Below are 288358 nucleotides of genomic sequence, written 5' to 3'. Positions count from 1 at the left end.
AGATTTCTGATGTACTAATGCCGTATGCATTGCTTTTCTCGGGTCTTTCCTGTTTCTCTCTAGCCGATTCACATCTTCCTTCATTCGCATCGGTTTTTTATTATCCTGCAATGCCTGTCTCAGCTGTTCAAGAATTTCACTTCATTGAGGGACTTGCATTAAGCAGGATAAAGTAAAGTAGATTTTCCTTTTTATTTTCATAATTCGTTTAAATATTGCATACTCATTCGCTTGTTAATATTACGTTTTCATAAATATGTAACATATATAATATTACATATTTTAAGCGATTTTTGTTACATATTTAGGGGATTGATATTACATAAAAATCCGGACTCTACTCATGATTCTGAAGATACTGCTTTAGAAATAAGCTATACAATGTGAATTAAGGAGTGAAATATACCGGCTTGTGAAAGGAATCAGTGACGATGACAATGTTCCTCAGGACATTGATTCATCCTTTAAATTTTCTGTATCAAGTAACAATGACAATGAAACGGGTGATGAGAGTTGTTCCTCGGAGAGCAATACGAATAAAAGAAATTTAACCGGTAAAGGGTTTTTCGTATTCCGGCAAACTTTACAGATGTTACTTCATTTCTGCCTGATATGTCGCGCTCCTGTGCATACAGTAAAATCTATAAACTTGGCCACCTCTTTAAGTTGGCCACCTGCTTATCTTGGCCTGGTTCGTCTTGAACCTGCATTTTCCCATAAGACATAGGTTGCTTATTACTCTGTAACTTGGCTACCTCTCTATCTTGGAAGTTGGCCACATTGAAGCAATGTTTACCCTATGACGATAATGATAAATTTACCTGCGTATCTTGGCCACACAAAATATCGTTTTGTTATTTTTCGTATTCCCGAGGCAGATGTTCTGTATTTATGGCTGAGGACATAGAAGCATGTATTCCCACGATTTGTTCTTGGAGGTCAATGGCTAGAACGCTACCCTGATAAAGGAGTGGCGAATAGGAATTCAGGAAATGACTGTACATATTTGTTTACCCTGCTCTTTTGGTAAAACCATTAGCTATAACGGCTTCTTTCATCACTTGGGAGCTTTAGTAATTCAAGGTGAAAGCTAACCATCTTAATTGTCAACTATTGGCACCTGACGGCTTGTCGAAATTTGAGATATGAATTCCCTTAAGATTTTCTCAAAACCTCTTTTGCTCCGAGGGAAACATTTGTAGCTCATTGACAAGCGGAAGAGGATACTATGCAAAAACTACAAAATTAGAATGTGCATATGTGCCAAAAAGAATAAAAGAAATATGTCTAGAATAAACCACCATATGATACGTATTTTTCTATTACCGTATATTATTATGATTACTCTCAGTGGCGTATTTAAGAGGGCTTCCGGTTTTAAGTCCCCCGAAATATTATTTACTATTTTAAAGTAAATCAAGTATCTTACAGAATTTTCACATTTCCAGTAACAAAGGTAGCAAAGCCACCCGAAACAAAATAGTAAGTGCGCCACTGATTACTCTGCATATATATATATATATATATATATATATATATATATATATATATATATATATATATATATATATATATATATATATATATATATATATATATTAAAGGTGCTGTCGTGCCATTGTTTATTATTAAAATTTTACTATTAAGTAATACTAGAAATCCTATTCTAAAACAGGGGCGTCATTTAGGGGTGGCAGGAAGGTGCATTTGCCCCCCCCGGGTTTGACATTTATATAGATTTTATCAATAGAATAGTAATAAGTCAGTGAAAAACGCGAAATTTTACTTATATCAAGGGGTCTTGCCCTCCCCCCAAGCTAAATCTGAAATGACGCTACTGTTCTAAAAACACACTAATCACACCTATTTTCTGTATGTTGTCCACCTGTCTAAATTGGCCACTTTTCAAGGGAACCGATGGTGGCCAACATAGACAGGTTTCACTGTACCTTGAAGCACAAAATTACAGGATCAGTGTTAACAATTGCAACAAAACGTGAAAATGAACATACTTACGTTTGGGAATCGGAAGAATAATTTTAAAAAACGTACTTAGGTATTGTAGCAATCTCGTCCGCCATCTATTTAAGTGCTTTGGTTTCGAAATTTTAGTTCCTTCTGTGAAATGCTGAACTTATGCTTTGTAGGAAAAACTACGTTTTATAATATTATAAAAACTTTTGTGCAGCCTACCATCACATGTTATCATTTTCTAGATGCAAATGACTTTTTTAAGTCTTTGCAATGAGTTCTGGGAAAGGAAATCGCATTTTAGAACGTGCCATCGCATCTCACAAACGAAATGCTTAGCACGTGTATGGAAGACTGCTCTCGCAGCTTGACCACGTAGAACTTCACAAAATCTTTTTTCCTCTGTTACTCGCTAACGGCTGAACGTATTGCGATAAAACAAACACCATTCCTTTTAGAATTTTCAACTCTACAAATAGAAATAATTTGTAAAAAATGTATTTCTAAGTCGAACTGCTCCTTTAAAATATGAAATATTCTTTACATTAAACAATCCTTAAGACGAAAACCGATTGGATTTTCGGTTTATATGTCAGTGTGATGATAAAAAATAAATAAATAAATAAATAAATAAAAGGGTCTTTCCTAGTAAGATAGCGAAATCGGCCCTCGATCTAAATTGGGTCGTTATTAAACTAAAATGTTAGTTTTGACCTAAAGCCATCCTTTAAAAAAATCCACCCTTTACCGAATTATCGTATCACGTGCTCAAAATATAATATTTAAAAAAATCTGGTGGAGGTGGCCCAAATAATTTGAAAGTTTCACAGGTTGTAGATAGTTGTATAAATAGGCCTATGTAGACAATCAGAGCTTTAAGACGTTTTTACCTATTTCTCATGTTTCTTTTCCATATGTATGGTATTCCAGCAGTAGTATTACATGTGCCAAATTGGTTCATTTTCATCTTTGTCTTGGCATGTGCACTGTGTGTAAGATACGAATTTCTGGAGGTATTTTCCTATATTTCGAGTACGTCATACGTCCCAGAAGACGTGGGACATGATACAAGTTTGTTATTTTTAAGCTCTATCAGAATTTGAACCATGGATTAAGAGATTTCTTTCATATGCGTCGACTGCGTGACAATGTCCCAAACAAGAGGGACATTGATACTATCATGTTCTAGTTACGTTCTACCAAAAAGTGCACCAGATGTAATAGCAGATGTACAACGTTATTTTCCTACTTTTCGCACGTGGGACCGTGTCCCAACAGTAGTGGGACATGTTGACATTTGTCCATTAGTTACATTTTGATATCAACACACATTGGCCACATTTCAATATCGATCATGCGATCCCACTAGCGATATTCCTTTAGTTTCCCCAATTTCTTAGTGAGTCCCCTTGCTCAACTTCAACTCGTCTTCAGTTGTGGCATCCTTATTGGTATGCAACCTTGCACATAATATTGCATCAGTTTGAGGGAATATTATTGGTGAATTGGCAATGGCTTTCATGTTCTTGATGCTATTTCTTACATTTCCGACGCATCGAACTCACGTTTACTGAGTATGAGTGCATTTCTGGGTATTTTTCGTTACGTGTTTTCACACATGTGAATCACCCTGCTTCATCTGTTGTGCTCTACCGACACACCAGATGTCTTTCTAGAGCATTTGAGTACAAATTCACTACAATTGATACTCAGAACGTCACTGTTGGCCAGCATCCGTATCTGGCGATTATGCAACCACACACAACGGACATGAAGGTGTCCGCCATTTTGTATTTGTTCCAGATATCGACTTAATACAAACGAATTATTGTTACCTGGTTGAAACCCTATCAATTCATACCCATTTAAACCAATTTTCATTTGGCAGATAATCCGGGACTCCCTACGTTCCTGTGGGGAATCCCTTGCGCGTGCATGGTAGGATTATGAAACGTATACAATTCAATACAGTAGATATCACTTCTTCAGTGAATTAGTAGTTAGATATGGTTACTACGAGCACACTTTCCCCCCTTCCACCCCCTAACTAACAAAACATTATGAACCCACCACTAACCATTACACTTTAACGCAGAAGGAACCAACTAATTATTCAAAGTTACACGGTGCAAAGTATTCCCATAACTACATTGTTAAAGTGAGATTGAATATGCTTTTATGACATTTTAAATCATAAAAACTTACAATGAAATCCTACACAAAATATATTTATTGCATCTTAATCTCCAGTTTATAAGCTTTCATTTGACACTTGAATCATGAAAATCCGTTAATAATTAGCTTTAAAAACTCAATGAGAAGGAATACATACAACTCCGGAACAGATGATCTGTCACTGATTCATTTGAACGATTCCAGTACCAGCACAGGACCGTCCAATCCGATTCTCTTTCCTTCTCCTCATTCCAGCATACATATATGCATACACATAGTCTTATAGCAGCTGCAACATGTTTTCTTTCTTTTTATAAGCAACTCCGCCAGCATTAACTCCGCCAGCATTAACCCAGATGAAACCTTTGGCGGAGTGTCTGTCTTCGATTTCTTGATTCAAGGTTATTTCTCATGAAAATTTTTGAACGGACAACTTCAACTATGCAAATTAAAAAACTTTCCGTGTTACTTAGCTAGCATGAACGAGAAACTGTTTAAATAAACCCGCCAACGAAACTAATGTTTTACCATGCAGTGTCTCCAACTCCATATATTTTTTCGGAACGTTCCAGGATTTTAATTTTTCAAGATATCGCTTTAAAACATATAGGGATGAATTCACCCCATTACTAATAAATATGATAATTGTTAAAAATGAGTTGGCAACACTGATAGTTTTACCCCCAAATAACGTTATTTAATACCTCGGCCCCTAATTAACCGATTTCGAAAATTCAAACGGTAAATGAATACTAATAACATAACCAATTTTTTAAAATGCATAGATGGTTGCATAACCCACAGGATATGTTTTCCTTTTCCAATATCTCCACAAAATTTCAAAAATCGAAAAAATAAAAATACTGCCATAAGTCAAATAAAATTTTAACACTTTTTAAAGAATAACATTTTCCCGAAAACTCAAAAATAAACCCGTAAAAAAATCCTGAAATTTTGAACTTGCTATAAAATCGTCAAATATTAACCGATTTTCAAAATTCAAACGGTAATCGATAGAGAAACCAATTGAAAATTTTTGAATGTATTGCAGGTTGCATACCTCTAAGGATAATATTCCGAATTTGTTATATCTCCGTTGTTTATTAACCGATTTTCAAAATTCAAACGATAATCAATAGACAAATAAATTTCCTATCTATTGAATGTCTTATAAATTGCATAACTCTAAGGATATAATTACAAAAAACATAAATAAATCCCTTATTTATATATGTATCTTTAAAATTCAAATGACATTATGTTCTATATATCCAAAGGATTTAGTTTTTATAGTCTGATACTATAAAAACACTTAAAATTACAAGTTCGGATATTGATAATGAAATCATAAAAACACTTATACACTTAAAATTACAAGTTTTATTTTTTGGATTCATTTCTAAAGTAAAACTGATGTATTTTATAACCATTATCTAAATCTTTCAAACCTTCATACTTAACAAACAGCTTACTCTTTTTCAAATCTTTCAATACTTGCTCAGTTTCATCATTATATCTTTGTGGTAATAACGTCTTATATTTCTCATCTAAATGAACTAAAACTCTTTGACCATAACGCTGTGTTTGAATCAATTTCCATAATGTTATCTCGTACGCTTTACCTTTTTCTAACTCATCTATGCGAAGGAATCTCAATGCTTTAACATCATTTTTTTATTCAAATAATTAGCCATAGTTTATTTATTATAAGTAAAATGTTCGTTTTATGAGAAATTCATAAAACCAATCCTCATTTACATACATAAAATTTACATAACATTTACATAGAGAACTCAACAGTTGGATAATTATCTTTTAAACCAGTGTATTTGATTTTTATTCCATCCTTAACGATCTCATCGATCATTTTATCTGTTAAGCGTTTTGTAAATCTAGGTGGAAGAAAAACCTTGAACTCCTCACACTCAATTAATATGCTCTTTCCAAACTTAGTTTTAATCTTTTCCATTTTCACAATCTTATATTCTGTATTTAATTCTAATTCTCTTAATCCAATAACTTGTTTTTGTTCAAGACTTCCAAGTTTATTTAAAAGCTCAATATGACTCGACATCGTATTTATTATATAGAAAATCAACGAACACTCTTCAATTTTTATCTTCACCAAAAAATATTTAATCATTTTTTATCAATTTTGTTTATGGAAAAACTTTAATACATTTAACTATCTAAAACTCTTCTACTACTTTCTCATTCTTAGGGTCATATGTAAAGTTCTTTTGTCCAATTAAAATCGCATAACATATATTATTAGCAGCCACAGCTTCTGCAAAATCTACTACAATCTTTATGTTTGTTCTCTCATTTACCGATACATTTTTCCTCTTACTACAATTAATCACATACATTGGTCTGTTATCTATAAACTCTTTAGGATCATAGTACATTTCGATATTGCCACATGTTATTCTCTTAAATGCAGTATAATCTTCGTACATCTTAAAATAATCCTTGTTAGCAATATCTAAGTTTCTTGATTCTTTTGGAAATACCTCATTCCTTCCATTCTTAAGATAGATATTCTTTACCTTACAATGATCAAACTTACTTGCATCTGCTGTTTGTTTGCCACTTCTATCAGTTTGGATCATTACAACTACGAAATCAGGCATATCGAATTGTCTAGAATTAAATTGAGTAGTAACATCAAACTCCAAGAAAGAACCTACAACAGTCTTTTGAACACATTGATAAGTATGGAATGAAAACATGATTTTAGGTTCTTTAAGAATATTCAACTTTAACTTGTTTTCATAATTAGATTCGTATTCAACAATAGGCATTCTTATCTCCATACTTTTTATTGTTATTTTCCCATCATGAGGAGCTGCTGCACCTGCTCCTCATCCAGTCCATTTATACAAGACATCGTTATTGTTTTTAGCTTTCGTAAATGTTATTCTCAATCCACCTTTCCACATAACCTCTTTATAATCACTTAAAAAGCCAGGAATTAATCTTAATGGGTACAAAACACTAAAGTCCTTTCTTAGACCAAGTTTATCATCCGTTTCAAATCCTGCTTGTTTTAGATATTCAACTTCTGGTTTGGAAATCTTTAATGTTCCAATAGCTGTAGATGTTATTCCTGGTAGTTCAATCTTATCTATAACAACACCATGCTTTCTAACCTCAATTTGAGAAAAGAAGAATGGTAAGAAGTTATCTACAAGTTTTATAGTATCATTTGCACCAAATGTTCCTCCAACTGATGCACCAACAACTTCAAAAGTCATATGACAATCTGCTTTGTGTGGATGTACGAACCCATCCCCCACATCGAAATCGAACTCAATATCTTTGTTAGCTTTATTCAAATTATTAAATGTTCTTGTGTTAGCCTTAAAGCTCTGTAACTCGTAACTCTCAACACTATCCATTTATTATAAAGAAAATCTTGAAACAACGCTTTTATGGGATATACCCATAAAAGAATCATACATAATAACATTTAAAAACTTATAATCCCCATCCTAACTTAACCTTAGCATTCATAGCAGTACCAACTCCAAAAGCAGCTAATCGTTCACCAATTGACGCATCACTACTAAATGCTCTTTTCCACGCTTTAGTTTCTAGTTCCTTATCTGCAATATGTCTTGACTCTGTATTTTTATTGTCTCTGTAGTATATATCATGTTCTTTACAAGCCTCATCTAATGGGTTAATACCTTTATCACCTCTTTCTAATCTTTCTTGTAGCTTAGTTCCCGGACCGCAATACGAAAATCCTGGAATATGTAATTCAAACGGGAGTTTATTAATCAAATCATTTACTAATCCTTTTCCAAGCTTCTCATCATTCCAGAATCGTGGTGGTAATGTATTTAAGATCTTAATCAAATAACCTATACCTTTTGGATCATTAGGAATAAATTGTGAAAGCTTATTATTAATCATACTCACTATACCTACTTTCTCATTATAAAAGTTATTATTACCAGCCTTTTCTTCTCCATCTATAACTATTAACCGATCAATTAACTTTCTCACGTCATCTATCCATACATATTCTTTAGGTATCTCGGTATATTGTTTAATTCCTTCACCAGTCCTTTTAGGAGTTGGAGGTAAAGATGGTTTAATATAATTATCCCAAATAGGCTTGATAATATTAATGTACTTAGAACCTCTATTAGATGCTACTTTTTTATCTCGATTATATTTTTGGAAGGCAGCATCTGATTCTATTATTGTTTCCTTGTACTGTTCAAAATCATCATCATCATAATCTTCAATGGTTTTATTAGTATTGATCGTTAACAACTCCCATAGACCTTCTGTTCCTTTATAAGTTTTACCATTAATTATCAAATCATCACCATTCACTTAAACTTCAGAATTTCCTACCTTATTTATTATTTTTCCATCTTCTTCTACAGTTCTTATTCCAAATACACTATCATTTCTTTTACTATAATATTTCGTTGCAATCTTACCAAATGATTGTGCTGTTGTTAAAGGTTCTACTCCTTCCACTTTGTCTTTAATTTGTTTTCTCATTTGTTTTATTTCTCCCGTTATAGGCGTATCACTACTACTTGGAGAACTATCATAAGTTATCTTTTTAGGTGTTTCTAGTAGACTAGGATCTATTGAAGCCGTCTTATGTACAACTGGAACAGGCTCAGTTATTAGATTCTTATTTTGTTCTGCTACTTCTTTGATCTCACTTCCCAAGTTTTGAATAGCATCAATTACAGGTTGTTCTTGTGTCTCAAATTTATCATATATACCTGCTCTTTCTTTCTTCCAAGATTTGAAGCCCTTTATCAAGAACTCCTTTAACTTGATATTCTTATTAATATCTTTCTCATCCATTTATTATATAGAAAACGAACAAACGTCAATAAACGTCAAAGAACATAAATAAACGTCAATAAACGTCAAAGAACATAAATAAACGTGAAAAAACATCAAACGTTTAAGAAGTGTTTTATCTTGTTCCTATACTTACCATTGTTTACCTTCCTTGTCATATCAATTACTATAAAACCATAATCTTCTTGCCAACATTTTGAACATATCTCTTTAAATTTATCATAAGACATATCTCCCCCAACAAACTCATTATACACATGTTTAAGATTAGTATCATCTTGTCTGAATATGCATAGGAAGTTAACGTTATCTCTTATAAGCTGTTTAGGTACTTTTGAATATGTTTGTGCAAGATAGAAACAGTCTAAATGTCTATGCCTACCTCTTGTAAAGTAATTTCTAACAGTATCTTGATTTTCCAAAATGTAATCGTCAAACACTACTACAGAGTATTTTTCACATTCATCAATAGGTACAATAGAATCATTACCGCTTAAGAATGTTGCTATTTGCTTCTTAAACTTTAGTTCTGCCTTTTCAAATCGATCTTTTAACTGCTCATACTTTGGCTGATTCATGCTTTTAGAATATATATAGAAGTAATTATTGTTTAACCAACCTGGCTGTAATAAAAAATTAAATAACAAAAACGTCTTACCACACCCCGATGAACCTACGATAAGACAACGAATATCATCAGGTATAAGCTCTCCATTTCTTTTCTTAACTGTTGTTTCTTTTATCATCTCTTTTACATCCCAATTAATAGTTTTCTTACTCATTTATTATAGAGAAAATCGTCTCTTTTATGATCTTATATCTTTAAGTTGTTCTCTGATCTTAAGCAACGTATCTTTTATATATTCGTTATTCATTTCACCATTTAATGTTATTATCATCTCTAACTGTTCTTTAAATGAGTTAATACAAGTGACAATGGTTTTATATTCGTCTTTTCTTTTGCTTATGTTTAACTTAGAAGACAAACCTGTTATTATAGCACTTCCAGTTGCAAGAGATGTTGTTAATATTGAGTAAATTGTTACAGGTATAAAAATATTAATAAATCCAGTTGTTGCAGAAAGTATAACTGACAAGGTGATCAAAGTGTAGTATGCATACTTAACAATTCGTAGTTTTCTCTTTTTCTTCTTTAAACTGTATTCTAACTTTTGAATAACATCTTCTATTAACTTGATGACTTTCTCTCTTGGAATATCTCTAGGTAAATCAAACTCATTCATTTATTATATAATAAATGGCTAAGGTATTTAAGTTAACGAGTGATACTTCTGTTTTAAAGAAGAAACTCCATTACGAATTAGACAACAGTAGCAACTATTTAAGTATAGGACTAGTTGGGTTTTACAGTACATATCTAACTCCAAACATAACAACAGAAAAAAACAGTTTCTCATATGGTGATAGACAAGTTTTTATACCAGAAGGTCAATATAATTTAAAATCACTTAATGAATATTTAAAATCTCAATCCATCAACATAACATTATCAGAAGATCATTTAAGAAATAGAGTTAAAATTGAAACTGATAGTAATGATGTTACAATTGGGAGTATAGGTACTGTCCTCGGGTTTAATGTTTTTGAAGTTTTAGAAAAGAACAAAACACATATTGGAAGTAAGTTGCCAAAGTTTCATCCGTTTGATACTATAAATGTTCACTGTAATATAGCAGATGGTATGTTTGTTAAAGATACAGAATACACACATAGAGAAACAGGAATTATAGCATCATTTAAAACAGATGCCGAGTTTAAACATAGTATTATTTATGAGCCTTCTTATCCATTATTTTTCCCTATATCTAAAGACAAGGTTGACAACTTTGAGATAAGGATAAGAGATGAGAATGATTCCTTAATCGATTTTGGTGGAGCTACAACAACGATACTTTTACAAACTAAGATTTTCTCTTAAATAAATAGGAAGATGTGTTCTATTAAAGGTTGTATGTTTAGTGTTCCTTACAACGAACTAAAGGATTTAAATATTGATCATGTATTAACAAAGAAACAACTTAGTGATAAAGCCAAGAAAATTAAAGAAGGTAAAGGAATGGATTTAACTTTAACTACTGCACAAATGAAAAAGATTAAGAAAGAGCATATGGGTGGTTTTATCTTTACAATTCCAGCCATTTTAGCAGCTTTAGGAGCAGTTGGCTCATTAGCAGGTGGTGCAGCAGCGATTACTAAAACTGTACTGGATGCTAAGAAGAATAAACAAGAACTTGAAGAACAAAAAAGACACAATATGGCTATGGAAGAAAAGCAAGGAGCAGGTAAACCAAAGAAATCAAAAAACTAAAACCATTGACCAACTTCGATATAGAGAAGTTGGTTAAAGAATTAAAGATAAAACAATTTAGAGGCGTATTTATGAATGATGAACTTCCACAAAAACCCTATATAAATGAATGTGGTGTAGTTAACTTTGATAAATCAGAAAACATTGGTACTCATTGGATATGCTATTGGAAAGATAACAACATAAAGTACGTGTTCGATTCTTATGGCGGTGTTCCTCCTAAACAACTAGTACAATATCTTGGTACCGAAAACTTATTTTACAATGACGAACGAATACAAGACTTTAGTTCAGTTATATGTGGTCATCTTTGTGTTAAGGTTTTAAATCTTCTAAATCAAGGGTATTCTTTTAGTGATGTTATGTATATGATTAAAAATGATTAAATAATATTAAGTTTAAGTACTTTTATGGCTTATATTCATAAAAGTTTTGTTTTAAGATAAATATGGAAGCTATACACAATAGATTTTTAGATTATTTTGAGAAGCATGAGCATGAACTAGATGCACTAGTTAGATTTAATTTTAATTGGTATTTTCGGGATGTTAGTAAGATAGACTTAAAAGATAAAAACAACGCATATACAGTTGTTCAGTTATGGAAAATGTTAATACCTAAATTTTTGTATACGGAAGAAGAGTTGGTAAAGTTATATCCAATAATTACCTTAAAGGAGTTGTTGAAAAATTATAGTTCTAGACCATTAAAATGCAGTAATTGTGGTAGTAAGTCATTAACAAAAAGTAGGAGTACATATATTTGTGATAATTGTTCTGTAATGAATGGTTTTGTTTACAGTACTTGTGAAGGAATGAGAGCTTGCGTAAGAAAATCATGGTATGATACTATAAAAAGATTTAAGTTACAGTTATCTCGTTTGCAAGCTTTACAGGATAGAATTATTCCTGAAGAGGTGTTCAAGCTGTTAAATGATGAATTTAGAGATATATCAAAAGATTTAATATCAACAAAAGATGTTCTAGAAGTACTAAAGAAAAACAAATACACAAAATATGATGATGTTTATTTAATACACTATCACCTTACCGATCAAAAACCATTAAACTTACGACATATGGGAGAAACACTTATAGACGACTTCGAAAACTTATACAAAACCTTTAAAGAACTGTATCCAAAAAGAGTATTGTTTATTAACTTGAAATGTGTATTGTACTATGTGTTGAAAAAGCACGATGTTCATGTTGATATTGATTTTAAACATTCATCTAAACAAATAGAGATGTTAAAGAAATGTTTTGAAAAATTAGGATGGACATTTTCTGTATAATAAATGAGTATGGATATATTTGGTAATGTTAAAGATAGAAAAGATAATGTTGATATTAGTGAAGAAAAATTAAAATTGTTGGAGAATTTAAATGATGTTGTTAGCGTAAGTCAACTTAGATCAATAGAAACCCAATTAGAGAACGATAGAAAACGATTTGAAGATGCATTAGAAACGTTACAAGACATACATAAAGAAAGAAGATCTTCAAAAGGTTAGGATGGATACTACTAAATTGATTATGCAGAAAGAAACTGTACCTCTACTATATCGATTAAGAGCTAAAAACGTTAAGGAGCCAATCTTTAGAATATTTAATCTCTCTAACGGTTACAAATTTCTCTATAATGGGAAAATAATGCATATGGACTTAAGTTTGGATAAATACTTTTTAGACATATATTTAGATGATACTTTGATTGAAAATATACCTTTTGATTTTAAGAAGAATGATATAATAACGATTAAACCAACTAAAAATTCGGCTATGGAAGAAGGGCAATTATTGTTTGTTGTAATGTACATAGAAAGAGAACTTTCCTAAAGACGTATAATTTTAGGTAATGATAGATTTTATTATTTTTTTCGTTGATTTTCTATACAATAAATAATGATGATGTATTGTGTTAAGTGTAAGAAATTGACAGATACGGAGAAAGATACCATTAGAATAGAACAAACAAAGAATGGAAGATATCTAAAGAAAGGTATTTGTTCTGTATGTGGTGTTACTAAAACTCAATTCGTTAAAAAGCCCGATTGACTAGAAGAAGGTAAAGGTGTTAGAGAAGACATTATAGAAGAAATTCACAAACCATCTAGAAAAAACTTTGACAGATTAAGTGTAGTTATAAAAGGTATCGATGATCTTTGGCAAGCTGATCTTGTTGAAATGGATAGTGGAGTATTGAAAGGTGTTTCCAAAATAAATAAAGGTTATAAGTATCTGCTAACGATTATAGATGTGTTCTCGAAATATGCGTTTGCTGTTCCTGTTAAAGATAAGAGTGGGAACAATGTTACAGAAGCATTCGAATCCATATTAAGAACGAGAAAACCTAGTAACTTACAAATTGATCAAGGTAAAGAGTTTTATAATAAAGAGTTTAAGAAGTTAATGGAGGAAAATAAGATTAATCACTACTCAACCTATAGTGGTAAGAAAGCTTCTGTTATTGAGAGATTTAATCGAACACTTAAACAGAACATGTGGAAAAGGTTCACAACACAAGGAAATTACAAATGGATAGAGATATTACCAACACTGGTTAGTGAGTATAATAATAGAGTACATAGAACAATTGGTTTAAAGCCTATAGAAGTTAATAAGAAGAATGAGCGAACAATATTGGAGAAAGTGTATAAGAAAGAATATAAGCATGTTAAACCTAAATACAAATTAGGTGATCATGTTCGTATAAGTAAGTCGAAAGGGTTATTTGAGAAAGGATATACACCTAATTGGTCAGCAGAAGTATTTGTTATTAGTGAAGTTATTCCATCCAATCCACCTACATATAGAATTAAAGATTTAGAAGAAGAGGATGTACAAGGTAGATTTTACGAACCAGAACTATTAAAGACGAAACATAAGGATGAATACTTGGTGGAAAAGGTGTTGAGAAGGAAAGGTGATAAAGTATATGTTAAATGGCTAGGTTTTGATGATTCGCACAATAGTTGGATAGATAAAAGTAATGTTGTAGTGTAAATATAAATGTTTGTCTTTTATGGTTATTATTCCATAAAAGGTTGGTTTAAGAATACATTGAACAGGCGATGGAGGGTGATTCTACCAACCGCTCATTTGTGTGGGTAGAAACTCCGAAAATGAAGTTAAAAATAAAAACTTTCTATATAATAAATATGGGTACTATGGATAACTCGTATAGTTTAAATGATATTTGCTATGAACAGATTAAAGATGATTACTGGTACGGTCTGTTTGGTGATTTTAAGTTGATTATCGATAAGAAAACTGGTTACTTCAATGCCACTAAACTGTGTCAAGATGGTGGTAAGCCGTTTAAAGATTGGTTGAGAAATAAAGAATCAAGAACATTAATAAAAAGATTAGAAGAAGGGCATCAATCTCAAAAAATATATTACGTGATTAGTGGAGGAAGAATAACAATAATCAGGGGTACATATGCTCATCCAGACTTGTTCCAAGAAATAAAAAGGTGGTCTCAATTGAAAAAAGATGATGATAAGTCAGGTTTTGTTTATATAGCAACTACCAAACAGCACCAAGAGAAGAATATATATAAAGTGGGTTATACAAAAAATCTTGAACAACGCCTAGGTCAGTTAAATGAGTGTAGACTTGACTTCGAGCTATTTCATTATGAAGAAACGTATAAGACAAATAATGCTAAAAAGTTAGTCACTTGTGCATAAACAATTAGATGAATTTAAATATAAAGGTGAATTTTTCAAGTGTGAACTCAACACGATCAAAGAAGTTATAGAAGAAATTCAAGATGATGAAATAATCGAAAAATTAAAAGTATTGGAGTTAAAAGATGAATAGGCGTAAAAAAGGTAAAAGACAATAAGTTTTGGATATCACTATCAGAAGAAGAATTGATTAAAGAAATTGATTGTTTATATGAAAGGTTATTATCTGATAATTAAGGTTAATATTAAATAATTAAAGTTACAACTTTTATGATATAATAATCATAAAAGATAATTAAGGTTAATATCTAATAATTAAGGTTACGACTTTTATGATATAATAGTCATAAAAGGTAATTAGTTAAACATTAAACAAACCATCTGCTGTAACATCGAATGCTAAATTCAATATACCACCTAAATCGGGATTATTACGGTATTTTCTTATTATAACTCTCCAATCTACATAATGTCTAAATAAATATATAAACTCTACAGAGAGGTGTTGAAAAATTGAAATGTTATGCCAATGAACTCTGTCTTTGAACTCTGCAATAAATCCCTCTGTTAAATTTTGAAACAATGAAATTATTTCCCAATCTACTTTGTCAGCGTAATCTCTTATAAGGTTTTCTGATAATTGATGAGTTCCAGATAAGCGCCACCAAGAAACTTTATCTGCATGTTTTCGTATAAAGGCTTCAGAGAGTTTGCTTCCATAAGATATAGCATCAAAATCAACTTTATCTATAAACTCATTAATAAATTCTTCAGATAGCTTTTGGTTATACGATACTTCCTTCCAATCAACTCTATCTGCAAATTCTCTTATAAAGTCTTCTGATAAGTCTTGGCTTCCTGAAATAATCTCCCAATCAACTTTATCAGCTAATTCTCTTATAAACTCTTCCGATAACTTTTTCCATAAACATATTTCGCTCAAATTAACTTTCTGCAGATATTTGCGTATGAAATCTGTAATGTGATCATAGTTATATTCCTCCTCATAATCATCATAACCTATAGATAACCATTGTTCATTAGTCAGTGAATCTAATATCTCATCTGACAAGTTCATAACATTTGCATAGAGAATGTTTTGTGTAAGAAATGAGTTGTTTTCTTTAGTGGCTTTCTTGAACAAATGATCTAACATACCTATGGATACGCTAAAATTTATTTTGTCTTCATCATTATAACCACCAATATCTAAATATTTACATACACAATCAAATATAGGTTTGTAAGATAATATTTCCTTAGCACTAGTCATGTTTGTTTTTTATTCTTAGATTTTTTAAATTTATTTCATTTTTGTTGGTTTTCTATATAATAAATATGGAGAAAGAATTTGATTTATTACATGATGGACTTAAACTAATTCATCATGATCTTAAACTCTTAGCAACACTACTAGAGAAGCAAATACTGTTAAAGGAAAAAGAATTATTAATAACACAGCAAAAAACATCTGATTTGAGTAGTGATGATGAATATAAATATGGCAGTGATGATTATGATGATGATGAGTAAGTTTACAAAAATGATTTAATTTTAATATGTGTATATGTGACTTTGATGGGGTATTCTCATCAAAGTCGTGTTCTAATACAACGTGTAATATGTAGACAATGGCAGGAGTGTACAATGTTATGCGTTGTATTAGGATATATGGAACTAAAAATAGTACAAAAAATGAACCAAAATAATCCGGCGAAGATAAAAATTGAGTAGTAGAATTTTCTATATAATAAATAAGATGAGTAATTATAATAGATTTACTGTAGTAGAGTTAAGGCAACAATGTAAAGAAAAGGGAATCAGAAGATATTCCCGATTAAGAAAAGCAGAACTAATAAACCTTCTTAAACAATATGATGATGAACAAAGCAGAAGACAGATTAGAGATATATTCCCATTTAAACAAGAAGTAATTGAAGAACCAAGAATCAAAGTTGAATCAGTACCAATTGATGTAAAACTCAAAGAAACAACAATGAAATCAAGATTAGAAACATGGGAATTTACAACAGATTACAAACCACAAGATCCACTTGAACAATATATTACTGCAACATCTAAAGCTATATTAAACAGATTACAAATTAGCTTAAGTAAACATAGTTCATTGAAAGCTAATCTTTATATAAGTTGTACATATAAGAAAGGTGAAGAAACTCAAAACTTTTATTTTAACACTGAAAATCAAGAAATATATCAATCAAGTAATTTAAAAGAAGAAATAAGTAAAATGAAACAAAGATTAAGAACAAGAATGGATGAGTTCCAAGCTAGAGGTTCTGGTTGGGCTCTTATAAACATTAACTTTTTACAACTAGCAATCGCCAAATATACACCATATAGAGGATCAACATACATAGAATTACCTGATAAAATTAAAAATAAACAAGCAGTCATAAATGTAAAGAACGAAGATGAAAAATGTTTCTTATATTCAATCGCTTCTGCATTACATCCTGTTGAAAAAAATCCACAACGACCACCGAAGTATAAGCATGTTGTTATAGACTTGGAAAAAAATTAAAAGGCATCAATTATCCTGTAAAACTAAGTGACATCTCAAAAGCTGAAAAATTACTTAATATTTCTATAAATGTCTATGCATATGATAAAGACTATTCAATTTTTATACTATATCATACACAAAACAAGAAAGAAAATCATATCAATTTATTATATATAAAAGAACAAAATGAAGACCAAGTTAAAACACATTATTGTTGGATTAAAGACCTAAGTAGATTAGTTAGTACTCAAATAACAAAAAAGAGAGCACGAAAATATTTATGTGATAGATGTTTGTTATACTTTTACTCACAAGGCGCTTTAAATAAACATGAGCAAGATTGTTCGTTAAATGATCCAGTAAAAATAATAATGCCTGAAAAAGGTAAATGTGTTGAGTTTAAAAACTACCAATACACAATGAAAATGCCATTTGTGATTTATGCTGATTTTGAATGTTTGCTACATAAAGTTATGGGTTGTGAAGAATGTTATCCAGATAACGAGCCATATACGAAAAAATATCAACAACATAAACCATCCGGATTTTGTTATTATGTAGTAAAGAGTGATGGAAGTAAATCCAATCCTGTTTTGTATAGAGGTAAGAACGCTGCTAATAAATTTATAAGACTGTTAACAAAAGAAGCCAAACACATATCGAACATATACAAACAAAATAACGAATTACCATTAACAAAAAGTCAGAGAAAAGAGTTCAATGAATCTAAATGTTGTTATTACTGTAAGCAGGAGTATACTAAAGAAAATCATAAAGTTAAGCATCACGATCATATAACAGGAAAATTTGTAGCACCTCTATGTAATAACTGCAATTTAAAAGTCAAAGTACCAAAGTTTGTACCAGTGATCATACATAACTTGACAGGATATGACTCACACTTGTTTATAAAAGAGCTTGGATGTAATAAAGAAGAAATAGATCTAATACCCAATAATGAGGAAAGATACATATCATTCAGTAAAAAGGTTGGAACTATTAAATTGAAATTTGTAGATTCATTTAGATTTATGGCTTCTAGTTTAGATAAATTATCATCGAACTTGAAACGTGAACAAATGATACATACTCAACACTTTTATCCTAATCAAGAACAGTTTCAACTTGTAATAAGAAAAGGTGTTTACCCATATGATTATGTTAACAATTGGGATAGGTTTAGAGAAAGAAAATTACCGATAAAGGAAGCATTCTTCAACAAGCTTATGAACACACATATAAGTGATGAAGATTATGAACATGCAAAGAAAGTATGGGAAACATTTGACATTAAGAATCTCGGACAATACCATGATTTATATTTGAAAACAGATGTATTATTGTTAGCAGATGTGTTTGAGAACTTTAGAGAAACATGTCTTAAAGCTTATGATCTTGATCCTGCTTGGTATATGACGGCACCAGGTTTAGCTTGGGACGCGATGTTAAAGATGACAAATATAAAATTAGAATTGTTGTGGGATTATGATATGGTATTAATGGTAGAGAAAGGTATAAGAGGTGGGATTAGTCAATGCTCAAAAAGATATGTAAAAGCAAACAATAAGTATATGGAAGATTATGATAAGAATAAGGAGGATTCTTACTTAATGTATCTAGATGCCAATAACTTGTATGGGTGGGCAATGAGTCAATATTTACCGTATAAGGGATTTAGATGGTTAAGTGAAGATGAGATTGAAGAAATAGATTTTACAAGTGTAACTGATGATTCTGATACTGGTTATATATTAGAAGTTGATCTTGAATATCCTAAAGAATTACATGACTATCACAAAGACTATCCATTAGCTCCTCAAAATATATGTCCGCCTGGTTCAAAACAATCGAAGCTATTAACAACCCTATATGACAAAGAAAAATATGTAATTCACTATCGAAACCTAAAACAATGTCTTTCACTTGGATTAAAACTTAACAAGATACATCGAGTAATAGAGTTCGAACAATCAGATTGGTTAAATAAATATATTGATTTAAACACACAAATGAGAACGAAAGCAACAAATGATTTTGAAAAAGACTTTTATAAGCTCATGAATAATTCAGTATTTGGGAAAGCTATGGAAAATATTAGAAAGAGAGTTAATATTAAACTTGTAAGTGATGAGAAAAAATACGAGAAGCTTGTAGCAAAACCGAATTATAAGAGTACTACAGTTTTTACAGAAAATTTAGTAGCAGTTCACATGAACAAGGTTAAAGTGCAATTTAATAAACCGATTTATGTTGGTATGTCAATTCTAGATTTGTCAAAATATTTAATGTATGATTTCCATTATAATGTGATGAAGCCAAAATACCAAGACAAAATAGAAGTATGTTATACAGATACTGATAGTTATATATACCATATCCAAACAGAAGATGTGTACGAGGACATGAAAAATTATATTGATTACTTCGACACGAGTGATTACCCTAAAGATAACAAATATAAGATACCACAAATCAATAAGAAAATACTTGGTAAGATGAAGGATGAAATTAAAGGCACAATCATAGAAGAGTTTGTGGGTTTAAGAAGTAAGATGTACAGTATAAAAGCACCTCAAATAGATTTAACAGATAAAGACTTTAAAGGTAAGTTCGATAAAGAAAAGTGTTGTAAGAAAGCTAAAGGTGTTAAGAAAAGTGTCGTGTATAAAGAACTTACATTTAACGAATATAAGGACTGTTTGATTAGCCAAAGAGAATATTATAAAAAGATGAATTTGATTAGAAGTTATAAGCACGATTTGTACAGTATAGAAGTAAATAAGTTAGCTTTAAGTTGTGTAGATGATAAGAGATGTGTTTTAAAGGATGGGATCAGTACCCTACCATGGGGACATTATAAGTTAGAAGAAAAATGAAATATATATACAATTCATTTATATAATAAATGCCTAAACAAAACATAATAAAATTAGACTATTTTCGATATTATTGCACAACATGTAAATCAATTGCAACGCAAACTAAAAAAGAATGTACAAGTGACTTCTGTAGCTTTGGAAGATGTAGTAGATGTGAAAATTATGGATATGATTATATTTGTAAATGCGTAGAATAATTTAATTGTAGTTTTAGATGTAAGTTTTTAGATGTAAGTTTTTATGATTTAAAATGTCATAAAAGCATATTCAATCTCACTTTAACAATGTAGTTATGGGAATACTTTGCACCGTGTAACTTTGAATAATTAGTTGGTTCCTTCTGCGTTAAAGTGTAATTGTTAGTGGTGGGTTCATAATGTTTTGTTAGTTAGGGGGTGGAAGGGGGGAAAGTGTGCTCGTAGTAACCATATCTAACTACTTGAATTGTTTACCCGCCCTCTTTACGTTGGATAGTTTCCGAACTATTGGCGTCCAAAAGTCATTTTCCCACGCTTTCGGCACCTTGTAGATCCGAAACTATGTCCGAAAGCCGAAAGTTCAAGAGAACTTTTCTTCTTGTCTCATTGGCAGGAATCACCTCCCAAGAGTTGTAACACTTTTGCAACACCCGATACTCTATATATATATATATATATATATATATATATATATATATATATATATATATATATATATATATATATATATATATATCGAGAGAGAGAGATGGTCAGGAAAGAAACTGGCTGCTGTCGGAGGAGATGTGGGAGAGACAGCTCGAAGAAAATTAGCAGGACCTATAGGAACTCAGGTTACAGTTACTTATTGACAGTAAGCCGCATTCTCAATGGTGAAATCGTTAACACTCCTAATGATATTTCTCCCAACCACATTCAGAAGTTTGTTCAGGCTATTTCTCTGCGTACAAGAACGTATTGTCTGATCTGCGACAAGATTTACTTCTGAATATTTGGAAATGTATCTAGTGGTGACATAGTGTATACATTTCAACTGTGGTTAATATTGTAGATCAAGAACACTTAATATAAGCATTATAAAATTGTAACTCGAATTTTTGTAAATGCTTTTTGAGTGAAAAAAATGTGGGCAATGAACATTTACATGACAACATTTTGAAATGTACCTGGTGGTGATTTATTGTAAATTAAATAACTAATTATATTTAACCTGTGGTTAAAATCTGAATGCACATTACAGAAGATCGAGAACACTTAATTTAAACATTCTACTATTACAACTTAAATTTTTGTAAGTCCTTTTAAAATAAACATATCCCTTCGTGAGGAAAGAAATTTAAAAGAAAATAAGAATTAATGTTTAAAATATTTATAGTACATACTTCATTATGAATTTACAATTTTTAAATATATTTCAGACATTTTTATTGTGTATTTATGTACATATTTTAGGGGTTTATAATCCATAAAAATTGAGGCTCTAATAATAATAACTTGCCCATAATGCAATACGTCTTGTAATTTATTTTCACAAGTGTGTATTTGTAAAAGTAATTGAAGGATGATGAATACCTGAGCCGTCTTTATTTTTTGTTCGCTGATTTCAGATAGAACATTATATTTTTCTGCTTTGATTGAAATGAACTTTAATTTTAATGGTTTGATTTTATTGATTTCTTCTGTAAATACGTACATAGAAAAATTCCTTGCATCGTACGAATTATTTTTTGTTAAATGAAATTTTAATATTAAATAAACAAATTTAATTTAGGTAACACCATATTAAATTTATATGTAATACAAATTTATTTTGAAAAAGGAAGGGACCTTTAACGAGACTTGAAGAAGAAATTTATAAAATCAAAACATTGAAATTACAGTTCATTTGAATCAAAATGGAGAAATAATTTCCTGTCTAAAATCAACGGACAAAAAATAAAACATAAAAATAACTTCCTACCTATTACCAAAAAAAAAATAATTTCCTATATAAATGTATGGATTTAGAAGAATGAAAATTGCAAATTATTCAACACTCTTAACAGGTGTTTGTTTATTCATAAAAAATGAATGTATAGAATCTAAGCAAAGCTCTTCTTCTCACTGTTTCAATGCAATATATATATTGTATTTCTATATATTGTATTGTTTTTCTATCGCTGTTAAAATTTGCATGTGTTACTACTAAAAGACGTACAGAGGAATATTTGTACCAAAAACCTGGCCTTAATTATTTACTGTTTCTTTAAAAGTTCCTGAAAAAGTATGTATATTAACGTGTGATGAAGATTTTTTCCGTGTTGAAGGGTGTATTACAGTTGTAGTTTGCTTGTCAAAAATCTGTATTGTACAGTGTAATTACGTAACATGTTTATGAATATGAATATAGGAAATATACTTTGTATTGTTATATTGTATTTACAGTCCGATTTTCATACAATTAAGTGATAAAGATATACAGTATCTATTACTATTCAACTATACTCAAATTTAGAAAAGGATTTAATACCCGGTGTGGATATTTGCTTCGGATTAGTGTTGTAAATAGAAAAAAAACGTTCGTATTTTTTCAGAAATGTACGTTTTCTTAGAAAAAAACTGCCTCTCGTTTTTTTCTAAATTTCGTTTTTTTCAAATAGTCATTTGTAATGCATCTTACGTCTATTTAAGTATTAAATATTTTTATGTAGGTATAATCACCGTAAAATGCAACATAAATTAAACGCTAGATACTGATACGCTACAAATATTTTACAATTTAGATGAATACCATACCTGTTAACAATTCGGGTTTCAGCAGTTTTCAACAATATCAACTAGGAAATAAAAGTAGAAATGAAATTTTGTTTTTTCGTGAAAGCAGGTCTTTAATAAGTACGAAAATAATGTCACGAACAGTATAAAATTCAAATAACTTGTCTAAAGATAGAAACTAATACTAATTTGCCTAATAGTATTTTTCTGAATGTCATATATAAATAATTTGTCGACTAGATATATATATGATATGCAGAGCCGGCTCTACCATATATGCAACACGTGCATTTGTGTAGAGCGGCAAGCTTGGAGGGTTTGGCAAAATCTGTCATAAGTATATTCTTTAAATTAAATATTTCTTCTTGGAAACAGACTTCATGATGATGGTAGTTACATTTACTAAGCTGATCTTCTATTTGAATACTACATTCATAAATTATGTTTAGGTTGCATTAGTTTAAGGCCACATGGACAATGCTAAAGCAAATGGTCGAATAAATCCGAGCACAAATTGCTTGATTGTTGTCAAATGCAAGAATTCAATTCTCGAATAGCAGTGAATATCTGTTCCATTTAGTAAGTTATCACAGTTTTGATATAAAACTAGTCTTGTTTTTGTGATAAACAAGTTCCTTATCATTGAAGATAGAAACAAGTTTTTTTTTCTAATAATGTTAGAAGATGTAGAAGAAAAATCAAGAAATAAAGATAAAAGAGCTAGTTGAACTGGAATTGCAAACTGATACATAGAGATTAAGCTCGATATTGAATTCTATAAAAAGGATTACCATCTTTCTTCTGCAGGTGTGTTTGCTTTATCTTTCACTAACATAATATATTAATATTTAGAAAAAAAAACAGACATAACGTAATTGCATTTTTAGTAACTATTTAAGCCTTTCTGAGTGCAACTGCACTTACCCTCCCCTTTGTTGTTCATGCTGGAGTAGCATACTTAAAGTCATGACTTAAGATTTGTTCTTTCTAGAGAAAGGGAAAGGCGGCAAATTATGCCATTGCACGGGGGACAAATTGACTAGGACCGGCCCTGATGATGTGTATATAAGACATGAATATAAGATGACACAATTTGAAGTAATGCAGGGTGTTTCAAAATTAATATTTGGGTTTTGAAACTTTGTAGTATCTATTACAATTAACTTACAATTATAAATCTTATATCAAATGAAAGAGCAACTCAAACAGTTTTGTACGCACGCATGTACATGCATTGTTTCTTCAGTCTGCCGTTAGAAAAAGCAAGCAGCAAAGATGGAGACTAGAGAGCAGAAAGTCTTTTTGTGTTTTAATAAAGACTGAATCTGTACAGTGCAACGGTCTGTGTGAAGAAGATTAAGGAGACGCTTGCAGCTACGTCATTATCGTTTGCAGTTGGGATAGGTCTAAAGCCTACAGACTACGGTTTACGTGCCAATTTCGCAAGTGAAATATTCCTGCATAACAATGAAGATTTTCTGGATCGTGTCGTCTTCAGTGATAAATCGACCTTTCACCTAAGAGCTAATGTGAACACTCATAATGTTTGCATCTGGCCGTCAGCAAATCCTCAGGAGATGGTACAGTTGAAACGAGACTCCCCTAAATTGAATGTATTTTGTGCCATATGGCGGAAAGTTTATGGGCCTTTCTCGCCTGTCGACTAGATGTGTGCCGTGTGACGAATGAATCTCACATTGAACACTTGTAGCAAAGACTGTTTGAGGTGCTCTTTTACTTGATGCATTGCTTATAATTGTACGTAAAATGTAATAAGTACTACGAAGACTTAAAACCCCAAAATTCATTTTGAAACACCCTGCATTTCTCACCAACAGTGTTGGAACTAAGATATAAAAAGGAGAGAGAATTTTCCTTATAAAGTTATTGTTTACAACAACGATATTATTATTAGTCGACACTACAACAACAACACGAGTTAGTAGTCAAAAAAATGTAATCAAATGTATTCTCGGTGGCCCAGGTGGCCAAAGTGGCACACACGGGTATGTCATTTGTTTAATCCGCTCCTGTGTGGACACTAATTAAGATATCGGGATATTATTCTTGCAAAATATGGTTGGACTATAGTTTTATCATATTAATTTTTTTCTTCTGGTGTCGAATTTCTTTCTCAAATTTCACCCCAGTCAAAAATTCGAGAATTTTCCAGTTTCGAATTTCCTTTACTTCTTTTCTCCTTGTAGCTTCCTTCGTTGTAGAAAGACCTCCTTAAGACTTGCTAGGTAGATACCTCAGATGGATACCTAACTGTTGACATCAATTGGACGGGCCTGCGCGCAGTGTTGCCAATTAGGGAAATTAAAATTTTCCTAAATTGGGGCAAAAGATTAGACATTTTTGTTTATAAATCCGTACCTATACGTCCGAGTGCAAGTCAACTTACGCCAATCGAACATTTGTCCTTACTTAACAAACGCAAGTACAGATCGTTTCAATGGGGTAATTAGGGAACACACGAAAAATTCGTATTTAGGTTCTAACCCTTGATTTTTCTAGTTTTTCCCTACTTTTCTGTTTACCGTAATATATTTTTGGTAATTAGAAGTTTTGTTCCTTAATATCGTCATAATACTTGTAGGATATATTAGTGGTGTACCAATGTTTAATTTAAGATAGTTTGCGTCTGTCTGGTAGTAGTGTTACCAGCTACAGAAAATTTTAATTCCAGATTTTAGGTGGAAATTTTGGAAAAATTATCTGTTTTGTCTCTATTATTTCCCTCTTGTTGGCTATATCGGACTAAATGTACCAGTAACTGGAAGTCTCGTCTTTGCTCTACACAACGCACTATAGAAAGTTCCAATAAGATAATTAGGGGAAGTACAGTTGAGGTTTACAATAGACCTTGTTCTCTAATTGGGAAGATAACTGATTTTTTTAAAAGGTAGAATGAGATATTTTTATTGACATGATTACTTTATTAGATATCGTCACAATAATTGTAGGATATATTGGAGGGATATCAAAACTTATTTTAAGATAGTTTGTGTGTGTCTGATAGTAGTGTTGCCAGCTACAGAAAATTTTAATTCCAGATTTTAGGGGCAAATTTTGAAAAAAAAATCCTTTTTATTTCTATCATTTCCTTCTTGTTGGCTACGTTCGAACGAACGTACCAGTGTCTAACAGCCTCATCCTTAGCCTACACAGCGCACCAAAAAACGTTTCACTAGAATAATTAGGGAAAGTACAGTTGAGGTTTATAATAAACCATGTTCTGGAAATGGTAAAAAAAAGGGGGAATTTCTGAGGTAGAATGAGATTTTTTTATTTGATTTCACGCTTACTTTGTTATATATCGCCATGATGCTTGTAGGATGTATTCTTGGAGTACTAAGGTTTATTTTCAGATAGTTTTCGTCTCTTTGATGGCAGTGTTTCCAGCCAAAACAATTAATTTCCGCTATTAGGTGAAAAATTCGGAAAATTTTCCTTTTCCCCTCTATTATTACCCTCTTACTGGCTACATTGATGCAAACGTACCACTACCTGAAAGCTTGCTCATTGTCCTACAGAACGCACCATAAAAAGTTTCAATAGGATAATTAGAGAAGCTGTAACCCCGGCATATTTGATTTTTGCTTGTGAGGCGTAAAAAGTGTCAAAATTTCATGTGTATGATAGAATTTTTTCTTTCCCTGTTTGAATGGAAGCCAGCGACTTCAGGATTTCACTGTGCCTTGTGAACACAAAAAAGATTGTTTTAGGTGACTTGAACCACTAGATACAAAAAAAATTTTGAAATTCGGTTAGGGAATTTTTTTTGTAAATTTTCATTCCTACATTTCCCTCAATAATTTTCCAGCCATTGGCAACAGTGCAATGCAACTTACACCAAACAATAGCCACATCTATTTTCTAAAAAACAAGGCCTTAACCATATCAATCGAGTGAATGGTTTTTGAGCAATAAGTTACTAACTGGAAATGTAGGAAAACGCCAAAAATGACCTGGGGCCGAAAGGAATAATCACACAATTTTGCTAGTATATAGGTACAAAGAAACAAAAGATTTGTAAGTTACGAGGGCTTCGACTCAAGTTCTGTTGATTATTTCAATAATCTGCAACGTAAATCAATAAATAATAGTTGCCAGAAGAAAAACAGACATTTGAAAAAAAACATGAAAAACAACGATGTTTTTTATTGAAAAAGAACTTCACAGAAAAAAAAACGTTTTTTTACAACACTGCTTCGGATACAAACTGGAATAGTGGTTAGGATATCCCACTTTAAACCGTAAATTCAGTCTTATGTAGCTTTGGTGCTGAAAAAAGACGTTAAACTGAAATCAATTCAATTCAAATCCATAATTTTGTAGGAATTAAGGCGACACGGATAGCAGAGTGAGTAAAAGAGAAAACATTAGCAAAATAAGGCGAATTATTCAGCTACTCCTATCCCATATCCATCCTCTATATCTCTATAAAAACGGTTAATGTGCGAACAACATTAAACAGTAAACAAACAACATTGAACATTTAAAAAACGACTCGTACTACTGTTTGATAACTTTGTTAATATTGCAGTTCTGGCTTCTCTTTTAAAATTTACATTATAACGAAATGATAAAATCCTAATATCTTCATCGAGTCAGTTTAACTGCCTGTTACTCTGTAATCTTCTGAACCTGCCAACCGTTAAAATACTTAGATATCAGAATAACGTAGTCTAAGTTTTCTTCACTCCACAAACACGATAAGGCTCATTTTAGTTACCATCATGAACTAATGTCATTATCAAATCTTTCTATCTAATCTCATTGATTTAAGAATGCCCATCTCAAGTCCAATCTGCAACATCATAATTAATTACTATTTCAGAATTTCACAATATATTATTTCTATCTTTGATAAATCAGAATAGCGTAAAGCCTCGACATGCTGTTACAGACTTCGTAGCATTGCATCAAATAGACATTAAATTTTTCCTGAGGAATCACCTGTCATGCTTCTTGCTTTTGTCTCTACCGGGATAGAATATTGATAGTAGCTCTTCTCCCAAATGGTGATCTACACGTGCTATGTGTCCGGAAGGAAACTAGTTTCAGTGTATACGTAAAAGAGAAGTAATCCCGTATTGCTTGGACGACCCTACTGGGGTAACAAGCATTGGCGGTTTCTCAAATGACATTACTGCTTAGACAGTTCATCAGTCATTGGCTTCGATGATGTACAGTATACCTGTACTGTAATCAGAAGTAGTCAGTCCCATATGGCTTGGAAGAGACTACCAGGGTAAGAAGCATTAGCGGACTCACAAATGACATTGACTGCTTCGACAATACGGCCTACATCAGTCATTGGTTCACTAGTGTACGATGTACCTCCACCGTAAATAGAAGAAGTCTTGCATTAGTTGGACGATCCTACCGTGGGACGGAGAAACTGAATCATCAACTCTAAAGAAACACCACTAGCTAAAGGATTTTGCGATCCGAATGATTGGGAACTGTTACGTGGGCAACGGTGATTTCAGACTCAATCCCAAATGGTAACTTGGCATATACCATTAGATCCGGAATAATAAGGTGTGGGACTATATCTACGTGTTTGCGGTACCTCTACGCAATAGGAACAGTCTTTAAACGGTAGAGATAGGCAGGGCTGGCGGTTAATCCCCTTTAGTTTCCAGAGGTTCCAGGGTTTGAGTTGGAATCTGCCGGGTTGTAATCAGACCGAGAGATTCGGTAGCTGGTACTTGTATTGGCGGGAAGTAAGCTTGCCTTAACGCTAGGGTGCCAACACTGCAGATGCTGGAAGACTCCTACTTGCTAGGAAGTCCCTTCAACCAATAAGTATAGTTGATAAGTAAGGACTTATGTTTCTCCGTGAAATGGACGTATTCCATTACCCTATTATGTATTCTAAAATAAAATATTGGCACAGGAACACAACCGTATTTGATAGTGTGTTGACTCCACTAGTGGCAATAAGTCCCATATGAGGTAGTTCATTCTAAACGCCATATTTCCCAATAGACAGAAGATTCCGTCAAAACGTTCGAACAGTTATGACTTATCAGTTTAGTCACTAATAAACTTCAGTATAATTTTACATAACTAAAAATATTAATATTATGAAGGAAAAAAATATAATAGAGCAAGTTTAAAAAAACACGCTTCATCCGCTCTTGCTTTGATTCCAAATTAGTAATGAGTCATAGACCATTCCTGCGATCTTATATCGAAAAATTTCGAATTCCTTAAAATCCACATCCACATGATACTAATCTCCTCGTACAGAGTCAAACGAAGCAAATATATTTTGCAACAATCTAGAAATAGGTTAATAATTCTGACCAAGTTTCGGGTCCCGTATAGGATCTTCATATGGTCTTCATATACGACAGTGTTAAATAGAGTTAAATTATATGTCAAGAAACAGTATGTAGAATTACTGGAGTATATATAAATAATGAAATATTGCAATTGCTCGTATCTGGGTTACGAAAAGTAATTAAATTCCCTCAGGTTAGACTTTTTTTTTTTTTTTTTTTTTACATATGTTTACATTTTTCGATCTCCGTGTTTCCAACAAAAATGATTCAGTTCTCTAACGATATTGCTATATACATTTATCTAAACAAATAAATGAATTCGGAAAAGAAAGGAAAATAATTACTACAGTGACATAGGCCATTGTACGTTACCAGGTAGCTTGGAGGTATACTTGTGTAGATGTTTATCGCACACGAAAATGAGAAAAATAAACAATAAAATGTTACAAAATGATGAAAATGAGCGACGTTCTACTTAAATAGACATGAGTAGGTTATTGCCACTGAACCTAGAGGTTCTTATGTACTGCCCTCCACTTTAGCTGTGCTAGAGGCCTCTCTCTCTCTCTCTCTCTATATATATATATATATATATATATATATATATATATATATATATATATATATATATATATATATAAGCATAGTCAGTGATGTACTCAAGATCGTGTAAAATCCAATGGTATAGCCTATTGTAGACACGTTGCCGGACATGGGTGTTTCAGCAAAGAAAGATCAGATGTTCAAGTTGTCAGGAAGTCAGATTCTAAGATGTTCAGATGCTCTAAGAACAAACATGAACATATGTTCTATCACTAAAAGTTTTAATATGAAGTCTGGTTGTACTACTTTCATTGCTTGATTGTAGGTTTGTAATATTACAACCAGAGTCGTAGCCCCTAAAAGAATTTGCGCTCTATTAAATCAATATTGTTGTCGGTTTGCGAAGAAATACACTTGTTAAAATTTTTCTTACTCGCTCCGCTTGCAGCCTAGAGTTTTCGATAAGAATCACAACCAGTTTTTACTTATTACTTAATGAAAATGATTATATACGATTTCTTAATGGCTTTGTGGTATACAAGGTGTCGAGTAATGATTTACAGTGTACGCAGGAGCGTTTTCACAATCGGAAACGGTCAAAGTCTGAAATACGTGTCAGCGTTGCGATGGTGATGAGGTTGCTTAGTTAATCACGATTTTCTATTCAATCGAATTAATCACATGGTGAGATTGAAGGTATGAAAATGAGAGGAGCGAGGAGACATACGCAAGCTGCTGTCTCCGTGGGAATATTAAAAATGAAGGTAAACAAGGTGAATAATAACATATTCGAAATTGTAGAATAGGGGCCGAAAGGGTCAGAACTTAACCCAAAGAATTTCGTCTTTTTCAAAGACTAATCACTACTAGTGATTTTTTTATTCCATTAATATATGAAATGCTTCCAATTTGAAGAAATTTATTGGGATCATTTCTCCATCAACTACTTGTATCGCCAGGATATGTTTTCTGTGCATACGTATCAGTTGTGCTCTGTTTTATACAGACAGACAAAACATCAACCGTGTGAATTTCAGTTATATTTCACAGTTTTTTTAACTGTAAAAGAAATAACTTATTTTACGGCTAATAGAAGCCGGAGGTTCAATGCTGCGTTCATAAAAACTCTCCAATGACTTCTATCCTTACCCATCTCGATTCAGTTTCTACTTTGTGTTGTCTCCGCGAGATTCATATTAATATTGTCCTTCCTTCTGCGTCTAAGTTTTGAAAACGCTCCTGCTTTCTCTGATTCTCGCTACATGACCTGCCTACCTGAACCTCCTAGACTTGATGATCCTAACAATGTTTGGTAAAGGGTGTAAATTATCCAGTTTCTCGTTGTAAAGTTTCCGCCATTCCTCTTGGGTCCGAATATTTGTCTCAGGATTTAATTCTCAAATACTTTCAGTTTGCCTTCTTCCCTTACTGTAAGCGACTATGTTTCTCAACAATACAGAACAACAAGAATGATTATCGTTCTATATATTTTAAGCTTCAAATTTTTCGACAGAATTCGCGACAAAAGATTTTGAACTGAATAGTAACACGAATTTCCTGCTTTTAGTCGACATTTAATTTCTTCGTTGATATGATATTGTTCTGTTAATATTGATTCTAGATACTTGGTAGTATTCACCTTATCGAAAATATTTGATACTTTAATTCATCCATAATTTGCAGTATTACAATCCCAGTAAACTTCCATGTATTTAGTTTTTTTTTCTGCATTTACTTCTAAACCTGCAAGCATTTAATAATGCCTCTTCATTTCCTTCTATTGTTCTCCTATCAGATTTACATCATCAGTATACGCCATAACCTGATGAATACAATTCAGCTCTAGACCGTGGGTGCTATCTCTGATTTTCCTTATAATGTACTCCAAAATAAATTTGAATAATAATGTCGACAACGCATCTCCTTGTTTCAGGCCATTCTTGACGAGGAAGCTCGTGGACAAGAATATTCCTACTCGGATTTAACTCTGGAATTCGTTTAAATACATCTTAAAAAATCTAACTACCTTTCTTCGGTATTCCAAATTCTGCAAGAATGTTGTATAATATATATATCCTAATAGAATCGTAAGCCTTTCTAAAATCAATACATTTTCATGTATAGGGGTATTGTATTCCTATCTCTTTTCGAGTATTTGTCGAATGGTGAATATCTAATTGATTTTGCCTAAATCCGCACTGATAGCTTCCAATAATTTCATCTGTATATGGGATCAGTCTTGCTCATAAAATGTTTGAGAGGATTTTATAGGATGTTGGCACAAGAGAAATGCCTTGAAAATTATTACAATCCGCTTTGTCGCCTTTTTTGTGAATTGGAACAATGATTTATTCTTTCCACTCCTGTGGTAATTCCTCCTTGTTCCAGATAAGGAGAATGAGTTTGTGTATCTTGTTCCACAATTTTCCACTCTAGCTAAAATTAACTCAGTCAGAATTTCGTCTACACTAGGAGATTTGTGTTTCTTTAATTTCTTTAAAGCAATTTCTACTTCTGTTGACTAGGCTCTGAAATTTATGGTTCTGCTGTGCATTTCCCTTTCCCCCGCCAACATTAGTTTTTGGCTGGGTGTTAAGCAAATCGTCAAAGAAATCTTTTCATCTATTCAAGATGCTATCTGTATCAGTAAGAATTTTTCCGTTGTCTCTCTTTAACATTTACGCGCGAGGTTGATACTCTTTCTTAAATTGTTGATGCTCTTGAACATATCTCGATCTTTTTTTACTTTTACGATTATCTTCATTAATTTAAGCTATCAAAAAATCGCGTTTCTCTCTTCTGAACATTTTGGAAGTCTCCCGTCTGATGTCAACAAAGTTTAGTGTAGTTATATCGTTCGGATTTTGTAGCCAAAGAAGTTTTGCCTATTTTCCTTTCACCGTTAGTTTGGTGCATTCCCGGTTGAACAATATATATATATATATATATATATATATATATATATATATATATATATATATATATATATATATATATATATATATATATATATATATATAGTGTTTCAAAACAACACCGACCACGTTTGAAAGGTGATTCTTGACAAGAAGATAAGACAAAAAGTATAGACCAACCTGGATGCACAAATGATTGCTTTCGGAGTTATAGGCTGCCGAAAACATGAAAAAATTAACTTTAAAGGTCCATAGCTCCAATACTATGAGACATACCGTAGTCGAGTCAAGACTTCTCTTAGGAACTAGTATGTGCCCTATCCAAATATCCAAGTTTCAGAATCCTGCGGTACTTCCGCAACAATTTTTTATAGTTAGTTGATGAGTACTTTAATTTATATAACCGTAGCCAAACTCCCTCTCTAAAAATTGTTGCGTAACTACCTTAGGATTCTGATGTATTTTTGGATAGCGCAGATATTAGCTTTAAGTAAAGTCTTGACCCGACTACTGTGGATCCCCACCTCCGTAGGCATGCGACCTGTGCGGTCCATGGGTGACTGTTGATTGGTTGAGATGAAATTAGAGGGCAATGTACTGTCCTATTTCAGTAATTTCATTGATAATCAATGTCATTTTCGTGTTTGCCAGAGTGATTAATTTTTATTGAAATTTCATCGATTATGTATGTTGAAATTTCAAAACTTGGTAACGACCCCTAAAACATTAAAAAAAACTGAATTTTTTATGAAAGTCTATTTTTCTAAATAGTAGATCAAAATAAGAGAGTGTCGAGGTAAATTTTAAAATTTAGTTGTTTTTAAGGACCACCCTTATATATATATATATATATATATATATATATATATATATATATATATATATATATATATATATATATATATATAAAATCAACTTTCATTTACGTAGCTGGTATTTCAATGATAAAAAATAAAATACTTGCAGTAGTTTTCTGCTGATCTCAAAAAGAGAACATTTCCCCACTTTCCTAAAAACAGTACTGAACCATTTTAGGGCCCGAAGAGAAGGACATGTCCAAATAAAAGAGGACATCTAATTACCCTAAAATTACTTAAATCAAATTAGATTATTAAAGTTTGAATTATGTATGATAAAGCTTTTTTTTAACAGAATAGGGGACATTTCAAGAAATTTGAAGAAAAATTAATACAATCAAACCATTAATAATCGTGTACCAATGTTACTTTTATGTTAGTAAATACCAATGGCAGAGGTCAATTACTGACTCCACTTTATTTCTATATATTTGAACAAGGAAACGAATGTGAATACGTTTGTTACTGCTAGAAACATTTAAGTGAAGCTTAAAATTAACTACTAGATGCATGATTACGTCAAATAGCATGTGATGACTTCATTTCCGGTTTCTGAAAGAACAATAACCCTAAAATAAAACATCGTTAGTAAAATAACTTTATTAAGGTGTATTTATTTTTCGGAAAATTTTACATCATAACCGCGTTCTTTTTGTTTGTCCATTGTGTTTCCTGTAGTTATGCAGTGCTACATTTGATGCAAGTTCTTTTTAACATTTGTTCTTCCTTCTTGTAATTCATAAAAAGCTATATATGATGAGCATTTTTTTAGGGGCCAATTTATTCATCTTTTTGGAACACTAATTTGGTTATGGTAAATTAATACGGTTGCCATTAGCTGAAATATATCTTCAAAATAAATGTGTTAAATGGTCAAAATTGTGTTAAAAGAATTAACAGAGATATTGTCAAAAATACTGTGTGGGTTCAGTCCCTGACCCCCTCCATTGGTACGTGACTGTTAAAATTCCAGTCCATTAAAAAAAAACAAGAATATAATTCCTATAAATTAATGGGCTAAAAGGGAAAACAAAAAATAAAAACAGAGACGTAGCGGGTATTCTACACCGGTCGATAAAGTTAAGCAGAACTTATGGAGTATACTGTTCCTTACACTAACTCCCTGAAGGCTATTTATAAAGATTTACTTCAGCACAAAAGTATTCCGCATTCACATTAATATTAAAGAACAAAGAACTTAATTTCAATTCATCGCTTCATATAACATTCACCTTTACTCTACCATAGTTTGTTTTCTTTAATAGTAAACCTATTCTAGAATTGTTCCCGAAGCCGATCATGCAAGGAATCATAACTATTATATATATGTCGGCAGATTTATTGCATCTTTCTTACAAATTAAGTTATATACACTAATACTGACAGAATTCAGGCTCAGCTATGCTATATAACTACAACTGAATAGGTGAAACCAACTTAACGAGTGTTGAAGTCCATAAAGAAAATAATTACAAGAGTAACAAAAATATTGCCCTGATTCACAGAACAACATTTTATTGCGATAAGAGAATGTAAGAAGTTAAAATTTAATGCTACATTTGTCTGCCAGGCTATTTAGTAGTTGTAATAATTTTAAGATTGTTATTATGTTCAGAGGACATAAACTGAATATTAATAAATTCGAAACCCATCTTATAATATTTATATTTGTTGTTTCGAATTCATTGGGAAAAGTTACAATATAATTGTAAAACTTAGTTTCATCAATTTCTTTTATTCTCCGATAGAAAAAATAAGAGAAAGAAATATTATCTTTATTATTATTATACTTGTAAAAATGAACATGTTTTAAATTTATTTATACTCTATTACCTTGAACTTCTCCGAAAAAAAATAAACAATACTATAGATAAATTTAGTTTTATATGTTATGTCACAATACTTTTACTGTGTATAATATAGAAACGAAATAGGATGCAGAATCTTACGCAAGACGGTACAGATTAGACTGCTTCCTTATTATGAACCTTTCCATCTAACTGACCCAAAAGACAACAAAGAAAATCATATTACAGTTATAGGGGATAAATAAATTTAATTACTTTTATGATGTCAAATCTAAATTGCAAGATCCCGTACATAGGTCTACATTCCATCTTGAGTAAAAACTCGTAAACGTTGTTCTTAATCTTTAAAAAAAATATATGCAGCATATTGTATGCTTCAAGATTAGACCTTGACATTTCTATTACTTTAATTTATTTTTCCACAACGAATCCTCTATTTACATTTCCACAAACATGCTATATTCTGAATTATTTAATGAAACAAAAACACCCATACAGAAAAAGTTAAGAATATCTTACATTATGATAATATAAAATAAACATAAAGATATGAACTGAAATAGCTTTACGTCGTACATTTCTCTTTGCCATGATATTCGCCATTTTATTTTCTAAACTAAATGAGCTAAGGACCTAATTACAAAACGAAACTAATGATGCGTTAATTTCCGACTTCCAAGCGTTACAGTGAAAGAAATGCTTGCATTTTTTCTATAAAGATTTCCGGCGAATGAGGCCTTTTAAATGTATAGGAAAAGCAATTGTGTAAATAATATGTTAAATATTATTACGACACGATTCGATAAAGCACTTTAAGTGAAATCAGCGAGCTCAAGTGCTCTTGTAAATGTTCCTTCTGACGCCATACGTTTTGAGGTTACGTTAATTCTTAAAGTGAACTTACCCTGTTCATCAAATATTAGATTGATGCTCGATAAACTAATCCTCGAAAATTTAAATTATGCAGAACCGATATCGGTATCATAGATAATACAGTATTACAAAAACGTGAACACAATTCCTGTTTAAGTTTTTAAGATCTATATTGAACCACTAATAATTGGATGTTTTCTTATCGTACTATCAGTATATATATAGGGTGTTACAAAACAACACCGACAACGTTTGAGTGGTAATTTCTGACACCAAGATAAGAGATAAAGCGTAAACCAACCTGGGTGTACAAATGCTTCCTTTCAGAGTTACAGGCTGCCGAAAACATGAAAAATGAACTTTAAAAGTCCATAGCTCCTAAACTATTGAACCTACCGCAATAGGCCAAGACTTCTCTTAGCAACTTAGCTAGTTGGTGAGTACTTCAAATTATATGCCCGTAGCCAAACTTCCCCTTATAAAAATTGTTGCGTGAGTACCTTATATTCTAAATCATGGATTTTTGGATAGGGCATATATTAGTTCCTAAGTTCAAATAATCCCAAAGGAAGCAACACAACACTACACTGTGACACGAGAGCTTTGCAAAGGCTTGATGTGCAGTTCATGAAGGTTTACTCCACTCCAGTAACGCAAATTCTATTTATCCATAGAACTACAACTCGAAATGCATTTCATAATACATCATTATGGTGTGCACCATTTATGGATTTTCATGAAGATCACATATGATTATGAGGAAGTACGAGACTTAATTTCATGAACAATTTGTAGGGGTGAAAATGAAGATTTTTGTGCAATATTCCCCTGAATGAGCGATCGGACATTTGTAAATATTAGGAATCATCAACCAGATCTTTTTGCGGTACCGTAAGCAATATTGTAGCACGAACATTGTCAATGGTTTTCTGTGTCCTCACAGTTTTTCCGCTTCTTCTTGATTTGGGATTGCAAGCAGAAGCTGTTAATCGGAATGAACGTATCTACCTTATAATGATATGTAAACCTGAATTTTTCCTAAGACGCTCCAACAGGCACGCAACTATAGGGGGGCATGCCCCCCTAAACTTTTCATGGGCCCTCCAGAACTCAATACAAAATGCTATTATTAATATAAAACTCACAATTTAGATATTTGTAAGAGAATTTTTTAATGACTTGGTCCCCCTATCTTATTAATAGCCTCCCAAACTTCTGTGTCTGGTTGCGGGCCTGCGTTCCACGTTGAAATGTTGCCTGAATAGATGCTGGACAGCAATTACAGAATAATTATTCTTGAAATAACTTTCAGCGACAATGGCAGCTCAGTAGTACACGAACGCTGTACGAGATGGCGCGCATCCATACATTACATCATTGTACTACGAGAATCAAATTACACTATGAACGTTGCTCTACCCTTTATCTCTCTTTCTTATATATATATTCACAATGTAGCACTTCGAATGATCATTTTTATGTTTATCAAAGTTTATTTCCCATTATTTACTCGACATCATGTCGATCTCTAGCGTAAAAATATGATGACGGTCTCACAAAGATAATATTACGTATCATGCCAGCGGAATCAACTATGACTTCCTCTTTAAGCTAAGGTGATGCACGGTGACCACAACAAAGAAGCACTTTCTCGTTTACTCAATACAGAAAGTGAAGCACAGTGGAATGAGGGTGGTTGTGAAGTCTGTCATATTGATTCAATACAGAATATACAATTGAGAGTTATTAGTAGGGCTATTGTTGAGAGTTGTATGTGAGAGCTATTAGTATATCGTAGTTCAAAACAATTTTATCAAATTTAACACATTATATACTGGTGTTAACTCATGTTTTTTTGTGAGATGCATTCTATTCAAGGTTTTGAAGATAATTTGTAGTAGTTTATTTGGGATTTTAAAAAAATAAGAACAAGCAAACATGATGACGTGTGTACTTGGCACAGAAAGAGATTAACGACAAACCTCCGTGATCTTGGACTTGCGTAGTGTAATATTTCCCAGTATAGTATATCCTTTCTAAAAGGAGCTACAACTTTGATATAAATTCCATAAATAATAAATAAAGGATTTGTGATGCCCTTTGATGTCTTTGTCATTGCACCCTCCGTTTTTATTTCTATCCTCTCCAAGAAATCTACCTGGTTACGTTCTTGAGCAAAGCTAGTAAATAATGAATACAAGCATGCTAGATAATTGTCTAACAACATAAATACTATTACTTTATCAACTTTCCATAAGTGTTAGGTATAATTGTTTACTAATCTATCGAGAATTGTGGGAGCTGGAAATAATAGAAGGAGGCTAGAATCTCAAGGGTTAGGGCAGGTGTTACGGACTAGGTCATGTTACGAATAATATTTTATATATACAGGGTGCAGAAAAAATCCTGGAACTGTGCAATATCTCGCGAAATATACAGATCAGCAAAACAAACAAAAGTACGTGTTAATTAGTTTTGACTAATTAACACCTTGACTGCCACACATGCCTTTGGCGTGGGAAATTCGGGTTCGATTACCGACGGAAATTCATGTGACAAAATTTACACCCAAAACAAAATATTCGTTGTGGATATCTTCAGAAGAAAGTGCTTACACCACATTATGGGGTTATTAGTGGAATATTTCTTTATGAAATTTGAACAAAATGGGTTGAGAAGTTTTTGATACCATCGTCTGAAGAAAAACTCAACTCAAGAGTACACAACCTCATGTTTTTCCAGAAGATATAGCTTCAGAACAATATTAAAAGGTTGATAGTTTTATTTTTTCTTAAAAAAAAAGAAAAACTGCTGAGTAGATTTAATGAAAATCACCTGACTAATATTTACCATAGGAGTAAACTATCCATTGACCTTTTCAGAAGAAATGGCTGACGCTACGTTATAGCGTTGTTAACGAAATATAACTATATTTATTAAATATGAACAAACTTGTCAGAGAAGTTTGTCAGAAACTTGTTCGAAAAAAATCTCACATCCAAGAATAAAATGATTCCTTTGGATTTTTTCAGGGGAAATGGCTTATGTCACATTACAAGATAATAATGAAATACGAACAACATTGCTTCAGTTTGTTGTGATAGACCAAACCGAAAAAAAAAACCACTCCAGGAGTATGATAACAGTTGTGATTTCTTTTTTGCAAGGAGAAATGACTTACATCATACATCTGTTAATGATATATTTGTTTATATAATATGAACAAAATTTCCTTATCCGTAGTAAAAAAAAAAAAACTTTCCCTTTTGGATATTTTCTAGAAAAATGAATTACCTATAACATATTAAGGGTTGTTAATGATACATTGATATATGAAATATGGACGAAATTATTAGAGATGTTGTAGAGATGATCGGAAAATTTTGGTTTGCAGCATTCACTAAACTACTCCTATTTTTAGGGATAGGAACAAAATTAAGAAAACTTTCTTAGAAACTCTAGAGAATCTATGAAAAGCCTTAAGCTTAAAATTTGGTCTGGGTACTTTGAACGGTAGGCCTATGATTATATACATCGCGAAGAACAAACAAATGAACAGAGGACATACATCCAAAAATAACTTTTTCAGCATACGGACCATGAAACATGTGTATTCTTGATACATCGAACTCGATTATTTTCGTGAATTCCATACTTTCTTCTCTTCTGCCGATGCTTGAATGTAAAAATACACTGTAAAAAATTGTTGTGTTATTTCAACGACATGCCTATGTGTTAACACGATTGTGTTAAAATATAACACAAACAAGAGGTTAGAACAGCTCACTCTCTATTTGGAGTTGTGTATCAAATGCCGCTAGTTGAAATGACACACAGCCTGTGTGTTTAAATTAACACAAGTGTAGAATCTTCGGTGTTGTTTTCTGCGTGATCGCCAAATATGATGGGTATCTAATTATAAAGGGTTATGAATTGAAGCTACAGACAAACACAGTAGAAAGAAATACTTAAACAAATCCAGATATACGCAAAATTTCAAAATGCAAACCGCGCGATGTGTTTTCAATTGTTTTACATAATGTTTCTGAAGAAACCCTAACAGCACAAGATGTGCTAGGCATGTGCCACTTAGGTGTTCTAAATTCATGTCCCACATTTGTTGCATTTATTGCTTCTTTTTTAAGCGATTGTGTACTAGAAGCAACAAACGCATCAACTTATTAGATGACAACTGTCGCCGATCATTTGAAAGTGAATATAGAAGAACTATAAAATAAAGTAAATAGACAGTCGTCATTTTGTTATAAAATTATGTTTACATGGCGAGCAGATGTTATCTTATCCCGAACGGTTATCGTCGAATATACGAGGCTTAAAGGAGCACTTTGATTAGCCAAATTCAAAAGACCTCAATAATTTATTCCTTTACAAGCGACGTATTCTTCATCGACTCCGTGGCAAAGTCGGTAGAGCACGGGACTAGTAATTGAGGTTCTTGGTTCGTGCACCCAGGCCACTGGAATACCTTTTTTTTTACTTGTTTAAAGTGTTCCTTTAGACTCAGCATAATGTAAACACATTACGCATATAGGCGGTTTAACATATTTTGGAAGAGTAATATGTGGTTCATTAACGCTTACGGCATGGCTCAACACCGGTTGTATGTTAAAGACGTAACACATCCCTGTGTTAAACGCCAACCCGCGGGGTATGTGTTGAACTAACACCGCATAGTGGTAGTCACGCTGGAATCAATGCCCTGTGTTAAAATTGAGTTGAATTAACAAAACCATTTTTTACTGTGTACAGAGAAATAAATTAGCATATATAAGGAATAGGATCGAACGTACAAAGGGTATGTAGAAACTCCACTGAAATAAATTGTATGCAAAATAAGGAGCACAGTGTCTCATGACCTTCCAGAAAATCATACATTATTAGTCATATTAATCTGTACAACTTCAGTGCAGTAGCATTATTCTTCGAAAAAGTAACAAATTTCTTTTTAAAATTTGCAAACATAGAGTTGATGTTCGACAGTAGTACCGATTAATTCTCAAACTCAATTTTTCTAGCCTCTGGTATTAAAAAGAAAAAGAGAAAGAAAGAAAGGTGTTTTAGGAAGGTAGCACATCAGGCGACAAATATGTAACAAACAAGGAAATGATGACATTTGTCAGCGCAAACGTTGTTCTGTTTGTGATGTAGAATACATGGTGTGAAGAAAACGGAAAATAGGTACCGTATGTTTGAAAAAAATTGAAGTAACCTCTTGTAACGTTCCTCTTTGAGCGTTACATTTTCTCAAAGAGATTATTTGTGGAAATGTTTAATCAGCTCTTAGTTAGTGTTATTTTCTTTTATATTTTCTCAATTCTCGACTCTCGTGAAGGATTCAAGATGGTCGACAATTGGACTAATGTATGTAGTCAGAATATGCTACTTTTCTTTGTATGTCTATGTTTCGCGTTGAGCGGTTTTCTGTGAATAGCGTCGACTGTTTGAAATAATTTAAATTTTTGTGTTTCATGTAAACGGAGGGATTATTATGAACATGCATATATAAATGCTCACTCATATAATTTTATTTTTATTTGGATATATATATATATATATATATATATATATATATATATATATATATATATATATATATATATATATTTTATTATTCAAATTGTTGTTTCGATACTACGCTCTGATGCATAGTAAGGAGCGACCAATCAGGAGCGAGCGGGCTGCGGAAGCGCGCTCCCCTTTGTTTCCGCCCTTTGTAACAAAACATGGCGGTAGTTAAGAGGGAAGCGTAGTTTTTACTCCTGTCCTTTGGACATGAAATTATCGTGAATAGTGCAGTGAGTGATCGTTCTTTTATCACAAATTGTCTTTAAGAGTTGCCATAGTCGAACAGTATGCTAGGCTAATATATATACAGTGAATTACAAGAGAATTTACCCATAAACACTCGACCTGTACGTGTTTGGAGTATGGCTGGGATTGGTGTGACACTCACTAACCACTGCGGTGATGGAAGCTGAAGTTCAGTAGTCCTTTTGGTATTTGTCTCTGGGACTAAATTCGATTGGTGTATGGCCTTTTCCTCTTGACGTTCCAAATTTCCGTCTTCCGTCCCTACGTTTTCCTTAATAAGGGACTCTGTCCTCTGTTACTTGTCGTCAGTTCCGCCTGCTTTTGTGGGACTTAAATGTGCCTGACTGTGGTCGCTGCTGCGAAAGTGAACGTTGCAGCAGCTTTGCAGTGATAATTTTGTCTACCTGGTGGAGATAGTAGCGGAATGTGTCCTTGCTATTAACAAAGAAGGGGTCACCGTTTGATCAACCTGCGCCGAGGTTATGGTTGCACTTGTTACATGGTGAGATGTCGAAGAAGTCCTCTGAACCGGTTGCCACCCTAGGATGTCGTCCCGAATGGAGCCCGATGTACTGGTCCGGGGGGGGGGGCAATGTTGTCTACTTGTGAAGCAGGGAACCATTTGGGTGAGCTTTGGTCACTGTTCCAGGTAACTATATCTTATTCTCTATTCCGTCCTGTGAAGAAAGTAATGTCGGCCGAGAAGTGGTGAAGAACTTGTACACCGTTCATACATTCGTCCAAGTTGTGTCTGTCTACAATATCTAAAGGTTATATTATTACTACCGTGTGTTTATTCTACTGTCTCAAGTCTTTTTATAAAGCACAATAATATACGTACATTCATTAATCATTGGTTCCTCAGTGTACTTACATATTGTGTGCATCAATTCTACAATGTCTATAATATTGTCTAAAGTAAATCTTCTCCGTAACATGTCCGAGTAAACGAAAGTGAGTCTCTATCCAGTAAGTCGAATCATACGCCAGCGGGGTAGTCTGATATCAACACCGTTTTCTCTCTTGCTTGAACGAAATCATTTTTCCCAGTTGTGTAAATGTATAACGTATCACTCGCCACCATCTAGCTCATGTCTGTCCAGTAGCGGCTCACAATCCATGTATTAAGTCGCCACACAACAAATTTTATGTAAATCTCCGAGTTGTCTCCATGTCATGTTATATCTCAGCTATAATGTTGCTTACTAGTTTAGTAAGGCACGTCGGAGACGGTGGGCATACAATAACACTCACATTTGGATGTGACAATGTCAGGGGTAGAGTCTAATTATTGGTTGGTCTTGTACTTCCTATAATGTTTCTGCAATATGTTATTATTACCGCCGCTGTTAATGACAAGTTATGTCGAGGGAATGCCCTCTTACCGGCCGGTTGTAGAAGTAGTGGAAACGTTATGCGTTTAGGGAGGAAGGTTAGTCGACACAGCCACACGCTTACTCCCTCTGCTGTGAGATGTTTTGTAAACAGTAATGAAATTGGTAATTCCTCTCTGTGAAGTAGCCTACTGAGCATTATGTTCTAATATTTAGCTGAAAATGTAAACAACTCTTCTATCGTTATTAAGGATATTGTTCAAACATTGTTGTTATTCATATTTTAGTTGTGTTGGCGTTAGAAGTTTTGGAATCTTTTGAGACTGAATACATACGATTTTTTTTTCTCCAACTGAGTCTAGCTGTTTATGTTCATTAATGTTAATGAGAGTTTCAATATTATACGTTATTACAGGAGAGTTAAATAAACAGAGTTGCAACATATGTGGTGTTGTCCTGAATGATTTTTTTTTCTTTCCCCTTCTTCCTCATTATCGACGATGCCATTAGTGTGCAAGAGTCTGGAGTTAAATAGCGTTGTGCTTACTGGTCTAAAATTACAGCGTAAGAAAGGAATAATATCGGCGACCCAAAATATTTTTTTCTTTCCCTTTCCCTTAACGTCGGCTACGGATACATCTTAAGATAAATAGCTCTTTCCAAGCTGGCAATGCCAGCCAGGATTCTAATTACTGTAAAATGTACGTTTCAAGCTGGCTTCCCGTAGCCTAGGATGGTGCGTTTCACTCTTACATATCAAAATAGTATTAATTTACATTTCAATATTTTATTATGTTTGTCTTGTAAGTTATACTGATATATGAACTTGTAATCCTTCTAGTCATGAATATTACTATGCTATTAATAAGAACTTCTTAGATGTTGAATAAGAATAGTCTTAGCCAGGCTAAGTGAATAGGGCAAGATATTCACTTTGCCCGCAAATTTTGACAGTTCTTGTGAAACTGAATTTGACAAAACTAGTACTATCTAGAGGGAAACGAATCACTTAAAATTGGCGAAAATAAAAGTTTCGTTTGAAATTTATATGCTTTGTGCAAAGAAAAAAGATTTTAAGTACCATATACCAGAAAAAAATGTGGATGAAACAGGTATTTACACAACCATAAATAAATCACCGAAGGTTCTTTCTATAAGGGGCAAGAAACAAGTAGGATTGTATTGAACGTGCTCAGTTGACAACAATAATGGACTATTGTAGTGCATTGAGTTCATTGATTCCACTCAACTTTATATTTGCCCGTATGAAGATGCAAGATATAGGCTTTTGGATGATACTCTATTTGGCTCACACGGAATGTGTACAGGCAGCAGTTGGGTTAACGGTGACACGTTCAAATTCTTAAAATAATTTGTCGAAAAAAATAAGGCCATTAAATGAGAAAAAAGGTTGCTTTTCGGGACAATTTAGAGGCTCACAAACATTATCCAGCATCTGCAATTTTCCTGTCCTTTCCTACTCATGCTATTAACAAACTACAACTAATGAACTTGTCTGTTTTGTACGCTAAAGAAATACTTTGAATTTTTCAAAAGCAATACATTAATCAATATGGCATCTGTAGGACACCAACTTATTTGAAATTAGTGTCTGTTCAAAATGCAATTTCTGGACTTACAAGAGTGGGCATAGTGCCCTTTTAATTCCAACACATGTATTAAAACCGATTATGGTTCCAAAACACTGCATCCTGATTCGTCTGGAAATACAGAACTTCCAGCGAATGTGGATTGAGGACAAGGAATGTGCCAATCATTTTTACTCTCTACGGACTCTTCCACTCCTTCAGCTTCATGGACAAACTTAAATTCGACAGTAGCAGAAGCAGTAAATGCATCTCATTTTGGAATGTCTTAACCAGAAAGAAACGTTGCAGTTAGCCCTCGACTTAAAGATAAAACTAGGCCTACGTGAAAAGTTTCTTATTTGGATATCAGGCCTTTAGCAAAACCGGGAACTGGTAGTTTTATTCAAAAGTGTGGAAAATGTCAAAGCCACAGTTTCTTACTTCCACAACAATTAGAACAGCTCAGAAAGTGAAACATTTCAAGTGAAGAGGCAACAACATTGAGAGAAAATCATTAACGTGGTATCTCAACTACATAAGCTCCCGCTGAAATTCAATTCAAACCCGGGCCATCCACGGCAAAGGCGAGTGCACTAACTGCTTAGCCACGAGCACGAGGGAGCTACCGTGACAAAACGTGTGTGTGTGTGAATCCTCCCCGCTTCAGCCATTTCGTACTAGTATCGTTAAATTTTAGGAAGTTATGCAAAAGTTGAAAGAAGCTGTTGCAAAGGCATACCCATTGTCGCAAACTAAAAATATTATTTTGCATTATTTTTACGCAAGGACAAGCTTCGACAGCGATGGCAAGCGTGCGCGAGGGCGAGGAGAAATTCCCAACACGACAGCGAGAGCGATGGACAACTCCCTTCGCGAGGGCGAGGGTGTGTGAGGCAGGGGCGTCATTTAGGGAGGGCAGGAGGGGGCAATTGCCCCCCCAAGAGTTTGAGAAATACCTATACTTTAATCGATTGTCTACTAATATACTAGTACAAAACCGGAAAGTCTTATGTCTGTGGTGCTTTTGCCCCCTTCAAGCGAAGTCTGAAATGACGCTCCTGGTGCGAGGGCGAGGACGTTTTGAAAGCGATGGCGAGTTTGCACGAGGGTGAGGAGAAATTCCAATACGAGGGCGAGGGACAACTCCCTTCGCGAGGGCGATGGACAACTCTCTTCGTGAGGGCGAGGACCAACTGTCACAACGAGGGCGAGGGTGCGTGAGGGCGAGTTCGAACTTCCACTGCGATGGCATGTCCCCTAGATGAAAAATTGATGTCATAGCAAGATTATAGATAGGTCATATTCTTCCTTTCATTTAATTGCAGTAGATAATTTCTTTTGTGTACTTCTACATAATTATTAAAAATAATAATGCAAAGAACATAATATTTGCATGTTTCTCATGAAAGTTCCCAGATAGAAGTTGCGCTACGTTTAGAAGCAAGTGTGCCTCATTGTTGCCCTGCCTGTGCTAGAGACTTTTTTTTTAGATTAAAAAAATGTCCACACTGTCATGTTTAAAGAGTGCTAGTAGACTCACATCATTCAGCAGTAAATGACATAATCTTAAGAGCGCTGATATCTGCACAAACACAATCAGTGAGAGAACCAACAGAATGCAGTAGATCAGATGGAAAAAGACTTGATGGAATGAATTTGGTTCATAGATGGTCATTTTGCACTGGGCTCGCGCTCACTTCTCACAACTGGGCTCGCGTTCACTCGGGCTCGGGCTCAGTTTCCTCAGTTCGGCTTGCGCTCATTTATTTCATTGAGGCTCGCGCTTAATTATTAAATGAATAGTTTGTATTAAGTTCCTGATTCAATAGTTTGTATTAAGTTTCTAGACACAAGCAGTGTGTTCTGAAGTTGATTGAGCAGTAGTTTATTCCTTTTTGTTTCTAACTTCTGTTGTAAAAATAGATATTTAGTAATATGATACGTCCATGAACACCCGAATGGTATAGCCTCAGTGCGATTTCTTTCTGGGATCTTCTATAATTCTCTTCTCCCTCAACCAAAACCAAGTTTTATATGCTCAAAGACACCCCCCCCCCACACACACACATATCTATCTATCTATCTATCTGTATGTACGTATGCAGGCCCGTAGCCAGCCTCCAAATTTAGGGGGGGCTAAATGTAAATTAGGGTGGGCACACACAGAGAGAGACACAGACATTATACAATATATATATATATATATATATATATATATATATATATATATATATATATATATATATATATATATATATATAATGTCTGTCTCTGTGTGTGATGATGAATAATTTCTTATGCTCTTAAAACTAAAACTACAGCGTGAAGGAATTATTATTAAAATTTTCCCCTATAGCATTAGTACAACTGTACCTGAAAGCTAGAATACTGTGTGTATCCTTTTTATTTTATTTGTTATGGCAACAAAATATTTCTTCCGTTTTCTCATCTTCAAGGAAATAAAAAAAAAATATTTGTTAAAAAAAATAGTTGGCCGAACGAACCAATCATTAAAATTTCCAAAGAATTAGTACAGGAAATACGTTTTTTAATTTTTGATGACTGAAAAAATATTTGTGAAACTTGAAAACATCTAGAGGGTAATGAGATTTAATACCATCTCCAAAGAGATTCTACAGAGAAGGGTCTCAGAATCTTTAATCAATATTTTGAAATACATGTGGCCTAAACAAATATATGCATATTGGAAAAGTGAAATTAACATTTTACCTGTATTATTATTTACATCTCCTTAGATATGTAACTTTATATTTCTTAAAATATCACGCGCTTTATTTTACACTTGTACTTCTAAACATTTTTTGATCTTTTTTTTATGGTGATGTTCGAAAGAAATAATGATATGTTTATGGGTTTTTGCTATCTACAAATTTAAAAATTTCATAAGATTAGGAAACACAAACACAACACGCATATATACACTCCTCATGTTGGCACACTATAATAGAAACAAGTTGTACATTTGAACAATCACTAACAACACTATCACAGTATAAGTCTCCTTGTTTTGGATGCTGCCAATCTTAAAACAATTGTGTCCAGATCGAGGTTTCTGGTGATGTCCTTGTAACTCAGCAAAACAAGATCGGCATGGTGCAGTTAATGTACAACTCCTTTTGAAAAAATGCCCTAACAAAGAAGGAATTCCTCTCACCTGAAGTAGTTCTATATAAAGGTTGAGCGGCTTCAGGGCAGAAATTTAGTAAAGAAAATATTCAAGTTTACAAACGTATAATTTCTAATTGCTTTCTTTTTAGTAACTGAAAAAATACTTTTTGCATAACAGCTGTGAGTTCCATTTTATCACAACACATTTCAATTTTTAGACGTCGTGGACCCCGTAGCCAGGTCACGCGGACCCCTGGGGTCCGCGGACTCCAGTTTGAGAACCACTGTTCTAGACTCTTTGGAACATACTATCAACAATCATTTAGGATGATTGCTACTAAAGTCATGTTTAAGTAAAAATAATCTGTTATGATCTGGTACTCGAGCATTCAAATAAGAAATAACTCCAAAAAAGTTCCCTGTTCTAGCGCAGTTATTTTTCTCGAAACGAAATTAATAAGAGGAGTAACAGTTCATTAAATTTTCTTTGTATAGTACAATTCATATCAAAGTATACATGAAATTCTTCTTTACATTGTACAAATAAGAATTCGAGATCTGTTGCTCCCGTAGGTACTAAAATGTTTAAGTTAAGAACTAATTATTTAAAGAGCTATTTACTTATTTCTATTGAAGATATCTCTTCGTCAAAATGAAACTACATTAACAAATTGTTACTTTTGTGGGCTACTCCGTAGCCTCATGGGTACAGCGCTCGCCTTCGGCGCATCTGGTTTCGGGTTCAAACCGTACTGGGAGTCCTCGGATTCAAACCGATAGTGATTTGGATGTTACTTTAAGCTATAGGTCCCGTTTCTTTATAGCCTCCCTGCTGAAGAGAGACGCTAAACTCCCCAACGCACCCTGTTTTAAGTCAAAGGTGAAATTTCAAATTTATAAAGCATTATACATATTATTATCTAATAAGGTTCAATTTGTAATTGAACATTCTGTTTTTCCTATAAGTGCAACCTGTACTACCTCCGTTTAGTCCGCTGCATTTTTTGTTTAGATACCAGAAGATTGCAAGGTATTCATTTACAAAATAGTAACTTTGCATGATTAAGCTTACGTCTAATGATCTGCTTGAACATTTGATTCTGGCACCAAAGATTGGCAACAATTATTAAATTATTTTAATAAAGTATCTAATAATTCATCCCCGAGAAAGATTAAGTGAATCGAACTTATCTTTAGTTTAAAGATATATTATTCTAAGTTATTTAACAAATAGTCAAGTTGCTGCTACACTACAATTCTCATTCTTCAAGTGAACTTCGGTGCATCTTCAGAAACCAGCATCGACCAACTTTCAATTACAACCATGTTCAACTAACAACACAACAAGAGTAAATACAATTCAGAAAAGGAAACTTTTCTTACTCCGTTATCACGTGACATAAAACGTAGTCAAAATCCCCCACTCCTCTCTCTCTCCATGTCCAATATACACAAAACAAACCCATACACCTGTGTGATTAGTTGCGACCCCCCTGTTGAGGGATGCTGTCTTTTCAATCTATCGCATATTAGCCGAAAGCCAATGACTCACAGCAAAAGGATGTTTTCAGTTGCAAATTCCAAAAAGAACAGGAAGAAGTAAATAGTGGGATAGCTTAGCGAAAAAATATTTCACTTCCGGATACCAGTCTGTCCTTTTCAGCGCAGTAAGTATAGGTCATAAGAAATCGAAAAAGACCGGGACACAGGTTTTCCCTGGTCTAGGGTGACCCATGGCTGCCATTTTCCAAAATGGCCGTTCTGTACCACAAAGTGTAGGTGTAAGTCAGGTGCAAGTATCTCAAATGAGCAATATCGGTGTCTATTTATTGGTTTTTGATGACGCTGAGTCGATTGGAATAGTTTCTTAACATGTAAAATACATAATGAATGACAAAGCCGCTATTTTTAAAGATGGCGGACCTATAATGCTATTTATGGAAGTAAATCAGGGAGTAAAAGTCCTACAAGTGTAAATTTGGTGTCAATTTATAGGTTTTCGAGGTCACTGAGTTAATTGGAACAGTTTTTGAAATGGTGAGACATATGCTTGATTGCCGGAGGCCGCAATTTTCAAAAATGGCCGACGTATAAGGCTCAAGCTGAGCATAAATCAGGAAGGTAAAGCGTTACATGTGTAAAATTCATGTCCATTTATAGGTTTCAGAGGTGACTCAGTTTATTAGAATATTTTAAAGTTGTTTAATAGTGAAACAAATATATTTACATTTATTAAGTGCATTTACAATAGTTAATAAAGGAAAAGTTGTGAACAATTTGAACTTAATTTTACGAAAAATCAGCTGTAGAGCAGTGTCCTTCGCATGTGCACAGTTGGAAGCATGGTAAACCCTTTTTCACACACTTGCATGTAGAGCAGCGCTTTTTGCAAGAGCATGCAACGAGTTGCTTACAACTTTTGGATATGTCTGGAATTGTTGTCCAAATAGGTGTATACTGATCTCCGCTTCGTTTCCATCCATAGCTGTCTGGATCTGGTGTCATATATTCATGATTTGTACAATTATGCCATAGTTTTGCTTGCAAAGCAGCACACTTTATATGCTGAATAAGTGCATTCTTCGTAGGTGGTATGTTTTCGCGATTGCGCGATTTTTCTTCGTGTACAGTATCCGTCTACACTCGTTCACATGATTCAAGTGAGACGTTCTATCATATAAGAGAACGACATACCGCTCAATAACAGCAAGCACCTCTTCCTCTATCTCAAAACCCATTTCGTACATATGTTGAAATGCTGAATCCATTTCTCTGTACTGCATCCATGCTTTCCACGCCGTTCGTTTGCCTATTCCACAGAATGCTGACACAGTGTCACACCCACTAAAAGCATGAAATGCAGGTAGATTTTTCTGGATCTGGGGACATAGGCGGGAGCAGATATCATGAACTGCGATATAGTGCCTGAACTTTCCATAATCAATCCATAGTTCATCAAGGTGCTGTATCTTGCTAAACACACCGATCGCAATTACTACAACATCTGTGTACAATTCGAATACATACTTTTCTGTGACCATGCTCAGCTGCATGTTTGACGTGTAACATAAGTCGCCCATCTGCTTCTTCATGTCATGATGGTGAAATACCACTCACATCTAGCACTAAGGATGAAGTCACAACATTCTCGCCAACAGTACACACAACCTCTTTACCATCATATATTTCCTGGATAAGCAGCTCCGCTAGAAGCGTAAATAACTGTTCTTTGTTACTGCCTTCTTTCAGAAAGTCACTAAAATTTCTAGGAACTTGAGTATATGGCCGAACACGTACGTCAACGCCTCTATTGCATTTTTTTTTCTCTGCCTCGTATCGCTCTTAAGAGAAGTGGACTTGTACGTATCAAAGACATCTACTCGAGTTACGGTCTTCAACACATAATTCATATATGGTTTTAAACCTTAGTGGAAGTAGTCTTGAAACGTTTTAGATTTACCGACCTTAAGAATGTGCACTATAGCCGCACCGTCTAGAATAGTAGCATTGAAGTCAGGTGCGTCAAATCTCTCCTTCTCTTCGATGTTAATACACTCCAGTACGTCTTGTTTGTTAGCAGATTGACGTAGTCTTCCGTTGTCAGAGAGAGACGGGGGACATGGTTGGTTCTCGTGAGCAAAGAACTGATAAATATCACTTTCACGTGATTGCGATGCGATGAACAATTTACAAAAGGAGATTTGAATTTCTTCGCAAATTCACTCTCTTCTCGTTTGTGGCACATTTCTTCTTCACGGGTGTATTGAATATTGAAATATTGTTTTTCGGAATGACATCGTGTATCGAGAGTTTAATACAGGGTTTTCATAAAGTCTGGACGGATTTAATTTGCTTATAATTGTCATAAAAATGCTCATATTGAAATCAAATAAAGTGCAAAGGGTAGTGGAAGGATTAAATTTTTACCTGTAATCTGCACCAGCTCAATTCATTCACCGCCACACCTCCAACTGGGCGCCATTTAAGTCCACACATTCGCGTAGGACCGTAGGAATCGACTTCTGTGGGCTGTTGATAATGCTTTCCCTTACCCTGCTCACTGTTGCAGGCGATGTTGGCGGCCTCCCACTTCGAGGACGGTCCAGGACGCTTCCTGTCTCCAAGAACTTAGCATGCCACTTTCGGATTGCACTCTCAGTCGGTGCCGGCTTTTTGAACTCTTTGGTGAACTTTCGACACACCAGAATTGGCCTTGCGCTCCCTCTCCCTCTCTCAACGTGTTCAGAGTTGCCGCTTATCTAACAGTGTTGCCAACTAAAAATTTAATCCTTCCGCTACCGTTTGCACTTTATTTGATTTCATTATGAGCATTTTTATGAAAATTATAAGCAAATTAAATCCGTCCAGACTTTATGAAAACCCTGTATAATCGAGACGATTTGTTACGTATTCCTCATACTGCTGAAGTACCTTCTCATGCAATTCTTTAATTTTCTGTCTCATTTCATCTTTTGGCATTATCTGCCAAATGTCAATTGATACCAACACATCGCCTTCAAATGGATTTCCATGTTCGTTTAGAGCAGCAAATAAAATTTCTCACGTGTTTCCGAAATCTTTCATTATGAACATTAGTATCTTCGTGATGATCCAGTGGTCGCGATGATGGTGATTGCGCTTGGAAAAATATACTCTCCTCGGAATTGGATAACATTGCAGAAAGTGTAGGACCTGCCAACATCCACTTCAATAAAGCGTCTTTGTTATCCAGAATTCCTATGACACCTCCATTTCCTTTCACAAGCTTATTGTTTTGTTTGTGGTATTGGTCATCTGGGATAGATGAAAACAATGCTCAGTTCTAAAACTAGTAAAATGGCCGTTGCAGAATTCCGCGTATATCTCTGGATGTCTGGTTCCTTCAGAGTGCGAACAAATACAGGCAACCACCGAAAATAATGAACAGCATCCAGGGCAAATGTCCATGGGCATAGAAGTTCTAATGTCTCCAAAAACATGTGGTAATTAGATGTTCGGATGCTAAAAATGAAGCATAGAAGCAAACTTTCCAGCTCGATGACTTGATTCCAGAAATTTTAACACTGGGAAATATCATTGTCATTGTATATATTTGGGAGGGAGCAATGTGCAGTTATAAAAATTTTCTTGAAAAACCCTGATAAATAATAAAGATACGCCAGGGAAATACGGTCATGCCACACCATATTAATTTCCTTGACATTTTACTACCAAAAATAGATGCAAAGCAATTTTACTAATGAGACTATATTGATAAATGTCAGATTGTAAGGAATTTATCTGACCATTCCAAAAGCTGTTCCAATCAACTCAGTGACCTCGAAAACCTATAAATTGACACCAAATTTACACTTGTAGGACTTTTACTCCCTGATTTACTTCCATAAATAGCATTATAGGTCCGCCATCTTTAAAAATAGCGGCTTTGTCATTCATTATGTATTTTACATGTTAAGAAACTATTCCAATCGACTCAGTGTCACCAAAAAACAATAAATAGACACCGATATTGCTCATTTGAGATACTTGCACCTGACTTACACCTACACTTTGTGGTACAGAACGTCCATTTTGGAAAATGGCAGCTATGGGTCACCCTTGACCAGGGAAAACCTGTGTCCCGGTCTTTTTCGATTTCTTATGACCTATACTTACTGCGCTGAAAAGGACAGACTGGTATCCGGAAGTGAAATATTTTCCCGACTTCGGAGGTTAAGCTATCCCACTAAAAAGTATGTTGTTTCTGAACACAAATACATGTTTGCCGATAGAATAACCATAAATTTTTCTCCTGCAGCGAAGGTCGTTTGCACATGGAGCATTATATATATATATATATATATATATATATATATATATATATATATATATATATATATATATATATAAACAGACTCACCCGCAAATAAATATTAGCAATTCAAAGAAGCGTAGCGCATAAATAGGCCAATACTTTAAATGAGGATAATAAAAGTAAATTTGAATACATTTGGAAATACAATTTCTTCCAACATTTCAGTCAGTGTTCGAATTAAACTTTCGAACGAGAGGGGGATGCTTATGTATTGTCGCTGTAAATGTAGAAGGCGAAAATTTATGTTACTTCTGTGATACGAGCCGGACATAAATTTTTACCGAAGGGGAATTTCCCCGGCATCCCCCGTTAATTCGAACTATGATTTTAGTTAGGGGGGCTGCAAAAAATTTAGGGGGGGCTGAGCCCGCCCTAGCCCCCCCGTAACTACGGGCCTGTATGTATGTATGTGTGTGTGTGCGTCTTGGGGCAATATAGTATGTTAAATATTATATTGCCCCATATACAGTATATGCGAGTTAGTTGGGACTCTGGGGTCCGGCAACAGTGTTTCCAATCGGGCCCTGCAACTTCTAAGTACATTAAATTATCTTTTTCTCTTTACTTTGAAGCAAGAAGGCATTAATTTTTAACTATGTGACTTCCCTCAGAAACAGCCTTTACGTTTAATTATGTGTTTGAAAACATATTGTCCTGCTAAAATATATTAAATATGATAATTTCTTAATTAGTTCTTATGCAGTAGTAATAAAGTTCGGTTGGACACAGGTTCTTGTCTTTATTATTATTATTATCATTTTTAGGCAATAGACAACGTATAACGGTACCTACTCAGCAACCAATACGCATTTCTTGGAAAAGTCGTCAGAACGAACCTTCAATTTACGGTACCCAAAGGAAAGTTTTTATCTGCAGCTGTAACACCTACAGGTAATCCAGGGCTGGATTCATGATGGGCTCCAGGGGGGAGGGGGCAGTGAAAGGTTTCTATGATGATTTGAAGCTGCCGCAAGGCAAACGATACTTCATCCTGTGCTGACGCGGAGATTTCTTTGAATTTAGTAGAGGCATCTTCCTCATCATCGTACTAAAAATTGAAACTAACTTCTACACACAAAAGTAGTATTAAAAAATGGGTCAAGGATTTTTGTACATAAGAAATATACACCACATATTACAAAGGGTGTTATTGCTGGAATTGTAAACGAAATTCACCAAACTAATTTTGTGCAAATAAATAACTCAATCCTTTACGTAAATCTTACATATATTTCCTTATGTGTTAGTAATTATAGGAAACAATTAGTTGAAAACACTTTTTAAATCTCATCACTTTTATAATTTGCACTACGAGACAAGACGAGAATTTTTTCGAATCTCGTGAGCAACACTAATTCACCCAAGTCTTAGGTCTCAAATACTATTTTCGTGCTAAATGATCCGTACGTAAAACATATAAATTGATAAAAGCGATTGTACGTTCACAATGAAGAGCATTTATGCACGTTTAAAGATACTCAAATCACAATATATTCCAATAATACATGTGATTTAAATGTTCTTAGATGTTCTTATATGTAAATGTTCTTAAACCTCTCGTGAGGCAGAAGGATTCTGAGAACTTCTAGATAAAGGAATACATTTTGTACATAAATTTACAGAACGATAGGAGAAGTGAGTCGTCGAGAATCGAGACAATAAAGAAGTTTGCGAGAATTGAGACGAGACGAGACTTCTATAAAATTTACGAGACGAGATGATAAACCTTATTTCTCGTCTCAATAGCAACACTAGCTTGCGCCAAAAGATGTAAAGGAAACTCCATTCAAATTTTATCTGAACATATTCATGGCAATATTATGCGTGATGTTCCATTTTAGGTGATCCAGAGTAAGTTATACGATGATATGTTTAATATTGTCTTTGTTTGGTACATATGCTAACGAAATAATTCAGCAAATAGGTTGGAAAATTGAGGAGCTGATCCTCGCGAGGGAGGTCCTCGTGAGGGCTTCCTCACCCTCAAATAACCTCACTCTCAATGATATGAGGGGAGAGAGATCTAGGGCCATGGACAACTACCTTGGCGAGGGTGAGGTTGGAGAGGGCGAGGGCCAACTACCTTTGCGAGGACGAGGGTACGCAAGGGCGAGAGCCAACTTTCACTGCGAGAGCGAGGAGAACTTTCCAGTACGAGGGCGAAGGCCAACTTTCACGGCGAGGACAAGTTTGCAGCACGAGGGCGAGAGTGTGCGAGAATGATGTACAATTCCTTTCGCGTGGGCGAGGGTGAACGAGGGCGTAGGGTCAACTGCCGCTGCGAGGGCGAGGGTGAGCGAGGTCGGAGTAAAATGAAGATCTATGCTGCGCATAACTGTTATACTAATTACACCATCATAACTGCTATACTAATTACGCAAACTAAAGAGCAACTTCTGCATTGTGTTGACGCAAATCCTTACGGAAGAAGCCCTTGTTAACCATTTATAGTACCTGCTATTCTCACACTAAAATAGAAATAATTCAAGTAGTGCATTCCATACTAGTCTTTGCAAAGATCTGTGTACAAAAATAAGGCTAAAAATAGTAAAAATCACTATAATTGCTGTGATATTTATCGCAACTTTTGCGTTGCGTAAACGAAAACCATTACTGATATTGCCCTTACACGGAACCTTATCATTCTTTCCTGATATGGCAACATTGCGGTGTACGAAACTAAATAACAGATGACTACGTATTTGCGTCAGTTTGCTGTGACGAGCGACGGTAACGTCACATCGCATGAAATTGGAGGGCAGAGTTGCCAGGTCTCCTGATATTCCAGGAGATTTCCTGGTTTTTCAAGTAATCTCCTGGTCTACTGATTTTTCTTTAAAAAATGTTAAAAACTCCTGGTTTTGCGTATCATCTAAAAACACATAGAAAATGTAGTCTTCAGAAACCAAAAGGAGTTCTTATCTACAGATAAAATGTGCTTTGCATTCCCGGCGGGAGCTCATGTGGTTCGGATTCCACGTTAATCAGTAGGTCCACGTCTCATATAGCCTCGCTGCTGAACGGGACGTAAAACTCCAAAACCAAACCAAAATGTGCTTTGCAGCAAAAGTTTCCCTATTCATGCCATCAAGAAATCTCCCAAATTATGGACTGCAAGATTTTTAACTCAGGTGTCTTGAATTATATATTGAAGCAGTACATCAAATTCGAGAGAGATATGAGCTCCTCCGTGGATAAGCACGCGTGGAAGAACCGGGTTCAATTCCCGGTGGGACCTTATGTGGTTCGGATTCCACGTTAATCAGTAGGTCTACGTTTCATATAGCCTCGCTGTTGAACGGGACGTTAAACTCAACTCAACTCAACTCGAGAGAGAGAGAGACGCTTCATGATCCCGTCATGAAACATTTAGAGATGATTAGCCCATCAAATGAGATAAAGAAATCGGCACAATCAATTGCTCCTTTCGTAGCTGACTTTCCTAATGATATAGAATAGAGTAAATTTCAACAAGGAGACACAGAATGGCCGTTATTGCGAAACACAGATTTGTAAACTGAAAATGATGTTTCTGTTCAAGATTTTTGGATGCTTGTCAGGAGTGTCATTTCAGATTTTGCTTAGGGTGATGAGACCCTTTGATATAAGTAAAATTTCGCACATTTCATTAATTCACTACTATTCTATTGATAAAATCAATATAAATATCCAACTCAGGGAGGGCAGTTGCCCCTCCCCGTCCTCACTAAATGACGCCTCTGATGCCTGTTAGTAAAAAAAAAAAAAAAGTAGATAGCTTATCCAGTTAATATTTCCGAATTTATCCACATTTGTTGTCTTTGCTTTGCCTTCCTCAAGTGTCACTGTAGAGAAAAGTATTTTCAATCGTAAATTTGATGAAGGCGAAACAGATAGACTTAATACCCAAACTTTGCAAGGAGTGCTGCACACCAGAACGCTCACTTCTAACAGCTCATGCTAGGTTCCCCTGTGAATCGCTCTCTGACCAGCAGAGTCAATGTTGACATGTACGCAGATAAAGATGATTAGACTTTTGTTGGTAAGTATAATCATTGATGGGTTCACTGTTTGCCTTGTAAAAAAATAATCATCCTAATTAACATCTTTAAATTTTAAGTTGCATCTCCTGGATTTTTCCTGGATTTTGGATAAGAATTTTCCTGAGTTTTGGAAAAAATGGTTGGCAACACTGTTGGAGGGGAGAATATCGCATGGAGCAGTGAAGGGTAAGGTGGGACTGTTCGAATATTGTTTGCTAAGAGAAAGGGAACATTCACTGGTATCATCTCCTGCAATACTAGTGTATCATCTCCTGCAATACATTATAATCAACAACATCACGCTTTAATTAGCTATACTTAGCTCTTGCACTACAGCTAGATATAATTCAAGTGGTATATATCCTCCTGTAAGGACTGCCAATAGTACATCTACCCCATATATACAAGTGTAACTGAACTGCCCAGAAGACTCAGCGTCAGGGCAAAACAACCCCAAGAAGAAGAAGGTGGGACTGGAAATTCCGTTCAAATTAGTCACCTGAATTCAGATACTGGTGCATGGTATTAGGTGTACAGGTAATATTGATATAACAATTGTTAGCGTAGATCGTTTTGTTTATCTCGAATATGAATGGTATTGTGAAATAAGACAAATATACGTCTAGCGGGGAATACCCGATACGTAAAACTTTCGGGAGGCCAATAGGGTGATGGAGTGGGTTATGGTCTATATTGGGAAGGTTTTAATTTTGCGAATGTTTTGATATTACGATAAAGTGGCGATATTTCTGTTTATTGAGTGCTGGTAACTAGTTTTAAAAAAGAGACATTGTGATGTTTTTAATAAACATAAGTTGTAAGTTGTGTTTTCATAACTAAAGTGTGCATGTTTTATATGCGCGCAACAGCATGTATGAAATGTGTGCCAATTCCAAACGTATCATGTGCTTTGAAAGCAATAATTGACACTCTTTGGGAACCGTGATGTATATTGTGGTTTAGCTCAGCTTCTGCACTTAGCTGAAATGAAATGAAATAACATTTTTAGTAACGTGGCAAAAAATAAATGCCACAGAACGACACGACAGAAGAGGTTCACTCGAACAGACGATTCTACGAAACAGAAAATTTGGCATTTATTCCGAAGTTGGGCGTCCGCCTTCGGCACGTTTCTTCGCTGTCATCTCCTTTCCACATTTTCTGCAATTTGTTATTAGGTTCATTAATCCGTGCTTCTCACAAATGTTAAAACTGTTACTTCACTGCCCTTGTACATTCGCCATGTTGAAAACATAAATGCTCGGTACTTTCCCACAAATCAACTGTTTGGTTACCTAGCGCCAAGTGGTTCCTCCGCTCGCCGTATAGTCCCATGTTTATAACCGCTTATATATAAGAAAGAAAAAAATAACATTTTCGAGACCCTTATATATTTATCAAGCACATAAACGATCAAATTATCCATATGTTTCCTGTACATTTCTTTAAAATTTTGCTGGAAACGGACGCCCAACTTTGGAACTTAACCCGAAAATTTATAAGTAAAATACGATTTGAAGTATTTTTCGTCAAGGACTGAGAATGAATGTAAGCAGTTTCTGTAAGTGCACAGCATATTGAAATGAATTTTGAATGGTAGAACCAACCTGACAGCTGTAACCTAACCAGAAAATGTTAGAAACTGTCAGAATTTGGTAAGCAGTAAAACCGTTGTGAAGGAATTCTCATCTCTCGTGCACGTGGATACTTCGTATTGTTGTACGTAGTACGTACAACAATGATTCTATTTGATGTACAAGTGGTAATATAACACATAACGAACGCAGATCAGGCTGTATTCACACTCCATGTTGGGAGTGTGAACACAACATGATCTGGGTTTGTCGTGTGTTCTATCACCACTTGTACATGATATAGAATCATTTCCGTAGGTAGTACAACAGTAAGGCGTGCTATACACTACGAGATCAATCCTAGGAAATATCTTAGGATTTATCTTCGGAAATAGTTCTATTTAATAAAAGTACAAAGTTGAAGAATTACTACAACCAAACTGCACATCCCACTGATATTAATACCAGGCGCTATATTGTTAAATTTGATATCTCAAAAAAAGAAAAAAAAATGTCAAATAGGTGCTGGTATACTTTTGGCGCACCACATTTTAGAAGATTTACAAATAAAATTTAATACTTTCATGAAAAGACATATTTATAAGGATCAAATTTCTGCAAACAACAAAATTAAATGCAAAGTAATTCAGCTGTATTTTATGTTTACAATTGTAGGGTTGCTAGTCCGAAAGGAGTAGCTGAGCAGAAAGGGTCCAGCTAATTTTTCAAAGAAATGTTACAACTTCGGTAGTTTCGATTTACATTAGTTTAGTTTAGGCTGGTTCAGTTTAGTTAGGTTATGTTACGTTAGATTATGTTAGAAAATGGCTCCAGCTAATTTTCAAAAAGTGATAGAATTTCGCTTACTTCTGTTAATATTAAGTTAGTTAATTTCATTATGTTAGATTTGGTTAGGTTGTGTCAGGTCTAAGTACTTGCATCTTCCATTTCTCCTGTAAATTTTGTATGTTTTGACTACTTCTGGACCCTTTCTCTGAAACATTTACCTAAGTAAGTGCATATGAAAGACGACCGGTGATACTATATTCCACCACCGGTTTATTTCTGTATAGTTTACAGAAGCTATAGTTTGTTTACAAATGGAGCACTACTACCACGATACCATGGCAATTGGTATTTAAACTCGTATTATTGCCGAAACTCACTCATTTTCACTACATTCACTGACGCGCGTGTTTCCTTCGCTCGCAACCTCTTTCTCATGCTCGGTCCCCTTCTTTGTCCTGCCCTGACTCGGTTAGATAGCATTCATACTTTGCGGAGGCCACCTAGCATAACTTGGTTTGCGTTTTTTGCACTATAGTTTTTATACTATATATCCATACCCCGTATTTGTTCGCAAATCGTAAAAGAATTGTAGTTTATCAATAATTGCTTTTGATGGTCCCCTTGAGGGATTTTATCTGTGCTATGTGAATAATTTTCATGTCGGTCAACGCAAATCATTTAGGAAACTGATAAATTATAATTTTTCAACAATTATTTCAATGGGTACACCTACACTAAACCTGCACGATCAGAAGGTACCTCATCGGTAGTGTTTTGACTTTCTCTCACCTGATGTCACTTAAATCGAAATCTTCTTTCCGAAATAGAGCGTGCTCTAAACAAGAGAAATCTCATAGGATCGTTCAGAACACAGGAAATGACATGCGATATGATGCCATACACGTTGAGATTTTCACTCTAGGACAAATTGTAAGAGATTTCCTAGGATCTATCCTATAGTGTATAGCGCGCCTAAGAACTATCCAAGTGCACGGGGCATGCGATGTATGTTTTCAATTCCCCCCGTCATATATGAAGTACAAGGGCACATTACTATTCTTCCCATATGATATAAAAGATATTCCCAACAGAAGTTTCTGAAATCGCGTTCCAAGTTTTTTTTTTTTTTATTTTTTTTTATTTTATTATTTTAAGGAGGCCAGATGTCCAGTGAAATGGTATCTTTTGTACCCGGTAATTCTTCGCATACGGGAAGTATAGGTCGGTAATTTTAACCAAGAAGAAATATAAACCACTCTAAAAGTTAATGCCTAGACCTTCTCAGGAGCATACAAGTGCTTAGCGTTACGAGCTTCTAAAATTCAGAATGTGATATGCTGTTTGCATTTTATGCACCTAAAATAATAATTCGTAACATGTGAAGAATGGTGTACTTTTTCCTTTATAAAAAATATCACTAACAAAGCAATTTGAGAATCCCCCCTTACAACTCTGCAGTGATGGCCATCGGCACATAAGGCAAGTGATGATTTCTAATATAATATTGAACATTCTATGCATACAAAATTATCACTAATTTACATTACAAGACACTCAAAGCACCACTATACACACACACATAAAAATCGAAGTTTTACAACTTCAGTTACACGTGCCTGTTCAATGATGAGCTAACCGGCCATTGTGTCCCTCCTGATTAATTTACTGTCGCCACCTACATCAATGTGCGCAGATCCGTCTACAAGTTCCATTCGCCGACACTATTCAGTAGCAATGTCAGCTCCCCGAGATCTAAACGGACTACCCAAAAAACTACCACAAAACAACTAATTTAACAAGTACAAAGCAATATTTTTTCTCTTCTTATATTCTTATCTAATTCTAACCATTACAATTCGCTTGCAAATTACCGCACATTCAAATTAAACTTTGATTTCTCTCCACAAAAACTGCTATGTAATGGCGCTTGACCAGGGTTTGAAAAAACCCAACCCACCTGGGCCCATGTGGGTTTTTTCGAAGTTTTTCAATGTCTTTGACGTAAAAATGTTAAAATATGACTTACATTTCAAGATTGACATCGTCACAACTTGCAACAATTTTCTATTCACTGCTGTTTTGAAAAAATGACCGCCATTTTGAAATTTTATATTGGATAGCCGAAAAAAATCTATACAGGAAATTTAGAATATCTTGTGATTCTACCCTCAAAATTTCAACTTAAAAAGTCCAAAAATTGCATCCTTTAGCATCTATGACCACTATTTTGAAAAATGGCCGCCATTTTGAAATTTTATGCCGCTAAAATATATAGCTAATTTAGTCTCTCGTGCTTCTACTCTGAATATTTCAACTTAGACCGGAAACTGCCCTTTGTAGCGTGGATATCCGCTATTTTGGAAAAAAAGAAAAAGAAGGGCGCCATTTTGTAATTTTAACGTTGGTATGCCTCCAGAATCTATACAGAAAATTTAGTGTCTCTCCAGCATGCATCCTGAAAAATTTGACCGAAAGGTGAACACTGTGTGGTACAAGCAGACAAACGAACAAATGTAGGCCGAGCCTCAGTAACGTTCGCCAAATATAAATACTAAATAGCTGTATTAATTTAAAACAAAGATAATTCATCAAAATGTCTTATATGAAGTAATTATTTTTCAACGTAAAATAAATGGTTTTAGTTGAAGTATTCACTTCCGATGCTTTATGCGTTCAATCGCACGAATTTCCTGAATACTTCTTGCACGACGGCTTTTCCCTGAAAATGCAACTTGCTTTACTGTACATCAAAACTTCCATTAATACTGAAGTTTGAAATCAGCACTTAAAATAGTAAGCGTTACGCAGTCTTGGGAGCTCCGAGCATTAAGCTTCTTAATTTTGACAAGAATTACGCTATTGCTGGTGTTGATTCTACAGAATGCTTATCCTGAAGGGTAGCAACAAATGACTGAACCAAATTGTTGTTGTTGGAAAACCAGTATTACAGAAGAATACTTGTGTTATCATCAATAGTAAGAGATCATACTAATAGTTTCACTAATGTATTTACATATTTACTGTTAGTACCGGCACCTATGACCTTAAAACCGTCAACGTATGAGGGATAACATACATCGGCGACGCAGAGTCAAAAAGCACACTATTCACAGAAAGTATTTTCTAAAATATAAAATTACTTATTTTACTTCAAATAGGCTATAAGCATAATCCACACATTAATTTGTTTTATAATTGTCTCAAGCTAAGGTGAGTTTTTTAATTCACTCATTCAGTGCATTCAGAACTTTATAAAGGTCTTATGTTAATTGTTGTTGTCTACCATAACGTCAAAGCATATAATTCTCACAAAGAAAGTTCAAAATCTGATAAAAATAACTTTCAATGTGATCACCTTAGTTGTACCAATAATATACTAACAAGAAATTCAAAAATCCAGGTGGGTCCAACCCGAAAAAACCCACTGGGATTCTTCGGGCTGGGCTCGCTTGGGCAAATCCTGCGCTTGACCTGGTACTACTCGCGTAGCATCAAGCATTTGAAACGCGCTACTCGTCAAAACAACCAACCGCTGAAAACAGTAGGAGAGGGGAATACAAGTACGCTTTGTTTGCTTCTCGAATTGCTCGTTAACTAATTCAAAGTCTCTTTGTTACCTACTTTTTAACATCCTAGATAGTCAATCAATAATTCCTAAAAGTATGGCGTTCCTCCTCCTGCGCAAAACGGGAAGTTTGTCTCGCATTCTATCATTGAAAACCGCCAGGTCTGGCAACCTTATTCTGCCCCCTTCCTTTGCTGCGCTCTGCCCTGACTCGGCTGAATAGTGTTCGTGTTTTTTAGTGGACACCTTGCGCGCATTGTTTCGTATTTTATGCACTGTAGTTTTTATGGCATAGTTCCATACTCTATACTGAGCTCTCCTGAAGTCAACCTGCAAACGGTAATGCAGCCCCTTATTTAATGCATGCTTTGCTAAAAGAAATACAAAGCTCGGAGTTTGAAAATCACATCCATTCTTGCGTCCTGTGGGTTGTTTAGCTTCCAGAGGGAAGAAAAAGAATTTTTAAAAAAGTTAAGAGGGAGCATATGTTATGGCAATGATTTCTTGAATATCACTTTCAATGGGAAAGAACGGGCGAGTGAAATTGCCCCGCCCCTCGTTAAAGGATTGCGAATGCTGTCACGAATTAGTACTTAATTTATGCCGTAAAATTTAGAATATGTGCTCCATTGACAGCAAAGGAATTCAACAACAATGGTGGGGTTGTTAGTGGAGCACAAATTCTAAATTTTACGGCACAAGTTAAACACCCGAAAAGTACGTCTGGACAGTACAAGTTTTTGGACCAGTTCTTTATTTAGCGCAAGTGTATTTTTTCTTGCTACTGTACATGCTAAATTTGTATTTCTTTTAGGGCAGTGTTTCTGACTCAGTTGATGACGCAACAAAGCAAAAAAATATCTTTTCAATCATAAATGGGAGGGTGTGTCGTAATAGGCGCAATATTTAGACCTGTTAAGCAGAACAATTCGGAATAAGGGACGTCAGGCGACTCTTACGTTACCTTTTCACATTATTTATACATCCCTTGTTGGACTTCATTTGTGTTAACTGTTTATAGAATGAATTGAAAAATTGTGAGTAGAAACCTGGGAAACAGATAATTGATTCTGATCAAATAAGTAGGAATAGGAACCTTGACCTTACGCATAGTTATACAGGTGTCCCGGATTTTCGTTTACAAAATCTGGCAACCCTAGGGCCGAGCGAGGGGATGTGGGTAGGGAGCAGGTCCGTCAGCTTCGGGAGTTACACGAAAAAACGAGGCTAGTGAAAGAGCACACACATACACATGCAATACTTTCGCTACCGGTGTCGTTCAAAATTCATTTCAATATGCTGTACACTGACTAGGGATGGCCAGAATTTTCCTGAATCGGAATTTTCTAATTTCCAGATTTTGCCGAATTCCGGAATTTTTCTGACATCGGAGCTTTTCCGAGTTCTGGAAAGTAAAATGTTCCGAAATTGGTCATCCCTAGCACTGACAGTAATTACTTAATATTCCCACTCTCATTCCTTCACAGGGGCGGCGGTGGCTCAGTGGTAGAGCGTTCACCTCTGGTGCTTGGGGTCCCGGGTTCGATCACAGCACCCGCCAAGTGAACTTTGTGGTGGACAAACACCGTGTACGTGGGTTTTCTCGGGGTTCTCCCGTTTCCTCCCACTTTATTCATTCCACCATTTCATTCATTTCTCATCAGCACCATCTCCTTTAGCCTAACCGGCATAACTGTGGGACGTAATACTTAAAGATTTCATTTTTTTCTCATTCCTTCACGAGAAATGTTTCACATTGTATTACCTATAAATTTTCTCTTTGGTAGAACCGTCTTTTCGAGTAAGCCCGAAAGCTCTAACCTAAAAATAAGTAGAATCAAATAGTCAAAATTTGGTAGAACCGTCTGCTCGAGTAATGACCACACAACTTTAACAGTGCCAAGTAAGGATGACGTTATTTTGCCTGCCGAAAGTGAAAGAACTTTTATTTTTTGACTATTAGTTTTCTACCGGTGTCTTACTAAACTGAACCAGCAAAGCCCATGCATAGACATTTAGTGTTTCCGTTAAATATGCTGATAATGTTTATTGTTGAACTTTACAAGGGGGGTTTCCATAGCAGTGTATCGTGCTGCTTTATCTCATGAAAGTATGCTTAATATTCGTAGCATATTAACTTCTTTTTATAGGGAATGCATACTTACTGCCTCAGTCATAATGGAGGAATTGCCTTAATGGGTGCAGATTCACTTTAAGAGGGTGGAGTATCTTAGTCCATAAAACACGAACCAACTACCACCAGGGTGGATTGATTTAAATCAGTCTGATTTAAATCAAGATTTAAATCACTTGATTTTTTTAATAAAAATCGTTGATTTAAATCGAATTCCGAAATAAATTAATTTAAAGTGAAAATAAGTAAAATCCCGTTTCTGTTTTGTTATTTCGATTATGGAAATTAATAATCATAATACAATGAGACTCAAATGTACAGTATAGTATGAAAACAAATGTCATGCAGAGGATGATTAGGGAAAATCCCGTTTTGAACAGGTAACGGAGCAATCCTGTTTTCTTCTTTTCGTAACATTGGGTTTGGGTTTTAAGATCGTTAACTATTCCAACGGGGAAATTACTATCGATATTTAAGACGAAAATTCTTTTTTGTGCGTGTCTGTTTGTTTGTTCCTAGATAATAGGGTGTATTTAGAGGGGTCCTATCCTCTCTCCATTTTTGTTTTTTGTTTTTTGTTTTATAACTTTAGGCGAAATTTATGTATTTCATGCTGCAAGCTAGTTCTGAGTTTTTAAAAATAGGCCCCTGGCAAATATAAGTAACTTTTGTGAAAAAAAGTGTCATTTTGATAAACGTTGCTGTACTTTTTCCTTAATGCTTAACCTTTTAAATTATATAATTAAATTATTCTATTTAAATTATATTATATTTTTAGGTGATAGGGTAGAATCTTCATTATTCGATTTAAAAAGTACCAATAAGGTTTTTTACTTCGTTTTCTTCAAGACTGGAGGCATTCTAGAACATGTTGCATATGCTTTCACGCCTTTCTGCGTTGAGGCATATTGTGTGATGACGTCAAATTTAAAAAAATGATTTTTTTTGTTATGCGTATTATTATTATTATTTGGCATTTTGCGGGTTATATTTTGCATTCAGAAGACTTAAATTTTGCACACTCGTTCAGTGCACCCCTTAATAATTTTCAGATGTTTTCAGATCTCTGTGGAAACAGCGGAGTCCAGCGAGACAAAAATGTTAAAAAAAAAAATAAATAAATAAATAAAAATAAAAAAACAATATTTTTAACAAAAACAGCTTTTTTCGTGATTTTCCCGTCTCAGGTGGAAACATATGAATGGTACCGTTTCAAAGGCTGTTCTATTCTGAAGAAAATGATGTACGTAGTATGCTCCTAGGATAAATAGGGATGTCGCAGGAAACTGTTATCTGAGATCCTGTTTTATACGGGAATCTGGGGTATTTGAGGAATATTATTTTTCGCGGGCTTACTTTTGCACCTACAAGATTGAAATTTTGCACATGTACTCAGTGCACCACTCAGTAGTTTTCAGATTTTTTTCAGATCTCTGCCTTAAAACAGGGGTAGGGGTCCACAGAGGTGTTAGTTTTTTTTTTTTTTTTTTAAATATTTTTAACAGAAAATTCATTTTTTCGTGATTTACCCGCCCCAGATACATGATGGAGACATTTGAAGGGACACGTTTGAAAATTTGTTTTATTCTGAAGAGAATAATGTACAAATCATGATCCTAGGATAAATAGGGATGTCTGAGGAAATTTTAATATTACATCCGGGTCATCGTGGGAATGTTCTTAGCTCATTGTTAAATAATTTCCTCACCCTTACTACTCAAGGTAGAAGCTTGAAATTTTGTACATACATTCAGTACACCCCTTAGTATTTCCCAGTTGATTTTGAGATCTGTGCGTTAACACAGGGGAATAAAGAGGGGATTAAATTTTTTTTTTAAAAAGTAAAAAAAAAAAAAAAAGGCCGATTATTCTCAATTTCCCGCTTAAAGGACATGATAGGGAAATGTTAATATTACCGTTTCAAAAACTGTTCTATTCTAAAAAGAGTGATGTATGTACCATGATCCTAGGATAAATAGGGATGATTTACTGAAAGTCTTGACTGAAAGTCTATATTTTACGTTTAAAAAGAGCCATAATTTAAAAGGGTTAAGAAACATTGTTTGGGATTGATATAGGTTAACGATTGGGGATAATTCAAAATTCAACCCCAATACTTTCACTTAAATGGTATAATTAGCATTTAATACTAATTCCTAATGCTTTTTCTTCAGTTCGCGACTTGCATTATACGAGGAGAAAGATTTGATTTAAATCAAAAATATCAACAAAAATGATTTTTTTGAAAAAAATCATGATTTTTTTTCCACCCTGACTACCACTAAAAATCACATATGCTGTCTAACCCAGTCAGGGCAAGTATGCAGCAGGGGATCCAGATCTGGGGTGCGTCCACATAGAGCAGGTGCGTCAGTAATGTTGTATATGCGTTTATACTAGATACGTATTACAACACAACTGACTTACCTTCAATTGGAATTTTTGGCAGGTTTTTACTTTGATCATGTCATTCAATGAGTCGTTTAATCAATCGATTCATAAGGAACTAGTTCCTCGAAACAATTTATTGAATATCACTAGGAACCAGTTCCTCGCCTAACCTAACCTATGAACAGTAAGCCATCACGTAACTCGAAACCAGTAACGAATCTAGAACAGATATGTTCTCAAAACCGGAACCTGAAGATTCAAATCAGTGAATCTAATAAAATAAATGAAATGATTAAAATGATACCCTGCCGAATTTTTACCAAGTAATTTCGAAGGGCTGAAACCGAAAGTACTAGTAAGTTTTAACCACGTCCGGATTTGGTAGAATTGTGGATGATATATTCTCGAAGAAAGGAAAGAAAGAAAAAAAAAAAACTTGTCATATCGGTATAGTTTTTCTTTTAACATTGAAACCAGAACTGGTTGATTTCTGTTGTTTCCGGATTGAATAAAGGGTTAACGGAAACGATGGAACCTATTATTGGGACGCTGAATCGATTGTAGAAAACAGCTTCTCGCTATCTTCTATAATTTTTGCTCGATGGAAATTAGTGTAGAAATCGGGAGTATTACTAAATTCCGACTGCTTCCGGTTTTTATAGAGTTGTGGGTGCTGATGGTATATTATCTTTAGGTGCTAAATCGATTGCAAAAAGTCAGTTGTTGCTATCTATTTCCTTTCCTGTTCTGTGGTAATAAACATTGAATTCCAGTTTGAATAGAGGTTTAATGATGGGATGGATACCTGTTCTTTGAACACTTATGCAAAAACTGCTTCTCTGTATCTCTTACAGTTTTTGCTGATGCCAGTTGACAGACGAACTTAGTCGTTTTCTAAGACTTTCGACACATGTGTAGCATAGTTTCAAAGTTTAGAAAAATACAACTTACCGTACAAGAAAACATTGTTATGAGTAGTTCAGAATAGATTTTAAACAACTGTTACAGAATTTCTCTTCACATTGTAAAACTCGTAGCTATAACCAATAGTGCTGAATCAAAATTTTACAGCGATATTTTATTTTAATCCGATGAAGAGCAAATTGAGTGCATTAAGATCAAATGTAACCTCAAAAACATACACTATAAGAGGGGTAAATTTCATACGGCAAACGAGCTCAATTATTTCAATTTCATTTAATGCGTTATTTATTTATTTATTTATTTATTTTTTAAAGTAAGTATTTCTTTTACTAATGTTTGCAATCCAGAAATTAACACCGTTATTTTCGCTTTGCATTTTGATTTTTATCCTGTGCTGTCTTGCAACTAAATGTCGATCACTATGGCAACGAGAAGGATGTGACGTCACATTGTTTGAGTCCATTAGTGAAAGTACAAGGCTGTATTGCCTTGTACAGGATAAAAGTTTCGTGGGTAGTTATCCATAAATCAGTTGTTGTAGGTGATATGAATACTTGAGTAGCTGTACAATGATGATTATATGTAAGTGATGCTGAAATATAGATCGAAGAAAAATGGAATAATTTCAACTGTTTGATTAACCAAGTGGAAATGAAAGCCGCTGTTATGATGTAGAACGTAATCTACGTATTATGTTTCTCGTAAGCGTTCTTACTAAGAATGACAAGTCGCTGATAGGTTTTGAAGCCGTTAGGTGACGGTTGAATCTTCTGGATTATCTACAGTATTTTGCCCCTCATTTCATGCACATACGAGGCATATAATTTCACTAACATGAAAAGTTTTCGATGTTTGCAGTTTAATGTTCGTTACATTACCCTCTGAGCATAAATGACGATCCTGTCGTGATAGTATTTGGATCATCCAGTTTGGATTTTTGATTATCAAGGTATTAATTTTCCCAACGCGGAAATTATATCAGAATGATTCGGAAATTCTGAAATATGGATGGGTTACATATATTAAACTTGACAAATGTTTGGGAACGTTTGGTGACAATGTGGAACCTATCTGAAATGGGCTATTAGACATCCGTTCTCGAGTTTGACGTCCACATCAAGGAAGGTGACTAAGCTACGTAATTGAACAAGAAGTAGATGAACTTAAGTAGCACTTTTTCAGGAGCTATATATGAATTATATCTCAATGAGAAAATTGGAGCTCACCTAATTTTGAATTAGGCCTAAATAGCATTTTGCGTCAATAGTTTGTTCTTACTGTTGAGATAAGGAAAAGGTCTCTGTTGAAACTATCAGATGATTAGTAATATTGACGTATACTGAGCCAGGGCTTTGTAAATGGTGTTATTGTTCCAGTGCTCGTTATAGGTTCATAGTAGAAATGTCTTGAGTCGAAGCTACAGAGAAGCAATAGTGACTGCAGTATTTGTAGTAAGCATCCTGTAAATAAGTTAGTATATGTGGGGCTATGCGAGTGTTCATGAGAGTAGCTACCTTTAATTTGGAGATAGTGATTGTTGTTAAATGTGTAATTGTTTATGGTTACAACATACACGATTAGATTGATTAGGGATTGTATGATAGTTATTGTGGAGAATTCGCAACATGTTAAAACACAAAAAGCTTTCTGCTCACTAGTCGCTGTTTTTGCTATAGTACTTTCTAACGCGAGAGAGTGAAGGTGCATGCGCATGCGTGCGTACAAAACTGTTTGAGTTGCTCTTTCATTTGATATATTATTTATAATTGTAAGTTAATTGTAATAAATACTACAACGCCTTAAAATCTTCGTTTTGAAACACCCTGTATTACAGACCCAATTCGATCTAGTCCTACATGATTTGGCCTTAAATTTAGTTATTGTAAGAAGTATCTACTTAGCTCTCTCTCTCAAATATAACAACAAATTAAAGGCAATATAAATAAAGTTCAACAAAACAGCAGTGTTTGTTTTGTGATGTAGTTTGAGCGCTGAATTTTCCTATTTTCTGGGTGGATGAAAATCCTTGGAAATGTAAGCTTCATAATGAATTTCTTATGATTTATTTGTAATCCATCCAGGCACATAAAAATCAAAACTACTGATAGGTAAAAATTGAGAATGTTAATGTCAAAGGAAGAAGAAGAAAAAGGAGCCAAGCTAGTACGTCCAATCACCATGTTGACCTGGTGCCCTAGGTTTTTCGAGTCTTGCTTCTGATAGTTGAAGTTGTATTGTGTAGATGATAAATCGAGGGAATGAGAGGTTTTATGTGGCACTGACTCATGTACAGATGCGATTTGTTTGAATAATTTATTTAAAGATTGACAAATTTGAAAATGTCTGGAATTTAGGCTCACTTTTGGTGAGAAAGATATCTTATTTCTATCAGGCCATATGAATTTATGGACAATATCATATCCCGGGGTTTCATGGATTCTCAGATCTCTCTTCGCATTAATTAACTTTATACCATCTTTCTCTTTCAACGTTAGCAGGACATCTAATTTGAAGATTTCATTTATAATAAGGTTTGAAAATTTACACACGTATTACGCTGAAAGTTAGGGATGAAAGAATATTACCTTCGAAAAACATCGGATACGCGTATTTCCGAGAATTGAAGGAAGATTTCTGCACCCCGGTCATCTGTTGTGGATCTTGAATTGTAGCCTTCGGGAAGAAAAGCATATCTACCATTTGTTACTATATACATATACAGATGGTGATCAGAAAAATGGAAACACCTGAACGAAATTGCAACTTACCAGATTAATATGGTGTCGGGCCACCTTTCGCCTTCAGAACAGCCTTGATGCGACGTGGGATGGAGGCATAGAGGTCGTGAATGGTAGCAAGTGGAATTTTACACCATTCCTCGTGCAGGGCATCAGTCAGTTCTGTGAGAGAGGATGGAGGCGGAAATCGTCGCCGGAGTCGTGTTTCCAAGACGGACCACAGATGTTCAATTATGTTGAGATCTGGGGATTGGGCGGGCCAGGAGAGGAGTTGAACTTCATCCCGATGTTCCTCAAACCACGCTGCAACAACGCCAGCTGTGTGAATGGGTGCATTATCATCCTGGAAGATGGCGTCATTGTCCGGGAACAACATCCGGACCATAGGATGCAGGTGGTTTCCTAAAATTACGACATAATCGTTGGCAGTGATTCCTCCGCTAAGTGTGACCACAGGACCCAATGAAAACCATGATATGGCGGCCCACAGCATCACCGTGCCGCCGCCATGTTTAACAGTTGGGCGGAGACACTGAAGATCATAAGCTTCTTTGATTGTTCTCCACACATAAACACGGCCCGTGGTTGGGAATAGGGTGAAGGATGACTCATCCGACCATATCACACGTTTCCAGTCCTCAACGGTCCAAGTTGCATGGTCGCGGCACCATTTGCGGCGTGCGAAAGCGTTCTGGTCCCTGATGAGCGGTTTGGCCCGTGCAACACGACCCCGTAAGTTCATGTCATGTAATTCGCAGCGGACTGTGATTGTCGAAACAGGATGGAGGAAGTGCTGATTGAGTTCCTCCGTCACTTGCACCGCAGTGGCACGACGGTTCTGCGTGACAATGCGCTTTAATACCCGGCGTGACCTGTCATTAAAGATTTTCTTCCGCCCACTGTTCCGCTTCCCCGATGTGGTTTCCCGTGTGTTGTGTAGGCCATCATCACCTTCGACACTGTCCCACGCGATACACCTAACACAGTAGCCATTGCCGCCACACTCACTCCACATAACTGCGCACCAACAATTTGCCCTCTTTGAAAATCTGAGAGGTCTCCCATTTTACACTACCTCCGTCTGCTGCAGCCACTGGACACTGCTGTTCCACTGCGCCTGACGTAGTATGGAGACCGACCTAACACACCACCACCAGCGGTCCGGCGCTGCGCGCGGCACGACACCACTGGCAACCCATACATCTGACGTGTTGCCAACTACAGGCGTTTCCATTTTTCTGATCACCATCTGTATATCTTATATATATATATATATATATATATATATATATATATATATATATATATAAGATAAAAGTCGTAAACTCCTTAACCTTATTCTAATTGGCAGTCTGATATGTCTCTCGCCAACGGTACCGTCAGGATAGCGTTGCTGTTAAATAGTTAACAATATTTCTGAGAAGTACCAATAATTTAACGGGTTTTTAAGAAATACGAAGCAGTATTTCTTTGCACTGTCCGCCTAATTGTGCAATATATGGAAGTAAATCTACATATATGAGGCGGAGGAAGAAAAGGAATAGTTGCTGCACTCTGCTGAGGCGCTCGTGTTGTTTCCAGGAGCTTCCGAACTGTTATTTATTCGACAAAAGTTGACAACACGCAAACATATTGCGCAACAACAGTTTGTGTTCGTGTGTGATTAAACTTTGTTCATTGGTTCCTGACCGCTTTCTCTCCACATACGAAAACTACCACATGTCAGAAACATATGAGTCGGCTTTAGAAATTCCCGCCAACGAAACCCAACGTTCAACAACAATTCTTCTGCAGAAGTTACTGTCAAAACTTGAATCAATAGCAATGTGAAAACTCTTAACTCTGTTGTTTGGTTCTTAGTATATATATATATAAAATAAGAAACGAATTGGTCAGTGTTAAAGGAGATACGTTCCATTTATTTAAGTGAAACATATCTCTTTTAACAGTTACCAATTCAATTGTAAAATCGTGAGTTTTTCTTAAAGAAATCGCAGGTTTTATATAACGCAAACAACTAGCTTGACGAGGTCTCTTTTCAATTTTGAACCTTTCCACTAAAAATGCAAAATGTGTTTATAAAATGATTCGATCTTAATGTGAGTGTTGGTGAACAAGGCCACAGTTAAGTGGCCGGAACCGTCCAGTGAAAAAACTCAAACGGATGCAGTCAACGGAAATAATTTTTTCACGTACAGTATCTTCCATGATTTGACTTTTTTTTATTCACTCAATACGAACAGTACTATTTTTTTTCTACGGAGCTGAAATGTATTCCGCCTCTTTTTATTGTGTTGCAAACCATTGATTGAGAGTTTGAGTTCATTATTAGGTGTTAATCTTCGTGTAATTCGATTAATAATGTTTATTGAAGATCTGGATATATGTCACATAGCTTTCTTTAATATTAGAAAACATGATCATGTAAGTAGGGAATCGAGTAATACTCGTCAATACTAGTTGCAAACATCCAAATTCACTCCGAAGCAATGTTTTCAATTTAACACTCCACGATTATTCTCCGAGGCTAAGGAAGACGTTGATAATGAATAGGTAGAATGCTTACTGTCAAGTATTCTGCATAAATAACAGATCTCGATACAACTTGAACGTATCAGCATGCAATGACGCATTTCCTAGCATCGTAGATACCATTATCTAGTTAATCGCACTACTCAGTGATCATTATGTATTTTGGCTTTTGCAGCTTGAGACGTACCGACACATTTATGTATTTATTATGATCATGCAAGTGAGACTCAGTACTGTAATGCAGATGTATACTTTCGTCTCTACACACACTAACTCTTGATCAAAAGTACATTTTTGAATTCCATGTTTTGAAATAGATAGCTAGAGCAATTGTCTCGGTTGAGTCTGTAAATGGAGTCAATTTATTAACATCTTCACGGGTAGCAATGACTATCCATGGACTTATCTTGTTATAGTGCTGCCAAAATGTCTTGAGCCGTGGCAAAAGTGCGAACTAAAGCTCATACCCATGCGTTGAGCCAACAAGGGTTCAGCTGTTGCTAAGTGAGAGAGCTTTAGCGAAAGGGAGTGGACTTCCTTCAGCCGATAGCAGCGCCTGGAACGAAAGACTAGATGTCAAATCAGTGTGGTATATCTTTAACATTGTCACAGGTAACGATTACTATCCATATCCCATTTAGTACTTTATAAAGAAAGGTGTGTAATTATAGAATGTTAGAAGTTACACATTGCGGTTAGATGGCAGCAAATATTCCCCAGTGATTGACATTTGCGGGATGAAATTGAAACCTTTAAAAACAGAGATAAATGTACCTTTCGCGTGATCCTCTTTAGTTTTAGCACAGTTGGTTTGATATTTGTGTTATCGGAAACCCCTGCTTTTGTTTCTTCTTACTGGTTAGGCGAAATACAAAATGCAGCCGAAAATCAAAGTATGAAAGTAGACACATACCCAGTACGTTAACTTAGTTTAGTATATGTAAACGTAATTGTACATTGGAATTTTTCAAGTGTAGGTCTTTTGGTTAAGAACATTACCTAGTATAAAGCTTCGCTGTACTATGGATTTTATAACATTCCATTATACTTAAGGCATCAGAAATCTCGTATCGTACCATACATTATTAACATTATTGGTTGATTTTTTAAAAGAGTTGTTAGGATGTATCAGCCAAAACTCCCTTTATATATTTATATACCCCCCCCCCCTTCCGTGTCTGACCGTCGTGCTATTCAAATAGCAAATTGTGGAATTCAACCGTTTCTCTTTTTAATGTTGATTACTGTATAGTAAAAGTGGTAATATAGATAGATGAGATTTTGTGTTCTCGAATAAGCGTCCCAAGAATACAGTTCTTTTCCATCTTAAATGTACGAAAACCGGAAGTAATAGAAATCGACTACAGCTTCCGGTTTCAATATTAGGACCAACATTTACATAGGGTAAAGGCGGTACGAAATACCGATAAGCGTTTTCCAAATCTATTTAGCTTCTAAGAATAAGTACCACCTTCTCTTAACCTTCTAGTTACACTAGAAGTGTCAGAAATTAATCACTTTCGGTTTTTTCCTTGATTGCTATAGAGTAGAAACAGTAATAAACAGAGCAGTTTTCTGCAGTCAATTGAGCGCCGCAAAAAATATTTTATTTTTCTTTAATGTCTAGTAAAACAGAAAGGGGTAAATCTTACTTTTTCCGGTTTCCCTCCAAAGTCCTTCACGTGGGGTATGAACGTGACACACTGAAACTTGTTTTCTATTTTTTTTTCTTTTAATCTTTGAGATGACGGTCTTCAGGAAGTGGTCGACGGAATCAACGTATAAACTATGCCCTGAACTCAGCAATACAAGTTTCACACGTAGCATTTTCAGTCAAAAATTATATTGTGATAACTGTAAACGAATGATGCTGAGCACAGAAGAAGCAAGTAAAGAGTGGGGGTGAATTCACTCCTTCGCGTAGACGATTTGAGCTTAAAGCGATAGCAGTGGCCATTAAGTCACAAAAGAATTACACACCATGTCCTATAAGTCAGGACATTTTTATTTAAAAAGAAAAAAATGTCTTATCTGTTCATAGCAAAAGAAGTTTCATGTCCAAATATTTGTCTGGCTGCAGTAGTAGTATAGTCTTTATGTTGATGAGTAACCAAATAGTGCAATACTAATCAGTAACATAGCCAGAAACATATCATGGAGGACGTTAATAATTGCCGTAACGAAAATGTGCGCTTGCAAACATTACATGGCGTCACCAGCTGAAATGTGAACCACATCATCGCCCAGAGTTCTTTACGAGCTTTTGCGATACGAAATTAAGTATTTTATTTGAGTACACATAGGTGAGGCGAATTGCAGGAGAGGACAGTACAAAAGTCACATTCTGTTCAGTTTTCTGTAGTTACATAGTATTGAAATGGGGCCGCGGTGGCTCAGGGGTAGAGCGTTCACCTCTGGTGCATGGGGTCCTTGGTTCGATCCCAGTTCGCGCCAAGTGAGCTTTGTGCTGGACAGACACCATGTGCGTGGGTTTTGTCGGGTTATCCTGTTTCTTCCCACTTTCTTCATTCCACCATTTCATTCATTTCTCATCATCACAGTCTCCTTTAGCCTAGCTGACATAATCATGGGACGTAAAGCTTGAAGATTTCATTTTTATAGTGTTACAGCCCATAAAAGGCGATAGCCACCCAGATGGCTGATATTGAACTAAGCGATGCGTAGCCAGTGCACCGTTCCCAGGCGTCATTATTTTTGGCTTTCTTGATCTGGGATCGCTACCTCGTAATTCAGGTAACTCCCAATTGGCTTACAATGGTGGATGAATACCGGAACCAGGGATAGTGCACACGGAGGTCGCTCATGCCAACAATTTGGCTAAACAAAAGCTAAAAGATAATAATAAACATTTTTCATCCATTATTTTTTATTATTTTTAATGCTTTCTATTCGCACCTGGAGATCGTAAATTTATTACATATAGTAACTGGAAAAAATTGAAAAGAAACTAACACAACCAATTTGCTGCTGAAATCTTGTGAAGGGATTAAAGAGAACTACGGGAAGCAAAGCCATATTTTAGGTGCAACTTTAATAATAATAATAATAATAATATGTGTAGATCGTGAATGGTGTGTTGTTAATGCTTTCACATCCTGAAAGAAGACTTTTGGTTCGATTTTAGTGTTTAAAATCCTCCATTAAATCAATACGCCGCTAAATCAATCCTCTACTAATAGTGTTTAAAATTAATATCACTAATAAGATTAGAGATATTAATCGTGAAGTGCTCATTATCAGTCAGTCGACATAATTGAGAAAGTCATATGAATGGCTTAGATAACGCAAATGATGACTCAGAAGAATATTAAAATTGCATTGCATTTTATAATGACATTTAAACAATAATGCGTTGATAATTGAAAAGATGATTTTCGAGTGGTATCTGAGTCTGTGTCGAAATATTTATAAAATGGCTATAAATATAAGCTATTCAACGTAACTAAGGTTAAAAATACTTTTTTTTTTTAATGTTGATTTTTGGATTTGTCTTTTTTAAAATTTAAATCACTTGTGCTTGATTTATTTAAAAAAATATATATTCCTTTTCTTAATCGGTAATTCCCGGGGGTTTCACTTTTTTTTATTAAGTCATGTTAGGTAAAAGTGAAATTAGCAATTTCCCGATATTTATGTTGTTTTCTGTCATGTTTCTCACCAGGGTGGATTGATTTAAATCATTTGATTTTTTTTAAATAAAAATATTTTTTTTTAAATCAAATTCCGAAATTATAATTTAAAGTGAAAATAAGTAAAATCCCGTTTGTTCTGTTATTTCACTTATGGAAGATAATAATCATAATACAATGAGACGCAAATATGTAGAGATGCAAGGGCTCGGAAAAAAACCGGCTTTTTTGGAAAAAAACTCGGTTTTTTCTGCTTTGCTTTTTTGCTTCGGAAATTTTGGGCTTTTTTCAAAATACTGCTTTAAATTGATAAAACAGACTTTGTATCGCTTCTCTATAACACAAAAAATCATTTAATTAGTGGTTGATGCTGATAATAATATAAAACATCGAAAATAAACTATGAATTTCGAAAAAATATTTCAAACAATTTTTCTTCAACATATTTACATTATGAATTCCACAGGATTAACCAATGTATATAATAAGAATTTTTTAACCTCCTATATACAAAAGTAAGCAGAGTTGGCAAGAACCGTGGTTGTTTTTGAATATGCCAAAAACCCGTTTTTGGGGGATGTTTAAACCAGGCTTTTTTGACTTAGATTTTTTGTTTTATATATTTATATTACATATTCACAGAAATAGCCTAAGTTTGTTTCGCCTTGATGTTATTATGCAACAGCGGGGTTATGCCGGAAGAACTCCCATAAGCTTAAAGAAGTGCGGTCAGTAAATTTCTTAAGTTGAGAATCTCCCGCCCTAGCCATTGGGAAAATCCCGTCATTACTTGAAATGTAAGACAATAACGGGAAAATCCTGTTATTGCTCTGCATGTAAAATTTAAAGGTCAACGTACCATAATCAGTACGCTAAAACTGAGGTATTAAATTACAAATTTAGTACCGGTACGTAGATATCATTGAAAGTCCAATCCAAGCTAATGTTGGAAGCTACGTAGGCAATCGATAAATTTTGCCAATTTCTATCAATATATTTAAGCAATATTGGCTTCTTTATAAAACAACACGCATTTAGGCATGTAGAAATATACAATTTGGTTTGTTTCGTATATTTAGGCTTAACATCCTTACGAAATACCGAGGTTATCAAGGAGAAGACTTTCGCTTAAACTGACATCCGAACCGCTACTTGGGTTACGCATGAAAGAAGGATTGTGGTTCGACCGAGAATTGAACATGGGACACCTTGATTAAAAGGTAAAAGGGAAATAAAACTATTGCAGGTGGTTTGATATCTGGAAACGTTACCATGAAGTTCACACGATTCGCATTTTTCATTCTTTTTATTTTTGTGGTTTAAACCAGTTATTAAAAAAAAAGTTGGTGTAAATCAGCCAACCCTAAAAGTAAACAGTTCTTTTTAAAGAATACACAAATAACTAGCAAAATAGTATGTAGTATTTTTACTTCAAAATATTCCATACCCTCTTTTTGAAACAAAATAAAATTAAAATAAAACATAAGAGAAATACTTAGATTTATATGATACACTTAAAGGCTCCACATCTAGAGCTTTTTTTTTACGTCCCACGGTTATGCCGGTTAGGCTAAAGGAGACGGTGATGATGAGTGATGAATGAAATGGTGGAATGAAGAAAGTGGGAGGAAACGGGAGAACCCCGAGAAAACCCACGCACACGGTGTTTGTCCACCACAAAGTTCACTTGGCGGGGGCTGGGATCGAACCCGGGACCCCAAGCACCAGAGGTGAACGCTCTACCACTGAGCCACCGCGGCCCCCTCTAGAGCTTTTGGTTCTGTATATTCTTGAAATTCTACAGTTAAGTTTTATAGAACCACCATCACAGTTTACCCAATCCTCAAGTTTTCTGAATTTTTAACAAGAGGGATTGAACATATCATTACGGAACCCCCCCCCCCAAAAAAAAAGACTACGGAATATATTTAAGTTAAGCTAAATACAACTGCACAACAAACATGACTGAGTGATTAGCTTTTGCGCTCCGGGATTCAACCAGCATTCGACCATTCTGACAAAGCTTTTCTTCATTCCATCTGTGAATGTAGAAATAGTGCGTGTACTGTGAGTTGGGCGACTTCCTTTTTTATTGTTTTTAAATCGTTATTATTACTAATTACCAGCAGTGACGGTTTTGCGAAGGTTAGGGGGCGGTCTTTCGGACTGAAGCCCGTTCCCCAAAGTTACGGAATGTCTGCAACAAACGAAATATCTATTATTTATGCCTTTACTCATAAACTTTAAGCTCCCGTCAAATAAAAATTACGAATGTTTAAAAAAACTAAACATTAGTAAGAAACCCTTCCCAAAATACTTTTCTAAATCCGCCACTGATTCTCAGTATAAAATGATTTTTAAAGTTGTATCCGGAAGATTATTGCTAAACATATAAACGAAACGAAATATTAGTTATGCCTGTACTCATAAACTTCAAGCACTTCCCAAATAAAATTAGGACTTTTTAGGAAACGAAACAATCAGAAAAAAACCCTCCTAAAGTACTTTTCTAAATCCGCTACTGATTATTTGTATAAATTGGTATTCAAGGTTGTGTCCGGAAAATTATTGCCAAATCACTTCACAGCTACAGTATAACAGAAATGTGGAAGTACGGTTTGACGGATATATTGAAAAACGTACACTTTGACGGATAAATAGAAAAACGGGCAAGTTTAACTTTTGCGCTAGAAGCTAGAGTACTAAAAGCTCTTAGAAATGAAACACGGATGACAAACTAGAGAAGAAAAAAGATGTCGATAACTCAAAAGTTAAAATAAAGTTAAATAGCCTCTAAAATTACCCTCAAATACTACATTCTTCATGTTAGCTTTAATTCGTAACACATGTGCTCCATCCATCTTGATGGTGAATTTCAGAGCGAAATATCACATTCAGGTCATGGAATTTTTATCTAAGTATAGAATATACTATAAGAAAGCTATTTAGATTGAAAAATCATGAAGTTGAAAAAAGCCAAAATTTCCAAAATTCTCGTTTTTTTCCCAAAAAAGCCGGCTTTTTATGTGAAAAAAACCATCGATTCAAAAAAGCCGGCTTTTTTGCATCTCTACAAATATGTGTACAGCACAGTATGAAATAGTGTCATGCAGTTAAATCGTTAACTATTTCAACAGGGAAATCACCATCAACATTTAACACGAAAATTCTTTTGTGTGCGCGTCTGTTTGTTCCCAGATAATGGGCGTATTTAGAGGGGTCCGATCCCCCTCTCCAAAACACATTATATATATATTATAACTTCAGGCGAAATTTATGTATTTTATATGTATTTTGTGCCACAAGCTAGTTCCGATTTTTTAAAAATATGCCCCTGCCAAATACCAAACTTTTGTAAAAAAGTGCTTTGTTGAAAACGTCGCTGAGCTTTTTCCTTGATGTTTAAGAAACATTGTCTGGGATTGAAGTATGTTAACGATGGAAATTAATTCAAAATTCAATCCCAATACTTTCACTTAAATAATTTAATACTAATTCCTGATGTTTTTTCTTCAGTTCGCGTCTTGTATTATACGACGAGAAAAATTTGATTTAAATAAGAATAAATCTATTTAAATCAAATGTATCAACAAAAATGATTTTTTTTAAAAAAAAATCATGATTTTTTTCCCACCCTATTTCTCACACGGTAGTTACTCAACAGTAGCACAATGTTGTTCACTCAACATGGAAGAGCGGGCATTGTTGTCATGATCCGTAATCATGTGAATATAATGAAACGAAAAAATTATAATATATGGTAATCTTCTCTTAAGCGTTTTAATCAGTAAACAATCAAAGTAAAATATGTAATGTAGAAATTTATTTTGCAAACTACAAAAGCTTTGCATTGTACTACACAGCGAGTATATAGTCTTTTAAAAGTGTTTTATTTTTTAGATTGAATACATTATATAATCCTCTCTAATCATGAGTATTAGTATCTTTTGCTTTAAAATTGTAAAATTATTGAAGATAAACGTGCAATATCAGAATGAATTGTACATTAACATTCGCCCAGTGAAGATACTAGAAATCATATTTCTGACGAACATAGGGTCATTTTTATTCATCAATATTTTATTTTATTTTATTTATTTTTTAAGAAAAACATAGTATTATTGCTAGGATTTCTAATTAATTTAAAGTTTGATATTAGTGATGAGCATATTGGTATTTAGTGGCGGATCTAGCAGGTAAAAATTAGGGGGGGGGGGAGCTAGAACCCAGATTATAATAGGTTCGGCAGTTTCTTCTTGCTGTCTAATCAGTTCACGAAATATCTCATCTGAAGTTTTCAAAAACTTTTGTTCGGACATTATTATCACGCAGAGAACAAACGCACATAGTTGATTTACATTTTTCGCCTTCACCAGTGAAAATGGACTAAAATGTTTGATATTTATTCTAACAGGCAGTGTTACCATGCGTTTCCACTGGTACATATTTTCAAGATAATTGTATCCTATATATTTGGAAGGAAATATCTCGCATTTCCGTCACTGATATGAATTTTCAGCGTTCTGGGAATTTTTTTGCCACCTGGCAACACTGTTGAAATGTTGGAGCGTGCTAAGAGAATGAGCAGAGAGTAGAAATGATCATGCAGAGTGAGTAAAAGGGCAACAATTTGCACGGTGTGAGGTAGACAAGACAAGTAAAATATCCTTCAAGTAAACAACGAAGACTTGATTCATTCAAGACCCAGAGAAAGAATTGTTCCTTTGTGGTTTACAAAGAATGCTAGCGCAATAGAAATACTACTGCATGGTACGTATTTTAAAAGAAGCATACCTAGGACGATGACCGGAAAAAGGAAGAAGAAGTAGGAAAAGAAGTTAAAACATTTATCGGGCAAAAATGACTGTCTCCATTGAGCGAGTGTTAATATAAACATTTGATTTCAAATTAGGTGGACTTAATTTGACAAAGGTAATAACGCAATATGTAAGATATTTTAGTAGTAAGATGTTTGTAGTGAAAATGGCTTCTTTTGTAATATTTTTCTTTTTTTCTGTTTATTAACAACTGATTAAAATGCCCGTTTGTAGTACAGGGGAAAATACGTTTATGGTAAATATTGGAAAAGTATATTTGAATTCCCTTTTCCAGCCCTTGGGATAGGTATTTCTGTTGAAATGAAATGATAGAAACCTAGCTTGACCCAAGCAATTTACTCGTATGGTTTGTACCTTGAACATAATTATGGCTGTCTAAGGGCCCATAAGAAACTAATTTTAAAAGCATAATTTTATAAAATAAAGCATAATTTTAAATATATAGCACAACTCTTGGAAAATTCTGTTTAATTTTTTTTTTAAACCAATATTTACAATGCAAAATCATTGAGAATACAGTATAACAATGCAACAATGAAAAGCTTATTTTGATTTGTGTAAACTTTCCGGTGTTATCCTTTGAAGTGCAGAAAAGAAAAAGAAAAAGAAGAAAAATACTTTCCGCCAACAATGAATAAACAATAGTTTTCTTCTAAGTGTAACTGCGCAGTTATGTATGGTGATTCGAAATGTACAAAATGTGCACAAAAACTCTACACTATGTTGTTGTGTAGTGTACCTCTTGAACTTGAGCACTTTCTGTACTTTTTGTGGCATCTTTTACTTTCCCTTTATGTATATATGCACCTCTGAGGCACACACAAATGATTAAAAAACTGACTCGAGTAAATCATATCTTTTTATAGTGCATTAACTAGAAAGTTAATTAAATATGAAAGAAACTGGTTGCATAAAATATTAATAAATAGATCAAGATATTTAGACTTTTTATTGTATAGTAAATATTATACATTATACACGATTAATGAAAAACAATGATTGAAATTAACAGTAAAGCATACTTAAACAAAAAATAAAGCATAATGTGGGTTGCTCTAATTATTACCTACATCAACCACTAATTAAATGAGTTTTGTGCTGTAGAGAAGCGAAACAAAGTCTGCTTTATCAATTTAAAGCAAAATTTTGAAAAAAAAAGCGCAAAATTTCCCAAGCAAAAAAGCGAAGGAGAAAAAAGTTTTTTTTTTTTTCAAAAAAGCAGTTTTTTTCCGAGCCCTTGCGTCTCTACGTGAAATATGCTGTTTTCGTTTTTGATGACATCGATTTATACGGCATCGGAAAGATCATTGATCATCTCGACGATCCCGAAAACCATGAATTCGACGCTAATATTTGTTATTTTCGATCATTTTATTATTTCTCCCTCTCCCAAGTTGCAGGGCTGAATTTGGTTTTAAACTAGATCGGAATTGTCACTCTTCATCTCAGCGACCCTAAAAAATACGGATTAGACACTAATATCGACCATTTTTGATCATTTTCATATATCTCCCCCTCCTCCACTTCTATGTTGCGGGGCACGGCATCGGAAGTGTCAACGGTCATTTTAGCGACCCCAGAAACTATAAATTTGACATTAATATGGGCTATTTTTAATCAGTTTTATTTATTTCCCTTTATCGCTCCCCCAAGATGCGGAGCTGAATTTGGATTTAAAACAGCATCAGAAGTGGCACTGTTCATCTCGACGACCCCAAGAACTATAGATTCAACACTAATATCGGTCATTTTCGACCATATATATATATATATATATATATATATATGTATCCCCCAAGTTATGGGGTTGAATTTGAATTTAAACTGGATCGAAATATCACTGCTAATCTAAGCGACCCAGAAAACTATAAATTCGACACCGATCGTGGCCATTTTCGATCATTTTTATGTATCTCTTTCTGCCTCTCCTCCAAGTGGCGGGGCTGATTTTGGATTTAAACCGGATCGGAAATGTCACTGTTCATTTAAATGATCCCGAAAACTATGGATTAGACACTAATATTGGTTATTTTCGCTCATTTTAAATGTTTATCCCCCTCTCCTACGTTGTACCCTCCCCCTTCCCAATTTTCAAGACTGAACTTGGATCGAAACAGCATCAGAAGTGTCACTGTTTCTCTCATCACTCCCGAAAACTATGGATTCAACACTAATATCGGTCATTTTTGATCATTTTAAAATTTCTCTCCCCCTCCCTACGTTGCATCGTTAAGGTGAATAGCCTAAAGTAATCCTCTAAACTCTTAAATTTGAGATCGGTCGGGTGGTTCAAGAGTGATGAAGTGACAAAACAGTTTTTTAAATTTTTTTTTTTTTTTTTTTTTTTTTACATATATCTCCCCCTCCCTCTCCTACGTTGGCTCGTCCAAGTGAAACGATAGAAAACATCCAAGCTCCGACTTCATATTTGAAAATGTGAACGAAATTGGTTGGGTGGTTCAAAAATTATTAGCTTTTATTTATACGTCCCCCCTTCCCCTTCCCTAGGATCTACCGTTAAAGTGAAATTACAGATGTTTCCAGATCCGAACCTCATGTATCTTGAAAATTTGATTCTCGGTCGGATAGTTCAAGAGTTAAGTTACAAAAATAGTCACTTTCAGTCTTATATAAATTGATTTTTATATATCTCCCTCTTCTCCGACCCTACGTTGCTCCGTCAAATTTAAATCATAAAAACGATCTCAGGCCTGAACCTCATCTACGTTGAAAATTTGATCAAAATCTGTTGAGTGGTTCAGTAGTTAAGTTTTTATTATTTTTATACCCCCTCCCCCACTACCATCAAAGTGAATAGCCTAAAACCACCCCAGCCTCGAACCTCATCCATGTTACAAATTTGATCGAGATCGGTCGGGCGGTTTAGGATATTTAATTACAAACATAGTGTAATTAATTGTGATTTTTAATTACAATTACAAACATATATAGATTAGCTTTGGCTAGCTGCGGGCTCCGCCCCCAGGCCCCCGCGTTTGCTCGGCCTACGGCCTCGCATCTCTTACGTATCAGTGCATCAAGAGTGAATTTTGTGCATTTGCTCTTCATATTTCCTTAATTTGGCCCAGCTGGGGGCTTCGCCCCCTGACCCTCACGTTTACTTGGCCTACGGCCTCGCACCTGTTAAATCCATAATTATAACAAATTTCTAGTTTTTCCCTATTTCAACTGTCTAAAAGATAAGATTTTATATCCCAAGAAAACGCCCATTTAAATAGCATGGCAATTTTTTCAGCCCCCCTTTAGACCCCTTAAAAATTAAAAATATTCACTTTTGGCAATTTTCCTGTGGGTTAGTCCCGGAAGGCTACAATCATACAAAATTTCATTAGTCTAATCCTGCCTGAAGTGCCTAAACATTTTGGGGTGTAGAAGATGTCCCATATAAAGAACATGGGAAAGATCTTTTAGAATCCCATAAAACTACTCTACACTTGGAAATTTTTATTTTTAGCGATTTACTTAGTTAACGCTAACGAAAGTGTATAAACATACCGAATTTCAAGTTTTTATTCCAATTCAGATACCTAAAATGAGATTATAACTCCAAAAAAAAGTCCATTTAAATAACAGGGAATTTCATTTCCCCTTTAGACACCTTAAACTTTAAAAATCGGTTAGTCCCGAAAAGCTATAATCACGTCAAATTTAATCATTGCAGCCCTACAGGAAGTGTCCAATAATTTGGGGGTGTAAAAGGTGTCCCATATAAATAACATGGGAAAGATTTTTCAGTTTCCCATAAATCCACTCTAAAGTCGGAAATTTTTATTTATTTAGTTAACGCTAAAGGAAACATACAAGCATACCGAATTTCATGTTTTTATTCCAATTCCAAGTACCTAAAACATGAGATTATAGGTCCAAAAATACACCCTTTTGAATAACATGGGGAAATTCTTCATCCCTCCTTTAGACCCCCTAAAAATTAAAAATACTCAGTTTTGGCAATTTTCCTTTGGGTTAGTCTCGGAGAGCTACAATCATGCCAAATTTCAACTTTCCACGTTAACCGGAAGTACTCCTTTAATTTGTCAGTTTATGTAGTTTTATATATAGTTAAGATTTGTAGAAATTTCAATTACAGTAAAAAAAGTTATATGTATTACTACGATACGTAAACTTATGAACTAAAAGTTGGGAATATTGAATGTTACATTTATTAAAGTTTCCTGTAAAATACAAAGTGACTAACTTAAGTACATTGTCAAAAATTGATAGGTCATTAACTTTTTGTCTTTAAAAAAAGATGTTTAAACTTCCATTATTAAAATCCTTCCATCACATGGTACGGATTAAGATGTTAGTTTCAGATTTACAGTTGATTGATGTTCAAGAGTGGTCACAAATATTGCATTTTATTTCAATTTTAAGCAAAATAAATGTAATTTAAATCAATCAACCCTGAACTTAAGAATTTCATTTCTTTGCTTTTATAATTATCTGGTAAATATTAAATCAAATTAAGGTAGTCACAGTTTAATCTAACTTTTATCAAGGAAGTGTTGATAACTTACGATATCGTAATCTAAGTACGCATCGTTATCTGTATTTTTTTTTTGCCTATGAAATTATTAATACTGATAAATTAGTTTGTAATAAATCAACTGACTTTTTTTAAACTCGTTTGTTTTGTTTCAAGAAAAGTTCCTGTGAGATAACTTTTTTTCTTTTCTTTTTTTTTTTCCCCTAGAATTTAAAAGTATGGTTTAAGCTTGTAATCACCAGCTGGGTGTAGTCAACCGAGCAACTAGTCTGCTTTCAGCAATGGCGGGGCAAGGAAAAACCATGGGTGGACAAGTAAAAAAGAGAGATGATCAGAAAAAGAAGGTATGCTCTACACAATTCTGACTTTTTTTCTTCTAAACTTCTGTTGTTTTAGTATATTAAGTTAACGTTAGAGAAATTCTCTATATACTGGCACGCTGTGTGTTTACTTTCCATCATACAATTGTCTAGAAAAATATGAAATAAAAAGAATGAGAAGATGCACAACTGGCCCGAGACTCGAGTCCGTGAATCCATTTGAAACAAATACTTCGATTTGGCCACCATTATCGTGGAACGTAAAAGTCTACATCTATTGTCGAAAGTAGAAGGGAGAAAATAAAGAATATACCGTAGCGTTTGGTAGGTAATTAGTATGTTGAAATTTCAACATTTTAAATAATAGAATTCGATTGTCAATCTCAGATATTTATTACAAGGGTTGAGTAATATTTCGACGATCAAAGGATATATTAAAAATATGTTATATAAAATTGAAAGAGTATCCATAATGGATATTTTTTTGGTAGGGATCCTGACTGTAAATCCAAGCAGCTCTGACATTCTCATGTATTAATGCATATGTTACAAAACTCGTTACATGATTAACTCTCAAAATAATTTCCCGCATTATCCATAGCATGCTGCCATCGATTTTTTTTTTAAAGCCTCCACTTCCCCTTGCCTTGGCCGATTTCTTACGATCTTAATATAGGGCAGTCGCAAATTGCCTCTTCTTATTCTTTTTTTCTCATATACTCTTTTATTTCATTTTTCTCTCTGGTATTCGGCTTTCGTCCTCAGCAGATTTGAGGTGGGGCTCTGTTTTATGGCATGGTGCCTATTTTATAAACCATGCCTTATTTTCTTCTTTTTTTAATATACTATTTATATTTATTATTATTATTATTATTATTTACAAAAGTACATATACAGACGATCACAGACATAAAACCTGAAAAGAGACTAACAATAAAAATGATTAACATAATATATAAAAATGATATTAAAAATGATAGTCATGATAGTAAAAAAAAAACACAAATTTCCTTCTCGTTTATTAGGAAATCGGTACTCCAGATTTCCGAAAAATTTTCTCATATTATCTTAGCTTTATTGTTTGTTTATTTTTTATCTAGACTTGAATTTTGCCTCGTGACAAAACACACACTACACATACTGCACTACAACATTACACTAACACTAAAACACTAAACAGCTGTACGCTGTACACCTAACACGCTGTACATCTATTCTGATTTTTTGGGCACCCCGAAGTTTACATTTTAATTCTTCCAGGATTTGGTATAATTTCTAGTTTTTAGCTCTTGGCTTCCTCAGAGCTGATTTTTTTTTTTTTTTTTTAATTTGATATCAAATTTCTTTAATTTTATTTTTATTTTTAGTGTATCACACAAAAGTTTTCTTCTTTCTTTCCAAAGGTTTTCTAAAAGATGCCTAGCCAGGGTACTAAATTTTTCTAGTTTTTGTTCTTCTATTATCGTTTTTATGCTATCCTGTTTCAATTCATTCCTTATTTCTTTTGTTGTATTGTTTGTTACATATCTGTCGCAAGACCAGAAACATGCTCCGGAGTGTGAAGATCGCCACAAAAGCATTTATCGTAGTTTCTTAAGTTTAATTTTATAAAATGTGTTTTAAATGGTCCATGTCCTGATATATATTCTATCACCTCTTTACTTATATATTCCATTCTTTCTCTTGTTTTTAAATTTGGTATGATATTTCTACTCCTGGCACCTTTCCTGGAATTTTTCCATTCTTCTCCCCATTTTGTTCGGATGATTCTTTCAATACCTTCATCGAAGCTTGGTATTTCTCCTGTGATTTCTATCTTCGTCATTTCTTTATTTTGGATCCAGGTCTTGATACATTTTCTTAATATTTGGAGATGTATCGGTTCTTCGTATGTAAGTAATTGCAGTACTTCGGCTGGGATTGTTTTCATGTTGTTATATATCCTTATTAAAATAAGTCCCTGCACTCTTGTCAATGTTTCTTTTAGTTTATTATTCATAAAAAATCGGTGTCCCCATATGCCCACGCAGTACTGTAAGATTGCTATTAAAATTATCTTGTTATATAATTTGAAAATTTTCTTGTCCAATATAAAGTCCTTTGTTGCAACTGTTAGTAATTTGTTGGCTACCTTTTTCTTTTTTGCTTTTTCTGTTATTTCTGTTTTATGTTTATGAAAGTTTAATTTTTTATCGATCTATACTCCAAGATACTTAAACTCATTTACGTGTTCAATTTTTGTATCGTTAATTTTTATTGTTGGATCCCTCGTTAAAATTTGATCAAAGACCGTATATTTAATTTTACTTGCTGATAAATTTATTTTCTTTGCACCAATTATCTAATTCTGTTAATACTATTTTCCCTTTTCTTTCTATTTCATAGCTGAAAATACAACTGCCAGATCATCAATATAACCCACAACACCGATTGTTTCTTGCATATTATTTAGGTGATTCAAACATGGCTGTTTGGCGAGTATCGAGCCTTGTGGGCAGCCATTTGTGCTTATTGTTTTAATGGTTCCTTCCGGTGTTTGTATTTGTATTTGTCTTCCTCTACAATAATCAAACATTATATTGTGTTTTACTGATGTTCATTTTTTTTTTTTTCAATTCGTTGAAGAAAGCTGGCCACCATAAATTATCAAATGCTCCACTTATGTCAGCGTAAATCACTATACTTGATATTTTTCGACTTTTCCCTCTTTTATCAGGTCTATCATTCTTTTAATAGCTGTTTCTGTATTTTTTCCTTTCCTAAAACCATATTGTAATAAGTCATTTTGTAAAACTCTCGTCCGATCAATCCTTTCCGTAATTGAGGCCTATTCCGGAAGAAGGGTACATAGACACGTTTTCGTGAATGGAGAAAAAGAGCCTTAAAAATTTTATCAGAGTATATAACAATAACATAAGCTTGCAAATACCTATTACAGGCTTTCTTAATATAAAAGATCTATTTGACTAATAAATAGCTTGTATTAAATGAAAAATATATACTATTTTATATATTTATAAACGTATTTGTATAAAATGTTATGTGCCCTTTTTTTCGAAAATCCTTGTTGGTTGAAGAAATAGCACACTATTAATGCATCACAATAATGTCTTTATTTTAAATAAAGCAAATATAAGCTATTACCCATGGCAATAGACGTGTTATGGATTTAGTCCTGGTCATACTCATTCAATATATATTCAATCCAGTTGCTGTCTTCAGCTGACAAGAACTTCATTAAAGACCGAACATCTTTCTATTTCTGTTCGCTCACTCCAACAAATGGGACAGGCTTAGGGTAAATATCACTCAATTCTTCGATATTAGTTTTTGAAAGATAAGATGTTGGCATGAAGTATGTACGTAATAGAACACAGCAGAACGCCTGATACAGTGTACTTTATCATTACATATTACATAACTGTATAGTTTGAAGTTTTTGATGATGGGTTGGAACGAAAGAAAGGATCAAGAGCTGAGTCCTAATCCTTAATCAAATCTTTATTCATTGTCAGTTCAAAAGGAGATGGATTCTGTCGACAGATAAAGATGGCTTCTAACTATGGTTTAGCAGATCCGATTCGCTCCAGTTTTTTATTTTGTTTCGCACAAACCCGAAGTTGCGGTCGCACTGGCTAAACGAGTGTCCACGCACAGGATATAAACAAATTACTTCCACTTTATGAATGTTAGCGAACCAAGAACAAAATTTTGTTATTGTAATGTTTTTGTCCACCTGTAGCATCTGACAGCAATACTACTGTTCTTATTTCTGAAACTTGCTGAGGTTCTTTTTTAAACAGTCAAATAAGAAAGAAGCTACCGCTGCTAGGGTCTGAAGTCAGCTGTGCGCTAAAACAGTAGTGCAAAGGCTTACAAAAACAATATCGCCAGTCTGCCAAAAATAAAGATATCGAGATGAAATTTTCACACCACCTACAGTATAACATGGCGGTTCGTTTTCAATGATTTCCGGAAAAAGGGCACATAGGCCTATGTGCCCTTCTTCCGGAATAGGCCTCAATTGTTCTTTCAAACAGTTTGCTGGGATTGTACAAATTTTTAGTACAAATATTTAGTAAACATATAGGTCTATAGGATTTCGGTTCATCATCTTTTTTATCGTCAGATTTTTTAAAAATTACTAAGTTAGCCTGTTTCCATCTTCTGGGTATTTATCCTTTTTTAAAACAGATTAAACAGCTTTGACAAGTGTGGTGCCCAGTTATCCGCATTTTTCTTCTAAATTTCTGGTTTTATGCGGTCTGGACCTGGTGCCTTTTTATTTTTTAATCTTTTAATGTGATTTATTATTTTTTCATTATCTTTTATTGGATCACCATCATTAAATTTCGTAGTTGTCTGTTCCATTGCCTTTCCGCTGATCGTCCTTTGGCAGCAAGATGTTCATCAAGTATTCCACAGTTTCTTTCCAGTTTTTGTGTACGTCCCGTCCTGCTTTCCGTAGGTTGAAAAAGTGGTAGGTGTTTTTTTTTTCTTCTTCTTATAATTTTATATGGCTCTCCCCACGGATCTATCTTCAAATTTTTTTTTTCAATATAAGATTGCCAGCTTCTTTTCTTACTTTGTTACTTTATTTTGATATTTTTGTTTTAAATTTCTGTACTTGTTTAACCTTCTTTCTCTTAGATTATTGTCTATAGTATTTTGGTGTAATTTTCTCGCTTTTCTTGTCTTCCTCTTTAAATTTTGTAATTCGTTTGTCCAAAATGTATTATTATTTATTTCTAATTTGGTTGTTGTTTTAGTTTTAGTTGATTTTTTTATTGCGCTTTTTGTTGCTTCCTCTATCTGTTGGGCTAGTTGATTTAGGTTGCTCCCATCTTATATTTTTGGTAATTTTATTTCGTTCCAAAATTTTTCCCAATTTATTTTATCTGGGTTATATAGAAATCTTTCCTCTCCCCCGTTTTGTGACTGTTTCTTGAGTTTTTGTTTTTATTATGGTCACTTTCAGTGGCCGCATCTAAAACTTTCCAATTTTTTATTAGGCTGTACATCTTCGTTGATGCTATTGTTAGATCAATATTTGATTCCCCTTGACTGCTTCTAAAAGTGGGAGGATTTGTTTCTTCGTTAATTATTATTAAATTATTACATCTTCCACTCTTTCTCCTCTTTTAGCTGTTTTATTACTATGCCATAAATTTGATTTTGCATTCGAGTCCATGCATATTAAAATACTGTCTCCCTGATAAGTGTGACAGAAGTCATCAATATTGTTTAGAAAGGGCTCTATGTCCCTGCTATATTGGCAGTAACAGTTTACTAGTTCGAAATTTCCTAAAGTAAACCTTAGCTCTAAACACACAGTCCAATTATCTCCGAATTGCGTAATATTTAATATCTTTATATTTTTGTTCCTATTTATAACTGCTGCCTGTGGTTTTTCACTTGTATTGTATGAATTATGGTTTCCTCCTGTGTGACTTTTAGATACAATTGTTTCCTATGTTCCCATGTTTAATTTTTTGTTTCTTGTATATGGTTCTTGAAGGATAATCAAATCCTTCATCTGACGTCTGCCATCGATATAGGAGACGTCAAATACCATCGGCAGCACCATCTTCTGCACCATGCCTGAAGCGGTTCATGTGTTAGCGTACAGCATTTTCAATGTTTAGGCGGGCCGCATGTCGTCTGGCATTCAATGGTTTCTTCACGTTGGGGATAAACTCCAGATCTAGTGAAAACACTGTTGCTCTAACTCTTCCCATCCTCATCGGCGCAGTAGATCCCGTACGCAAGCTGCCGTATGTGATTGTTAGAGGCACGAGTTTTTCGCAATGCGCGATAAAACTAATTGCGTCATAATTAAGTAATTTTCAGTTTCTTGACGTTTTATGATATTCTATGTGTGTTTTCATTTGTGTGTTTTCATTGGTTTCCGTTGCGCGATAAAACGCGAAATTTCTAAGAATACGCGATATAACGCGAAATTTTAAAAATACGTTTTCATTACTTTAAAAACGCTAGTTTTCCGCTGACGGAACGGTAGAACGTGGCATGAACGGTTCATTTTCGGTGATTCGGGGCACAGCTACAAGGAATATGTTGTGTGTTAGCTATCACCATCGGAGCTGGATTGGGAGTTCCGAAGTGATGATTGATTGAAGTTTGTTGTAAATGCATTTACATATGTGTGGCTTTCAACAAGCAATGCCAATTGTGAGATTTTTTTTTTTCTTTCTTTCATTGAAGTATAGACTGGTGATAAGTGACAAATGTACAAAATGAAGGAATAAAATGTGGAAACATATAACATGCTTATTTTTAATGCTTAAATGTAACTTCCGCCTATATGTTTTCAGGAGACAGCAAAACTTTCCTATTCATAGTAAGTTATTGATTTTCCTTCAGTTTGATTTTTTAAAAAAACGTAATTTTCTATAAGTGAAATTGACAATGTCAAGTGAATTATTCAGTGTATTTTGTTTTTAGGTAATTAATGGTTTATTTTTATAGTGATCTATGAATAAAAGAAACAGTTGTAAAAATGTCAGGGGATTCTTTTTCACAAGAGCTACATAATGCGAAACTTTATTTGGAAAATGCGACAAAACGCGAAATATGAAAAACGAAACGCGAAATTTTCAAATTCTTAGTGCGGAAAACTCGTGTCCCTAGTGATTGTGGATTATCATGCAGTATCATTGCATTATGCAGTAGATCTCGATGCTTCTGCCTTACAGCACATGATAGATGTCGCTGCAGGAAGTATGTAATACGCTTGTGTGACTGTGCTGTCATGAAGAACAAAGAAACAAACATTTTTTTCCTTGTGCGACAATCACTATCAGTTATGTTGGCGAGGGATCCTGCCTATGTCGTGATCCTGGATGTCTCCACTCTGACTGGGATTCTTAACTGATTCATACGCCCTGAGCCAAAATTCATCCATGCCGATAATCTTGGATAGTAATTTGTCGCCTTCATTCTCATAGCGCTGTAGGTAATCGGAACAAACTGCGTATCGTATCCACTTTTGAATCTCCGTAAGGACATGTGAAACTCATTTCGATGCAGCTTTACCTAACTTCAGATCTTGCGTCAAAATTTTATGAATGGTGTGCTTCAATCCCTAATTTACGCAGCATCCATCGTTTTTCGTTCTCCAACAGAGGTTCCAGCACGGCACGTAACACATCAGTCCGCACACTCACAGGCCGGCCTGATCGTTCCGTGTCGCTGGTCGCTTGCCGTCATCGCCGAGAAGCTGCTACCTATCTTGCGACAGTTCGATATGGTAGAGGATTATTCCCTAACGCTTCTACTAATTTTTGGTGCATCTCGCTCGCATTTCTTCCATGGAGAACGGCCAAGTGCGATCATTGTTCCACTCTGGTAACTTCCATTCCCTCATTTTTCCTAGCATTCCGTGCTCATTCAATATTGACCAGAGGGTAAAGTACAGGTTTCAGGCTTCCTTCCGCAGTCATTTTTCGTCCATATTTTCATATCGTTAAAAATTATTGGATTGCCATTACGTATTTTGAGGTTTTGTCATAAGGAGATTAGTGTCTGTAACATGTGCAAATTGTGCATTAATACATACTATGTCACAAGATTGCTTGCGTTTTCTTTCCTGATTCTTACCAACAAAATCCATTATGGATACTCGTTCAGTTGTATAACACACTTTTAATACAGCTTAGATTGTCGAAATTTTAATGGATTGTCATGACTTACTCCCCAAGCTTTGTACATGTAATGCTTTTGTACTTCAGAAATTATTTTTACTGTGTCTTATTTGGTTGCTTTATTCGGAACGTAGTATCCTTTTTCAACATCTAGTCAATATGAGATGTGCATTTACAGCTTAATGTGGAATCAGAAAATAAAAGCTTTCACTGAAATCTAACCCGACTCTTTCACGCCGAAGTTGTGTACTCTCCCATAGAACACTTGGGAGTTCTGATATATATTTGTAATACAAACAAATACATAGGTAATAAGTAGATATAGGCATTAGAAATGCATATATTATGATTTATAATAGTTATTGTTTTGAAATAAACTTACTTTCCGGAAGTTAGTCACTTTTCAATGTACCCGATAGTCATGGCTGTACTATAACCCAGGGGCCCACCGGGAAAGTACTTTCTAGGGGGCCCACTTATATGTACGTACTACCCCCTGTCCCGACAATAAAAGGAATTCGGGAGTGTAACTCGGATCAAGTATGCTGAAAAGTCTTAAAATCTAGATTTAAAACTTTTTTTTAAGGCTGTAATTTCTCCCCTGACACTGACTGATCTGACGTAATGCCCAATTATCCATTCTTCTCTTGCAACTGTACAATCATCTGCACAAACTCGATTACTTCATATCTCCCCCTAAAATAACAACGCCGTATTAGTGCCATATAGTCTAAACCTTTTATAGGCGCCCTTGTTGCATATACAAATCATATACAAATACATATATGGAGGAACAGAAGTAATTTATAATTTATACATATGCAGCACTTCTCCATTGTCCTGTATTAACAGCAGAATCATAGCTACGGGGTGGGCGAATGAGGCCGTAGCCCCATACGCTGATACGAGGCGTGTTTTTTAAGTAAGGTCCGTTTTGTTGTAGACACGAGTAGTTCGCGCGCATACCGCAACGAGCGTGTGCGTCGTGTACCGGCATGCCTCGGAAACAACTGTGCTCAGTTTCAGCTCTGTAGGTGACCTGTACGGTTGTGTTGTGTGCTTTCACAATGTTCAAAAGACTATCAAGTCGCCCGCCGCGTGTGAGGTTCGCCCAGTGATACGGTTTTTGTCAGCAAGAAACCTGTCTGCTGCAGAAATTCATCGACAGATTTGCGAAGTATATGGGGATACTGTTATGAGTGCAAGCAAAGTGCGTAAGTGGGTACGAGAATTCAAAAATGGCCGTGACAACGTCCATGTTGAGGACCGCTTCGGTCGCCCTTCTTCGATTACAGATGATTTGGTGGCTTCAGTTGAAGCGAGGGTTCGTGAGAACAGGCGCGTCACAATAACAGGTCTCTCAAACGAATTTTCTGACGTGTCGAGATCAGTGCTTTACAAAATTGTTTCTGAACACCTAAAGTTTAGGAAACTGTGCTCCCGTTGGGCCCCGAAACTCCTAACAGAGAACCACAAGAACCAAAGATTTGAGTGTGCGATGAAGCTCTTGACTCATTATCACGAAGAAGGTGACAGCTTCTTGAGTCAGATCCTAACTGGAGACGAAAGACGAAACATGAGTTTCGCATATCACGCCCGAATCGAAGCAACATAGCATGGAATGGAGACACACACACTCGCCTGTAAAGATGAAGGCAAAACAGACTGTCCCAGCGCAAAATCATGGCGTCGGTGTTTTGGGGTAGGCATGGTGTTTTGTTGGTCAACTTTATGCAACGAGGAACCACTATCAATGCAGAAGCATACTGCCAAACCCTGAGAAAGCTACGCAGAGCATTCAAAACAAACGACGCGGCATGCTGACAAAGGGCATTGTCCTTCGCCATGACAATGCAAGACCTCGCACTGCAGGTCAGACCCGCGATTAGTTGGACAGTTTTGGCTGGAATGTTTTAGACCACCCACCCTACAGTCCTGATCTTGCGCCGAGCGATTACCATTTGTTCCTCCACCTCAAACATCACCTCAATGGCAACCGTTACAATGATGACGATGTGAAAACGGCAGTGAACTCTTGGTTATCGGAACAGGCGGCAAGTTTTTATGAAGAGGGTATTTTGAAAGTGGTTGAGAGGTATGATAAGTGTTTGAACAAACTTGGCAACTATGTCGAAAAACAGGGTAAATTATGTACTTTCCGAAAATACATTTACTTTTTTGAAATAACCTTTCGTTGTGCACCAGTGTTGGGCAAATTTCAATTGAATTAACAATTAACAATTAATCTGTAAATTTAATTGTTAATTGCAATTAACAATTGAAGTAATGGTTAATTATTAATTGCAGTTGACCATTAATAATGGAAAATCAATTGCAAATAATCAATTGATTGAAAGTAATTGCAGTGGAAAGTAATTGCAATTGAATTCAGTAATTCAATTACAATTGAAATTAATTGGCAATTAATTCAATTGCAATTGATTTCCACAGCAATTACTTTCAATTGATTGATCAATTGCAATTGATTTTCACTGATTAATTTTCAACACTGTAGTTCAGAGAGGGCGTGGGGCAATGAAAACTTTAGCCACGACCAATTGACTCACCACCCATCGTGACCCACAACCCACCGTGACCTACTCTGACCCACCACCTACCATAAACCACTCTCACCCACTGTGACCCACAGATCCACCAAAACCCATTGTCATCAACTCTGACCCATGATTCACACCCTCTTCTCTACTGACTAAAGAGTTTAAACTTGTAATAAAACAAGCCTATAAAATTATCACTCATCGGAGTTTGAATTTCTACGATCAATCGCTCAAGCACCGCTCTATTATAATAAGGGCGAATCTGAACTTTCTAATATAAATAAAATAGAGTTTGTTCGTGTCTGTCTGTCTGTCTTTGTGCGGCCTGTGGACCAGGCGAGTGGACCGAAACTTTTCAAAATTTGGTCACGGGTAGCTTGATCTAGGCCCCAGATCAAGACGAAGAGGTTTTTTAATTTCGAACTAGGGGGTCTTAGGGAAACGTTTACCGGGACCGACCTGGAGACCAGACAAGTTGACCGAGAGTTACCAAACTTTGGTCAAAGATACCTTGGTCCAAGTCCCACACCAGGGCGAAGCGGTTTTGACAAAATTCGAACCAGGAGGTCTCAAGGGGGCGTTTACCGGGACATGTAAAAGTAGTAAAAAATGACCGATATCAGTGTCGATTTCATAGTTTTCGCGGTCGCTGGGATCAATGATAAAACTCCGATCGCATTAAGTTCCAAATTCACCCTATTCGGCTGCGGACCATGGGTCAACGGGGGAAGGGGGGGATACCGAAACGTAAAAGTAATCCACAATGACAGATATTAGTGTCAAATCCGTAGTTTTCGCGGTCACTGAGATCAATGGTGATACTTTCATTAGCGATGATTTTCAAATTTAGCCACCATTGTATGCGGGCCGGGAGTCACCGGGAGTGGGGAATTGCAAGACATGTAAAAATAATGGAAAATGACCGATATTAGTGTCAAATCCATAGATTTTACTATCACTGAGATAAATGGTGATACTTCCACAGGCCTTGATTTCCAAATACAGCCTCATCGGCTGCGAGCCAGAGGCGTTGTGTTTTCAAAATTGGAACCAGAGGATCATAGGGGCTTTTATCGTGATATGTAAAAGGTAGTAGAAAATGGCAGATGTTAGTGTCACATTCATAGTTTTCGCGGTATCGGCTGGGGGCTAGAGATTTCTTTTCACAATTCGAACCAAGGGGGTCTGAGGGGGCGTTCACCGGGACATGTAAAAGTAGTAGAAAATGAACAATATTTGTGTCTAATCCATATTTATCGGGGTTGCTCAGATGTATAGTGACACACCCGATAGTGTTTACGTTCAAATTCAGCCCCCATCGGCTTTATCTATGAAGACACATGTACGTTGTTGGATATATATTCACACAAAATATATCCAATTTTAGAAATGTTTCTTAATTGTTCTTCCGTTGTTCAGTTTGTTTACATTGATATTTTTATCTGATCCGTGCGAAGAACGGACATAAAGCTAGTATGAAATGGTAAAGTGTTTGTCATGGATCAAATTACAATGAATTCAATTATATAGATAATTATTATAATTATCATTGATAATTATTTCCTTGTTGAATTATAGATACTTTTCAGTGGAAAAAGAGTAAAATTTGAGACCCAAATCAACGTAAAATAGACCAACGTAAAGAAAAAATGTATAAAATTTTTCATATAATTAAGTTTACAAACTTAAAAGTTCCATGTAATTAAGCTAAATTTCCATTTTTGTGTCGTTTTGTGCGTCACCGGAAATGGGTCAATGTTATCCTACAAATATGGCGGAACAAGTTAATGCTGTTCCATCAAGAACGATTTCGAGGTCGTTTCCTTTACATCGTCTTGTTCGTGTTTTCTACCGTTTTTTAAGCCTATTTCCATGTTTTGTGAATCAATGGTAGTGGGTCAAAATGGGCATTCAATATGGGAAGAAAAATGACCCACTCCCACCAGTATCGAATTTCAAGGTCGTTTTTTTCGCATTGTTTAGTGCATGTTTTGTATCGTTCCTGCGCATATTTTCACGTTTTGTGTGCCAATGAAAGTGGTCAAAAAAGACCTACAAATATGGCAGAAAAAGACATTTTCATCCTACTTTCAAGGCCCATTTTGACCCACTTCCACTGATGCACAAAGTGACACAAATCATGAATAAAAAATGTTAAGGAAACGACCTCGACATTCCATGGTGACGGAACAGCATTAAGTTATTCCGCTATACTTGTAGGCCATTTTGACCCATTTTCGTTGCCGCACTAAAGTGGAAATAGGAGCACAAAACGGTACAAAACAGGCACTATACGATGCGAAAGAAACGACTTCCAAATTCGATAGTGGCGGAACAAAGGCTCTTTTTCCTCACACCTTGATGGACCATTTTGACGCATTTCTGGTGATGCTCAAAACGTGGAAGTAGGCGAACAGAACGGTACAAAATACATACTAAACGATGTGAAGGAAACGTCCTCCAAATTCGTTGGTGGCGGAACAGCATTAACTTGTTTCATTATATTCATAGGTCCATTTTGACGCACAAAACACAAGACAGGCAATAAACGATGGGAAAGAACCGACCCCGAAATTCGATAGTGGCGGAAGAGTGAGCCATTTAACTCCCACTTTAAAGGCCCGTTTAACTCACCTCGAGTGATGCACAGGACGAGAAATAGGTGCAGAAAATTTTAGAAAAAGGCATTAAACGATGCGAAAGTAATGATCTAGAAATTCAATAGTGTCGGAACAGGGGTCATTTTCGTCACACCTTGGAGGCTCAACTTGACACACTTTTGATGACGAACAAAACGTGGAAATAGGGGCACAAAACGGAACAAAACAGGCATTAGCCAATGCGAAAGGAAGGACCTCGAAATTCGGTAGTGGCGGAGCACTGAGTCATTTAACTCCCACTTTGAAGGCCCGTTTAACTCACTTCCGGTTATGCACAAGACGAGGAAATAGGCACAGAAAACTTTTTAAAAAATAGGCACTAAACGATGCGAAAGAAACGAGCTAGAAATTCGATAGTGGCGGAACAGTGAGTCATTTTTGTCACAGTTTGGAGGCCCATTTCGACACACTTCTGGTGACGCGCAAAACGTGGAAATAGGGGCACGAAACGGCAAGATACTGCTACCTACCGTTTTCCTTGGGTGCGCTCCCGAAGAACTCCCTAAGAAAACAGCTGATAACAATTCTGGTCCAGGCTCATACTCTGTTTGGGCGCATATTGATAATATTGAAATATGACAAGTGATTTGGCATGAGCCACGTTGGTGCTTTTGAGACTCAGGTTGTATTATACTTACTTTTGCGCATGTACACGCATACATATACGCAACCGGCAAGCCGTCTGCTCGCAGGAATTCACACACACATGAATGAAGACGATAATATTTACTTAGGGAAATTCCTATTTATTGAATATGGATATATGTGGGTACGGAGCGGAATAAGAAATATATATTGACAACATACAAAATTCTCACTTTACAGAGCTAAATGCTCAAACAGAAGAAATTGCACTGAGGCAATCGAATGAACGAAATGAAGAATAAAACACTTAATCCTGCGTGATAAATGTAGATATGCACACATTATATACGAACACTAGAAACATAGCCCTGGTTTAGATATCACTTGCACTATAAATTTGCTATTAGCACTGAGATAGGACCTTCACTGCGTGATAATGGCAAGGGGAATGGGGAAATACAATGGATAAAGTTTCTTGACTTCACAAGGACGTTACATGCCCAGGAGATACTCGTTCGCTTTTTTAGCTTCACACCCTGTATATTAATATAGCGATACAATGTTCTTCATACTATCACTTCCTACGATGTCTTGCACTGACTCTCTCTACGACGAACTTTTGCTAACTCTCGCTTCTACTCACGCTCGGGAACAACCCGTCCGCTAGACTTAGGGTTGACAATGCATTATGTAAAATAATAAAGAAAATGTTAAAGTTTTCTGCATTCATACACAATGTCAATAGGTCGATGTTATAATAGAGAACACTGGCAACATTTCTTTTGGTCCCGTGAGAGTGAAGCTTGGAAATAATAGTTGAAAAAAGTGTGGCAGTCTAAACTAATAGATTCTTCCCATGGTTATAGGATTTTTATACACTACTGTTATACGTAAAACAGTTTAGTGGAAAGGCGCGAACGATAGTAATTGTGTGTATGAGTCATTTCACCTACGACTCCTGCAGGACATGAACACTTGTTCTCACGGCATGAAGGATGACGTAATATGAGTGCGTGAGAACACGACAAACACAATATCATTCACACACTATCAACTTCGTGTCCAAAAATATTTCCAATCTTAATAAACGTTGTTATGAAAAATGTATATGCGGAACAGTCATGGTAACGAAGACTATAAGTTGGAAACTATTTTAGGGAAAGAAAAAATAAGTTTGCTGCGACGAAGCACTCTGCCCAGACGATAAGCGTTGCATTGAAAAACAACAAGTTCTTTGTTCTATCGTGAGAAACGATAAGAACGGCCGAAGAACACCTGCATACACAGAAGGAGTTGAAGTTCTCACCAAAAGAGAAATAGCTTTTCATTTCTATGAGTAAAATAATAATTTCGTTGCATGAATAAAAGTTAAAAAGAAATACACTGGTCGTCCAAAAATATAGTTTTGTGGCCGGGCAGACGGTCACAATACTGTCACTAAACGATGCGAAAGAAGCGACCTCGAAATTCGTTGGTGACGGAACAGTGATTCATTTTCGTCTCACCTTGGGGATTCATTTTAACCCACTTTCCATGACGCACAAAATTGCACAACACAATATGAAGGAAACGACCTTGAAATTCATTGGTGGCGGAGCAGCAATAACTTGTTCCGCCATATTTGTAGGCCCATTTTGACCCACTTCCGATGACGCACAAAATGTGGGAATAGGCGCATAAAGCGACACAAAACATGCCATAAAGATGCAAAACAATGTACCTCGAAATTCGTTGGTGGAGGAACAAGTTAATGACGCCGTGAGCACTAATTTAAGTTTATACTGTAGTTCTTACCATCAAGGATGAGAACTGCACGGTCCAATTTTTTAGCCAAAGTAGAAGCCCAACCGGGATAGTGATGTCAACCGGCTCGGCTCGGTTCAACTGAGCGTACAGCCGATGGCTTGAGCCGGCTCGGTAGGGACGAGTCATCGACTCGGCTCGATTGGAGCCAATAGCTCGAACCAGCTCCGTTGAAAGGAGTCCATCGGCTGGGTTCGAGTCAGCTTAACTGAGCCGATTGCTCGAACCGGCTCTGTTGGGGTAAGCAGTCAGCTCGGTTCGGTTCGGCTCGTGTGAGCCATCGGCTCGAGCTGGCTCGGTTGGATGAGCTGTTGGCTCAGCTCACTTCTCGGTTCGGCTCGATAAGTGAATGAGCTGTGAGCGAGCCGCTTGAGTCGTTGACAACCCTAAACCCGGGTCGAGCAGTATTGAACATGTTTGGCTGGAGTCCTATAACTTAACAATTTTTGGTTCGAGCACGAATACTTGCTCCTCCTGAACTCAAACCTTTGAACCTCGTGACCGATGTCTTGAAGATTTATTGACGACCGAGATTGACAGTCAACTAATTTTTAGTATTCAGATACAAACCGCCTATATTCCATGTTTATACAGGTACACGGTGTTATAATAATAATTAGTTATAGTAATAGTAGTGGTATCATTGATAATTATATTGGTTATGTAGGATATTTGAAGAGAGTAGTACTTGGAACTACACAAAGGATATAGCTCGGATTGGCTCGTTTTGGCTCGACTCGATGGAAACTCGATCCGAATTAGAGTCGAGTTGGGGGAAATTTTTCGAGCCGAGTTCTCGAGTCGAGCTCAAAGATGTCTGCTTCGAGTCGAGTTTTAAAGAAAACTCGCTCGTGCCCATTCCTATTGTATGCATGACGGGGGCATAGAGTTCTTTCGAGGGAGATAGAACCATAAACATAATATATTTAAAAAATGCTTAGTTTCACGGCTTTCTTCCCAGGGGGGGGCGAAGGGATGGTAGTTATCCAGCATTTCTTATAAGTACCTTATTTGAAATATGTAAAACAATAACAAGTGGACAACACAATATACTCACATCTTCTTATCCTTAGTTTTAATTGCTGATTTCAATTGCAATTAACAATTAAATGTTTCAATTGCACCCTTTGCGATTGACAATTAATAATTAATAGTTTCAATTGCCTGGTGACCAATTAACAGTTAACAATTGACGAAAATTTAATTGCAAATTTTATGATTGAATTCAATTGCAATTGAAATTAATTGTCAATTGCAAATTGAAATTAATTGTCAATTGCAAATTGAAATTAATTGTCAATTGCAAATTGAAATCAATTGCAATTGATTTTCAGAGCAATTACTTTCAATTGATTGATCAATTGCAATTGATTTCAATTGATTTTACCCAACACTGTTGTGTACTTATGTTCAATCGGACCTTGCTTAAAAAACACGCCTCGTAGCAAGAGGATGCCGAACGAGCAACAAGAAAGAAAAAGTTTTGGAAATGAATAAACGACGCGTCTTCCCGAAAACTTATTGGCGCCGTATTAAATCAATATGCTGTGGGATTGCAAAGGAATAGATTTGTTAAAAAAAAAAAAAAAAAAAAAATCTTCCTTGCTTTGCTCGCAACCCAAACGTTTTAATGTCGCAACATTTTATTTATTACTTAGTTATTATATATGATTTGTTAATGACGATGTGATATGGAAGGTTGCAAGCTGCTGTTTGCGCGATAATATTAAAAATGAAAATAAACAAGGGGAGTAATAATTTCGAACTTGAAGCAGCGCTAGAATAGCGGCTTAAGCGGTTAACATAACGAATTTCGTCTTTTTCAAAGACTGATCACTACCAGTCCTTTTTTTTTTTTCCTTTTAATTCCATTTACATGAAATGCTTCCAATTTGAAGGAATTTATTGGGATAATTTCACCATAAACTAGTTGTATCGTCAGATATTTTTGTGTGTGTGTGTGTGTGTGTGTGTGTGTGTGTGTGTGTGTGTGTGTGTGTGTGTGTGTGTGTGTGTGTGTGTGTGTGTGTGTGTGTGTGTGTGTGTGTGTGTGTGTGTGTGTGTGTGTGTGTGTGTGTGTGTGTGTGTGTGTGTGTGTGTGTGTGTGTGTGTGTGTGTGTGTGTGTGTGTGTGTGTGTGCATACGTATCAAGTTATGTGATATTTTTATCTATCTACATACATACATTGTGTGTTAGTGTATTATCAGTATGTTAACCCTTTGCCATATTTTGACGCGCTGGACGCGTTGCTTTTTACTTCCGTATTTTGACGCGTTGTCACGCGTTCCGGTGTTTGAGTGGCTGTATCCCGCTTGCTGTCAATAGAAGGCAGAAGCTTACAGGTTTCCTGTGCTTTGTGAGCATCTGTTAGTTTAAGTAAGCGCCAGAAGAGGCATAGATGTTTACAGCATTGCAAAAAAATTCCGAAAGAAATCATATGTGAAGGGGTTAATTAATAAGAAGTAGAATTAATTTCAGAACTTGCATTCATTAAGAACTTAAGTAATTACTATAATTTCAAACATATGTAGTAATAAACTATCCTCCCGAGGCCCTGCGTATTGCATGCAATACAATTTTTAAATGCCTTCCTTAAGAAAATTGTTGGAAAGGTCAGATTCCGTGGTATTGTGTTCAGTACACAGCAGGATTACTGTACTGAACACAATACCACGGAGTCTGACCTTTCCAACAATTTTCTTAATAAAGATAGACATTTAAAAATTGTATTGCATGCACAATACGCAGGGCCTCAGGACGCTTTAATTTGGGATTTTAGAGAGAAACATTAAACATATTCTTCACCTCCATCCATCAATATTGAGAAATTCGTAAAGAAGTCTTCTAAATTTCCGTTACATTTCACATTTTTTTTTTTTTTTTCGCAAAACAATTGAAATTATAATGCTATTTGTGTGGCCACACAGAGAATAAAATTTCAGAAGTTTACAATTATTACAAGAAATTAATGCTGTCACCCATTTCGAACATTTTAAAAGCACATAGTTTCTAATGCATTGAAATTTCATTTATTATCGATAATATGAAACGTTGTAAATAGTTGTAAATTTTTATAACCGTTCTCCAAGTGGATTTGTATACAACCAAGTAGTTTTGTCAAGTTAAAAAAAAAAAAAAAAAAAAAAAAAAAACCTAAGCCTTTTGAATAATACTGTTATTTGTAAATAATACTAATAAAAGCTGCTTCTCTTATATGTATATATAAAAAAAAAAAGCTTGTTGAAGTGAGTGTAAAGGAGGGGAGCACCATTCTACTTCGTCCCGGGCGCTGAAATCTCTTGATACGGCTGTAATTGACAGCGACCAAGGGAGCCCTAAAAATTAAAAAAAAAAAAAAAAAAATCACCATATAAGTTAAAAAAAAAGACATGAGTCACTCCTATATAATTCATAGATCCTTTTGAATATGTTGCGAGAGGGCCCATCATAAAGAGTTTTGGTGGGGCCTCCTTGTATTTCCTGCTCCAGGGCCACCGATGGTCTTAATGCGGCACTGTATATTTTCTATACGGAAAACAACGGTACTGAAAAATGTAAATTATTATTTAAGTTATGGCATCATTTGAGATTTCAATTTAGCTTAATACTTCAATATTACCAAAAGTATAAAGCAGAGTGGGAAATCAGGAACTTTTCAAGGGTTGAATTACGAGAAATGTGAAAGGCTGTTTTCGCAACATCATGGGCTGGCAACGCTGGTCTGGGATTATTTGCCTGTATTGCCGGTACTCGACGTGTTATCGTCCTTCGTTCCCTTTCTCCTGTATTCGAGGAGTGCGTGACGTGTGCTTTTTTTTGTTCATATACCGCTACTTAAGATACGAGGCGGAGGGCCCACTAAAAAATTCACCGTCCGGGGCCCACCGGGAAATTTCCCGGTTTCCCGCCTGACCAGTACGGTCCTGCCGATAGTGGACAACAAACACGTTTCATATACTATCAAATGAAAACAGGTTGACTGTTATCGTTTCAGAATATAGTTTGGTTTTCAGTCGTGAGGAAAGTGTAGTGAATTTGATGTGAAGTGACAAGCAGCGTTTTTTAAATTTTTTAAAGCAATATACTGATATTCCAAATACGCAAACGTTGGACACTCCGAGGCCGCGGTCAGGTGACTTGCGTGCGTGTTTGGTGCACGTAATCTCGTGTCTCCTGGTGGAATGACTTTGAGATTTGAACGCATTGTAATGGTTGGTATTCCACCTTAAATCGTAGACCCACTTCTCATATAGCTGCAGTGCTGAAAAGAGGTGATAAACTTCAATAAACCATCACATACACACTGATTACCAGAGAAGTGCAGAACTCAACCACTGGAATAGAAGAATGAAAATGTTATAGTCTTTATCTATCAGTGAACAGAAAATAGTTAAATTATAAGACCTTAAGAGAATCCGAAAAAATATCCTCAAAAACCCACATGGGCCAAGTTTCTCTCTTTCTAGGTTTCTTCTAACTCTGTTCAGATTCCACTTTAAACTGTAGGTTACGTCACATATAGCGTTAGCGCTGAATAGGGATGCTAAACTTCCCTTTGCTTTAATATTAAAATTTTAAGTGAAAATTAAAAAAAAAAAGTGTAAACCAATGAATATCAGTCGCTTTTGATCGATGGATGGTGAAATGGTTAAAATCTTGTGCAGTTTCTAAATTCTAATTTCTCCATTGAGAAATACATCCGAAGTACATATCAAATAAGTTTACTTCGCAGTCGATTACTCTCATGTAGATGATCTGATCAAATGTGGAGAATGTAGATATTGTGAACCATCAAATAAGAAAGTTTTAAAAGATGCCTTACAGAATACAAAACTTTATTTATCCCGAAACTTTACTCTGGTATTTATGAGACTATTTGAAAGTGTTAAGCGACTTAAATTAGCATGATGAATACACATGTAATATACATGTAATTAGGAATATACATGTAATTGGATCTGTTGTTTAGCGTTAACCGCCAGCTTCAATGATATTATTCTCTCACCACACAGCGCGCCTGGCTTAACGGAGCATTGACCTCGATACATGTGTTAGAGATAATCGCATACCTGTTCTCTGAATACTGATTGGTCGTGTATCTGTGCCCTGGACGTGGTTAGCAGCCTACATGTTTCCAAGACACTTGATTGGTTACCTACCTATTTCCTGAAGATCAATTGGTCTCTTACGTGCTTCCTCGGCACAAATTGATCGCCTGCATGTTTCCTGGACCATGACTTGTTACCTATCTGTTGCCTGGACATTGATTGGTCTCCTACCTATTTCCTGGACACTCGTTCATATGTTGTCTCCAAAGTGGCACTGTTATTGGCTTAATTGTCAGATTTGTAGGTTAATGCGGAAAATGGACAGATTATTCAAGGATGAAGGGCTATGATAGACAAGATATGTAAGCATTTGAGGCTTATCAAATTGTCTTAGAAATATTTCCTATGAAAACAGCGATGATTAAATGTTAAAGAAAACAGGCGGTAAAATACAAGATACCGTGTAGTTTTCGGAACATTTCTAACACATTGAATTGTTACCACTGCGAACACTGGACAGGCAAGATTTCACATGAACTTCTTTTATCGCATTAACATGAGTTTATCTTGGTAGATGTTTATATATATAAAAAATGGGAAATATATATATATAGGCAATTTTTAACCCACGTATTTCCCATTGTCTTTATTTTTGTTCTTTATTTCTTCTGTAAAATGACTCAACCATAAGAGTATAAACTAATAATGTTATTTGTTAAACCTTATCGATTTGGGTTACATTTTGTTATAACTTAATAATGTTGAGTTTTCTGTTATTTTTAGTGCGACTTGATCTGAAATTTTTAACCCTTTGAGGACCATGCATAAATATGTTATATATATTAAAAAAAAAAAAAAAAAAAAAAAAAAAACGTGTATGCAATTAAGATGATACTTATAAACCAACTCTGTATAGAAGTGATTTGTAATCTTTACTATTGTTTTTGTACTGATTCATTCACTAGAGATGATATATTGTGTATTTTCAGCCACGTAAATGTTACGTTTTTACCAAATTATTAGCGATAATCTTGAAGTGGATCAAGATGTAAGTAATAAAAGTTTGATAAACGTAGCAGTGCGACAAAACACAAACGTACACACACACCGCATCTTAATGTATGTGTGAATTTCTTTGCTGCCTTCTACTAGTATAGGTAAGAGTTAGTAATATGTCTGTACAGCAGATATCAGTAACCAGTACTACCTGATTTCACCATGTAACCATCGGGAAACAGAGGAAACATTCAAAAAGCTGGTTTCATATTGTAATCAGAGGTACACAGCTCTATTTACTTGTTTAAATAATAGTAATAATAATGTAATGAAATTATCATTGATAGTATATTTAATAGTTGTTTCTATCTTTCTAGGTGGTCACTTCATACTGCCCTGTTTGTGATAGAGATTTTGGAGATTCGCTCGCCTTTGAAGAACATCGAAATACACATTACCATATTTATCAGTATTTACTGTTCGTTTATCACAATAAACGGTAAGATACGTTTTAAAACTTTTAATAGAGCATATTAATTTCGGAAGAGTTAGTGTGTTGGTGTGCATCGATTCAATTTGGTTGTTCGTTATGTTCATAATTGGATAAAAGTAATTAAAAATTTAACAATTAAGGCTATCAGGAAGTGAATGATAACAATGAAAAACTAACGTCGAAAGAAAGCCGTGCTCACCTCTCCACCAACACGCTGAAGAGCATAGGCCATACAGGTTAAACGAATTAAGTGAGGGTAAAAAACTGTTAGTGCTCTAGCCGCTTTTAACATGTACGCTGCACTGTCTGTATAGAGAACAAGGACTTTCTCTTCCTGAGCTCCTCCCGGCCACAACACTTTAAGACCATCGTTTACAAAGCGAGCAATCGTGGAATGATTCGTGCGTTCCAGCAATTTACTCGCAATAAGATAGGATTTAGATGGAGAATATTCACTTAACTTTCCAGTCACTAAATTTGCTACATAACGTTCCAAAACGTCTGTTGTTTCGTCCATATATGAACTACCTATCTCTGCCCTAATGGTATCTATAACTTCCCTATAACGAACTTCGAGATAACACTTTCGAAGAGTGGATTCGTCAACAATTCGATGCCCGCCGTACTTCTTCAGAAAAGCACGGTATTTTGGCACTTGAACTTTGTTCCAAGGAATGTTTGCTGATATCATTGCTTGGCACGAGTCTTTGAAAAACTCACTGAAGTATCTTGATGCATTTGTGTCAAGACTACTTGCTTTTTTGCATGTCGCAAATTTTTATTTCTTGCATGGAGTGCACTTCGTACATGTTGTTCTGAAATTTCATTGAACATCCAATTTTTTTATCACACATTTGGCACACCACCACTTTACCGTCCGTAGTACACACATCATCGATAGTTACCCACGACCGTAATTTCGCGGATAAAGTTGAGGCAACCGGGGCTATTTCTAACTGCAATACTAGAGTACTGTCCTTCTGTCATTCAGTTAAACAAGCGAAGTTCTTTGAAAGCTTAGATTACCTGCTATGATATTGCCATTGTCGCCAGCTTCTTGGAACGAACTCTTGCAGTAAATTCCTGGAAGCATACTAGCATGCAGTTTTAACTTGAATTGCAGGATTTGCTTTCATCTTTTTTCCCCGTCCGACCTCCGATAGCAATCAAATAGACTTCATTTTAGGAATTTCGTGGCCAGTCGCCTGTCAGGCACGTGATCTGTCTTCCTCCTGAAAATTCTGCGAAACATGGTTTGACAAATAAAAAAGTTATTTCTGTAAAACGAAAAGATAGACATGACAAAATTGAATCTAGATGGAAGCCTTGCACAGTTATAGTTTTTTAATTTTAAATCAAAATTTCAGTAAACGCAAAATTTTAAGACAGTTTTATGTAAAAAGAAATATGTAGAAACCATAGAAATATATAATATTGGTCAAAATATGTAAAAATATGTAATATGAAACTTCAGTTGAAGCACCCTATAGGTGTGTGAATCACAAACATTTAAGGATTTGACGAACCTACATATGAAGGAAAAAATATGTAATTACATACAAATCCGGACATTATTTATATACTATAGGAGTTTAATAATATAAGTTTCCTAGTTATCAAGATCATGAAAGATGGTTTCATGATAAGTCTACAATATGTCTAGTGTAATCATACCTAACATTGGATTATATATATATATATATATATATATATATATATATATATATATATCAGGGTGGATTGATTTAAATCAGTCTGATTTAAATCACGATTTTAATCAAGATTTAAATCACTTGATTTTTTAAATAAAAATCGTTGATTTAAATCAAATTCCGAAATGAATTAATTTAAAGTGAAAGTAAGGAAAATCCCGTTTCTCTTGTTATTTCGATTATGGAAGATAATAATCATAATACAATGAGACTCAAATGTATGTAAGGACAGTATGAAAACGAGTATCATGTAGGGAACTATCAGGGAAAATCCCGTTTGAACGGGTTACGGGTGAACCCTGCTTTCTTCTCTTTGTAACACAGGGTTTTAAAATTTCTATTCCAATGGGGAAATCACCATGGACATTTAAGATGAAAACTCTTTTATGTCCACGTCTATTTGTTTGTTTCCAGATAATAGGGGCGTATTTAGAGGGGTCCGATCCCCTCTCCGAAACAAAAAAAAAAAAAAAATGGATTTTAAAATTTTGGGCGAAATTTATGTACTAAATACCTAGAAGTTCCTCGGGATCGTAATACGACAAATTTTGGATGCGTTAAAATATCGAATAATACTTTTGATAAAGTGGATACTTGACCCCATTGCAGAACATGCCGCGATCTGCGATGTGATCGCAGAAAATTTGACGCGCCTGTGCAGGAAAAATTGTCAGAGGAAATAAAATAGCCAACAGAAAAGTATAAAAACGTGCCTGCTATGTATAGATGTCTTAAATGCACGGACAACTCGCATTTGAAGAGTTTTTCACGTCACATAAAGCATATTTTTAACAATCACAAGTGTTTCTTCTTCTGGAGCTGATCATCTTGATTTTTTAATTTTGGAATTCCTGTTATTATTCAGTTCAAAATCTCATATCGTCGCGAATTGTGTCGAGGAATTTGAAGCTTTAAAATATATAAAACGATAATTATGCCTGTTGTGCTGTATGGTGGTGAAACATGGTCGCTTACTCTGAGGGAAGAACGCAGACTGAAAGTATTTGAGAATAAAATCCTGAAACGAATATTCGGAACCAAAAGGAACGGAAATGAGGAATTTCGAAAACTTCATGATTAGGAACTGCATAATTTATACCATTCACCAAACATTGTTAGGGTCATCAAATCTTGGAGGCTCAGGTGGGCAGGACATGTAGGGAGAATGGAAGAAAGTAGGAACGCTTTCAAAGTTTTAACTGGAAGTACAATCGGAAAACGACCATTAGGAAGATCTAGGCGCAGATGGAAGGACACTATTAAGATGGATCTCGCAGAAATAAGAATACAAAATAGAAACTGGATTCAGTTGACTAAGGATAGAAGTCAGGAGAGCTTTTGTGAACATGGCATTGAACCTCCGGATTCCATAGGACATAGAGTGAGTTAGTTAATTTTAGGCGAAATTTATGTACTTTATATGTATTTCGTGCCGCTAGCTAGTTCCAATTGTTTAAAAATATGCCCCTGCCAAATATCAGTAACTTTCGTGAAAAGAAAAATGTCATGTTGATATACATTGCTGTACTTTTTCCTTAATGCTTAAGAAACATTGTTTGGGATTGAAATAGGTTAACGATTGGGAATTAATTCAAAATTAAAACCCAATACTTTCACTTAAATGACATAATTAACATTTAATACTAATTCCTAATGTTTTTTCTTCAGTTCGCGACTTGTATTATACGAAGAAAAAGATTTGATTTAAATCAAAAAAATCAACAAAAATGATTTTTTTGGAAAAAATCATGATTTTTTTCCACCCTGATATATATATATATATATATATATATATATATATATATATATATATATATATATATATATATATATATATATATATATATAATCTCAGGAAAACGTATTAAACGCAGAAAATTATTGTACACATGGGAAAGAAAGTATTTGACAGTTGACAAATTTTCTTTTGCTAATAACTCGGGAACAAATGAATTAATTTTGATCTTTTTGTTGCTATCCTTAGAATGGTTATAGCTTGATAACTTGCCAAGGTCGGTACTCTATTAGGTTAATTTGTGGCTATTAGGACAAGAAATGGGGTCAACTGAAGAATACTTTCTTTCGTGACTGTACATAATTCTTAATGTGGTTATTCAACTCTCATTCCATACATCTCTCTTTAAAGAAAGCATTTTATGTTTTAAAAAGAATAAATTTTAAGACAAGTCACTATTAGAAACGAGAATAATGCATCTGTTACTTGCACAGGTTCTTAGCAACATGAAGTTCCTAATACTTGAGAGTGATCTACGAGCGGAAACTTATTCCAAAAAAAATTTCGTTCTTATGAATAATGTCTGAATAAGAATTAATATTTTTAAATGACTGTGCAAGTTAACTTCCAGCTTGTGTTTAACTCATCCTATTGTAAAAATCGTTCGTACTTGCATATATAACGTCCAGTGGAAAACAATGCGTGTTTATTTATGGAATACAATCTACAGAAAATGTCCCTACAGACAAGAGTGATTTATAAGGAAAAGATAAGATATCAAAGCTGGTATGAGACAAACATTACATTAAGCTATTTTTAAATATTTGTGTGAAATAGGGTTATTAATTTTTTCCGTAATAAATATTATTTTTCCGAAAATAGATAAAATATCAAGTATGATCTTCGAATTAAAATTTTCAGAAAGAAGTGGTATCCTTAAATTTCTCTATCATTAGCTGACTCATACCAAGAGAATTCTGTGCCACTTCTAACCAACCAACCATATGACCTAAAGTCTAAATAAATTAAAAATTTGACTTTATCAGTATTTTTTCCACTTAAAATTTTACTGAAAATCGTTATATATACAAAGTGTGTAATTAAAGTAATGAAACTGAAACTGGTAAGACTAGTGGCGCGGTACTTGGAGTGGTGGATGAACATGTGATACACCATCAGTGTAAGTGGGAACTCACTAGCGTCACGTTGGTTATCTCCGTAGCGATTGTTTGTAAATCAGGTTTTGCTTATGCGTTCTGATAAGGAGTGACACTAATATTGACCAACTATGTCTAATCAGGTATGCAAGGCCTTCGGATGTAATAACTGATGCAAATGTGGAAAGAGTCTGGGAACTTGTGCGTTCCGATTATCGGTTGACACTCAGAATGATCGGGCAAGAGTTGAATTTGAGTCACACCACCGTTCATCAATTGTTGACCAAGCGAAATGGCGATGGGAAAAAGCTACTCCAAAACTGGTTCATACAATTCTGACGCAGGAGCAAGAGGACATGCGAAGAGACATGTGTGTTAATTTTTTGGATTTGATTGCAAATGATCCCGATTTTCTGGAAGGCGTCATGGTTCATCTTCAATTGACTCTTCCTTCTGCAAATATCTTAAAACAATGAAACATCTGGACCTTGGACGAAGCACTGTCTCCGTAGGCGTGACGAAGTTTTGCAAAAGTTTCCGTTTCACTGTGTCCAAGTCTGAAGCAAAACCGTCTTCACTAAAACAATCGCTACGGACAACCAGCGTGACGCTAGCGAGTTCCTACTTACACTGATGGTGTATCACATGTTTATCCACGTCCCGTCCAAGTCTCACGTCACCGACGTTGCCGATTCGTGCAGTGTTGTTAGTCTCATTACGTATTTACATGTATACCTCGTATGTTTCGCATCACAAATTCAAAATATTCTAGGTTAATTTTACTAATAAACATGACATCAGTATTAAAACTAAAGAAAGATTAAAGAAACTGAACTTTTTAAAGATCGAAATCGGTATATTTGATATTTAAAAAAAAAAAAAAATCCCATGTCAGAATTATACACAAATATAATCAGTTTCTTTAATACATATTTTTCTATACAAAAATACGCATTTGTGTTTCTAATGTGATTTTTTTAGTTCTTCCTTTAGTATATTTTTTTCCCATTCAATCCAAATACATTAGCAAAAGTATTGCTAATCGCATAAATATTTGGATTTGGAGACCAGATTTTATATATATAGTGTATTTGATTTTCTTCTTTGTGTTTGATAACATAGGCAACACAACACAAGCGTTCAAAGTTGATAGTATATGTGCTTACATAAAAATAAAGTATCTGTTCTCTTAAAAAGAGAGTCTTTCGAATATTCTTTGTTTTGTGCTATGTTAAGGTTCTTCTCTACACTTCTCGCGATTTTTTAAAGAAATTTAATAATACAATAACAGTTAACAAATATGATAATTTTGTAAAGTAGGCAAAGAAAGTGCGTATAAAATATTAAATAAACGACTGGTTATTTTCAAGACGTTTCACAAATTCAGAAATAATGTCCGACAGTTATGACGTAAGAAACTTGTCTTGTAGATTCTTCGGTTGTAATAAAAACCTAGAAAAGTTTATTTACTAAAATTTACTAAATACTAAATGGTTTATTATTTTCAGTATTTATTGTACGTGTGATTCATGAAAAATTAAGGAGCGAAACTTTAATAGGAGTTCTTCAGTCTGAAATTAGTTCACAGCAAGTTGTTTGTAGGTTCAGAAATCAGCGAATGAAAGATACAACGTGATAACATGAAGTTTCTGTTCTTGTAAGTTGAAATCGGATCTCTTTGTTGGAATATTTGGTAACGCAAGAATACTGCCAGTATAAGATTTAACATTCTAAGGAGGAGATTATATACAGGGTGTTTCAAAACAACACCGACAGCGTTTGGGAGGTGATTCCTGACACCAAGACAAGAAAAAAGTATAAACCAACCTGGGTGCACAAATGCTTTCTTTCGGAGTTACAGGCTGCCGAAAACATGAAAAAGGGAACTTTAAAGGCCCATAGCTCCAAAACTATGGGACCTATTGTAGGCGGGTAAAAACTTCACTTAGGAACTAGTACGTGCCCTATCCAAATATCCAAGTTTCAGAATCCTGCGGTAATTCCGCAACAAATTTTATACAGGTAGTAAGTACTTCCAATTAAATTCCCGTAACCAAATTCCCTCTGTAAAAATTGCGTGAGTATCTTAGGACTTTGAAACATTAATTTTTGGATAGGGCACGTATTAATTCCTAAGTGAAGTTTTAACCCGACTGCAGTAGGCCTCATAGTTTTGGAGCTATGGGCCTTTCAAATCCACTTTTTCATGTTTTAGGCAGCCTATAACTCTAAAAGGAAGCATTTGTGCACCCAAGTTGGTCTATACTTTTTGCCTTATATTGGTGTCAGGAATCACCTTCCAAACGCTGTCGGTGTTGTTTTGAAATACCTTGTATATAATCTCCTCTTCCTTGGAATGTTAAATCTTATACTGGCAGTATTCTTGCTTTACCAGATATTCCAACAAAGAGATGCGATTTCAACTTACAAGAACATGTTATCGCGTTGTATTGAAAGCAAATGTCAGTCCATTTAATAGCATTTTGCATATGAAACTGACTGTAATTTTTTAATATTCTTTATTATCTTTAAGTTGTAGACTAGAATTATTAAAAAAAAGAGGCGAGCCTAGCGAAGAGCTTTAACTCACACTTTGTACCTAATATAACACAGCGATGGACTGATGGACTAACATCACTTTTTTAAAGCATTTACGATGGGCCAAAGAAAATTACTATATTCATTATTTCAATAATTTACTCTAAGTTTACCGTTTTGTGCGGAAGTGATATTGTTCCGGACTTCAAGGAAGTTAAGGCTGTAATATGTTCTCTTGGAGAAATGTAATCGTTGCGATTCTTTTATAGCTATAAATTTACTCAGAATTACAAGAAATACTAATGGAAAATTTAATCGGTTAAATTAAAAATTAACAAAATCTGTGAGGCGCTTCGGATAGTAAGAGCGAATTCAACATATTGAGTTCGCCCGTAGTACCCAAAACTAAATTATAAGCCTGGCTATATTAAAAATATGGTTATTGTAAGGGAAATTTTACTGCATAACAATGAGAGGTGATTGTCTTAGGTGATGACGAGCACGTACTTGTTTTATTGTGTTAACTTATTTATTGTTGAAAGTGTGTGTGGGGGGGAAGAGGGGGAGACTACAATGAGTACGCAAAAGTTTATTTTAATTTTATTTTACTTATTGTTATACTCGTTATATTTGTTTGGCATGTTTATGATTGTTTATGCAATGGAACATACATTGGCACAGCTACGGAAACATGCTTCCATAATTGAAAGATCATATCAGGAATTCTAAGATATACTGACTTCAAGCTTGTGCGAACATTCCAAAGAAACCGCGCATGAAGTGGATAACGCATTAGTTGTAAAGAATAATAAAAGTAATTCGTCAAATTGTCAGATTTACTTTTTTTTTTATAGGTAAAGTTAAAGGTGAGTCTAGAATTCAACTTATTAATCATATTTGTTATTTGGATTTAATTTGCATCCAAAAAATGTACCTAGTTCAACTTGCCATGCTGTTAAGTATTGTGAGAAAATATGTGAAATTAATACTGCTAGTGTACTCACATTTATTTTGTATTTCATTTTCTCCTTAATTTGACATTTTCTGTTGACTTAATAGTGTCAATTATTGTTGAAAAGTTGATGTCCCAAAGCTACATCCATGTACAAAGAATGGAGAATTTAAATATTAAAACGCACAATCTTGTTCAAAATCCATTTACCTTTATGGAGCTCCTGTTCATATTAACAGTTGCTACAAAAACCATTAATTTATTTCCGATACGACAGTTAGATAACAGATATGAGGAGAATAAGTGTTAAACATGATTGTCAGTTTTATCTGCTTGTTCATCCTCCAAAACATAAGCAACTTTATGCAGTCGTTGGTTTCTTTTCTTTCTCCCGGACAGATATCGGAATAATCCTTCTATCATTTGTTTGGATTAGTCAATTAAATAACTTGAACGAATTGCTCACCTACTATTATTTTTCAATTCTTCTTCCAGTATTTAGAATGCTGCTCTCTGGCAGTACTCTTCAGGGACACGGACTTAAATTCCTTTAATCTTAAATAACCTATTTTCAATTTACGGTTAGCTGATTTTGTGTTTAACCATAAATTGAAATTACCTACCAAGCGTATGGAACACATAGGTTTTTTTAAATCTTAGGCTCAACTTACTAGGGATGATTCCATATCGGGACCAAGTACCTGGGGAAAACCTGTATATCGTCTGAAAGCTCTTCCTATGAGAAGTACGAAACCGTTTTCAAATTATGGGCAAACCCGCAACTTGACCCTATAAGGGGCCGGTTTGTTGGTGTTTTGTGACCCTATATATATAGCATATTCCATAGAATAAAAATGAATGTTACGCGTAAGCGCCTGAAGCCATCATGTTCTTTTTTGGCTCATTGCTAGAACATGACACGAGCAAGGGTTTGACAATATCACTTTGCACCTAGAGATACCCATTTGGTCAGTGTTGCCAACGAACCATAAATACAATGTAGAAGATGGTTTCTGTACCACTGGATGTATACCCATGAAACGTGGGATAAACATCTTTCATAATTGGAGAAAATATACTGTGGACATATTCCTCTCCCAAGTACCCCAGTTTGTCAGTGTTGCCAACCAATTGTAAAATGAGAAGTTGTAAAGCAGGTTCCGTACGATGAGACGTTTATACACCAAGCTTGGCAGAAACATCACACGACACTATAGCAAAAAGGCGTTGAGTGTTACAGTCTCCCAACCATTCTAGGTCGTCAGTGTTATATATATCCAGTGGTACAGAAACCATCTACCACATTGTATTTATAGTTCGTTGGCAACACTGACCAAGTGGGTATGTCTGGGTGCAAAGTGATATTGTCAAACCCTTGCTCGTGTCACGTTCTAGCAATGAGCCAAAAAAGAACATGATGGCTTCAGGCGCTTACGCGTAACATTCATTTTTATTCTATGGAATATGCCATATATAGGGTCACAAAACACCAACAAACCGGCCCCTTATAGGGTCAAGTTGCGGGTTTGCCCGTGATTTGAAAACGGTTTTGTACTTCTCATAGGAAGAGCTTTCAGACGATATATAGGTTTTCCCCAGGTAATTGGTCCCGATATGGAATCATCCCTAGTTAGTTCCCTTTCGATATGGTAAACATTCCATAACTCGGAAAATTCCTGTCGACGTAAATTCAAATTTCAGCAAATCACTGTGTCTATTTTAGGTAGTAATTTCAAGATATTTCTGTATGCTAAGGATCCAGAAAAATATGTTGTTTGAAATTTCGTGACAATAGATTTAGGTGATAATGCATTTTTATTTGAAGTAGAACTTTGTGAATTAAATTACATACGTGAGTGTGCTGACAATAACTTAAGATGAGCCTTCCAATAATAATCTTTGAAATGAAGTCGTTTAGTTTTACGTCCCACAGTCATGCCGGCTAGGCTAAAGGAGACGATGATGGTGAGAAATGAGGGCAATGATGGAATGAATAAAGTGGGAAGAAACGGGAGAACCCTGAGAAAAGCAATGAACACTGTGCTTGTGCACCACAAAGCGCACTTGATGGAAACTGGGATCGAACCAGGGACCCCACTCATTAGAGCTCAGGCTCTACCACTGAGTTACCATGCCCCTTCCAATAATAATAATATGACAAGTTAGTTTCATTTTAGATTTTGAAACTGCAGCCGACTTTCAGGCTGTGCGAATTCAGTATTAAAACTGGAATTGATAGATATACTGCTTCTGGTTTCAAAAGGCAGAGATATTAGAATCTGTTCTTGAGATGCTGAATCCTTATGACAAAATACCTGATACATAGTTCTACGCTGTCAATCAATATTCAAACCTTAATTTGTAGATTTCTATCTATTTCGATTTCACTAGATGTTTAGGGTTGGAATGGATCTCTTCTTTGAATCTATATCGAAAGAGCATTTCTTGCTGTCTGTCACCGCTTTTGCTGGAACTGTCGACAGACTGACAGATGGACATTTGTTCTATAAGTCTTCCCTTATTTTTGTATAGCATGGTTTGAAAGTCTTAACAATATAGTGGTAGGTTTGCAAAGCAAACCTCAAAAAGATCAGAAATGAAATTAAATTATTACCTGGGTAGTAATTTGATCATATGGTCAAATATACGATCAAACTTCACCTGAACTGTAGCATTGTGGATACAATGTATTAAACAGGTTTGGGAGACGGTCCAGTTTACAATGCAGAAATGCTATAAAGAGGATGATTTATTTTATGCTTGCAAATTACGAACGTGTTGTTAAACCGCTTCAGCACAAAACTGGTCACAAATTATGTTCAGTACTTCTTTGGAATGACTTGTCATTCCAACAAAAATGGATAAAGAAACAACTCCGTACTGGTTTTAGTGTGCAATAACTTTTTAGACCGATATTTTATTGTAATGCTAAAAAAGAAAAAAAATCATCTCATTGTATAGACCATTTTTACATTTTTTTCAGGGAAAGATTAGTAAGGAATCGACACGGTGTAGAAATTGAAGTAAACGTTGATCCATCTTGTAACAGAGTGAGCGAATATTTAAAGAAAAAAGGGATACTCAAAACAGCTATTTTTCCAGAGGAAGAAGTCAGATTTGAGCTTCTAGTTAAAAATGTTGGAGTGAAAGCAGTAATGCTGCATGCGGTGGAATGTCTCGTGACACATCCAGGTGTAATTATCACAGATGAAGCTGGTGTTTATGGTGGGGACCAGTCCAAGCAAATAGAGAAAGGTAATTTTTTTTCTTTATTATACTATTTTGATTCCTTCGTAGGTGTTCAATCAGCAGGTTTTTTAAAGTTTATTATTATTATTATTATTATTATTATTATTATTGTATTATTATTATTATTATTATTATTATTATTATTATTATTATTATTATTATTATTATTATTATTATTATTATTATTATTATTATTATTGTAGTAGTATTAATAACAGGGTGGATTGATTTAAATCAGTCTGATTTAAATCAAAATCCGAAATAAATTAATTTAAAGTGAAAATAAGTAAAATCCCGTTTCTGTTCTGTTATTTCGATTATGGAAGAAGATAATCATAATACAATGAGACTCAAATGTATGTAAGCACAGTATGAAAACGACTATCATGCAGAAGATGATTAGGGAAAATCCCGCTTTGAACTGGTAACGGTTGTATCCTGCTTTCTTCTCTTTGTAACATACGGTTTTTAAATCGTTAACTATTCCAACGGGGAAATCACCATGGACATTTAAGGCGAAAATTATCTTGTGTCCACGTCTATTGGTTTGTTTCCAGATAATAGGAACGCATTTAGAGGGGTTCGATCCCCTCTCCTAAAAAAAAAAAAAAAATAAAATAAAATAAAATAAAATAAAATAAAACTAAGCGAAATTTATGTACTAAATACATAGAAGTTTCTCGGATCATAATACGGCAAATTTTGGAAGCGTTAAAATATCGAATAATACTCTTGATAAAGTGGATACTTTCAAATATCTAGGATCAAAATTAACAGACGAAAACGATATTTACGAAGAAATTAAATGTCGACTAAAAGCGGGGGATTCGTGTTGTTATTCAGTTCTAAATCTCTTGTCGCGAATTTTGTCGAAGAATTTGAAGCTTAAAATATATCAAACGATAATCATGCCTGTTGCTCTGTATGGTTGCAAAACATGGTCGTTTACTATGAGGGAAGAGCATAGACTGAAAGTATTTGAGAACAAGATCCTGAGACGAATATTCGGACTCAAGATTGATGAGCATGGGGAATAGCGGAAACTTCATAACGAGGAACTACATTATTTATACGGTTTACCAAACATTGTTAGGGTCGTCAAGTCTAGGAGGCTTAGGTGGGCAGTCTAGGAGGCTTAGCTAGAATGGAAGAAAGTAGAAACGCTTTCAAAGTCTTGACTGAAAGACCAATCGGAAAACGACCATTAGGAAGACCTAGGCGCAGATGGGAGGACTATATTAAGATGCATCTCGCAGAAATAGGAATACAAAGTAGAAACTGGATCTAATTGGCTAAGGATAGAAGTCAATGGATAGCCTTTGTAAACGTGGCATTGAAGCTCCGGGTTCCATAGGCCATAGAGTTAGTTACTTAATTTTAGGCGAAATTTATGTACTTTATATGTATTTCGTGCCGCTAGCTAGTTCCAATTTTTTTTTTCTTTTTTTTTTTATTATTATTATTATTATTATTAAATATGACCCTGCGAAATATCAGTAAGTTTCGTGAAAAGAAAAGTGTCATGCTGATAAACGTTGCTTTACTTTTTCCTTAATGCTGAAGAAACATCGTTTGGGATTGAAATAGGTTAACGATTGGGGGTTAATTCAAAATTTAACCCCAATACTTTCACTTAAATGGCATAATTAACATTTAATACTAATTCCTAATTCCTAATTTAAAAAATCGATTTAAATAAAAAAAATCAACAAAAATGATTTTTTAAAAAAAAATCATGATTGTTTCCACTCTGATTAATAATAATAATAATAATAATAATAATAATAATAATAATAATAATAATAATGACAACAACGAAGTTCAACGTGAATCATGAAACCAAATAATATTGCTGTATTTATTTAAATAAAGTATATGAAGCATCTGCAGTTTTATTCGGTTTTTCTAAAGGATTGTCAATTAAAGGCAAAATTAAAAGACTTACAATTTTACATTTTAGAAAGTACTATGAAGCATAATTGTGCTAATTTTCAGCATATTAGTGAAACTTCTCTGTATTGGCCACCGTTAATTCCACTGCGAAATGATCAATAAACAGGAAAAAAAGATATTTTGTAGCAAAGTCTATTACAATTTGTAATATGTGTGTTTCTGATACAGAAACTAATTATATACATAGTTGTTATCTTAAAATATTATATAAAATTAAAATTTAGCAGTATTTCATTAAAGGCTTCCAAACCTTCGGACAAAAGTATTACCCAAACTAGCTGTTGCACTGATAGAGGATAAAATTCAATTTTCTGGAATGCTATGTAGGTGTAATTAACAGAACACAATGGAGGTGTAATTAAAAGAGCATATCCAAAAACGTATCACGGATACAACAGAAAATAATCATGATAAATTTCATCATTCTAATCCTGCCAGAAGGGCCTAAACATTTTGGAGTGTAGATGTCCCATATAAATAACATTGGAAAGACCTTTCAGTTCCCCATAAAACTTCTCTACGGTTAAAAATCTTTATTTTTGGTCATTTACTTAAGTAACGCTAACAGAAACATACAAGCATACCGAATTTAAAGTTTTTATTCCAATTCCAAGTACCTAAGATATAAGGTTACAAGTTTAAAAAAAATGAAAAAACAAAATTTCTTCATCCTCCCTTCAGACCACCTAAATATATATATATATATATATATATATATATATTAACTTTTGGCAATTTTTCTGTGGGTTAGTACTGTGGAAAGGCGAAACTTGGCACGATTGTAGCTTTCAAGCTACAATCGTGCTAAGTTTCGCCTTTTCACGTCAACCGGAAGTATCCTTTTATTTTGTCAGTTCATGTAGTTTTATATTTAGTTAGCAACACAATGTTGTTAACATTAACTTCCGTAACTTGGATTGGATTTCAATATCATTTTGCTGATACATTAAGTTCCTTAATACCGCGGTCCAGTTCGACGATGTGTGCCGTGGGTGCAAGGGTGTGCTAACCCCCTTATCATATAGACGTGGCAATGTTCATGGAACTAGAAAGATGGAACAAACGCCACTCGCAAGCTTTTGCACAACTGAACACAAACAAAAGCGGGCCTAATTGCTGCACCATACATAGTTTTTGAGATCTAGCATGAAACATATCCAAACATTTAAATTTTTCCGGGCTACGACCATCGTGACGCAGGTGCTTTCTTCGCGTTTTTACCATGTCCTCACTTTTTTCTCCATGTAATATCAGTTATGACTTTTCTTGCAATAGTTTATTCGCATACAGAATTACTTTGTCGCATAAGCAGCAATTTTTAGCACTTTGCCGTCCTGAGATATTACGCCCCACAGATGGCATCCAAATCACAAACTTCAACTTTCGGACCCCCCATAAATCTACGGTGCCAGTAGTATCATAGCTGTGGATATTTCTGCAGACTCTTTACATGAAATTGTATTCAGTACAAAACTTATGAACCCCCCACTTTATGCCATTCCAAAATACAGCTCCTTTAAAAGTGTAATTTTCTCTAGTTTTTCTGGTGATTTCCTGTATTGGTTTGTAACCCTGCATATTTAATTAGACGCAAAAGTTTATATTCACCATGTACGTCAGTCTCTCTTCTAAACATTCATTTTTGTTTGGTGTTCGTCTGATTCGTACATCCTGAGCAACTGTAGTTTTCGTAAACGCTTGCGAATGCAAAAATTGGCACTTCACTAACAAAGATGGCTGTCATTCTGGAACACTTGTACATACAACAACGTAAATGATGTTATTGACCTTCTCATACACAAGGTTCGTCACACTCGAAGTTTTATAGTTTTCGGAGATGGTCGAACAACCACATCTGGACCTCTTGTTATGGATTGACCCAACTGTGCAGACAGGCGGGGATGCAGGACTGAACATAGCATGTAACATTCAAGATCAGACGTACCTTTATTTTTCCTCATAAGTATCACATACATTGAGAGATTTGTCATACCGGTCTATAAGATTTAAAAACCCTTCCAGGAAAAATTCAGAGCTCTGCATACGGAAGAAGCGTCGAACAGCTTCTGTGACTTCAGTATTGCGTCTGCCGCCGAGAGTCTTCTTCGAAGCCGGAAACAGATGCAAGTCATTGGGTGTGAGGTCAGGACTATTTTGTTTCCCCATTGCTGTTCTCTTTCCTGGAAAGAACGAGAGGGGAAAGTAATTTTCGGACTTTCCCTTGTACTATATGGATTTGAATTTATATATTGAATTTAATGTCCCACGACTATGCTTCGAGGTTAGGAAGGTTGGTGATAAGCGAAATGGTGGGAGGATACCGGAAAACTCCGAGAAAACCCATGCTTACGGTGTTTGTCTACCACAAAGCCCACTAGATCAGAGCTTGGATGAGACTAGAGACCTCACGTACCACCAAAAATGAGCGCTCTATCACTGTGGAGCCTCCTTTTGCGTCCAAAACAGCTTGGATCCAACGTGCAATGAACGTATACAGCTCCTGAATCGTGGTATGTGAAATTTTGTACCATTGTTCCTCCAAAACATGCTTCACTTCCTTAAGGGATGCTGGTGGAGGGTAATGAGACCGAATACGTCTAACTCAGACCACAATGGCTCAATTATGTTCAGATTTGATGATTGTGGGACCCAGGAGAGGTGTGATAGCTCTGGTCATGCTCCGTAAACCATGATTTCACAGTTTTTGCAGCGTGACAGAGTGCCAAATCATCTTGGTAGATGCCATCACCATCAGGGAACAATATTTGGGCCATGGGTAGAACCTGGTCCCCCCAAATGGCCTCATACGCCTTAGCATTCATCCTTCTATGCAGGGCTATGATGAGACCTTCAGAAAACCACGATATCACTGCCCATACTGTAACAGAACCACCCCCATGCTTTACAGTTGGGAGCAGACAGTCTATATGATAGGCCTGCGACGGTGTTCTCCATACGTAAACACGACCGGTTGTTGGAAACTAGGTGAGTCGATTCATCGGACCATACTACGTGTTTCCACTGCTCATGAGTCCACGCCTTGTCGTCCTTTCACCACTGGATACGCCTCTTCTCATTTACTGCTGTGACCAGGGGTTTGGCGATATCGGCCCTGCCATGCATTTTCATTTTATGAAGTTCGCGTCGCACTGTTTTCGATGAAACCGGGTTCTGCAGGCCGGAATTGAGTTCAGACCTAATTTTCATTGCAGTGATCTTGTTTTTAGATGCTACAATCCGTTTTAATGCCCTCCGGTTCCTATCTGACAGGATTGTCTTTCGACCACTGTTGTGCTTTGCAGACGTCGTTTGCCCATGAATTGTGTATGCCCTCGTGACATTGGATACAGTGCCTTTCGATACCCCCACAATGTTCGCCACTGTTGCCACTGAAGCTCCAACCAGACGGGCACCAACGATCATGCTTCTTTGGAAGTCTGTCAGGTGGCCCATTTTACCGCACCACTTTCACACCACGACACTCACAGGTAAACTGGTTACTGCTGACGGAAGAGGAAGGTCCACATGACACATTGAAAACCACAAACGATCGGCAACCGCAACATGTGTTGTACAGTGGAGAGCCAAACTTACGTGTCCTGTATGAAGTGTGTTTAGATTTTTTCTGTCCCCTGTACATATATATATATATAATATAATGTGGAAATATTGCTGTGCGGGTATTGGAATATAACAATGGGCAATACATGCATTTTAGTTTATATATTCTTTATTACAGAGAGACATTGTAGATATATGTTCTTTGCTCGCATCTATGTGTACACTATTCCGTATAAAACCACTCAATAGTTGACTAATTAAACCCTTTTTTTTTTCTTTCTTTTCAGACCATTTTTACCGTATTAATATTAAGTTTTCCTGTCAAGTGCCTTCTGTATATATCATTCCATTGGGTCTAGTCTGCGGACCACCGGATGACGAAAATACCTTCTGCTTCGTTCGTGATCTTGTAAGTGAGACTATTTGACATATTTTTATATAAATATAATAGAAATGGCGAAGTGCATACAATACTGTAGTGAATTAATAAAATCAGTAATGTGATTCCTATTAAGTTTTCACACTATATAAGACGTAATTTAAAAAATAAAATTGGAATAAGCATGTTCTTTGAAAGTAGTGCTCACAATGTAAACAATAAAGGCTTTTGTGCCACCGGCACACTATATGTAGATACTTACAAGAGGTTAACGTGAAATAAAATTAATAATCGCTCCATTGAATATGGAGAAAATTTTTAATCAGATAGAGGTATCACAATTCGTAATAGTTTTAATACCACCCAAATCACGTATTCAAGGGTGACCGCTAACATCATACCATGCTTGATGAGATTTGCCCCTTGTCCTGTAAATTTTACAGCCTTTCAGTTTTGTATTTCTCCAGGTTATCAATTTTATTTTGAATGCCTACGTAATTTCGGGCCATTTTTCTGTTAATAAATATGTACACTCATCGGAAGAAATTTCAAATTACTATTGCGGAGTGTCTATTGGTCAAGTCACTAAATCAGAAAACGGTTATGAAAGTCAAGAAAAGTCACGAAATTTAGCTTTTGGGTCACGATTTTTTAAATCTGTACAAATATAAGTACAGATGGAAAATTTTGTTCTATAAAATGTCAAAATTCACCACCTAAAATGGCTATGGTCGGCTTTAAATGCTGCCAAATCGCAAGCAAAAGCACGCTTCTATCGCATGCATGAAAATTCGGCCTAATTCGCACCCAAATTTGCTCTTGAGAATGCTACGAAATTTTATGGTTTGGTAAAGAAAAAGTTACGAAGTTTCATTTTGGAATTTTAGTAGACAACTTGTGTTACTAATTGGTGCAAACAAAACTACTATGATTTCCATGCGTGAGGACCGCACACTTCTGTATACGCACCCATTTATGGATTTGATTTTAAGTAATAGATAGTAATGGCCTATGATTGCATGTATGATTGATAAGAAATGATTAATATTCTTGAAATATGACTGTAGTACCTCGACATGATCTTCAAGGTGATCAACTAGGAAGGCGAAAAAAACATTCACTATGAATGTGAACAAGGGAGACAGATCTACGTGGGTTGCAGGATTTCTGGGGTTTTGTAGTTTTTCAGTATCAGGAGCGAAAAGTGGTCATGGGGTGGATCCTTTAGGAAAGCTAAAGATAAAAATTAAAACTTTTCTTTAGAAAAGTCTAGGAAAGTGGAAAGTGTTATAGCGTCAAAGTTTGAGTACGGATTTGGAATTTAATTTGCATAGTCTACGACCACTGTAGCTAGCGGTATAGTTAAAATGATGGAATTTAAACATAAGACCAAGATGTCTTTACATTTAGTTAGTGAAATGTATTTCGTGGAAAATGCAAGTGAATTGGAGGTCAGGAAAGTATTTTGCAATAAAGTTATTCATGGGTGTCTGTGACGTAGAAATTGAGGGGGACGACTAAAAAAACTCTTGTAAACCCCTACATGTTTACGTCAAAATTATGAGGTAAATGCGAAGCTACTCGAGCTAGTGAAATCAGGTTTTTACCTCGAAAAGTACTGTTGATCATAATATATTCTCACATCACTTATTGGTCACTTACTACGTATTTAGAAGTTTCTATACACCTGCACCCGCTCTATGATCCTTACGGATCTTCGTCTTCATGTGGGAATTATATCATTAATTTTATATTTCTTTATCTTGTTTTCCTTCCATCAGACCTATTACGTCACTCAAAGTATAATTTCCTCTGTAACCATATTCTAACATATTATTTATTACGTATTCCACATTGTATTCGTTCACTTCTATTATTCCTAATGTCTCATTGGTTTATCGTTCATATATATATATATATATATATATATATATATATATATATATATAAATTCCAGCACACAGTTTGGAGAACTCGTACAATATTTTTTTCGTCTTTTTGTAATGTACAAGTTTCTGCTCCTCCGTACAATACAATAGTTAAGCATTTAACTCCTTTCTGTAACTGTTTATTCAGTGACTCACATAGTGTTCTTCTCATCATTATGACTGCAAGATTGTTACTATTTATCATGTTTCTTTTATCACTTTCATTTCATAACCTTCGTTAACAGTATTACCTAAGAATTAAATACTAAACACCTATTCTACTTTCATTGCTGCGACTTCTACAATTGTCACGGCCTCAGTCATTATCAGGCACTATTGTTTTAATCTTTTTCATATTTATTTTAATATCAAAATATTTTCACAGCTTTTCTTTAATTTTTCTTACATCGTGTTAGTTAATTTTTGATTAAGATTCCACAACGGTAACCATATAATCTGAAAAGCAAATATACCTTGTAGTTTAAATGAAGTTAACCTGTTCCCTAATTAAACATCTATCATATTACCCAGTTCAAGCAGTTTAAAACCTCTAAAGCAACGAATACTACATATACACTTCCTGTCCGTTGTGTAAAAAGCTTTCAGATATTTAATTTGTTGGAAATTAATTCAGGGTGTGTATCGGTCACGAAAGTCGCGAAAAAGTCACGAAATTAGAAAACGGTCATGAAAGTCAAGAAAAAGTCACGAAATTTAGCTTTTGAGTCACGATTTTTTAAATCTGTGCAATATATATATAAGTAGAGACTGGAAAATTTTGTTGTATAAAACGTCAAAATTCACCGCCAAAAATGTCTGTGGTCGGCATTAGACGCTACCAAATCACAAGCAATGTACGCTTCTATCGCACGCATGTAAATTCCGCCTAATTCGCACCCAAATTCAAAAGTGCGATTGAGATGTTGCCTTTCTTGAAGAAATACGTCAATCAAGTGTCTTCAAATCCTCCGAACACACACAATTTCCACGTTCTACAGAAGTTTTTATCGGAGGACCTGCTACAAGCGAAATTTTCATTCCTGCAGTCAGTAGCATTAGAACTAGTACACTATCTGACAGAGTTTCAAGCGGACAAGTCTCTTCTTACCATTCATGTTTGACGAACTATGTTCTGTGGTCACAGTATTGCTTCTTGAAAAAGTGTAACGTCTTCTGTTAAAACAGCCAAGCAACTGATAGTTGTGAATGTGACAGAGAATCTTCTGGATGTTATATTAATGGATATTAACTTTGGTGTAACAGCAGCATACAAAGAAATACAAGAACGTGGAATTTTTCTTTCAGAAGAGATTGCAGAAATTTTCTCGTTAAACTTTGTTTACATCTTTAGTTAATCAGAAATCACAGTTGTGCAAGGTTGTGGTGGGAGAATCATCATGCCTTTCTCCATATGTGATGACAAATAGTTCCTTGAGAGAGTCTGTATTACTGGTGCTTGAAAAGAACTGGTCTCGAAAAGCCATGTAGCTTACGTCAAAGCAGATAAAATTAAGAAAAGTTATTTATCGGTGTGTGAAAAACCCATATATTCAAAAAGTAAGTCATTTAATTGGAAGAAAGACACCTTAGGTGTATAAGGGGCAATAAACTGAAATCCGTTCAGTGGTCATAATTCATTACATAAATTTTATTTCGAGCGGAAACTTGTACACTATCTAGAGGCGTCTATGGTTAGCGTGCAGTAAAATATTGTTCAGAAGAAGTCACCATGAGCGTCGAGACACTTGTTCCACTGTGTCACTAACTTACAAATGCCGTCCATGTAGAATTTGGACGGCTAACTATCAAACCAATCACGTACAGCACAACTTGAATCATTGAAACAAATCCTGCACTTGGTTTGCAACGTGTGGACGCGCATTGTCATGCAACACAATGACTCCAGCAGTCAATAAACTAGGCCTTTTGTTTTTGATGGCTGTCCGTAACTGTGTCAAGGTCTGACAGTAGCATGCGGCGTTGATGGACTGTCCCAGTTCCTTGAAGTCGAGCAATAATGGTCCATGACAATCAAAGAACGCACACCATAACTTTCCTCGCAGACAGTTGAGTATTGAACTTTTTTGGGCGTGGAGATGAGGGGTGTTTCCACTGCATACTGGAAGACTTTGAACTCGGTTCAAAATGATGGCACCAAGTTTCATCCTCAGCAACAATGTACAGCAAGAAGTCGCTACGTTCACGTTACCGTCACCGTTCAACAACAATGCACTCTCAGACGCAGATTTTTACAAAGAGGGTATACGGAAGCTTGTGCTATTGCCAGAAATGCTATAGTGACTACGTCGAAAAATAGCCAAACTACATGTAGATTGTCCATTGCAGCTTTGGAAGTTTCCAAGATTGCTAATAAAACTCCAGCTGACCAAAGCAGTATATATATAGATAGATAGATATTGTAAGGATCCCCACGTTGCCGTACCAGGCAATAACCACGTGTGAACTACATGTGTTGATAATAAACACAAACAAACAGACGACGTTCCCGAAGAAGAGTCGATCACCATCGCCAACAGTCGAAAGGACGAGAATCGACGATGGAAGCCGACAAGACAGAATAAAAAGGACCTGCACACCTCGACCAACATCAATCTTCCCGGATTGATCACAACACGTAAAACCCCTCTCTCGACGCTTGGTCACCGAGAGGTACCTATCCTTATACCCACGACGCTTGGTCACCGGGTTCCTTTCCTCTTTCTCACGACGCTTGGTCACCGAGAGTACCTCACCCCAAAGCCCACGATGCTTGGTCACCGGGCTCCTATCTAATCTTACCTAAATATTAGAGGAATACTTATTATAATTTGTGTACATAAAACTTTTGTAATAAAAAAGGTGAAGGGAAAAGTCCAAATCCCGAGTACTTTTATTGTTCTACCCGAGAAATCTTTACATGGTAGATGCGTCGGTGTCTATTTGCAGACACTAAAAGGGCTTTCCTACGGGGCGCTCTTTTTATTAACGAAAACACGGACTTAAATACTTTTTCACAACACAGTGTAAGCGTTACTAAAAGCTGGATCATATAAACGATAGTATCCGTATTGTCATACTCTCATTACTCTTAACAGTAGATTGATTCGTTACAGGCTGGCAGGTGTTTATGCCGACAACAAGATCTGGGAAAAATACATATAAAGAAGGTGATAACAATATGACAGAATCAGGCTCCCGTATACCTCTTAATATTCCTCACTTAACTAGATATTCTGGTCACAGTACTGACGATCCCGATCGATTTTTCATGCTGCTTGATCACTTAGCTTTACTTCAGGCTTGGACCCCCGAAAAGAAGAAATAAATTCTTCCTATGTATCTACAGGACGTAGCTCTTGACTTTGTCTTACAATTGCAAAATCTGAATCAATACGACACACTAAATTTCGAACAACTGAAAACCAAATTAGTTTCTCTGTCCCGCCCAAATATACCAGCGTATAAGGCGGAATTAGAAATTTATCAAATTCAACAAAACGAAAATGAATCGGTCGATTCATATTTCTTAAGGAAATTGAGGGCTATCAGACAGCTGATGCCAGAGGCTTCAGAAGAACAGAAAATTCATTTTCTTTCGTTAGGACTACAACGAAATTTGCTGCAAAAGATAGCATTAGAATCCTTTCCAACAATCCAGCGCCTGCAGGATCGACTCCACGAACTGGAAAAAGCTCAAGATCTTATGCAAAAGAGGAATTATGTAGAATTGTCACAGGCAATTCATTCTTTAATCGGCCAACCTAACCGCCCCTCACCACTCCCTTTGTAACTCCCATTATAACCAAACGAATTCTAATTCATACATGCCAACCTATGCACAATAGCCAACTTCTACTGTACATCACACCCAACCTGCTCCTAGTTATTCGCAATCGTTAACTTCTGCACCTTCATCGCAGAATATCTTCCCTCCTCAGTCAACTTCCTCTGCACCTGAAGTTTCGAATCCGCACCCCCACCAAAGTCAAAACCCGCCCTTACAGCCTCCTCACACGGACCTTACCAAATTAGCAAATCAAATGGCCGAGTTATCGTTAATAGTGGCACAGAATGCCATGAAAACCAATTATAGGCGTAACAACGGACGAAAAGCGGATGCGAAGAATAGCAATAAAGGAAATAACGGTGGTAGAAAAAAGAACCATTTTGTAAAGGGCGACAAAATATCAGTCTGCTCAATTTGTTACAAGAAGAACCACGGAGAAATCTTTACAATATTATTAAGATTATATATTTGTGTTAGTTTCGCCTATGTAACAAAACCGAAACTGTAACACAAATATGTAATCTTAAAATATATACACACTGCTTTGGTCAGTTGGAGTTTTATTAGCAAGCCAAACTACATGTATGTACGTGTATATCAATCATAATAAATTTCTTCTATCATTTTCGTGTTTTTATAGATTTTTGACATGCACCTCGTAATTTTCTCAGTTTCATAAACAATATATTATCTCTAGTTTATAATGGTCAAACAGATGCAGTTTACCTCGATTTTGCTAAAGCCTTTAATAATCTGCCTCATCACTTGCTGTTTTAAAAGAAATGGTTAAATTTGATATACCTATTTGTTTTTTTGTCATTTGACTAACAAAAAATTCGTAGTAAAATAAAATGGTAGTTTTTCTTCTGCTTTTAATATTACCTCTAGAGTACCTCAGGGCTCTAATATTTGTCCCTTGTTGTTTCTAGTGTATATAGATAACATATCTGAGAAAATAACTTATTAAATATTTATTATGTGTTGGTGATATAAAAATTTTTCATTCTATTACTTGTACTCATGACCATTATATTTTGCAGAACAATATTAATACAATTGTACATTGGTCCGAGACACTTTTTACCTTTAAATGTTCACAGAAAGGTAAATTTCATAGTAATCTAAATCTCGGAATCATTTTGGTTATTCCAAACCCTAACTGGTTATAACAACTAAAGCAAAGAAAACTTTAACACTAATGACATGGATATGTAGTGTAGAAATTTTAACCGTGTGAACACGTGTAAGGCGCGCGCGCTCAAATAAATACGGTACAGTTATTTATTTGGAACAGTGGACCAACATACTGTGCTAACTGTATGGAATCAATTCAGAATAATTTTCTTGAATGGCTGGGCTGGAATGAAGTTTATGAGATATTCATCGTGATCTCGATTTGTTATCCTTAAATGATACGCGTTACCTTCTCAATCTTAAGTTCATCCATAATATCCAATTTTTATCTTGATCAGTTTATATTTATGAAAATCTCTTATAGCCGGAATTAGGATTTTCACTCCTTTTCTGTATTAATTCTTTCCGAAAATCATCTATAATTGTATTGCTATGGTAAATAGTTTTAACATTATTCTAAATCTATTCCAAATTAAATTTTCTCGTGTATGTCGACAACTTACTAATTATTTAAGAAGTTTTCAACTTCTCAGTTCCTGATCAGATAACTGCATTTTCTAAAGATTGTCCGGTTACTTTTTTTTTTCGTATCGTTTAATTGCTGAATTATTCAAAATATTCTCACTCTTGCCTTCCCAATATATATATATTATTTATCTTAATTTATGTATTCCTTGATACAATGCCAGTTATTGTATTTTACGTGTTCTACTGCTTATTGTTGAGATGTTTGTAATCTCTTATTGTATTACTTATATATTAGTTCTGTAGTACCAATATGTTTGGTTTGCAGTTTTTTATACTATTTTCTTTTTTTTTTATCTATTTTTATTCTTATTGTCAGTAATTACTGTACGTTCATATCATTTTTACTATGTTTGGTCATGTTTGTATTTTACATTTGTAAACTTTTTGTTGTATATATTTTTTTTAAATGTTTCTTTGGCACACTTATGACTACTGGCTTTTTGTCTATAAACGTATTCAAATTAAATTATTATTATTATTATTATTATTATTATTATTATTATTATTATTATTATTATTATTATTATTATTATTATTATTATTATTTTTAAGCAAATAGACGTCCATAGGGATTTAGACATTCAACAGCCAGAGCATGCCGAAGCAAATTCAGAAGAAGAAAGTCCCTTTCAAGGAGAAGGATGGCCGAGAGCTGATAGAACAGTTAGATGCTCTGTGTTACCTGGGTAAGTTGCATATGGTTAGCAATAATGAGAAATATCTTCATATACAAATATTTTCAGGAGTATAGGTGATTCGGTACATAAAAATTGATAGATAACGTTTATATGTATATTCACTTACTTTATACCAACAAGGATTAGATTTTAGCATGAATTTTAAGTCTTCTCCTTCCCCCCCCCCCCTTTCCTTCAGATGATTAACTTTCTCTTAAAAATAATGTTGAGATTTTATAGTTTTTTGGAAAAATGAATTTTCATATTTTGCTAATAAAAGTTCTTTCTTTCTCTAGAAAAAGTCGTTAATTTCCAGAAAATTTGTTGAATGAACTTTGATAGACGCCCTATTTCTGTCTTAATTTCTAATGTGCAAGTGTCTAAGGTAGTTTGCAGATTTCTTGCTTCCCGAAAATTCATAGAGAGACGGGTGAAGGGACGAGGAATTTCGGTGGAAACTCGATTTTCTTCAGCCAGCACTTTATAGGTTAATTGGAGGCCCATTTGGGTTGCCGCTGTCACGCCTCAGTCATAGCAGTTGAAATGAGTATAAAAGGAATCGAATCTTGGTGTTTAACGCTTTACACTGAATGAGGTGAGATCATTCCAGTCATTTCAGCTTTGCTGTTACCCGGTGTAGATGCTGACTGAAATTTAAGCTAGGTTCTGCTAAAGACAGAGATTGCGTTTCTGCAATGGATGTTAGCTTCGTTATTTTATAGTTACTCTCATACAAGTTTTGTATAATGTGATAGGTACGTTACTTTTTAACTATTATGTGTGTAATAATCCTCGAGACTTGTGCACAATTCTGAGGATTGAAGATTATATCTCCATCTTTCGTGTATTTAGAATGGAAAATATATAATTTTCATTATCAAGTTGTCATACTTTAGCCTATTGTAAAGAAACGGTGTCAGATAGCGACATACTACATATTGCTTCTTTTACTTAAGAACACGAGAAACTCGTATTTTGCAATGTTTTTACATATGAAGAATAGTTTTCCGTTAAAACAAAAAAGTAATAAAAGAATAGTATGAAAATTTACATGTAACTTCCAATCCTGTCACTCCGGAATATTTTATCTAGACAAATTGTACATAATTTGAATGCTACATTACTTACCATTTGTGGAACAGTTTACGGATCTGTTGCATAGCCTTCTCAGAATTAAAACAGTTTGTCGATTAGGTGACCTTGCTTAGCCGCCATCTTTAATCCCGATATATTCTATAAACTAGCAGGATTCAAATCATATGATCAACATTTTTTTTCTTCATCGAACTATGCCATAGATAGATGTGTGAAGTCAAACTGAGGATACATCTTTGTGCATACGGGACAGAAGCTAGACCTTGATTAGGTGCGCTTTAATCAATTTTCAAATGCTATAGAGACAGGGTTTTTTCGGGTTTAATTGGGTTTTTCGAAATATTTCAATGTATTTGGGGTAAAAATGTGATTTATATTTCAAGATTATCATTGTCACAACTTGCAACAATTTTCTATTCCACTGCTGTTTTGAAAAAAATGGCCGCCATTTTGAAATTCTACGTTGCATCACCGCCAAAATATGTACAGCTAATGTAGTGTGTCTCGTGCTTCTACTCTGAAAATTTCAACTTAAAAGACCGAAAATTGCGCTTTGTAGTGTGGATACCCGCTATTTTGAAAAAAAAAAAAAAAAAAAAAAAGGCCGCTATTTGAAATTTTATGTTGGTTTGCCGCCAAAATCTACATAGGAAATTTAATGTGGTTCGTGCTTGTACCCTGAAAATTTAAACTTAAAAGACTGAAAGTGGTACCCTGTAATATGTGTTACAGGCAGACGAACGAATAAATGTAGATCGAATCATCCCAGGAGCCTCAGTGACGTTCGCCAAATATGAACACCAAATATATTAATTTAAAACAAATATATAACTCATGTTTTATAAAATAAATGTTCCAAAATGTCTTAAATGAAATTAAATATTTTCCAGCGTAAAATAATAAGTTTTATTGTTGAAGTTCACTTTCGATACTTGTGCGTTCAATTACGGGAATTTCCCGAACACTTGTTGCCAGACAGTTCTTTCCAGAAAATTAATTTAAAACAAATATATAATTCATACTTTATAAAGTAAATGTTTCAAAATGTCTTAAATGAAATTAAATATTTTCCAGCGTAAAATAGTTTTATTGTTGAGGTATTCAGTTCCGATGCTTTGTGTTCAATTGCGGGAATTTCCCGATCACTTCTTTCGGGACTTTTTAATGCAAGCTTTCTTTACTGTACATCGAAAGTTCCACTAGTACGGAAGTTTGAAGTCAGCACTTGAAATAATAAGCGTTATGTGATTTTCGGAACTCTGAGCATTGAGATTCTTAAATTTGACAAGAATGTTTACGCTATTGCTCTGTTGATTCTACAGAATGCTTATTTGAAGAGTAGCAACAAATAACTGGACTAAAATATTGTTGTTGAAAAACCAAATTTTAATGAAGAATACTTGTGATACCATCAAAAGTAATAAGAAATATTCCTAATAGTATTTACTAATGCTCTACATATTTACTGGTAGTACCGGCACCCATGGTCTTAAACCCATCAAACGTATGAAGGATAACGTCCCTCGGCTTCGGCGAGTACAGTATTTACGGAAAGTATTTTCTAAAATATAAAATTGCATATTTTATTTCAAATAGGCTATAAGCATAACCCATACACTAATTTGTTCTATAGTTACCTGAAGCTAAGGAAGGTTTTTTTTTTTCTTTTTCTTTTTTTTATCCATTCAATGCATTCAAAACTTTATAAAGGTATTATGTTGAATGTTGTTGTATATCTTAAAGTGAAAGCATCTAATTCGCCCAAGGAAAGTCCAAAATCTGATTAAAAATCACTTTCAATGTGATCACCTTAGTTGTACCAATAAAATACTAACAAAAAGCTCAAAAACCCAGGTGGGTTTTAAGGTGAGTCCAACCCGAAAAAACCCGTCGGGCTGGGCCCGCTTGGGCAAACCCTGTATAGAGAGCATATACATTATTTTCGTCGCAGAACAACATTAATGTCACGTTGTCTAGAAAGGATTGAGCCTTTGAGGATTAAAAATAAAACATTTATTATGATTCGAAGAAATAATAAAACCACATCATTTTGTTCAATGACTTGCTATTTTTCCGGCAACCTCATAATGCCATCGCTGTAGAAATTTTGTGGTTTTTGGTTAAAAAAAATATAAATAAAAAATAAGTGGTTTTGACAGGACCTTATATGAAACTAACTTAAAAATACCATCCAGAGAATTCTAGTCTGACGGTCCCAGGTCCAAACTATATGGTGAATGAATTAAAACCTCCCGGCCAAATTGTCGCAAGCTAGTTCTCGCTTCGACCAAGTTTTTTCTTCTTCACATTGTTGTCATATTCACTTTTCATCACTTGTGATCAACCGCTTCGGAAATTATGCAAGTTCATTAAATTTCAGTAGAAATTAGAAGATAGAAGTTCGATCGAGTAAATGTTTTTGAATGTGATCATGTGGCATGTGATTGATGTGTGGGTCATAGGCCATATCATGAATGCTTACATGACGGTCTTGTTCGACTTTTTGCCAGAATAGCATTCACTTTTTCTGTGATAGCTCGCCTACTGCGAGGATCATTTTGGAATATGACTGGGAATCTTTTGTCTGTTGCTTTTGATAACATATGTTGCCCGCAACTAACACATTTTTTTTTCACGGGCCTGCACAGTATTTGCGCCTTTATCGAAATTGTAAAATGTAGTGCGGTTTTGCGGAATGTTCACTCATCTTCACGTCGCAATACCGTACGTCTGATAGTAAGAATTCCATCATATTTTACACATCTATTAGCTGTCAAATAACGTTACGCCTGACCTGCTGCGAGTACTGACACCAACCATATATCGTACGCAAAAGGCTCAATACTTTTTTTTTTTTAACTATGTGATATGTGCAAATCTTTCATGCATGGTTCATTCTTCTGTTACGTTTTGCGTGAATTCCTTCATTTCATACGATTGGCTTTTGTTTAACGCTTTAACTACATTTAGTACATCTTCGCAGCCAGCTAAAAACAAGAAAAATACGATACATCTTAAATCTTTCCATTCGTAAATTGAATATAGTATTAAGAGGTGTTTTGGTTGAACACATCTCGTCCAATGTTGTAATGTTAATTGTTAGTTTGCAACTAAACGCATTAATTTGTAATAAATATAAAAACAAATGTCACCTGTGAATTCGTTGGTAAACTGAAATCCTTTACAATATATCATTAACTGGTTTCATCACTCAGCTTCTATGTCGTCCTCTTTTTTTTTTTTTTTTTTTTGGTTTTCTGGAAAAGGAACTTCATTCTTATAGGTAAAAATAAATGATTAGCAAAACTGTAAGCTGCTGTTGATAAAACCGAAACCAGTGATGATGTAGGATTATTTCCCCTAGGGGGAGGGGGAAGGAAGAGATTTATAATGCATGGGAGGCGAAAGTAATATTATGAAAATATAGTGGTAACGTCTATTGAGCACAATTAGAAATATTCTTTAGGTGATGTGGAGTGGGATAAAGTACTCCGGAGAATATTTTCTCCCAGATTAACCATGAAGTCATCACTTGACTGAAACTATAAAGCACTAAACGTTAGCCAAAAGGTGGCGGTTTTTTTTTTTTTTTGTTTGTTTTGTTGTTGTTGTTGTTGTTGTTGTCTGCGGCATGAAAGTATCGATATAATTCATTTTGTGCAAATAATAAAACTAATTTTCATGCAGTTTATTTATTTTCATGTCTATTTTTATAGGAAGAAAATTTCCCGTCTAGAAACCCATAAAGTACCTCACAATCTGAAGCGCTTGGTACGGAATCAACTGAGGCCTTTCAATGTGATGACTTCAGAGGAAATGGAAGTTCATATGAAGATTGTGTATGTATTAATGCAAATATTGTTATAATAGCGTATATATTAATGCAAATATTATTATTATTATTATTATTATTATTATTATGTTAATAATACAGTGATTCTCTTACAGAACTAACCTATGCCAATAAAATATATAAGTTTTTTGTTGCTGCAATAGATTGTTTACTTATGTACTGTATTTTAAAAGAATACCCTGCTAATAAGCAGGTTATATCTATTATTTTCGTCTAACTATAACACACACATTACTTGTAAGAATTCATGATAGATATAAGCTAACTCAAATCCTAGTTCGTATGTTCTCGTAAACTGTTGTACGGCGTTGGATTTGTCTACGAAAATTGTTTGTTAGATTGCTTGACATGAATACGTGACGGTTATTCCGTGTTGTTCGATAGTTCTAGAAACATATACGGTTGCACATACCAGTGTTCGCCGAACAGAAGTTCTGTTAGTTTACATGTGTCCGTTAATTATAAGTCTTCGATAACGTTAGTTGAGATATTTTTGACGACTATCTTGCAACGTTAATAAGCATTTACATCGGTCTAGTTTTCAACTTAACTTCGATACAATCTGGCAGTATTTTGTTGCGATTAATGCACATTCACTTAATATATGCCGTGGAAATCTTAATCAGATTATAATCTTACTAGTACGAGTTTGGCAACCAATCCTGTTGCTGAAGTTACACTAGTTAAGTAGTTAAGCCATAGCCACATACTAAGAGCTTCGACTTCACAAATATATATATATATATATATATATATTTCTTTGAAACTTAGACTTTTGAACATAGAAAACACTACAATCAGCAATAAATTTATGAAATGGCTATGATCACCACACACACTAACTCATAACTTAGCAGTAACGTTTATAAAACAACCTAGGCTATTATTATCTGTACACTTTTCGTACAATTGGAAGGGTTCCCATCACTTCACTTTCTTCTTCTTCGTTATTCCATAGACAAAGTAAATTACATCAGTTTTGTCTAAATACATATTGCAAAATGAATGAATGAACAAATCGGAAAATTTGTTTACCTATACAATTTCAAGTCACATGGATTCGACTTTGAATTATATATACAGGGTGTTTCAAATAAAACGTCCAGTGCTTATAAATCCGAAACGGCTGAGAATAAAAAGATGAAACAAAAACTGAGATAGGAAAATGTCATAGGGCGCATCACATGGTGTTGTTGTGGTGACCCACAGGGCCCTCCTTCAAGGGGGCCCAGGGGCCAACTTCAAATTTTCAAATAGGAACATGTATTGATTCATACCTCATTCAATAGTACTTGAAAAACGAAACAACTTTTGTAGGAAACAATTTTCGATTTGGGCCACCGTTCTTTAAATGGCCGCAAAAAGTGGGTCCTATATCAGATAAAACGTCCAGTGCTTATAAATCCGAAATGGCTTAGAATAAAAAGATAAAACAAAAACTGAGATAGGAAAATGTCATAGGGCGCATGACATGGTGTTGTCGTGGTGACCCACAGGGCCCTCCTTCAAGGGGGCCCAGGGGCCAACTTCAAATTTTCAAATGGGAACATGTATTGAATCATACCTCATTCAATAGTCCTTGAAATACGAAACAACTTTTGTAGGAAACAATTTTCGATTTGGGGCACCGTTTTCAAAATGGCCGCAAGAAGTCCTGTATCAGTTTGAAATTGGCACCTAGGCCCCCTACACTGAGTTTCCTGAGTGTCACCACAACACCACCACTTGATATGCTTTATCATCGTTTCTATCTCAGTTTTTGTTTCATCTCTCTATTATCAGCCGTTTCTGATTTAGGCCTATAAGCACCGGACGTTTTATCTGATACAAAACCCACATTTTGCGGCCATTTTGAAAACGGTGGCCCAAATCGAAAATGGTTTCCTACAAAAGTTGTTTCGTTTTTCAAGTACTATTGAATGAAATATGATTCAATACGTGTTCCCATTTGAAAATTTGAAGTTGGCCCCTGGGCCCCCTTGAAGGAGGGCCCTGGGGGTCTCTACAACAACACCATGTGATGTGCCCTATGACATTTTCCTATCTCAGTTTGTGTTTCATCTTTTTATTCTCAGCCATTTCGGAATTATAAGCACTGGACGTTTTATCTGATATAGGACCCACTTTTTGTGGCCATTTAAAAACGGTGGCCCAAATCGAAAATTGTTTCCTACAAAAGTTGTTTCGTTTTTCAACTACTATTAAATGAGGTATGATTCAATACGTGTTCCTATTTGAAAATTAGAAGTTGGCCCCTGGGCCCCCTTGAAGGAGGGCCCTGGGAGTCACCACAACACCACCATGTGATGCGCCCTATGACATTTTCCTATCTCAGTTTTTGTTTCATCTTTTTATTCTCAGCCGTTTCGGATTTATAAGCACTGGATGTTTTATCTGAAACTCCCTGTATATATACAGGGTGGGCTATTTTAATCAATCCACGGAAATATCTGAAAAATGATAAAACATAGAAAAAATTTTTGAAGTACACGTTATATACTGCTAAGGGGGAAAATCAATTCCGCCAAAAGAACCCCTCCCCGCTCCCCGTAAATGGGGGTAACGGGGGGTAACTTTGAAATGTCAAATGGGAACATGGGTCGAGTAATACCTCGTTCGAAAGGTCTTGGAAAACTAAGTAACGCTGTACCAAAAGATGTTTAATATTGTGCACCAGTTTCAAAATGGCCGCCATGATATGGTTCGGAAACTCCAGTACCCGTAGTATGAAAACCATGGAAGATAAATGAATGGAACAAAATTGAAATACGTAAATATCATAGGGCATATCGAATGGTGTGATCCCAGTGGCCTCCCTGAAGGGGTCTTGGGGGCTAACTTCAAAATTTCAAATAGTAACATGATTCGAGTGGTACCTCGTTCAATAAATCTTGCAAAATCAAACATCTTGCAGGAGAAAACGATTGAGGTGAAATTGCAGTGTTCTCAAAAGGCCGCCGAAACATAGTATCCATGTCAGAAAAAGGTTTAGTACCCGTAGTATGAAAGCGATTGCAGATAAATCAACAGAAGAAAAACTGGAGTAGCTAACTGACGTAAGGCACATCGAGAGGTGTTGTCAGGGTGACTCCAACGGCCAACTGAAAGGTATCCGGGGCCAACTTGAAGCGAGTAACATAACGTTACTTAGACAAATTAATATCAAACAGCTTCTGTAAGAATATTTTCGACGTGAGACACCGTTTTCAAAATGATCGCCAAGACATGGTGACTGTGTCTAAGAAAACGTCTAGTGCCCATAGTATGAATACGGTTAGACATAAATGAAAATAACGAAAATTAAATAGTAAACCCACGGAGGCGTTCCAAGGCTCCAGAATAATACAACAGAGATAAAAATATTAGAGTAAATTTGCCATAATGTATAGAGAGAAATCCAAGTCTGCGCTCTGTATGTGAGTGGGTTGGAAAGTAACAGTGAAAGTTCAAATGAGAACTCTACTTTAATTCGCAAACTAAGGATACCTTACAAATAGGTATGGTGTGGTTGAAACATTTGTTTGTAAAGATGACGCTGTAGTGACTAAAAAAAAGGTGAAATTTTATTTGAATGGTAACGCATATCTGTGTGGCTGAGTATGATTTGATGCGAAAATAGAAGGAACGTTATACGAAAGAAGTTGTCGAATAATGCAGTTGCTGGAACTTAATAGTGTTGTAAAAAAACTTTTTTTTCTGTGAAGTTTTTTTTTCAATAAAAAACAGTTTTTTCATGTTTTTTTTCAAATGTCTGTTTTTTTTTCTGGCAACTATTATTTATTGATTTATGTTGCAGATTATTGAAATAATCAACAGAACTTGAGTCGAAGCCCTCGTAACTTACAAATCGTTTGTTTCTTCGTACCTATACGAGCAAAATTGTGTGATTATTCCTTTCGGCCCCAGGTCATTTTTGGCGTTTTCCTACATTTCCACCTAGTGACTTATTGCTCAAAAATTATTCATTCGATTGATATGGTTAAGGCCTTGTTTTTTAGAAAATGGATGTGGCTATTTTGTGGTGTAAGTTGCATTGCAGTGTTGCCAGTGGGTGGGAAATTATTGAGGGAAATGTAGGGGTGAGAATTTACAAAAATTCCCTGACCGAATTTCAAAATTTTTTGTATCTAGCACCATTCCTGCTATATGGCTTCAAGTCACCTAAACAAATCTTTGGTGTGTTGACAAGATACAGTGAAATCCTGAAGTCGCTGGCTTCCGTTCAAAGAAGGAAAGAAAAAATTCTGTCATACACATGAAATGTTGACACTTTTTACGCCTCACAAGCAAAAATCAAATATGCAGGGGCTACAGCTTCTCTAATTATCTTATTGAAACATTTTATGGTGCGTTCTGTAAGGCAAAGAGGAAGCTTTCACGTAGTGGTACGTTTGTTTCAATGTAGCCAGTAATAGGGTAATAATAGAGGGGAAAAGGGAAATTTTCCGAATTTTTCCCATAATAGCGGGAATTAATTGTTTTGGGTGGAAACACTGCCATCAGACAGACGAAAACATCTGAAAATAAACCGTAGTACTCCAAGAATATATCCTACAAGTATCATGGCGATATATAACTAAGTAAGCATGCAATTTAAAAAAAATCTCATTCTACCTCAGAAATTCACCATTTTCTTATCATTTCCAGAACATAGTTTATTTGTACTTCCCCTATTATCCTATTGAAACTTTCTATAGTGCGTTGTGTAGAGCAAAGACGAGACTTCCAGATACTGGTACGTTTGGTCCGATATAGCCAACAAGAGGGAAATAATAGAGATAAAACATATGATTTTTCCAAAATTTCCCCCTAAAATCTGAAATTAAAATTTTATGTAGCTGGCAACACTCCTACCAGACAGACGCAAACTATCTTAAATTAAACATTGGTACACCACTAATGTATCTTACAAGTATTATGGCGTTATTTAGGAACAAAACTTCTAATTACCAAAAATATATTACGGTAAACAGAAAAGTAAGGAAAAACTAGAAAAATCAAGGGTTAGAACCTAAATACGAATTTTACGTGCGCCCCCTAATTATTCCATTGTAACGATCTGTACTTGCGTTTGTTAACTAAGGACAAATGTTCGATTGGCGTAAGTTGACTTGCACTCGGACTTATAGGTACGGATTTATAAACAAAAATTTCTAGTTTTTTGCCCAAATATAGGAGAATTTTAATTTCCCTAATTGGCAACACTGCGCGCAGGCCCGTCCAATTAATGTCAACAGTTAGGTATCCATCCGAGGTATCTACCTGGCAAGTCTTAAGGGTGTCTTTCTACAACGAAGGAAGCTATAGAGAAAAAAGAAGTAAAGGAAATTCGAAATTAGAAAATCTCGAAAATTTGACTGGGGTGAAATTTTAGAAGGAAATTCGACACCAGAAGAAAAAGAAATTAATATGATAAACTATGGTCCAACCATATTTGGCAAGAATAATATCCCGATATCCTAATTAGTGTCCACACAGGAGTGGATTAAAAAAGTGACACACCCGTATGTGCCACTTTGGCCTCCTGGGCCACCGAGTGTACATTTGATTGCATTTTTTTTTTTGACTACTAACTCGTGTTGTTGTTGTACTTATAGTCTCGACTAATAATAATATCGTTGTAAACAATAACTTTATAAGGAAAATTTTCTCTCCTTTTTACATCTTAGTTCCAACACTGTTGGTGAGAAATGCAGGGTGTTTCAAAATAAATTTTGGGGTCTTAAGTCTTCGTAGTACTTATTACATTTTACGTACAATTATAAGCAATGCATTAAGTAAAAGAGCACCTCAAACAGTCTTTGCTACAAGTATTCAATGTGAGATTCATTCGTCACACGGCACACATCTAGAAAGGCCCATAAACTTTCCGCCATATGGCACAAAACACATTGGGCCTTATGCAAAGTCGTTTTGACGCGTTATTAGTGCCATACTAAAGAGTTCTACTAACATATGTTTCCTGCAGTAGTCAAGCCTTTAGTATGACGCTAATCATACGTCAAAACGACTCTGCATAAGGCCCATTCAATTTAGGGGAGTCTCGTTCCAACTGTACCATCTTCTGAGGATTTGCTGACGGCCAGATGCAAACATTATGAGTGTTCACATTAGCTCTTAGGTGAAAGGTCAATTTATCACTAAAGACGACACGATCCAGAAAATCTTCATTGTTTGCAGGAATATTTCACTTGTGAAATTGGCACGTAAACCGTAGTCTGTAGGCTTTAGACCTGTAGCAACTGCAAACGATAAAGACGTAGTTGCAAGCGTCTCCTTAATATTCTTCACACAGACGGTTGCACTGTACAGATTCAGTCTTTATTAAAACACAAAAAGCTTTCTGCTCTCTAGTCTCCATCTTTGCTACTTGTTCTTTCTAACGGCAGACAGAAGAAACAATGCATGTACATGCGTGCGTACAAAACAGAGTTGCTCTTTCATTTGATATAATATTTATAATTGTAAGTTAATTGTAATAGATACTACAAAGTTTCAAAACCCTAATATTAATTTTGAAACAACCTGCATTACTTCAAATTGAGTCATCCTATATTCATGTCTTTTATATACATATCATCAGGGCCGGTCCTAGTCAATTTGTCGCCTCGTGCAATGGCATAATTTGCCTCCTCCCCCTTTCTCCAGAAAGAACAAATCTTAAAAGTCATGATTTTAAGTATGCTACTCCAGCATGAACAACGAAGGGAAGGGTAAGTGCAGTCGCACTCAGAAAGGCTTAAATACTTACCAAAAATGCAATCCCGTTGTGTCTTCTTTTCTTTAAATATTAATCTATTATGTTAGTGAAAGATAAAGCAAACGTAGTATGCTTTGAATACTACATTTATGAATGTAGTATTCAAATAGAAGGCCAGCTTAGTAAATGTAACTACCATCATCGTGAAGTCTATTTCCAACAAGAAATATTTAATTTAAATAATATACTTATGACAGATTTTGCCGGACCATCCAAGCTTGCCGCTCCACGCAAATGCACGTGTTGCATATATGGTAGAGCCGGCTCCGCATATCATATATATCTAGTGGACAAATTATTTATATATTGCATTTAGAAAAATACTATTAGGCAAATTACTGTTAGTTTTTACCTTTAGACAAGTTATTGGAATTGTATACTGTTCGTGACATTATTTTCGTACTTATTAAAGGCCTGCTTTCACGAAAGAACAACATTTCGTTTCTACTTTTATTTCTTAGTTGATATTGATGACAACTGCTGAAACCCGAATTGTTAATAGGTATGGTATTCATGTAAATTGTAAAATATTTGTAGCGTATCAGTATCTAGCGTTTAATTTATGTTGCATTTTACGGTGATTACACCTACATAAAAATATTTCATATTTAAATAGACGTAAGATGCATTACAAATGACTATTTGAAAAAAAACAAACTAAATTTAGAAAAAAACGAGAGGCAATGTTTTTTTTTTCTAAAAAAACGTAAATTTCTGAAAAAATACGAACAGTTTTTTTTTCCTGTTTACAACACTAGAACTTACAAACGTGTGAATTTGCTAATCTCCGTCGCCACAGAAACTTTTATACAATGATTGCTGGTTATTCAGAAAGCATTTCGGGGATATACGTACACACCGTTTCGTTCCTCAAGTTCACAATATGACATGAGTGCTAATAGTTAATCAAAATGGAACTGTGGCCATCCGCATTAACTCAGTGCACCAATTCTCTACCCATGAAGTCTGCCTTCCAAACAGCATTGGGTAGGTTAAGAGTACGCCCGAACCGTTGTCCAGTCGGATATTGAAATTTTGAAGTTAGCCCCCAAGACCCCTTCAGGGAGGCCACTGGGATCACACCATTCGATATGCCCTATGATATTTACGTATTTCAATTTTGGTCCATTCATTTATCTTCCATGGTTTTCATACTACGGGTACTGGAGTTTCCGAACCATATCATGGCGGCCATTTTGAAACTGGTGCACAATATTAAACATCTTTTGGTACAGCGTTACTTAGTTTTCCAAGACCTTTCGAACGAGGTATTACTCGACCCATGTTCCCATTTGACATTTCAAAGTTACCCCCCGTTACCCCCATTTAGGGGGGAGGGGTACTTTTGGCGGAATTGGTTTTCCCCCTTAGCAATATATAACGTGTACTTCAAACAGTTCTTCTATGTTTTATCATTTTTCAGATATTTCCGTGGATTGATTAAAATGGTCCACCCTGTATATATATATATATATATATTATATAATATACAGTGAAACCTCTACTAACGGACACCTCTATAAAGCGGACACCTCCCTTAACGGACATATTTTGTAATCCCCAAACACTGGAATAGGAAAAAACATATTGGCAAACCTCTCTAAAGCGGACACTCTCTAGTACGGACACGGACAGTCTTTTCTGTCTTTTATAGGTATCATTTACCTCCGTATTACAGACCCTTTCTCTAGAAATAAGTTGAAAGGTGTAGTAAAAATACATTTTTAGTAATTCATACATGTGTCACCAAGGAAGCATTGTGACATTTTACCCCCTCAACTGTCTGCTCAGCAATCCAGACGAAGCGTCTCTGTTTAACAACTCTCTTATGTCCTTTGCTTGCATCCCACTCCCACCCAAGCTGTTTTAGACACAAAAGTGATTGACAGTTGCCCTCGTTAGGGATGACACGTTATGCTACTGTCCCGTTGGAGTCTTTTACCAACCAGAAGACAAATTTAGTACTTTTTCCCTCAGGTATGTATATTGTCTCAAAAAGGACACTTCAGGACTGCAATTACCCCACAAATTAAAGCGCCATACTGAAAACGAAGGAAGTACTGATAAGTGTAAAGTGCAGAGAACTATAACATGTTATTTCCATGTTGTGCCTCGAACATAGAGTATTGGATGACAGAGGATAATGCATGTAATATTCGTAAATACGTGATTTATGCAAAAATACTTTTTTCTAATTGTATATTACCTTGCTCAGTAATTTACATAACAAAATACTGAAACCTCTTGAAGGCGGACACCTCTCTATAGCGGACAATTTTTGATTCCCCACGGCTGTCCGCTTTAGAGAGGTTTCACTGTATATATATATATATATATATATATATATATATATATATATATATATATTAGAGAGAGAGAGAGAGATTTGTCTAAGTTGACGTAGTCTAATTTGTGCATAGGGTGAAAAAAAATGCGAAGAGAAGTGGACTGGAACATTCAAGTGTTTAAAGCATGTGCAAATAGTAATATGAAAATAAAATTAAATATTTAAGTCCCACGGTTATGCCGGCTAGGCTAAAGGAGATGGTAATGATGAGAAATAAATGAAATGGTGGAATGAAGAAAGTGGGAGGAAACGGGAGAGCCCCGAAAACACCACGCACATGGTGTTTGTCCACCTCAAAGCTCACTTGGCGCGAGCTGGGATCGAACCAAGGACCTCATACTTCAGAGGAGAACGCTCTACCATTGAGCCACCGCGGCCCCAAAATAGTAATATGTTAGATTGTTTTTATATTGGTGTTGCTAAGTCGAGAGTTAGTGTGTGTAATGGCCACAAATATTCCATTAACTTATTGCTGATTTTTGTTTTCTCTGTGCGGGGGAAGGGGGGAGTTAAGTTAAATAGAATGTAAAAATATATGTGAAGGCGAAGCTCTTCGTAACTATCTGGCTGTCGAAATCATACTAGTAATCTTATAATTCGATTAGAATTCTTAGGGTACACAATCGATTAATCTGCTTGCTTGTTCGATCAGTTACGGTTCCCGTATTCCAGAGTTTCAGGTCTTAAGCTTCAAATTTTCTCTTTTCTTCAATTTTCTTAACATCGATAATATTTATCAACAATATTGATCGAAAATATCTTCGAGAATAATTCCTCATTGTAGCTACTGTGTTAGATGGCTGTCGTAAAACGAGCTGTGTCCCTCCAACATATTTTCTTAACTTTGAGTTTTGTCTGTAGGTCTGCCGTCATAACATTTTAACTGGATTGCTTTCATTCATTTTTATGTTAGGTATTTCAATTATTTGTTCTTTTTGTAATATGAATATATGTACGTTTTCATCTAAAATTGCTTCAGCCAGTTTAAATGTATATTCGTTTTGCTTATACTTTTATGGTGCTGAAACGTGCGTATTCCATTGGTTCTGCACTTCTCTGTATAGTTGAAGTTGGCCATCTCATACGATAGCTTGTTAATTGAGGTCTTGTAATCTTGAATGTTTTTTCAGTTCAATTTGATAATTTCGAACGAAAGATCAGCAATTGAGCTAGCATTATCTTCGACGTAGAATACTCGTGTGTTCGAAGAATTTCTTTCGTGCCATGTCCCGTAATTGAATGGTTATTGTACTTTCTGTGATTGTAGATTCGATCTTTGGTCTAGGTGTGAACTCTCTCTGTACTAAATAACTGTACTTTTAGTGCTTTTAGATTTCATCAAGGTTCTCGCTTATTTTAGACCCGATATATACATATGTTTGTTTCATATATGCTCATGTCTGCTCATGGTTAAATTGCAGTTTTCTTTCTTACGCTTTCTAATAATAATAATAATAATAATAATAATAATAATAATAATAATAATAAAACATCCTTTCAGCGCCCTGTACACAGGAGAACTTACACAGACTACCTACAAGGAATGGTTCCATTATTTACTATATATTGAAGAATATGATGAAGCAATCAAGATGGAGAGTTACAACATGAAAGGAATTGTCTTTGAGAAGATCGAAGATAGTCCTCTGTTCAGATTGGCGGTAACGTATGATAGAATTTATTAATGTTTTGTGTTCGATGATTGTTTTATTATGATCTTTGTAGTCATATGTTAATTTAATACAAAATTTTAGTTACCTTTCACAATCTTACGAGGGATGATCGAAGAAAAAGGTTACAAAGCATACAATTTTGTTATTCACTGTAACTGAACGAAAATTTATTTGTAGATTAATAACATGTCTGTCTTGGTGCAGGATTGAAGACTTCGGATTCTGATCATGTATACCTGAGAAGCAAACGTTAACAATGTGATGACTCGTATTTGGTCAAGAGTAGAATTGAGATCATTGGTGCAGTTCCTGTGGGCCAAGAACACTACGTAGAGGTGTATGGGGGAGGACTGAATTTCAAAGCAACATGTAGGGAAGTGGTATCGTGCCTTTAAAGAAAGACAGATCAATATTGTTAATGACAGTCCTGGACACAGCGGTGTACCCAGTTCTTCGACCACTGACGTTAGCTTGGAACGACTAGAGCTCCCCTTCTACAGCCCTGACCTAGACCCAGTGATTTTAATCTTTTTCCTGTTCTAAAGCAAAAAAATGACTGTCCATCATTATCTGGCGTGTGATTGTCAAAACTGCTGCCTCACGATGACTACGTGAACTTAACGCGGATTTCTATACAAATTGTATAGAAAACTTTATCTGTTGTGATAAGCGGTTGAACAAAAACTGTGATTACATCGAGGACTGTTGTTGAGTGCCCTCTACCGTTAGGTGTGTTGATCTTCCAGCTATGTCTCACACATAAGCCATAATAGGCTTCTTTTTTTTTTTTTTTCGATCACTTTTCGTACAAGAAAATCAAATTTACTTTCGAAACTATGAAATTATAACATGTAATATTTTTAGGTTAGGTTACCTATATCGTCCCCGGAAAGCAGAAAGGTGCTAAGCGCCATTCTCCTTGACTTCCAACTAAGTGCATATTCTGACTTCTCATTTCTTGTTTAATGTTGGCAGATAGGAGACAAGTGGCAGAAGGCAATATGAAAGGTCTGCAGTGGAAACTGAATTCTGTAGAAGAATGAAAGAATCGGAGAAATTTGGCGTTTAGTACCTCTCTGCTCTCTGGGGGCGATATCAGGTGTTTCAAGTGTCTTTCATAATTTTCAATGCACAAGCTAAATCTTTTAAGCATAAACAACATATTTCATCACTAGTGTTGTTAGCTAATAACACGTTCGTCATCACAACAGCACCATATATCGTCTACATCAGTGATCGCCAGACTTACGAAGCTTCTAAGCTATCATACCGTTTCTAAATCCTACTGTGAGCAACCAACCAAGAGAACTAACAACTTTTTTTTTTTTTAAATCTTACTCAGTAGAGGAATCAAGGTTAGCCAACCGGGGCGTTAAGCGAGCTACTAGTAGCTCGCGATCGACGGTTTGGCGATCACTGGTCTACATCTATCAGCAACTGCTACTCTAGTTAACACGTGTTCTTTTAATATTGTGTGTGTAAAAGAGCATTCAACACTGATATAGTCTCTGTTTCCCATCACAGATCATATGAATTGGGTGAATTTCTAAAAATATTCTTTCTTGATACCGTTTCTTCTCATTGTCATTTTCCCAAATACCATTAATAATTTTTAATTTTCATTCATTGTTTTTCTTTAATTGTGAACATGGACAAGAGTAAACTTTTGGGTTATGCAATATGTTTGTTTTCTCTAAGGTCCCAGGCTTGGCAGAAAAGCGACCGTCTATATTGAAGAATGATTTCGTCTACGCTAGAGTAAGGTTTGGAGATAAAGTGGAACCAGTTGTCTATGAGGGTATTGTACACGATGTAAGAGATGAGACCGTTAGCCTTGGATTTTCAGATGAGTAAGTGGACTTTACGTTGAAATTGAAGTTACGTTTGGATTTTTAATTTTTTTAAAATATTTAACTTAATCAAGAATCATAAATTAAGTAGCATTTGAACAGTTTTACATTTTGTATTGACGAATATATGGCAAAGACATCTTAAAGCATTATAGGACATAGGCCTACTTGGGGAAAATAAGTTAAGGAAAGTATTAGTCAAAAAATTAAGGAATTACTCCCAAACTTATTGTTCATTAAAGTCAATTGTCTACTTGAGTGGTGCGTCGTGAAAACTTTAAAAAAAAATCTGATATTTCGTTGCGTTTGTTCCTGTCAATATCTACGAGTAGGTTATTACTCTGTGATTATTTCTTTAGGTGCTACTTCCATATTCTTTTCCTTCTGATGTGCGCGAAAAAGATACGATTAGGTATCAGGAAGTGTCTAGATGTGCAATCACCTAGAAGGTGACCAACTGCGAATCCCCTCGGATATGCATTTTACAGTTAGGTCCTTGTACGTTAACTATGCAAATTTTTGACTCGTTAGATTTTTTTAAAAGGTAAATCACTGAAGGTGCGGGATTGACAAACCTGAGGCACAGAACATCATTAAATTCCTTCATCTTCAGGGAAATCAGCAAAGCAGATCCACGAAGAGATGAAAGCTCATCCTAAGAGATGGTATCCAAACGAAAGCGGTGATTCCAAACTGAACACATGACCACCGCGAACGCCTTTAGATCTGGAAGACCATCTTTCACTGATGATCGTGTTGACGGAGAAAGTTGAGAAGCTCGTAATGGAAGATAGAAGGATAAACATTGAAAATGTTGTGTGTGTGTGTGTGTGTGCAGTGGGTATGAGTTATGGATCTGCCTGGAATATCTTCACAAACAGCTGAATCTTGAGAAAGTGTCAGCAGGGTGGGTGCCATGACTGCTCACATCTTTTCAGAAAAGAAATCGCGAGGACGCTGCAAGAGAAGTGTGTCATCGCTGTGAGGTGGATGAAGAGAACTTTTTCGGCAGACTAGTGACAATGGACGAAAGTTGGGTTTATTTTTGACCCAGAAACAAAGGAAACACCCCTCCTCACCACCCCTAGAAAGGCACGAACACAGAAGTCTGTCGCCAAGGTGGTGCTTTCGGTTTTTTGGGACTGTGAAGGGATCATCATGACAGATACCTACCAAGAGGCGGACTATTACTAGCACCTACTATTTCCATCTCCTGACTAAGTTATGAGAGGAACTGAAGAAGAAACGTCGTGGACTGGTCATAAAAAGGGTGTTGCTGTTGGCAGTCAATGCACCAGGTTATTCCGCCAACGCAACCATGATGAAAGCAGTGGAATTAGGATATAAAATATTGCCCAAACCCCCATACTCATCGGACCTAGCCCCAATTGACTGCTCTTCCCAGAAATGAAGCGTCCACTCAGAGGACGCCATGTTGACAGTAGGGATGACGTCATTTCTGGGGTTGAACTGTGGCTTTAAAGCTAAACTGCTGACTTCTACAAAATGGGCTTAAGGAAAGTGAAGAACCTGTGGCCAAAATGTGTCGTTAGGCATAGTAACTACATAGAGAAGGCTTAATACCATCATGGTGTCAATTCTCCAGAGTGGATTTCTTCTAGGTGATTGCACGAACTTTTTGTTACCTTCTCGTACCTTCGTCACTTAGTCAAAATTAACAGCTTTGTAAGCCTTCCGTTTCTGAAATGGGGAAGCTTAACTAGACAACACTAGACACTGTGTAACACGACCGATTATTGATCGCCCGTTTTACATTTTTTTAAATTTTTTTTTTTACTTTTAGTGGTACCGTAAATTTTATTTTTTTTTTTCTTCTTTCCGTTTAGATAGCGACTGTTTCTTGTTAGGTTCTCCGCAAATTATGCGTGCGAATCGGATCAGAGGCGAAAATACGAAACATTTTCGAAGGTATCTTGGGGACTGCGCGCGAGAGTAGTGTTAGACCGACGCTATGATTTCTAACAGGACGGAGGAAGAAATATCATCAACGCTATTCCATCGGCGTAAAGAAAACTGAAACAATGCCAAAATCTAGTGATTCTTGTGACTTCAATAATGCAATTTCAAAGATTATATCGTGCACCTATTGAGGTAAGATTCTGGTAATCAATTTGAGCCAAGCACTGGAGATTGTTTAATGAAGAAAACTGGTCTGTTGGACACACCATGTTGGGCTATGCTTTGTGGAATTTAGAAGTACAATGATTCGCCTTAAGAAATAGGAAAAATTGATATTGAGGATTCCTTCCCTGTGATAAAAGTTAAAAGGTTCGGGCTACAAATTAACATAATAGAAATTATAGGGGCTTGGCTTGTAAAGGTATATTTATCTGTGAGAGTGTTATGTCATGTTAAGAGTGTAAAATGCCTGGGAAAATGTTATACAATTTTAACATGGGTTTCTAATTCGGTGTGCTCCCTCCCTTAAGCATTTCAAAGGGCTCCCCGCGATGTAGTCGTTAATCTTGTCTATTATCACCAGTCTTCACATTATTTGATCAGAATGAAGGGTGTAACATAATCTTTTTTTTCCTTCCTGGAGCACATTGTTCGAAGTGAGTAACATGATGTTTTGATCAGAGGTTGGCAGTGGTTATTGTTTTGAATAGGTGTTATAGTATTGGTTTTCTTATACATATCAGGACATACGTGTGTGTATTTTCAACTAGTGAGCTTGCATTCTCTCACGTGCCAAAGCAAATGTGTTATTTTGTTTATGAGTGTTCCAATTATAAATTTTCGCCTTAGATTTGGTTAGTAACATAAAGTTAATAAAATCGAAATAGCAAAGAATACGAATACGTAATATTTCGGATTGTTTGGACAAACAAATTACAGTAGTCCCTTTCTTAAACGTCCTACGGTTAGTGCACTTCCGTTCACCGTCCTAGTAAATATAGTGTCGAAGAAATTGAAGATGGTAATTCTGTTGTTTTTCCTCTTTTTCAATAAAGTAGTTACCTAAATTTGGAGAGATTCTGTTTAGGCATAGGCCTGACGACCTATTTAAGACGGAAACTTGATTCCGTTATAACTGTAGTGCACTGTATAAATCATGACTGGAAATTTTCACTTATATTTTTTTTATTAGCTAACATTATATCTTTGTGTATGTATTATGCAAAGTTTATAGACCTATGGAACTAAGTATCTCCCATAAACATTACTTCATTGCATAGAAGGCGAGGGAAGTAGATAATATCTCGGGATCATATTTTTTTTCCTAATATAAAATTTATGGTAATTCTATAGTAGTTTCGATCGTGTTCTGGGTTTACTTATTTACGAATTTAACATTTCCCTTTATTTTTTCTCTCTTTACCTAGGATGCAACTACACTAGATTTAAAAGGTCTATATTTCTTTTATAAGAAGACTTTGATTTATATAAATACCGATACATCATACGTTCACTCATTCATTTATTTATAGTCTCATATTTACTTATAACAATATTAGCTATTTTTTGTGCAAAAGTTAAGTTTATTCTAGTTACATCGTACATGTGAAGGTGCGAGTTTCTTCCTTAGTCGTCGTCGTCATATCGTGTCAACGTACTACTCTCTAGTTTTTTTTTTTAACGCGCTTATATCTTCCTGTCAGTCCTAACACCCATTACTGCCTGTGGTTTGTCTTTAATATATCCAGAGTGCAAGTAGAGTGGATTGCCTGTTTTAATCTCCTTCGAGGCTTTGATAACTGGTTTATGCGTACGAGATGAGCTCCGGAAATGAATATAGTTATAAGATATTGTCTGAGTCTAGTACATAAACATTATCACACTCATCAAAACATCACACACTACACAAACGCACACATACCGCATCATATGTATATCACACTAACATCTAAAGTTAATCCTCATTCGATACATACATACATACACTTTAATACAATTATATAAACGTTAAACAAGAATTACATAGGATTACACACATTACATGGATATTTTTTTTTTCTTTCCACGAATATTCACCTTTAGCAAAGAAAACGTATTTATATATGGTGCCTTCCATCTCAATTCAGGCAGAGCATGTACCATCACCATCTCAGATATTGTTGAAACTTTTTTTTATAGCAACTAGACATGTTTTTAAGAGACCCATATTTTTTTGTTTTGTCGAAAAAAATTTTCCCGCCAAGTAATGGGCCATCAAAGACGGGGAGTACAATTTATGAATTGTAAAAGACATGGAAAATGGTCAACTTCGGAGCCCCACCATTCAGCTATGGAGACAGGTAGAGTTATAATTCTTGTTGTGGTATGTACATAGGGATATAAATAAACGATATTTTATTATAGTTCGGTTTGCGCATGCGTGCCTTTTTGTACATAAATTAACAAATGAACGTTAATTTATCTGAAAAGTCGAAGTTTGCGAATTTTTTTCGAGCACTTCCGGTTCGAATTTTAAAATTCTGTTTTCACGGTTGGTAAGACCTAGTTACCCGCTTTCCGAAAAAAATTTTGTATCGCTTCTGTGTGCAACCGTTTTGTCACAAAAAATTCGAGAAATTGTAAAATTCTCAAAAATTGCCATTTTTGGGCGCCATTTTCTCGAAAACACCATCTTTTAAAATTCTGAAATTTTGTCAGATGGTTCAACTTTACCTGAATAATAAACACACCAAATACTATTCTCGACCAATGCTTCATGAATTAACTACAGCCTTTTGAAGTTAGCGAAGTTTCGTTAACTTTGATATCACAGTTAGCAACACTGGAAACAATAAAAATGCAATGATTTGATGATGTTTGTGGTTCACATTCATTAAATGAAGAATAAAAGGTTTTCCTGACTGGTTTTTTTTTAGTATTTTGATCTAAAAAGCTCTCTGGAATAGTAAAATGAGCTTCTCCCTTACTCGTTCCTTTTCTTAAACCGAAGTAACCTGAAATGGAAATTACGATTACGAAACACACAAATTTTAAGTTTACTTAAAATGGCCATCCAATAAATTCTGATGACCTATAAAAAGCCTGAACTATTACCTCAGTGATGACTTGGAATGATCCAGACAAAGTCTCAAGTAAGTGCGATGTCATTACAGTGATCGAAAAGGACAAAAGTTAAAAAAAAAAATCGAAACAATTTCTCACGCGTTCCATCAAAGAAATTTACGGACTTTCTTTTAAACAGAACAATCTCAGCATAAGAATGGGTCACTCGAAATTTTATAGTATTCGACTAAAGTGGGTTAGTCCGCAACCTGCTAGGGAAGTATGTGTGTGTGTATTGTGCAAATTTTAAGTTATCTGCTACGGCGTTGCAACAAATCAAAGGTGCAACCTGTATTGAAGCTGTCATGAGTGACCTATTTCCTTTAGTAGTATGATCCGCTGGAAATGACAGCTGTCTTCTTCAAGAATGTAGTGTATGTCCTGGAATGAAAGGAATAAGTGTGGAGTCTTTGATCCTGCTGAAAGTGAAAGTGTTACGTACACCATATGGGAAAACAATGATCTCGTTAAAAAAAAACTGTGCCACTTTCCGTTTTCGAATCGTACATTGCTGGTTTAACTGTAAGAATTGTAATTCATGACTACATCAAGAAAATCCAAAGGGAATTAATTGCTACCAAAAAGCATCGTATAAAATTTCAAGATACAAATTCTATTTTACTTCATGTGGACTTCGTTGAAAACTGGACTGTTATTCTGCAAAGTGAAATTCAGTTATATCACCGGAATATGGAACAACTGACAGTTTTGTTGTAATAAGCGACGACAAAACACACGATTCGGCTCATGTACTCATAGCCATAGACAAGATTCTAAAAATACTCGAAGAAAAGCGAAAATATAGGTTATAGAAAAAGGTTCGAATACGTGGAAATAAGTGTCTACAATTTCCCAAACAGTGTCAGTGATTTATGATGGTGCTGCATCCCACTTTAAAAATCGCTTTCAGATGCTCGAGATGCAGACAGGTCTGATAAAGCAGTGGTTTTGCAGTGAAACCGGCCATGCTAAGGTCTCTGCGACAGTATTGGGGGGGGGGGGGATTGTTGTAAAGAATGTGGCAACTCGGCATAACCTTAGGCAAAAACAGATACACAGTATTAAAACCGCAGAAGAATTCGTGAGTATAGTGCAAGTACAAACTCCGGGTATTACTCTTGTTTTGTTGCCTGGAACTGAATTCGACAACTTCCGGAAGAAAGGAAAAAAACAAGAATGGGAAAGTATGCGACCGGTAACTGGTATTCAACGAAGTCACCTTTGGCTTTCCGAAAATGGCGAAGTTTTTATGGCAGCAACGGGTCACCATAAACTAACTTCATGCTTCCCCCAAAATCGAGCTTCTGCAATTCAAAGTGTAGATTTAAGAAATCTGCAAAAAGGAACTTTTGTTACATACATATGCGCAAAGGCGCCGATTTCTCTGTAGATTGGGGGGGGGGATATTCAGATGCAGAAGGTATATATATGAGGATTTTAAGACAAATTGCATTCCAATTATGCGAAATATTGTATATTCATAAATACAATAGGGGGTCCACATCAGCTTTGGGGGCTCCGGTCCCCTCCAGGATCGGCGCCCTTGCATATACTTATGATAACCAGTGGTGCGTAGCAGAATTATGAATAAATCATGAATTACGCATAGTTGAAGTGCTGTTTATGCTTCCACATGGACTATCAGCAGGGTACAGGTTTCCAGAAAAGCATAAGAGAAGTGAAAATAAGTGTTTTGTGATTATCGACAATGTGCTACGCAGGGGCGGATCCAGGACGAACTTCTGGGGAGGGGGTGTAATACTGCTACTTAGAGCTACTTTTAAGAGCTCCAAACTCTGGAATGGGTTTTATTTATATATAAAATAAGAAAGTTTCTTCTGGGAGGGCGATCGACTCCTTGGATCCACCTCTGGACGAGTTGTGAGTGTACTACTGCTATTAGCGAAGAAGACACCAAGCAAGCAAATGATTGGTCCATGTGGAAAAAAAAATCGGTGAAATTTTGCTTCCGAAGACCATTTTAAGTAAGTGAACTTAAAATTTGTGTGTTTCGTAATCGTAATTCCCATCTCAAATTACTTCGGTTTTAAAAAAACGGAGAAGGGGGGAGGCTCATTTTACTATTTCAGAGCGTTTTTTTTTATCAAAATAATAAAAAACCAGAAAGGAAAACCTTTTATTCTTCATTTAATGAATGTGAACCACAAACATCATCAAATCATTGCATTTTTATTGTTTCCAGTGTTGCTAACTGTGATATCAAAGTTAACGAAACTTCGCTAACTTCAAAAGGCTGTAGTTAATTCATGAAGCATTGGTCGAGAATGGTATTTGGTGTGTTTATTATTCATGTAAAGTTGAACCATCTGACAAAATTTCAGAATTTTAAAAGATGGTGTTTTCGAGAAAATGGCGCCCAAAAATGGCAATTTTTGAGAATTTTACAATTTCTCGAATTTTTTGCGACAAAACGGTTGCACACAGAAGCGATACAAAATTTTTTTCGGAAAGCGGGTAACTAGGTCTTACCAACCGTGAAAACAGAATTTTAAAATTCGAACCGGAAGTGCTCGAAAAAAATTCGCAAACTTCGACTTTTCAGATAAATTAACGTTCATTTGTTAATTTATGTACAAAAAGGCACGCATGCGCAAACCGAACTATAATAAAATATCGTTTATTTATATCCCTATGTACATACCACAACAAGAATTATAACTCTACCTGTCTCCATAGCTGAATGGTGGGGCTCCGAAGTTGACCATTTTCCATGTCTTTTACAATTCATAAATTGTACTCCCCGTCTTTGATGGCCCATTACTTGGCGGGAAAATTTTTTTCGACAAAACAAAAAAATATGGGTCTCTTAAAAACATGTCTAGTTGCTATAAAAAAAGTTTCAACAATATCTGAGATGGTGATGGTACAATTTTATATTTTTTTGCCTGAGTTGAAATGGAAGGCACCATATATAGACGTATAAAGTGGTAAAAATTAAATCCTACACTTGATATTTAGACTTTAGGGACATTCGGATTTCGAGCATGGATGAAGGTTTACGTTATCTGTTATTTCGTGTTTATTTCGTGTTTACTGCCATTGAGCGGGTCGATACCTGCGTGGTAATGCTTTGTCACCTTTTCGGAAATAAATGGTATTCTAGTATTTTTTTTTTTTTTTTATTCCAAGCTACTTGACCATATCTAGTATATTAGTACTAGTCTGACGAATGGTTTTCTTTATTTGAGGAGTTATTCACATTTTCTTGTATTTTGTTTTTCTTAATTTCTTATTTTAGTTAGACGTTTTATAAACATGTTAGCTTTGCTATTTGCGGTCGGCGACATCTTTCAAGATAAGCCGATACTAAGAATGTCTTGTCGTCGTATCCCCCTCCTCTTTTTCTTTTATGTGAATTCAAATGTATTGCTGCCGCTAGAGGAGTTATACTGAAAATAGCTCATGGAGACTGAACCACGATTTGGAAATTTCTCTGTTTTAGAATTGTTCTTAGAGCTATATGATTTATTAGATATTAATGAAAGTAAGAGTATCCATATGGAAGATGTCCTGATGACGGCTGAAACGTGAGTTAAAATATTAGAGAAGATTTTTTTTTTTACCAGCAGTTTTGCTTAAAGAACTTCGAGATCCCGGCCTGCCTAGCAGGGTATAATTCCTTAAAACTTATTATCTTTTAATCCCCGTTTTGTTTTGTCCCTGCCCTAATTTTGTTTCGTCTTAATAAATTAATAACTTTCTTCCCATTAATTTGGAACTAAATTATATTAGTACGCGAACATAAAAATTATTAAAAGGAAGGATTTAAAATTAATTAACTTAATTTCTGAATATTCAGCCACTCATTTAAGAATAAAGATATATTCAGGTAATAGTCTGGCCAGAGAAATCGATTTTTTTTTTTATTTTATGATTGGAAAGAGTGTTTTATTATGCTTACAAATATGGTTACATGTCAGGTTGACTTTGTGGTTTGTGAAACTATATGTTCAATGGAGTATGATGTTTATTTCAGTAGAAAGCTGTATGTAATCGGTGTCAGATAGGGTCGGCCTGAGATCTTGTGTTTATGATAATTTATTAAATGTTGCATTTGTATGAAGATGGAAATTAGATTTCGAGAGCGCTTCATAAATGGCAGGTTCTTTAGAAACTCCATATGTTGATAGTCACGGATGATAAAACATAAATGCTAAGTAGTATTTCATACATTTATGAATACGAAGAAATAATTGTAAAATAATTATGCCTCCGTGGAGATGGGGTCTTTATAAGTATTTTTTTTATATTATCTTCGTTGTACTTAGAATATTGTAAAGATAGATCGTGATCTGGTGAGTTTCTCGAATTTCCTACCACGTTGTTTTGTTCTCTCGACTATAGCCATCCCTCTGTAGATAATATATATATATGTAAATTAAATGAAACTTTACAACTTTGTAAAGCTAGGTCCCTTCTCTGATACTGCAATTATTAAACTTTATCAGCTTTGAATTAACGAACTGTTTTGTAACTGGTAACGAAACGCAATGCTTTCATACCATAAGCCCAAGTCATTCTGTCTGTAACTGAAGGAAAGTTGTGAAATGAAATCGAAATGGGAAGGTTCACATGTATTTCATACGAAGGATAAAATTATTCGTAAAATAACACTATTAAACCAGAGAGAAGAAATGACTATTTTGGTTTTAAAGTTAATCACGGCAAGGCAATGTCATAATATTTCAGTTCTTGTTCATGGAAGATAAGTAAGGTGAACTGCGGAACTACTTAGCCATCTTTGGATATCTTCAACTTTTACTCTCTTTTGCCTTACCTCAGTGCATATGTACTTAAAGTACGAGAAGTGGAAAGTTTGACTAAGTTATTTATAACATAATAAGTTTCAAGCTATTTCAAATCCTAAAGTATTTAATTTTCGATATACAGTGATATCTTCTTCAGTGATGTGACGATATGTTAACTCGGCTTCAGACGTACAGTCATTCGTTTTAAAGTCTTTCCATCTCGGTGAAGATATATTTAACCACTTTCATTGCTTTTGTGCCCCTGAAGTGAGAATAAATTGATAGTGGAAGGTGTTTCTAGTAGTAACAAAATATTTTCAAGTCTTACGTTTCAACGGCGAATAAAAAAAATATATATTGCGACGTATTACCGTTATTGTCAGGAGATTCTATGATTCAATGATTCTACATCCCAAATATCATACTGGACAAACAAAATAAAATTACACGATGTGGACAAATTAAAACTACCTATTTTAATTATAAAACAAACTTTATTCTGATCCACGTTACTGTATGTTATATTTTTTTTTTTTCCTTTTTCGTTGTATTAAAGTTTGTAAACAATTTAATTATTTTGAGTACTAAACAGCGAAAACATAATATAAAGTAGAAAATTGAGAATTGGGACAAAGTGATTTTAAATATATATATTGAGGAGATGAAGAAAAATATGTGAAGAATTTCAAAACGTATTCCGAGAATGTATAAACATTTAAATTTCGTACTTAAAGCTATATAAACTTTAATATTCTAGTTAATGTTCGAGTTACGAACAATAATATATATATATATATATATATATAATGATATATCATTATAATTATCGATATGTATAAACGTATTTATGTTTACTTTTCCTATTTTTTTCAGTTTTATGTAATAAAATCATATATATCTTGTATTTTAATCCATTTTATTTGACTTATAAAAATACTAGATACTGCCTTTACCTTTGATGTGGTTCAAAGGTTCTAGATTTAACTGATGTTTCTAATAATCGTGTTCTATCGTTAGTTAATGACAATGTGCTCCGAAAAAAAAATCGTTTACTTTGTGGATATCTACATGTGTTGGTAACTGTTTTATTTAGGTACCCACTGGAATTCAAAATCAATTACTTAACCACGAACACGAGGAAGGAAGGTCTCAAAGAAATTTCTCGACTTCGTCAATATTTACAACACATTGGAAACTTATATTTCCCTTTTTTTATTTCAAAATTCAAAATTACTTTTTTTTAAATTTCATTTTGTGGTACTAACTCCCCTCTTCAATTCTTCTTGAGGCAGCACGGTCAGTTTTTCTTTAATATTTTGGTTATCGAAATTCAGTTTTATTATATATATATATATATATATATATATATATATATATATATATATATATATATATATATATATATATTTTTTGTTTCTAAATTTCTAATTATCCTTAGGTAGCTAGATTATAGTTACCTTAGCGACGAAACAAATCTCGATAGGAGAAAAGAAGGGGGAGGTTAGTCACAACTGAATAAAAGTGGCTGCCGTCTTTATCAAAATATAAGTGTTTCCATATGCATTGGCATTGTCTGCACACCAGAACAAAACTACGTATGGAATAAGTAGCAGTTTGAGAAATAATCCCGGAATAACAACATACTCGTCAATGTTGGCAGGAAAAAGGCAGCTGAAACAACAAAGCTTTTTTAAACGTCACTATGCACATTGATAACTTAACATACAATAATTAATTGTTGTTAAGTCATTTCTGTTCTCGTTAGATTTTTTTTCTTTCTTCGTATTTGAAAAATAACACCGAGGGTGTTACCAAATTGTTTTTATTAATAATATGAATTCCTTAAGACATTCTTTACTTCTTGATTTTGGGATTTCTGTCTCATTATTATAAATTATAATCTCTGATATGCATGGATTTATATAATAATTATATTTGTAGAATTATTAGGTTTTAAGAATGATAAAAGTGTAAATTCATTTCATCCAGTTTTATCTATATACTAGTTGAATGAGCACGAATTGTGTAATCCAGTTATCTTTTTTTGGCGGTGCTACAGGTAGTAACATCTCTCCCAATACGCATCTAATAAAGTAATTCCCTAGAAATCAGCGGCAAGGTCGCAGTTAGTTCCCATTTTAATCTAATAGAGGTGCTGGTGACCACAGTTGAGATCTGAATTGTTACTAGTCGTTATCAAGAAAACAATGGATAATTTTTTGTAACTCTGTCTTCGTTAAAGGATTGGATTCAGAGAATCGGTATAGTAACTGATGCTGCCACTGAAGAGAAACTAATTCCATTGCTGATACGAGTTTTAGACTCTGTGAATACTACACAAATATGATTTCACTTCCTTCCATGGACATCGTGAAAGAGTTGAAAAGAAAACAAGTTTACTTTTTGAGTTTACAAATGTACTTATTAGAGAACATTTTCCTTTAATTTCTGTATTTAATATTACTGTTTAAAAAAACTCTATTAATTGCTGATCAAAATTTTAATTTCGGTCTTTCATATGCAGTATAAATATTCTATTACTGACCGACGAGCGATAAATCAGTTTTCTGATTCACGTCAGGACCTGTACACCATCCGTTCACGCAATAAGCGAATATTTATTTTTACTTAATATTGAAAGAGATTGTGATGTTTATTTGTTCATGAGAGATTGTTATTACATTTAAACGAGATGAAGACTAATTTTGAATTATTTACTACATTTCTGTAGAATTCTATAGAAGGATTAAAAGTACGTTGCTAACTCGCAAAGTAGAAAAGATTGAGGGTGAGGGTTCCCGCACAGAATGCGGAATATTGCTCGTCGCTGAATTTTTCAAAGTTGGCTCAAATGATTTGAATGAAGTATACAGAGGTAAGTCCACGTTTATGGAAACTATTTTGGAACACCCATCCTAGGGCGTAAAGCCAGGTTTCCATCAGTAGTTGTATTCTATATACCTACCCTGGCTGAAGACAATAGCCCGTCATCGAAGTTTCCATTGGAGGAGGCTTTTTTGAGAGACATCTCATCTAGTTTTAACCACTCATCCTTGTTAACTTTCCACAACCCTTGCACTGTGCTCGAACGACGGCGGGAAATCGCACGCTTCAATAACCAAAAGGCACACAAGTCCAGCACACAGATGCAGCATCGGGGAACTTGACAGATATCGGAATAAGGCATAGCACGGGTACCATTGTCACGCGCTTGTGGGCCATGTACGGCAAAGTTGTATGGCTTGCTTTGTCGTGATGAATGAAGACTTTTAACACTTCAGCACTATAGAAAGAAGGAATATCCCGACGGTATAATGGCTCGAAAACATGCTGTTTGTAGTATGGTGCGTTAACTTTCATATTATGCGCAACTTGATGCAGTAAAAGTTTCCTTTTGTGGTAAAAATCGGCAACCATCATAAAACTTCGGAGAAAACTTTCGTAGCAAATGTTCCCGGTTCTTGCCATTCTTTGGATGATAGTACGTGTCTCGAACTCGCGTTGAAATTGACACAGATCCAGGCCTCATCTAAGGTTACCACATATTTCCACTTGTCACCTTTCGTCAAGCCGTCTACAGTGTACCCTGGTTCACGGATGTGTTTGGCTGTGAGTGTGAACACGTGGCTCAAACTTCACTTTAAGCCGTAAATTCTGGATGATTATCCTCTACACAGTTGTTTGAGCTCCGCACTATCCATACAGTGGCTCCATGTGACGGCGGATTCTCACATTTGACCATCTGCTACACTTTTGTCCGTTTGGGACGGGGATGTTGTTTCTTGCCATTGTGCGCATATCTACCTTTTCTGGAGGTGCATGTGTGTTGCGTTTGATTACATTGACAAAAACCTTTCTTGAAAATGGTGAAAACCTTCGTCAAACACTGTTTCGCAATTTCACTGTAACTAGATCTTGTGTCGGAAGGTTCTGAGATGTACCCCTCTCATAATGAGGTGACTTGGATGCATTTTACGCTCGGCACACTTCAGTGTCTGCTAGCGTCTTCCCCACACACTTGCCCTCTGAGTGTTCTGCTTAGTTTTCTCACCGTGCGATTACATCCCTAACGGATTTTCCACTTCGTTTCCATAAACGTGGACCTACCTCTGTGGACGATTTAATTACGCTGTAATTTTATGCCAGTGTATATTATGGTTGATCCTTTCATCAGTACTTACTCATAGCAAAGAGAAAACAACAATTTTGTATCTGTTAGAAACTAGGTTTATGATTACGGGGCCGCGGTGGCTCAGTGGTAGAGCGTTCACCTCTGGTGCTTGGGGTCCCGGATTCGATCCCAGCCCCCGCCAAGTGAACTTTGTGGTGGACAAACACCGTGTGCGTGGGTTTCCTCGGATTCCTTCCACTTTCTTCATTCCACCATTTCATTCATTACTCATCACCGTCTCCTTTAGCCTTACCATGCATAACCGTGGGACGTAAGACTGATTTCATTTTCATTTTTAGGTTTACGATTAATATAGCTTATAGATTCATTGCATTGTTTGATACAGAAGTGGGCCATATGTACTTCTGTTACTGTCCATATAAGTTACTGAACCAGATTTTTCATTCACATAATTGTCCTTGCATATCTAATTATATACATTTTCAGTGTATGAGTACCCAACATTCTGATACAGATATTTGCGATGCTTACATTAAGTTTTGAGACTTAGTGTTTTCAATGCAACTCGTCAGTGTATGTACGGGTTAAATTATGCTCATTTCTTCGTTAAGGTCGTTAAATCTTTCGTTTTTTAATCCGGGATCTGAGAGTGAGGTAATATTTTTACTTAGAATTATAAATTACAAATGCAATGCAACTACAGTGATGCTGTAGTTTATTTCTTTGTTAAATATGTATCAATTATTGGGAAAATGTGAATTCGAGGTCTGTTTCATTTCAGAACTATTAGATTTACTTCGCACAGGTTAATATTCAATTCTGGAATGCAGCGATGAATCTTCGTACGTTTTAAGCCATGTGGTTAGTTATAGTAAATGTAATGCTAATGATTTTATCATATTTCAGGTTTCAGGATCTGTATGATGAGGACCTAGAATTTGATGTTCGTTTCACTACATCGCGATATCCAATTGTTACCATGCATACAGCAGTTGATAATCTTGTGAACAACGAGATGTTCTATATCGTATTTCCTCATGAGTTTCCGCAGTGTGGAACATATCCTCATCTCTTGGAAAATAACAACATAAAGTGAGTATGGTAATGATGAGTGTTGTGTTATTGTACATATATGTATTGTGTGTAATAATAGAAGCCAGTATGACGCTGAACGATACATTCCTCAGTTAGCGCTTGTTTCTTTTAACATTTTTCTTCCACCCTTGTCCTGTGAAGTATCAAAGATAATGCGTACAATTAACTCGTCACAAATTTGGACTCGGGCACGATTGTTCTGAAAGTTTGGCAACAAATATATGTATGGTGAGAATAGCCGAAAGGTGCCAGCACCAAGTTGGAACGCTGTAAGAGACCAGAGCAACAGTGTGAAAATGGTGACCCTAGTAAAATGACAAAGAACTAACGTATGGTTAGAAGGGTATCGACAAATGCTAACACTAACAATAAGTTGGAACGCTGCACGAGTTAGGCAGTGCAGTAGTAAAATGTGAAAAAAGGAAATCGCATTAAATTGACTAAATGAAATAGTTACATTCTTCCAATATGCAATTTGGTCTTTTATATTTATATGTATATGTAAAAACATTTTTATATACAGGGCATAGTACACAGCAGAGTGGTGCGGTTTCAAAACATTAACAGATTTCGTATCTTACACGGGCACAACTAGTACTGTCAACAGCGGTAGCACCGGAGGTGAATCACTGACTGAGCACTGAGCACTGAGCCACCGCGCCCCCTTCACTTGAAAGGAAATAAATACAAATCCCATATTTTATATTATATATACAAGGTCTTAATGAACTATACCGACAAACTTTAAGAGGTGATTCCTCACATCAAAATAAGAGAAAAAGTTCATATGGATCTAAGGCGAAAAGTGCATAGCTTCAGAGCTAGGGCTGTCCAAAATCGCGAAAAAGTCAAATTTCAGGGGGTCCTATTTCGAATTCGAGAGACTGTAGATGGAGGAAGTCACGCATGCATAATTCAAAAGTGCATATTTCATCAGTTGTCAATAGGTGCAGAGGGTATTTCCTACATAGTGTAATTCTCAGATATCTTTTTCAAGAGTTTTCAGATTACCCTGATTTCAAGAAGGGTCCAAAGGAGGCAGGAGGTAAATCTTGACAACATTGGACATCCATTGCTTCGGAGGGAAGTCGGAAGTGTTAGGAACCGGCAGCTCCATATTTCTTTGTGTTCGGTATAACGTATGATATGTATTTCGTTACGGTATATTTCACGATTTCTTCAATTATAAGCGTGAAAGAAAACATCGCACCGTGCGTTTTCCCGAGTATGAAAAACCGTGGTGCTGACGATCCTTAATACTTCCGACATCGCTCCAAAAGATTCCGTGTTCTGCTGTCAAGGCTTATCGTTTGTCTACTTTGGACCAATCATAAAGTCAGAGCAAATCTCAAAATTCGGTTAATGGCATGCCTGGGAATTTCACCCTGCAGGGAATAATCTGTACACCCATTGAACATTAATGAAATATGCACTTTTGGATTGCGTATGTGTGACTTCCTTTATGCTGACAAATACCACCATCCACAGTCTTTCGAATTCAAAATAGGGCCTCTTGAAATTTGGCTTTTTCGAGATTTTGGGCAGCCCTAGCTCCGAAACTACGCACTTTTCGCCATAAGTCCATATGAACTTTTTCTCTTATTTTGATGTGAGGAATCACCTCTTGAAGTTTGTCGGTATAGTTCATTAACACCTTGTGTATATATAATATAAAATATGGGATTTGTATTTATTTCCTTTCAAGTGAAGGGGGCGCGGTGGCTCAGTGCTCAGTCAGTGGTTCACCTCCGGTGCTTGGGGTCCCTGGTTCGATCCCACCTCGCGCCATGTGGACTTTGTGGTGGACAAACACCGTGCTCGTGGGTTTTCTCGGGGTTCCCTCGTTTCCTCCCACTTTCTTCGTTCCACCATTTCATTCATTTCTCATCACCGTCTTCTTTAGCCTAACCGGCATACCCGTGATACGTAAAACTTAGATTTCATTTCATTTTTCCTTTCAAATGAACTGGAATTTTCCTGATTTCTCCAAGTTTAGTTAAATGTACCTTCTTTCTTCAAAAATTAATTTGCATTACACACAAATTTAGTATTAAATTTTATTATTAAATATTAATATTATTATACATAACAAAATTTAATTTTCACAAAGTAAGGGACATTTAAATTGAACGAAAAATTCAGTAAAATCAAACCATTAAAGTTCCAGTTCATTAAAAAAAAATCCTACCTTAACTAGTGGATTCAGAAACAAAGATGGCGCATGTATCAGTACTGTTAAGCTTAAAGGTATTTCACCCAGGGTTTAAAGTTGAAAGGGTAATGGCTTTACCACTTACGGAGAAATATTATGACCACCATTCTCCCACTGAAAGAAGACGCTGTGACTTGCGATGACTAAACAAAAACACCACGCTTCGCCACTGTTCAATGTGTCATTCGCAAAAGCTCTCTATTCACTTGTGTCCTTAGTTAAATGGATCATACTTTGTATTCTTATTTGTACGAGAGCTCATTCGTGGCTAAGCGGTTAGCATGCGCGCCTTTAGCGTGGGAGACCTGGCGGGAACTCATGTGGTTCGGGATGCACGTTAATCAGTAGGTCCCGTCTCATATAGCCTCGCTGCTGAAAGGGACGTTAAACTCAAAATCAACTCAATTCCTATTTCTGCAAGGTTCATCTTAACATTGTCCTGCTATCTGCGTCTAAGCCTTCCTAATGGGTTTTCAATTAAAATTTTGATAGCATTCCTACTTTCTTCCATTCTGAATACGTGGCCTGCCTACATGAGCCTCCTGCTCTGTTAGGTAAACGGTATAAATTGTGCTATTCTTCCTTATGAAGTTTGATAATTTACTTTCATTCCCTTTAAGCATAATCGTGAACGTAAAATTACAAATGTTATTTCATTACACTTGGGCTCCAGGCCATTAAAACAAACAAGATGTAGTACTCCTGGATAAAAGTTATCACGCTTGTGTGATACTCTCTTTTGTAACTTTTATTTGAGTTCAACAGATGTAATGTATTACACTGTTATGCACCACATCAACTTCCAATCCCTGGTTGGAAGTTGCCAAGTTACACGGTAATATGTACTGTTTTTACAAGGTGTTAAATATTGATTTTAGCTGGATACGAACCTCTGTATTAACTGTTAAACGCTGTCGTGTTCTGCAAGTAGACGTCTATAAGGTGTTAGTTTGGGTCCCAACTTCCTTGCAATTCAATGACTTCGAAACAGTTCTTAGGTTCTCTTCGATTGAAACAGCTTCCTTTTTAGTTAGCGCAGTCCTACGATGAAACCTCCGAGATTCCTTCGCGAAAACTGAGCTAAGCTTTGGCCCGATGCAACGGAGTCGCCACCCTCGCTCAAATGGCTTAGGGAAAATGAAACTTAGAAGATGAACAGATTCTAGGGGACATGAGAGTTAACGTTTGTGAAAGTATGAATAGTGTAGTACCAAAGTATATAAAAATGTATTAATGATTGACCTTAATATACAATCTGTAATTATAATAGTTATAATTAAAACTCAAGTAACGTAATTTCGGTTAAATCTGTTTATCATCAATGATACAGATACAAATTCTATCGACAAAATTAAGAAGTTAATTGGATTCTTCTCGGTATTTATCATCATGCATCCTTCTTCTGAACAGTAAGGAGAACGGACTTTTACAGACTCAGTAAGATACAGATTAAAAATGTTAAATATTCAAATTTATATTTCTTCGATTTGCAAGAAAACCTTTAATGCTTTGAACGCTGGTATGTTTCGGAAGCAAACGAAGTACGCGGTTATTACTATTATTCACTATTCTTCATTCGACCGATCCTTTATATATATTTTCTTTATTTTTTTTTTTTTTTATTAGTAACTTCTTATTCTTCTTTACTTAATAACACAATTACCATTTTATTAATACATTCATAATAACTCATTCAGCAAATACTTCGTTTTCCTTTATACGTTAATAAATACCAAATCATATTTTATTGTTTTTAAATAACATATACCGACGTACATATACTACGAAGCTTCCATATCTACCACTTTAAGCAAACATTATCTACTCTGAGTCAATTGGTCCGTAAATTGTACAGTAATCATTAAGTTTAAAGATATTCCAATTCTGTTTCTGTATGCTCAGATAGACAGTTATATCCTAGTAAATCAATGCTATTGCATAATTTATTAGAAAACTTCTAAGTTGACATTTCAAATAGTCGTAGAATTTAACATTACACATGAAATTTGGAATTACTTGGTTATTTTTATATTCCGAAATAAATCATTTGGAAGATAATATGGTGGCAAAAGATGATAGCGGAGAGAGAAGAATCTCTCCCGAATAGTTTAAACTTTAGCAATTCATTTTATTAAATATTCCTTCCTTCTCAATAAAATTTTATAATTATTTACTCTGTTTTACCTGATATGTTATTTTAATCTTTCAAACTCGGCTTTCAAAGGTTAATACGATATTTTTAAAAAATATGCACCAACTTCTAAATCACTATGCTAATACACGTATATATCTTTTTTCGTTTCGAAAACAATTTATTAATTTTCTGTAATTTCAATTTTAACATCTTGAGATGCAGATCAAAAACCAATTGTAATCCAAATTTAAAATTCTGGGATACGGATTAAAATCCAAATTGTAGTTCACGAACATCTAGTAATGCGCTAGGCACAGGTATATTTTAGTGGCGCATTACAAAGATGCTCCGAGCATGGAACAAAATGAATTACTTACCGTGTGGTTGTATGCCATGTGACTCAGGGTGCACAGATTGAAGGATTGCAATAAACGCATGGAAAACTTGAAACAGTTCCTGCTGCTATTGATTGTGTATATTGTGTTCGTCTACGGTGAGCAGTATTATTATTATTATTATTATTATTATTATTATTATTATTATTATTATTATTATTATTATTAAACTTTTGGAACTGTACAGTTCTTTCCTGTATACAGTCCTGGGCCGTTTTGTGTAGCAATAATCTTTGGTTTGAAGCATGCGTGATTGATACCAGGTACAGAATGAAATTGACTACTCGAATTTACGAGTATAACTCGGTTAAAAGGTGTGATGTGCGGCGCAGTGGGAATAGAGAATAGACTGGTTATTCTGTTTAGAGAAGGAGATAGACCTTTATCAGGAAAATGAGAGGAAAACACTCAGGTGAAAAATTCATGAACTATATTTTTTTACGTTTATGTATTTATTTTATATATTATTGTACATATTCTGGAACGGTGTACATATTTTATTCGTTATCTCAGTATATAGTTATTAAAACTTTCTAATTCGAATTTTTTAATTTTCTTTTTCGTCATTTGAATTGTCTTTTGCGAGATGTTACAAAATCTGTTATTCATCTTTTCAACAGGTTTTTCGATGAACGTGTTGGAAGAAACCCAGAACAAAAACAAGCTGTTCTCAACATTTTGAAGGGTACTGCGCGACCTGCCCCATACTTAATTTTTGGACCACCAGGCACAGGGAAAACTATAACAGTTGTTGAAGCCATACTTCAAGTAAGAATTGTCGCTTTACATTTTGTTATTTATAACTCGAGCAACCCAAAAGCATAAAAAGCATAATAGCAATTTAGACATATGGTTTGTACCTTGAACATGGTTGTGTCTATTTAAAGGGTCGAGAAGAAACTAATTTTAAAAGCATAATTTTAGAAAATAAAGCATAATTTAAAATGTATAGCACAATTCTTGGAAAATTCTGTTTAACTGCAAGTTTAACATACATACTATATTAATATTTTTTAAAACCAATATTTACAAAGCAAAATCATTGAGAACATAACAATGCAACAATGAAAAGCTAATTTTTATTTCTGTAAAATTTCGGTGTAATCCTTTGATGTGGAGAGAAAAAAAGGAAATGAAGAAAACTTTCCGCCAACAATGAATAGCACGCAAGAACTCCACACTATATTGTAATGTGTACCTCTTGAGCTTGAGCACTTCCTGTATTTTTTGGTGATATCTTTTACTTTCCCTTTCTGTATATATGCATCTTTAAGGCGTACACAAGTGAAACAAAAACTGACTCGAGTAAAGCATAATCTCTTTACAATGCATTAAGTAGAAATTTCATTAAATATGAAATAAACTGGTTGCATAAAATATTAATAAATAGATCAAGATATTTAGAATATTTAATGTATAGTAAATATTTTACATTATACACGATTAATATAAAACAACGACTGAAATTAACAATAAAGCATAATGTGGGTTGCTCTATTTATAACAAATGATGTATTTTGTATTATATAAGTTTTATTTTTTAAAGAAGTTGTTGATACAATTGTTATAAAGCTATTTTGGTTAGGAAGAATGAACAATAAAAAGTAAGAGGCGAAAAAAAGAAAGCTGTTACTTACATTCTGGTAGTTGAATATAATTGTACAGTAAACTAGAAGTAAAATCAAAAAGTCAGCTTCAACATTCTGATCTAGGACCACTTTAGTATACCCACTTATCTATTTACAGTGCAGATAGTCTACTCAATGAAGGCAAAATAAAAAAAAAAAAAAAATAGATCGTGTAGTTTTGAGATTTGGCACAGTTATGCGGAGTACCGTAAACAACATACTAAAAGTCCCCAAGGATGCGGGTTTGTGGAGCAGTGGAGGGAGAAAGGTTGAAGGTATCTTTTTCAGGTTCTTCTTTAATATCCCAACAACCATGGGGTCTAGCAAAAAGAGTTTCAGGTTTAAAGTTAAACTACATTAAATTTCCCACGAAAACAGAACATCTATTTTTTTAAAAAAAGTTATTATAATGGTAAAATCAGCTTATACAACGATGTACGAAGATAATACACAACTTTGTGCACAAACACATTATTGCTCAGGCGCGGGTCGCTTGTGCTTAGCATTCCATATCTTGTTTAGTTCTTCTAACGCTTCGAGCGTGTTCAAACTTAGCCTGTGTGTCGGGTGTTCGTGTGTTATACTGAAATTATTAGCAGCTACACGGTATACAGATGATGTGAAATGTATAGAGCAGTTAATGAAGGCAAATACAGGTCTGTCCGGAAAGTAATGTCACCAAGTCTACAAGTATGAAAAAAATAACATTTGTTTATTTAATAAATAATAAGAACTGTACATTAAAATTCTTCAAAATATTGTCCTCCTGCGTCCATAAATTTTGCGAAGGCATCCTGGAAAGCCTGTTCAGGAAGTTCATTGAAAGCCACAAGCTGCTTTCACGTCGTCAATTGTTTTGTAACTTATGTCCTTTCAGGGGGGGATTTCGAACGGGAAAACAAAAAGGCGAAAGCCAAGTCGGGTCATCAGCCGTGATAACATTGTCTAAAAAATGAGGATTATTTGCATACATTTCCAAAACATCTTGAGAAATTTCCACTCGATGAAATTTTTTGTCGTCGGTCAAAATTTTTGGAACAAGATTTTTCTCATGTGCAACTCCTTGGTCATAATCTCGTGGACATAGTATTGGAAATATTTAACATGTCGGCCAATAAACGAACTCTGATTCGATTTTCTGTGTACCAAAGTTCTTTCACACGAGACACATTTTCTTCGTTTGAGGAGGTTGACTGGCGTCCATCGCGGGCTTCGACGTCGATCTCTTTATTGGCCTTCCAAAAACACGTTGTGCCATCTGTAGACTTGTCTTTGAGATAAACTCATCCCCGAAGGCCTGCTGAACCATTGGAAAAGTTTCCGGTGCAGAGTTGTCGAGTTTCAAACAAAACTTTGATTGTGTATCTTTCAGTGAATGCTACATCGCAACTTGTACAAGAGACGAAATATATGTCTACGAAATCGGTCGTCTTTCATCTCCGAGAGCTCGGAGATAACTGATCAAGCACTCGCTTGGTAGTTGAGTTACACCCCATCGATCCTGGTGGATAGAGCGCGCTGCAACATACCGTCGCTTTACAAAGGACGCAGGAGGACATTACTTTCTGTACAGACCTTGTATTGCAAGAAAGAGTGCGAAGCACTAAATTTTTAGAGGTAACAGAAAGTCTGTTCTTCATATTTGTTGCTGGGAAGAACACACAAGATCGTAGTTAATCACAAAAGACTTAAAAGTCGCTATTTGAGAGCAAGAACCTTCAACATTGGTTTCTGCCCCATACACTGAATACGTAATGCTATTTTCGTAGGAAATTTGATGTAGTTTATTTTTTTGCTTGAAATCTTTTTTCTAGACCCCACAATTTTTTAGATATTAAAGAAAAAAAAACTTTAACATAAATAACTTCCATTAAACTGCTCCTTCTCCACTGCCCACAGACCCTGTAATTTGGAAGGCTTTTAGTATGTTGTTTAGGGCACTCCCTCCTCCAACTGTCAAATTTTGAATCTCTGTAATCAGTTCTTTTTTTGGCCTTCATTGACTTAAGGAGCTTTGCAATATATATATATATAATGTCACTACTATATTACTGACGTCACGAAAAAGATAAATCAGGAAAAAGTAAGAAAGTCGTTAAATTATCTGTGGGATTGCATCTGTGTCGAATGAAATGTGAGTGTATCCTTGCATGTTACGAATATATATAATATACAACAGTCATAAAGAATATGGGAAACTGACACTTCTGACACTGACTCCATTTTTTTGGAGTATGTTTCATGAAACAAATATATCATAAGTTCTGTTGTTTCGCTAAACCCTTTATCTGATAAAAAGGAAAAGGAGTTTTTACGTTGTTTTTTTTTGTGTTGAAGCGTTTAGCAGAAGTAGTGCGTATAGTGTACCTTCTGATGTGATGTTTTCACGGTTTTCCACTAATTTGCGTTGTATTTTCGTGTCGGTATTCCTTTGTTCCAGCGTATATGCAACAAGGACAATGCAGAGGAATTTTGTATATCTATAATAGTAGAGTAAACCACAGAGGTTCTAATGACACGCTTGTGTTAAGGAACATGTTAGGGATGATAAAGCAGAAATTCTGGTGTGTCCAAAGATTTAAGTCAATACAAAATAAGTTTCAAAAAATTTATTAGGACCAAAAATGAAGTTGGAAAACTCGTATTTGAAAAGTTCGTTTATTCATTAAAAAAAAAAAAAAAAAAAAAGGATAATTAAGTTAAAGAATGGGAAGAGTAATTACAAAATTTGCATTGCATTGGCATAATAATAAAAATACTAATGAGTTGGCAGCCTTCTATCAAAAACAAAAGAATGCACAAATTAATCCCCACAGTGTATCCATCATTTGATGTGTGATCCAAGTTTCTTTTCGACAGCGTCCTCCAGGTGCTTTTCCCTGGTATGTCCATTTGTTTTGTTTATCCGGATGTTTTTACTTTTTGTCTCCTGTTTTTATCCTTCGCAACCAAAACTCAATGGAGAGTCGAAGCTCGGAAGTGCATTTAGTATTTAGAAATTGCACAAACCTGTGAATAGAATAAACCAAGTAACGAGGTCTCCTCACCACGATCTCTTTGAAACATGGTTATCTAACAAAATCTACCTTAGATCGATTTAAAAAAAATCAAGTAACATTCATTATTTGATAAAATATAACACAAAATTCTGCTATATAAGCTTGAGGAATGTAGCTATTTAGGTAACATAAAATATTCTGTCCAAAATTGGAAACGTTCGAAGTGAATGCCACAAGGATCGGTCCTAGGGCCAATTACATTTTAAATATTTTAAATATATGAAAATGGTTGATTCTTCGTCTAGTAGCAATTGCCAGAGTTTGGTGAGAGGAGAGGATTACAAAAAGATTTCGTCCAAAGCTTTTCCCGGGAGGAGAGTTTCTAGTATCGCTGCTACGTTCCCTCTTTGCACAGCCATACTTATTCTTTGTATAAGATAGGATGAAGCTCGGGTGTCGCCTGTGTTAAGTTATGCGATATCCAACTTCATTAATAAAGTTTAGACCTTCCTGACCCCAAGAGCCGCAAGTTTCAATGGCTATGGTAACGAAGTGGTATTTGTCCAAGAGGAGATTATATTTTCGTCTCTTTTCATATTCTCTGCGAGTTGCAACCGTCCCAGCTTTTGTGGAAGATGAAGGAAGATTAGAGGGGGCTAGTGTATTGGTACAAGTGAAATCTCATATTAAAGCCTTCCCTAGTTTCCAAGGCATCAAAGACATTCCGTCAGGTCTCTTACCATCAGAGCGACTACACCCCATTGGCTCTCTCACGGAAGGCGTTCCTTAGGAAATGAGGGCTCTCATAATGAGATCGTTAACAGTGGAGTGTCGAGAGTATCTGCCAGCACTGTGAACACATGATAGGCCATGTATACCTTTCTTATCCACTAAACTTCCGCGAACAGGGCACTGGTGTTGTTCACAGACATCTGCTCCCAAACGTAACGCACAAGCGATTCGAAAACTTTCGTCGGGAAGATGCAGCCCTACGGATGAAGATGGGATAGTTTGTAACCAGGCACCTGCTTCAGGGGAAGAAGTAGCAAGAAGACGTGCCTTATCCTCAGGATTGGTGGAGAACTGAAGAATAGAAGATAATCTGGAGTCTATAAGAGGAGCGTCTCATGAAGTTTGAAAACTTCTCTTGTCAAGGTCGGGTAGATCTAGTCCGCCGCACGATATCCACTACGAGATACAATCATTTATCTCAGCTTCTGAATCCTGATGAATATCCTGGCGAAGAAAAGTGATCAAAGGCATAGAGCTATACATGAGTGAAAGGAAAGATGGAGTAGCCAAGTAAAGGGCTCGACGAATTCCTAGACCTCCGTGATCCACTGGGAGAGATGCTTGTAGCCATGAGTTATCTGGGAGAGATTCTAGGCCAAGTCGGATGGATTCATCGTATTGTTCCAGAAGATCTGTCTCACGCCAGGATGGTGAACTACGAAGGAAATATAACAGTCTAGGAATGGCTAGTGAGGCCCTTAGGAGATAAAAAGCAGAGTGGGTAGATATCTTAGATAGGCGAGTGCTAACTTAGATATTTTGTCCAATAACAAAATGCGTCGAGTATCAGTGTAGCGCTGCACCTAAAAGGGAGACTCTGTCGGATGGTGTAAGTTGAATTCCAGGTGCAGCTTCGTTGAAAAGGGAGTAAAGGGTGTTAGCCTGTTCGTTTGAGACTCCCAGGAAACCGACTTCACATTTGCAGAAATTGAGGTGTAATCCAATGTCACGAGATTGAGTACGAATCTTTGACAAAGCTTCGAGGACATCTTCCTTGTCTCCAGCTATAGTCCCATCGTCAAGGTACCAAATGTGTAATTCAGTACTGATATTTCTGACAATAGATTGAAGTGTTAACGCAAATAAAGCAGGTCCTAGGGGGTCTCCTTGTTGAGCACCTCGCTGGGAGAGTATATCTTCACCAAAAAATAAATGACTAGGCTGTGAGTAGCACTAATGTATGAAGGCGTATATATAAAGAAAGTGCGTTTTTACAGCTGTAAGCATAGAGTCTCTGTTGATTTCGTTGATTGCATCCCGGAAATCTAGTTTCAAGAAAATTTTCTCTTGTTTGTAGGGTTGAAAGTAATATAGTCGGGCGACATGGGCTATGAGGAACGCACACTCCCAACTGATGTGGTGACAAGAAAGTAGATAACGGTTCCCTAATTCTTTGGCATATTATCTTAGCTGATAGCCGTCTCCAAACGTTACCGACAGCGATGGGGAGTATATCACCACCTTTCTTCCTTAACGCTATAAGCGACGCTCCGAAAAATAGTGATCTGATTTCTGTAGGTACGTTTCCAGTGAGGATTATGTGAAGAAAATCACTGATAGTGCTTAACAGACGGTCTCTAGAATCAATGTCCTGGCACAGCAAAAGATCCTTGAGAATGGAAGGGCGTAAACTGTCCATACCTCCTGCAGAGTCGGAAGGGAAGGATCGAAGAGCTTTCTGTACTTCTTTGACAAACTCTAGGGACGGCTGGAGCGTTGTCAATGAGTGCAGAGGGTGTGAAAGTATAGCTGTGTGTAGGGTGTTTGTTGCGTAATGCATCTATCACTGTAGCTTCTGGAGTCGCCAAAGTGTCATCAGAGATGAGGAGTCTGACTGCTCCATGGACATCGCAGTCGGAAAGTTTGTTCTCGATAACCTTGATGTTGAAAGAGATTGGGTCTGTCGCTCGGCGAGGTTTGGAGGGTCGTTAGTGGCGATAAAGAAGGGCATCGCAGCGAGAATTAGTCCAACTTGTGATTCTTTGTTTCACCCATGTAGTGAGATTGGACACTTTGTTCGTTCTTGTTGGTAAACAAAGAGTTACGTAGGGGAAGAAGAGCTCCTTCCACGATTGCAAGCTATTAGTAGATATAATATTCTGCAGAACGTGACAGAGGGAGTCAGCCAACGCTGGTCTAGCTCCTCGAGGAACTCTACGAAGAATAGGAGTTATGGACTTGAGTTTTGCGAGGAGGATGTTGTGTTGTATGCTTCAATCGACATCTCGTTGGGGCTAAAAATACAATTGCTCAAGGTAGAATTGTGTGAAGAAGGTGAAAGCATGGTAGTGACATTGGACGATGAGGGTTTGGCTTTAGTACTAGTGAGATGGCACTTACAGTTGTGGATTGCTAGGCCTCTTGCATTGAGTAATTGTTTGTTGCACTGAGAACACACTGAATCATCATGTATAGGTGCACCAGCAGTATTGAAATTATGAATGCCCGGGTCATCATTATAGTTGGCAATGGCACAGAGTGGTCGACATTGTCGGGCATGGCGCTAGTATCGTGTCCGGTCGACAAATTAAACAAACGGTAGGTAAAGTAAACATTCATGTTTGAAACCGTTCAACCATAGAATATATCTTGCATAAGTGTTTATACTAATCAATCATGACATTGTTAATCAAGAGTAAATATTTCTGTTGCTGAAATACGTCGATCACATGAAAAAAATAAAAATAAGAAACTGTTACTCTCTTCTTAGACTTGATGAATGTAGCCAATAGCAGTAGATTGAATGCTTTGTGATTCTTTCAATCCGGTAATCTTTCACCATTTTTGTTAATGAACTAAATGCTATCGTAATGAAAGGAAGAAACAGTCGATTTTTTTTACACACCAAACCCCTCTATAGGTGCGAATTCTATAACACTCAGAGTGAAAAAGGGACTGAGTGGATCGGAACTCGAACCCGGGACCTCCAGCATACAGTGCCGATGCGTTAACAACTACGCCACCCAGTCCGCTTCCCAGAACAGCCACTCTCGAGGTCGGTGCTCCCATCTCGGACCACGTTGGTTGTTGCTGTAATTGGAGAATTCTATGTTCATATACCGAGCACCTTTTATGGCGGTTGCGATTTCATATATACTAATGAAAGGAGGAAATAACAAACTTTTTATTACAGCAGAATCCTCTATAGGTGCGAATTGTATTGTATAACGCACAAAGAGTAAACTCTTTTCATTAGTATAACTATATAACTCTTCCTTTCATTAGTATATAGTCCATAGGATTGTCCAATCACAGCAGGGGAGGGGGTCTGTGATACAACCCACGTAGTCCGAGATGAAAGCACCGACCTCGAGAGTGGAAGAGTGAGTGGCTGTTCTGGGAAGCGGACTGGGTGGTGTAATGGTTAAAGAATCGGCACGGTATGCTGAAGGTTCAGAGTTCGAGTCCCGGTCCAATTAATCACTTTCACTCTGTGTTATATGCTATAGCTTGCTATATTTCCAATCGCTTTTTGAAAATAGTGTGAGAGTTTCGTTAAAATAGTTAACTGATAGTTTCGGGTATAGCGGAGAGGAAATTTGGTCAATGTTACTATAATAAAACAGTGTTTCTGCAGACTTGGAAAGACAGGGCAAAGACATTTGATCAGGGAAGCATATGAGTAGTCAGGAAAATGTGTATCTTACGAATATACACCAAAAATAGGCTACAGCAGACTGTTAGTAGGTAGCAAATGCGTATTTAAAAATTACTAATGAATTTAGATGAGCTGGCCTATAGCTTAAGTAGTGTGTCTGTCAATCCAGCGATCCGTTTTCAATCCCTGATGGGTGTAGGAGTTCCTCACTTCGGCTACTAGTCCCGGAGGTGCTCAGCCTCGGAAAACGAGCACCGAGGCCAACCGTGGGGACAACAAAAACAAAAGTAGAAACCGAATTAAAAATCTACTTGAAGAGGAAAAGAGAGAGTAAGATAAGAAATAGACTTCATTCAATTAAACATTTAAAATAAGTACAGTGATACTTCAGGTCACGAACAAATCAGTCCACTAACACAATTTTCAAACAAATTTTGACTCTTCCCGCGAACAGTGCCTCAGTGCACAAACATACACACGTGGCTTTGATAGCGTTTTCGGCTCGCTAACCGCAATACCGGGAATATCACAAAGTTGTCCAGCACTGTTTATGGAATGGGGTTTTCCTTCAGAGAGAGAGTTTTCCTCCTCTACTTTCAATTATCAACTACAAAGGTAAAGTTGTACTTTATATTTTATATTATATGTGTATTTTTGCCACAAATAAATTTATACAGAAGTCTAGAAAGATTTTCTGGAGCGGGCTAACGAGTTAAATGAATTTACATTAATTTCAATTGTAAAAATTCAGTTCGCAAACAAAGTTAAAGAATGAATTGAATTTTAAGTCTACGAAACAGATTGAATTTAAACAATAGCAATTTAAACAAAAATATTAAAATATGATATAAACACTTGTAGGGAGGTTTATACTGTATATATTTCTTTATAACTAAGCATTAAATTGCAATATTAAAAATAACCTGAAAAGATAGAATATAGAAGTGAGATATAGTCGACTATAAGGGACGGAGGAACTCGTAATCGTAGAAAACAACTAGTAATCTATTTCAAGCCAAGAATTTTATATATATATATATATATATATATATATATATAAAATATACGTACGTTTTCTCTTTATAGGTGAAAAAGGTATTTGAGAAGTCTCGCATCCTTGTGTGCTCCTCTTCAAATGCAGCGTGTGATCTTCTTACGCGTTTGCTTGGCCCTAAATTGGAGAAAAAGGAAATTCTTAGATTACATTCTTCAACACGTGATTGGTAAGCGTATTTAAAATTTCTTACTGTAAATCTAGTTTAATATTTCGTGAAGTCTGGTTCTCGCTAGTTCTTGTGGAGTGTCCTTCTGTAAGGAAGAGAGAGTTTTCGTGATTAGAACTTCTATTTGTAACAAGGACAATTCGGATACTATTCCTAGTGGCTATTTCCCGCTGGTCTAGTGGCTAGCGCGTGTACCTTCTGTGCATATGCTCTTGAGTTCAATTTGCGGTGGGAGAGACAAAAAATCTAATTTCACCTGTCGAAAGACAGAAAGATGGACATGCTGTTCTATAAATCTCCTCATTCTTATGCATAGCATACTTTAGGAGTCTGTTAATTTAATGTAGAAAAATAAGGCTATTTATTGATTATTTATTGTGATAATGATAACTTAGAAAAATCATGGAATGTTTTCAGAGAAAACCACTAATTTGTAAATTAAATCTGTCTTGGTAAATAGTAATAATGTATATTATAAAATTGAAAGTAACTGTTTGTGACTCTTAATCTCTTGAACCGTCCGACCGATCTCAATCAAATTTTTGACATAGATGCGGTTCTGATCTGGGAGTGTTTTTAGCTGTTCACTTTGACGATCGAACTTTGGGAAACGGGAGGGGGAGGTAGAAAAAAGTAAAACTTGACTCTTGAACCACCAGACCGATCTCGATGAAATTTTCAACATAGATTATATTCAGGACTGGAAAGTTTTTTTATATTTTCTCTTTAACGGTAGAACCTACGAGCGGGGAAGGGGAGGGGGAGATATGTATATAAAAATGAATAAAACTTAACTCTTGATACACTTGATTAACCTTTTAACATAGATGATGTTCGGGCCTGAGATGGTTTTGTCATATCACTTTGACGTTGCAGCTTAGGGGAGGGGGTAGGAACATTTATCGAAAATGACTGATATTAGTGTCGAATCTATAGTTTTCAGGGTGGATTAGATGCACAGTGACACTTCTGATGCCGTTTAAATCTAAATTCAAACCTGTAACTTGGGAGAGGGGGAAGGATATATATATATATATATATATATATATATATATATATAAAATATAAAATTTGGTCGAAATTACCAATATCAGTGTCGATACATAGCTTTTGAGATTGCCGTGAAGAACAGTGATAATTTCGATGCCGTTTAAATCTAAATTCAGTCACGTAACATGGGAGAGAGGAGGAGAGAGAAATATAAAAATTATCGAAAATGACCGATATCAGAGAGCGCTTTAGTAATAGTAAAAAGTGACTGTTTAATGGAACACATTACTATATTTTTTTCTTAATTTAACCCGGCGAAGCGGCTAATTGATGCTAGTAATAGATAAAAATAAGAAAACTAAAGATTAGATATAATCTTCTGTGTATGATATAACTTAAACTACGTAATTTCGAAAGAGTATGCTTGACTTTTTTATTTATTTATTTTTTTTTTATTTTAATTTTTTTTTTTAATCTGTAACTAAGTATAGATTGACATTCAAAAATCCGGCTATCTCCGGACCTGACAAGTGAAGGAATTTGGACGATTATAGGGGCTTGTGTATATTTAACGGAGTCCTTTAAAGAAAGTAAGTTACATAATAAATGAAAAGCAAATGAAATTTTAATGTACACCAACTAAATGAAATAGTTGTGGAGAATGTTAGTTCAACTGAATAAAACAGTTTATGCCATCTGTTTTCGTTGGTGAATCCATAATCGGATTAGACCAGCAGCAAATGTATAATCAAATGAAACGAAATTAGTAGGTGCAAGCAAAACCCAACAACTAGTTATTAACTGCAGCGCCGTCAAAATTTAAGTGGCATCTCCAGAAAAGAGATGATCTCCAGCACAGTAAATTTGAAAATGCACTCCGAAATCCATGCCGGGTACTTGAGGAAGGCAAGAATAGTACATAGAACTGTGTACGATGAAAGTATTTATTCTGTAAACTGGCAGGTACTTACCAAACCAGAAATAAGAGATAATTGTTGCTCTCAGGTAGATAGATAATGTAGCTGCGTAGTTGATGGTAGAATACACCAAACTGAAGTGTTAACTAAATCAGAGCATAAGAATGGCATTGTGAATTTGAGAATTAAAGAATCAGAATAAATAGACAGGAAAGACAAACAACATAAAAAGAGAATCGAACTTTATTTGCAAGAGAATCAAGGAAATGTAAGACGTCTGTGCTGTGAAAGAAATTGTAGATACGCATGTTATAACCGTTATAACTTCTTCACTCATGATCCAATAATTTTGTCAATATAAAATATGATTGTAAATCTTTCCGTATAATTCGTTTTGCGTTAACTTTGGATCATTTGACCGTGAGAGGAAGAGGTGAAACAAACAAAAGGATTTATTTTTATTTTTGTGTTTTATTTTTGTGTTTTATTTTTGTTTAAGTGTGTGCTTTAAATGTTGCATTGCTGAAGTACAAAAGGAAGTCGAAAAATTCATTTTCCCTCTTTTTTTAATTATTATTATTATTATTATTATTATTATTATTATTATTATTATTATTTATTATTTATTATTTATTATTTGAAAAAGCCTAACGCAATGGGGTAAACGAGACCTCGGCTTAACACAAAAACCATCTGTACACCATTGGGAGACGTATGACCAAATATTCTAACGGGAGCTATCTCAATGTTAGGAGAAAACTCGTGTGAGTGGACCATTTTGCACCCATCAAGTATGGACATTAGAACAATCAATGTTTAGTTGTATTATCAGACACCGGCAAGACTGAAGCGTACTGTTCACAGGAGGTAGCCTGGTGTTCTGACGTCCGGCGTTTCCCGTGTTGGACGACAATGCGAGACCACATTCGGCGGCGGCGACACAAAACGATCTTGCCCCTCACAGCTAGGAGTATCTTCCGATCCTCAGTATAGTTCCTACTTTAAGAGCAGTGATTTCCATTTGTTTTCTGGATTGGAAAAGGCTTTTGCGGAGGACAACTTTGACCAATGACAAAGTGAAGATACCCGTAAAGTAATTTTTCCGTATGCAGGACACACATTTTTCCCCAGAGAGGCTTTAAACCTTGTAAAACAGTACAACACATGCATCTACGTCCTTGGTTCTTACTTGCAAAAATGTAATAAGCCTTGTCCTTTATTTTGTTTGTATACTGTTTGTCTTACATGAACTGCCTGTCCTTATCAACATACCCTTGTAATTAATCAGATCAATATATTTTAGATAATAAATTAGTGATTTATTTAAGACCTTGGAAAAAGATAAAACTCTACTGGGAAACCTAATTGTATATAATAATAACTAGCAGAAGTGCTCGTTCTTAACATCGTTACAATAACAGGGTGTCTGTCGGTCACGAATGTCACGAAAAAGTCACGAAATCAGAAAACTGTCATGAAAGTCACGAAATTTAGCTTTTGGGTCTTTTTTGCTTTTAACTGTGCAAAAGTAAGTACAGATTAGAGAATTTTGTTATATAAAACGTCAAAATTCACCACCAAAAATGTCTATAGTCGGCTTTAGACGTTATCAAATGGCAAGCAAAGTACGTTTCTATCGCATGAATGAAAATTCGGCCTAATTCGCATCCAAATTCGCTCTTGAAAATGTTAGGAAATTTTATAATTTGGTAAAGAAAAGTCACGAAATTTCATTGTGGAATTTTAGTAGACACCCTGAATAAAGTTCAATGAACATAAAAGCGAAACATTGTGATATTGTAACAGGACGCAAAATTTCGGTCAGACGCACTCACCAATCCAAAAAGGATGGTCGCCAGTATCTATCACGTACAAATTATATAATCTCCGCCCCCCCCCCCCCCCCCAACACGGCCTTTGGTTTGACACAGAAAGAGATTACATCAGGGTATAAAATTTCAAAACCAGACAATTAGATTCAGGATAATGACTTTTGAATTGGATAATTCATATACATGTTAAATAGCTTCATATACATGATAAAAAATATCTTAAGACTTCACGTTTGTGTAACGCGCTCTCTCTCTGCACTGAAGTACCAGTTGTTGGTTGCTGTTTTTGCATCAAAGTTTAAGTAAAGGGCCATTGATGGAAATTGTCAACAAATCATCCAGTGTGTCAGTCTTCAGTGAATTCCTGTAAGCAGTCTCAACAAAGTTGAGACTCCTGAAGCCTCTTTCACAGGTAAAACTGCACAGAATATGACAATTGCAAGCAAATTTGGGAATCTCGTAATGAAGTTTTCACTGTAAATCATCTTCAGTGTCTGATTCAGCGTCAATGAAGAAAACAGAAGTTTATATGGTTCATTCCCGTTCTACTTAAAGACCCTCCAGCACTTTGTAGAAAATATTTTCAACTATCTTATCTTTATGCAGAACGGGAATTCCCGTTCTGCATAATCTTTGGAGAGAGGGAATTTTATGCGGAGAGTGATCATTTAGGGAAATGCAGCAGCGAAATACTTGACTCCTAGCGAGTTTTTATGCATATTGGAACTCATGCATATAATGGGTGAATAACAATGGCCAGGACAAAATCTAAGCGGTCAAAATCCAACTAAAATTCTGACGAGACGGACAAATCGAAGGAATAGAATCATATGAGTATGCATTGGATGTACCCAGTGCACCCCCCATATGATTATTTTTTTCCTTCAATTGTCATATAGTTTATAATGTTATCTGTAATTTTTTTCAATGTACTATTTTTTTTTTTCTTTTTGAAACTCTGAAAACCCAATAAAACGTAAAATTGTTATAATAAAAGGGCAGATTGGCTTTAGTTTCACACACACCCATATTGGGTACTCCTATTTATTATACATTTAATATACGTTGAGCATGTCACTGTAAAACCATTCACTCTAATTACGAAAAGTAACTCTGATGTTCTTTTTTGGATTTTTAAAATAAATGTTCATCCGTATGAGGTAGCATATAACAGTATTTTATTTTGAGTGTTGTATAAATATTTATTTATTTTAATTAATTCTGGAATATTGATCTTTTTTTTAATTTTAATTTTCTTTATAACAAATATCAAAATGTGAAATATATATACTTATTATAACAGTCTTACGTGTTTTATTGGGTTTTCAATATTTTAAGAAAATGTTATTTCAATAAAGTGAAGAATTGCATATAATATTTTAGATGCATGACAGTTGAAAAAAAAATAATCATCCGTTTATTAGGCTGCGGCTATGATTCTGTCCTCCGTTTTGTCAGAATTTTCCGTGGATTTTGACCTGCATTCCTAATAATCTGTTTAGGAATTCTAACAGATTCTCTAAGAATAACAACATATATCTTCAAGTTTCATTATAAATTTTAGTTATTCCACTTGTTCTCGGAAAAATGACACGGGCACAGTTCTGTTATTAACAGCGTTATTCGCATCTACTTTAGTAAAGATGAATATTATTATTATTATTTTAAATACCTGGAAGGAAATGGAAAATTGATTTACTCTGTAAGAAAACTCGTTTGATATGATTACTGAAATGAACACAAAACAAACTTACTTCAGTCTAATATCAAGTCATTTCACAACAAAAATTCATTCGGATTTCCAGTAATTTATTTCCAGCATGCTAGGGCTCGCAGTATTTAAAAGGTACTACAGTTAACATCCTCATGATATGTTTGGTCATATATTAACCCATTAGTGCATATGATCCGAAAAATCGGATGTTGTGTTAATCACCTTTTAATTCATTATAACCTCACATCCAGAACTTTTGCGAACAAAACATTGTTACCCGATCCTTTAACAGTCGTGAAAGGGTGTTATTGTTGCACTTTGGTTTTACAGGCCAAATCCTTCAAAGCGGCCATTGTTATTGAAATATTACTATGTTTCAAGTACATGACTGTTAAAGAAATGTGAATTCGTTGTCAATAACTAAAAGCGTTAACCAAAGTAACCAAGCGATAATGTTGTATGAAGAATAAAATATTTATTATACAAACATTGGTGAAATATAGACCTACTAGTCAAGTATTTCCCGTGCATGTAATATTTTTATGGCGGTTGCAGTCCACTACAATCGAAAATTTCAGGTAGAATCCGCTACAGTCGTTTAAAGTGCTCTAAACATACCCCAAAATAACAAATTGTAATGAAATATTACCTCTACGGAATTTCATGCATTAATGGGTTAAGCAAACAATGCAAGAGGATGCATAAGGTGATCCTTAAGAAATAGTCGTAGTATTCTACATCACAACTCCTTTTTCGGCATCACCTTATCAGCTGATGTGTCTTCCGTAAATAATATCAATACCACATATTGAAATACTTGTATGTTTTTGTAGAATTTTAATCAAATCAAAATGTCAGATAATCGGGGAGGAAAGGGATTTATAAGATGTTTCCGGTTGCTACTTTTGAAGCTAATTGCATACTGGGATCACCAGTAGCCAATCAGCGTTCAGAACGTGAAGCTTCTATGTTGGAAGTAGGAAAGAAGCCGAAGGAACGAAAGCGAGTTGAACAGAAAATCAAATCATTGAGAAGAAAGCTGGAGTCACGTGTAATAGACTTGGTGACTTACGTAAATATGGTTACATACTGTTTACATTTAGAATAATGATGATGAGATCTTGTTTCAAATTGTGTTGGCAATATTGACGATATGTAGTATTTAGTATTGCTAGTATTTACATTAACAATATTAACAATATAAGCATATATGACATATTGCGTCTGAAATCTGAATAAACTTTTGTTGTGAAATGACTTGATATTAGACCGAAGTAAGTTTATTTTATGCTTGTTTCAGTTACAATGTCAAAACAAATTTCTTATAACTGAGTCAATCAATTTTCCATTTCCCTGCAGGTATTAAAAAAATAAATTCATCTTTACTAAAGTAGATGTGAATAACGCTGCTAATAACAGAATTGCACCTATCCATTTTTTTCGAGAAGAAGTAGAATAACATGTAAAACGTATGATGAAACTTGAACTTTGTTATTCTTCTAACAGAATCTGTTAGAATTGCTAAACAAAAACTCTCTAGAGAAAATCTTCCTGCACAGAATTCCCTATCTCGAAAGATTATCGGAATTCCCGTTCTGCCTAAAGACAAGATCATTTAAAATATTTTTTGCAAAGTGCTGGAGGCCCTTTAGGCAGGACGGGAAGACACCGTTTATATTCTGCCCACTTTGCCAAACATCTCTCGCGTTGACGTGCCAGGAGGCAAGCCATTTCGATTGAGGATGGGGAAAGGACGCCCGTGTTCAGTGCCAATTATTTTCATGAGAAACAGAAACTGCGCAGCCCTGAGTTTAGGTAGAAACCATTCCTCCTGAACACTGGTCGCTAGCTCTAAATTTCTAGTCGCCAGTGGCGACCTGGCGACCGGAAATTTTGCGCCCTGATTGTAATATTGTTCGAATATTGTAAAAGTTGACCTGCTGTTTTTCTCTATTCGAATTTAACGCCTTGAAGTTAAACAAACCCATACACTGGGCATTTTCGGATTAAATAGTGAGAAATTTGAACTTTTATAAATTGCCCCCCCCCCCCTCTTCCGACTTTCCCCTCTTTAGGTGCGAAATCACTGAAACGCGTGATCAGTTATGTTTAATGAGAAGTTTATATATATATTTATAGAAGTTTTATCTTTCTAAGTTCAAAGATTTGTTAAATACACTATTCGAGTGGGAGAGGATGAATCCTCTTTACTCTCCTTGAAGGTATTTCCAAAAATATTTCCTCATCCCTAGCTTTCGTGATAAAATTAATTTTCTGTTCAAATTTCACGGTTTTGTGAATAGTAATATGGTCTGGGTGATGATGAGTCAATCACTTATACTCTTTTATATAGATAATGTGGTGGGAAGCTTCCATATCAAACCAATTTCAGGTATTTTCTGTACGCCCCTCAATCCCCAATTTAACTTCTACTGCTGGTCTCTCGGATGTCATCTCATGTTCTCAGTCCTAAATCAGCTGTATTATTAACAGTAAAGATGAGTGGAGTTTAGGTAGTCCATTTTAATATATTAATCTTTAATCCAAGACCCGAAAATTTCAGAAGGGCCCGTGAAGATTCACCTGCTATTTGTTCTCCTGTGGGATAATGCCTCATTTAATCTCATTTGCTGGTTCACTCTGTTAACCCTTCAACCTCACATTAGTGTATGCTTCTCAGCCTCACTTACTGTATTCTTTAACTTAATGAGAATGTTCACTAATATTGTATCATACGGATGAAAACCCTGACAAAGAATGCTAGAAACTATACATTGATCTCTGCGAAATACTACATCAAATTTTCTATCAGTTTATTGTGCCATATTTTGATGTACAGCCTGTAATAGAAAAAAAATAACATCTAATATACAGTTTTATATAAAATATGCCATTTTCTGTCATCGGTAGCTGGACATCGCTTTTGTTTGCTCCCTGTTGTACGTTTGTTCGACTGTTCATTCATAGCTATTTTGCTCCTGTTTTCAGGAATTCTATTCCAGACGATGTGAAACCATACAGTAATTATAAGGATGGTGATTTTTATTTTCCTCCGGATCTGCCCAAATACAGGATTGTTATATGTACTTTGATTGGGTCAGGAAGGTAAGTTGTTTCTATAATACTTTTCTTTTTTCTTTTTTTATTTTCGTTTGCTTGAATTACAAGAAAAGTAAAATGTGAGATGAGCATAATTTTCAGCATGGTTCCAGCAATTAAAATGATCTTGAATCGTAAGGGTCCTAGTTAAGACAGAATGTTGTTCCTTTGTGTGTTCTATGCTGCTTTTCATTAGATAGTATTGGAAATAAAAACGATTAAGATCTTGCTAGAGGGAGGTACTACTGTAAGTATTTCTACTTTGGTAGAACTCACAATAGGACTAGAGATGAGGGCCGTTCCATATTGATTTACACCATTCCAGGAGTCCATAGCTCTCCATTTGATTTGATATAACTACTGCTGAGATAAACATATTTTTACCGTTAAGTGGCAGGACAGGATAAAATCTTAATACATGTGAACCACTGTGCATTTCTCCCACTGCTGCTATTACGTGAGCTGACAGCATGAAGAGCAATCAGCAGGGACATTGCTATACGACTTGGTTTGTGTGGAAAGAAGGCCACGAAAAACAGTTTGCAACTTGAATGGATGGTTGAAAACAAGGTATACATTACGGAGAACAGAACCAATTTGGCAGGAAAGTGGCAGTACGACTTGGTTTGTGTGGAAAGAAGGCCACGAGAAACCGTTTGCAACTTGAATGGATGGTTGAAAACAAGGTATACATTACGGAGAACAGAACCAATTTGGCAGGAAAGTGGCAGTAACAATACCAGTCACAATCTTGCAAGCGGAGTGGCTTATTCAGGAAAACAGATCCATTGTGTTCTCGGAAAGGGACGCCTCAACGGGACTCGTCACAGCCACCCTGCATCGCACCATGGATAACTTTTAAAATGGAGCATATATTTCTGTTGCGCAGCGCTGTTTCTGCTGATCACTGTCCATGCTGTCCGCTCATGTACTGTCAACCGTGGGAGAAATAAACATTGGTTCACGTATTACGGTCCTCGCTCGTGTTTACACCTCATTGTAGAACTATGTACTGCATTTCAGCGAGTGTTATGCTAGGCCAAATAGCTGACCATGGATTCATGGAATGGAGGAATAATACATTAAGGAAGGCTCCTAGCATATTCCAATTGTACACATACTTCGAACTTAGTGAGGCTTCATATTTTACTATTTCTAAAGTCTTCCATAAAAGCAACACTTGCTAAACCAAGATTCTGCGAATCAAGAGAAATTCGAAAAATTAGAAATTCTACTTGTAGTCAAGAATATTTGCTATCCTACAGACCATGAAGACGTTCAGTCAGGATATGAGACCTAATTATTTCTTAATGGGGATTGTAAAAGAAGAAAATGTTGTAAATAAGGGTAGATTAAAATTTTCAATCTCATCTGTACAATGTTTCGTAAAAAAGCGATCTTGAACAAGCTTCAGTAACATTTGGTTGAAAACATAGACGAATGTTTTATTTTGTTAATTGCTCAAAGATCTCTATATAAATAGTTTGTAATCTTCTAAAACTTGAAGTATCAAAAGTCGTAGCACAAGTACAGAGAGAACGGGGATTAAATATAAGAAGCATTTTTGTGTGTGAAATTTTCTTTAAAAAAAAAGTAGCTATTTCCCCGATTCAGGATGAAGTCTGGAACATTAATTTTCATGTCCATTTAATAACAAAACAATCGTACTTGTTCAGTTTGTTCGACTTCAGTTCTGGTCTTTTGATTCCAGTTTACTGTATTAGTAAGTAGTAGTCATTGAAAAGGTGGCTACGAAATAATCAAGACTCTGGGGCAAGTTACTTTTTTCAGAATTCTAAAACATAAAATATGTCCCTTTCGAAATTGCTAGATATTTTCGAAAGTTATCTTTTGAGCATTAGTAAATAAATAAATTTAAAAAATCTAGTATAAAACTTAATTGAAAGCAACAATTTTAGAAGTATGCTCGATTTTTGTTGTTGTTGTGAAAATTGTTCACTTTTCGCTCCTTTGAAATTTGTTTCAACGTTGAGAAAAAAATATTATCCCTAGTTTCAGTACTTGATGAATATTATGTCGTATTATGCAATTATTATGTTTTGTAGGTAATAACAGTTTTATATCATATGTAAGACGGAGTATTTATTTAAGATTTTCCCAGACCGATTTACCGTTGATTGAGGTAAACGAAATTTGGTACAGACATTAGTCCTTCAGTACATTTGAAGCTCCAATAACCACACTTCCCATGCTTTATTCACTTGTGGAGACATTGTTTGTAGAATTCCGCAAATTCTTCCAGAAGCCATAACTTGACCTTAGAAATCAGTGTTCCATTGGTTTTGAAATGATTTTCCTTCAAAAATGAATTCATGGTTGGGAAGAGGTGGTCAGATGTTGCATTGTCAGGAAAATACGGGGTTGGGTAAGTATTTCATACCCAAAGGATCGTGCTTATCTGTGAACAACATGCAAGTTAAGAGCTGGAGCGTTATCGTGAAGGATACGAATACCTGTGATCAGCATTTCACATCTCTCAGTTATGATGGAATCCTGCAATTTCTGCAGCAGCAAAGCATAGTATGTCCCTATAGTGCTCCATGCTGGCCCCAAGGAACTGATTAACACGACCTTTTCCATTGAGGGTTGGACACGAGCTTTCTTTGGAGTGGAAAAGTAAATACTCTTCCATTGCTTTGACTGAACCTTAGTTTATGGGTCATAGTGATGGACCCATGTTTCATCTTGAGTTACTAACCTGTCAAAAAGTTCTTCTGGTTTTCGTGGTACAGGATCAAAAATTCCTGGGAGTAAGTGACTAGTTTCTGCCAGGGTTGGCTGGTTTAAACCAGCTGGTTTAAAAAAAAAATCAGCTGGTTTAAACCACAAAAAAAAAAAAAAAAAAAAAAACGAAAAATGTTTAAATCATGTGAACTTCATGGTGGCTTTTCCACATATCAAACCATCCGCATTACGTTTATCTACTTTTCACCTTTTAATCAAGGGGTCCCGTATTCAATTCTCGGTCGAACCACAACCCATCTTTCAAGTGTAAACCAAGTAGCGATTCGAGGTGTCTCTTTAAGTGAAAGTCTTCTCCGTGATAACGTTGGTATTTCATAATGATTTTAAGCCTAAACATACGAAATGAAACCAAATTATATATTTCTACTTGAATGAATCCCTGTTGTTTTATAAAGAAGCCAAGGTTGCTTAAACATATTGATAGAAATTGGCAAAATTTATCAACTGCCTACGTAGCTTCCAACATCAGCTTGGATTTGACTTTGTTTTAATTTTATTGAATGATATCTACATACCAAATTTGTAATTTAATACCTCAGTTTTAGCGTAGTGATTATGATACGTTGACCTTAAAATTTTACACACAAATACATTTAAATAACAGGATTTTCCCAATGGCTAAGGCGGGAGTTTCCCGATTTATATATAATTCTGGATAATGTTTTTACTTGTGTAACTGTTTATCTTTTTGTCCTGAAATGACTCTTGACAATTATTTTTAACAAGTAGGCCTATGTAAAGATCTGTACAACGTATTTTTATCACGGATCCTTCGTGAGTGAGTCGTCAATCGCATTTGTGACCAATTAGTCCCAGTTTCGTGTCCAAATGGACAATTTCTCTTGGATGTAAGCTGAGAAGCGGTTTGGATTCCGCTTGAAGGTTATGTGACCCCTTCCAGCATAACCTTGTTGTTGCATAATAACACCAAGGCGAAACAAACTAATTTCTGTCCATATCTAATATAAATACATTGAGTATATTATTTAAAACAAAAAAAAACTGGTTTAAACCAAAAAAAAAAAAACTTTTTTTTTTTCGATAAAAACCATGGTTTTTGCCAACCCTGGTTTCTGCTTTTGAAAAAGTGTCGGGCAGACATCTTACGCATACAGAAATGCTCATGCATTATTTCCCCAGCAGACTCCACACTTACCTTGACATCTTCAGCTAGTTGGCGAATGGCTATACGGTGATCCTCTAAGATAGCGCCTTCCACTTCCCCAATGGTGTTTTCATTAGTAGCGGACTGGGGTCGCCCTAGAATGAGGGCCGTTTCTATGTAAGTCTGACCACACTGGAGCTAACAATGCCAGTGCTTGCAAACATCATATAATGGGGCTTCCTCTCCAGAAGCCTGTCATCTCATCAAATATGTTTGGTGTGCGACCTCTCAGGCACAAACTTGATCACTACTTGAGATTTAATTAAATCCATCTTTGCAGTTTCACTTTAGTGCCTGTAACACAGAAAGTGTTAGAAGTTAAAAAAATAAAATTTTGCTCATAATCTGTAGGAATATGTATCAATACACAACATAAAATTCCGGTATTCTACGCTAACAACAGTTAGATCAGGGGAAATCGTAATAAACCTCCCTTGTATGAAACCATTAAAATTTTATATATCTTCTTCACTGTAAAAGATAGATATCATATTTATTTAATTTGTTCTCTGGATTTTGTGATATTCCAAATATCTGCTTGAGCTTACTCGTGTCGAAAATATGGTTATCGTTCGCGCCTTGCGCGCAGGAGATCTGAGTTTGATTCCTAGCGGAGCTTGCGTTCAGATCCCACGCTAAATTGTAGGTCGCACATCTCACATAATCTCGGTGCTCAGTGAGATGTTAAACTCAATCTAAGCAAATATTTTCTTCGCTACGATGAAGTCATGGAAAACTGAAACTGATACATGTAGTTTGCATCATTTGGTCATGTTCATGCTTTCTTTCTACCAAAATAGGAATAAATATGCCAGACATGAAATTAGTAACTCTTAATTCAATATGACCAAAAAGCAAAAGAAATTTGTATAAAACTCGTTCACTTGAGTCTCTAAAGAGTAAGCTCTCTGAATGAAAGTAACAAGTAACGAAAACATGCAATTTTCGTAATAAAGTCGAAACAAGAAGTGGATTGCCTGCACTACGTGTCTTCCTTATCTTGATTTTGTTAATTGGATTCTTTTGTTTTTTGATCTTATAGCATAATATAAGATGATGAAAGGAGACTAGCTCGGACTATATCGGAACTAGCTTTTTTTTTTGGGGGGGGGGGGACATTTGATTAAAATTTCAGACTTGAAGTAATCGATCTGTACTATATTCATCCATTCGCTTCCGTAATTCTTCCCAAGTTGAACATCTCCATCTTGAAATATTTCTGCCTTCCAGACTTGAATTTCAGGCGCGTTTTCCGCATTAATATTGGTACATAAGTAGCAGCTTTCACGACTTTTTCACCTTTAATGTTTTGCAGTTAAACTGCTCACACCAAAATAACATAGCTTCACATTCAATTATTATATTGTGATTTGTATTAACATTATTAGGTTAGGTGCCTCATGGATGAGTTCATTTGGATACTTTCGACAATTATGGCAGGTATTTTTCGATAAAATGTAACCTATTTGTGAAGCATTATGCAAGATAAAAACCTAAATTACGAGATGCGTTCAAGTTATAGCCCCTTCATTCCTCCTCCCCCTCCTCAGGACTGGGAACAGATAGAAACGTGCTATTTGTGTTAAAATACTCAAGAACTCGTTGTTAATGTGTGACAGAGTTGGCAACACCGTACAGCACACACAACTCTAGCGGCAGCGGTGAGAGTGATGCCTCTTTTTGATACTTGCGATACTCGTTAAAGGCGACGTTTTCTACATTTACGTGGTGTGACCACCGCTTAAAATTCGTCTCCAGTTGAGTGAGACATGTGATGATGGTATAATGGATGTGTCTAATGTACGTTTGTGAGTGCAACAGTTTAAAGAAGGCAGAACGTCGTGTGACAACACACCAAGACAATCTCGGCCTCGCACAAGCCGATCTGACGACATGATTGAGCTAGTGGAGAAAGTTGTTTTGGAGAATCGCCGAATGAGTGGAACACATCGCCTCCAAAGTTGGCCTTTCCATGGGATCTGTGCACAGTCGTCAGATCGGCTTGTGCGAGGCCGAGATTGTCTTGGTGTGTTGTTACACGACGTTCTGCCTTCTTTAAACTGTTGCACTCACAAACGTACATTACACACATCTATTATACCATCATCACATGTCTCACTCAATTGGAGACGAATTTCAAGCGGTGTCACACCACGTAAATGGAGAAAACGAATGTTTACACGCTGTTCTTGTAATGAAAAAGTCGCCATTTTACGAGTATCGTAAGTATCAAAATGTTACCACTCTTACCGTTTCTTCTAGAGTTCTGTGTACCATATGGTGTTGTAATCTTTGTCACGCATTAACAAGAGTGCTCGCGTATCTTCTGTCTAATCTAATATAAGTAAAATAAAGAGTTTGTTTGTGTGTTTGTCTGTGTTCGGCCTGGGAACCAGACGAATGGATCGAGAGCTACCAACTTTTGGTCAGGGGTACCTTGGCCCAGGCCCCAGATCAAGACGAAGCCCTTTTTTCAAATTTCGAACCAGGGGGCGTTTACCGGAACCGGCTTGGGAATTAGACAAATTGACCGAGAGTTACCAAATTTTAGTCACGAATACCTTGGTCCAGGCTCCAGACCAGAGTTAAACGTTTTTATCAAAATTCGAACCAGGGGGGGGAGGGGGCGTTTACCGGGACATGTAAAAGTAGTAGAAAATGACCGATATTAGTGTCGAATTCATATTTCCGCGGTTGCTGAAATCAATGGTGATACTTCCATTAGCGATGACTTGCAAATTTAGTTACAATTGTATGCAGGCCGGGAGTCAGCGGGAGGGATACCGAGACATGTAAAAAGAGCCCAAAATGACCGATATTAGTATAAAATTCATAGTTTTCGCGGTCGCTGAGATCATTGGTGATATCCCACAGGCATTGACTTCCAAATACAGCCCCCGTGCGAAGCATGGGTATATTTAACTAGTTTTAAAATAAACATCACGTTTCTCTCTGTTAGCAGTCCTGATAAAAAAAAATATGGAGGTGTTATAACTTGAATTCACCTCGTATTAGTAAACCATATCTTGCATGATCGTGCTGTACTTAGTGCTTCTTTCTCGTAATGTTATGAGTTACTTTAAATAATAAGTGTTTTTTATATTACTTTTCTTACAGGCTTCTTGATAAGTTTGAGGCAGGTTTCTATACCCACATATTTATAGATGAGTGTGGCCAGGCTTTAGAGCCAGAAGCACTTGTGCCAATCGCTGGACTACTTGGTGAAGCCTCAAAGAATGTTATTGGTGGCAACTTAGTGTTAGCAGGAGACCCACAACAATTGGGACCAGTTTGCAATTCGCTCATTGGACGAAGATTTAAATTTCGTAAGTACATCCATACCTCTGAAATGTGTCTCGAAAGTCCCATTACTTTAACAATTAAAACTGTAAAACCAAATGAAATAGTGAATCATTGTGCCTTGCAAAATATACTATAACTCACAAAGTTTAGTCAGTATGCTGTAATGTATTTCTTTGGCTACTCGCATTATATCCAAGTTATCCATCTTGACGCATACACCCTGCAGTATATTAACATCAAGAGGTGCGAAACGTCAGTGATCTGCCTGCGAAATGTAACATTGTCAAGGGTCCGCAACTGAATCCTTAATGTGTCCCAAAAGAAAGAAAGAAAAAGTTGGGTGGTCTCGAGAAAGCAATTCCTGATTTTTATCAATTTCATAAAGAAAAAAGCATTCAGTTAAGACCCACATAGAAGAAAATCTAATAGAATATCTAATATCTAATAGAATATGATCTCTTCAAAACTGCACTTTACAAACTAGGACTTCTACAAGATGATTTTTTGCTATTCTTACAATATCTTGACAGGGGCGGATCCAGGACCGACTTCTGGAGGGGGCGGTGGGTTGTCATACTGCTACTTTTAAGGGCTCCAAACTTTGGGATGGGTTTTATTTATATATATAAAATAAGAAAGTTTCCTCTTCTGGGGGGGGGCGATCGCCCCCCCCCCCTGGATCCGCCCCTGTATCTTGATATACTATATGATACAATAAAACAAGAAGGGGGAACGTAAATAGCAAGAATGTAACAGAGATCATTTCAGTAAATAATTTCTAAAAACTATATATTTTCTCGAAATATAGTAGAAATTGGAGTATTATGCAGTTCAGAAATGGAAAGGTAGAGAGACTGAAAAGATTGGATAGAACGTCAGTATCATTTTTTGTTTATATGTTTGATTATTTTGTTTTTAGTTTTTCTTTGTTCTGTTATGTTATTCCGATAGAAATTGAAATCACAGAAAGTAAATTAGTACATAGGTGAAAAATAACATACTAATCCAATAACAATTAAGCTTCAAGTCAGTAATGGGCGAAAAATAAGTCTTAAAGAAAGCAAATGAAAGAAAATGAATATATTTGAAAACTTTGTTGTCTGCTGTATGTTATACGTTATATTTGGGTTTGTTTGTGTTCCTAATTTAGAAATGAGCAAACATGTTGGGATGTCAAATGTCAGCGTTGTTTAATTGTGATTGGCTAATATTTGCTGAATATATGATGCCAGATAGAAGAGAGAAAAACTGAATAAGAAAGTAGATGTGTGTGGTATTTAAGTAAGAGTCAAGAACTGTGATGGTGTATTTACAGTTACGAAATAAAACTGAGAAGTAATTAGATTTCTGAGTGGCTGAGCATCTACATCAAGAATGGAAGGATGTACAGCTATTAGGAGAGCGAAGTGATTAACACATCGGCACAGTTAGCTAGAGACCTGGGTTAAAATATCTGTAGAGTCTTACATTTTTTCACCGTATCGCACCTTTAGAGTAATTGGTATGATTTCGTTATTTTCTCAATTTAACAAATATAGTAAGTAGATACCTAGTGAATTATATGAATATGTTATAGTATGGATATAATAAACAGAATAGAACTATTGTTCATGTGTATAATGCATAGCATAAGAATAAAATTGAAATTAGAAATAAATGTAGATTATAGCAATGCTCTATGGAAGACCAATAATGACAACGTTTCCGCATTTTGTTTATGGAGAAAACTAATAAATCCCATGGGGTGAATGAACTGTAGCTGGCAGACTTTAAGAAAAGTACTAGTCCCATTTTAGGGTAAAATATATATATATAATATCGTTAAGCAAAACGATAGAACAGGAGTGAAAGAAAAGCTTTAAAAAATTTTAAAAAAAGCTTACTTTAAAAGAAACAAGTATTCAAGTCACATTTTTCTCCTAAAATATACATACTGTCCAGCCGTCAGTTTTATATAATAAATCATAAAACTTCTGTATTATTATTATTATTATTAATTCATGATCAGTAGTCAGATTTTCAATCTGCTTTGGAATCACTGGTTAGTTACAAGTTTGTTTCTAGTAGTGAAGATCCCCGATTCAATTTCAGACCTATGAGCTTATAGAGAACATATTGGTCATAAATTTCATCATGGATCTCTTCTTTCCTTCCATTACCTTCATTTGACGTATTATTTCACCATTTACATGCATTTATCTTTCACCATCTTCACTCTATAGAACACAGTTATAAGAGGTTACACTTAAGATTCAATCTTCTTGTAGCTACTCTTTCGTTTCGCAGTAGCATATTAAATGTAGATAAGGTGTAATTATTATTATAATCTAGAGTTAATTCCGAGGTCATCCTAGTGTATTATTTTTTAAAATATTGCGTGTCATTACTTTTTGGCAGATATGTCTTTCTTGGAGCGTTTGATGGAAACTTGTCCATTGTATCAAAAATCTAAGACAACTGAGAAGTACAACAATGTTTTCATCACAAAGCTTTTGAGAAATTACCGGTCTCATCCAGATATCCTGCGTATTCCAAATGAAATGTTCTACAGTGGAGAGCTAGAGGTAAGCTAAGTAGTATTTATTATTATCATTACTACCACCATAGGAATAATATTATTATAATAATTTAATTACAAACATAACAACCGCAAGGTTTAGACCCATTATAAAATCACTTCTTACAACGTATTACTTATGAACCACACCATAATATACGCGGAGGTGCTGAGAAACATAACATACGAGGGAGTGAGAAGTTCGTAACTTTGCCTTAAGAAAAAAAGAAAATTAAAAAAAAAAAAAAATCAATGCATGCATGTGATGGATTTATTCACCATTCTCTCCTTCAACGTAACACATTTTTTGCTTCGGTCCTGCAGTTCGTGTCAAGCCATGCATTTTCAGCTTCATTTACTTCAGGAATGTTACTCAATTTTTGCCTCTCCAAGTGTATTGGGAATAAGTAGTGGTCTGATGGGTCTAGGTCAGTTTGAATAGGTTGGGTGATAAGTTTCAAACCCTAATGTAGCCACTGTGTCCATTGTTCTTGTGAGGGGATATATTGTTAGAAAGGTAGACAGCTTTTCGGGACAACTTTCCACGTCAGTTTTTCTTTACCTCTGAGTGAAGCTATGTAATAATAATACAAAAACTTGCAATAAAATTAGTAGCTTCTTGCTCAAAACGGCTCTGGAAGCATGCACCTTTACATTCTTCAACTCTGCATGCAAACATTTTGCACCTATTTAGCGGAAAGTTTTGTCATGTTAAGATATCACAGATACTGTCACTCAGGCGTTCATGGGAAATGTCTAGATTGTCTGCTGTCTTTTTAGCAGAAATGTGTGGTCTGAGAGAATAATTCCATGCACCTTTTCAAATGTTTTCGTACAGTCACTTGAAGGGTCTCCCAGGGCGAGGTTCATCTTCAATGCCGAAATGTCTTGTCCTAAATTTGACAGCCCAGCTTCTTAACAGTGGCATAGCATGAAGCAGGGATCTACATTATTTATATCATCTCATTATATTACTTTGCACTTCATATTACCTCACTCCACCTAGTAACCTCTCAACACCAATAAACTTTACCCTAAGAATGTTTCTGGCCTCTCATTGACAATGAGAGAAATAAAGTCAATCACATGGAGTTCCTAGTCTCTCTTAAATTCAGATATTTTGGAATATACATCCCAATAGTATCCCTTAAATAAATATTATTTATAAAGTTATGCATTGGGTATATTACTAATAACTTATGCTTTTTTTCAGGATCATGCACCACCCGAAGTGAGAAATGATCCTTTGATCGCAGCATTTGCTCACAAAAACAAGAAACCATTTCCAGTCATATTTCATGGAGTTCTTGGCTTTGATAGGAGAGAAGGAAGATCTCCAAGGTACCTTTTTTTTTCTGATTTTCTAAAGAAAAATTAGTGTAGTTCCTCTAATTAAACCTACAATAACTTCAGTTATTATGGGGAATGTTCAGTAATATCATTAATTATCTTACGATTTCAGTGTTTGTGTACCTCCAAGTTTTCAGCTGTCCCACAGAGCCTCGGCTACGAAGGATAAAAATAGGAGAAAAACAATTACATTATTTAGTACATGTATAAAAAGAAATTGATCACAGAAAAGTATCAGTGCAGAAACAGTTTGTCCTATGTAGTCACTAAAACTCCACGTAAGTTTAAGAGAAGTGGCTCACTGATTAGAAAGCTTAGATTATATATAGTTGTTGCAAGTAAAGGTTGTCAGGACGCGCTTTAGTGCCGTGATTGTTCCCGTAGTCTTTGTACTTTTAAGACAGGTTTACATTTGCTATCTAACTAGCCTTTTTTTACAATAATCAGGAACTTATCTAGTAAGTACTTATACTTTATAAATAACTGGGCAATTCCAACAGATAACTTCCGTCATTACTAACGTTATTGAAGAAACTTCTACAACGAAAAAGAAAAAAAAATGATCTTTTCTTGTACGGTAACATTCCAAGCGTAAAAACATTGATGCGTCCAGTGACCTGTTTTATGCAAACTTTTATCTATACTGGGTGGATTAAAAATCTTTGGACACCCGTTTATATTAAAAACTCAGAGGAAGTTGTGAAATTGGATAATGGGAGATGGTGATGGTAGAGCTGAGTCTGCAACTTGCAGTATACATGGGCGAATGCAAGTTTTAAACTTCAAACAGGAAGGGTAGCATTTCCATATCAAGTAACAGGTGTGAACTCAGTTACTCGAAGGTGTAATTGTTTCATATATTGTATGATTTGCACGATTTAAACATTAAAACTTTAGAAATTATGGCACATGCAGCACATGTGGCCATACCATCTAATGCACAATTTGTAGTTACTGTATCCACTTCGGCTGTGCATGCAAAATAATGTCCAGTTAAATGTGGTCACATGTGCTGAATGCGTTCCTGTAGGTGCCTTATATTCCGGGGTTTCTCAGGTTACACCAATCAGCAGATGACCCCACTGATAAAAACCAAGGGTGTGTGAGATCAGATGATCTGAGTGACTATTCTATGAGACCAATACACTTCGCTGGGAGTTGTGCATCGAGCCATTGACGTACACCAGCGCCATAGTGAGGAGAGGCCCCATCGTGTTAAAAAAAAAAAAACATACCATTTTGACTCAGAAGGAAAGAGCACATACTGCAGAAGCGTCAGGTACTGTTGTGCCATTGAGATAATCTCGACGATAAGTGCACCAATATCCCATATGTCACACTACACCATAACCTTTGCAGGAGTATATTTCATATTCAAATCAACCTAGTTCGGATGACTGTCATACTACTACCGACTGCTATACCCGTTCACCTCCCTTTCACATTGAAATAGACCTCATCGCTGAAAAGTATGCTACGTAGAAACGAGGGATCCAGTTCGTATTGGTTCGTAGTCCATGTGGGGAATTCTACCTGTCGATCTAGATAATCGTAATTTAGTTTGTTACATGTATAACCTGTAAGGATGCTAGCAATGGTACGCAATTTCCAGATAATGGAGGATTAGCTGTTACCACTTGCGTACCAACAAGTACGGTAATTAGTCACAATAAGTATTGTATGATCGTGAAAAAAAATACTATTTCCAGTGAGATTACGTTTGGGACTCTTCACAAACGATGCCACAACTGTCGTTGTTATCTCCTCATTGATGGCAGTCTTTGGTCGCCCATCAAGTGCCCCATCTTCCGTAGTACCTATTTCTCAGAGTTTGTCGATCACGTACGCGATCGTGCTGTGCAACACAAGATGTCTATTTGTCATAATTTTCTGCAATGTCTATGAAACTGCGTTCTCCAGATATTAGTATGATTTCTATCTTGTCTTCCTTTTTCAGAGGCACTTTAGATCGCCAGCCACAATAAGATCCTGTCAGCAACAATGAGACTTTTCAGATTTTCAGTCGTGCAAACTATACAAAATATGAAAGAAACAATTGTATCTTTGGAGTCCTGATCTCTCGATGGTGTTACATGATGCTCGACATATCCCCTCCCTATTAGAAATTTTGAACTTGCATTCAAGATGGCGGCCATAGTCGCTATGTACCGTGCAAATTGCTGCCCTATCTCTGCTACCATCTCCCATTAGCATGATTTCACTTTTTCTCCCAACAGGGCTCAAAATTTCAAAGTCAGATGCACTTGCCAATCCAAAAATTGTGGTCGCCAGTGTCTCTCACATACAAACTATAAGAGGTACCCCTCCCCCACGGCCTTCGGTTTGACAAAGAAAGAGATTACATCAGGGCATCTTGGACAATTAGATTCAGGATAATCAATTTTGAATTGGACAATACATATACATGTTTAAAAATGTCTTACCGTAAGACTTCACAAACTCTGTCTCTGCACTGGAGTACCAGTTCTCGATTGCAATTTTCGAATCAGTTCTTAAGTAAAGGGCCATTGATGGAAACTGTCAGCAAATCGTACGGTGACCTACTGAACACTAGTCACCAGCTTTAAATTTCTAGTCGCCAATGGCGACGGGAAATTTTGCGCCCTGCCTCCCATGTTTCAAAATAAAATGATGTCCGAAGACTAATAAGCTTTGATTAAATATTATTTAGGTTGTATGTGCTTTGAAAGTATAAAGCTTTTTAGCTTGTTTTGCGTTCAGAAGTAACATAAAACAATCTAGAACTCACCACAAGGAGATAGCTTTACGATGAGTTCCGACCACTCTCCTACCCACTTAATGTTGTGTTCAAAATGTTTAAAAACAATAAATAATTGACATAACGAATTGTTGATTATGTAATCATTTAAAAACACGAAAATTTAGGTGATTCGAAACAAAGTTAGTGAAATGAGTACAGTATTACTCAAATTTTATTTATTTATGTATTTCAGTTATTATAATGGGGAAGAAATTCGAGAAGTTATTTTCTACCTAAGCCGTCTGTTTGCTGAAAATGCAACAGTACCTGTTAAACCTTCAGAAGTTGGTATCGTAACTCCATACATTAGACAGGTAAGGACTAGTGGTAGTTACACAAATTCATTTGCTCATATTACAGCATTTAACAATGGTTAAAAATACCTCGAAATAACATTCTAAATTGATGGTGAAAGCATAGATGTATAAATGATCTTCCTCGTGACTAAATGGTTGAGTTCACTCCTTTGTTGCAAGAAACGCACGTTTAAGTGTAGATCTAAGTCTCCTATATCTTCATTACTAAAAAGGAACGTTGAATTCAACAAGCAAGCAAAGTAACTAACATAGGCTATAGTAGAAACTGTGAACGTCCATGTTGAAGGTAAACAGTCATGAATTGTTTGAAATATAGGGCAGGGAAATGTAGTGTAATGTTAATTATTGTTTTAAAGCCAAATTATAGAAATGGCAGACTATACTGTATTATTGATTGTTGTGTGAGCAGTTATGCTCAGATTGAGATAAATTATGTTGTCGATTGGAAAATGTGATAAAAGTGTCTGTATTAGGTATCTGTACTAGCTTTTATTACTTAAGATATTTGGAATTCACTGAGGTAACTTGTTAAAGAATCACTAATAGTAATAAGAATCTGTAGATAATTATTAATAATCACGTGTAAATAAAGGAAGACAGCCAAAGAAGTGTTTTTGAATTCTTGACTGAAATTTTCTTTATGGTAGTAACTGAGCAGAGCTGTTCGCATGTAAATAATTGCCAAGGTAGTTACAGTTCATACATCTGTTAAAAACTACACACTGTAGCACATAAAGTATACAACTAACTGCTATTATTAATAATTAATCGAAGATATATAAGTTTGTATCTTGAATTGTTCGAGGTAAGTGATAGTTTCTACAGTGACTAATATAGCAGGTTTTACTGACAGTTATGAAAAGTTTTCAACAAAAGGCCCTACTTGGTTTCGAATCCTCAATTTTAAAAGATAAAAACAAAAAATCCAAAAATCGGTAATTCCCAGAAGAATGCATGCACTCATGAAAAAGGAAATATATATATATGGAGAAATGAATATTTCGTATGCATAGCATATTAAGCTTGTGTATGTTGAAATTACCAAAGAATAACATTGTCCGGTGAAGAAAGTAAGTTTAATGAAAATGAGGGATCAATCAGAAAATGTTATGACAAAAATTAAGTGCTTAGAAGATTCTGTGAAATGATTTACTTCCTTTAATATTGAAGTTGGTCTCAAGTTTTTATTTTCATGTATTGCTTATAGTAATAATGTGCTATTTTGAAACATCGAAATAAAATAGGACTCAACATTGCTTACTGGAATTTATAAAGTGCACTGAACAGCTGAGTGTTCTTGGTATTAATGTAATGATAGAGGCCGCATTGAGGACTATCAATGGGAAAACCTATAGAATAATATCATGTTGATAATACAATTACATTGTATTTATATTCTGCTTTATTTAACATGTTGTCCTTCATTTTTCTTCTTTTTTTAATAGAGAATAATATCTAAAATATTCTAAAATATCGAATTCATATAATATCTAAAACAAATTCTTACTATTGTTGTACCTTCAAATAGATAGAAAATTAGATGTATGTATTCTAGTAGATCGTCAAAGTAAATCTGCACCCATTTGATAGCAGAATATTGGATTACATTATTTTTGATCTAAAGACTTGGAGATAACTAAAGCTCATATACGACAAATACATAGCATTTACCCAGTTGTTTATATTAATCTTAAATTGTAGCCTTGGAAATATATAATAAAACACACTTCAGGTGATTAATATTTATTTTCATTTCAGTGTGGGTCAAACAAAAGGTAATTGTACCAATACGTGCGTACACATGTTGTGTTGCACCCCATACAAACAAATCACTTTTATATTTCTATTTATACATATATCTTCAGAGTGCCCACCGTACAAAATTATACTTTTAATAATCATTTTTGGGTACTCTACCCAAACCTTCACATTATAAAATAATCACTAACAATTTTTCTAAAAAGACACCACACACATCTAAATATGTAAGCAGTGTTAATTTCACATAGCACTTTCTGTTCAAGTACACAAAATTATACTACCCGCGTATTCTTATCACAACAATTGTCACTTGTAACACTGAATATTTTTGTGTCCTGCATACCACAATACATGTCTAACGGGAAAATGTCACTCCAGATTAAATATTTTTAACAACTGCCTGTCATATGCAAGCAGCCTTTAAGAAAATGCATTCACAGTAGCGAAGCTTTAAGTTTCTAATGAACTCTTGAATTTGCTGATGTATGTCATACGTAGTTTGGCACATTCGTAATCATCAGGTGCGCCTGTCTATAATTAAAACTGTAAGAAGTAATTGGAAACTGTTGTCTGATATCAATTCAGTCTCAATAGGTTCAGTCTCGGATCTAATCTATCATAGAGCAATCCATCACTTTTGATTTCAATATCCAGTCTAGTGACAAACCAGAAAAACCGGAAAATAGTCAGGGAATCTGAGAAAGCCGGAAATAGTCACGGAATTCTGCTAAGAGTCAAGATTTCAAAAGCATTTGAAATAAAACATTAAGACTTATTTCATACATGATTGAGTGCTTGTTTTTTAATTGGCAACTTTAAACTTAGAAACTTATCTGTGTTTTCCACTGACGGTGTGTAACAACCTCAGATTGTGTGATTATGCATATCTTCTTTTGCTTTCGTTTGTGCAGTGGAATATCATTTAGGTTCCAGGGCCAAAACTGATCTCTCAAAAATTAATTTTTGTTTTGGACCCTAAACCCAAGTTTGTGGGGGAGAGAGAGAAAGAAAGAAAAAGAACACTGGGGAAAAATAAATTTCGGTTCTGAAATTGAAACTCAATTTTGTGTGTGTGTGTGTGTGGGGGGGGGGGGGCGAATGTTTCAGTTCCAGAACCAGTTTCATGTTCTCAAAAATATCAATTTCGGCTCTCGATTTCGCACCGAGAACAGTTTTTCCGGAAGCCCAGTAGAACTTACTCTCAGCTTGTCCACATTCTGGAAAGTCAGAGAAGTAAAAATGTGTCAGGGAAATGGTAGATTGGTCAGGGAAAAATCGATTTACGTCCATTGTTCAATTGAATTTATGAAGTAGTGTTAATTTCTTTACTGTATTACTGGATGCAAAATATGGTGTACCCAGTGATGATATTAAGGAAGACACTGTTCTCTGAAGTAGCTGTTGAAACTAATTTTATGCGAGGAACACATCTGTGTCCTGGCATATTTGCTCAAAAGAGTAGACACTGTTCTAGAAGTATTGCTTGGTGCCATGAGGATATTTGGACAAGTAGCTGAGAACGCGAAGAAACAGTATCTCCAGCTCACAGTGAAAGCTCAGACTGAAAGATTTAAGGAACACTTCAATGATTTCATAGCCAAGGACGGAGATGGTATTGGATTTGATGATTTTTTTACTTACTTTTAGGAAATGAGAAGGACTTCGTTGACTTATGGTCTGTTATAAAGCTGTATTTTATCTTCTCTCACGGAAACGCATTTGTTGAAAGTGGTTTTTCAATAAACAAAAATCTCATTGTTGAGAACTTACAAGAAGAACCTCTGGTGGCTCAACGGATTATATATGATTCTGTGATGAGAGTAGGTGGATCGTCAGGGTAAACAATTACAAGACGTATGATAAATTCAGTGAGAAGTTCATTGAGACAATATCAGGTGTTTTTGGAAAAGAAAAGAGAAATGAATGCTGGAGAGAAGAGGGGAGAGAAACAGAAGATTCAGCAACAACTAAAGGAGCTGGAAGAAGAAGATAAAATTAAACTGCGGAGACAACAAGGATATTCAGATCAAAGAAAAGAAAACTATGCGAGAAAGGATGAAAATAAGTTGTTAAATGGGTTGCATTTAACAACTGCACCGGCAATAGTGTGTGTTACACAGTTTTTCTTTGTAATCAATAAAATCATGTATGGAATGTTTATTACTATAAGCAATATTATGATGTTCTGTAATTGGTATTATAATTTGTAATTTGTTTTTATACCTTAAGTATGAAGTCTGTATACTGCACACTTTCGTTTGTAAATTTACATTTTGTGTAATATGTAATCAATATCGGCCTAATGCATATATTTGTAAATTTACATTCTTTTGGATTAAAGAAAATTGAAAAAAAGAAAGAAACGGAAGCGGAGAGAGAACAAGGCCAACTATGGGGAGGCTAGAGGCTATGTTTTTTTTTTTTTTTTTTATTATTATTATTATTATTATTATTCAGTGGTCAGGGAAATCTATAACTTTCGTTATGGAAAGTCAGGGATTTTTTTTCGCCAAATTGTGTAGACACCTGTTACTTACACCTATTTGTACTATTACCATTAACAGCCCTGATAATAATTGATAAATCGTATATGTATCATACATTGCAAAGGATAAATGACGAAGTTTTAGTGGAAACTTTTTGAGCTCTGCTTCTTGTTCAAAATATTTTCCTCTCTATTTTCAAACTTCCGAAATTTATTCCAATATCTCGCATTTTTACCTTGTTAATTAGCATATGCTTTGAAATATTCCTCCCACCATAGTTGGGATTCTACCTATTCCATGTAAGAAAGAGCAAGGCAAAAGGACGAGAACAGAAGAGCCAACCCAAAAGGGCCCTGGTTGAAACGATCCCATATCAAAAGGGTCAGACTGGAAACTGTTCCGCGTCAGAAAGCTTTACATCGAGACGACCCTGTGGCTCCGCGTAGCGTAGTCGCCAACGCTCTCGTCTTCGGTGCGAGTGGTGCCGGGTTCGATTCCCGGTGGGGGTACTCGGTCCAAAAAGTGTAAAAAGCTTTTTCAGGCCAGCCATCCTGAATGAGGTGTTCCTCATTCACACCAGGCAAATGCCGGGGTGGTACCTAGGCCTTTCTTCCCCTTCCTCGGATAGTGTGCTCGCCGAGGGACGTCATCCCTCAAAACGTGACGGGTTAACATGGCTATAGATGCCGAAAAGCCCAGAAATCTAAATCGAGACGGTCCTGCACATCAAAACAGCTCTGCGTCAGAAGAGGTGTCAAAATGACTTTTTCGAAAGAGCCCAGTCGAAACTCAAGTTGAAAACGTTACAATCAGAAGGGACCCAGTCAAAACACCCCGCATCAAAAGTGTCTGAAATCGATAGCCTAAGATCAAGGAATTAAAGGTATAAAGTAAAATAAATAAATAAAAGTTTTTTTTTTTTTTTTTTTTTTAAATTGTGGACAGTACCTATATTGTTTGTGTTCAAAGAACATGGTTGCTGAACTCGAGCGAGTCCTCCGTATTGTGAGAGTTAGAGATTGAGAATGCAATGCTGCATCTAAAATCGCAGTAAGGGTCAGACAAAAAGCACGTATGACCAACGAACTGGGAGAAAGAGGGGGGTGAAGTATACAGTGTTTACGAAAGGGGGCACCAGGTAAAGTATTAATAAACCAACAAAGTGGAACACACACATGTAAATTTCAACACAAATAAAATAGGTATTATCCACATATTACTTCTCTTTATTGTCTTATTCCTTCTGTTTATTTCCTTTATTTTTTTAAAAGTAAAATGCGCTTTTGATACTTTAGTCTCAGATTCTTTTGACGAGGAACCTTTGTAACCCGAGCTCTTCTGACGCGGGACCGTTTTGACCAGGTCCCTTTTGGCTCATGCTCTTCTGACATGAAATCCAGAGGACATTATGTGATGATATCAGTTTATAATGTCCCCCATTTGCACTTTGAAATAACTAGAAACTGACAAGGGGATAAAAATTTCCAGGGCCATTAACCTGTCCGGACATCAGACACCGGGACACGCTTCATAGTTCATATCCAAAGTTATCCTGACATTTGATCGCCTACAGGCGGAGAACATTTTTCAAATACTCCGTGAATATATATTATTTTTCCATATTTGCCGAATATTCCGTGAATGTTCATTAAGTGTCCGAACTGATCAACTGCTAATACATTCCGAATATTTGATTACCATTCACAATTTGAAAAAGAATTATTAAGGAACCATTTGAATTAACCCGTTTCGAAACAATTTAGTGTAAGTTTGGCTTCCGGTTCCGTAAACAGAATCGATATGTCGAAATGTATTTCGGTTCTGTTTCCAGAACAGAACCGAATTAAAAGTTCCATTTAGGTTCTAGTACCGGAACCTAAAATATATTCAGTTCCATTACTATTTACAACCTTAATACTAACTATGTTCAAAAACTCATTTCAAATTGTTCAATCGTTTCCCCGTGATGCGATCACAAACAGGCAACATCGATTTAAATGTGAAGAAAGAAATTATAAGATATGCCTTCCTTCTCCCCTTAGAGCTGTAGTTTTCACTGAGTTTCATCTTTCTAACTTTACGGAATTATAAGTTACTACTTTTTAACTGAAATTTTGAACCCCCTCTAGTTCCATTAGGATGCGCCTTTTAATCAAATTTTGAACCCCCCTCTAGTTCCATTAGAATGCGCCTTTTAATCAAAGTAGCATAATAGAAATCCAGCTCTACTTGTATGTTCAAAAATTAATTTCAAACTGTTAAACCGTTTCCCCGTGATGCGATCAGGAACAGGCTACATCGCTTTCAATGTGAAGAAAGAAATTATAGAAAATAATCTCACCCCTCCTTAAAATGGAAATTCTTAAAAACGCTGGGACACGGATTCGCTTTATTTTTAATGACGAGTTTTTATACCAAGCTTCATTTTTCTAACTTGACAGGATCGTGAGATACTCCCAATTTCGAATAGATTTTGACCCTTCACTCCCTTTCCCCTTAGAAGACTCATTTTAATTAAAGTAACATAATAAAAAGCCTTTGAGATATGTGATAGCTACATCCACAAACTCATTTCAAACGTTTTAGCCTTTTTCTCGTGATGGAACAGGGTGTCTATCGGTCACGAAAGTCACGAAAAAGTCAGAAAATCAGAAAACGGTCATGAAAGTCAAGAAAAAGTCACGAAATTTAGCTTTTGGGTCACGATTTTTGTTATCTGTACAAATATAAGTAAAGATTGGAAATTTTGTTCTATAAAATGTCCAAATTAAAAAATAAAAAAAAAAGCCTATTGTCCGCTTTAGACGCTACCAAATCGCAAGCAAAGCGCGCTTCTATCGCATGCATGAAAATTCAGCCCAATCCACACCCAAATTCGCTCTTGAGAATGTTAATAAATTTTATGGTTTGGGAAAGAAAAGGTCACGAAATTTTATTTAGAATTTTAGTAGACACCCTGTGGAATCACAAGGGGGAAGTGTACTATGGATATACTTCAAATGACAGGAATACTTACCATATTTTCATCGTCTGAGAGATACAGCGAAAAATTTATACCTTCCGCTATTGAAACATAATTGCTACCTATATCATCACAATACTTCTGTAAATATCAGACCATTTCGTGAGCATTTTTGTATTCTCTTTTGTGAGCATGTTTTCAGGTCCAAACTGCTGGGAGTACAACACCGTAAATATAACCTTGGCTAGTTTGAATCTCTTTTTAATAGTAATATTTCATCTTTAACGACTTTGCTGTTATACTAAGACGTTAAAGCACAATGAGATTTATAACTTCTGTAAATCAGTGTTAGAGAGAAAATACAGATGGTGATCAGAAAAATGGAGACACCTGAACGAAATTGCAACTTACCAGATTAATATGGTGTCGGGCCACCTTTCGCCTTCAGAACAGCGTTGATGCCACGTGGGATGGAGGCATAGAGGTCGTGAATGGTAGCAAGTGGAATTTTACACCATTCCTCGTGCAGGGCATCGGCCAGTTCTATGAGAGAGGATGGAGGTGGAAATAGTCGCCGGAGTCGTGTTTCCAAGACGGACCACAGATGTTCAATGATGTTGAGATCTGGGGATTGGGCGAGCCAGGGGAGGTGTTGAACTTCATCCCGATGTTCCTCAAACGACGCTGCAACAACGCCAGCTGAGTGAATGGTTGCATTATCATCCTGGAAGATGGCGTCATTGTCCGGGAACAACATCCGGACCATAGGACGCAAGTGGTCTCCAAAAATTGCAACATAATAGTTGGCAGTGATTCGTCCGCTAAGTGTGACCACAGGATCCAATGAAAACCATGATATTGCGGCCCACAGCATCACCGAGCCGCTGCCATGTTTCACAGTTGGGCGGAGACACTGCAGATCATAAGCTTCTTTGGGCGTTCTCCACACATAAACACGGCCCGTGGTTGGGAATAGGGTGAAGGATGACTCATTCGACCATATCACGTTGCCGGTCCTCAACGGTCCAAGTTGCATGGTCGCGGCACCATTTGCGGCGTGCGAAAGCGTTATGGTCCCTGATGAGCGGTTTGGCCCGTGCAACACGACCCCGTAAGTTCATGTCATGTAATTCGCGGCGGACTGTGATTGTCGAAACAGGGTGAGGGAGGTGCTGATTGAGTTCCTCCGTGACTTGTTCCGCAGTGGCACGACGGTTCTGCGTGACAATGCGCTTTAATACCCGGCGTGACCTGTCATTCATGATTTTCTTCCGCCTACTGTTCCGCTTCCCCGGTGTGGTTTTCCCGTGTGTTGTGTAGGCCGTCATCACCTTAGACACTGTCCCACGCGACACACCTTACACAGTAGCTACTGCCGTCACACTCACTCCACATAACCGGCACCAACAATTTGCCCTGTTTGAAAATCTGAGAGGTCTCCCATTTTACACTACCTCCGTCTGCTGCAGCCACTGGACACTGCGCCTGACGTAGTATGGAGACCGACCTAACACACCACCACCAGCGGTCCTGCGCTGCGGGCGCCACGACACCACTGCCAACCCATACATCTGAAGTGTTACCAGCTACAGGTGTTTCCATTTTTCTGATCACCATCTGTATTTTCTGGTGTAGGAAAGAAAAATGAACTTTAACGAGAAAACTGATGTTAGTCCCGAAAATTTATTTTTGAAAAAATAAAATGACTGGTAAAATAAGTGAGAAGATGGCATTGAAGAGAAAGATACCATTGTCATCCATTCGTTGTGTAGCTGAAACTTTAAAAAAAAAAAAAAAAAAAAAAAAAAAAAAAAAAAAAAAAGTTGAAAAACATATAAGGGTGGTTCAATAGTAATGTTTTTTTAAGTTTCAGCTACATAACGAGACACACTGTGCCTTACTTTCACTTGGAGAACCTGTGTGCGAAATATGAACTGGATTAAGCATAATTTAGAACCCCTAAAATGTTTACTTTAGTTGATCTTTGAAATTATTATATATATTTCATGAAATATATGGTCATGGATATGATAACCATATGATAATGTTGATACTTCACTGCTGAGATACAAAAATGCTGCCACACACAAATCCTCACCATTGTAGTAATGTTCATATGCTTGCTTTGGTAGTAACTGGAAACGGCATGGAAGTTCTGATTACTGTGCCGTAGATCCCTAACAACACAGATATAGTTCAAGCCGAAGCCTCTTGTTCGGCAATCCTAGAATGTGGCTTGCAAGATCAGATTAAGGGACTTGTCTTCGACATAACAACATCAAATACCGGCCCTTTGCAGGGAGCTTGCGTCAAAATTTACCAATGTAGGGTAAAGAGCTCCTCTGAATGGCCTGCCAGCCACATTGTGGAAGTAAATCTGTCTGATGTCTTCAAGTACAAACGTAGTCCTTCGGCAGAGCCGAACATCCCCCTGTTTGCTAGGTTTAGCAAACATTATCAATAGCATTATCTTAACCATGATTATTGAAGCCTTGCACTCGATAATCCTGATCTGGGGAAAAGATGATCGGAATCAGAGGACCTAGCAGACCTGAAATCTCTAGCATTGAGTTACCTGAAAAATGCAATTGAATTTTCTGCACATCCGCGTAACGATTACAAAAAATTTCTGGTTCTTTCACATTCTTCTTGGGTGAACAGCGTAAAGGAGTTCACATTAAAACCCCTGGTGCTTTTCACCATGCCAGGTAGATGGCAAAGGATATTTATTTGATAAAGATATTCCTATTTCGGAAGGAGCTAAAACTAACTGCGAGTTACCTTACGACAGTTTTTTTACTGTTACTGTTACACTTTTTCACTGTTTATACTGGCATGAGTTACCAATCGCTGCTCACGCTTCAAAAAATGATTTTGACTTCATGAAGGACCTTGTAGCCGGTCTGCCAGATCAGCCCAGTGCCAAAGTAGCTTTAAATTCTCTTCAGATACATCTGTGGTATCTGTCGGAGGAGTTAGTCTCTCTTGCCTTTCTTAACGAACAAGTCTCTTACTAGAACACACACACACACACAAAAAAAAAAAAAAAGAATAAATTGGACACGCCAGAAGGGAAAGGACTCAAAAGGTTGGAGGGGAAGAACTTGCTCTGCCGACTGCACCACCGAGAAAACTAGGAGGATCTTCCATGGGATATTTTCGAATGGCCAAGAGAAATCTCTTACCTTTCTCGCGATAGATCCGTCAACATGGGAGTATGATACTACATACCAGGAATTTAAGAATGCTTTCAAGAGCATGGCAGTTTCCAGTGACACTGCTGAGCCTGCGATCGCTCATGCTATTAATATTAACAATTGCCTAACGAAGGATTAGTTGCAGAAACAGTACCTTCTAAAGTTGGTTGTAAAGCAAGCATCGTAAGGATATGCCATCTGTTCAGAAGTCTTTGACGTGAAATGTTACAAGTGCGACATGTTCATCCTTAGACGCTACCTGCATTGGAGATTAATTTAATATAGCATTTTTCATTTCTACTTTTGTACTGATATAAGCAATTCCCTCAAAAGTGGGAGAAAACAAATGGATGCGCCTAGACAACGTAGAAAATTGTACCCACGTAATGATTTGTTTCTTACCGAAGTGTTGTGTATATGTGTATATGTGTATAAGCTGTTTCAGAATTACTTTGAAGATAAGAAAATCATTTGGGGGGGGGGGGACCCCTGAATTTTGGACTAGGAAGACAAAATTTTGGAAGTGAACTCTGTACAGTAACTGGTACACATCGAAGATGTGTCCCAATTAGAATAAACACTTTGGAAAACTAAACCACCCTAATATATATTTATATATATATATTATTTGTAACAAACGTATCTTTTTCTTTTCTTCTTTCTTTCTTTCTTGCTTTATTTTGTGACTAAGGCACCGAGCGAAATTACAATATCAACCAAACTGATGAATTACTTATTGTTAATAAGATACATGTTTAATATAAACAAAGCTTTCTACCTGTAAGCAAACACAGGTAACAATGATACACTTTACTGTACACATTTCAATGTTAGTGTGTCATTTTCATCAGTACAATTTCGTTAAGGAGACAACGTTGTTAAAAGAGTACAATGCCCGTGAATTTTCTCGTATTTATAAGCAGATTAAAATATATGCCTTTGCTATAGAAATAAAAATTATAACAGGTTATTGTAGCATGAATACATTACCGCTCAAACGTACTGGATTTACGTGATCGTCTGCTGTGGACCTATTACTTTTGGCACGAAAACTTTGCCGCTGTATATCAGAACTAATTCTATCTAAAGCACAAAATTTGGCGACAATTGGATCGGGATCTAAAAAATATTGCAAATGATATATCTAATTATAATTCTTAAAATGGATACACAAAAAGACAATCTGTAATAGATATTGCGTAGTATAGCAGGAGTGTGGAAGGTGAGGTAATATATTAGTTTTTGACGTACGGGATCAATGCAGTGACAGAAATTAAGAAAGAAAAATTTTATATAATCTGGTGGTTTTTTTTTTTTTTTTTTTTTTTTTATATCTTTTTGATATGTTTACGTTTAAAAAGCCAAAGGTATCATATTTTAAAAAGTGTTTACGACAGTGTGTATATGGCCTTTTGTGATCAATCATCGCTCAGTAGCAACGTATATGAAGTGTTTACTGATGCTATTCAAAGTCGCAAAATGGGGGACCCGGGTTCGATTCCCGGCGGGAGCTCATGTGGTTCGGATTCCACGTTAATCAGTAGGTCCACGTCTCATATAGCCTCGCTGCTGAACGGGACGTTAAACTCAGTCAACTCAACTCAACTCAACTCATTTTAAGAATATAACTAGATATATCATCTACAATACTTTTCAGATCCCGAACTAACTGTAGCTAAATTTTATGCTTTAGACAGGAGTACCCCTGACACACGGCAGCAAAGTTCTCGTCACAAAATAATAGATCCCTAGTAGATGCTCATTAAAACCTGGAGTGTTCGAAAACTTCTGAGCGTTACTGTACTCAATTTCACTTACTCTATTATTTCTTCTCATCAAAAGAATTTGTCTAAAAAATGTGTAATGGGATGATTTTAACACAACACTAAAATATACCCATACTTGATTACCCAATACTTAGTAAATAATACAGTGAAATCGAGTATTCATCATTCTGGGCTGATTATTCTCGTAAACGTTCAGTAGTTTTATAATATGTCGACAATTTTTTTTTTCAGCTAGCTTCAACACACAAAGAGGAAGTATACAAGCTTAGGACGAAAGAAACCTAGAACATTATTACCCACTAAGATTTTATTTCCGAAGTCAAAAAGCACGTAAATAGAGGAAGAAAAGTAGTATTAGTTTTAAAATGGAAGGAAAATCACCGACAATGCAATTTTTCTAGCACCGTTTTTTCCTTAATGAATTTATACTTATGAAGATGACTAACCGTCATTGAATAAAAAGCTTTGTTCATAAACCTTAACATATTTATTTCTCAGTTGCACTTTAATATTAAATATATTATGTACAGTAAATCCGAAGCAAAAGATTTGTCTAACTAAAATATTTTATAACAGCTCAAAATTAATGTACAATTATATAATATTTTTATTTATATTATTGTTACTATATAGGTCTACAAATTGAAACACAATCTACAGTCACGTGGATGGCAGGATGTTCTCGTTGGTTCTGTGGAAGCCTTCCAGGGTCAAGAGAAAAGAGTGATTATCATTTCTACCGTGAGATCAAACCCAAAGCTGCTCGACTATGACAAGAAGTTTCAGCTTGGTTTCTTGGTTGACAAAAAGGTAGGTTCTTTTAGTTCCTCTTCTACAAATCTAGTCTCAATAAAGCGTGAGATACATGCGCGGTTAATTGCACAGAGCGTGCCTAGATCAGTAGCAGAATGATTTTTTTTTTCTGGAAACCAAGGTCATATGTGATGTAGTAGTAGCCATATGTGGGATTTGTGATAAACATATACAGTCATGGTTAAAAGTCAGAGCACACTACTGATTTTTCAGACTCGTTAGGGACTTTACGGCATAGTATTTTTCAAGAAAATCCCGAAATTTCGGTACTTGAATTTTGTTTAAACGGATGTTTACTGCAATCATTGCTTCGTATATTTCCCTGTAAAATAAACTGAATGAAGAATCCTCTTGCATCTGGGTCAGTAGAATTTGCTTCATTTTGTAATTGTTTGTTTTTCACATGAAATGAAGTGCGAATATGCTGCTCTAAATAATTCATAGTGCACCCAACTTTGTTTTTATCGCACAAAAAAATAAGAAAAAGAAAAAAAACTTTGCCATCGGTGGTAAATGCATCATCGACTTCTATCCAAGACCATAACTTCTGAGATAACGAAGAGGCAGGTGAAGCCATTTCGGTTTTGTACAGCTGAAACGCGGATTAAATATTGAGGCAAGCTCTTTAATGCTCAAACTTTACGGTTGAGTTAACAGTGCTTCAATCAGGATTTATTGTCGCTGGCTACAGAAATAAAAACGCTTACAACAACAAAGTAGAGATGAAAGGTAAGTACCATTCAGCTTTATACTTACTGCCTTCCATTGTTGGTTCTTTTCGTTCGCCGTGTGTGATTGCCGCTCCCTGTCATGAACTGCAAACTAAAACACTGTCGATTCGATTCCTGATGTAGTTGCTACGATGCGGCGAATCAGAAAACTACTATGTTCGTACAATGAAGACAAATCGCACTTTTAAGTTAGTATGTTATATTGTCGAGAGCTGAAAATGAGGAGAGGCAAGGGAGAACAGACGGTTTAAATTTTACTTTTTATCTATCACACTAGCATGTATGCCAAAAATCCAATGGATTTTCCTCTTAAGGACTATTTAATGTAAGGAATATTTCATATCTTAAGAATATGTAAAAATATGTAATATAAAAGTCCCTACCGATATAATTTCTAATTCTATGAATCCATATTGATGTAGGATTCGATTCCCGACGGGAGCTCATGTGGTTCGGATTCCACGTTAATCAGTAGGTCCACGTCTCATATAGTCTCGCTGCTGAAAAGGGCCGTTAAACTCAAAATCAACTCAACCCAGACTGATGTAATTCAATATTTAATTTCACACATGTACATGCAAAGGAAAAAAATATGTAATTACATAGAAATCCGGCTTAATTATTACCTATAAGATACTTGAGAGCAAGCTGATTACGGAAAGACCTTCATTTCGCTTATCCATTGATTCTGATTCGTCGAAATTTGCAGTTGAATTTGCATCTGTTAGTCGTGCGCTTAAAATGATAAACGCCATCGATTGTGTTCATTACTTGGTAGAAAAAGAGCTTAAAGAAAGTTATGATTTACGACTTTATGACCGACCTTTGTGGGTTTATCGTAAATAAAACTATATTATCTCTCTCTCTCTCTTGTTTCACTTGCTCCAAACTTTGGTTTCATGGCTTCCAGTGCCCACAAAAGGTTGTCATAAACCATACAAGCAATCCTCGTCTCCACCGACCGCTGGAATGATATCGGGGAAGAGAAGAATGCTTGCCGTAAAGATAGATGAACAAAACAAATTAATGTAAATAATCTATAAATTGTTACAACGCCCTGTAAAGCTATAAGCAATTACGGCTAAGAATTAAACGTGAGATTAAAATTGCGAGTACTATGTATTGTAATTAAACAAAAAATATACAATAAGTAAACTACAAGCAAATTATATTTAACAACCTGAGCGCTCAAAATGATTACTCTCAATTTAACTTTTATTTTCTTAAGATCATTTACTTCGATCAGGTGGCTTTTTCAATTTGTAAGAATGATTCTTTCTCAATTCTACTTACAGTTTGCGTTGGCGGCATGGAATAAGAGTTGTGGATAATTTATATAACACTCGTGTTTCACTATGCACTGCACAAGGAGGGTGGGGATTTAGTCAGCCGCGGTGTCCTCTTCTGCGCGATCCTCTCCACAGAAATCTGGTTCTCAAATCCAATCCAGTAGTTCATATATCACACGAAAGAAAGCATCCAACAATCATGCTGCTCACAATAGGATCATCGTTTGGAAGTGCTCCTGCCAAGATTCATTGACTGCATCGAAGTACGTTTAAAACTAACTTGCTAGCCCTTTATCTTTTCGGCTACAACAACTCATAAAATCACAAAATGAACTTAGATTCAAGGCTCGTTCTATAATTACACAACACCGACACTTGGTTCCTTTTACTTCAACTTCTTAGGAACAACAACGGGCACAAAGCTCTGGAAACAAAGTCAGGTCGACGGGCTGGATGCGAACCCGTGTAAAAGCCTACTCTACGTGCAGGACGCACGACAGGTGCGAAGGCACCCCTGCCTAACCGAGTCTCTTCAATAGACTGACTTGCTTTCTTCGCCAACCTCTTGTGTTGCTTCTCCAAAGGGAAAATCTCGGTTTTGACTTGAAACGCAACCAACTGATGCAATAGCTAAACTTAGCGATGAGACTTCTTGCTGGAATGTTCTGTGAAGCGATTCTTCTTTCTTTCTAGCCATAAAAGGACTGCTGGGCGATTCGATCGAAGTTAGTTGCACACACACACATTCAAACATATATGTATATGCTTGGGAAGAGAGAGAGTTCTTGGAAAATTTCCATACGAGGCCTGTTCATTAATTTTGAATTTCACACTACATAAATTGTCTTTCTTCTCTTGATTAACACAATTAATGACCGCCAAAGATCCGTAATAACCTATGGCGCCCACAGGGCTCCGAGCAAATTGATACAATTTGCGATGAGAATCCTGGCCGTCGAAGGGTTGATGGTCCATGTTGAAATGTCACTGGAAAAATCGCTGTATTGTGGAACACCCTGTATATAAATCTAATGTCACTGGGGACTCACTGTAAAAATTCGGTATATTGGGACTGTACTGTATATAACGGATCATACTTCACTTGATAACTATAAGGTTGTTCAACCTGTATGACGATAAGCCACCTTTTGTTAAAGCCACCTTTATATTCTGATTGAGCCACTTTTGTGCCACCATTAACAAAATGTTCGTCATTTTCAGTTTATAGTCTCTTTTATTTATTTGTCTATTTATTTATTTTCAATAACTGGTTTCTCACCATAATTAAATGTACTTTAGTTTACTTTTCAATTATCTTTTACTAAACACACGATATATTCAAACATGTTAAACCAAATAAATGTACAAATGAACATTGACACAGAACATACTTAACTACTAGACAATAGCAACAATATGTATACCGATTTCGGAAGTGTAGCCTAACAACGGAATGAACATTAATATCGGAATTCCTAATCTCTGTATTTTATGTAGTGTAATGTGTGTATATGCACCCTTTTACAACAAACTTAATCAATACTTAAACTTTTCTTATCCAAGATATTTTGTAATATTCAACTATTAAACGTAAACATGTATTATAATATCAAAAGATAATCATATTCAATAATATTCGTATTCATTCACATAAAAACATTAATGAAACACAATAATATTTAAAGCAAGCATTTCGTAAGACAATTATAACATTAATCTCATACTAATTATCCAAACTACCATATTTTTAATTTACTAAATATCAAAACTACTAAAAGAATTCAAAATCAAATATACTATCAAGTTTCAATAATCATATTGCTCAAACAACAAACAAAAGCTCTATTAAGTCGCTTCAAATAAATTTGGATTCACATGTCAACACATTTTTTTTTTTTTTAAATTTTAATTATCAGCATTACTCACAACAAACGTAAACTTTTTATTTTATTTATTAATTGCAATAAGTATGCGGGCATCAACACAAGTGCACGGATCTTTTATATCATTAGCGAACGTACAATCATGGGCTGATACAGTTATGACTTTACTCTCAGTTTCAACAGACATCTTCCTGGCAATGGCAAAATCAAATCTACCAACACATTGACGGGCATTAATCGCAAACACATGTAACAAGAGGGATATACAATCCACCTCTAAACGCATTAAACACTTAGAATAAACTCTCTCTACTCTTCTAGCATTCCCAAGCTAGGTATTCAAGGAGTGACAAGGAGTATCTGTGTCCGAACGTGAACCGCCCTCTAATGGCCTTTGGTTTCACTTAAAAATACGCGTACATAATAACAATAAATCCATATAAGTATGCCGCTCTATACAGCCTTTGGCATCTCGGAAATAGCCCTAACTCACTGGTAATGCTCAATTGCCATTCGGTTGAAAAATGTATACAGCTCAAAACCCTTCACACGCAATCATTTTGTTCGCTCGACGACCATTACAGATATCAACGTGACTAACAGATTTAAACTTGATTGCCTTAACATACTATAAGCAATGGAATCTATTAATTACTATTAAATTGTACAATAAACCAATTTCTTTCCATTATTTATTTATTTATTTCCCCCTTTCTTTTTCAAATTCTCAATTCTCAAAATTCTCAAATTCAATCTAAATTTTGTTACGTATTACTATTATGTGAGCTTATTGACAAGTGCTGATTCGAAACGATATTTTCTCTCTTTGCGAGCTTTCAAACATAAAATATAATCGGTTAAACAACAAAGTAATTTGTTAATTCTGATCATTCTATTCCAATGAACTGTATAGCGAAAGCTTCAACTAACGCTTTTTACATACTGACATAGATAAAAACTCTAATAAAGTGAATTAAACAATTTTTCCACCTGTATGAATTATCTAAGACAAAATGAAACTAAGTTAGGTACTCTCTCCTTTGTGTGAGTCGTTGAGCAATAGATAAACTTGTAAAAAATTATGAAAGCAAACCCTTTTTTTTTAATATGCTGACTACATAAAAACTACTTCTTCATTTTGGAATATATATATATATATATATATATATATATATATATATATATATATATATCTTTCGAAGTAATAATTAAGATACACGAACATAATACGTAAACGTAATACAATATATGAACAAAATTCAAATTCTAATTGCATTTTCTTTACTAGATACAAATTCTATTCATGAAACTAATAAAGTTCAAAACTAAACAAAATCTGCCTATATACTAACATTTTTACGTATTATATCATAATATGCAAAACAGTTAAACTGTTTATCTATGCACTTGGATTACATAACCTAACTAATAAACTTTCAAACATTTTAATATATACATGGGTTAAACGGCGGTTAAGCCTTTCAAAGTGCCATCCTGCGTGTCATTGGTTGACAGCACAGGTTGTAAGTCGTTAATTAAACAAAAATATAGGTTAATGAATTGGTCCCGAAGACCAAAAGGCACCGACTTACAATCTCACATAGCTAGAGTGGGCGGGGTCGCTGAACTCCCCGACGATTTGAATAAATCGCTCCTGCACTAAATCCTAATCCCTCTCAGCTGAATGCTTCAAGCATTACAGCTATGTCATAATCGGGTAAATTTTTCCAACCCTAATTGGACTGTCAGTACCTAGACCTAAAGAAGGTATTTTAAGAAAATAAACATATGAAAAGGACAATAAGAATACCCTGGGGGGGGGGGGAGTTCGATACTACAGCCCTGCATCTCAATATCATCAACCATTCAATAACTACTAATTATTTTAGGCCCGCTCATACCTACAAAATTAGTAGGTTTACAAAATATTCTTTTAAAGAGCGCTAGCCAAAAAATGTGCGGCCTACTGGCAAAGTGCACGTATCAACATCAGGATTATTGTCGCATCCGGGAGTAAGTTACAATCGAGAATAAACCATTACATTTGACCATATCGGGTTGTGATCATATCACTTACAATCAGAATGTCATATTCGTTGTTCAATTAATTTTAGTTTAACAATTATTATTCACGTTCCCTCAATTTCTAAAATACACTCATTTAAAATTTAAAACAATATTCATCAAATTTTATCCAAAATTAAACCAATAAAATTAATGAATTCAAAATCGACGATAAATTTAACTATCAAATTTCCATAATGTTTATAATTTGTTCATTAAACCTTAATACAGTTTAGCACCTGCTCTTACGTAATAAAGTTGATGTATTCTCATAACATAAATTTAATTCTGAAAAACGTTACCTAAAATCCCAACTTAATATCTTAAGTTTATTTACTTATTTTAACTTGGTTATAACAATTTATCAACAACAATTTTGTGATGGACGTTTAATGGCGACTAACTGGGTTATGGGCACCTGTAAAACTGAGCTAAAATAATTCATATTGCGGTTGTCTTTAAAAAGACAATTTACACAACATAAGAGGGATAAATTCACCTCAAAGCATGGGCGTTTCTAGAAATATTTCTTACGCATTCCCAACATCGAACATAAAAGGGATATACATATCAACCTCATGGACCATTGTCATTCAGTAGCATAAACGCACAAAAATATAGGCTTCTTGCCTCCTCCAGCACCAATGGCTGGGAACTTAACAACAACAACGAGGGAAAAATCAACCTCGAAAAACACAGATGCGGCCTTTCATTGCCCTTTGCATCGTGTACACTCCGCAATATATGTAATTCATGGTCCTAAATACAAGTGTTTGCCTCTCTATAGACCTTATACACGCTATGATCGCCCTCTATGCGAATATCATCGCTAAAATCCCGAAACTCAACATCGGTGCCGCTTTTCAATTAGCCTTTGACACCGGCATTAATCCGCAACATGGAAACTACTTATTAGCTCTTTTTAATCCATTCTTGCCCAATCATAGTTCTTAACTTACCACTGGCCTTTGCCTTGCATATCTCAGTTACTCACTGCCACTATACGTCCTTTTTTTTTTTTTTTTTCATTTCGTTTCAAAGCATTTCAAATTGAACGAAACTAATTGCCAAATCGTTTCACTGAACTGAAACAAGTTTCTGATGCAAACTTAAACAAATATCGAGAATACTTCAACATTGAATTATTTACGATGCAAAATTATTCACACTTAATAAAATATTTCACTTTAAATGTACCAAATATGTTATAGGTAATGCTACCTAATTGAAATAGACACTTGATATTCGATACCAAATTGTATCGGTTGTTATTGGTAGTACAATTTTCACGAAATATTATAATAAAGCTTACAATTTAGATAATAACAGCGTTTTGTATTTTCCAATAGTATTTCATGCACTTCTTATTATTTTATTTCGTGAAAACAGCACTATAGGAAGGAAAGAAGAGAACAAAATTATTTACCCAAATAAATGCAATTTATTATCTCTTTTAAGTCAATTGAAGATAACTGTCTGATTAAAATGTGAAATTTTAAGCGTCAATTAAATGTCTTTCCTGTTTCTCAAATATATATATATTAAACGTCACAAGCCAAAATGGAATTTTGAAGTGTGTGTATACAATTGCCAAATCACACACTAGCTGAGGCCCAATCGGACGCTACCCCGATTTCGTCACTTTAATTTTGAAAGAAAGTAGTGACGCCTCTAAAAGTTGAATCATAATTTTCAACCTTTTACCACTTCTTAACTTGTAGAACGGTTATTTCTAAACTCAATTAAATTTGAAACTTCATTAACATCATGGCAAATACCCATTGACTTTGCATAGCAAATACCATATGTGAATAAATTCGTAAACAGATTTATTAAATTCAACATTATTTTCAATTATTTACAAAATCATACTAAGTATTATTTAATTTTCAATGTTCAGACGCCTAACCAGTCTTATATTACAAAACTCATTATACTTTTGCACATACTTCATGACAAAGTCAGATGAAAAGATTCATTAACTAAGGAACACACTTTTTTTTTTTTTCAAAATGCAAATTTCATAATTAATTGTAACATTCATCAGTATTTCTCTAATTGAATTTTCAAATATCTCTAATTGCCTAACATTTCTCTAAATGCCTAATGGTATGGGGACAGCTAAGTGTTTATATAAACATAAAGGTGAGTGAATAAAAACTCAAAAGAAAATGGAATGGTAAAATTTTATTAATGACATTTGGTTTCCAAAACTGGAAGCACCTGAAAAGAAATGAAACATACGAAACATAAACATCCTAACAAAATTTGATACAGAAGTTCCGTATCCAAAACGGGATAACCATATTTTTCAAAAGTGGTGGGGCATTGTTGAAATTTTCAAAGTCCGGATTCGCGGTCTAAGTTAATTACCTATTTAAAATTTCCAATACTGTCCTTCCTCTGATTTTCCCTTTCATCTCTCATCTCCAAAAACTGCAAAGAAAGAATAAAACATGATATTTAAATGAACGTACCTGATTATAAATGGATACTGGTGGTTCCTCTGGACGGGCGCGTCGGTGACGTTATGCACACATTTGAAGCTGAAAAACAAACTCCTAACTTTCGAGATTCGGTGGGGAATAATTAAAGTGAAAGGGTAATAATCTTTATTTTCATCCTCTATAAAAGCTTAAAAGTCACATTCGGTGTTTAATTTCTCGTCTTTTTCGGGATTCAGTCCAAGTTCGGGCAAAGTTCGCGCTTTGGTTACGCTACAACTTTCATTTTCCACCGATGCCGATTACACTTGTAAGCCTGCAATTTCATACGCTTACGAGTACTTTTCCAATTACTTCTAATGACTTGCGAGGCTTTTCTCCTTTTAGCAATGCATCTACTAAACTTCCACGTAATAATACGTCTTCGTTTACGGCGCTTAAATTTACGATGCATTACGGATTCATGCACAGATTTCTTTTTACGCTTACACTTACCATCACTGTATTCGCCATGTAATTCGCTGCACGATACTCGTACGTATTTACGCTTCTGCCTTTTAGCATTCCTCGGAGTCGACGTACACCTTTTTCGCGTCTTGACTTTCTCACGAGTTTGCTGATGCGCAACTAACTTCGATTTACACTTAAATCTCTTTCTCCCACGATTACTTTGTCCCAACTTTCGTTTTTGAGAACGCTTTTGTTTTACTCTTGCCCTGCTTTTCGCTGCATACCTAATGCGGGATTGTGCGCGCTGTGAGTACATTTTACATTGAAGTCGGCAATTATTGACATAAGCACGAACGATCAGCTGTTTCCGAGTAGATCTACATTTGAACCTTCGTTTTCTACAATTTCGCAATAATGACGTGCTAACTTGATAAAAGGTGACCATACTAGAATCTAATTTACGCCCTTCTACAGCATGTTTACTATTGGTACGCATTGAGACCGAATTCAGATAAACTACCGAATCAGCAAAACTCAACTGGTTATCATGGACTATCTCACTATTCTTCTTGACCTCGGTATTACATTTTAACTCTTTCACTGGTGACAATTTCCCTTTGTCTGCATGCACTTGAGTAAGAATGTTACTTTTAGGCTCAGTTACCGTAAACGTTTCTGACAAGTTATTCACAAATAAAGCGCTTAGCACGTAAAACACAATTCGCTGAATAGGCCTACACTTCAAACTATTGATCTGGAGTTGCTTCTCACTACCGTACTCGAAGTTAGTAAAGTCGAAATGGATTTGCAGCACAAAAATGCAATTCACGTTGGCCGTGTATGGTACCAAAGACAAATTCGAATCTGTTAGGTCGCGCAAGACCACTTGCCCGCGACGTAAAAGCGACAACATTGTAATTAAATCATCACACAAAAACAACAATTCAACTCTCAAGCCTTCCCTGGCTTCTCGGAGAGGATGGGTACGCGCATTCCGAACGCTACCATTCATTGTGTGTGAACCATCGGCATCCCTGGCCGGTAAATCAATGACACCAAATACACGAGAAACATAATTGTCTGTACGTACACATAACGATCCTTTGCTTATTGCTACCTCTACACTACTTGTTTCCTTTTCCTGACTATAACTCTCTGACTTATTAGGCACCTATCTTCCGCGATGTGAGCCTGCGCGAATTCAAGAGTGTTTACGATTTCACTTCCGCCTTGCACTTCTTTGCGGTTAAGCCGTGCCGTCTGCATGCATTCACAAAACTCAACGAGGCTTTTGTTACATTCCGTTACACTGTTTTTAAACTCAACAGTCCCTGATTCAACCTGATTCGTCACATTAATTAGTCCAGCGTGTACCTCGATAATGGAATTGTTGGTGGTTGTAATATCGGTACTCAATTCGTCAAATTTGCAATCAAACTTATTTTCTAACTCTAACTTATTGTTCATGCACTCATTTTTTAATTCATCTATTCGCTCGTTATTACTATCAATTTTGTGCTCTAATTTCTCAGACTGTTTCTCTAATAATGCTTGAATTTGTTCTAATGTAATACTACTCTCCATATTTACTTAACTTACAAACAACTAAATCACAATGTAAAACATGCAAAAATGAACACTTGACTTCGATGATGTAATGTAAACAAACACTTTTCTAAAACCAATGTAATTTCAATTGCACAAAACTTGCTTTGAATTTTCACTTAATGAAATGTTTCAACAAAAATTTACACAAACATGAACAAATATCTTACACAAGGCACATTTTTTTTTTTTCATTCCTTAAGGATAAGGTGCATATGGATACAATTGTGTGTGTGTTTGTGTGGCTATGATCAGCTGTTCAGTGCTTTCGTTTGTGCGTGCTGTAAAAAATTGACGGAAGAAAAGTTCGCGAACAAATAATATGTTTTAATTTCTCACGAAACAAATTATACTAAACATATTTCTCTGATACTTAGATTTACTTTCTGTTTTCTTTTTCAAATCCTATTCATTATTTTCTTTTTCTTTTCTTTTCACAAGTTGAAACGATCTACGCATGATTCTGCACCAAGTTAGCTGCTTGTTACTACGTGATTCAAGTTTTTGCTATTATCATGTTTTAATAAATGAACATTAAAATAATTAAATGCAATTTTATCCGAAGATTGAAGTAGGTCCTGTTTACGGTTTCGCCATTTATGGATATGACCGACCTTTGTGGGTTTATCGTAAATAAAACTATATTATCTCTCTCTGTCTCTCTTGTTTCACTTGCTCCAAACTTTGGTTTCATGGCTTCCAGCGCCCACAAAAGGTTGTCATAAACCATACAAGCAATCCTCGTCTCCACCGACCGCTGGAATGATATCGGGAAAGAGAAGAATGCTTGCCGTAAAGATAGATGAACAAAACAAATTAATGTAAATAATCTATAAATTGTTACAACGCCCTGTAAAGCTATAAGCAATTACGGCTAAGAATTAAACGTGAGATTAAAATTGCGAGTATTATGTATTGTAATTAAACAAAAAATATACAATAAGTAAACTACAAGCAAATTATATTTAACAACCTGAGCGCTCAAAATGATTACTCTCAATTTAACTTTTATTTTCTTAAGATCATTTACTTTGATCAGGTGGCTTTTTCAATTTGTAAGAATGATTCTTTCTCAATTCTACTTACAGTTTGCGTTGGCGGCATGGAATAAGAGTTGTGGATAATTTATATAACACTCGTGTTTCACTATGCACTGCACAAGGAGGGTGGGGATTTAGTCAGCCGCGGTGTCCTCTTCTGCGCGATCCTCTCCACAGAAATCTGGTTCTCAAATCCAATCCAGTAGTTCATATATCACACGAAAGAAAGCATCCAACAATCATGCTGCTCACAATAGGATCATCGTTTGGAAGTGCTCCTGCCAAGATTCATTGACTGCATCGAAGTACGTTTAAAACTAACTTGCTAGCCCTTTATCTTTTCGGCTACAACAACTCATAAAATCACAAAATGAACTTAGATTCAAGGCTCGTTCTATAATTACACAACACCGACACTTGGTTCCTTTTACTTCAACTTCTTAGGAACAACAACGGGCACAAAGCTCTGGAAACAAAGTCAGGTCGACGGGCTGGATGCGAACCCGTGTAAAAGCCTACTCTACGTGCAGGACGCACGACAGGTGCGAAGGCACCCCTGCCTAACCGAGTCTCTTCAATAGACTGACTTGCTTTCTTCGCCAACCTCTTGTGTTGCTTCTCCAAAGGGAAAATCCCGGTTTTAACTTGAAACGCAACCAACTGATGCAATAGCTAAACTTAGCGATGAGACTTCTTGCTGGAATGTTCTGTGAAGCGATTCTTCTTTCTTTCTAGCCATAAAAGGACTGCTGGGCGATTCGATCGAAGTTAGTTGCACACACACACATTCAAACATATATGTATATGCTTGGGAAGAGAGAGAGTTCTTGGAAAATTTCCATACGAGGCCTGTTCATTAATTTTGAATTTCACACTACATAAATTGTCTTTCTTCTCTTGATTAACACAATTAATGACCGCCAAAGATCCGTAATAACTTTAAAGTATTGAGTTGAGTTGATTTTAATGTTCTTATCAGCAGCGAGGCTATATGAAACGGGACCTACTGTTTAACGTGGAATCCGAACCACATGAGCTCCCGCCGGAAATCGAACCAACCCGGGTCTTCCACGCCAAAGGCGCGTACTCTACCCCCTTAGCTACGAAGGACTTTAAAGTGTGTACGACATATATATCTCATATAATTCTCAATTAAAGTATATATATCCATTGTCTGCTTCGGTTTGCACATTACTGTCTGTTTTGCTAAAAACATTTCATAGGATGTTTAAAAACTTTCTAAATGCTGCCCTCTGAAACTTGAAATTTTTGAAATTTTCCGCTAAGAGGCTTATTTTATTTTCCGTTGTCCGCGTAATACAGTTTCCGTTTACTGAATGGAATGCAGCACGATTTTCGCCAGTAAATTCATGGGGCCTTGAAATATTTCAGTTTAATAAAGGGTCCGTTGAAGACAGGTTTTACTCTACTTAGTAAAATGCTCTGACAAGATATTTTTGTTTTGTAATTAATAAATAATGATTCGTTGGCGACATTTCTTGCGTGCTTTAGGTTTATGGTGAACTTTTATTCTATCAAAATGGTGTCCATGTTGAGATAAATGTATAAAAAGCCCTGAAATTGAGACTTAATTGTTTTCAGTCTTCAAGAACTTCCCCTGCATTGTAGTTATGATGCTTTTCGTCATTTCAATGTAACTCAGTGCAGTGACATATGGCTTCGTGTACTGTGGTGCTCACCTCTAAATTTTTATGTATAATAATAGCCTTTTATAGATCGTAGATTGTAGTTTTGTACGGAATAATGAATTGCTACTCGCAAGAAATTATTCAGTTGTATAGTAAAGAGTTTTGCATGCACAGGTTTAGTCTCGATAAAGACTAAACGCAGGCCAGGCTAATTAATGACCAATTATCGATGGAACAAACTAGATTGTAGTCATAAATGCCCAAATACTTGTAATAAAAATGTCTTCTAACATAATGTACAAAGATGTGAGAAGTTACACGTCTCGAACAAGATTCAAACCCGGGTTTCTGGCTTACCGTGCCGATGCATTAAACACTACGCTACTCACTCTGCTTCGTGAACAGCCATATATTCTGATTTCATTCTTGAAATCGGTACCCCGATGTTCAAACCACAAGGACTGTGCCACAATGTGTACTGTGGCTTTGACAACTTCGTGTCTGTATTCAGTGTATGAATGAGTCTTAATAAAACAAAACTAACAAAGCCCCAAATATATGTTAATAATATTTGTGTAACAGTTTCTGTAATGGAACATAAGTACTCTTAACATATATATCTGGTGCTTTGATCAGCTTTGTTTTATTAATACTGTGAAATATTTCTAAAGCTATAGTTAACAAAATAAGTGTATGACTATTAACGGAGCAGACTTGATAATGTAGCGAATAGCGCATCGGCACGGTAGCGAATTTCGGTCCACTCGTGCATTTTGCCATTGTTTGTATATATTGAACTCACATATTTAGAGGATTTGGTACGATATAAAACCGTTCTTTCCTCTACTTACATATAATACTATTAATATACACGATGTATCAATATTCTGGGTTCATAGGCAAGCTCCGTTATGAGTAAAGATGCGAAGAAATAAAAATGGAAAGATAGAATAGGTGGTTTTCAGTCTGAAATGGTGGAGTTTTACAAATCGTACCAGCTGTTTCAGCTCCATGCTGGTAAGGCACCACGTATTAAATAAAAATGCAACGTTATCAGATCAACAGCCTGTTCCCGTGGATTCTTATCATACCAACAATATAACATTGTTGGGAAATGCATTCAAAGTTCTAGCTTCCCTCATATAACAATGTGTACGTTCCCAGTGACCTGTTTGCTTGGCTTTACGTTCCGTTCGAATAACGGAATTAGCCTGTGATCCCAGACTTTCGATGGACTCGGTATATTAGTGGTTACAGTGCTTGAATGCAACATTAATTACTATGTCTTCTTTTTCGTATTTTAGAGATTCAATGTAGCAGTGACAAGAGCACAGACCCTCTTGATAGTTGTTGGAAATCCCTACAACTTATGTCGAGATAAACGGTGGAGAGAGTTGATTAAGTTCTCCATAGCTCACAAATCGTACAGAGGTTGCAATTTCAGATCCAGAGAAGAGATTACGGATGAAATGATAGAGAAGATGAGAAATCTTGGCATCAGAAGTGGTAAGTAAAAACTAATATTTGTAAGTATGGTAAACTGTCCACATGGGTACTATTTAATCTGTGTAGCTGTGTTGTTTGATTATTAAGTCCTCCAAATCAAATTCCATTGTAAACACATCCAAATGTACTCTTTATTATTAGTAATTTTTCTTCCCAACGATGTGTGATTTGATAAATAAAGGACATAATCGATTTCATACCACAATCAATTCCTCTATCAGTTATTTCTTAATTTATCAATATAAAATAGTGAACCCTCGATTCGCCAACAAATCAGTTTAAGAACAAATTTTGTGTCCGGTTCTTCGCTCGAATTACGAACATACATACACACGCTTGTACCCACAATTCCGCCTGACCAATAGAGCTGTTGTGCGTTTGTCGTAAACGTCATCTGTGTGTCTTGTGATCAAAACATATTTCTTGTTCTTTTTTTGCACTTTTAGTGTTTTTTCAGCACTTGTATTGCACAGTGTTACTTATTTGTCTTTAAAAAGAATATTTTTTAATTTTTATTCTGTATTTTTAATCCCAGAAAACACTTAAAAAAGTAAAAAGAGTAAAAAAAAAAGAAAAAAGAAAATACTGTTTCTATGGTTAGGACAGATTAATTGTATTTATATTAATTTCAATGGGAAAAATAGTTTGGGTAAAGAATAGCGTTACGGAACGGATTAAGTTCCTACGTACCTAAAGTCCAATGTATATAATTCAGTTGTCAGAGGTGTTCTGTAATATACATACTGGGTTATCTAAACACAACGGGAGTTTTAGTGCAGTCGATGTGGCCTGAGTGAACGACAGGCTTTCCAATGCTAGTATATTTCCTATTTTTCCTATATATTTCATATCTTCCTATAAACTATACTTTGTATATTTTAACGAAACTTTTTTTTTTTTTTTCCCTACTTCCACTTCTGAAAATAATATACGGAAGCTGTGGGTGGTTGGAAGGCCTTTTGTCTCCACAGTAGGGTGGTTGAATGGAGACTTTTCTATGTTTAGTAGACATAAACATAGTTAGCCTGGACAACAGCAACAGTACATCTCCACCACATACATTTAATAAAACATCTCTAAAGCGAATCAGTAAATAAACAGCGGCAGTTACAAGCGTAGAAGAATGAACTAATGCAGATACTGGGGTTGGAGCAGCCATTGCTGAAGGTAATCAAGCAGAAAAGGGAATTTGAGCACTCTGTTATAGCAGCTAAAATAATTAAACAAGAAATAATTATTATTTCATTATTACTCAGAACTGTATGTAAACAAAAATCATAATTTCAACTACCATAATTTAGTATACAAGCGATAGCTAATAACGAATAGACGAATATTCGGACCCAAGAGGAACGGGAATGGAGAATGACGGAAACTTCATAATTTATACGGTTTACCCAACATTGTTAGGGTCATCAAGTGTAGGAGGCTTAGGTGGGCGGGTCATGTAGCTAGGATGGAAGAAAGTAGAAACGCTTTCAAAGTCTTGACTGGAAGACCAATCGGAAAACGACCATTAGGAAGACCTAGGCGCAGATGGGAGGACAATATTAAGATAGATCTCGCAGAGACTGGAATACAAAGTAGAAACTGGACGCAGTTGGCTAAGGATAGAAGTCAGTGGAGAGCTTTTGTGAACGCGGCACTGAACCTCCGGGTTCCATATGCCATAGAGTGAGTGAGTGAGTGAGTTAGCGATAGCTAATAAAATTGCTAGAAATAGAAAAAAAAGAAAAGAAAAGGAATTAAAATAAAAGTAATAGAATCTTGTCAGTGATGAAATTATTCACATCTTGGAGATGTACATGGTGGCCCAAAAGCAGGTATACAGACCAGCATCTATCAAGTATGACATTTTAATTTATTAAGATAATACATTTATTTGCTTCGGTCTATTCCGAGCTTCTGGTATAAGTGAAACGAAAATAAGAACAAATAATGAAGAAACTAAATCAAAACCATGAATAATAATAAGTAAATGATATAAAATGCCATGAGCCGATCAGTACGGAACTGTATACCTACTTTTGGGCCACCCTGTATACTTACGAACACTGATTTTCTGGTGCAGATCCTTTTAAACACTTCCCTTATGGTCCTTGCTTAGTACTGGTGAGCTACGTACGAAAACACTAAGAAACTCATATAAAATTTTGCAACGAGATAATTACCCATTTAGTTATATTTAGAGTACAATGTATGTTCATATAACAATTGGTGTCAATTCCATGTGATTTTTTTTTTCTTACTTATTGGATAATTGAAATGTTCCATTTTCACAGCTTCACGAAACCTCCTATATTTATTTTTCGTCGTGATTTCCTATATATTTTTTTCATTAGCATTGGAAAGCCTGGAATGAGCACCAATTTAAAGAGTGACAGAATGTATCTTTATATGCATGGCTGTGACTGGTAGCGTAATGGTTAATGTCGGCACAGTAAGCGAGAGACACGAATTCTAGTAGTGGCCCAGTAGTCACTCTTTTTGTATAATGTACGACTGTCCTTAATCTTCCGCAGAAAAAGAAAGAATAAGGTTAATTTGATCAACAAATAAGTACAACACACAGAAAACTACAGTTACTCTTCTTTTATTATTATTATTATTATTATTATTATTATTATTATTATTATTATTATTATTAAAACCTTAACAAAGTAGAAAATACTGATTTCGAAAGATACAAATTGGATTTAAAATATACACACGTTAAAAATAATTTAAAATATCAAGTAAATTGGATTTTTTTTAAAGAAAAATTAAAATATAGTGCAAATAATTTCAGTCAGAATAATTTCTCATAAAATCTAAAACTTAAAAAATATTGTACAGTAATTTTCTTAAAGTTCCTTATTACTTAGAATACTTACTTAACATTATTCAAGGAAGTTATAAGTAACATTAGAATAGAGTGGCGTATTGAAATAAATTATTTGAAAACTTCTTTTTGAATTTTTTTTTGCCATGCTTAGGACAAGAAATAATTCATTATCTCCTCTTCGAGCATGTACCTATGATGAAATATAGAAATGTTATTCTCTTATCAACCTACTGCGTTATAGATATTCTTTCAGTACTTTACTGTTGACGAGGAAAATAACGTCGAAAATATTTATGGAAACTTTAAATATTCATTTATTTATTCTTAACGTGTACTTAGTATCTCAATAGACTGCTCGTTCTTACATAATAAAAGGTATGGACTATCGAAGCTCAACTTTCTTGCTCACATTTATTAAATTTAGTCATATTGTAGTTATTATTGTTAATCATGTATTTAAGAAATATGAACAAACTTATTATAGGCGTTTTCAGAAAACACACCCCTACAACTAAATTACTCTTTGTAATTTTTTCCCCAGGAGAAATTGCTTACCCCATATTACAGTTTTAATGAAGTACTAGCATCTATTACCCGCTTCGCCGGCTTAAAATAACAATTTTAAATTTACAACTCCTTATCTCATGTGTGTGGTACCCGTGAAATATGTTATTTTTGTTCTCAGTGGCATTTAAACGGCATCGGAAGTATTACTGTTCATCTCAGCGACCCCAAAAACTATGGATTCGACATTAATATCGGTCATTTTCGATCATTTTTTAAATATCTTCCCCTCCCCTAAATTGCACCGTCAAAGTGATATAATAAATCAATCTAGGTCCGAACCTCATCTATGTTGAAAATTTGATCGGGATCGGTCTGGTGGTTCAAGAGTAAAGCCACAAAGACAGTCACTTTCATTTTCATTTGTTTTATATACAAAGGGTACTAGAAAAGTTTTGCAATAGAACAGAATGGATCGTCACAGGAGTTTGGAATTTAGCGCGTGTTTAGACGTGTCCAAACATGTCCAAACGTGCACTGTAGAAGCTCTAGTCACTGTCTGTGTCAGTTGATTTTCAGCTGTGTTAGTGAAAAGAGGTGAAGATGTCGTCGTGGCCAGAAACAGAATACCGGGCAATTTTGCGCTACAATTTTGCACGTAGTTTAAGTGTTGATCAGTGTTTAGAGGAAATGATTCCTGTGCTTGGAGAGAATTGTCCTTATCCTACAACGATATTTATGTGGTACCGAGTTTCAAAAAGAAAATTTCAACCTTGAGAACGCTCCAAGTTCAGGTCGGCTATTTTCATCTGTGACAACAAAACCTTGCTGTAGTAAGGAAAATGCTTAAGACAGATAGACGGATTACATACCATCAAATAGAGGTATACTTAGGCATTAATGCACCAGCAGTTCGTGCTATTCTCCGCAATCACCTTCGAGTTAGGAAGCTTTTTGCACCCTTTGGGTACTACATGACTTGACCGACGAGCAGATGGTTTTCATGATGCCGTGAAATGTTGAAAAGATGTAAAAATGGAAAATCTTCCTTTGTAACAGTATTGTGATAGGTGACGAAAAATTTGGCTCTATTACTATGACGTCCCGATCAAGTCTCACAACAAAGTGTGAGTGTTCGAAGATGAGGAGACCCCCCTGGCTGTTCGAAAGTCCACATAAGTGAAAAAGAGAATGATGGCAGTATATTTTAGTATATTAGGAATTGTCGAGCGAATTGTCGTAGAAATACAGAAGACTGTCCCAGGGAAGTGGTATACCGAGGAATGTCTGCCTAAAATTCTTACAGCTCTCAAACAGTTGCGCCAAAACTCAAGGATGGACACATGGTTTCTTCACCACGATAACGCTCCAGCGCACCGTTCAAAAGTTTGCTCAGAGTATTTGGCCAGCACTGGACTAAAACTGTTAGAGTACCCTCCGTACAGTCCAAATCTCGCTCCCTGTGACTTCGAGCTGTTCCCCCATGTGAAGATCAAACTGAAAAGGTGTTTCACAAGCGATGACACTCTACTAAGGGCTTGGGACGATGAGTGTTCCCATATCTCTGCCGAAAGAGTTTCTTCGACGACTGGTTTCGAAGAATGGAAAAATGTGTAATGTGTGGTGAAAAGTACTTTGAAAAAGTATAAGAAATAAGGTCGTATTGCAAATCTTTCCTAGTGCCCTTTGTATATCTCCCCCTCCCCTATGTTGCACATCAAAGTGAAATAAGAAAAATCTTCCCAGGTCCAAACCTCATCTATTTTGAAAATTTGATCGAGATCGGTCGGGTGGTGCAAGAATCACAAACATAGACACTTTCAATTTTATAATAAGGAGTGCGATTTAAGTTAAGGTTACTGGCAAAAAGCATGCATAAAACAAAAACCACTCGTTCGATCTCAATGAAAATTTCACCCTTTGCTTGTCATAGTATCTCACAAGTGTATACTAAGTGTGAGCGCGTAAACATAAACGGGAAGCGAATAACAGCCGAGCAGGGTAAGGCTGTCCGCGAGGGGCTTATCCAATTCTACGAGAACTAGTGCATATGTGATTTTACGGCTGCTTTAAACCATTTTAAGTGTGAATATCCTTATAGTACAGTGCATAGAATGTTGAAAAATTATGTGGAGACTGGTGAAGCATCACGAAAGAAGAAATCTGGTTGCTCAATTTCAAAATGTACACAAAAATTGAAATGTTTGATTAGACGAAAACTCTTGAAGAACCCTAACTTGTCAAACCGTTTTTTAGGACGAAAATATCAAATTTCTGAATGCAGTGTAAGAAAGATCAAGAAAGAATACGGATTCAAGTTTAAAACATGTAAAAGTGCACCATTTTATACAGACGAACAGAAGAAACGCGCTACAATCAACTGCCGCAAACTCTCCGACAAGAAGTTCGCGAACAAGATTGTGATTGTGGATGATGAAACTTACTATTACCAGAACTTTGCGTTCGCACCTGTTTCCAAGTATGTATCGTACATTGGTAAAAGTCAAGTTAATGCTAGCAAGTTCGTGAAACTTAAAGACAGGTATACGAAAAAGTTTTTGATCGCGGCAAACGGTAAAGTTTCGTCTGCTCTTGTTCGAAGTGGGACAATTAACGATGACCAGTATTTCGAGTACATTGAAACGGTTTTGTATCTATGGATACAAAAAGAGTTCACCGGACAGGACATTGTGTTTTGGCTTGATATGGCATCCTCGCATTATGTAAAAAAAGTGCGAGACGCGCTTACTGATGCTGGTATCGGGTTTGTCGGTAAAAACGAGAACGCGCCAGCGAGCATTTTTGGGCTCTAGTTAAACACGAAATGACTAAAAAGCTTACTTTCATCAAGGATGTGAAAGATATGCAAAACAAAGTGGTCGGAAATATCAAAAGAAGTAGCAAAAAGTAGTGGACAAGCGCTTTTCCGGAAGTTCCTGTTGGAGCTTCGAGAAATCGGCCGCAAGGGTGTCTACAGCGTCAAAAATAAACTACTTCTTTTTTCAGATATCATTTGTTTATTATATTAAAATGTGTTGTGATTTCTCAAGAAATAAAAAAGTTATTACAAAAATTCAAAGTTCCCTTAACTTAAATCGCACTCCTTATAGGTAAACAAAATTATATGAGCAGTTTTGGAAAATATCGTCTGACAGGGTGTCCCACCAGGAGAGGACCATATTTTGAGGAACGATAGTATGGAGTTATGACAAGCAAAAATGTCACGGGTCCATTCAGCTTCGGTTTCGAGAAAAAAGACCACTCTTTATTTGTACATTGCTTTGAAGGCGCATGTGTTCGGAACTAATGAAGATATCGGAGTCATTCAAAAACAAGTAGTACACCTAATAGGCAATTGGATACTTACCACATTAGTTACACTTACAGATTCCAATGTCCCAGAATCCAGAAATTTCCACATTTTGATCCTCAAATCTGGGTATCGAACACCTAATATCTTAGATTGTAAAGAGTAAAAATGACCCGTTTCACCACCCAATGTACATTATAATACATATCACGTAAGTAGTCAAAATTGTGTTGTAATGCAACTAGTATCGCAGGAGGTTCAGCACAAAAATAAATGAATTAAATACCAAACTTCAAACTATTGCGTCATTTAAAACTGTACTTTGTAGTGTATCAAAGGAAACTGAGGGTTGTAAAGTAAACAGAATTGGATATCAAATGTATTAACGCATTGTTTAATGTCCAATGCTACGAAACTATCATGCATCAATAAAAACGCAATAACAACTGGAAGAAAGCTATTTTTCCAGTTGAATGTAATGCTTTGGATGAACATAACGTTATCTGGGACGTTGAAGATTCGAGTTGCTCAAATTTCAACTGCACTAATGCATCATTCATCCAATAAACATATTGTTGTTTACGTGTGTGCTTAGATTTCTACATTAAGAATTACACACATGTTTAAATATATATAATAACGACAGATAAAATAAGTAGGATAAACATTAATATAGCTAAACTTTCATTCCTACTTGTTATTATATCAGTATCTATCTACGCTCATAAATATCTGTAGTTACTGCTATGGGTATCTAAATTTGGTGCAATAAGCATTGATTATGACTGTTTTTTCATGTATTTGATGTTACATCAATATCAGCTAAGCAACTCGCAAATGTTTGTAGCTTTCATTTTCCAATTTCTTATTTGCAACGCCTTTAGGTCGTCTTGCACTTGGTCTATCTACCTTCTTCAGTCTTCCTCTTTTCTTATTTGCATAATTAGGATTGCATAGGCACTCATTCTTCCATTGTTTTTCTTTGCATTCTTTGTTCATCCATTCTTTATCATATGCCCAGTCAGACTTATTCTTCTTGATTTAACGAATCTGTCTTTCCCCTTCAGTATATTGTTTCTCTTCCGTATTCTTCACCTTTCTTCTTCGTTGAATACCCAAATCTCGAAACCATACGTAATGACTGGTATAATTAATATTGTGTATATCTACATTTTGATTTTTCTTGTTATGCTTCGACTTTGTAGGAAATTATTCATTGGCATAAAATGGTTTGGTTTCTGTATGGATTCTCTCGATAAAAGGATAATTAAAGCATAAAACAGAAGTCGTAGTTAGATACGTGGAGACAGTTAAGTTTACAAATGAAACACATTTCATTCCTGTAAGCATATGTCATACACCAGTTGTTTATTTGATTAAAAGATAATTAATTATAATCAAATGACGTCAGTTAAATCTCCAACTCTCAAAATATAAAAGAGGAGGAGAGTGGGAGGAGAATCACCCTATCTTTGGATTACCCAGGGAAAACAGTATACCCGAAAGTAGCTATTAGGTTAAAAATAAAACTGGACAGAAGTCGTCTATTAACCCGATTCTTATGTCTTAAATTGTAATTTTTCATTAACAACAAAAGGATATTCGCTTTCCTAACGGCGTTCACCTCTGGTGCTTGGGTTTCCTCGGGGACTTCATTCTCGGAGACATTCACTTTCTTCATTCCACCATTTCATTTATTTCTCATCATCACAGTCTCCTTTAGCTTAGCCGGCATAATCGTGGAACGTAAAACTCAAACCATTTCATTTTTGCTTTCCTAACGAAGTTTGGCAACAACTTCACTACAGGTAAAATTGCTACCATTTACCTATACGTACTTTCATAGAATTATCCAATATATTACTTTCGTCATATCCTGGGTCAATTGTTGTTTAGTGTCATTAAATGTGCTTTTTTTCGTTCTTTAATCTATTGGTAAATTCATTTTTTTTTTTCTCTTTAAATTCCTCTACGACACTTAAGCTTAAAGAAAACCTTTCAATGATAAACAAATATCTAATGTAATAGACGGAAATACACCAGCTGTTGACCTACCACGGAGATTTTTTTTTTTTTTTCCACATGAAATGTAATCGGAACAAACGTAAGACTTTCTAGGAGGAAGGGGTATAAAAGACATTATGATGAACAAGTGTCTAAATTACATTAGATTTTTACTTGTTTACGAAGTTTAATTGGTTTGTTGTTTATGTAAAGAAGTTTAGGTTTACCAAGTATTTTCTGTTTTTTAGATACTGCGTGAACTTCATAGCCTATGTGGATTTTCGCTGTGTAATGGTAACTGAAGTATTTTCTCCTTATTGCGCTTACGCGTATAAGTTGCTTTGCTTTTTGAATATCCTATTTCCAGTTTCTAAATTCATTTGCTTTAGTCTTCGAACTAAAAGCATTTACTACACAATATATGTCACAGTGATTGCTTACGCACTGACACTGCCATAGCATGAATAGTTGAGCTATAATTACGCTAAAGATTAAATTGAAAAATTCATATGACGCTACTTCACTGAAAACATGCATGGGGTTAATTCCAGACAAATGTGCTGATTGCGCGAACTAGGTTTTGTTTTTGCATGCATGGGTGAACCAAAAACCTATATGAATAATATAAGTACACAGACACTCTCATCACCGGGTCTCCGAAACTGATACATCCCTACTTGAAAATTATACTTAAATGTCCTTCTTGAACCCTAGGCTGGGGATAAAATGGGCATTCGCAAAATGCGAAACCTAAGGGTGATTGGCAACTTCAGATTTTCCTCTGTGTTAAATTATATCTTCGAAATTGTTAGGTTTTGGAACTTAAAACTTTCTAAAAATGTTTTACTTGAATTCTCAGTTGAAAGCAAGATGAAATATGACCAATACGGAGGGTAAATGAAGGTTTGAATTCTTTTCGACATTTATCAAGTCTCCGAAACTGTTGGGCGTAGGAACTTGAAATTGTCTACAAATGCTTTTAATGAATTCTGGATAAGGGATGAAAACAATTTTTAAGAAATTTATCTCAAAGAGGAAAAAGGGAGCTTGAAATTATTAGGTAGTGCAAAAGTTCTACCCGATTTTAGTGTGCATATGGATGTGTGAAGGACACAAAATGTAACTAATCTAGAACTGTGTATAATCACCAGCATGGTCAATGAATGACCTTGTAATCTTTCCGGTAGAAGATGAATCCCACGCCAATAAAACTCTACTGGTTTGGCGTTGAAGAACTCGCATAAGGCACTTTTCATAGCCTCCACATCAACAAAGGTCTTCCCAGTGAAGGCGTTTTGCACAGCGCAACATATGTGGAAGTCTGTGGGGGCCAAATCAGGAGAGTATGGCGGCTGGGATAAAACCTCCCAACCAAGATCCATTAACTTCTGATGTATTGTTGCAGCAGTATGTGGCTTAGCATTATCATGTTGGATGATAACCCCTTGACGATTGACAAGGCCTGGCCGCTTCGACCGCAATGATTCCTGCAGTCTTTCGAGCTGTTGACAGCAGAAGGCCGCATTAATGGTATGATTAGGTTCCAGGACCTCCCAATAAATGATTCCTTTAATATTCCACCAGACACTCAACAACACTTTCTTGCGATGGAGTTCTTGTTTGGATATCGATGGAGGCGGTTCAAAAACGCGTCACAGTCCTGCGACGCTTCACGTTCCGGTGCATAACCCATTCCTCATCGCCGGTGACAATCCGTGTCAAGAAGGAATTTTGTCTGGTGGGAAGGCAATGCAACACATGTCGTGACTCTCGTTGAGTTGCACTCAGCTGATGTGGAACCCAACGATCGAACTTTGTGACGAAACCCAGAGCCACAAGCCTTCTGTCCACTGTTATCCGGTGTACCTGGAAGGTTACCGCTAATTCCTCTACAGTTGGTCTCGGACTAGAGGTCTGCACGGGCTCCGGCCGAGCCTGCGAGCTTCAGCCCGACCTGGCCCGCGGGCCGAACTCGGGCTTACAAAGCATATATCACGTTGGGCCCGGGCCGTAAATTTCTAAATATACAACGATATTTGAGTTCGAGTTTAACTTCCCTTTGCAGCAGCGAGACTATATGAGACGTGGACCTACTGATTAACGTGGAATCCGAACCACATGAGCTCCCACCTGGAATCGAACCCGGGTCTCCAGGCGCCAATACAACGATATTTATTGGACCATTCTTTCCGAAAAACTTTCAATGCACAACTGCAAAATTAAACCTCTTATTGCTGTAAATAAAAATATAATTGTGCATTAATTATTAAGTTTTTGTAATTCGGGCTTATTTCGAACTCATTTGATTATCACACAAGCTCGGGCCTAAATGCTAAAACATATTTCGGACTCTGGTCGGGCCTCACATTGTAAGTTCACGGGCTAGACCGGGCCCGGGCAAAAAATACCGCCCGTGTAGACCTCTATCTCGGACTTACTGTTACGGCGTTGTCCAGATCCCCTTCGGAAAACGCTTATGGATGCCCAGACCGTGGTTGATCGTGACAACTTCTGTTGCCGTCCCTAAATTTCCGAAACCAGCGACGACATATGCTTTCTTCTATTGCATCCTCACCATATACTTGCCTAATGTTGCGGCAGACCAAGGCCGCACTACTCATCCCTTATCGAGCTCCCTTACAGTAAACAGTGTCTAATGTGTTCCTTATTGGTCTCCATTTGATCGGCACAACATTATCTCCAGTTACGAGCCACTACTACACACTCACTGCCTGCTCCTGCTGTACTGTCCTCCCGATGATGTGACAGCCGATTCCAGTTTACGGAGCGCCATCTCTTTGGTCAAAACACCTTTCATCAGCGACCTTGTGCAAACGGGTAGAACTTTAGCACGTACCTAATATTTTTCTCCGTATATTCGCTAAGTCATTAGACAGAGGAACTTGTCATTTTTACAGATGTTCTTCTTGAACCCTCTGAGGATCAGATGGAGTTTTACGAAATGTGACTACTAGGGAGGAAAGAGGTCCTGAATCCTTTCTTCGAAATCGTTCGCCGTAGAGAATTGAAATTTTATACAAATGTTCTCTGCAGGTTCTCTACCACAAAAAGGACAAGATTTTGTTAAATTCAATATCTAAGAGAATGAAAAGATACGTTAAATTTTCTTGCTTTAGAAACTTTAAATTTTGTACATAAAATGTTTATGTACCCTAAACTATGGGTAAGACAAAGGTTTGAGAATTGCCACTTCCAGGGGTAGGTAGGAGGATTAAATTGTTTTTATTATTATTATTATTATTATTATTATTATTATTTCGTAAACAGCATACAGTTACGAAACCTGTATAGTATTTTTGGGATATGGAATATGCGAGAAGTCGATTCATCTAAGTTTCGAGACCGTAAAAGGACAATTTAGTGAATATTTCTTAAATTCATTTTGGGGGATAAGGATTTTCTGTAACAACTTCCACAGTAAATGAGGAATTTTCTAATTTCTGGTGCAAGAAAGCGATTTAACTTTGTCTCAACTTTGAAAAATCTCAATTATGGCCGTTTCTAGAAACAAACAAAAATTATTTTGCAGAGATAGGGATCGACGATTTTGTCGAACGATTTTCATAAATTACGATGAATCCACCACCGTGGAGTGTGACTAAACGGTGAATCGGTCGTAGTGTTGCAAAAAGTTGTGTGTGAAGCTATACGTAGCTGTAGTGAAGCATCTTGAAGCAAGAAAAAAATTCTTATATATTTTCAAGCTATATTCTTTCCATAAATTTTATCCTTTTCGTGGGAAAAACGAAAATATACTATACTAGTACTATATAAGAAACTTCTTGGAACGTTTACATACGTTACTGTCAGGTAACATCTTACTTTCAACTCGCATTTACATAAGTTTTTCACACATTGTCTGACTTTTTGCCTTTAGTTTACTTTATATAAGCTCTTATTATTATTATTTTTATTTCCATATTTTCCCACTTTGGGGTAAGGAACGTTACTGATGCTGGGTAGTATCAGTAATAATACTGAGTAATGGAAACGACTAGAAATCAACTGATTCAACTATATGAGAGAATCTGCTTCGTTACATTTTAGGTACATTATAATGTAAATTATTTATTTCTATATGGCTTTAATTTTCACTTGCACATATTTACTCTTCAAATTAATTGATAGCACACACTTACACTTCAAATTTATTGATATTATTATCGCTATACAAAGGTAATACATTTCCAGCTATCAGCTGATTGAACCGAACGGCAAATTCTGCGTCATTACTCTCTTTACTAATGAAGTAAAATTATTTATTCTGACTTTTTTTCACTTCCATTACTGTTTTCAGTATTAGTAACTCCTTGTTTTCTACTGTCAGTTTTTTTTTTTTAAGGTACTGTCAGGTTCTGATTAGTTAACATGACATTGTTTGATGTTCAGATTTACTTTACGTTGTCTCATGTTTGCTCTGCTCTTGAAAAACTTTTGTGAGTATTTTACATTTTTGTCTAACCTGGTGCAATTAACCCGTTACAGTTCCTACGAACTGCAAAGTCAAGGAGCATTGTGAAAGTCTGGGAAATTAAATATGGATAGGGAATATCGGGGAAATTAATTGAAGGTTAGAGAAAATTTTGAAGTTTCATCAAACAGTTTTGTTTGATAAATGAAGGACACTTAAAAGTGTCAGAAATATGTTAACGTAACTTGAAAATACTTTGCACATAATGCCACTATGAATCAATGATTTATTATACCGAGGCCTTCAAAGTCTCACATCTTGCATCAAAGGTAGGAACTGTGCCGAGTGTTAAGTTTAAAGCGTATTGTAAAATGTGCAAAAATAGATTGTAAAGCATGCTTTCTATTCTCACCTCCAAAGGACCCAGTTGAAAAATACCAATCTAATTAATTAATTATTATTATTATTATTATTATTATTATTATTATTATTATTATTATTATTCAAACAAACAAAGTGCTTCCATTTCTACAAGCTCAGAATATTAAACAGGCCCTGTATCTTCAGTCTTGATCACCTACTAGAGAGGAAGATCCAGGAAATTGTAGTCGTTTTATAAAACATGAAATTATGTAGACTCTTCAGCTTGTGTGCAAAAGAATGTCATCGAAAATAACTTAAATTCATTGTTTTTAAGATGATATTCGCAGATAACGAAAGCGTTCACTGTGGAATACGACATGGTTCGTACCTAATTGTTCAGTTTTTATTTTTATTTATTTATTATTATTATTATTAGTAGTAGTAGTAGTAGTATTTTCTTTCTTCAAGATTTTGAAAGCGAGTTTCTGATCTGCTTCGGAGACTATTCAGAAGGAGTAAATAGATACTTCCAAAGTTCTGGAAAAAACTTTCTCCCAGAACCTTGCACGTTGTTACAGATTTCCATTTAAGGTCCAAACAGTTTAAATGTCCTTTCTCGTCTGCTACCGGTTACTGAAGGAAAAGTTTGATAAATTTTCGTACGTGCGGCTCGCGATCTGGTCCCGTTCCTGTTTCAGCAGGGACACACAGGTCAAAACATTTCCTGCATGCAGTTAAACAGGATTATTAACTATATCATTTCGAAAATATTAGAATGGCTCCAATGCTCAAAATTTGTCCTTTTCCCGCAGTCAGTCACTGACTACTGTGCACTAAACGTCGTGCTCGAGACAGTTAAAATGACCTTTTCATTTGATAGGAAATTTGTTATAAACTCGACGAACGAAGCAAAATTGTGTGTGATTTCCAATATCGACATTTTTATTTTCTTTAATATGGACATAAATTATCAGTAATAAAACAAATAGATAGTAGTAGTGATGTGTTGAGTAGATATTAGCTTGTAAATAGGTAATTACGCAATGATATGTCCACAAACACGTGCAGGTCTGAGATCTGCTTAAAAAAATTTGAACTCATTACGGTGATTCGGATTTCCTCTTAAACTGTAGGTCTATGTTTCATATAACTTCGGTGCTGAAAAGAGACTCAGACCTTGAAGAAACAACAACTAAGTTCGAGGCAGAAAGGAAGAAGTTACACAGTTTTCAGAATCGTAGTAGTGTTAAAATTGTATTCATCAATATTTGTCTATTTCACACCGCCGTGCTTTTTGTAAATTTGACTGGTAAAAATCTGACTCTCGATAGTGAAGCCTACTTATAGGTACACTCATGTCCAAAATTATTGTCGCATGTCTATAAATATGTTGTTGTAGGAATATAATTTGATTACGAATTCGCCCGATATTTCTTATAATGTTAGTATGTGTATAATCGGCAAAGACATGAATGTGGCAAATTTCATGTAAAAAGAGCAGTAAATAAGAACAATAAAACGAAAATAAAACTTTCTTGTCCATTCTTGTCCATTTTGTTTTACTCATTCTAATTTTCGTATTTATAATTCTTTTCCTATGAAATTTACCACAAATATACATTTCCCGATTATACACATAGTATTAAGTGTACCCTGCAAAATCATTATCAAATTATATTCTTGCAAGAAGACAGTTATAGATATGCGACAATAATTTTGGACATGAGTGTACGTGATATCAAAGTTCCTCCATGTGCAAAGAGAACAAAGTATGTTGTACTTGTTCAGAGAATGCATGAAAATTGGCATGCATTTATTGTGGCGCGAGCTTCTGCCACTCAACTCAGCCAGCATTTGTGTGTGGCGTATGTCTGTCTCACAAGAACTCTTAATAAAAATTTACCCGATTTGAATGAAACTTTATGTATTTTCCTCCAACCTTCTGAAATCACTCTATTGTTTGGGTTTGAAATCCATTAGCAATAATAGGAGGGCAATATTTGGCCCATAAGTTTGTATATATGTTGAGACATATAGGAGCAAAACTAGACTTCTGATGTGACATTATCGTTCAACAACGGCCCCTACATCGAGCAGGTAAAACTTGGATAATGTCTTTGCGTTATTTGCTAATCACGCTGTATGTGCCCAATTAATATGCGACTTACATTTTAAATCTTGCACATGAAAATAGTAATGATATATATACAAAGCAGATAATGCAATAACCTAATTTATTAATATCAGCTGTGAGCGGTGGCTTTTTAAAGAATCGAATGTCATGTGATTCGAATATAATATGTCATGTCATTGCCGTGGGTTTACAAAGTTTGGAGCTCAGTGCATGGATTCACATGATACGCAAGATTGTAACTACGGTATAATTATTTACTCAAGGTAACAAACAATTTCTAACCATACTTTTTCTTGCCCATGTATTGCCCTACGCAATCAACCTACACTATTTCAGAATTCAAATGTGCCAATATGAGAGGGAAAATAGTGACTGTGAAGCAGCTTCAAATTATAATTATGAATTAACATACGTAAGTGACAAATGTTGCTGTCAAAACTTGGAGTAAAAGGGGAAAAGTTCGATGAAAAACAGTTCTTGCCAGGAATTCAACGATTACCAATACTTCTAGAACTATGAAGAAAGTTTATCAGTTAGTGTGTGTCTGGATTATTATTCAAATTCAAGATTCTCTATCACCTACAAGATACCAGCAGATTGGATTGAACTCATTATACATACCGTGCTAACATATCAACGTAGATGCAGTCACTAAGGAAGATAAATCTGTCAAGTTTCACGTTCATTTTCTGTGGCCAGTGGAAATTTTCGGTTTATTATTATTATTATTATTATTATTATTATTATTAATAATAATAATAATAATAATAATAATAATAATACTGACCAAATAGACAATTATGGTGGTGATTCTAGTGATGATGAAGTTTTAGAACATGAGGAAAACAAATCCTCAAATACTATTTGTTCAAATAACAACTCAAAAGGTGTTTCATGCTGCAGTGTAGTGAATGAAAAGTTAGACCATGTAATATCTATATTACAGGAAATAAGTGACAAGTATGAGGCATTGAAAGCTGAATTAATTTCTGTAAAGGAAGAAAACATCAAATTAAATGAATTAGTGAAAGCAAGTAGTAAGAACAGAGTTAAGACATTTGCAGAAGTTGTAAATAGTCCACTCACACCTAACCATGTTCTAGTGCAAGGGTGCTCGAATGAAAACAATGTCAAGGTCAATGAAGCGAACGACATGCCATATGAGCGAGTTGCAAAAAATGCAAACAATAGTGAATGGAAGGTTGTAAGCCAACGCTCCAGGCGTATTAATCCAGCAAAACAGCCAGGAATCATAACAAACCATGAATCACGTGAACTTACAAGAAGCTCAAATCTAATGCAGGGAAGAAGTGCTAGTGATAAACTAAAGGTAAACAAAAAACCACCTCGTGTATCCGCAGTGTTTGTGACTCGACTTGATCCTAGTGTTTCGTGTGATGAGCTTAGTGCATTTATTAAAGATAGTGCAAACATTGAGGTTGTTAAGTGTGCCAAATTAAAAACAAAACACAACAGCTATTCATCCTTTTACGTTAGTGTACATGAAAAACATTTTGATACTGTGTGCAATTCAGACATGTGGCCTGAAGGAGTATTGTTTACAAGGTTCATGGGACGTTTGAAGGATGAAATAGTGGTACCCACGTCAGCAAGCGATCGGAATGGAAAAGAGCAACAACAGGTAACTAATACATAATCAATGCATACGAGATATTTACAACTGTACTATCAAAATTCTAATGGTTTGAACACAAAAGAAAAAGAATTTACAGATGAAATAAACTGTGAGAACTATGATTTTTATTGTATAACAGAAACGTGGTATAAAGAGGAAAATTGTTATCTTTCTCAAATCTCTAGAAACTACAGTGTGATACGAAAAGATAGAAATCTAACCCTCACAAACAAGTCTAAAGGTGGAGGGTGTTTACTCTTAATAAAAAATGAATATTCTTATGAAATCCTTAATCCCCCTGACGAATCATTAGACATTATTATAGCAAAAATTTTAATTCCTGACAGTACCCCATTGATTTTATGTTTAGTTTATTTTCCTCCTGACATGTTACTTCAAGATTTTAGTAACTACTGTGATTGGCTATGTTCTTTTGTATTGACGAAAGATTTTAAAGTAATTATATTAGGAGATTTTAACGCAGGAGGCATAGATTGGATTTCAGGTAACATCACAACTGATAATTATTATTCGAAGAAAAAAGCAGAAAAAATATTTGAATTAAGCAATATTTTAAATTTAAACCAGAAAAACAAGTCATATGACCATAGTAATCCGGGAAGAGTATTATATTTGTTGCTGACAAATTTGGATAACAGTTCTATGCATTTTGACATCCCACCACTGACTAAAGTCGATCGCTTCCATCCCCCATTCATGTTTGAGTGGAAAATTATAGATAGTGGCAAATATTGTCCCGTTCCTCAGTACGATACATATAATTTCAAACAAGCAAATTTCCTAGGTATTTACAAGGGCATTAGAGAAATTAACTTAATAAATAATTGCAGTAACAGTGTCAATGAAACCACTGACCATTTATATAATTTAATTTATTCTGTATTTAACGAGCAAGTATCTAAGAAGTCAATTGGTTGTAAACAAAAATATAAGATTCCATGGATGACGCGAGAATTGAAAGCAGTAATAAACAAAAAAACTAAATATTTTGTTAAAGCCAAAAGAACAAATGATGACGTATGGTATCAGAGATATTCAGACCTAAGGAAACTTGTGAAAAAGAAATACATTGAAGCAAGAAAATCTTATTATTCAGATTTAGAAAATAGTATTTTTAAGAACAGCTCATATTTTTGGAACGTTTTTAAAAAGTCTGACTGTAAACAAGTACCAAAGCAAATAAATTGTAATGGTATGCTAATTCAAGACACTATCGAAATTGCTGAAGTATTTAAGAGTGTATTTTATGAAGCTTTTAACTTAGAAGTAGGTCAAGAGGTATTGCCTGAGAATATCGTTAGTAATAGTGCTCTAATCGGAATTCCTACCGTTACTGATTTAGATGTAATGGAAGCAATTAAACTAATTAAACCGAACACTACTCCAGGTTCAGATAATATTCCTTATTATGTAATAAAAGCTTGTGCAACTGCACTTTCAACTAATTTAGCAAAAATATTTAACGTTTCATTACGTACAAATGTGTATCCTTCAATGTGGAAGCAAGTATATGTTGTTCCGGTATATAAATCAGGTGATAGACAGATTGCAAGTAACTACAGGCCAATAACTCTTGTCAATGCATTCTCGAAGATATTTGAACTAATTGTCCATAAACACATATATTTTAATGTAAGAAATATCTTAAATAAGTCTCAACATGGTTTTTATAAGGGCAAGTCAATTGTAACAAATCTAATTCATTTTACAGACTTTACCTATAACGCACTGAAAAATAAATTGCAAGTCGATGTAATATACATAGATATATCAAAAGCTTTTGACTCTGTCAGTCATAAGTATCTCATTAGCAAGTTATCAAATATTGGTTTATCACCTTTGTACACTCGTTGGTTTGAAAGCTATCTGTCAAACAGAACTTACGAAGTTAAAATCGGACCTGTACATTCTAGTGTAGGCTATGTAAAAAACGGAATACCACAAGGGTCGCCCTTGGGCCCTCTCTTATTTTCTTTATTTTTAAATGACCTGACAGAAAAAATAAAATACTCTAAAATTCTCCTATATGCTGACGATATGAAGTTGTTCAGACTAGTCAACAATGAGTTCGATAATTATTTACTGCAACAAGACTTAAATGCAGTAAACACGTGGTGTAGACATAATTTTCTAAAAATTAATTATAAGAAAACAAAATTTATGACATACACCAATAAAACTCAATATTATGTCAGTAAATATGAGGTCAACGGTGTACAAATTGAGAAAGTAAGCATTATTAAAGACCTAGGTATTACATTTGACAGTCAGTTAAAGTTTTCTAATCATATAAATTGTATTGTACAAGGTGCCAGAAGGATAATAGGTTTTATTTTTAAACAGTGGCCTGTATTTGAAAGAGATAAAACGTATGTATTTCTATATAAATTACTTGTAAGACCAAAATTAGAATTTGGTTCGGTAATTTGGAACAGCATTTCTAAAACTTTGACAAACAAGATTGAATCTGTGCAAAAATGTTTTATTCGACTGCTATGTTTTAAAATGAAAATGAGCTATTACTCACATAGTTATGAATATTGGATTGATTATTGGGGTATAGAAAGCCTTATGAATAGACGAAAAAATTTCGACAGAGCATGCATTCAAAAAATACTAGATAACATTTATATCAGTGAATATTGTTTACAAAACATAGGTTTTAAAGTGCCAAATCATAGCATAAGAAATACCATGATTTTAGTTCCTCTGAATTGGAAATGTGAAATTTTAAAAAGATTGACACATTCTTTAAGCTCATTTTAGACTTATTGTATTAAGCAATGTGAAAGTTTTATGTGATCTGACTGATAGTTTTTAATCAATGACGTTTAGAAACATTAAGCCAAATGTAATTTTATGACTGCTGTTCTTAGCTTCTTGTTGTTTTAGATGGATGGAAAACTTGATAACTTTTACTGGGTTGACAAGGAATTATTTCTGCTTAGCTGACTTTTATCTACATTGTGTTTTATATTAGTACCCTTCTTTTTATTGTTTTATTTCTTATTATTTATTTTTAGTAGTATCATCATTCCATTGCATACTCTGATACCAAGTGCTGTATTTTTGCCAAAAGCTGTTCGCGGCACTAAAATAAAATTATTATTATTATTATTATTATTATTATTATTATTACAGCATTACTTTGAAATTTGATATATTATACACAAACTGATATCTGTGTTTAGTACTTTTAAGACCTCAAATTTTTAACTATTTCTGATCAGTAATATTTCGTATGCAATACTTATGTCTATTTATTATTTCTTACAGGTGGACGAAATGAACAGCTGGATTAATGGCTGGAAATGTAGTCTCTTGAATGTACTTTGAGTGAGATGTTCATTGTTCCTTTTGTTCCTTTGTTTGTTTTATAGTAATTTGTTTGCGGTTTTATTATACTATATATCCATATTATACACGTATTCGGCACGTTTTGTAGACCAATATTATATATTGAAAGTTTCTTTTTTTGTATGTGCGTGTTTGTGTAAGTAGCATCTGTAAAGCACTATTATTTTGAAATTTGATTGTTACACTTTGATAGGGGTACATTAAATCATGTTCAATCTTCGTACAAGAATTTATAATAAATGGTAAAAGACATGCCATATATGTATGTGATAAGATGGTGCTATACGTGAAAGTAAATATTGATACATTTCTTTATTGTACATAGGCTCGTACTTAAAAGTGAAAAGTAATACAGAGCCTTTTTCCTTGTGATGTTCAGAAGTAGAATAGAAGCCGCTGTTGAGAGAGAGAAGAAAACCAATAATGATTTGGTTTGTGTAATGACTTGAATAGTGATCGTTAGAACAAGTTAGTTCTCTAGGTATGTTTCAGCACCCTGTATAGAGCTCTTTTGAGACCTGTACTAAGTAGTAAATATATTTTGAGTAAGTTTTGTACGGATACAGTGATAAAGAAGTTATCCGTTTTTACTGCCAAAGAGTTGTATTACATTTTTTTCCCCCTCAGATGGGCATTGAATTCCGTCGTACGGATAACGAAAAATGTTTACAATAATATTGATCTCCATATGTTTAGAACATTTTATTACCTTGTTTATATACATATAATTTTGTGTATAATATAATATTATCTGGTTACAATGTTTGTAAACCTCACGATTTGTATAGTATCATTCCAATAGAAGTATAAAGTAGCGATTCTTTGTAATTTCTCTCCCTTCTGCTTAACCGTTTCTTAAATTCAGTATTTTTTTTTTTTTTTAAGCTTAATTAGAATTTCAATAAGCTTAAGTATGTATTTCGTATGTTAATCGCGATTTCCCACTGAGAATGTGTTACGTAATATCATATGCCTTTAAAAACTAACAACGTATAATATTAAAAACGCCAGTAAAAAAAATACTGCGACCTATGCAGAGTAGTTTTTAGCATCGTGTTAAGAGTTAACTAACGCGTGATGCTAAGTTATGTTTCCGTAAGTTCCGTAATAGGCCACCCACGACTTTTCCGCAGGGTTGTCCAAGCACATTAGGAGAATCAGGTTAGAATAATTCTGTGTTATTTTGATTGTGCTTGGACAACCCTGTGGAAAAGTCGTAAATAGCATTTTATCAATATAAATCGTTGCTAACTCCACTAATGTGTTTCTAAATACGGAAGTTAGCATTACGCGGTATAAAACTCTTAATACGACGCTGAAAGAGACTGTGAATAGGGCCCACTTTATACAGGGTGTTACATGAACGTGTCACAATATTTTGGGAATAAATTTCCTCATATCAAAATAAGAAAAAAAGTTCATATGGACCTGTCCTCAAAAATGAATAGTTTTCTGAGTTACGGGGTACCGAAAACAAGAAATAAGTGAATTTTAATAGTTCTTAGCTCCACTACTATGGGACCTATCGTAGTTGGATCAAGACATGACTGAGGAACTGGTATGTAAACTATCCAAATATTCATGTTAAGAATGCTCCATTGCTTGTACACAAATTTTTAGAGAGGGGGTAAAGAGTGATCAAGTATTCCCAAACAGCCTCTCTAAAAATAGTTGTGCAAGTACTGGGGGTTCTGAAAGATGGATATTTGGATAGTTCACATTCCAGTTCTCAGTAATGTCGTGACCCGACTACGATACATCCCATACTAGTGGAGCTATGAACTTTTAAAGTTCACTTATTTCATGTTTTCAGCACGTTTATAATCCCGAAACTATCTGCTTTTGAGCACAGCTCCATATTTACTTTTTTTTTTTTTCTTATTTTGATGGTGGGAATTTGACAGTACATTATTATACAGTGTTGAAAAGATGAATGAAAATGGCAAATAGTTCATGAAACAACTGTAATAACTTCTTTTTTTATGCATTTTAATATGCTTATTTTTGACTGGTTCCAGTTGGTTTAGTAGTATAGTTCTTTATTTGTTAATTTAATCATTGATTACCATTATTTTTCTACATTTCCTCTTACTTCTAAATGGTCATAGACATAATTATTAGTATCCTTGCGCAATTCAGGAACTTGATTGGCTATTAACGCTACACTTTCACACTTGCAGAAGAAAGAACAATATTATGTACATGCTTTCTAATGATTCTTAGTCATGAAGTATAAAACTCGCATTGTTTTATAAAACTTTTCTTTCTTTCTTAAATTTTCCGAGCAGCAATGGTTGTAGTATTCCATACATTTGGTACAACTGGTTTTGATTAGTTCGTAAAGACATATCCTGTTCTTGTTTTACCACAGCACTCGCGAAACTGGAAGTTAGCATCTTTCCAATTTAAAAACAGAGCAGAGAAGTCTATCGTTGCTTATACAAATTATTTCTATTATTTCAAGTGTACTAATTGCCGTATTAATATGTATTATTGCATAATTTCTGTCATGTTGTTGTCTTGCATTGTAGTGTCTTAGTTCTATATGATTGTTTTATATATATATATTTTTTTTTTTTTTTTAAGTGAAGTTCAGTTTGCAACAAAAACGAAACTTTTTTTCTGAATTTACATACAATTCTCTATTTTCCTACGTAATTTCCATAAGAGTTTCAGTGTCTAAACGCTTACCGCTCAGGAAGATTCTCAAATGGCGGAAGAGGTGGTAGTCACTAAGCGCTAGAAAGCGTGAAATGAGATAATGTGTTTTCATTAATAAATTGAACAATACAGGAATAAACTAGTTTATAACAAATTTCTGTTTCACTCATTGCGAACAGTAGAACATTTCGCCATAAAGAACAGATTAAATTGGATGTAGAAGAATTGAAATAAAGAAGTGTGGAGAGATTTAATAAAACTGGGAACAATAAAGAAACAACTAGGTTATTACATAATCTTAATGCATATGTATGACAAGGAATTACAGAGTTGTTCGAGAAAAATTGCAATAAACTGTCACAACACAAGTGTAAATTTTGTTAAAGATGTGAGTTGAGAAAAGAAATTCCGTCCCTTAAACTTACTTTTATATTTAAAAAAAAAATCCTCATGTTTATTATTCCTGCCTAGAATATACGTGTATAGCAATGTAAACAAAAACGGTTTTCATTGTTTTTCGAAGATTACAACTACTGTATTGTGTGATGTAGCTAAAAGTAAAGTTTTCTTTATAATTCTGAAAACAAACTATTTTTGTTTGTAATTTTGGTCTTATGTTGTTTAATAAGTGCTTCTCTATTTTTATCTAATTAAAGTACTTCTTCATGCAAGCAATTCGAAGTAGCATCCTAAGTAGAGAAATACAAATTGCTGTAACGTGTTTGTGGAAAATGTTTTCAGCATTTTTTTTCAAAATGCGTATACTGTTAACTATACGAGTGTAAATTTTGTTAGAAATTGATTTAGAAAAAAAAATCATTTTCCGTCCCATAAATATTCAGAACGCATTTATTTCAAGACTGTAATTGACGCAGGAGTTGATAAGTTAATAATTTTCAAAGTAGGCAAGTGTAACACTTGTTAAATTGGGTCTATAGGAGTTTTTCTCAACAGGTTCAACCACATATTCTGTGGGGTTTTTCATCAGGTTGTCACTCAAATGAAGATATGAGAATCTCTCTCTCTTTATGGAAACATTTTGTACTTAGGTGTCAAGTTCTAAAATTGAAAAGTCTCTTAATTGGCACTAATTGGCTTAGTTTTGGTGTTCTTAAAATGCCTTTATTTAAAAAGTGGGAGTTAAAGTTGGCGTAATCACCGAGTGGGAGTGACTGTAAGAAAGACTCTGTACTATTTCTGTTCAATCTACTAGTGTTTCTGTACGAAAAGAAATAGTGGAATAAGGTACTTTGTGACACATGATAAACACTGATGTAGCAGCGTCAATGGGAAAGGTCTGTCAGGATATCCTGATTCTGATTAGCATTTTTACCTCCTAAGTTCAGCGAGTGCAGAATTTAGAATATTAACAAAGGCTAGATAATATTTTCCTCATTATTTAATGCTTTATTCATTACGACTGTGTAATATAATTGTACTGCTGTTCCAAATATTATTTAATGTAACAAGCTGGTGTTTGTAATAATTAGTAGATGTTTACGAACATTATTCTGAATGAAGAAACTTCCACTCGCAACAGCGTACAGATATTGTGTATTCTAAGAGCAGATACACAAGATAACTGAAACTGTTTTTATGATAAATAGTTAGTTGATGTTCTGTTCAATGCGAAATACTTTACAAAAGCCTAACTTTTACCGTATTCATTAGTAGTAGTATTCATGTAGAAAAGTAATCTTGTATTTTATATATATATATATATATATATATATATATATATATATATATATATATATATATATACTTTGTACTATACTAACAAATATATCTGACGTTAAGGTAATACTTAATCCCTGTATGAATATTTGTTTCCCAATGCGTAAAATAGAAAATGTAAATAGGATATGTAATCAAATTTTGTTGTTGAATAAATGCATCTCCATTTAAGGAGATAATTACCATTGGGTAGAGCAGGGTCGTATTTAATATTTTTGTTGCACCGGACCATTAAACAAGTACCGTCCTCCTTCGTTCGTGTGCCGAAGAAAATTCTCTCTGGTATTTGTTCGTATTCAGTTACGTGTAAGCAAAAACAACCCAAAAATTTATAGAAGACAGAAGTTGATAGTTTTATGCTAGTAGCCAATAAGCAATAGCTTGAGCTTCTTCTAGCGTCAGTAGCATCGTGACAAGGAAATACGGTCGCACTGTGGTACCAACAACCTTTTCAGTATAGAACTCCTTTAAATATCTCATTCGTAGATTTTTTTTTTAATATGCCGCCCTGGACCTAGGTACGGCCCTTGACTGTGCATAAATACGGGCCTGCATATATGTATATATATATTTTTAATAATACAATTTCTACTGTGATATTCTGTGAAAAGAAAAAGAAAATCGTGAACATTGTAATATAGTAAACAATTTGCTCAAAAGCTTTTTTAGGAATGTATTTTCTTCATAAGGAAGTGGTTTCTCGTAGTTATTATTCCTAGAAAATACTAAAATATTGAACAAGTTTGATGGTTATATGACCTTATTTCGATAATTTTTTTCATTCTGCGTGTAATTATTGTACTGAAATAGAACAAATCACACAAATATTCGTAATAAACCAGAATAAAATTAAGAACTAAGGTAATTTTGAAGAAAGAAGTATGCGCTAAACCAGCATTCTTCCCCGTAAATGCTTGGGCACAATAATGAGTCTTTATCCTGATTCATATGAAATGTAGGAGGCTACTTCACTTGGTAACCTGTGCCTTCTTTTTCTTTAAACAGAGTCAGTCTATATCTGTTTATGCCTCCCTTCTCAATTTGTCCTTCCAATCAAATTTATAATCCGCCTGTGGGCATCCCTACGCTGAGCTTTTGAAATTGATCGGCTCTGGTTAGACAAAAGTACAGTGGTATGTGTGTCTAGCAAATAATAATACGGCTGCTCGACACATGATTCAGCGTGTCGTTTTTTAATTATTATTTTCTTCCTTAGTGTTTGGCCTAATATTTCTGAGTTACCGCTTCTTCCTTTAGTACTTTTTTTTTCTGTTGAAGCATCAGGGAAATTATATGTAGTTAGATTTTATTTCTGCCCGTGTTTCTATCTTTTTATGTATCCATCTATCTGTGAGATATGATTGTGTATAATGCTTTACAAAAGTACAATCCCCTATGCCATTAATCGTGGAATGCTAGTGGAAAAATTGAGGGGAAACTAACTTAACGTAGCCGTTAGTGTAGATAATTATTTTGCGTGTATCAGTATTAGAAGCATGTAGGCTAAAGAATATATCCATACAAATATCCTCTTTGCCTGCATTAGAAATGGATGAATTACTGTTTTTCCTTTACTCAGTTTTGGGTTCCTATATGTAGTTTCGTAGTAGCTTGCCATTCTTAGCGTTGGTTTTATGTTCAAGTTTATGAAGAGACCTGTATAATTGACTATACAATGCGCACAAATAAGGTTAGTCAACCAGTAATCGTAAAATCATTTTCAGAATATATGAACAATTCAGCATTTATTGTGTATGTGATGCCTAGTGATAGAAAACTACTAGCATTAGAGTATGAATGAAACATGAAGATCTTGAATGGCCAGCTGCTACATAGAAAATATTACAATTATTAGATCCATTGTTGTTATATGTTTATATTCATGTTATATGGGCAGTTAGTGTTTGTTACCCCTGTTGGTTTTGCTACTTAAAAGCCAAGTTATGTTTTATGTAAAATACTGTGTATATAATGAATTATCTGTTGTATTAACATTAGTTTGTATTTTAAGGGTATTTTAACAACAATACCTTGGTTTGTGTATTTTGAAGAGAATAGAAGTCAGCTTCTAAATATCGTGAAATACCAGCAATCCAGAATATTGTGTTCGTTCACTGTGTTAAAAGGAACGTGTAGGATCTTAATGATTGATCGATCATTCATTTAGAATAAATTACGTCATAATCAGGCGGATTTTGATCATTATTCTCAGTAATTAAATACCAAAACCTCTTATTTTTGAAGTCGGGAACTCAAGATGAGAGAGGAATCATGCAAAATCGTGATTTATTGAAATGTATGTTCAGAGAAGTTACCAGTCCTTTTTGTTAATCGATATTCTTGAAATTCTGCTAGTAATTCGCAAAGAAACACGCTTTCGCAACAAATTCGGTAGAAAAAACAAAATAATTCATCGAATTTCGAACGAAGAAATCTAGAGCTTCAAGAGTGATTAATTCGTCATTACTCATTAACCCAGCAATGGCATTTCTTTCAGGTATTTAAATTCTGTTTTTCACTATCCAAAAATAGGTTATTTTTAAAAGTTCCCTGTTGTAAAGGTTACCGAAAAAAGAACACTTCATTTAGGTACTCGATTTCAGCTGTTAAAGAGTTGGACCACAACAGATTAAATTCTGAAACTAGTTAAATTTAAAAAGAGCCAGTTTATAATACTTGTTGTAGCTGTAACAGAGCTGCCGTTCAAAGGCAAAATATTGTACCTGTTGAAAAACAGCATTTTGAGAATTCACTATTTTTCTGTTTTGCTAAAAACTCCAAACTTAAGGATACGGTACAGTTTTTACTTATAACATCGCTAATATTACGGTATAAACACAACTTTCTATTGTTATCTGTTCACACCCCATGCTCAAATGATTTGTCTGCTGTTAAATTAGCTCAATTTCAGCCATATTTGCAGATACTTTTTTTCTTTAAACGGCAGAGCAGCGTAGTAGGTCTATACATAAAATTTTTGTCAAGATTATTCTAGTTTTTTATATTATTACAACAACTGTGGGATTTTACAAGTTTTCTCTTGTCCTTTTATTTGTTTTTGCCGATAAATGTTCCATGTGTCGTGAATTTGTTTGCTCGTATAAATATAATATGATTTACATTATTGCATAATTAAAAAGTTGCAGAGCAGCAATTTATTATTATTATTCAGAAATTTAAAGAAACTCATATATAAAACGTTCTTCAATTCAAATTCAATTTTCGTTGTATAATTAAGAGAAAATAAAGTTTTTGTAACTTTCAGTACTAAATGGCCTAAAATCTTCATGCCTTAGATTGCAGAAGACATTAATGATTCTTTGCCGACATCGAACAAGTCACCTACTGCGTTCTTTTGAGTTCGTATCTCAAAAAAAGGAAACCATGACATTTGTAATAATTGATAAAACATTGTCTTTCATATGTGCCTTAAAATAATGCAGAAAATCAAATATAATCACTATTTTCACACCAATTGTTAATTCTTAATTAACTAGTATCAATTTTTACATGTCACTAGACTTAGAAATAGTTTCTTGGGTTCTCTTCACGTCAGTGTCGAATGTAATAGATGTAGTATTACTACTAGAAAATATAATATTTGCGTTTTTAAGTAATATATACATATATTGAGCACTTTCACGTACATATTGGGCATATATATACGTTGAGTAGAAGAAAATGAGCTTTATTTTATGTTCGTGTAATAACTTTGTATACAAGGATGCGTTCGAATAATGCGTGAAATTTTGTCATAGTTGCGTGGTGTATGATCTTAGTTAATATTAGAATTAAAATTTTTTCTAATATTAAAGGTTTTCCTTCAAATCTTGCAGTGGGAGTGGGTGGCACCGTCCTCTCTTAGAGGCGAAATACTGCTACGAAACGACCTACACTGTGAAGGTTGTACTTACGTAATGGTGTGTGTGTACCCACCAGCTGTACAGGATTCGGTTCCCGATCATGGCTTTGAGCCCACGTTAATAATAAGTCCCGTCCTTCATGACCTGGGTGTTGCATAAGGACGCAAAACACGAAAACTCCCAAGAGTTGTTAGTCCGTAATTGAAGAATGCCTCCTGTAAACTCAGCCCATTAATGTCAAGACTTTTTAAGAATGAATTTACTAAATGGAAGCGAGAAGAAATTTCCGTTGTGCAAATAGGAAGACGCGACTGCCAGATTACGAAGACGATACCTATATTAGAACGAGCTCTGAACTACATTTCTCTTTTCAAAATATTTAAGCTTCTGTGGTTAATTTTTAACAATACAGTTATTCTGTGCTGAATTGAAAAATTATTTTCGTCTTTAAGAAAACTAGTATTATATGTCAGGTTGACAATGGAACAAACGCATTTTTAGTTGTTACCAATCAAATTTGTGTGTTCAGTACTTCTACTAATTTTTCAATTTCGATTAAGCTCTCCTTCGCCACGTGTTTCTTATGCCTGTGCAGAGCAGTAAAATTTCCATTAATTTCAATGAAAACAATTCCCCATAATAATGGGCTAAACATCAAAGACGGTGTTTGTATTCAGCATCGTTAAATTATAGCCAGGGGAATGTCGTTATAACATAAGTGTGGTGGCTTCTCTATTTCAAGAGTGATTAGTAATTGTACTTGTTTACTTGTGGCTATTATACCAAATAAAGATGTTAATTTTATTTTAAGCGAGAACGGTATAAAGTGGTGGCCTCATTAAGTTGAACGAATTTATCCTTTATGATAAGACGACATTGGCAAACTATCAGATATATTTAACAATTCTTACTAAACCTGGAAAACGTGCAGGAGGGAAGGGAGGGCTCAGACTGGACAGTAAATACAGTCCTAGAGAGTACGTAATTGAATCTTTCAAGAATTCTGGAGAGGAGAATAATATATGTGAAAAGACATTTCAAGTTAATGTGTGTGCTGCCTAGACCAAGTGTCATTATTGAGGAATGTTTGAGGATGAGAATTAGTTCTTTTGTTTCGGTTTATACATATAAAAGCGTAAAATGTACAGAACTTAATTTTTGAAACATTCATTTTCTCAAAGAGGAAATGGTGCACAACCAAGTTCATTTATGTTGTAATAATCATAAAGGTGATTGGTTGAAAGAAATTGATCAATGAGGATTTTTATGTGTATGTATGTACCTGTACCAAAGGAGTAGCGTGATAACAAATGTATTAAAAATGGAGCATATATTTTTCTTATCGTTTTGTAAGCATTTGTGTGTTTGTCATATTCTAAATATAGATATATTCACGAGAAAGTTACTTTTATTTATTCATTTTACTAGGTACATTCCAAAAGTAATACTTCCTCCTTCCTTGATAGCTTTATCTTTGGAATTAAAATTACAGCACTTGGAGAAAGTTTAAAGAATTGCAACCAAAGAAAAGAGGAAGTAAATTATTTTAATTTATTGTAACCCAATATCAAAGAAAGAATTCGCCTCTTCTGTATACTTACACTACATATCAAAATAATACATAATATCCTGTATTACTCTGTAAGTTCTCTAAGTTAGTTTGTACAGAGATTGTTTGGTTTGTATCCGAATACTTTTGATCTGTATTTAAGCCAGAACCATGAATTCACGTAGTTATCAGTGTTGTGTTTCAACTTGCAGGTGCTGGACTACTGTGTTCGTGCTAGTGAAATGCTACCAGAAGCGAACCGTTGTTGAGAATAGTTGAGGTGATTGAGTTTGAGCAGCGAGGCCCTTTCAGCAGCGAGGCTGTATGTGAGACGGGGCTTACTGATTAGCGTGGAATCCAAACCACATGAGCTCTTGCCGGGAATCGAACCCGCGCCACGCTAACCGCTTAGCCACGAAGGAGCTACGTTGTTGAGAAGAATGCATAAACTTACATTTTTCACACAACCTGATGTGAAGCTGTTACAGATGTGGTTCAAACATGGGAGGGACCACAGTTGGAGACCCAGGTAGCAAAGAGGCCCGTTCAAGGTTATCGGCAAAAGTGGCACCTTAAAGTATTGCTTGAAATTCGTCGATTGACAAGCTAGAGGAATCCACCACCTCGACGTGGCATGGTCTAGTGAGCCACGTCGTTTGGCGCCATCTTGACCTGCAATGCGTATATAAGGGCCAGGTTCACAACATCCTTCCGCACGACAGATGCAGAAACCACCCTGAGAGGCTCCATCAGTGCATGTGAATGAAACGCATCACGCGTGTATTGCTGCCGAGTGCTTTCTCTCACGGTATCCGTGTCAGTGCAGTGTGATAGACAAGACGAAGGACCGGAGTGCATTTGACCGTGGTCAAATCGTAGGTGCCAGACGACTGGGTGTGGCTCGATTTCGGTAGCCGCGGCACTCGGATTTTTAAAGGCAACTGTCAAGGATGTATCGTGAATACCAGGCTTCCCGTAAAATCACACCCGCACGAGTAAACTGCCGCGGTCAGAGGTGTCGGTGACAGGGGTAGGCGCCGACTGCCCCTCATCGTAACAGCCGATAGACGGGCCACAGTGCGTCAAATCGCGAAGATGTTTAATGCAGAACAACGCCGTGTTAGCAGTCACAGACTCTACAATCACCTACTCGCCATAGGGTACAAAAGCCATCGGCTCACGCGAGTACCCCTTCTTAACCGTACATAACCGAAAACAACGTCTAGTATGGGTAAAGGAACGCCGCTTCTGGACCGCGGAAATGTGAAAAAAAAGTTAACTGGACAGATGAGTCAAGTTTCACATTGATACATGCCGATGGACGGGTACGGGTGCGTCGCCAACCGCACGAGGCAATGGATCCATCGTGCCAGCAGGGAACTGTGCAGGCCGGCAGGGTAATGATAGTATTCTCATCTGGGGCATGTTTACGAGTACTGAAATGGGTCCGGTAACACATGTAACACGATCTCTCACAGGTGAACGCTACCGCGATCTTCGGGATGACATTGTCCTGTCATTTGCTCGGCTGCAACATCCGGATGATGACCTCATCATTCAGCAGGACAATGCGCCGGCCCACCGCCCTATGGCAGCAGACTGATATGATTTAGCAGCACTTCCCTGTCCATCACGGTCACCGGACCTCAATCCCCTCGAACACGTCTAGGACGCCATGGAACGACGCCTTCGAGCTGTGGACCCTCTTTCGACCAACCTGCGGGCTCTGTGGGAGACATTGCAGCAGATATGGATTGAGATGCCACAACACTTCAGGCCATGCCGCGGCGAGTAGCACCCATTACCAGAGCGAAAGGTGGTGCTACACGGTATTAGTTAGATATTCCTAATTCAACTGGTGATCAGTGTATTATCTCGTGCTTGATGGTAACATTCAGGCAATTATGTACCGTGCCACCTGTGCAAGGCACGTAACGAGTTTTACCGCCAGTGCCGAGAACTGCAAAGAATCATGTTTGTCGCCGAATACGGTTATAAGAAAAAGTTGGGAGGTACGTAAGGTAGACAGAAACGTGAAGGAGAATGATGACTATTTCATGAATCCATCAGGACTCTTAATCTAGCCCTCGTTTGTACGGAACCAACAAGAACTAGGTGTAAATCCACATGAACGGAGCTTCTAGCTATACTGCTCGATCATCCCTCTGATTTTATAATAATACGGAGCAGGAAACGTGAGCCTGTTACTCTCTTTTCACAGAAATTTCACGAAAGATTTGGTGGCAGCCAAGTGGCTTTTTCTGCATTTGAACGTAAAATAATGTCTACAACACACCTCATTGGATTATGGAGAAAAACAGAATTCCTATACTTTGCTGCAACAGTTTCTTATAGTGAAAAATTTCGATATCTGGCCATAGTCCATATGTTGATAGTCCGATAGAACACACATGGTGGTGGCGGTCAGCTTTTCATATAAGTACACTTTGAAAATCGGTCGTATATACACCAAACTACTTTTGTAGACACGATAAAAACTTGTTGTTTCAGCACTATAACAGTGCCTTCCTCAAAATACTCTTTCCTCTGAAAAGGAAAAAGGTTTGTATAACGTGTGGTCAAAAAAAAAACAGAGACAAAGGTTTCAGCAAGTAACTCTTTATTATACACTTACAATAATGTGTCACTGAAAGCATGTAAATGCTGGACATGTACTGCAGACATAGACATCAATGGATTGCACTATCCCGTCCATGTTTAGCAGCTGAGTGCACCTTCCTATATATGCCTGAGAAAGAGTTTTGCCAATACTGGGAAGGAAGTTCGGAGAAGGTTCTCTTCCACCTCTTAATCAGGGTTTCCTTGGAATTTGCTTCCCATCCATTGGCGTATACCAAAGCTTTGTGAGTTGCCCAGAAATCCTCAATAGGGACATTTGGGGGGTTGTCTTCTTTGCGAATGTACCGAATTCCCAACTCGTCAAGTTTTGCGACAGTTGCCCTCGCATAATCAGCTGATGCCAAATCAGGCCAAAACACGTATCCCTCATTATTTGGGTAATGTTCTTGTATGTATGGTATCAGTCGGGCCTCGATACTCTCCGTTATGTATGTATTCGCGTTGATGGCACCCCCAGAGGTCATGAAAAATGGCTCCGAAGCCCCTTTGGGTCCAGCAGAGAGCCATGCCATCAGTTTTGGACCAAATTTTGCCTTCCTGTTATATTTGATGTCCGGATTTTTATCCTTTCCCTTCTTCGTGAAGTACTTCAACGGCCTGTTGCATTTGAACGGATAGTAACTCTCATCATCGACGACGACATCAAGTGCAAATGGACGTTCTCTGGTTCCTTTGAAAAGAGTGGCGAGCCTTTGTCGTTGTCTCTTTGCTTGGCCCTCGTTGACTTTGGGGCATTTCGCTGCTTCCTTTGTATGTACTCCATGCTTTGTACTACTTTTTTCATCGTTGCATGGTGATGGCCATACTTCCGTCCTATCCACCTGTACGATACACCAGGCCTTGTCATTATGCGTGCAAGGGACCGCCTTTGGTTTTTATCCAAAGTAATCCTTGGGTGTCCACTTTCCGCATTCCTTTTTGACCCTTGTCCACTCTTGACCCTTCCTATTGTTCTATAAACCCACGACCTGGCATATCCAAGCCCTACGAACTTCTTCACCACTTCCGCAACTGGAACATCTGGGTGCAGCTCAAGGAACAATTCAAGTTTTTTTCGCCTTTCCTCTTGTTCCGACGTTCCTTCTGAGTCTTCCCTGTCAAGATCACTGTACACGTAGGCATGGCTACGCCCACCACCCTGTTCCATATACCAGTGTTGCCACCCATTAAACTTTGTCTTTTTTTTTTTTTTTTTTTTTTTTTTTTTTTTTTTTTTTTTTTTTTTTTTTTTACCACACGTTAGCACACATTTCTGTAACTTTCAAGTATTGCACCAAATACCATATCTGTGTTGCCTTGTCTGGGCGCACAATGGTCGGAAACTTTGGAAAAAGCGGACAAAATTGTTAGGAACAATGTAGAGGAGTAATAAAGGTGGGGAGAAATTGGGGAGAACACAGAACAATGAAATCCGCCATCTTGAATCATGCTTATAGTTTATAAATTGAAAACATAACATGACGCCTTATGTGAATTAGACATCGTTAGCCAATACGAAATTAGGACATGTATTAATATGCATCCAGGAAGCGGTTACAGGTTCATTGTACTTTCCTTCTAATTGTATGTACAGCTAATTAAAAGACAGTGTAAACAAATATGTGTTTGGTCTTAGGATACAAAATTGAAGTTCTTGGTTTTACATTCGCGCCATCTTCGAAGAAACACTATTACTAACTGGAATGTAATTTGGTTCAGAATTACGTTGTTTCGGTAAGATTAAAAGATTCAATATAGAATCTTCTTATATATTACTACATCGACGTGTAATATACAGCAGCCCCGCGTGACTGATAGTTTATCATTGCAATATGTATGAGGCTTTCACTACATTTTTGATTTAGGGACGAAGGGCAATCTAAATTACGTACAAGACAATATGCCTTTTCCCTTTGTCAGGCTCAGATAGCGGACTTTTATTTGCTCATGTTAACATGCATTTTATGGACAGCGAAAATATTCTTATGTCCTGAAACTCCGGGTTTGGAAGCAGGAGAGATATTTATAATCAAATATCAATACCGGTTTCATAGCCGGCGAAGTTGACAAAATCGATTTTTGACCGCTTTTTCCCAGTTTCCGACCACTGTGGGGCGGTGCAAATTAGTTGCAATATCAAATTGCTTTTACGCTCAGCTAACAATGTGCAGCGCTCTGATTCTAAGAATAATTGTGACATTGCATGTAAGTGTCTGTAAAGAGCTCCATTGACGCACTGTGCATTTGATCAGCATTTCCTAGTAATGACGACAAAGAAGTAATTATTTTGCTGTAAGGGTTTTACTCCATTTTGCTCTTAGCAAAGCCAGCCAAATGTGCTTCTACAAATATTCCATCTCTTAAATCGTCTTGCAAAAACATTTTTCAAATTTAAATAATGGCATAGTAGAAGTTCATTCTGTCTTTATTGACTTTGCAGACTGTAATCCGCACTTGAATATGCATGTACTAACCTGTACTAACCACCTTAAACATTTAGTAAGCGACAAAGTTTCTGGCTCAGTCATTAGAGCAAAGAGAACCGTTTCTTTGCAAAATATAACACAACTTAGCAAATTATTGATTTGCACTTTTCAGTTTTAGATAATGGTGGAACACAAATCAAATTTCTGCAAATCTTGTGCAATTTTTACTTTGCGTTTTCTACTTTGCAGAATGTATTTTTCTTGGATCAGAAACCTTGCTGGAAATTGGAAATGAAAAGCTGCAAAGTTTAATGGTAAAGTAATTCCCGAGATGTTTCATTTACATAAGGTTTGAAACTATGAAATCAAACAGTGAAAACAGAACCGTAATAGCTTGAAAGAAAAATCCACTATCAACAGAATTCAATTCACAAAACTTGTACAAACCATAACGTGTGAATACTTTTATCGCTGGTGTTGGCAACTAATACATGTAACATAGCATTTACATAGAGTAAACAATTCAATGAAAATAACCTGAAAAAAATACAACTTGCCAAATTAACATACGTCAGATCACCTTTCACCCTCAGAACAGCTCTGATAAGACGTGGAATAGTCATAGAGATCGTGAATGGTAGCAAGTAGAATATTACACAATTCTGCTTTCAGTAAAGTTCGTAAAAGGATATAAATCTACGTTGCATTCGGGTTTCCAAAACAGTATCGCCACCGATGATCAAATTCGAAGATTGGGCAAGCCAGAGGAGGTATTCAACTTTATTCCGGTGTTCCCTAAAGCACCTCACAACACTAGCTCTAGCTTTGTGAATGGATGGATTTATCTTCCTGGAATATGGCGTCACTGACAACATCTAGACCAAAGAATGCACATGACCGTTGCCAACCCAGACATCAGATGTATTTCCATTAAATTGATAGCCTCCGTATATTAGTTGTATTCGAGGTCTGACTAGTGTTCCAACACAAAAAACACAATTAGCACATAAATACTTAAAATGATGTACGGTAATACTATAATTCAAAGAGCTGAAGCATATTTCATTTTTTTTCTTAAAGCGCTGACTTATCTTTTCACAAAAAATGTTTATAACATAATATTTACATCACTCTATCAAACATAAAAAGATATCACTGGAATTATGCGATATTTTCACTTTTTACTCTCTCTTTACACTTTAGTTCATGTGGTGAATAGCACGAATAAAACTTTCATATTGTGATGTCATTACAACGATACAATTATATTCACAAATTATTTTAAACTATGCTGTGTGTCTTTTTCCTGGTGCGTATTTTACATAAGGCTTAAAGAATTACACTTGTACCTAGGTATAATGATCAAACAAATTATTGTTGCTCTTGTAAACTTATACATCCACGGCGGAATTATACCAATGATGTTTTTACAGGCCATATTCTGGTTGAGTCTTTAGCTCCAACTGCTTAGGCTCTGCATTCAAGATGTAATGTGTTCACACATCTACGACTTTTACACAGAGAAAAGAGGAAGCGATTACATTGGATGGGACTAACTGTTGGAGAAGTTTTCACATCTTCACTGATAACAATTATAATATTTGGAAACGTATTTGTCTGAAGCTGCACCACTTAACATCAATATAACTGGATTTTGCACAGGAACTGACTATACACAGCAAAAATTCAAATAGAATTTATCGTTTGGGTTGGTTAAAGCTTCTGGAGACAGAAAGAGTGAGAGCAACTTATTCTATTTTTTATCCATGACATCACACATTGCTCATGGCTGAATTACCTAATATGATAAGAACAAGGCAAAAAGAGTATATATGTATATCTTCAATGGGAAATTTCCATTAGCAACTGACATGTACCTCCTGAAATTCCATGAAAACAGAAGCGTGGCGTGACTGTGGTCCTGTAACGAGTTAATATCGCTACAATTCTAGGGGAAAAAAGCTTAACGGTTAGTTTCTCGTATATACTTTGAAAATTATCACAAGAAATTGAGTGCATAAAACTGTCATGATCCCATCTAAACAGATCGTGTGAACGTCTGTTCCCAATAGGAGCTGAATATCACGTGATGTAAATATTGCTAGTATTATTATTCTGTTATTCTTCAAATATTATCATCCAGATTCGCAATCAATATCGCTGAAGATTACTTTGCAAATATAATTTGCTTTTGCGTTAAGTTTAGCGAATTGTGTTTCAGCAAGAAGTCCCTGGTTCGATCCCAGACCATTATAAATCTGTTACTTCCGGTTTCAATATTGGATCCCCATAGTGCGGAAATCTATCATTGTTTAACTTTTATATTCCTTTTTAATTACCCTGAAAAAGAGCTCCGAATTAACATTAAAAAAATCACCCACTGGGAACGGCACACATATTGTGGTCGTACATATTATAATATCCCACATGGTTTTATTTACAAGCAACCGACACGTGCATCTTACTACGGATTACTAAAGCTGCGGACAGGGACACCAGTGACACCACTGGTCATGTGACGACGAAGAATCACGAGTGCCACCACTTCACCTGGAGCACTTATTCGAGAGGATTTCAGCGACAAGCATCAGTCTCTGGCTGGTCAAATCTCCTTCCTCAGCTTGCAGTGGAGCTTTGGAAGTACCTTATCCAACCCAAGCCTTTAAAGGTTGCAGTGGAGCTACAGGCCTTCTTTCCCTCCTGGCTTGCAGTGATGCCTTGAGGAAACCTCTACTTTTCTCTTTTTTTTTAGTAGAGCATTAAAATATTCCTTATCACAATATCCGCCTAGCTTGCAGTGGAGCATTGAGTATTCTACCTCTCCTCACGTAGCCTGCTTCCTGAGGAATCCTTCCCGAGACCGTCAGGTCAAAGAGGACATCTATTTTTACCCAACCATTGAAAAGAATTTGTATTTATTTGTATTATAGTGGAATTTTGTAGTAAGATCTAGTAATGAGAGAAAACGATTTCCGACTGTAATTTGTTCTGTCTGTACCTGCACAAGCAGAACTTTACAATCTAAACCTTAATATATTCTCCTTAGAGATGACATCTGCTTCATTTATCCGTCAACAGTTTTACTTCTAACACTGAAAAAAATTACACGCACTGTAAATCCATATTTGAGGTTTCTCTGTCAAATAAGAATATCAATAAAAGTAACTAACCAATGTATTTTCTTTCGTACACACTTAACACAGCTATTACTACTTACAAAGTATATTTACAATTATAATTAATTCATTGCACATTTATTTTACTACATTCGTAAAAAAATATTTACAAATTTTGCTTACTAATTCATCGATAAACACTGATGAAATATTTACAATGAACACTACAGAAGATAAAAATCACAGCCACTATTTAATTCTTTTCACTTTATTAGTCCTCAATTTCATCCTCCCCAACTCTTGGTGGGCTAACTTGATGTGGCCCTAGCCGAGTCCATACGAATCCTGAATCCGGCTTGTAACTTAATGGAGGATAAGGACTATTCTTTGCTTTAAAATAATCTGATGGCGCATGCATTATAAATTCCATACAGGACAATCTCCTGGGGATATCTTCTTCAGGACCTTAGAAGAAAGTTACAATTATTATATTTCTACATTATTATATAAGTATTGAATAGATGTAAAGTATGTATAAACAATTATTATTATTATACAAAGGCTGTCGCAGAGAAGGTGAGACAGACTTCTTCCTGCCTTGGCAACATTGCCTATTGTCTCAGCACTGGTCTCGTGTAGGATGACTAATTCTGTATTCGTAGCAAATTGTCACATGTTTCTAAACCAAGTTTGTCAGCAGTGGTGTTGATTTACGTGGAACGTGTTTCGTTTACCACCAAGGTCTTGTGTATAAAATTGCTTTTCGCGATGACTATTCATGATGGACAGAGACATACCATAAAGTTTTGTTGACGCTTAGGGAAAAGTGCAGCGGAAACATATGCAATGTTTCAATAGGTATATGTCGATCAAGAGAGACTGACTAGAGGCATAGTATACCGATGGCACCAGTTGTTTCAAGATGTACGCGAATCAGACGCTCTGCTTCCGCATCCTGGACAAAGACTGTCCGTGACTAACGAGACGCTAGTAAATACAATTGCACCAATTACTCGTCATGATAGGCATATGTCTGAGGGAGCGCTAAGTGTACATCTGGGCATATCGAAAGTCACCGTCCACCGGATTTTTGCGTGATCATTTGAAAATGAAGATGATTTGCTGTGCATTTCGCTACAGCAATACAGATGCAGCAGTGTTGATTTCTGCATCCAGTGGGAGAGACATAGGATGATAATCCCATCATTCTCAATCGAATCATAACTGCCGATGAAACATGGATCCATGATTGATCCGCTTACAAAACAAGAAAGCAGCACATGGAAGTCGCCTCGCAAGAAGAAGGTGCGGCAACACAAGGGTGCAGATAAGGAGATGCTAATTGCATTTTGGGATCGAATACGCATAGTGTACCAACGCATTGTCCCTCCCGGGCAAACGGTGAATGCAGTGCACTACCAAAGTCATCGAGACTCTACGCCTGCACGTAGCAAAAAAACAGACACATTTGAAGAACAACTTCATATTGCACCGTCACATACCACGCAGGCTTTACAGGATTACGCGACAAAGAGAAAAACAGACATTTTCCCATTCAGCGTACAGCCCCGACCTTGTACCTTGCGATTTTTTGCTATATTCACTTTTAAAGGTCACTTATGTGCTCGTCATGATATGACGAACAAAGAAGTGATTACCAACGACGAATTTTCAAAGACATTGATAAAGTGGTAGGAGCGTATGGACGCTTGTTGGGCTGTCAATGGTGCCTATTTTAAAAAAAGATGTACGTCGATATGGCTGATTTGAATTAAAATGTTTTGGTTTGTAAAATTTTTGTTTCATTTTACTGATTCTTGGAGGGCTCCATGTACAGTCAGAAACAATATTAAGTATAGGTTGGAGCCAGGCACGTAGCCAAGGATGGGGGGTCCGGACCCTTCCCCTTCGAAACCAGAAAGGAAAAAAATAAGGAAGGATGAAACAAAAAGAAACGAGAAAAAGAAGAATCAGCGTTAAAAATAAAAAGCTACGGCAAGCTTATGGTTACTCTTTCTTACGAAAAGATTTGTATTACTTGCAATACATGTTGGCGAATGAGTGGAATATCCTGGAAAAATTAGTGAATTCGAAATTTCTAGGAAAGTTACGGAATTATCAGAATTCTACTAGTCAGGGAAATTTCAATCTTTCGAGAGCATAATGCCGTTCTGTAACAATGTGGACATTTTTTTATCGTATTTTTTCGTCATCGCTTCTCTGCAGTATCAAATACGTTATTTCAGAAACAGTGTTCTACTGCTCCTTTAACCTGTCATTTGGAACAGACAGTAGTTGATAAAATAATAAAAATAAAAAAGTTATGTGAAACGAAAGTTCTGTTAACATTTGATTCAATAGAGAAAGGAACGCAAATATTGTAAAATATTTTACAAGACATTATTTTGTACTTTTTATATTAGCTGAGGTCACAATGACAGGATAATTGTTATATTTGAATGAACAAAGGAAGGAATGTAAATATCGTGAAATCTTTTTCAATACTTTCTTTTTATTCTTTTACTCGAGATTTTTTTCGTACTTTATTATTAAAATACGTACGAACATATCCTCATTTGATTGTCCTAACAAACCAACATATGTTGCCAGTAAAATAGTTTAGATTGAGCGAGCTCCTAGTGTGATAACCACAATATTTCATGTCACCCCCCCCCCCTAATTAAGAAATCCTGGCTAACCAACCAATATACGTTACCAGTAAAATAGTTTAGAATAATCGAGCCCCTGGTGTGATGACCACAGTATTTCATGTCACGGATTCACCCCCCGCCATCTTGACGAAATACTGGCTACGTGCCTGGTTGGAGCTATAATTTCTTATACCTATACTTAATATTGTTTCTGACAGTATATGCTTGTCTTTGAACTGCAATGCAGTCACTACCTTTTGGTCTATTGCGCTCATTTTGGTCTCAATCGGAAGCTAATAAACCAAATTTCCACCCTAGTACATTTGCTAGTCAATGGAGGTTGCTGTCTTCCTATACATGAATTAGTCTTACTTTCTCTGCGACAGGCTTTGTTAAGTTGCCAAAAAACCATAGAGTTAAGGGTCTTCACTACGGCGAAATTAAAGTACCGCTAATTTTTTTGTAATATCTTCGACACAAATTTAAAATATTCGAAAAGCAGAAACGTAGTGAATTAGACAATACGATTTTGCATGTGATACCGTTGTCACAACTCATCTATCAGCTTTCGAGTTAGAACTGTAGATAGATTTAGCATTTTTTGCGGGTTTTGAAAATAGCGACATACCAAAAGCAGATCGGTGAATTGTGGTAAAGGCATCATATGCAAAATCGTATTGTCTGGTTCACTACGTTTCTGCTTTTCGAATATTTTTATTTCTTTTGAAGATATTACAGAAAAACTAAAATTAGCGGTAGTTTAATTTCACTGTAGTGAAGACCCTTAAGAGGTTGTTTAAATAAGAATAAAAATACTCACGCCATTCCTTCCTCAAAGATGTGCAAATTCACTTTTAATGCTGATTGAAACTTACAAACTAAGGTGTCTGTTTTGTCTAATAGTCTCGTTAAATACAGCTGAAAAAACAGACTGAAGATATCTCGGAACAAAGGGATAGAAAATTAGAGAAAAATGTTACGACAAAGAAAGAAGACATAAAAGAAAGGTTGGCAGACAGACAGACAGGAGTCTACAATGTAATTAAAGAACCTGCTTCCGAAAGAACAAACTCGTATATTAGGTTTCTTTTTCTGCTTAATTATTGATCAAGAGAATGTATGGCACATTTTTGTAATTCCCAGTCTTCATATGGTATTAGCGTGAATCAACACTTTATTTCATTAAAATGGAAGTGTCTCTCACACATTCTTCGAAATGAGACATTTCTGATGGTTACGGAGGTTTTCTTTCGTCGGCACGACTATAGATGGCAGTAACAACTGAAGCAAAGTGAAATTAATGTAAACTGAAAAACCGTTATTATTAATAAACAAAGACACACACACACAAAGAACATCCATGTAGCATACAAATCATGCAAAATGGATGGCGAACTATTATTAACCGTTTAGAAATTGGATATGCAATTAAGAGGCTGTAATTTTGCACTGTTCTCATTTCCAGATTTCAGCTAAGTGTTTCAAATATTGAATTACCAAAGAACTTATGGACTAACATATTATTTTAAATAATATTTACTGTTAATATATTATGCAGTACTAATATCAGTAATGGATTACTAAAATATAAAATTTGTAATTCATCAAATCTATACCAAAAAAATTCTATCCCTTCTCATAAGGTTACTAGCAGGCAATATATTTAATTCCTGCTCCAGTATTGAGCGTCTTGTAGTATCATTATACAGCTAAGATTTGAACTATTAAAGACAACTGAAAAACGTTTTTAAATAATCTGCAACAGGAACTGGTAAATTTCAATAATTTCCAACTCCCACTGCACTCCACTTTCCCAGAATTCCACTTTAAGTTTCTCCCAATTATTCTTCCGAAGGCTCCTTACAAGACGGTTCTCCCATTTTCTGTATTGCATGTATTGAACTCATCTCACACATTCGTATTAAGAGTATGACGTACCTTCCGTAATGTGAAAACTGTATCGTGCAGCTGAGTATTGGACACATCATTGTAGTATGTCCGGAATACTCAGATCGGAGGAACATTTAGGACTAATGGTACTAATCAGGTTTTGGAGCATAATTCTGATCTTGATGACCATGTGGTCGGTTTTGTTCGTGAGATTGCAATTGTTAATGTTCTCTGAAGCTTTTCCATGGTTTTATTATTATTAATAGTACTATTTTGTACTTTTACTTAGGTTAGTTTCTATTTCAGCTTTATCATGGCCTGTTTTAATTTTATAAATCCTTTGTTTTATTCTTCCACCAAGCTTATGACAGATTTACATTTTTACGAGTTTTATTTTTGACCATTGTTTATTCTTGTTTTAAGAGTTATTTCATGAGGAACATGTCGGTCATTGACCTTTTCGTGACGGGGAAAAATAGATTCGATGGTCACCTCCCCATACGATCAATCAGTTAGTTGATTTTATGATTCGTTAACCCCTTAATACGTTTTATTTATTTTATTATTTTTTTATCGATAGTAAATACTGTTCCATAAGAACTAAAACAATAATAAGTAAATACAAGTTGCAACTGGACTTGAAAATTACGATCTAATTATGCGTCATATATATGAATACGATCTAAAGTAACAGAAAGCATTCACATTTCTCTGTATCTTCAGTTGTATTTTCGGAAGCAGTGACGTGTCAGAAAAGAAAGACGCAAAATGGCCACTTTACACTGTTTTTCTAGGATTTAATTTGTTTTTCCTTTGTTCACTACTTCCAACCTATAAACCACACACTGGCTCAGAACTTATCCATGAACTGTAACGGTTATGAAGTAAATTTCTATGTCAAAAACAAGTACAAAAGTACATTATAGATAGAATAAATGAAGAAAGGGGTTAAGTCACACATCGAAAACTGATCACAAACTTAACACAATTAAGTTGCATATCACTACATTTTTTACATTAGATTATACCATAGATCTAGGAAATTAACCATACTAAAGTATAAGATGAATGAAAAAATATATTACTTAATTTCAGTTTTATTATTTACTTACATTCAATTCGTTTTGTTAATATTCACTGTTAAGGGTCTTTACTACAGCTAAATTAAACTACCGCTAATTTTAGAGTTTTTCTATAATATCTTCAAAACAAATAAAAATATTCGAAAATCAGAAACGCAGTGAACTAGACAATACGATTTTGAATGTGATACCTTTACCACTACGTTTCTGCTTTTTGAACATTTTTATTTGTTTGGAAGAAATTAGAAAAAACTCTAAAATTAGTGGTAGTTTAATTTCGCTGTAACTGATATATGACAACTCACCTAAGAAAATACCAAAAATGCGTCTTCGAGACCCAAAGCAGCTTCAGTGAATACTTTCAACTTCATTCGTTGGTAACAACTTGTCGCTAATTGCTTCTCATATCCCAAATTTGTGCATCATCATCATCATCACATCATTTCTGTTGTAGATTAAGAACACTAACCTTTGAATGTGCAAATAATTTATTTTGCTAAGTTCAAGTTGTCTGTGCTGTTTTTCCTTTCAATGCACTAATTGTTAATGTCACATTGCGAATGTAATTAATTACGATTATTCTTCATTACTTACGGAATAAAAGACATTGTGTTTCTGTGTGTCATATAAGAAGCTAATATTTTTGGTGGTCAAAGATGAATTTTATGAATTAATTTTTATTCTTATTCAGCTATACGATTGTTTTTTTTTTTTTTTTAAATGCAGAAATTGATTTAAACTTCTAATGTTAATAAATGATGATTTACACAAAATCTGAAATGTGTGACGAAATTACGATTTTTTTTAACCAATTAGAAAGTAGTTTTAGATGAAAGGTAAAAGTATTTCATGAAACTGTTTATGTTATTGTATCTTAATTGTATCTGAATAAAGTACGACGAATATTTAGTTAAGTTCGTTTTTCTAAATATATATTCTTCGTTGTTTCTGACGTAAAATATCTTCACACGTACATCTGGAATTTTATTAATGCAAAATCTAAAATTTCACCATTCATCAGATTTAACTGACGTCTGTGTCGAAGCAGGTTCTTCTAAATTCTTCTAACAATTGTTCTATTCCAACAGAATATTTCTTAATTAATTATGAATAGCAGTTAACATTCCACGATTCAGTTTCCAATTGAAAAAGATGAAAATAATGCACCTCTAACAGTACGAAGTAGGTTTACGAACTAAGAAATAAGGATCGTGACTGCGGGTGGAGTAGTACTGCCATTGGACAGTAATTTTTTTCTTCTTATTTTTATGTTATACACCCTTTACTGTTTCCCATGAAACAATAGAGATATGTAGTCATGTTATGAATAATTTTGTTCTGCTGATAAGCAGTTGAAGGTAGTCCGGCGTGCAGTAGAATACTGCTGTGGTAATGTAGTAGAAAGCTACTGTGTCTAGTCCATAATATTCGTCTACGTTTGTGAGTATATACTGTAATCTGTAATTAGTAATTCCATGAAATTTTGCATATGTGATTGCATCTAGTTAAAAAGAAAACTGATGCAATTAAGGTATTAGAGGTTTTGCGCCGGATTGATTTTCCGTCTTCATTACATGAAATATTGAGGGTGAAAAAGAAATAGCAATTATTATTTTCAATTTAATTATGAAGCTTGCAGATGTCACTATAACTCAAATCCTGAAGGTTGAAGAACTAGTGCAAACGCATTCCGAGGAAGTTACTAATGTCGAGTCACTGACTTAACAATATTGATATAACCTGCAACGCTGTCATCAACCTTCATGTGCTTACCCATAATCAGTTAAGCGGCCTCATATTCAATAATATGATTAAGCAAGCCTAAAGAAAACCTACTTTTCCAGATGAATGCGAAGCTACTTTTCCAGCTTTTGATGGTCCTGACACTACTACCTAAGACACTGAAGATTTACGTTGCCTAACTGATTTTTACACCAAGAATCACACACGTGTTTATATATATGCAAGGACAGCTAAAATTAATAGATTATCAATCATTATTTATAACTGAACTTGCTTTCGTATTTATATCTATCTACGCTAATAAATATGGATAATTTCTGCTAGGGCAGATAAAATTAGCACAATAAGCACGAACTACAGCTGAGCTTTCAGTTGCATTTTATTTTGTAACAGGGGCCGCGGTGGCTCAGTGGTAGAGCGTTTACCTCTGGTGTTTGGGGTCCCGGGTTCAAACCCTGCTCCCGCCAAGTGAACTTTGTGGTGGATAAACACCGTGTGCGTGGGTTTTCTCAGGGTTCTCCGGTTTCCTCCCACTTTCTTCATTCTAGCATTTCATTCGTCTCTCATCTTCACCGTCTCCTTTAGCCTAACCAGCATAACCGTAGGACGTAAAACTCAAAAATTTCATTTCATTTCATTTTATTATGCAGCAATATCAATTAGGCTCTCAGCGAATGTTCCTTGTCAGGCCAGTCACACAAACAGGAACATTCTATGTTCCTTTAGATATCGAAATGAAATGAAATCATTAAGTTTTACGTCCCACGGTTATGCCGGTTAGGCTAAAGGAGACGGTGATGATGAGTAATGAATGAAATGGTGGAATGAATAAAGTGGGAGGAAACGGGAGAACCCCGAGAAAACCCACGCACACGGTGTTTGTCCACCACAAGTTCACTTGACGGGGGCTGGGATCGAACCCGGGACCCCAAGCACCAGAGGTGAACGCTCTACCACTGAGCCACCGCGGCCCCCCTTTAGATATCGAGTTGGATTCCCAACCCAGTCGAACATTTTCACTCTTTGAAATTCAACGTAATTTTATTTGTAAGAAAATCACAGATAATAGACAAAAGTGTAAAGCAAATATCTAACGCATAGTTTAGGTTTGGATAAATCATGCCGCCTGTGAACCGAAATAAATGTAATACACAAATCATTCCAAATACCTACTGGCTCTCTTACCACATTTCAAAACAGTAAATTAACATATATTTTGAGTACGTTCATAGCTTACCTATTATATAAGTCGATGGGTCAAATCCTTTGTCCGGTGAAGGACTCGATTGGGTTGGAAGAAGCCACGTCACAACAGCACTCTTTTCACAATATTGGTCGCACAATAGACCACGTATCTGAGCATAGTACACGTCTCCACTGACATCTATCATTGACACTATATCACCCACTTGAATGTACGAGCCCTGCAGTAAAATATAGTAATTTTACATTTCACATAAATATTTGTCTGGTTTAAAAATATATAATTATAAAAAGAACTTCACTTTTCACACTTTGTACCTTCACTACTGTGCAAAAGAATGGAAGGGTCGGAATGGATGAAAAATATTTACCACTGCAGTAATTAATTATATTAGCTAGTTTGTAGTAACAATAGCTTAAGAGAGATTATTGGTCTAATATATTGACAATGAAACATACTCTTGCCAGCTCGTCTTGTTATTTTTTCCCTTGAGGGAAGGGCGTGCCCCCGTACATCCTTCTGGATCCGCACTGCTGTCTACTGTATTCTTAGCTTTCTTCGATTAACTTCCTCAGTGCAAATATTAGGTATCTGTATTTTGGAAATATCTTACCTTAAGCGTTATTTGCATAAATTAATATTGCAGATGTTTTCGATAAATCCTGTGATATTAGCAAACTAAATGCTTAATTAATTACATAATGAACTTACTTCTGACTTCCGGAATGATATATGAAAATGCTTTTGTTCCTGAAACAATTTGCTCTGGAAAAGTCTTCTTCAATTAATAGATCACAAACCACAGTTGGTATGATCGTACTAATAAGTGTGATCACCACTTTTGAAAGTAGCATTAAATAACAAATGGACTTGAATTGGTACAAAACTGTAGTCAAAACATTGATTATGTATTTTAACAATAAACGTTTCTTTTAGTTTTCAGATTACAACTCAAAGATGCGGAGAAATATTGGATTCCTGCATTTATTATAGTTGAAACATTTAGATTGATGTTGAAGTAAACGAATATAATCAAATTGACAACAATCTGAATGTTTCTACTATGATAAAAGCTGGAATCCAATATTTCATCTCAATTGTGGTTTGTGATCTACAAACTAAACACACGGAAGACTTGTAGTGTTTCAGGGTCAAAATTATTTTCATCCCTTGTACCCAAGAACACATTGTTCCCCAAGTCACAAAGAAGTTCACTATAATTAATTAACGCTTTACCAACTGAATTATATTTTTACTACAATTTAATGTAACAGTAAATTACTAGCTGAACCTGTGCTGTCTATTCAGCGCATCGTCCTATTATGACAATGAATCTCCTTCCCACTGTGCATGTCTCCTTACTCAAACAAGTAAAGGACAAGAGACTCACAAAGAAAATGAATTGCTATGTATAGATGTTGGAGTGAGTATAAGTAACACGATATCAAGTGGAAATATCTTTTTCTAATAAATCCATATCCGTCCGAGTACACCTCATTGCGTTTCTTGAGGTCTTTGAAGTTGCCAGCATGCAATAAGTTTTACGATTCAGATTTAAGAAAAGCGCCTGCAATGTCCGTCAACCTGCCACAGTAACTTCTCTAATGGTTGCCTAACACCCGTAGTTTCGGCCTGCAACAATGTTAATCTTACGGGCTCAAAACGGCCCCTAAAATGTTGAATAGAACAATAACGACACGGTTTTTGAAAATTTGAATGAGAACTGGACAATCTACACAGAATTTGGACTCGACCAGCGAAAACGGCGCGTTTCTAGCACATGTGGTTTTCGAGATCTCGTTGTCGAAAGGATTGGGGACAAATATATAAACCTAGCATTTTAATATAGTAAATAAAAGGTACATTAGACTATATAAAAATATCTTTTGCTTCTATTGTTGCTCAACAATTCTGATGGGGTGACTCAGGAGTAGTGTCAGACGGATACGCTTCGACAATATAACGCACACAGGTGAAATAATGTATGAGCAAAGAAAATAGGACAGTCGGAAAAGGGTTAAGCAGCTTATTTTGTTCATATCGCACTGATGATGATGAAGGGAATTCATTAAAATCATCTGCAACATTAATTTATGTAAAAGACCTTAAGATAAGTATTTTAAGTACTTAATATGCATCGAATATTATAACTAGCAATTTGTGTATACTGTTGATATTGTATTACAAACGTCATATAGATTTTTACATTTGCATTTGTTTTTGTGTTGGATTCGCTGTTATAAGAAGTCCTTCAAAAATTTCGACAAATTGGCTCGTTAGTATTATTTAACGCTAGTTGCTGTACTTTTCCTTCTCTCCTTCTTGATGCTTTGTACAATTTCTCCCCAATCAGATACATTTTATTGGCCTGTACATCCAACTTATATTCACTGGACTTATCGATCGTATAGTGTTATCCTTATTTCATCAACTCCAGGAAGTTTGCTTGCGTATATTTTTTCATTGATTTCTCGATTTATCTCATATCTGTGATTATTTGCACTGGTACTTGTTATGTCTTGTCATATGGGACAGTAATTTCTTAAAATATTTTTACTATTTTTATTTATTTATTTTTATCTTCCTGTTGTGTGGTCCCTTGGTTTCTGTTTCTTTAATTTGTTGTATTCTTCCTTCGTATGTTCTTTGTTGGCCCATGAAATATTATATCAGTATTCATCAACAGTATTCGCGTTTAGTTCTTATATTTTTTGTCTTCTCTCAGATTTTCTTCCAAGTGGTTCTTAGATCATTTTTTTTATCAATCTTACAATCGAACTCTTTAGAAGAGGTAATAAATAACATGTATAGCTTTAGCAAAATTAAAATAATAATAATAATAATAATGACCACCCACTCTTCGCTTTAAAAGGCCGTATTCTGGCAACAATAAATAGGAAATTCTATCACTTTGGTTGTAAATGGAGATTTCAATTGGACAAAGAAAATCCATATTTGATTTAATTCCAACTGTACGAGTGCAAGACTTCTGAAAGAGAGGTAGGTGGCCAGAATTTTTTGAACAAAACTGTACATTTGTACATTCTGAAACTTATTTACCACAAGACAAATATAAATTATACTAATACACAAAATTTTAACATTGTAGGTTGAAAGCTTGCTTCTATAGAACAATTATATTTACGAAAACCTGAATACTAACCTAATACTTCGGAACACTTTTTTTAAACTTTATCCATAGCTAGAATTACAGCAAACAACGTAATGGAAGTCATATTTCTTTCTTTTCTTTGAAGCTTTTCTTCTAAGCCTATGTACCAAAACGTAAGACTTGTACAAATGGCAAGAAAGTTCAAAAGAAAGATATGCGTTAATGGATTTTTGAACATGACTGCATATAATAATATAAATATATAAATGTAAAGAGCATATGACTCTACGCTTTGGTCCCAAAAATGCAAATTACCAGCACTAAGACACGCGATATGTATTGATGCAGATAAAGGTTATTACGTAAATATGTGTACTTTTTACTAGGAAGATGGCTCAGTGGTATGCCCCTTACCTTTAATACGAAGTATCTCCGACTCGATCCTAAGCAATGAGAATTTGTTGCGGATGGAATTGTGTCCGTGGGTTGTCTCTCACAGTCTTTCCCGTTTCTATACACTCCATTCATTTCACCAATTTCATGTAGAATTCACTTGCAAATAGCATCCATATTTCAGCTGACAGACAGAATATAACCATAAGTTGTTAAACCAAAGACTTAATATCATTTCATTTTACATACCTTGTAAAATACATAATCACTTGTAACAGGAGTCGATACAGCTGATGGAGCTTTGGTACACTGTAAGAACAAAATACAAAAATTATTAGCTATTTTTTTAATATACCTGCGGTGTGAGACAAGAAAGACAAATACCATCCTAACACACAAATAATTGACAAATGCTAGAGAGAGACAAGTAAGGAAGTGACGGAGGGAAATAAGTAAATATTAATTATAAAGTACAATATTATTAGTATGTTTACTATTCTTATAATTTCCCTTCTGCTTCGGACCCTCCTACCCATTATAATGCAGACGGCTGTTTGAAAGAAAAACATGTTAAAACGATGTTCTATTACACGGATGTGACTGAAACTCATTCTATATATATTTTCATTTTTATTTGTCTCCAGTTCTTCAACCAAGTAATGATATTCACCATTTTTTCTCTACTTTCACTTACTGCATAGATACCGTTTGCATGCTTTCTTTCTGAGTTTTAATACGGCACTATGAGGTTTATTTTAATATTTCTGTCAGTCTCAGCCATTATCAATTGTAGCCTCATCAATATCATTAAAAGCTGAGGTAAAAAATTTGAGACAGTGCAGTGAAAAATCAAAGTGGAAGTCGAAAAATACATAAAATAAATGTAAAAATCCTGTGTCATATACATATGCGCGTGCACAATATATATATATATATATATATATATATATATATATATATATATATATATATTCAATATCTAGAACTGTAATACGACAAAAAAATGGTTGAATTTATCATGAAAAAAATGGTTCGCTTTCCTTTAGACCATGAGTTGCTCAAACATAATGCCGACTGGTTTCTACACCGTCAGACGTCCATAGGTTTGTGCACCCATATGTCCCTAGAAAAACTGAATTCAAGTTTTAGCTCAAAGAAGTTCCCAGCACATTTCCATAACAATACAGACTCCAACATTAAGGACTGCAGTCTGTTCTGTCTTTCCCCCCCCCCCCCCTCCTACGTAGAAAGTTGTGAACACGACACTACTAGCACAAGATATTGACATCTCAGTTGAAATGGAACTGATGGTCATCGAAAATTAAAAGATATGAAACAGCCCTACTGGAAAATAAAAGTATATATTTAAAAAATCCAATACTAAAACTAAAACTCAACAAGGGAGATTTTCATAAAACAAATTTTAAAAACAAAACTACGCAACGAACTAAAAAAAAATTACATAAAATAAAAAAAAAAAAAAAACCGGAATCATATCTGCATTTAGAATTTCGAAAATTCTTTGGTTATACCTATCCCCAGTTACACTGAGAAAGAAAACTAGCCTAAATCCTGTAATGATACTTATGGAATTTGACTTAAGATTATACACACTATATAATGTTCTGCTTTGTTTCTATAATGTTTCATGCACTGTACACATATAAATAACAGATCATCTGAATGAAAGCAAATTAAGAAAATTATATGGGTAAAATTAGATTCTCAATTGCTTACAGAAATAAAATACCTACAATGTCTGTCTAGTTATTCGGAAATATTACTGCACATTATACAAAATTTTACAACCTTTGGAGGAAAAAAAAAAAATCTGGTAGTTCTCAGAATTCATATTCCTTAAATAACAACATCGATTTTAATTATGAACTGGCAACATGCAGATATTCGATTCACAGCAAGGATTTCCAATAAGACGAACTCATACATTTAATGCAAAATTTTCCACTCAGCCACATGAGAACCCTTCTACCTTTCTGATAGTCTTAACTTTACAAGTAAATTATTTTATGGCACAAAACAGGGCTGGCAAAAACCATGGTTTTTATTTTTAAAAAAAACGGTTTTCTTAGTTTAAAGCCTTTTTTTTGGTTTAAACCAGTTTTTTAAACCATTTTTTTAACAATTTGCTCTATGTATTTATATCACATCTGGACAGAAATAAGTTTGTTTCACCTTGGTGTCATTATGCAACAATCTGGTTATGGTGAAAGGGGTCACATAAGCTTAAAGCGGAATGCAAACCGTTTCTCGGCTTATATCCGAAAGAAACTGTCCTCCATTTGAACTCGAAACCGGGACTAATTAGCCACAAATGCGATACATCTGCCGACTCACTCACGAAGGACTCTGATAAAAATACGTTGTACTGATCTTTACATGCTTGTTAAGATAATTGTCAAGTCATTTCTGAAGGACAAAAAGATAAACAGTTGCACAAGTGAAACCATTATACACAATTACATACGGACCATTTCAAACTACTGAAGAGTACAGAAGAACTAATTTAGTCCAAGTTAGTTCACTACGACTTTAATTAGTCCAAGTTAAAGAAATACAACGACTTAATTTGCGCATCAGTAAAGGTGAATAAAAATACGAATTATTTGAGTCCACTTTGGCTCTGACCCATTTATACATAAATAGATACCAAAGATACTTCTGATTTCAATAAATGGCTCTCGTGGGGTTTGTATACTCCCCCCCCCCCAAAAAAATACGTCATTTCGATGTATTTTAACAATAGTAAACATTATTAAAACGAAACAATATTTAGAATTTTTCTTTGATTGCAACTGCATAACAATAATAACAAACTATACGAAAATCACAAAAGAAGCATTCATAAATTTGTTAGAAAAAGAAAAAAAAAAAAGTTGCTTTTGTAGTATAATCTCTTTGAGTAATGAATGTGAAATTTAGGTCTGAATATAATACGAATAATATACGGGAGTGAAATGATATGTATGTTAATCAAGATTTTACGAACACTTACACTTTTACGAACATTTTTTTTTTTTTTTTTTTTAACTGGTTTAAACCAGCCAACCCTGGCACAAAATAAATTTGGTTCTGGTATGGTGGGTAACTTAATCACAACATGCATACAGTAATGTTAAATACTGATGTGCCTCTTGAAAGCCATGGTTTCACCCCGAAAAGATAACGGTTTGAAGGCATTACATTAACAAGGGTTAAATTAAATATGTCTGACTTTTAATATAAACAAGGAGAAAGATAATATTTAAAATAATTAAATAAATTTAGTTTCCAAGAACTGAGTTGCTTTTAACTGTGATATGGGAAAGTTTCTTCAGTTGCCAGCAGGTTTGGCAAAAAACGTGTTTTTTTCGAAGAAAGAAAAAAAAGACTGTTGCTTTGGTTTAAATAATTTGCTCTATGTATTTGTATTACAAATGGAAAGAAATAAGTTTGTTAAACCTTAGTTATTATGCAACAACGGGGTTATGCTGGAAGGGGTCAAACAAGCTTAAAGCGGAATCCAAACCGCTTCTCGGCTTACATCCAAGAGAAATTGTCCTCCATTTGGACCCGAAACCGGGTCTGCCGACTCGCTCACGAAGTACTTCTGATAATCTCTTTGATCTAAAATACGTTGTACTGATCTTTATATATTGTAATATAATCGTCAAAAGTCATTTCAGAAGGACAAAATGATAAACAGTTGCACAAATGAAACCAATACACAGAATTATATATAAATCGGGAAACTCCTGCCTTAGCCATCGGGAAAATTCTGTTATTACTTTAAATGCAAAGCAATAACGGGAAAATCCCGTTACTGCTTGGCTTGTAAAATTTTACAGTTAACGTATCATAAACAGTATGCTAAAACTGAGGTATTAAATTATAAATTTAGTATGTAGATACCATTTAATAAAATTAAAACTGGAAGTCCAATCAAAACTCATGTTGGAAGCTACGTAGGCAGTCGATAAAATTTGCCAATCTCTATCAATGTATTTAATCAACCTTGGCTTCTTTATAAAACAACAGGCATTCAGGAAAGCAGAAAATATATAATTTGGTGTCGTTTCGTATGTTTAGGCTTAACATCCTTATGTAATGCCGAGATTATTAAGAAGACCTTCGCTTAAAATGACATCCGAACCGCTACTTGGTTTACACTTGAAAGAAGGTTTGTGGTTCGACCGAGAATTGAACATGGGACGCCTTGATTAAAACATGAGAAGGAGATAAAACTAATGCAGATGGTTTGGTATGTAGAAACGTCACCATGAACTTTAGCGATTTAAAGCATTTTTTTTTTCCAGCTGGTTTAAACAAGCCAACCCTGGTTGCCAGTGATGTGTTACGAAACCATACAATATACTTGCACTAAAATAGCAGGTGTATTTTCAGTTTACTCTATACGATAAGCAAACTGT

The 288358-nt window shown here is 35.4% G+C and overlaps 2 protein-coding genes across 4 annotated transcripts in view; one reads left to right on the top strand and one right to left on the bottom strand.

Annotated features, from left to right (window-relative positions):
- The first annotated feature begins 58365 nt into the window (after positions 1–58365).
- Positions 58366–263547, top strand: LOC145668218 (putative helicase mov-10-B.1). Of its 3 annotated transcripts, none has more exons than XM_081735871.1 (20): positions 58366–58744; positions 88057–88193; positions 109859–109980; positions 121052–121323; positions 127119–127240; positions 135140–135273; positions 140076–140198; positions 150821–150980; positions 152691–152842; positions 167672–167857; positions 173222–173369; positions 182705–182841; positions 191283–191399; positions 198442–198650; positions 201025–201191; positions 202398–202525; positions 205510–205630; positions 218460–218636; positions 233099–233300; positions 253805–263547. In XM_081735871.1, exons 2-20 carry the CDS (start codon positions 88131–88133, stop codon positions 253828–253830), a joined length of 2766 nt encoding a protein of 921 aa, XP_081591997.1. In that variant the 5' UTR covers positions 58366–58744; positions 88057–88130; the 3' UTR covers positions 253831–263547. The 3 variants fall into 3 exon arrangements, with proteins under 3 accessions (XP_081591997.1, XP_081591995.1, XP_081591996.1); XM_081735869.1 differs by lacking the exon at positions 253805–263547 and adding an exon at positions 249208–249306; XM_081735870.1 differs by lacking the exons at positions 58366–58744; positions 253805–263547 and adding exons at positions 58943–59024; positions 249208–249308.
- Positions 263548–271896: 8349 nt separating this feature from the next.
- The window catches only part of LOC145668216 (GATA zinc finger domain-containing protein 1), an 18522-nt gene continuing 2060 nt past the window's right edge, over positions 271897–288358 (bottom strand). Inside the window, exons 2-4 of the mRNA XM_081735866.1 lie at positions 284181–284240; positions 280460–280646; positions 271897–272321 (exon numbers count right to left, since the gene is read on the bottom strand). Coding sequence (XP_081591992.1) covers positions 272128–272321; positions 280460–280646; positions 284181–284240 — 441 coding nt within the window. The 3' untranslated portion in view covers positions 271897–272127. The remainder of the gene's footprint in view (positions 272322–280459; positions 280647–284180; positions 284241–288358) is intronic.

Source organism: Thermobia domestica, chromosome 13 (genome assembly GCF_964235325.1).
Source record: "Thermobia domestica chromosome 13, izTheDome1.hap1.1, whole genome shotgun sequence".
Taxonomy (NCBI): Eukaryota; Metazoa; Arthropoda; class Insecta; order Zygentoma; family Lepismatidae; genus Thermobia; species Thermobia domestica.
The sequence above is the reverse complement of the archived record's forward strand: the minus strand, read 5'-3'. Positions and strand labels throughout refer to the sequence as shown.

Excerpts from the sequence above, each read along its gene's own strand:
- LOC145668218 (XM_081735870.1), top strand. The coding sequence starts at position 88,131 with ATGGCGGGGCAAGGAAAAACCATGGGTGGACAAGTAAAAAAGAGAGAT. Across the intron at positions 88,194-109,858 it reads GAGATGATCAGAAAAAGAAG|GTGGTCACTTCATACTGCCC; the intron begins GTATGCTCTACA and ends CTATCTTTCTAG. Across the intron at positions 140,199-150,820 it reads GAAGTTCATATGAAGATTGT|CGCCCTGTACACAGGAGAAC; the intron begins GTATGTATTAAT and ends ACATCCTTTCAG.